General features: G+C 36.4%; 1 protein-coding gene across 2 annotated transcripts; it reads right to left on the bottom strand.

Annotated features, from left to right (window-relative positions):
- Positions 1–10,461: 10,461 nt before the first annotated feature.
- On the bottom strand, positions 10,462–182,310 carry ELAVL2 (ELAV like RNA binding protein 2). Of its 2 annotated transcripts, none has more exons than XM_078152836.1 (8): positions 181,806–182,310; positions 96,461–96,551; positions 93,450–93,693; positions 51,923–52,026; positions 24,440–24,593; positions 19,803–20,028; positions 13,561–13,599; positions 10,462–12,919 (listed from the first exon to the last, which is right to left on the bottom strand). In XM_078152836.1, the coding sequence occupies exons 2-8, from the start codon at positions 96,530–96,532 to the stop codon at positions 12,592–12,594; spliced, it is 1,167 nt and encodes a 388-aa protein (XP_078008962.1). In that variant the 5' UTR covers positions 96,533–96,551; positions 181,806–182,310; the 3' UTR covers positions 10,462–12,591. The 2 variants fall into 2 exon arrangements, with proteins under 2 accessions (XP_078008962.1, XP_020825703.1); XM_020970044.2 differs by having other exon boundaries at positions 10,462–12,922.
- Positions 182,311–288,358: the final 106,048 nt, after the last annotated feature.

Consider the following 288,358-nt stretch of genomic DNA (forward strand, 5'->3'; position numbering starts at 1 on the left):
AGTTTTTTCTCCTGAGTATCACATTTAAAAATGTGTTAAAAAAAAAAAAAGCCAACTCTTGAAAGTATTCAAGGAGGGGCCCAAGCAGACAAACTCAGTAACTCTCAATGGAAGCAAGCTAACTCAGTCTTGCTGCCCTGCCTCTGTTGTCAGCAAAAGAATCCAGGAAGGGAAACACAAAATTCGAAAGCCAAATTTCAAGAGAAAAACCTAAATAGAAGTTCAAATTACAAGCACATTAATCAACAGGAAGGATCCTAAAATTAGCAAAAAAAAAAAAGTTTCAAAGAGATCACTTACACAAATGTTATAAAGGAAAGTGAACCAATACCTGATAAAATACAGATTCCTGTGAATTCCTTCTTGGGAGAGTGGGCCAACAAGAAACTCTATAATGATTCAAGAAATAAATAAGATCCATAAAATAAATTAGGAACGATATAGATCAGAACATAGAGCTCTCGATGCAGATTGAAAAAAATCAACTAGCAGATTGAAAAAAATCCATGTTGGAGTCTCTCTAAGGAAGTGAAAGGCATTTAATATATTCAGAAATAAAACACCAGAGTGGAGAAAAAGCTGGCAAAAGAGAAGCAAAACAATGCTAAACTATATGAAGCCAAAATGGTTGACCCTGAACACGGTGTACAAAGGCAATTTAAGGTTCAAAAAACCTGAACACAACAATAAATAAAATGAATTAAAAAGCATTTATTAAGCACATACTACCTGTGCCAACATTGTACTAAGTGTCAGAGATAAAGTTACAAAGATTGAGACAATCATTACTTTCAAGGAGCTTATATATTAATGCCTACCATAACGCAAGAAATCATAATTCCAGAAAAAATGCCCAGAATGAAGAGACAGACAGCAAAGCACTTTTTGAAAAAATAGAGAAGGGGACTGCAAGGAGGCAAAAGAGCATACCTGCATAAAGGCAGTAAGACCATGCTTCAAACTCCAAGATAAAATAGAAGTTAACCTCAAACATTTTAATAACAATGAATTTTGCAAGTGGTCAGAAGGCCTTCAAATGCAAAGGCAACAAAATCTGAAAGACATATTAATCTGTAGACATGAGAAGTAGCAGAAAAGAACAAAAATAACATATTTCAAAAAGCAAACCAAAACAAGCAGCAACCCTAACATAACTCAAAAACTGATGCCAAGTCATCAAGAAAAAAGATGGAGGCTCAACAAAAGAGGCTTTGAAGTATTCCTAAGAAAAAGAAAATAAAAGAAAAAAGAAAGCAACAAGAACCCCAAACAAAAACAATGAATGCGTGAGCAGAATATTGACTTCTTAATGCTTTAAATAACAGAAACAAAAAATTTAAAAAAGAAACACAGAAGTCAAATCAACAAGCATTCATTAAGTGCCAATTACGTGCCAGCCACTATGCTAAATATTGTAGGAGGCATAAGGGAAGAAGCAAAGGGATCATTAAGGAATAGAAAAGAACAAAAGGGCATAAGGATGTAAGAAACTTAAACAGGAGAAATAAAAAATTATGGACTAAACCTGGTAGACTTTCCTCATCACTGAACAAATGAATGAATGAATAAATAATAATTTTAATAAATTTAAGTGCTTACTATGTGCAAATTGGAGAAACTAGGTGAAGCAGTAGAGGGCTGGCTCTGAAATCAGGAAGATATCTCCCTGGGCAAGTCACTTAATCTTGTTTGTCTCAGTTTCCCTATCTGTAAAATGAGCTAAAATAGGAAATGGCAAACCACTCCAGTATCTTTGCCAAGAAAACCCCAAATGGGGTCACAAAGAGTTGGATTCAGCTGAAAAAACGACAATAAAAACAACAATGTGTAATGTACTGAGGATACAAGAAAATTTTAGGGAACACAGTTCTTGAAAAAACTGTCAAATGGTCCAGCATCAGAAATGGATATGGTTTTATAAATAAAATGATACTAAAGAAGATGCATTGTTATCTGCTTTGCTATTATATCCTCAGGATATATGACTTGCAACTGAAACCTATGTAAGTTGTTTGCCTCTATTAGAATATAAGCTCAACAAGAAGCATGGTGAAAGGCTTAAAGGGACAGAAGAAAATGAATGATGAATTATTATCTAGTCTCTGTACATTACATACAATGTCCCTTACATGCTGGCAAGTGTTGCCGAACTGTATTTTTTCCTTTCTGTTATTTTCTCCTAGAAGGGATAGCTCTCTGGAAAGGAAATATTCAAATCAATGAGGTCACAGGTCCATTTTTGAGAATCTGTGTGTGTGCCAGGGACTTTACTCAGAGAACTCAAAGGCAAGAATGAAACAGTTCTTGCCTTCAAAGAGTTTATACCCAAAAGTTGAAAAACGCAAATTGAAATATTTATCTATATATCTATATCTACATATCACACAATCAATAACTGATTTAATTCAACAATACTCCCAGCAAGTAAAAAAACAAACAAAAAACAACCTAAAGGGGATGTAACAAATTTAAGAAAAATAATAAAAATTATTTATAAGTTAACAGTGTAAGTGCCTTGGATGAGTCACAGGCATAAGGAAGACATCAAGGACCTGTGCAGGTTACTTGAAGCCCAGGTCAGACTCATCTGCTTAGGATTCAACAAGACTGCTGAGTGTCTCAGCTACAATGGTCAATATGTCATGCTGATGCACCAAATCAAATGTACAATGCAATCAAGATCAAATAACAGCAGCTAGTACAGCGTCATCCAAAGAATCATCCATTAAAACAAATCCAAATAGAGATTCTAAACGTGCACAAGGCCTCTGGTAATCTCTGCTGGAGCTTATAGTATCTAACAGCTGCAACTGTGACTGTTCTAGCTAATTGCTCCCAGCAACAAAAATAAACAATCACTACAGGATGAAAACTGTAACTCGCCAAATATTAATGGAATTTTCAGTCAGCCATCTCAAGCCTTGGTTAATTAAAAAAAAAATTATTAATGGCAAAGAGATCTCAAGTGACAGGTTTTTTTTCCCCTTTCCTTTTCTTGGGGAGGGGTGGGTAACTTGGGGGTACCAAGCACTAAAATAGCTGCTTTAAGAAAAAAAGAAAATTCTTGAAATTCAAAACTTCCAGATAGAAAATGAAATGTACCCCAAGTGTAGAAGGATTTAAAACATCTGAGGAATTTAAACTTGTGTACAACTTTTAACATATGGAGAAGAGAGTCACACTGATTGGTGCTATTTTTAAAGTGCAGTTCAACCATAAAAATAGACATTTACTCATAAGGAAGCTTGAATAGAGAACAAGTCCAATCTGTGTGTCATTGTTAAGAAAAGGGGAAAATGGGGCTGTGGCTCCTTCTAGACAGTCATTTGTGGCCTGCCTGTGATGTCACAGGAGGATCCAGGTGCACGATAATGAGTGTCTTTCAGTTTCATCCGTCTTTTGTAAAGTGCTCTCTACCATCAGACACTTTTCTGAGTGCATGCACATAAGGAGATACTATTTACCAAGACCCTCAAAGAATATCACTGCAATCAGAGACCCTATGAAGCAAGGAGGAAGGAGAAATTACTCACCCATAATTTAGATCATCATCTCCTCCTCTTCCCTCATTCAGTGGCAGAATGCTATTAACCTTACTGTAGCATAGGACAGAACAAAGATAAGATGAGAGGAGAGTTGGCTATTAGTAATGGCTACTCTCCCCCATGGAGACAGGAAAAATTGTTACCACTCACCACTGTGGACAGGGTTGCCAAACTCCATCTTCCCATACAGTGAGAAAAGGAAAGTGAAGCCCCTCCTCTCCAAAAAAACCCAAAAAACAAAAACACACAAAAAAATTCTGACTTGGAGACATAGAAGATAAGCACTTCGGGACCTCAGGGAAATTGTTATAGGATTTTCTCTTTTTACAGAGAAGGAAATTGAGGCCAGATGAGGTTAAGTAGTTTGCCCAAAGTCATATTGTCAGTAACTAGGTTCTCTGACCAAAAATCCACTCATCACATTCCCTTGTCTTTTCTCATTTATATGAAAACTACTGACCCCCTGTGGACTTCACCCTTGACCCATTTGTTACTATTGTCTTAATGGCACATTACACATATTACAAAGAATTTAAGTGTTTCTCATTTGGGGTACCTGCATGATAAAGCAAAAATAAAATGAGCCTTCTGAGGCTCTTGAACTGGCTGAGATTTACTCGTGAGGACTCTGGAGTCAATTTTTTAATTATTATAAAGCATATGTTGCCAAGAAGCTCTCAGTGAAAAGTATAACTAAATTGTTTTGGCTACTTCTGGATAATAACAATAATTAAGCCCAAAACATCTTTTCTCTATCTTTCAATGGCAACATCTTATTACAACACACAACACCAAAGAAAGAACTTCCTCTTATTTTTTCAGTGCTGGCCACTTTTTTTTTTAAGTGCAGGCTTCCCTAGAGTCAGCATAAAAAATAAATGGCACCTTAATACTATTTTAAAAAACAAAAGAAGTTTGAACATGGCAACTATAAAAGTTATGATTCACAAGGTTTAATGAGAAAATGCATTAAATGTCACTTCACACAATTTAATAAATTAGTCTATTTCCACCTCTTAAAAGTCCACCATTTTAAGACCCTGCAAATTAAGTAAAAACGAGCTTTTAATTTCCCCCATTCCTTATCATGAGATGTGTCCTTCAACTCTTGATGCTAGGTGCTAGGTAATAACCATGACAAATACAAGATGAACTTACCTGTAATGAGTCTTTAATGACTTATGCATCTAGCAAGTTTCAGAACTCTGACTGTAACAAAAAACCAAAGGGCAGAAGGTTTAGGAACACAAGCATCTCTTATTTTTAGTATTTCAGTGGTGGTGTAGCAGTGGGAGAAAAAAGGCACTTACTGGTGAAATCTCGGGCAAATTACAACCTCCCTGGGCCTCAGTTTCCTCAAGTATAAAATTAGGGGAAAAGGCTGGTCTATATGCTCTTGGAGGCCTTATCCATAGCCAAATTTGTTTAAATCCATGAGAACTAAAATTAAATAAAAATTTGTTTGGAAATATGCATGGTAAAAAATGAAGAGTCAAAGAGTTAAAATTTCTAAGCCATAGCTTTCTAAAAAGAAGTTCATTATACTTCCATGCCAAGGTAATGAAAATTTGATTTAGAAAAAGAAAAAAAACACATTTGCCCTTAGATCCAAGACAAGGCAAGTAGTTCTTGTGAACCATCCTCTGCCAATTAAAGCATGAATAAAACAGAGAGGCAGGACATTCTCTTGAAAAGAGCAATGAGTATGGAGTCAGAATATCTGGATTCAAAAGACCTTTATGACTTGGGATAAATCACACAACCAGTTTGTTTCCTCTTCTATACAATGAAGGAGTCATAATGAAGGAAGCAAGTTGGAACAGGATAGTTTTCTCAACTTCACAAGGGTCCCCAGAAGGGATGACTTCAGAAACAGGTATAGTATCATACAGGAATGTGTCTTCATAGTAACGAACCACAGAAACCCTGAACCATCTTTTAGTAGAATTGTAGATGAGCACAGACCACTTTCCACCAACAGCCCATGAAATAATTATGACCACTGTGGTCTATTTTCCAAAGAAATTCTGGCTGAAAATTTTCTTCTCCCTGTTGCATAATTTCTCATCCAACGATAAAGAATAGCTATTTTCCTAGACTCCAAAAAATAAAATAAAATGTGTGTGTATGGAGTGCATAATGTTGGGAAGACCTAAATCTATGATATTGAAAATGAATGAGAAACATTTAGGTTTTACAATTTCCCCACAGCTTCTGTGTGAGTTATGCTTGAGAAGTCTGGGTAAGAAAATAACAAAAATGAATATCTAATAATATAGCATACTTATATGCTAAGGTACCAGGAACTATATAAATGCTAAATAGGAAAACTTTATCATTATGATTTTAAATCACTTGGTCTGAAAGAAGTGAAAGCACTGAGAGCAATACATGGTTGGGTGGGGGAAGAAATGTTGCTACCTAATACAATGCTCGTCAGCCAGAAATATCTCTTGTATTAAACAGGAGGGTTGTGTTCTCTTTACACCAACATGTTATAAACCCCTGATAGCCTTTGATTTGGGATATAATCTCCACAGTGAAAATGTAGCAGCAATGGGAAGGAAGGACAAAATTTTAACTTAAGTCATAAATCCATTTTAGTTTATTTTTTCATGTATAGAGTTCCAAATTATCTAGAATTCAAAAAACCAGAAAATTCAATTAAGATTTTTCTTTATACACACACATATCCTTCATTTCTCTGTTAAAAGAAAAATTATTAAAGGTCTCATTTTATAGCCACTTCTAGGATGTGGCATAATGTCAGAATAAATTCATTCCAAAGTTTTATAGTTTTTACATCTATAGTATTCTATTATGAAAACTAACATATATAGTTCTAACACTGAGGCATGGAAAGGTCTTAAAATTCCTACTAGGTAAAAAACAGATTAAAATGGTATAGTTTTAGAAATAAGTGTATTTTATTATTACAGTATTAGTACTTTGAAACCATCATATATGTGCATCTATTTATACTTAAGTTATAGAAGGAAGCATGGCATAGTGGATAGAGGGGCAAGCACTGGAATCAGAAGATACAGGTTCAAATTCTAACTACTATCATAAGCTGCGGGAATATGGGCAAGTCACAGCCTTTCAGTACCTGCAGGCAAATTTCTAAAGATGATCAGCGTGGTACAATAAAAAGTAGGCTATATTTAAAGTCAGCTAGTTGGTTCAAATATCAGCTCTGTCATTTGTCAGTCACCTTGTGAAAGCAGGCAAGTGTCTGGGCCTCAATTTCCTCATCAGTAAAATAAAGGAGTTGGATATCAATTACAGCTGATTTACTGATCTGAATTAGTAGAGAAAATTTTTAAGGAATTCCTTACATAGATGAAATCATTGATACAGACTAAATAGATAGATAACGATGTTATATATAACACCTCACAAACTGCACCAAGAGATAGTGTCCAGTGTCATTGAGAGAGTATTAAGAGTAAAGAAACCCTAAGTTAAAGTCCCTCCTCTGAGAAATATTGGTTGTGCCACTCTAGACAAGTTAATTCCCCAAGCAAGTCTCTAAGACCATAAAATTACAAAGTGGGTATTTAATACACACTCATAAAATGGATTTTAAAAAAAAAACCCTAGAAAGAATCTAACATTTTGGTCAGATCACCTGGAGAAATTATGAGAGAATATGGACAAGAATTATACAGGAAAGAGTGGTTGTGATTTGTTTTTAAGTACCTACATCAGTGAGATTACAGACCAACCAACTTCCTGAAGTATGTATGCATGTGTGTGTTTAAGATATACCCAGAATAACAATTTTCTAAGAACTGGAACATGGAACCGTTAGATGGTACAGTGAATAAAGTGATGGGTGTGGAGTCCAAAAGACCTAAATTCAAATTCAGCTTGAGACACTTTTTAGCTAGGTGACCCTGGACAATTCACGTAGCCTCTGTTTGTCTCAATTTCTTCATCTATAAAGTGGGAACAATAATAGCACCTATCTATGTTGCAGGGTTGTTGTGAAGACCAACTGATGTAATTATAAAGTACTTAGCACAATGCCTGGCACATATATAAATGATAACATTATCATCATTATGCAGTGTTCCAAAAGTCTTACTGAAATTTTAAGCTTATTAAAACCATTCAAATTTAAAACTGCAATACAACTTTTGAGACATCCTATATAATATCGATGCTATAGTGTTTATACACACACACACACACACACACACACACACACACTTTTTTTTTCTCTCTCTCTGTTGATCTCAATCACATTAATTTGGCTAGCCTATTTCCCAAATAATCATTCTGAATAAATTTTGTTGTTCGGGGACAGCTAGGTGGTACAGTGGATAGAGCACTGTCCCTGGAGTCAGGAGGACCTGAGTTCAAATGCGGCCTCAGACACTTGACGTTTACTAGCTGGGAAAGTCATTTAACCCCATTGCCTACCCAATATATAAATAAATTTTGTTGTTTAGTCATTTACAGTCATGTCTGACTCTTTGTGATCCCTTTTGGGGTTTTCGTGACAAAGATACTGGAGTGGTTTTTCATTCCCTTCTCCATTTCTAAATATTCTGAATAAATGGGGCTTTATGTTGTATTTGATGCCACACTGGTTATTTGGTTTAGAATAGCTGTTTGATTTAACTAATTCTTAAGCTTGTCTCAAGCTCACACTAATAACTCCTGACACCGATACCAGGCTAAGAAGATCAATGAGGAAAATCTCAGATGTTCAATACAAATCTGTTTTTCAGTGGCATACTGTTATTCAAACCTATACACTTTAACTTAGGAAAGATAAGGACAAAGACTCACCTCTAACTTTGAAGAAGTGAAACAAGGTTCAGAAATAAGTGGATATATGTTATAGAATTTGGCCTATTGCTCTATCTTATTACACACAACTGGACAAACCACTGATTTCCATTTCTGGTTTTCATGAATGGGTATTTTGACAAGGTTGACTTCTAAACATTAGAGATATACTCTAAAGTAACACTTAATTTTTTCAAATGTAAAGAGTAATAGTCCTCTTTTGGGGGGGTGATTCTGGAATTCCCTGCCCTACCCCCACCTTACAGTGATCTTTTGTGGGCATGTGTTATATATTTAAATCAAAATTTTTAGAAAGACAACAGAAAAACAAAACAGGTAAATTATTGCTCTAAACTAATACATGTAAGGAACCCCTTTATAGAAACAGCCTATTAAAAATCTGGGCAAACTTCAGAATATTAAGATATTTGCATTTTAACACTTACTTCCAGGCCTTTTTTTTAAAAGTAGAAACTAAATTGGAAAAAATTTGCAACACCAATTTTTTTGTTATTATAACAATAAAAATAAGAAAGTTCTAAAGTTACTTTAGCTAAACTTGGAAAACAAACTTAAAATGTTTACTTTTAAAAATCTGGGTTATTAGATAAGAATAAAATATTCTAATTAAGGTAACAAATTTGTACCCTGTTTTTTAAAAAACTTTTTTTGCTAATTTATTGGAATGAGGACAGCCTGAACACAAGCTATTGGGATAGGGGAGGGGGGAGATTAGAATGCTTTCTCCAGTGGTTCATTCTTAAATTCTTTACTGTGTGATACATTTGCCACTGTCTGAATGAATAATCCATCAAAATATTGATCAATTACAAAGACAAGAAAATGAAATGGAGGACATTAACACTAGAAAATTTTATTATTAGATTTAGGTAATAAAAGCAGAAGAATTAAATGTTAGATAATTAGCTCCATGTTGGAGGAGAGGTAATCGTATCACTTAGCTATAATCTTTGACTACTGCCAAAGGGGGCTTTACTAAAGTCCAATGATATGAGAATGGTTTACTAAGGAGAATGCTACAACAAAATTAAATCTTTTAATACACAGATATGATTATAATCCTTAATTATCAAACCAAATTTTCCTCAATCCTAAAGGGAAAACATCCCCCCCAAAAGACATTCAAGATGCATCTTTAATAGGAGTGGTGATTATGCAACAAAAATTCGAAATAAATTTGAAATCCTAGCATCACAATTTTCATTCATGTGCAAAATATAACTAATCCTTGACATGAATGGGGGAAGGTGTGGCACTAGTTCTTCTAAAGATGGGCTCTCAATTTAGAAAGTTTGGCAATGATCTCAAACTAAGCCATTTTACTAAGACCAATATTAAAAAGAAAAGAAAAGATAAACCCTACCTCTGGAGGTCAATTAAAGCTCAACTTCTCAAGTGTATAATCTGTCTTATCCTCCCCTAAAGCAAACAGCATATTGCTCCCCTTTTAAGCAGTAAACGGAATTCCACTATAGAATGAAACATTAACACATGAAATCATCATTGCAACAGTGTTACATTTCTACAGATGGTTTTACTAGGTAATGATGGTGTGTGCTCTTATAAAATTATCCATTTGCTGATACTTAGGAAATTACTAGTCAGAGGGCCAAATTCAATTGTCTTTTCCATGTTTCATTTAAATCCACTTGCCTTGGAGACATCTGAGAATCTCACATTTGATGATACTGTTTTTAAAATAAACTTTTGGGAACATACTTTCTCAACATTTGAGAAAGCATCCCTCCACCCCACCCCTCCACCAGGTGCGTTTAAAGACCTACTCACCACACTGTTCTTTCCCTTCAACTTTGTTTATTGATGTACTGAACATGAAAAAGTACAAAGGATTCAAACACAAAAGAAAACATGTACAGCCTCTTAAATACTCAACAGAATATATTTTCTATTCCAACAGATGTGAATTAAGTCATACTGTACAACTTCAAATAAATACCAGCCTTACATTTTATTAAGTGCTCTGATAAACACCGTAAAGTGAAGCACAATTTACATGCCTTCTCATCAATGCCTTGGTTTGCTACAATAGTATAGGAAAGAAGCATGTAGCTACTGTTTTCCCATGTGGGAAATCTTATTTTTTTTTAAAAGTATATACATGTTTTTTTTTAAAGTTTTTTTTTCTTTTAATGCAGGTTAACTTTGATCATCTAAATGCACCTAAGGATATGAGAGAGTGCTAAGCCAATTGATTTCTGAATAGCATTGAGTGGGTCAGCATGAAAACCCGCTTATTCACTTTAGCACGCGCTTCACAGTATATGTACTATACTATACTGAAAATTTTATAACTACCATTTAAATAATAAAAAATAAAAACTCAAAGCAACTGCAATGATAATGTACAACTATGTTATGCATAGCACATTGCTTGTTCTAAGGGGAAGCATATGAGCATCTCAGTTTATACAAAAAGCAGGACGTAACTATAGAGTTGTCAGTGCATCCTGGAGAAGGCATTTTGCCCTCAGCTTTTTTGAAAATTTATTATAAGCTAGATGCTAATCAGAAAATATTTCGTATTTTTAAAATTTCTTCCATACATGGTAAAGACTTATTTTATTATTTCCCCAAATAGTGGTTTAAGCATCATACAAAGTTAAATTTCAATAGCATACAGGTATTTATGATTTTTGTATGAAAAATGTAAGGAAATTTGTTCAAAACCTATGGTTATACTCATTTTTTTTTACCACAAACATATTTATAAACAAAAATGTAGCATCACCATAAACAGCTGAAGCTAGACTATCTACAGACAAAATCAGCAACAAATCTGATGCATTGTAAATTCAAGTCCCCAGGACAACAGAAATGAATAAGCAAGACCTCAAGTAACCATGTTAATGCCATTTACAAAGAAAAAAAAAAAACAGATACAAAAACATTCAAAACCTGAACATCACTTGGCATGTAAGGAAGAAAAAAAAAATTAGCTGAAAGGTTCATAAACACAAGGTCTTATTTACATTACACAAAGCTCAGGTGTTAGCCTTGAACATAACTTTCAAAACACCTTCAAATATCTCCAACCCAGATCACGTCTGATGATTTGCCGCAGTACAAATCGTGTGCAACGTCTTTTTTTTTAAGACAAAACAATTCTTCAAACAATACTGCAAGTACATCACTAAACACCAAGAGCTCTATCTGAAGGGAATTCTTTAGGAAGAACAGATTTTTTCCCCCATCTCTTGGTAATTTAAATTTCTTGCCTGCTCTTATATATTCTTTTTTGTAAATTTTTATTTGTTTCAAAATCACAAATCAACGTGAGCCACCTATCACATAATAACCAGGATGATCGGACGCTCCACTGATGATTACAAAAATGAAACCAACAGTGTTCCCATTGATTCAATTTCTTTAATACAAAGATCTCCAAAGTTATTTTCCTACATCATAAATCTTTCTAAATTTTCCAACCACTGCAAATTTCCTGGTAAGTTTTAAAAGCTCACTAGGTGTCATATGAAGAGATTTCTCAAAGTATTCAAGTCAAAATATTTGTTCCAGGACCAGTAAAAAGTTTCTCCAAATTTTCTTTTTTATAAAAATAGATGCTTTTTTTTAAACCCACATCAAAGAGGCTCTTATCTCTTTGGCAAGGTACTGCTTTACGAAAAGTTCTCCAGTATTCTTACAATAAGCGTTTATAATGTAGCCCCCCCTTCCCCAACCCAAATCATAATTACAAAATAAATACTGTTTTAAACTTTATAAATAAAATGTAAACTTCAAAATACTTTTTTTCTTGAACAGACATAACAGCAATGCATTAAATGTAAACCAAACACAAAGCAAACTGGGAAAAGAACGGAAAGGAACATAACCAACTTAAGAGTTACAACACAAAGCCTCAATATTTACTCACATGTTCAAGGCAGTTACGTAAAAGAAAAGAAACTTCTCCCCTTAGCTGAAACACTTTAAAAGGTCCACCTTCTTCAAAGAAGGCAATAGAATGCAATGTGACAGGTAAAAACCCTGTACCTCTTGTCCATATTCAAACATAAAGATATTAAGAAGTTTTAATTCAAATACTAGCAATAAAAAACTCACATATTTCTTAGGATGCTAAGTAGTCATTTTATCCCCATCTCAACACTGACTTACAAAGACATTTACTAATGTATAAAGTTTCTCTTAACTTGCCTTTGTTGTATAGTTTTCATATATAAACGGACTGAGGACAATAAACTCATTAGGCTTTGTGCGTTTTGTTTGTTTTAAAGGACACCTGCAATACTCTGTCTCCCAGGCGATATCCATTCAGGCTAGCTATTGCCATGGCGGCCTCATCATAGTTTGTCATAGTCACAAATCCAAAACCTTTGCATTTATTGGTATTAAAGTCACGGATGACCTTCACGTTGGTGACAGCTCCAAAGGGCCCAAACATTTGCCACAGGATACTCTCATCTGCGTCCGGTGCCAAGTTGTACACAAAAATACACCACCCTGTTCCTGCATGCCCTGGGATATTAATTCCAGCCAAACTGGTCATTCCATCAATGGTCATTGGAGAAAACCTACTAAACAAATCAGGAAACAAAAGTGAGAACAAGAAAGGAAGCTGGTTACAGTCATCTCCCCTGTTTTCCTCCTTACAACCCAACCCTCAAAGTTCTTAGCCATCTCCCCAGCTTCCTCTGCCCTCAAACCCCAACACGCACATACACACAAATACTGAAGTTGTCGAACAAAAGATAATCTGTAGCTTGCAATAACATGCTATACAGTAGAGGTAATTTTGAATCGTAAATAGCTAAGTGAATGATTGCCAGACTCAGTGTTGAACCCTATTACCCACAACAGCCATGAACATTTTAGAGCTGATGGATGAATTAAGCAGTTTTTAAAACCCACAAACATGCTACGCCGCCGCAATGCAATACATAACAAGTAATGGTGTTTGGGTTTTTTTGGTTTGTTTTTTGAAGACTCAGTGGCACCCAATGGTATGAAAACTTCCCTTGAATCAGATATGCTTCGAAAGAAGCATTTCATTCAGTTGAACATGCAAAATAAAACCCAACACAAACCTTATGGACAAATAAAAAAGAAATAAAAAAATAAAGGTAAACCTTTTTCTCCAAAATTAAATGCAAACTAATCCAATTAGGGTGGGGACAATTATGAATATTATGAACCTAATGCGATTCTTCATTACCTCTTTACTCCATAAGCCATATTGAGCAGATTGTCCAACCTGCAAAACACACATTTAGCAAACTGTTCAGTCTTCTATTTTTTCCCCCGTGTGCTTAAGAAAGCTTGGCTTGTTACTGCCATCATCTTTGAATGCATTTTTACAGCATGTGTATGCAAAGCCTCAGAGCAGCAGTAAACACAGTGGTGACACGCATTACAGTACCTTTCATGTGACTGTGAGAACAGGTGCACATTCCCACACATCAGTGCCCATTAGCACTTCCAGCAGACATTGTTTCCTACAGAAACAACAGTTTCCGATTACTACAAGTCAGTGCAACTCTGCATGTGACACTGCGCTAGTAAGGGAAGTATCACGAGTCACCACTGTAATATTCTGGTCAAAATCCTCCAGAGAGGGGGAAAAAAAGTCTGAGACTTTACTCATCTTCCCTAAGATTTAATTGCGATTTCAACATTAACGACACCTAAAAAGAACAATTAATTTCTTCTGTTCAACCCCAAATTTAGGGATTTGAAAGGAAGACTAGTCAAGGAATGTTGCATTGTAACTACTACAGTGCCTCAAGTGAAAAGATTTTATGGTGACAGCTCATTCCTGAATAACAGACTCAGGGAGAGGAGTACACAGGGAAGAGGGACAGAGAAAAACAGAATTTCTAGAAGCTTTGGATGACTTTCACTTTACATTCCCAATTCTGGGCTGTGCTTCTGATTTTTTAAACTTAGTACCATGAAAATAGAATCTCGGGTCTGTAAGGGACCACCTAGTACAACCCCCACCCCCCATCATTTTACAAGCACGTTGAGGGCCAACTGGTCAACTGATTTTCCTATGATCACACAGCCAGTTAGTGGCAGAGCCAGAAGTAGAATTTTCACATCTCAATTTTCCTAACGTTCTTTCTACCACATCATGCTTCTTGGGGATAAAGAAAACAAATAGCTTAAAGCTTAATTAAGATTTTGGAAGTTATATGATAGAAAATGAGGAGGAAGGAAGAGCATAGACTTTGATGATAGCATTTGAGATTTTCCTTAATATCAAAGATAGGGGACTAAAATGTCATGACATTTTTTTCAATTAAATTCAAAAGCATTCCATTTAAATTTTTCTCTTTTGCTTAAATACAGCTTGTCATGATGCTTTTTACATAATTGTTTCCTCTTATTTTGTGTTTATTTTGAAGAAAAGTTCAGTATATCTCCATATCTGAAAAGGACAAAGCTAAATAAAATAAGCGACACCTCTAACCTTGATACTACTGCTATATTATCTTCCCAAATAAGATATTCAAAATCATTTCTCTAATTGATTAACCCCAATTCATTAGATTCACATTTCTGTGTTTTAAAACTGAAAAAAAGGCATGTTAAATTTTCAACCATTTGCAGAATAGGGAAGTATTCACTCTAATTCCCTGGTTGGCAAGGGGGAAAGGGAGGCCAGATTTTCAAAGCCCAGATTCAGGGACCAGACAATATACACTGCCTTCAGAAGCAACAAATGGAACTATATTTTGTTTTTTTTTTCCTCTCTATGGCTATGGAAAGCATCTTCCTGTATTCTCTGGCACAAAAGAGTAGAATTGTAGAAGAAAAATGTAAGTAATTATTCTTATTACCTTAAGGAAAGAATGAATACCTCAAAGCTACTAAGTTGTCAAAATGCATTGATTCCCACTGACTTAACTATCTAATCTAGCATGAAAGGTTTTTGTTGTTGTTGTTGCTGTTGTTAATCTGCTTAATAGATCATTAATATGACCAAAATTAGTGAGTTTGTGAAACTAACAATGGAAATATTTTTATGAGGCTGTTTCATTACATGTACCCCAATCAACTGAATTTAAGAAAGTTAAATTAATTGATACAAAAGGAATTAATCTGATGTTTGTTACCTGAGCCTCTGTTCCCTTCATCATCCAATGCATCCTTGAGATACTGGGATGACCCTGAATGCTTTTGCACCAGGGCATTGGAAAGGCTTCAAGTACTGATGCAGCTGCCAATTCTGTGTCTGCCTTTTGAGAACCAGCTTAAGGCCATGAAGGCTAATGAAAAGGATGTCTGCTATTAGATTAATTTTTTTTTTCAGGCAGAACAATGTATGTGTGTTGAGGAAGCACCTACACCAATGAAATGACATCTTTCAAAAGCTCCAAAAATGTTACCTTATTTACTAAAGTTATAAAAATTGTAGGCTCCTGCTCCTCTCAAAGAAACCTTTAAAAGCATGATTCTTCAAATGTGTGCTCTAGCTTTCAATTCACTCAAAATAGAATCTCACCATCCATATGCCACAAAGACATCTATGCCAGAGATTCCACTGTACCACTCTACTACCAAAAGCAGCACATTTAGCAACCGGCATCTTATCATAACTACCCAAATCAAGGCCATACAGAGAAAAAGCCTGCTGCGTTGTGGATCAAATCTCAATACAAAGATTCTTCTAGTCCTACTAGGTTCTATACTCCAACAGCCTAAAGTCTCTAAGTTCTGGCAAACAAGGAATCATTTACCTCATGACTTTTTGAGGGTCTTCCTAATGGTGTCTACCCCCCAAACTCCATTGCTTTAATATTGACAATACAACTCCCTAGACCACAAATGTTTCTTATTTCAATTATCTCTCCTATATTCAAATGGACAGTAACCCCATGATGCATGAAACATCCAAGTGGATGTTGATTCTCAGTGGGAAGAGGACACAGGCACTGTGGGGGAGAAGCTGCCCTAGGATCCAGAGATACCTACCCACTACCTAATAATGCATGTGCCTGGGAAACAGGTAACAGGAAATAGAGAGGCAGAAAGGGCCAAGGAACGACATAATCCCTAAGACTGGAGGAACCTAAAGCATCTTGACATACCCAATCTATCTAATGGTTTAAAAAAAAGAAAAAGAAAAAGAAAGACAACCCTGCCCTATTTTAAAAATGGAAGTTAACAGGGTGGGGAAAAGATGTTTCACATATATATCAACTTCAAAATGATTTTCTATATTAAAGGATACCAGGATTATACCATCTCCATTTCTAAATGAAATCTGTAGTTGAATGTCATGATATATTTCTAAGATAAACAGCTGGAAGCTTACTGTAGAAATATCAAGACTACTCAAAAGCCATTATAATTCCCTCCCTTCAAAAAGGGGGTGGGACGATACCACCAGCACTCCAATCAGCTGCAATTCTTATTGGCAAATTCAGTTAAAACTAAGCAGCTATTCAAAGGTTTTTAAAAGTAAATATATGGGACTAGTTTTTGTGTACACCCCCCCCAAAAAGGACATCAAACTGAAGAAAATTAAGACTGCCTTATGAGAAGATAATATGGAAAATCTAACTGAAAGTTAATTCAACTACCATTCACTATTTCTCCAGAAACTCATCCTGGGACTTGAATTAGATTTTTGATCCAATCAAATACACTTACCTTATTTTCTAAACTGTGGGCAATAAAATACTCACGTCAGGACAGTCAAGTAAATTATTCCTATTAAAAGAATTTCTTTCCTAGCTTTTCTTCAGACGACATAACAGACTAAATTGTAAATTCTCAGAGATTAAAAACATAAGCTTGAAATAGATGTTTTTCATTTTTTAAATTTAAAAAATAGAATAGTTTGTGTGGATCATGATAATTTTCTTAATGTAAAATGTTTCATTTCATTTTCACTGCTCTTAAAATTCATAAATAAAATTTTCCAACAGTTAAATATTTGAGGGTACTTTATAACCAGAAAAAGGCATTGCTCTTTTAAAAAAATCTTCTAAGTCATAGCTGCTAAAAGAGCTGTTTTTATTAAAACAAAAAACAAAGATGAAGAAAATGGAGCCTCGATACTGGGACAAGACATTTATGTACATGATATATGAAAAACAACACAAATGCTGAAGAGAACAAGTAAGCACTCAATTTGAGGATCTTGAGGAAATGACTTTTCTCATGTGATAAGGTAAACAATGAGATAAAATAAAAGTATTTCAAAAAAAAGAGAAAAATTTAAAAGTTTACAAGTTAAACGTTAAGCCCTAGGAATTCGAAGCATCTGCATGGTACCCAGTGTCTCCTTAAGCGTGTGTTAATCACTATCAGTTGTGTCTTGTCTAAGATAAGAATGTGCTGAGAGAGGTGTAAGACAGAGAAAACAGAAATAGGGTTAAGACAAGACAAGGACAAGACAACATTTCTTCCTAATGAGGGAGATAGGTAAGTTGCTCAACACAATTGATCCCTTTGTCACATGATCCTACTGTCCTTTTACACACCAGTTTAAGGTAGGGAATAACAAGTTGATCACAATTCTAACTTCTGAATTAAGGATCATAGTTGGAGTAAGGCAGAATAGAGGATTCAGCTGATTTGTAAATATATCTTTGCTCTGTAAGATCCCTAGAATCACCCCCAGGAAAAGCCCTAATTTGCCTTCCTGTCCTTTTAACTTCTACAACAAGGTGTTAATCTGACAGAAATTGTACAGGACTGTATTTTATTTTCTGATTTCTAAAATTTCTTAAGATGTACCTCTAAAGGTATCACTTTTCTGAGGAAATATCTATTAAAAAACATCTATTAAAAATAGCTTGAATGAGGAAATTCAAAAGTACCTCAAAATAATTATGTTTATCTTCTAGCAAAACTCCTAAAATTCATATTTGTAAATCTGAAAAAGATGCAGTAATCATCTTTAAAATGGGAACGATAAGATCACCTGCCCCCTAACCCAACTGTTGGGATGATAAAATCAAACATTTGTGAAGCACTTCGTAAGCCTTAAAGAGCTATATCAATGCTAACTACTATTAAAATGTGGATAAAAATATAAGGAGTCTCCCTCCCTCAATAACCCAGAACTCTGCTAAACCCTAGGTCCTTTCTCTACCCAGAAACTTCTGAATAGGGACCTTACCTGGGAAAACGGTACAAAATTCTTTCTACTGCACTCCTTCACAATGTGAGGGATTCTTCCTTTTTAATCTTACAAAAATCATTCTTTAGTTTAATGCTATGGAAAGAAATTCACTGTTCAAAATCTGACTCATAGCTATGATGCTATCAGGAATTAAAAAAAAAAACACCACCAAACTCTTTCTTTTCTTTCCCAAAAGAAAAGGCTGAGGTATAGGAAAAAGCAAACACTGAGTCATCATGTCAAAAGGCAGGTTTGGGGACCATTCTACCACTTCAAGAGGAAAAGGTCTATTTGGAAGGACTTCCCCTGTTACAAATAAAAATCAGATGTTTTTATAAACATAAGAAATAATTCTATTCTATCTCATAACTCACAAAGCATTTATTTCCATTAAGTTTTAAAAGAGAATATTAAAGCCAAGCTCCAAGAAAAGCTTAGAATGGACAATCAAAAACACTCACTAGTTTTTCCCCCTCACTCATTTCTCTCAGTCCTACATATGTATTTAAATTTAGTACTATATAATATTTCTGTATATGGGACAGCTGTTTGTGAGTATATTTTTATAACCAGCTCATCCACTCTAAAAAAGAAAAGAAAATCAATATGTACTTGTAATCAATAAAGCTAGAGTGAGGGTGGGTGGCACTATAGTTAGCAAATCCCATATGGCCAAGTGTATTCAACTTGCTCAGACAAACAGAAAATGCCTTACTCATGAAAATCACAAGGATGTCTCCATTCTTTCACAAAAAAAGATGTACATATGCAGACACGGAAACACACACACACACACACAAAGCAATCTTGGTTTAACTGTCCATTTAACATTCAGAAAGAACAAAAAATTTTGATTTTATTTATTGTTTTGGTAAATGATACTCATCAGAATCATCATTCTAATAAAAGCTTTAAAAAAATGAAAGGAAAGAACTCCAAGTCCTACCCATAGCTACAGATACAGTTATGTCTATATAAGTAGATTAATAGACTAAAGGAAAGAGGCCAAACTCAAAATAGGAAGAGGCACAAATGAATTAAAACAGCAATGGAGATTAAGTATTCTATTGGTTAAGAATGCCTAGGAACAAAGAGTGCTTTTCTTCTACCCCAGTGTCTAGAAGATGCACAATGCCCAAGTTTGTTGTCTAGTCTCTGTTCTTCCATGACACAACCTCTACACCCCACCAAAGGCAATAATGTCATTCTAAGTCTGGAATTTGAGAACCCAAGGGATATACTGCCCGTTGGAAGAAGTGGCCAGGAAGCCTTAAGTACCTTAGTGTCAATAGCTGGGCCCAAAATGAAATAAGACTTACCTAAAACGTTGAGCCTGCTGAGCTAGTGGTCCTGGATACCTTCTGTTGGGAGACTGGTATAGCTGAGAGAGAATGGCCTGATTGGTTTTTTGGCTTGGATTGTTAGCAAACTTGACAGTGATTGGCTCTGTGGCACTTGGAGGTTTCTGGCCATTTAGACCTTTGATCGCTTCTTCTGCCTCGATCCGCTTGTCAAATCGAATAAACCCTACACCCCTTGACACTCCTGTGTTGGATGGGAAGGGGAAAATACATTAATTTCCCTCCCTCAAGAGCATGTATTTTGTCTATTAAATCCCATCTACCTTTACATTTTCATATTCAAAGAAAATACAGTCTATAATACTTCTTATGTTTGCTAAGAATAAATTCGAGTAACAAAAAGCTACCTCTAGATCAAGTGAATACCAACTATTTTATTATTTACTACCTTTAAACATGTGGATCCAATGTAACAGGCCAAAAGTAGTAATAACACCAGAGTACCTTTCGGAAAGTTTGAAAGTGGCTCCTCAAAGAGTAACTGAGAAACTAACTCTTTGTTTTTCAGTTGTTTTCCAGTCGTATCTGACTCTTCATGACCCCATTTGGGGGTTTCTTGTCAAAGATATCAGAGTGCTTTGCCATTTCCTTCTCTAGTTCTTTTTACAGATGAGGAAACTTAGGCTAACATGGTTAAGTGACTTGCCCAGGGTTACACAGGTAGTAAATGTCTGAAGCCAGGATTTGAACTCAGGAAGATGAATCTTCCTGATTCCAGGCCCAACACTCTATCCACTGCACCACCTAGTTGCCGCCCCAAGAAACTAAACTAAGGCAACACAATTATTTCCCTTTTAAATAAAATAAAATAATGTTGAAAATATATACACCCTGGTAACAAAAAGGTACTTCAGGACTGATTCAGTGCCATTTAGACAAAACTATTACTTTTAAAAAATGATCCAAAAATCTGACTTTTAAAAATGTCTTCACATACTTCTTGTGTTATATTAACTGAGCAATGTATGATGGATCTCTTACCTCAGCTTCTTCAGATTAGTGGTGTTAAATTAAAGAAATCTGGGCCAATAAACCATACATAACGATTCCTAAGGGTATAAAGTGAGTTAGAAAACCCTATCATAGCATTACTTATAGTTTAATGTATTTCTATTTATTTTGGTAAACATTTCCCAATTACATTTTAATTTGGTTCAGCCACACTCAGGAATGTTGTAGACTACATGTGGCCCACTTCTGCTTTAGATTTTAAACAGTTAAGACAGATAAAAAGAATAAAACTGAAGGAAACAATATAAAAGGAAGATCACCTGAGTATGAGTGCTATAAGAATATTAACAGTTATTATCAAATTTTGTAGTTGAAATCAAAATGAGGTGCACTTTAAGGATATGCTCCCAAATCAAAGCCTATCTACTTGAACAATGCAATTGTCATTTTTGGTTAAATGAAATTGTGCTCAAATTACTTTAAGATATGAGGCAGGCCAAAATATTCTGGACATAATTATTACTGCCCTAACTGTGAAAATGAAATGAAACATTTTACATTAAGAACAGAACGCCACAAGCTCAAATTCTCTTCTTCAGCTTTTTAGCTAAGATTAAGCAATGGAGCAGTTAAACAGCTAATGTGTCCTCTCTCTGGGGATATTACTCTGCTTCCTCACAGAAGGAATAGGAACTCTTAACAGATATCATCAACTTAACTGTCTCTAAGCTATGAACTTTCAATCTTTAAGTGTCTGTCTATTTCTATTATAACCATCTATTTCATTTGGAACCTCTCTTTTTCCAAAGTAAGTTTAACACAAAACACTTATCTTCCCTAAACATGGATTCTTTATATACATGATGTTCTTTGAGTGCTCGGGGTATCTAACAACCTAATGTCATGAATGCCTTAAGAAGTGATTATTAAAAACCACTATAAAGAACTGATGATGCACATTAAACCTAATATCATTTGCTGGAAAATAATGGAAGATAAATAGAGGAAAAGAAAGATTTATCAAGATTTTACATATTTAAAATTCCAATAGCTAATTGTATGGATTGCAACTGCAACCCCTACTCTCCCCCCAGCAATGTGCTGTAAAGGTTATCATACCATGAAAAATGCTTCCCAAAATTCTACACCTTCAGACATTACAGAATTGTTCCAGTAAGCTACTGCTTTCAATATCACCAACTCTTTAGACATGTGCATGTTGTATTGAACTCCACTGACTAGGAAATACCTTGTCAAAGTGAGCATGTTTGGAGATTCTGCTGATGAGAGACAATTTTACTGGACAGAAGAACAGTCAAGAGTTGAGAAGACCTGCATTCCAGTCCTTCTTCTGATATAAGCTAGCTGTGTGACCATGAGCAAATCACTTAAGTTCTCAGCACCTGCCCTAGTAAACACTATAAACTATAAATTGCAATGCAAATCTCCATTTGGTAGGAGGAGTTTCCATACTGGGAGTTGACCAAGTCAATGAAAAACAACTCTTCTGAGAGCTAAAGATAAATGATAAAGACATGGAACAGTACCATGGAAATGTTCCACCAGTTTTGTGATTTATCGATTACTTCAGTTAACTCTTTCACAAACAGAAATTATTTTTTTTCATATTTAAAATTTAAAGTTACTATCCAGTTGGTATGAATATCTCATAACACCACCTGGTGGTAATATAATTAAGTTAGATGGGGGAGGGGGGGGAAGGGAGGGAGAGGGAGGGAGAGAAGGGGAGAAAAGGGGAGGGGGAGGGGGGAGGGGGAGAGAGAGAGAGAGAGATTAAGTCAGAGAGAGAGAGAGAGAGATATTAAGTCAGAGTGAGATACTAAGTCCCTTTAGGAAGCTAACATTCTAAAAATTTAAGTGGCGGGAAAAAAACAGCAAATGGCACTTCTTTTTATAAGGTAACACCCCCCAGAACTTATTTAATAATTAAGCAAATAAAATTCCCCCTCAAATGACACTGGGTTCTCAACTATGCCAACAGAGCACAAACTTTAGTATGTCCTACACCAAGCTGGAGAAGTTTCAAGTTAAGACCCAGTGAAAGACTGAGATTTTCGTCATCCAAAGCAGCATTAGCTGCTTGATTTTTTTTTTTTGACCATGTGTCAATCAGTATACAAACATATGGAACGGTTATGGTCTATGTCAAATGAGAAGAACACCCAAACTCAAGCTATCATGGATCATCTGAAATGCTGAGGCAAATCACTGTTTGCAGAATAAGCTAGCCTATAATCTGAATGTATTAGAGTACTCTTCATTGGACCTTGGTTAGTTGACAGAATTCAGCCTAGCTTTTCCCATATGAATACTATAAGTCATATTAAGATTTCAATTAGTAAATACTTTCCATATTAGAATTATAGTTAACTCTTTCCTTCACCAAGGACAGATTACTAGAAGAACTAAATGAAATGTACAAAATGACACATTAACTCTTACTCTAAAAGATTGTGTAAAGATTTCAGGGATTACATTTACTATTTAACCCCAGCAGCAAGAGAATGTATTTCTCACCATAACTGTGAGATATAAACAGTAATAAAGAGGATTATAAGAGAAGTAAAAGGAACCAGGAAAAGAAAATTAGACCTTGGTTTCACATGCATAACTATCAGACAATTTTCGTTTTCCCTAATAAAGTGAAACCCTGTATCCCACAGAATTTTTTTCCTAAGTCATCTACTATGGTGACCATTCTTTTCATCTAAAGAAGAGCAAACTTAAATAAGGTTATGCATAGTATGAACAAAACAAAAATAGTTATTTGGGTAGCTGTTGATAAGACTCATATCAGGCAGACTGATGTTCATATGAAGAAAGAGCACTTGTGCCAATATTTTATTCAAAATCTGTTAATCTAGAATTTTCTTTTATAGGATTTTTGGATTTAAAACCAGAAGGAACTTTAAGTCACCTAATCAAATCCCCTCATTTTACAGATAAGGAAAGAGACAAGGGACGTGAATTTAAGATGCCTGAAATAATTTTTTCTAGCTCAAAAAATAACTGAAGGTGTCAAAAAACGTCTCCCTTAAATTCTACCTCACTACTTAAAAATACATACGACCCTGCCAATTCCCATTTTGTTAAAAGTTACATTAAAGCAGACTGCATCTACTTTTAAGTGTTTAGCTCCACAACCTTGGATAACAAGCTCATGCTATGCAGAATGCACCTTGAAAACAACCCCAGTAATAACAATGACCAGTTTGGGTCCAGTGGAATCCTACCCTTGGAGGACCAGCTGTGCATTTCTGCATTAAATGTTGCTTTTTTATAGAAATAAGATTGTTTATTAGTATTTTATAAGAAGCTATTTTCACACCGCAGCTTGGAAAGGAAGATTATAGCAGCTGTAAATTTATTACAAGGCATGAAACAGGCTTCAAACCTGCACCTTCAGGGTGGAAAGGACTCAAGCTAGCTCACTACATACCACAATCTATTTTTGTCCATGCATATTTATGAACAATTCCAGCAGAAAATTGCATTTTCTGGCCCACATATACCTTTGATATGTTCTGGAGGCAAGACTGCTGTATTGGAAGACGGAATATTTCATAATCTGCCAGCCCAAGAGAGTGAAAGATACTGTACAGAGAAGCTACTTGTCTACTTACCAGTGACTTGGTCAACTAGAATACGGGAAGTAATAATTCGTCCATATTGGGAAAAGAGCTGTTCCAATTCCTTCTGGGTCATTGTTTTCGGAAGTCCACTGACATACAAATTTGCATCTCTGATTGATGCCGAACTTGGGCGAGCATAGGAAACCTTGAAAAAGGCAAGGAAAACCAAAGTAGATAGGTATGTCATTCTCACTACCCTCTTAGTAAAAGTTGAAGATATTCAAGGGGTATTCCATTTGAAGAGCATCCAAGCTCATGTTTAATCTAGTGTTAATTTGAATTATGATTGATGATAAAAATGTGGACATTAGAAATATCATGGAGGGCAGGGGGAAGCAGAGAATATCTACTTACCCACAGGGTTCAGAAAAATAGTATAATAGGTCAGCCTTTCAGAAATTCAACCTCCAATGTTATCCCCAAACATCCCTAGTTTATAATCTGTTAGTTTATTAACTTTCCTCTACAACCCGTATAATTTTTTGGGATGTTAAGTTCCATAGTTAGCCATATAACTCCTTTTACTTGTAGCCAAATGCCTCTTTCAAGCTTTTCTGGGTACCCTATAAATCTGGAATTCTTATATTCAGTCCATATTTACTATAAACATACCTTTTCAGAACAACAATCCTGCTCTCCTCCACCCCCACTCTGTCCCCCCAAGATATCAAAGAAAATGATTTTGTTTGCCTTTACTACAATCAATTGCCCTTCTCTGGCACTTCTGAGACTTTCCTGGCTTGCAGAGATAACAGGCCACTCCATGATTCTGCATGAGGTTAAGGTAACACCTTTAGCTTAGTTTCCTATATCAATGATGTCTGGCATCTTGTCCTTTTGGTTCACAAAAAACACGTCAGATCAGATGTTTTTAACCAAGAATCCATGGATCATGTATCAGGGGACACATGAATTTGGAGAGAGAAAAAATTACATCTAAGTTTGATTTCCTTTGCAACCCTATCGTTTTATTTTATGCATTTAAAAACACAGGCTTCAAATTTCCAAAGCATGACACGAACAGGACTAAGGCCCCTCTTATTAGCTCAATGTTTTCAATAAGCCTACTAAAAGACAGAAGTTGTTATCCTAGTTGTAAATGATAAGATCAGGCCCTATCACTCTTAATCTTATACATTCACACTAAAGTTTTTCTGCTATGTTAAGCACACCTACGCTAAGTCTCATGAGAATTTCCTGCCGTTTATCCCCACTGGCTTGACTCTAAGGTCTACAGGGTAGTAAAATGTGATCAGCAAATTCTGCACAAATACACCATACATCTCTTCCACATTATTATGGGGTGTGTGTGTGTGTGTGTGTGTGTTAATCCTCGACTGGGGAACCACAAAATAAACATGCTTCTTCACTCAGAACACATTGCCAATTTGTCATTACCTTTTGTTTCCTTTGTTTAAGTCAGCTCTCTATCCCTAAGACAATACTCGTTCCAACCCATTAATTTAAAAAAAAATTTAATGTGTAACATTGCTAAAGGCCTTTTTGAAAGTCTAAATTATGTCTACACACTTGCCTACATGTTTATTTAACCTTCCAAAGAATTCTAAGAGATTAGTCAGGCATGATTTCCCCTTACAGAAATAATTTTGCCTTTCCCTTCAATAGTTTAAGTATTTTGGTTGCTATCTGTTAGAAATTCTATCAGGACTCCCTATAAAACTGACACTCAGACCCAACAATTTGTACTTCCCAGACCCTTCTCTATCTAGAGGCCTTCACAGGCATGAGAAACACTGGAGAATATGATTATTTTCTGAAATGGTAGTCTTTTGCAACAGGTCACATATTTAGATTAAAAGCTGCACAACTGAATTCCTAAATACTTTTACCTATTCCTTAGACATCATGATTACCCATTTCTGGACTTCCTGAAACCAAATATTTGGTCAATAAGGTTGTATAAGCCTAGGATGATCAACACCCACCCCACGCCCCTTTTTGTTCTATGTGAAACAACATCTCTAGAGCCTCTACCAAGTACTCTAAATTACAGTTGTCCACATATTCTCCATGTTGACTGGTGGTAGTTATAGGGAGCAGGAATAATTTCGAAACTGTGTGGAGGGATGTTAAATTTCCAGTTCTGGGGAATTAAAAGAGAAGTAAGATGTACCTGCCTATATTCTCTGAAGAATGACCTGGGAGGTGGCCAAACTGGACAGTACATCCCACCCTTTCCATATTGTGATAGGTAGTCATGAATGGGATGCTGTCTATATCAGTGGAGAAGACTATCCTAAGTGTTGCGTTTTTCATACGTGCTTGTTGCTTTTGAAGGCTTGGAAAAGCTGTTTCTCCTAAATAGTCCAAACATTCCTGAAATGTCAGAGTTGAATACAAGCTCCCTGAAGGGAGGTTATCATTTTCATTTTTGTCTTTGCATATCCAATACCAATCAGCATTCAGTAGGCATATGATGCTTGCTATATTAAATCATATCAGTTGTACAGAATCCAAATCTCCCCATAATTCAGAGAATTTCCTTCTTCAAAATGAACTAAGGCTTCATAAATAGCACCCAAGTTATGCATTAAAGAAAGGGAAAGACTTTGGGATAGCATGAATAACAGCAATTACAAAAGGAGAGGGCACAAAAGGGACAGATAATGAAAAGTAGTTCACTTTAGCTTAATTTTAGAAAACATGAAAGAGTGTACATTCAGACGGTACCATTTAATCCCTTCATGGTCCAGGTCCACAATCAAGAATTTATTTTCTTCAGTAGGCAATGGGGAACTACTTAAGAATTCTGAGTAGATTATTGACTTAATCATAGTGATGCAGTAGAAAGAATAGTCTAACTTCTGGTTCAATTGACAAGAGGGAAAGCTAGACATTTTCCTCAAATCTTCACAAACTCTTAAACTCTTCGAAGGGATGCAGAAATTGATCCACAGGCTTTCACAAGAACTCTGCCTCCCACCCTTCCTGTGACATGGAAAACCAAAAGGCAGAATCTTGTTCTGGCTGGAATTGCAGTATTACACAACTGTGATGTAACAGCACTCAGGTAGTGAATAGACAGAACGGGGGGGGGGGGGGGGGGGGGGGGCAGGATGTCAGGGTGTGTGTGAATTTACCAGTCTCAAAGCAAAAGAGACTGGCATCTATCTGAAGCCAGTCCTCCCACTATACTCCTGGGGCTGAGACTGAGGTCAGTGAAAAGTGAATTGCCCAATTTGGGAGGATAGCTTTGAGGCTCAGGCCCTGGGGAAACAGTTCAGGATAAAGAAAAATATAAACCGACAGGGCACACATTACTAATTAAAGGGAAGACGGTAATAGGAAGACTATTCAGGCAGCTGTGTAGGAGACCTATTAGTAAAATATTATAATGGGCTAAGCAGGAAAGATTCGCTATTGACTCACATTATGCCAAATTCTGATGTATAAGACTATAAACTCCTTGAAGTTCAGAGATTGTGTTTAATTCTTCTACATGTCTCCCCAGGCAAAGTGGCTTATAAACAGTAATGAAAAAAGCTGACATTTACATAATATTTAATATTAAGTACTTTATGCTTGCTATTTTATTTTATTCTTAACAATTATGCAAGGTATGTATTGCAATTTTTAAAAATTAACAGATATGAAAAAACTCATAGTTTGCCACAGTCAGTTAAGTAGCAAATCTGGGATGTGAACCTAGGTCTCCTGATTCTAAATGCAGTTATTTCCAATACGTTACAGTTGCTTTAAGAAATATTTGTTGAATGATAACTAGAAACATCATAATACAGTAAACCTCTTGCGTGTTTTCCACTGGTTGAGTGTGAAGAGTATCTTTCTTCAAGCATTAAGTTCAGACTTCCTCTCGTGTGTGTGTGTGTGTGTGTGTGTGTGTGTGTGTGTGTGTGTGTGTGAGAGAGAGAGAGAGAGAGAGAGAGAGACAGAGAGAGCGAGCGAGAGAGCGAGCGCGAGAGCTCCCTGGCGCACATGTGGAATGAAAAATTGGCCTTTTTTCCTTAAAAAAAAATAATAAAGGCTTCTACTGCTATTTCAACAGGTAAGAATACTTAATGCCTAAAGATCAAGGTTATGAAATGTCAAAACTACTAAGCAAAGGCTCTAATTTGAGAAGCAGACAGAAAAGTCTGCAATTTAAATATTTAAAGATGATACAGGTAGTACAACACTGAACACCCTGCTACTCCAGAGATACCAATTTAAAAATCAGGTTTCCTGGAATTTTCCACTGCCCTAACAAGCTGCACAGTAAACAAAGACAAGTAATACTGGAATTACTTGGAGAGGGAGGAGAGAGAGTTCCATGCAAATGAGCACTCTTACCTATAGCTTTTCAAATTGCTCTTCACAAATTTCAATGAGCAAATGAGATTAGAATGGATGAAAAGAACAGGGATGAAAATAGATTTATCCATTATAATTATGTGTCTACAACCTAAGAGCTGGAGGCTGGCTAACTGCAAATGAGATAGCATAGTTTCTGTAGTTGGTATTTCCTCATCACCATCTAGAAATACATAGCACTTTGTGTTTAATGGGTGCTTCTCCTGGCCTAAAGATCAACTGAAAGTTATGTCCAGATCCATGCCCTCCCCCTCCCTCTTCTTAAAATTCTGCAAAGCCACACTGAAAAGACAGTTAAAGACAGTATCTATGGTTACATCTCTACGAATAATAAAAGAACTTGACACTAGTGACATGAAAGCCAGTTTCTATTTCAGTTTTGGGGGGATCCTTTCACCTCAAATGGGTGAGGTTCCATTTAAACTTGTCATTAATTCTTTATATCAAAAATGTGGTCTTTTATATGGATACTTCAAAATAAGAAGAGTTGTATTATGGTTGAAAGAGTAGGAGAGTCTGAGAACTTGGGTTCAGATCTTAACTTAGTTCTTGTGTAAATTTGGGCAAGGGAGGAAAGGAAAGGAAAAAGCATTTTATTAGGCCTATGTGTGCCAGGTACTGTGCTAAGCACTTTGCAAATATTAATTATGATAATAACTAATACATATACTGTTTACTATGTGCCAAGCACTTTACAATTATTATCTCATTCAATGCTCACAACAACCCTGGGAGGTAGGTGCTATCATTACTATCCCTATTTTACAGATGAAGACACTGAGGCAAATAGAGACCAAGTGATTTGCCCAGGGTCACAGAGCTCGTAAGGGTCTGAGTTCAAAATTGAATTCAGGTTTTCCTGACTTCTGGCAGCTAGGTGGTACAGTGGATAGAACACTGGGCTTGGAATCAGAAAGACTCATCTTCATGAGTTCAAATCCAGCCTCAGATATTTCCTAGCTGTGTGACCCTGGGCAAGTCACTTAACCCTGGTTTGCCTGTTTCCTCATCTATAAATGAACTGGAGAAAGAAACTGCAAACCACTCCAGCATCTTTGCCAAGAAAACCCCAAATGGGGTTTGGAAGAGTCAGATATAACTTAAAAGACTCAACAACTTCTTAACTCCAAGCCCAGCACTCTATCCACTGTGCCACCTAGCTGCTTCATTTGAGTCTCACAACTCTGGGGGCTGGTGCTATTATTATCATCCCTATTTTGCAGATGAAGAAACTGAGGCCGAAGGAGTGAGATGACTTGCCCAGGGCCTTAGCCTAGGAAGTGTCTAAATGCTTGAGACTAGATTTGAACTCAGTACTTCCAGACTCTAGGTCCAACACACTATCCACTGAATCACCCCAGTGCTATAAGAATAGCAGCTACAAAACACTCCCCTATCAACCTGGCACTCTCCCATAATCACGCACTTGACATCAATTAGGAAGAGTAGGCAGATATACATGGATTTAAGGTAAACAAAAAGCAAGTCACATCACCAGCCCTGATGCCTTTTCTCTTGTTATCCCCATACTACTCTCCTAGGCATAGTATTCTCTGCTGGGCAGGCCTCAGCCTGGCTCCCTGTACCTGTTCCTCTGCACCTGAGACAGATTAGAAACCTAAAAGCTGTCTCCTGCCTCAATTCTCACCTGGTTCCTTAGAGAGTGTTTCCCTCACTAGCTGCTCTCTACATTGATTTTGATGAAAGAACTTCTATACCTTAAAAGTACAGTGTAGGCATTTAGGTGCTGCAATGGGTAAAGCGTTGATCCTAGAGCTGGAAGACATGAGTTCAAATCTGACCTCAGACACTTACAGCTGTGCGACCCTGCTGGGCAAGTCACTTTGCCTCAGTTTCTTCAACTATAAAATGAGACTAATAAAAGGCTTACCTCTAAAAGTTGTTGTAAGGATTAAATGAGGTAATATTTGTAAAAATCTTAGTAGGTACTTACTTATGCCTTACTTTACTTCCTCTCCCACCCTTTTAAAAATACTGTACTTCACTTAAGAACTTAATATTGCCCCTTTTTAGTTGGGTCTCGGGGAATCAATTGATTGGAAGAGCCCTGATCATCATCTCCCCTATATTTTTCTAATTATACTATTTTTAATACATTACAGATAAGCTCGGGTTTCTTCCCTGTTTATATATCTTAGACCATTAGACACTTACGTCAGACATTATATATGGAAAGTTCCCTACTACTTCCTTTAAGTTCTACTGGCAGGAAGGTTTAAGTCATGCCCCAATCTTCTGAGGCTCCTAACATTTCCACTAAAGATTTACAGAGATTAAAGGAAATTACTGCAACCAGTGGAAGTTCACATTTAATCATTCAAACTGATCACATTAAACATTACCCAGATGTCTACTTTAAGTCCTCAAACTGTGGGAAGGACCTACCCTCTTCAAAGATAATGTGATTGTTAGCATCATTATTAGCAGACAGAATTTAAGCCAGGAGGAATGAAAATAAAGACCCTCATTTTTAAAATGAAGAAACCAATGCCAGACTAGTTAGTGAACTACTTAAGGTCACATAGCTCATTTGGAAAAGAATGGGACTAAAACATCCACCATACCTTTTTGTTCCTCCAGAAACATAAGTTTTCCCAAGTACAAAGTTTCAACAACATAAATGATATAATACTAAAGGCTCAACAGTAGATTAGGACAAGGAGAAGCCTCAAAGATAAAGCAAAAAGGGAAGAGCTTTCATTGGTAAATAAAATTACATTTTGAAAACTACAAAATCAGTCCCAAAATACTCAAATGACCTAGTCATGTCATTAAATTGTAATAAATGTTAACCTTCACAAATTGAAGGCTAAATTTATTTAAGGTTATATCAAATGAAAATATTTACAACTTGCATTTCTATAGAAAGCACAAAACACTTTCCAACTCTAAGGCAGATGGGGAAAGGGATAGGGACTAAAACTGTGGTTGCACTGGCACAGGAAGGGTACTCTGGAGTGAGAAAACTCTCTGCAGATCAGTAACTTCTCTGAAAGTGGAAATCTTATAGAACAGCCTAAATCACTAAGGTCACTCATCTAGTACGTGTCAGAGCCAGGAAGTGAATGAACTCAGTTCCTCCTGGCTTCAAGATGAGCTCCCTATCCTCTACGTGCTATCTCTCACCACAGGTATTACAAGCTTTATCATCCCCATTTCACAGAAGTCAAAATTTAATGCCGTGCCCAGGTTCATACAGTGCTTTTACGTCTATACCACACAGAATTCACTATTAAACGTCCAGATCAGTCTTCCTAACTAGTGATTTAAGCTGATTTGTTTAAACTTAGGCCCTGAACCCTCACCATTTCTTTAAAACAAACAAACAAAAAAAAAACCCTTTGGTATTCAAAGTTCTCTATCTTCATCCTTTACAAAGACATACTACTGTTTAAGACAGTACACAAGACAGGGAAAAAAAGAAGTCAGCAACACCATGCTATTCTGTAATAAACCAAAATGATACTTTCCAGTCTGACTTCCATTCCAAAAAGTACAGATTTCTGACCTAAACTTCCAGGAAGCAAAAGACAGAATTTTAAAATGAAAATGCAACAGTAGCATTACCTAACCAAATTATAAACAATGATTTCTTGAATTTAGGGGCAAAATTGCAATCTCCTACTTAAGGTGAAAAAACAGTCCATATGTCCCAGGAATAAGCTGCTTGCTTTAAGAAAAGGGACCCTTAAAATCTCAGGCTTTTTTCATCAACTATAAATACAAAAACTCAATGTCCCTGGGTGGGGTAGGAGGGGGAAAGAAGGTAAATTCTTTCTCTTAAGGCAACAAAGAAACTAGAGACATGACAAATTTGATTTCTTTCCTCACAAGTCATAAACTCAGCCACTGAAAAAGTATACTGAGTGGTGTTTATTAAATGCTGCCTTACACAGCACCATCCATGTGTAGCTATTAAATGAGAGTTGAAATAGACTGTGCCCTAATAGACATCTTTTTATTAAAGTATTGCAGCTGGCAGTTCATTTCTATCAAACCACAGTCGAGGGATTTCAACTTCCCTGTGTTTTTGTTTGCTGATGTTTAGTTTTGGTACTCAGAGGGGTCAGGCAAATAATTATGGATAAGAAAATAGATAATTCAGGATAACATAGCAAATATTTTCTTGAACTGCCACATGGAAAGACCATAGTCACCTTCGTTGCATCTCTAAGACTGGAATTTAATATCATTCTGAGGTTTGAAAAGTAGCCTAATTATTGAGATTTTTTAACAGTTAAATTCATCTCAAATCTTTTAAATGTTTACCTACACTTTGCTACATATACTTCAAAATTATGCATTTATACTTCCCTTCAACTTGTCAGATTACAATCCCTTTAAGAAGGGTGGGCAGTGAGTTGCTAGGGCTAAAGAAGGATTAACTTAATTGCTAATATTCTAGCGAGTATCCTATGTAAATTTGGCTAGGCTGGGCCCTCAGATGTAACATCCCAACCCCCAGCTCCCCATACCTGCCGAGCTATACTCAAAACTCTCCTTGTTAAGACCAGAAGAACTTCTCCTCCACTGGAAAAACCTTCAAGAACTCAGGGTCACCTGGACCATGTGGAAGTATCAATGTAGAATTTTGGAGGAGGTTATTTTATTATTTTAGAAAACAAGCCCATCTGGTCAAAGTAAAAAAAAAAAAACTACACACAAGTTTTACTATAGTCAAATAGTGTTTTTCTTCCTTCCCATTATGAAGCCATTTCAAAAGCCAAGATACTCCTTTCTCAACATGGAAAACAAAATAAGCTATTCATTCAATCCCCACATTCAGGAGAAGGGTTAAATAATTTAAAAGAACACGTAGCGTAAAGAGCACATGGACTTCCTCTGACCTAAACAGTTTAGGTGTCATTTTGAGAAGACTCAGCAAAAAAGACAGTTTACTTGTGGTTTTTGGTGGACTTCTGACTGCTGTAATGCTTCACAAGAAATACTCATCAGAGAGTAGTATGTGTCATGGAGCCAACCTCTCCTTGAGGATGATGGAGAGACAGAGAAAAAGACTGATGATAGAGAACAATAAACAGGAAAAAGTATTTCCAAAAGGAATGGTTAATAATTGTGTTTTTCATATCTATATAGTGCTAAAATTCCAAACTGAGGATAATTTGTAGGGATTTCTTAAGTTGAAGGGAGATCATGCAGTCCAACCACATTCTGCTGACAAGCAAACTATAGCTCAGTGGTCTGTCTCAAGTCACACTGGAAATTAAGGGCCAGAACTAGGATTCAAACCCAGGTCTCCTGATTCCAAATCTGGCATTCAGAATAAGGTACCTTGAGGTCTCCCACCAATAAAACCAGAAGTGCAGTAAGATTTAATATCCTCTCCAAACAAAGCAATAGTAATTCACAATACTTATTTAATACTGGATTATAAACTAAACTGTGAATTCCTGAGAGAAAGGGACCATGTCAATCACCTTTGTATTCCCCACAGTACTTCACAAATAGTAAAAAGGCAGTCAAGTATTTGCTGAATAAATTTGCTCCGACTATGTCCTAGAACAAACTGTGACTACTAAAGGAACCACTTCAGCAAGATTATTAAAGGTTAGACTTGTTTGCTCAAAGAATCCTTTAAAATCTACAATGCATGAAATATCATATAAAATAGTAAAACAAATGAAAGTTCATTGGGTTGGAGTTGGGAAAAATGGGTTCTAGGTGGTGCTGTTACTAGTTAGAAGTAGAAGTGATTTCTCTTCTTTGATCCTCACTTTCCTCATTTGTAAACTGGATAAGACTTAATTATTTCCAAGGTAACTTTAAACTGACATTTATTATCTGATGACCCAGCTAAATCTTAGGCCACTTTAATAGAAAGAACTCTTATAAAGCAGTTACTGAAACAGTAATAGAAAAGATCATAAGAAGAATTCATGCACAACCCATGCACACCCAAGAACTGTTTTATAATTTCAATATCAATGCACCCACTTAAAATTATACTCAATCTAAAGAAAGCACACTTCTGTGCTCTACATAATACTGATTAGAATTAAAAACCAAACTCAATCAGTACTGATGATACTGGATTATTTAACAAAAATTATTTTAAGACCTAAAATATTTAAAGTCTCTTTCCCTCCCCTAAAGAAATAACCTATAAAAATAGTAGTCTTCATTCACTCTCTCTATTCCTCAATCCTATTTACTCCTGGCAACCTGGCTTTCTTCCCCAACATTCTACTGAAAGGACTATTTTCAATGACTAATGAGCTCAAGGTTGCCAAAACTGCAGGTTTTTTTCTCAGTCCTCATCCTTAACCATGCAGCAGCATTAGGACTCTATTAACCACCAGTTCCTTTTCCCATAACATCCAGGACCCCACACTCTGTTTTTCTCCTACCTCTAACTACGCCTTCTTGGTCTCCTTTGCTAGTTCTTCCCCACATACGGCCTTACCTCTATCCTTACTGCTTTATTTTTCTTTTGCATTAACACTCTTAACTGAATTGATTTTGTCCTTATCTCTAGGCAAATGATTTCCAATTCTTTCGTCCCTCTAGTTCTACATTCCCAATTATCAACAGAACAAAAGGTATAAGAGACATAATGGACAGCAAGTTGGTCTTATAGTCAAGATAGCTTGAATTCAAGTCAACTTTTGACTTACAATGGGAGGACAGTAGAGAACAGGGGATGGGACAGAAGAGAGGAATTAGAAAAAAAAACCTATCAGTATTATGGTGAATTCAAGTGCTTAAATATTTTCTACCAGTTAACTGCTTTAAAAAATCCTTAGTAAGCATATTTATTAAGAAAGCTAGCCAAGATATTGAGAATAGAAAGTCAGCCTCAGAGTCAGGAATGAATAAGCATTTATTAATAAAGCATTTACTATGTGTACAGCACTGTGCTAGAGTTGAGGATACAAACAGAAAAAAGGTAGTTTTTGCTCCAAAAGAGCTCACATTCTAATAGAAGCAGACAACACATAAAGGAGGTTTCAACTGTCATTCAGATGGAAAAAAGCCCAGTGGTCTTTGGGGTATAGCAGCAAAGGAGATGGTAATACAACTTCTTAAATGTCACTTGCACTGATAAAACAATATTCATTTCTGGTGTTTAACCATTTGACAATGCCTTTAAGACTTTGGTGTTAAGTACTTTCTCTTCAGAATCTTCAGTAGCTGTGGCTGTTGAAGAAGTTAGTTACCAGGTCACATCTCTGCAAGGATTTCTCTCTCTCAATGATTGCAAAGGCCAGGATGGAACAGGGCCAGGTGTCTGGGTGGAGCACTGTTACTGACAAATTAATGGACTCTTGAGCTCAGGGTCCTGGACTGTCTCCACCTGGGTCTGACGTAGCATCAAGGTAATAGTTTGACCAACTTGGCTCGTATTGTCTCCTCTATCTCCTTCAGGATGTCTTACTACTTTAACCAGACTGCTTCCTTGCCCCAATAACACCAATTGATTGGTTCTAATAAAGTCTAGAACTGTATTTCTGTTCCCTAAGGACCAAACTGGATAAATCAAACAGGTTCATCACCAGGTTAGCTCCAGGGTGATGAAATTTTCAGCCAATGGAACTCAAAGTCCACATATTAAGTCACAGAGAGACTAAAATGCGAAGCATTAGAGAGAACATACACAATAAGGAAATCACATATATTTGAAGCATTGTCACAAATACTCACATTTATAAAGCACTTTAAACACAGAGCACTTTCCATACACTACCTTGCTTGCTTCTTACAACAACCCTTTGACCTAAGTATGGTATGATTAACCCCATTTTGCAGATGAGGAAATCAAGGTTTTCTATGACTTGCCAATTAGTAAACGTCGAGGAAGGATTCTAACCCAAGTGGTCCTAATTCCCATGGTAGTCCAGAATTCCATTCAATAGGTCATTCTAAGAGAATCTCTATAGTTGCCTAGGGATTCAAATTTTTTTTTAAAAAATTCAAACATTTTAAAGTCATTTTATCTGTCTCTATCTTTGGACATTTTCCCCAATATCAGCAATATGACACATTTACTAAAATTATTTGATTAGACTATGTTAATGAAGTGATTTTCACACATACATACCACATAAACATATATATTGTTCATATGAGCAATTTTCCATAAAGGGAAAATTGCAAGGGAAGAGAAAAAGACATTAAAATGCTCATTTGAACTTTTAAAAATATTTTAATATATTTTAAATGTTATTACATTATCCTACTCCATGGTAAGACAGGCAGCAATGAACGTGGCCTGGGCCTAAGAGTGAGGAAGATCTGGGTTCGAGTCCGACCTCTGACATATACTAAAACCAACAGAGAGCTTCTAGAATTTCCCACACAAGCAAACTTACAGCAGTAGATTACTACTACCTCTACTCCTACTATGAATTTCAAGACTAATGACCTAGACAGATTACAGAGGAGGTATCAAATTCAAGGACCTCTAGCCCCTTACTCCCCAATAATGACCATATCAAATGAAACGTAATTGGGAAATGTATAACAAAATAAACAAAAATATTGCCACACAGATAACATGGTTCTAAGTCATCATATGGCTGTAGGGATTGTGTCTATTTGATTATGGCATCACTGGCCTTCAGCACCAGTTGTGTTAAAAAAAAAAAGAAAAAATAATTAATGTTATAAATATGTCCTTAAGCAAAATCAAAATAGAAAGCATACTTAATTCTCCAAAGAAGGTAGAACCAGTAGCTAGATCAGGAGTGGGGAACCTACAGGCTCCAGGCCACATGTGGCCTTCTAGGTCCTTGGGTGTGGCCTTTTGACTCAGTCAAAAATTTTTTTATAGAACAAGCCCTTTTATTAAGGGGATTTGTTCTGTGAAGTTTGAATTCAAAGGGCCACACTTGAGGACCTAGAGGGCCCTATGTGGCCTCAAAGCCACAAGTTCCCCACCCCTGAGCTAGATCACTATAGGAGTTTTGGTAAGCAAACTAACAGTGAGGATTTCTTTTTATCAATCACGTGAAGAGAAGACAAGTTTTGTCTATCATTTCACAGACTGAAAGAGAGGGTAGTCAAAACAGGGGCTTTTTACCCAGAGTCAATGAATTTCTCTTGGGGGGGAGTGTGTGTGTGTGTGTGTGTGTGTGTGTGTGTGTGTGTGTGTGTGTGTGTGTGTGTGTAACTACTGCAATGCTATGTACTTTATTTTATGCATTTAAAAACCATTTTGAGAAAGGATATTTAGCTTTTACAGACTCCCAGAGGTATTTCTGACCAAAAAAAAAAGTTAAGAACCCCTGAGTTAGAAGGAAGTTAATTCATGAAGACATCTTAACCAAGGCTACATACCTACAATAGTGTTCTTCTCTCTTCATTAATTATGAAAATCCTAACTTCTGCTAGGTATTTTAATTTAACTATGGCTCTCAGAATTTCATCATATTGTTTTACAATTACACTAAAACATGAGTTGAACTGCTTGGGCGGAGGAGGTCTTTTCTTATTCAGCAAGTGAACTCTAGATCAGAACCTCTCGACAAAGAGATGCCAATATGTCTGACAGATGTGACTGAAATATAAACTAAGTGGTTTTCTTCTACAAAATCTTCTAGTTTATCAAGACAAAGAGTATGACTACATGACATGTGGTGAAACCTTGGTATTTAGAAACAGAACAAGGACCATAGTGAGGTAGTAAAAGTACTTGGTTTTGAAGCCCAAGGACCTGCATTCAAATTGTGCCCCTATCACTTGTGACCTTTGTGACCTTGGATTTATCATAACCTCTCTGGGCCTGAGCTTCCTCATCGGTAAAATTGGGAGGGGGGGTGTTGGGACTACATGGCCTCTAATATCCCTTCCAGATCTAAATTATTCTCCTATAATTGACATAATGGTTAGAGATGTTTAGAGGCAGCGAGGCGGAGATATTCCACAAACAAGAAGACCCTGAGTTCAACGATACACTAAATGTGTGACCCTGAGCAAATCACTTAACCTTTCTTTGACACAGCTCTCTCATCAACAAAATAAGAACAAAAATAACAACACCTGCCTCCCAGGACTGTTATGAGGATAAAATAAGACCTTGTAAAGTGTTCTGCAAACTTTAAAGCATTACATAAATGCCAGTTGTTATTTCTGATATAATCTTAACCTTGGCCAAGTGTGGCAGACAAGAGAGCCTAAGGCACCATTCCCCATCTGGACATAACTTTAACAAGGAAACAACCTATTAGAGAAGGGGGAAAAATAAACAAGTAACTCAGTAAACTCTACTGCCAGTTATTCGATAGGTAGTTGCATGACCTTAGGAGTGTGGATGGAGAGAGAGAATAAGAATATTTTTCTAGGCATTGGTTTCCTCTTAGTAAAATAAGGGGATTAGATTAGTTCCAAAATTCTGAGACCTCTAATCTTCCCTTTTCCAACTTCAATGTCCTATTGCTTTATCTGTCTTATAGACAAACCATTCAGACTGTAATGCTTTTGGTGGACTCGATTTGAATCTGGTATACATTGCTAAAATATCATCAAAATTGCCAAGATCCTAGAATCACTAAAGGCTATATACTTCCTTAAAAGTAAGAGATAGGAATTGCTTTTTAGCCTTCAATCTATACCTGTTGAGTGTTTTGGGAATAAAGTAACTATACTGAGTCAGGGATAAGAAGAGAGGATAAAAAAAAAAGCAAAAACCTATTCACAATCATCAATCCATTTCTTACAACAATTTAAGATTATATTGGCTTATCTCTGGCACTCTTGATAGGAGTTTGTGCTGTCCTTCCCCCTTGTAACTTTAATAAATTAAAGAAAAAAATTACAGAGAAGAGCTTAATCTTAAAAACAACACAACTTTAAAGGAAAACGTATGTATTTAGATAGGGACCTGCCAATTATAAAATTTATATTTAACACACTTAATTACAAAGAAAGAAAATTCTAATCTTTTCTAAGCTTCAAACCTATAAATTTTTTCCCTCTCAACTCAGACAGAATAAGATAACCTGATGTGTGTAGTTCAATGAAATAATTTGCAAAAATGTCTTTAAAAGTACTTTTAGAAACAATCTTCCCCTTCCAAATATGACAAGACATTTGAGCTTAAATCTTCTCCCTCCAAACAAAGCTAACAAAAATAATTACTGTACTCCTAAAGACCTTTTTTGACAGGTAGAAAAATTTTACCTGTAAGAAGGGGTTTATAATGGAAACATTGACCAAACTTTAACTATAGCACAGCTAAGAGATCATATAATTACCATTTATATAAACACTACAGAAATTTAAGGGGTGGGGGAGGAGAGTGTAGGCAAAGAGAAAACCACCTTTACACCTTTGTTCTAAGACAAACCCTGGTAGTGCTTTAGTTTTGCTGAAGCACCTCACACTTTATCTTGAGAATCCAGTCCTGAGGTATTTAATTACCCTGTCAAGAGCACTAAATGGTTTGGCACCATGCCCTTTCCCTCAATCTCTGCTGATTGATAGCATCAATAAAATTCACTTGCTTTAATTAAACCTCCAAATAGGATCCCCTTTTGCCACTTGCTAGATCAATGTTCGTTAATGCCAGAAGAACAAAGTACAAAGACTGGGGGGGGGGGGTGTTTCCCTCTCCTACCACCTACCCCCTTCACCTTCACAGTTCATCTCCTTAACCGCTGGGTGAAGAAGTTTTTACACAATAAATACATGTCTCACTGTTCTCTGGAGACACTGGTTAATGGAAAAGATCACTATTATGAAAAAGCTGCAAGCTAGGAGAAATTCTTTACTACTAATACAATCTCACAAATATGAGAATAAGACAGGTACATACAAAGCAATTTGGCTGAAATCACAACCATCACTGCTTCACCTGTACTAGACAAAAATTACATTAAGGAACACTAAGTCTGAATTAAGCCTGTGTATTGCTGGCTTTTAAAGACTATTACGTGTATATGAAAATCTGTTGTAAATGTATGTGGGGCATAGTAATCAAAGGGCTCTTAACAGTACACAGCAAATTCATATTTATCTAGATGGCTGAAATAATCCAGAGGTTTTTGTTCAGGGAGGAGAGGTGTACATTTATTACACATTTGGGACAAGTATAAATTAAAAATGTAATCACTAGGGGTTTTGTTTAGAACATGCAGAGAAATGAGTATCTCATACCTTCTTAAATATACAGATTCGATCCTGAGGGATCCAATGAAGATATGAAAGCACTTTCTCAACCAAATATGTTCAAAACAGCTTGGGTACTGGGAATTTAATTTTAACATAGTTCTCTGAATTTCAACGTAATCTAAACATTAAGCACCTACTGTTTCTAGGTAGTAGGTGAAAATACAAGGCTTCTGCAAGGTATGGCCTCTACCACAGAGTCTAAAAGTGATCCATGACTCTGTGAACAGGTAATTACAACATTCAGTTATAATATGCCTATTCCCCAGCAATTCAGGATAAATGGAAATGTGTTACATGTATAATTTATGTGTCATTTTATATACGTCATTTCCGATCTCTGGGCTTCAAATGCCTCTTATGTCCCTGATTTGTACCTCCTCTGCAACTCAGAGTCTTAGAGAAACATCTAAAGTATTGAGAAGGTGAGGAACTTGCCCAGGATCACAGAGCCAGAATAAATCAGTCAGTACTTGCACCCAGATCTTTCTGGCTCTTTATTCACTATACCATGCTGCCCTTGATCCCATGGTGGAGCACCCTCATACATACATATTTTGTGGGGGGGGGTGTACATACACATAGACATATGACAATTTGTAGTTAAGCTAGCCTTTCTTTGTATCATAGCATTTAGAATTATTAGTGTCAAAGAACATAAACAGATTCAGAGAGAAGTGATTTTGAACCCCCGTTTCTGACTTCAAACTTAATATGGCTTTTCCCAACACACCATTATAAGAGGAGGCTTTTAAGGGACATTCAGAACCAGTTAAATATTCATATCCTCTAAAAAGGCCTCAGATCCCTACAAAAGTGAAATTTACCACAACAGTCTGTTGTAGACTAGAAGCAAATACGGTAGAAACTATACCCTCTCTTCTCTCTCTCTGATTAGACTATGAGCTTCTTTGAAGGATACTCATTTTCTATCTGCATTTCCCTAGGGCTTGACACACAGCAAACACTTAATAAATGCTTTTTCATTCATTCATTGAGGGTCAAGCAGAGGCATTGTGGCATAATATAATGAGCACTGAGGGTCTTCAGAAGTTCAAACCCCAGGTTTGACTGTTTGACCTTGAGGAGGTCACACATTAGTCCTTGGTCTTTGTTATCTGTAAAATAAGGAGAGTTGGGATGGGCTATAAGACCTTAAGCTCTCTTCCAGCCGTACATCCTATTACTATCATTTTTCATCTTGGTATCAACAGCACAGATCACTGCACACAGATAATAAACCAGAGAACTTGTGACTCAATCAGTATAGGGAACCTCAGGTGGCAACCCCTCTGAAAGAGAAACGTTAAGTACTAGGGAGGTACGTGACATATATACGGATTAAGTGACTTGTCCAGGGTTATTCAGCTATTAAGTGTCCAAGGAAGGCTAAGGCCAGCTGGGGCTTTCCAAAAGACACCTGACTGTCTCATACGTGGTAGGCATTTAATAGATAACTAGTACATTAAATTTCCTGTTATTTGGGCAGGAATAATTAGTACAGGTTCAAAACTGGCCCATTTTTCTGGTCCTTTTTCCAAAGATTGGCCTTTAACCCAAGTACTGTCCTAGTTCAGGTTTGAGCTGATCTGGTAGAAATGGAATGCTAAGAGCCACAATATTTAAAACTGTTGCTTTTACTGAAGGACAAAATCCCCAACAACAACAAAATCCCCACTGAGCAAAGTTCCCCTTTGCCTCCCATTATCCACAAAGTCAGTAACCCCTGGTTTGGGAAAGGGTCCTTAAATTCAACCTCAAGAGCTCTTTAGCAGCAGGTAAGGTAACCCTCAGAGAAGTCCCTCCTCTCCACACTGGGGCTAGGGCCTACCAATTCACTTTAGACCATTCCATCCCCACACCAAGGCAAGTTCCTTATTTGCTGCCTACCATATAATTGTTCAAGTTGGTTAAAGCCCACTCTACACCAGAATTATAAACTGAAATTGTGGATGAATTTTAATTTCACAGGTAACATAAGACATTTTCCTTTTCTACCTCATTTCTGTCCTTTCATCACTTTTGAATATTCCTCATTTAGCACCCCCAGAGTATAAATAGGGAGAAATGAAAACCCTTCAGTTCAACTAGCCGTAAACACTGACAAAGATATGATATAATCCAAGACACAAAAAACTAAGGCATCATAACTGGATTTCCAGCAATTTCAGTCCCCAGGCAACTGTATAATCAAAAGGTATCTATAATAAGTTTCCCAAGAATTTAGCAATATAATTAAATAATTCAAAAGCTCTATCATTTTCTCCAAATTTGGTAATTTCTTCCACCCATTTGGTCTTTTATACACAATTTTCCCATATATATGGTTGAGCATAATTTTTTAAAAAATATTCTAAACATGTTAATTTTTAAAGAGGACCAATGACATCATATGGGCTGGTTTCTTGACTTTCAGGTGAACTGGATATAAGTGAGGCAGACCTGAACAATGTCATCAGCCTCACTCTCTTCTAGAGTCATCAAAGTCCAGCGGCAAGACAAAAATTAGGATGCCTGGAAATGGCCCAGGACACAGTGGGCTTCAGCTGACCTCATGGCCATTGGAATAAATCATTCTCAACTGCCCATTTTGTCTGGGGAAGTCTTCACATGCTTGGGGTAGATATTCTCCTAATTCACTGACATAAACACCAAATAAAGAGTATCTCCAAACACATAGGAGAGAACTAAAAAGGATTCATATGAAATTGTGAATCTTCACTTAATACCACCTTCCTAAAAAAGTGTATAATGTCCCCAAAATCACCCTGTATAATTCTATATGTTACTTTCAGTACTGTCCTACTTGTCTATGCTTCCTTCTGACTTTCCTTCTCTTCTTTTAATATTATAGTGCCTCCCTCTTGGGGAGGCATTTACTATTCTTAAATGCAAACTAATTAATGCTTCTTGATCTAAGTTAGCTTTCAAAACCCCTGGCTTGGCGGCGAAAGGGGGGAAACAGAACTTATTCTCTATTTCCACATAGCCAATGCAGGCGTTTTGCATCTTCAAGCTTGAAGATATGACTTTTCCAACAATTTTCATATCTTCTTAGGCTCTCTGTCCAAAGTATCCTTATTAGAGTTATAATAAGGAATCATAATAATATGTAGCCTCTGAACTATAAACTCACAAAATTACTCCAGTGACTGGTTGGGGTTTTTACTGCAGAGTTTAACTGTACATCTGTTTACTTCTTTTCAGGTGACTTTCTGAATCTCAGAGTTTATCCATTATATCAACAACCTATTAAGCAAATAAAGAATGACTGAAAATTCAAATACCTAAACAGTGGCAAATGTCTATAATTCCTCAGGTTTAGGAGTTCTGACCTGCAGTAAGGCTAAGCCAATTAGGTGTCAACACTAAGTACTGAACCATTTGGTGAACTCATGGGAGTAGAGAACCAACAGGCTGCTTTTAAAATAGGGGCAAACTGGATCAGATCAAAAATGAAGGTCAATACTTCTGTGCTGATCAGTAGTGTGACCAGCCTCGCTAGTCGCCTGCCCATTTCCAGCATGGGCAAGATAAGGAGAGACCCAGTCTCCCCCAAAAAAGAAAGGAAAAAGAACAAAGGAGGGAAAAAAATTAAAATAAATGATAGCAGGGAGATGGGTATGGAGGTGTGTGTGTGTGTGTGTGTGTGTGTGTGTGTGTGTGGCCTTTTCTGTTTGTTCTTACCAACATCCAGTGAAGTAGTATAAAGGGTTTAGAGTAAGGTCTAGGGTCAAAAAACCTTCAAGGAAGAAAAGTACAACTTTTGGGGGAAATTGCACCATAATATGTGTGGGGGGTTTTCCTCCAAATGACTCCAGAGAGATTTCACACAACATCTATCTGTACTGTTTTCTGCATTTGAAATTTACTTTATAAAAGATGTAAAAAGACCAAATAACTATTGGCTTCAGAAGGCCTGGGAAGATCCAATTAGGATGTTAATTTTCCAATTAGTTCATTTGTACAATGAAACAGACTCACTGTCATAAAGGACAGAGCTAGAAGGGGCCTTAGATCTTCAGGGCAACCCTCCTCATCTTACAGAACAGGTTGGGCCTTGCCCAAGGTCATGTCAACAGTGAGGCCCAAACAGTGATTTGAAGCCAGGCCCTTGGATTCCAGCTATTCAGCTCCATAGTTATTCAGCTATATTACAATGAGTTTATCAGATTATCTAACTATCATGATAGAAAGCAGGGGCAGCTTAGCCCTCAGGAAGTGAGCTATAGGAGAGAAAGGAGCTGAGAAAGGAGAACTGTTAGGAAAAGCATCCAAGTTCTTTCTAGAACTAAACTCTAGTCTCTTCCCAAAGCTAGAGATTCTCATTAATAAAGTAAGTCAAAACCGGTAGAAACTTATCAATTTATTATAATTAAAACAGCAAAATACATGCTACTTAAAAGATCCTTATGCCACAAGCTCACACTGTTGCTAACCCCTGACTTAGTCCCAAAGCTCTAGGGCTAAAACCTAACCATGTGATACTGGATAAAATCATTTAATCTTTCTGAGTTCTGTTTCTTTATCATCAAAAAGGTGTTAATACCTTACCTCACAGGCAGTCTATGAGATATGCTACAAACTGGAGGGAGAAGCATGTTGGAAGGAGAGAACTGGAGAGAAAATGAGGCAGAAGGAGAGAGTGACAAACAGAGGAAGAAGGAGGCAGAGACTGAGAGGTCAACAGAGAGACTGAGAGACACAGCAAGAGACAAAAGGAATGAGACACCCAGATGGATAGATAGACACAGGCAGATACAGGGAGAGAAACATCGAGAGAAATGACTGATTCACAAAAGATCACAAAGGGATGATATAGTAGTGATAGAGGAGATCAAGGAACCACACATCTGTCAGAGCTCTATTTATGATAAAAGCAGACGTGAGTCCTAACTTGCTTAATTTATGATTTCATTCTTTAAAAGGGAGGAAGAAGTTGAAAGAGAAACAAATATTCTTTGGACCTAGTTCTGACCAAAGAGGAACCATTAGCTAAAAGAGAACTCATGGGGACTTTTCTGGGAAGTGAATATTCTCTTTTGGAATCTGAGATAGCAGAGTAAAATGTTTGGTATAATCCCACATGCAGCTTAGATTTTAGAAGAGTAGGGTTCAGTGAATTCAAACGAAGGACAGAGAGGATCCTGTAGATTAAAATGCTATAAGGAAAAGCAGCCTAAGAAGTATCAAGAATGAAATTCTACCACCACAGTATGGAATATTTTTTTCCACAAAAATAGGATACAAAGTGCTGACTACAGAGACAGAAGTGGATATACAAGTAACTTATAAACCAACCTGGATATTTAAAATGAGTGTCTACAAGATAAAGGTCCCATAAGAGAAGATGAATAAACAATATGGCACTGTCAAATTAAAAAGTAGCAAAAATACTAAGATAAATCTTAGTTATTAAATTAAGAAGATTTTACTATACTAATTCCAGCACCAGATGATTATCATCAAGGATATATTCTGAGATTATTATGAATTAATCAGGACTTCCTGACAAATAAACCCGATTTCCAAAGGATAGCAAAGCATCTTCCCTATGTAAACCGAGTTATTTCTAAACAATTACAACTAAAGAGCCAGTTGCCAGCACAGCTAATTTCTTCAAGGCTGATAAGTTTCATTCATTAATGTATCATCATGTAGAAAGAAGACCAAGGAAAGCTCTCAGCAGAATTTTTTAACTTTTTTTTTCTTTTTTTGGTGAGGTGATCGGGGTTAAATGGCTTACCAACAGTCACACAGCTAGTTAAGTGTCAACTGTCTGAGGCTGGATCTAAACTCGGGTCCTCCTGACTCCAAGGCTGGAGCTCGTATCTACTGTGCCACCTAGCTGTTCCAAGCTTTTTAACTCTTGCTCCAGAAACACCTCCTTCTGCATAACCCTGAATCTCCTTCTGCAACCTAGAGAAATGTCTTTCCCCCTGTCCTGACTGGAGGCTGCCTCAGCCCTGTTTTCACCTTACTCCCTGCTCTCCAGCAATTTCCTTGTAAGCAGCCTTTTGCCAACTTCATTTCTGGAAGGGGCATGAGAATTGCTACTTACAGCTCCACTTATCATGTCTATGACTTAAATGATTAAATCCTCTTCCCTGGCTACCACTCCCCTATGCCTGTTTTTCTCCCAATAGAATTCAGACCCCTTGACAACAGCTTGTACAATGTCCAAAAATGGGGAATCAAATGCCAAGTTTGGGAAACAGTTATCTAATAGAATTCAGTTTAGCTAAAAGAAAATAAAAAGAGCTTATGAAGGGGAATAGTATTGTTGTGATTGTTTGTCCTTCCTTCTCAAAGAGGACCAATGACATTAGGAAGATGATGTCTTGACTTGCAAGTGAACTGGATTTAACTAAAGCAGGGCTGTGCAAAGTCATCACCCTCATTCTCTCTTCCAGAGTCAAGAGTCCAATGGCAAGATAGATCAGGACAACTGGTGATGGTCCCAGATTGAATGGGCGAGCTTGGCCTTTTTAAGCTAAGGTCTTTCCCAGGTCTCCGTATGTCTGAGGCAACATTCAGTAGTTAAAAGGCTAGGTAAAAATTGAGGCAAAAGATAGCATAGTTTACCTTCACAAAAGAATCCAGGAGAATAGTATTAAAATAAGCTGGAGAAGTAGGTGGGAACCAGGTTATGGTGAAATTTAATGATCAGTTAAGGATCCTTCTGTAAGATTTATGAGCAGGAAGTGGAATGGTTAGGCCTGTGCCTTAAGAAAAGTATTTTGGCATTTATATAAAAGATGGATCACAGTGGGGAGATTTTGGAAGCACAGAGACCAATTAAGAGACTTGTACTCTAACCTAAACTAGCGAGATAAGGGCCTGAACTAAAGTAGGCTTGAAAAGAGGCAGACATGAGAGATAGAAAACATCTGACTGGATATTGAGAAAGAAGAGTTAAATATGAACATGAACAGCTGAGAAGTTGGTGGTACCCTCAACAGAAATGAGAAGTTTAAAGGAAAGGCAAGTTCAAGGGACAAGACTAATTCACAAAATGCAAAGACTCCCAAATCATCAGAGGTTTCTACATGAAAATACCTCAAGTATATGTACATATATACATATGCGTGTGTGTATATATAGTCTAATAAAACTATCCTCAAACTAGAAAATATTTAAAAAATAACACTAGCCTAGGCTTGTCTGAAGTATAAAATAAGTTCCATGTGTCCCCTTTTCTCCAACATACTATGCTCTTAGGAAAAAAGTTTCTTCTATCCTATACCAGATATGAAATTAAATACACACACTATTGGGGAAAATGGAAATGAACATGACTCTTCCGGTGCGCCCCCCCCCCCCATTGGCAGGCTCAAGAATCATTTGTTGAGTTTCCAGGGAGATCAATAAACAATGATCTCTAGGAATCTGTATTTCGGAATGTAATGAAGGAAATTATCTTAGATCTCCAATTTCTTTAACTTTCCATCTGATACCCGCAACAGACTATGTTTTAATTATAGCATACACTTAGTGCTTATTTATTATCTATATAACTACAGGGCAGCTGCAACCTCTCTGGGCTTTCATTTCATTATTTGTACAATCGAGAGGGCAGAATCACAATTAACCATGGAATTTATTTATTTGATAAATCTGAACAGCAACGTAATGTCAAATGTTCCCTGATTTCTAAGACACTTTTTTTTTTTAAAGGGAGGAAGGGTTATGGGGATGAGACCAGACTTGTGGCTGAGATTTCATTGGGAAATAGAAAATAAAACTCCTGATGAGTTTGGTACTCTATCTGTACAGATCAGCACCTGCTCTGTAACTCATAGCAATGTATTTTGTATATAAGGTTCTATTAAAGCTCCATTTAAAATTTACAGATCTCTATAATATTCTTGTAAACTCTACTCTCTAACATAATCAGAAAACAGAACATACTGGTTTAACTAAATAGCTTAATGAAAAGATTTTGTATATGGATTACCAATTGTCAAAACTGGAAATAAAATAAGCTAGCTTAACACAAACCGTATGCAATATCGTACAATTTGTCTAATGACTCAGAAAGCCTTTCCAAATTTTACAATGAATCAGGTCATCATTATGGACATAAATCAATATACTATATGTAAATATATACAACGAACTCTAGTTGAGGACACTGCAGATAATGGAATGTCAGATATATCCATTTTTACCGTATTGCAACAGGCAATTTATCATATGCCCAGCACTGTGCTAAAAACAGAAAAGATATAGTCTCAATTTTGAGGACTTTATAATCCAATAGGAGATAAGGCTAGTTATCTGGTTAATAAAAGTTACAGAAATAGACATTACATAATTTTTCACTAAATTGCACAGTACAGACTACAAGTACTATCAGATTTTAAAGACAGCACAAAGATGAGTTGAAGTGATAGACAAAGGCTTAAGGGAAGAGATGAGACTTGAGCTGGCCCCTCAAGTATGGGAAAAAATCAGATCAATGAAGATGAATAGGGAGGTCTTTCTAGACAGCAGGCACAGCATGACCACAGAAGCAGGAATTAATGTGGTATATGGCCAGAAGATTGTGAAGAGACTTAACTGCACCAAAACGTTAGCATTTTAAGAGTATTAGAAAGTAAGGTTGGATACACAATAAAGGGATATTGGGGAAAAGAAGAGGGAAAGAATGGCAAGGGGAGAGGATTTGAAGTTAGGAGCTTAGACAGTATGGTAAGCACTATGGAAATATTATAGATTCTTGGGTAAGCAAGTAGCATAATGAAAGTGATGTTTTAGAAAGATAAGTCTAATTACAATAAGCCAGATGGATTGGAGGGCAGGGAAGAAAAATTTATGGAAGGATACCCTCGGGATCTAAAAGACAACACAGCTTCCAGAAAGTACTGAGAATCAAGGAATAGACTGGGCACTGAAAGAAGAAAATCTGGCTCGATATTTTGTTTTAAAAGAGAAAAAACTACAAATCATCTCTAATTGAAACCAAAAATTTGAAAAAAATAAACACACAAATAAAATATCATATAGGATTGGAAAGTGGTTGTGCTTTTCCTCCCAAAGAAATCTGGGCCAAATTGGGGGTACCAGCTGTTATCTGATATTTTTGCAAGAATTGAATGGGGGAAGGGAGAGCAAGAACAGCTTGTTGTTACTTCCTCCTTTGTCTCAGAAAATCAAAAAGGAAATAACAGATTCAGAATGTAAAAGTCACTAGTCATTATTATCCTTTATTCTACTCCTTCAGCCTTAGATTCTTTTTCTTCACCTGTTGTAGAGGCTGAGTCCAACTAGGGATAAAACCTTTAGTCATAGTCAGTGAAAAGTACCTCACAACAATAGCTTGTCTCTTGTTCTTTGTAGTTTTGCCTCCCCTCCCCCACCATCACGCCCTGTTCTTCCAACACTCCTCACTTTCTCCCCCCTACTACTACTTCCAGTCAGGTCATCTAGTAAAGTTGGGCTATCTGGAGAAGTATAACTAATGAGACACGGATTTTCTTGGAAAAGAAATAGGGAAAAGGTTCACCCTTCCACTTTTACCTACCTCATTCCATTCACTTATTTACTCAAGATTGTAGGAGGCAAACTACAGTAACAGAAGTTTCCAGAAAGCAATGATGGAACCAAGGATAGAAAGAAGAGAAGAAGCCATGTACACATCTAGAAACATTATGCTTTTCGTCTGTTGTATTTGTGTTGTGTTTGTGTACGTACAAGTGCATGTGCATGCATGTATGTATACTATGAGTACACCTAGATGTGCTACTACACATTCTGATCTTTTTATATAGTATCACAGAATGCACACAAAAATATGAGTAATTAGAGAAGCCACTACAAACTTAAAAGTCAATATAGAATGATTTCTTAATTTTCAGGTAAGAAAAAATTTTAGGTAAAAAAAAAAAATTCTGGGTAAGTGTTCTGGTGCATATACAATTCTCCTCTATAGAAGTGGTTGGTTTTTAGTTGAAGGTTGAATCTCTCCACAAGGCAAAATCCTTAAACTCCTGGAGGCCTTCAGGCCCTGGATATTCATTTGCAAGTTTTAACAGGCTATTCCTATTTGATTGGATAGACCTTCTAGGTGATTTAAAAAAAAATTAATACTATTATTATTAGGCAATATAAAGTATATAAAATGGCAAAATAACATATAGACTAACAAATACTTTTAATGGTCCTGAGGGAAGCAACTTCAAGTGCTGATAAAGTAGGTTCCAAAAACCTGAATGAAAACAAGCAGAAGCTCATTCCAAATACCTAACAAAACCATAAAAAACTTCCAGAAAAAGAACTATTGCCATTCCTTTGCATCTCATCTCTCCTTTTCACTTATTACTGCCTTGGCTGTAGACTAACTTACTAACTCTGGAAGCAAAGGCTCTTTCTCCATCTTAAAAAGAGAGAATCTATGTTATCTACAGACTAGAGAGCTTCTTATGCTACACAACAGAGTCAGCTTTCAGAGACTTACAAAAATGTGGAATTGTGTTGTTATCCCAAGCATTCCAAAGCTAAAAGAACACATACCATTGACATATGAATGGAAAAAATTAAGTGGGGAAGCCCTCAAAATTCACTTAACCAAAAGCAACTGGATTTGCAAAGGGAAAAATGATTTTGTTTTGTTTTTTTAAGTTATCAGGCAAAAAAGTATCATAAGGGAAGACCTATACTTAAGTTTCTCTATGATGTTTACTGTAAGCAAATCTCAATTACCACTCATTAATAAAGGTAAATGTAGCACTTGTGAAGGATTGATTTCTCTTTCCCACTTCAAGTTTACCTATGGCACTAAAAAAAAAAAAAGAAAGAAAAGAAAAGAAAAGAAGAAAAAAGAAGCCTTAACAGTTAGAAATAGGCAGAGACCAGATTAACTATAACCAACTTCAAATACATACCCACCCCACACACCCCCATCAGATTTTTTGTTTTGTTTTAGTACTTAAAAAAACCAACCTATAAAGCTCCAATCAGCTACAAAAATTGACAGAAAAAACACAAACATACTTTTATTGTTTTGGTTTGAAGTCTCAATCCATTCAGCGTGTTGATAGCTTTTTCTGCATCCTTAGGGTCAATGTAGTTCACAAAGCCATACCCCAAGCTCTGCCCTAATAAAGGGAGGGGAAAAAGAAGACACACATTAGTTCCACGGAGCTGCCAGGCACTAACTCAAAGTCTGGTGTATAGTTTTGCTTATTGGGCACTAGCACCAATCCATCTGTGTCAAAAATAAATCCCTCTATAATATCATTCCTGAAATTAATGCTTTTATGATCTTCCAAAGCTTTTCAGCTCCTGTCATGTAAGTTAAAGTGAGAGACAAAGAAAAATAGAGAGAGTATGTCAGTTCTAGAAGAGAAAAATTATGTAGATTCATAAAGAACCTGCTCCTAGGGCCACTGATCTGGAGCTTGAAGGGACTTTCAAAGCCACTTAGCTCAACTCTCACATTTTTACAAATAAGCGGACCCTAGGAGGTTAGATCTCTTCCACTGTCAGACAGGCAGGATTTAAATCCAGGTCCTCTGACTCCGAAGCCAGTGTGCATTCCACTTTATATAAGGTTAGCTAGTTATACAATCATTCATCTTTTAATACAATAGGCATTTATTTAATGTCTACTACAGGCCAATCACTGTGATAGGGGTTTGTGGATATGGACACAAAGACAGGCAAGGTGCAGCTCACAAAACATGCTTAGTGCAGGTTGCATGTAAGTGAGAAGGAATGTTCCTCGTTTCTTTAATAGATATGGGGCATAGTGGATGATCTGACCCTCCCACAAGGTTTTATATTAGGCAAGTTCAAGGTCTACTGTAGAAGAAGGAAGAGAGAAATGAGTGCTTACTATAGCAAGGAAAAGAAGCTGCTCAGTGTTTGAAATCCTTTCCAAAGCAGTCATTTTGCATATATCCAACTTTCAGTCTTGGTTCAGGGATACTACTAGTTTCCTAATCTGAAGGGGGTGGGGGAACAGCCCAAATGGGGTAAAGTGGAACTGAAAATCTGATCCTAAGAATCTTTACTTTTGAAATGACAAAAAACATTATTAAGACTGTTTGAGAAATGCTTCATCCCTTTATCCTAAAGGGATTGAAAAACGACAGTTTATCCAAGACTAAATAAGAGAAGTATTAATCAGAACAAGGACAAAAGCAAAGTTCAATTACCTGGAACACAGTAGGTACACAATAATAATAGCTGCATAGTGCTTTAAGGTTTACAAAATTATGGCTGTGTATGTGTGTATATGTACTATATGTATATACGTACATATATATAAAACCTTATTTGAAAAATACAAATAACCTGTGAAATAGATGGCATTATCCCCATTTTACAAATGAGTAACTGAGGCTTAGAAAATGATTTGATCAGGGTCCTGATGGGGTTGGGATCTAGACCCCAGAAAGGAAAAACCCTGGATTTTTCCATATGGCCAAATCTCTGGAGTTAGCCTGAGGCTATAAATCCCATCCACTAGCCTTTTATTGTGGCTATGCCTTGTCTCCAATTCTCTGTTACCCTTAACCTAGCCTAGCCCTCCATTGTCTTACCTCTTATGCCTCCCCCTCTCCCCTCCTCCACCCCCCAAGCCACTTTCCACCCCTATTCTTAGCTAGGCCCCGTTCTCCCTTGGCCACATGGTCCAGGTCCCTGGTCCCCCCACAGTCCCTGCAGACTACTTGGCCACTCCTAGATCTCTCCCCACAGTTTTTCTGTATATAAGGTCCATCTTGTAAGGTGCTCAGATTCTTAAAGTCTAGCCAATAGCTCACTAACATTCAGATTCCTTAAGAGTCTGGCCAATACGAGGATGTTCTAATAAACCTTGTCTTTGGCTCAAAGAAGGCTTGGGTCAAACTCTTTTGGGCAGGACCTGCATGTTGTGATTTTGGGGTCCCAGCACTCCTAAACCTCAACAGTCCCATAGATAATACCTAAAACAGAATTTTTAACTTGAGTCTCCTCAGCTCAAAGTCCATCACTCTATCCACTGGTAAAGGTGAGCTATTACTAATGTCATCAAAATCGGGGGTGAGTGGAGAAGGAGAACTTTTACCTTCTCCACTCTAGCCAGTCAATTCCTGCCTCACGACTCAGGACCAGTCACCTCCATTAGTGCCCACCATGGGGAGCAGAGGACCTTCTCCTTCTGGATCCTTATCTCTGATGGAAATATCCCAGAGTTCCACTCCCACTCCACTTTATCTCTTAAATATACTATCTTCTTGTTAAGGGACTTTCCTGTCATTATTCCTGAAGATCCCCTGGACCTTGCCAGCTGTCCTGCTTCCTACCCCTCCATACTACTCTTTTTCCACCTACCATGAACTGAACATAAACATCTTTTCTAGGTTGTCTCCCCCAATTAGAACATGAAATCCTCAAAAGCAGGGGCTGTTTTGATTTTGGGTTTTTTATCTCTCAGTTACATTGTGTTTAATAAATGCATTTCCACTACCGATGATCTCCTTGCTGCTTCTTGAACGACACAATACATATCTCTTGGCTCTGGGTATTTTCATTGGCTATTAACTGTGCCTCTAGAATTCTCTCCTCTCCTTATTTTCATTTTCCCTGGCTTTCTTCAACTTCAAGCCCCAGCTAAAACACCACCTTCTACAGGAAGCCTTTCTCAATCCCTCTTAATTCTAGTACCTTTCATCTGTTGATTACTTATTTCTCTTTTATATAACTGGTTTGTACATAGTTGTTTGCGTATTGTCTCTCCCATTAGATTGTGAGCTCCTCAAGGGTAGGGACTATGTTTTCATCTTCGTATCCCCAGAGCTTACAATAGTGCCTAGTACGTGGTAGGCACTTCATAAATGTTTACTGACTGATTGCATACAAAATTTAAAACAACAATTCTCTTTGGGGAGATATCACACACTAAAAGAATCTGTAATGTGCTGTTAACAAATTTATCCCTTTTAGGTTAAGTATTTTTTTTTCCTTCTAAAATGAAGCTAATGGACTCAGGACATGACTTAAAGAAGTACATCTTAAAAGTATGTGACCAACTCCTTTAAAAAATAAGTTTCGGGGCAGCTAGGTGGTACAGTGGATAGAGTACCAGCACTGGAGTCAGGAGGACCCGAGTTCAAATCCAGCCTCAGACACGTAATACTTCCTAGCTGTGTGACTCTGGGCACACAACCCAATTGCCTCCCCCCCTCCACACACAGAGAGTTTCAATTTAACTATTATTCTAAATACAAAAGTGCTATGAAGCAAGCTTATTCATCCTCAGTATACAATACTCAATCTATAGAACCAAACAAGTAAATATCAACTAAATGCTATGGGGGAAGGCAGAAATGAAAATGTATTACTTTGACTTATATGACAAATTATTCAAATATCCATTCTAACCAAAAACAGACTAATTCCATTTATTAATGGCCCTCTTATTTCATCCACAAATTCTACACAACAGTAGAAACCTTTAAATTTATTCTAATCCTTCTTTATTAATGAGTCCTTGTCTTTCTAGAGACCTTTTTCTTCCCATGCTGCACATAATACCAACCAGGTGAAAGAACCATATAACATTTATGGCAATGGCAAAGACAGACCTTTTAGCAGCCAATGAAATATTACAGCTCCCGCTACTCTCAAGTGTCACAGAAAACTCATGAGTGGGCAAAAGAATTTTATTTCAGGATACCATATATTACAGTGTATAAAAGTTGACCTTTTAAGGTTTAAAAAAAATCTTACTCAAAATTGGGGTCAATTTTTATATTCCATATGTTGGCAGTTCATGCCTTCCCTCCCACGCTCCTACAAGCAGCTGCTCAGGGTCAATGATTATTCTACCCCAAAGCAACAGCACCAACTCCCCTGCCAGGTAGGGCTGATTTCTGTCCATTAAAAGCTAATTAAGTAGTGTAGCTGGTGAAGTGGCTAAGCAAAATAGGGTCATTCAAATCAACCTACACACCAAGTCAATGACACATCCCACATTATTCATTGCCTATGTGTATATAAAAACAGTGAAATCTTTTTATCTCAATTCAATTAACTAACTTTTAATATTCTGGTACACCCAAGCTAGCATAAAATAATATAGAGATATACACCAACAGAACATACTGCATATAAATCTGAACCCAGAAATCTAAGTCAGTTTAGACTCAAGACAATTCTTAAGAAAACACAGTCTATGTGATAATGCAGAGGATTGACCAGATGCTTTCCATTCATACAGCTAACAAAAGGCAAAGCAAGTTAAGCCTTAGTGTTCTGGTATTTACAATAGATATTTTAAAGGATCTCAAAAGCCTAGCCAAGTGCCCCTGTGATAAGTAGGCTGTGAATTGAGTGTAGGACAATTTGAATTGATAAGAGTTAATTAGCACTTTCTAGTGGGTACCAAAGTAGGTACTAGAATCCCCTTCTCAGAAGGTCTTTAAAAAAAGCATACATTCTGATTTGTTTAGGAAGGTGGATCAGATCATTTTGGATTTTGCAATTTAAGCTTATTAAAACTTGAATAATGATCCTTGACTTTTTTTACATAGCACTTTAACGTTTCCAAAATTTGAAATATCTCATTTGAGATATTCCAACAACCTAGATAGGTAGAGGGAACTTCAGGTATGATTATCTCCATTGTTCAGAGGTACGAAGTCTGATGTTATTTTACTTGCCCTAAACACACACAGCTATTAAGTGTCAGGATGAAGTGTGAACCTAGGGTTTTTCCAATTGATTCTATATCCAGCACTCTATCCACTGAACCACTGCCCCTCTAAAACAATATGACAATAAAACTAACTGCCAAAAACATGTTTTTTCTGGCAGGATTCTGCTGTTGTTTTTAAATCAGAGCAAGAACATTGAATTTTGCATCAAGGAGTGCCTGAACTCTAATGCCAGCTCTGCCATGTGATACCTGCGAAATCTTGAGCAAAGTGACCTCCCCTGGACCTTGGTTTCCTCATCAGCAAAAAGGAAGGGGTTAGACTAGATCAGGGGTCATTACAGCCTCAAGTCCACATGTGGACTTCTAGGTCCTCGGTGCAGCCTTTTGACTGAGTACAAGTTTCACAGAACAAATCCCCTCAATAAAAGGATTTGTTCTGTAAAACTTGGGCTCAGTCAAAAGGCCACACTTGAGAACTAGAGAGCCACCCCTGGACTAGATGATCTTTCAAGGTCCTTCCAAACTCTAAATCTATGATATGATCAACTCTCGAGAGAAGAAACACACTGGATACAAAACAGTAATGACAGAGCACCATCAAGATTTATGGTAGGTTAAACTATAAACTCTTCTGTTTTGCTTTTGAAAGCCTTTCATAGCTTCACCTCAACCCCAATGTACACATTTCCCTTCATGCACGATATAATTTGGTCAAAACTGGTTAAAATCTATAACTTACCTCGATATCTCCTATCTCTTTGCCTTTGTCATACCAGCTGGTTATCTGCTATATTCACTCCCTTTTCATCTCCAGATCACAGAATTCCTTGATTCCTTTAGGACTGAGCTCCCCCACCTTCTACAGGAAGACTTTCTTGCTCCCCAACCTTGGCATTTAATTTTCATATAATGTATATACTTACATTTGTACACATTGTCTCCTTTAACAGAATATAATCTTCCTAAGGGCAAAGACTATTTAATTTTTTTTATCTTTTTTCCCATCACCTAGCATAGTACCATTCAGTCAGTTTTCTATCATCTATCTGCATCACCTACATGATACTTGCTCCCACTCTCTATATTACCATCTTCTCCTGTGTCCCTGCCCTTTGCCTACTAGGAAATGTTCTGGAGGCAAGATTAACCTAAGCAAAATATAATAAAAGGATTAAAGCTGCTTAAAGTAAAGACTTCATTCTAAAATCAGAGTAGGACCATGTTATAAGCTTTGGTTTTGGAGGGAAGTGGTTGAGGGAATGGGAATACCAGTACCTGCATGGGCTGTCTAGTGAGAATCACCATGTACATATTGTATATACACAACAAGAATGTGCTGAAGTACTGGGCATTTTCCTATAACACTTTCTGGATTAGTAATTGATTTAGTTATAGGGAATAGGCACTAAATATAATTTCACTGTTATAGGGAACTAACTCCTGGGTAAGAAGCTTAACAATGCAACTTTCCTGCTTCATTTGCTCTAACTTTTAAAAATGATCCAGATGAAAAAAATGTCTTGTATCTATGCAGGCCAGAACCTACTCTATAACTTCCAGCCTCAGAAATATATAGAAAGCTAAATGGCAAGTGACTTGCTCTGAGACATACATGTACTATGTGCCTGGGGCAGAATTTGAACCCAGGCTCTCCTTGGCATTATGGTACCTCTCTTAGAATTACATTCCCGGGGGCAGACAGGTAGAGCAGTGAATAAAGTTCCGGCCTTGGAATCAGGAGGCCCCGAGTTCAAATCTGACCTCAGACACTTGACACTTATTACTTGTGACATTGGGCAAGTCACTTAACCCCAAATGCCTCACAAAAAAAGTTACATATTCCTTCTCAGTCCATGTCACTTCTTCCACTCTCATCAGCAGATCTAGCTCCTAGATATGCACAGTCATAGAACTTAATCCTAGATAGGGCCAGAGAGATGTTCTGATCTGAGCTCCTCCTTTCACAAGCAAAACAACTGATGTGTTATATATGGCTCTGAACAAGTCATTTGAACTAAGCAGAAGCAGAATTCTCATCCAGGTCCTCTGATGCTCTTTCCACTATAGCTACCACCTCACAACATAGTTCTAAAATTTTAAGTTACTACACTGTCCAAATGCAATATGCCACACATAGAAAAAGAGTGGTCAGATGTGTTGTGAGTCTTCACAAATAATTGGCTTGATAAGGAAGGGTCTTCCTAACATTAGGTATTTCACAACCTAAAAATTCCAATTTTCACAATTATCATAATAAAATGAAATCTCAATTTAAAAATCATGTCCTATTTGGAATTTGATAGATTTACATAAATCTGTTTCACAGATTTACAAGTATGAATTATGAGGTGTCAGCATGTAATTTTGTTTTAAGTGCTTTTTCACTAATATAATTGAGTCTGCTGAGACTATTCAAATACAGTCAATGAAAAACGCAGGTAGTGAATTTTATAAAACCTGATAATTGAATTAACAATAAAAAGTGTCTACACTGACTGATTTGTATCTATTATTTCATTTAAAGAAGTAGTGATGTTTCAAGAGATAGAAAGGTACAAAGCAACATTTATTTTTTTAAAAATACCTCTCTATTCCTAGAAACAGGTCACCACAACATTCTCTCTCTGACTGGCAGGTTCTCCTGAGTTCTTCAGGTAGACACAGGAAAATGAGACCTTGTGAGAAAAGAAAAAATTTAAGCATTTCTGTGTTTTCAACACTGTGAGCCTGAACAAAAAGCACAGGCATCCGATTTTGAATTATCTTTATTTCAGGGAATTTCCCTGTTTTCTCCTCCTCTTCCATTTTTTTTTAAAAAGACTCTTTTTTCCCTCATCACACTGTTCAATTCTCATTCCTCAATTCCACTGTGTGTCTACAGACTATTAAGTTCCTAACACTTCAGATGGAATTCTGTTCTTGAGCATTCATTGTGCTTCTCTAGTCAGAAAAGCTGTGTGAAATCGTTTCTCCCTTCCAGCCTCAAGCACCAGAAACAAAAGAGGGCATATTAAAAACAGATCTAATCTGTAATGAAGCCAATCAGGCACAATGTTTACACCAAGGGGTCTAGTTAGGGAGAGGACCTTAGAATAAGAGTGGTATAAAGTACTCAGTATTCCTTTCTACAGTATTCAGTAAACAAATCTTAAATATTCAGTTCCTGCCAACTTTAATTCCTTTCCTTCTGTAAATACAGTATGCCATTTTTAGAAAGTCATCCATATTAAAAAAAGGCAAGCTATGAATATGGGTCTCTGTATTTTCTTCTGATTGAGCAGGACAGATTCTCAGTTTGGGGAACAGGAAACCCTAGAAAGGAAAGTATAATAGGATAGCAGAAGAGTTTCCCCGAAAGCCTCTTAGGCATTTTAACAAGCTTCCACAGGACATTACCAGGGATTATAACAAGGATAGAAAATTCAACCTATCCATTCACATAATGCAGAAAACAGATGGCTCACTAAAGATCCCTTTCAAACCATGAAATTGGCATAAATAGAAAGGTATCTGGAACAGATTTTTTTAAGGACATTAGAAATTTATTTAAGCATATATTAATTTTGGTTGAAAATATAAGTTTTTGGTCAGCACAATATTTATAAATGAATACTAACTTATGATAAGCAAGTATCCATAACAGTCATGCATTTTCCATTCAAGTTAATTAGCTGTCCCCATTGATTACACAATAGCGCTGTATATTATCAACTTTATAGCAATGCAGTATGTATGACCTTGCATTAAGTTTGGGGAAACTGTGATTTCTCAATAGGTCCCAATTTGCAATCCACTTTAGGAAATCTTAAGTCTCCTTAGAAAAGCAGCACCAGACAGCACATCTCATTCCGTACAGGACAAGGTGAAACAGGGTAACTTGAAACTGAAACCTAAAGAAAAAAAACCAACCTAACACTAGAGAAGTAAATAAAATAAACTGTCTTACTACATAAACTTGTGACTAAAAACTACTTTTGAGATCTAATCTGGAAAAAAAAAAGGTGAAAGACAGATATGAAGGGATTCAAAGGTTATGGGTTTTAAGTCCACCCCCATCCTCCACCTCTCACTGAGAGGCAGCATGGTGGAGCAAAGAACATGGTGGATTGGGAATGAGGGGACACAGGTTTAAATCTCAGCTTTCTGCAAGTCCCTTTCCTTCTCTGGGACTCAGGTACCTCATCTGCAAGACCTCTTCCTTGTACCTAGCATCATAGGGTCTTCAAGAGACCAAACTTCTTACTATGTGGATTTTATATCATTCCTTTAAAAAATAAAAAATTCCATCATCAAAACCCAAGAGGTCTCCATGATAAGCTAAAGTCTAAACAGGTACATGAGGAGAGACCTTTTTTTTTTTTGAGGACAGACTCTTTTACTCAGGATAAACAGATTCTGACTTACTACACTTTAAATAATCACACTGCATGTGTGCGATATTATGCTTTATAATTCTCGAAGCACTTTCATTAACAATTTCACAAGTCCTTAAAAACAAATCTGGTGAGGCCAGCATCATCATCATTATTTTAGAGAAAAGGAAATGGAGACTCAAGCTAAATGTAGCAAGATCTTCTGAATTCTAGTCCAGTGCTAATCATACTATGCTTTATTCTTGCTAATCTGAAACAAATATTCTGGCCAAAAAAAAAAAATCTGTTGAAATATTCTAGTTTGTTTAGTGAATGCCCTTTAGTTTGTCATTAAAGGTGTTTTTTGCTACTTGCCTTTACCTCGAAATACTTAAAATCAAGGAGTTTATTTATGTTAACTCTACTGGGGATAGGGACAGAAAATAGAAGACTGTTCTTTAGTTCCTGAAATACTGAGTGCTGAGAAACAGGGGAAAATACACCAGCAACTGTGATAGTAAAAAAGGGCATCTGTTGCTGGCCTCTACCACCAACCAGGTCACCTTTCACAAAAAAAGAAAAGAATAAAGAACAACTAAGCAGCCATAGAACAGCAGGGCAGCTTCTAAACATGTTTTTTCTCTTCCTGCCAGTGACCTTTTTTTAAAATTCAGAACTGGCATGAAAAATCAAAGAAGCACTAAACATCATAATTATAACTTTACTACAGCAAAATGATTTCTCAGTTCATGTAACAAATCTATTTGGTTTGATGTGTCACACTAAATTACACAGTTGTGCCTAAAAATAGCTAAATGTCATTTGCAAAAATCAAACATGTCCAAATTTTCTGTAGAGCTCTAAACTCTTCCCTGTTTTTGTCCTGAAGAATGGGAAACACACTGACCATGAAATTCTACAGTACATTTACTTTATAAAGGAACTCCACTTAGAAATAAGTAAATTTACCTCTGCACATAAAATTTAAGGTTAGACCAACTGAAAGCCTTAGAAATCAAGAGGCTTCTTAACCAACAGCTTCCAACACAAAATCTGAAAAATTTATGGGAAATTCATTGCTCCCTGGGATGTGAATGTTTGTTTTTGGTTAACCAAAAACTGACAGACCAAAGCATAACTCCTAAGTATTTAAATGTTACCAGCTGAAATCACAATGCCCAAGGAATACCAAAGTTTAGGTCTATGTATCCACATCATTTATTAAGTGCCTACTACGTGCTAGGCACTAGTACAAAGGAGGAAACAATCCCTTCTTGCAATGAGCTTGCTCAGACATGAAAAATGTTACCTTTGATCGCATTACTCTTATTCCAGAACAGCAATTCATCAAACTTAGCCTTCTGCTCTTCATTCAGCATATCAAGCACAAGGTGTTGTACACATCAAGCGTTCACGCAATTTTAACATTCAAAAGCAAAACTATATCAATGTACATGGCTGTGATATCCCTAGATAAAAATCCCACTTTATTAAATAGATGAATTAGAGATGGATATCTGAAGTGAATTTAAAGAGAGCTAGCACTGCATAATACAGAGAGTCAACGATGGAGTCAGGAAGACCAGGGTTCATTCTGCCTGACACATTCTGGCTGTATGAGGTTTCATTTCAAAGGCAACTCTGTAACACCAAGTTAAAGATGAACTGCCTATCTGCATTGCTGGAGGAAGTTTTCATTGTTTGGAGTACTCTAAACTGAAAAAATTCCAGGTATGGGAATAGGAAGGAAAAAACAACATAAATTTAAAACAAGATAAATTTACACGAACTCCTTTTTTTTTTTGTAAGCACATAAAACAGTTTCTTATCTGGCCAAATCTTAGAGCCAACAGTGATTGCTAAGAGATGTTTGTTGATTGCTGTCAAAATTTTGTTTAAGATAAGCCATTCCTATCTTACCATCTAAAATATTCCAAAAGCTTTTGTGCACCTGATATTGTGCTACAAAATCTCCAAAATAAGATGGGCCCTTAAGGTGCTCGAAATTTTAACACTGAAACAAAGAGCAAGCATATTCGAAGCATCTGAAACAAGTTCTCACTTTAATGTCTGATAAAGTGAAGTCAGAGGTATTGTAGAACAAACATAGTAGGTTGCTGGAATAGAATTAATTAGATTCACTGGATTTTCAAATTTAATCAGGGTAGAATTAGAAAAATTAGTCTATTTCTTCCAATCAATTGTAAGATCTTCACAGTAGAATTTTAAGAACCAAGTTGGTTCTAAGAGACTGAAGAAAAAGGACTCATTCCAAGTATAGAAAGTAGGCTTATAAGCAGGAATAAGGTGGTCAAATAAAGGGATGAATGAACATTTATCTTCCTGAGAATAGCCAATGAGAAGAATGGGAAAACAGAAAATATCACAGTAAGATCTCGAGGATATCCTAATGAAGTCTAGACATAACACGTGAGGATTTTTAATATGTTACTGTGTTGCAAAAGGAAGCCACAATAAGGGATTAGGAAAGCAAAGCCATCCATATAGCATCCTCAAAGTACTAAACAAAGGCTGCTAACTTTGGCAGAAGCACTGAACACTGACTAGAGAGAACAGTCAGGGAATTCATCAAGCAGGAGGTTTGCAAGAATCCAGAATGTGACGAGGGTTATTGTAGTCTTCTACAAGTCTCCTGGCAGTTTCTACTCTCTAGATCATTGCATACTTTTACTCAAAGGCTAAGGGATCTTTTATAAGTGACCTCCATCCTATTTTATTACCTATCCCTGGCTGAATTCCAGACCCAAATCCTGATGTAATAAGGCAAGCATTTTTGTTTCAGCTCTTAGACTTCCCAGTCCCCATACTTCCCTAACTTTTGTTGGTAATATACTTCAAATTTAGATCAACTTCCCAACTTTTCTTCACCAAACTATGTTCCTCCAAACATCGGGGGCTTTAATTAAGAGACATCAACACCATTCTAGGAAGCCTGTTACATAAGATAAAATCCTACCATCAAATCCCTAGCTCTAAGTCCCAAAATGTTAGTACTCAATAGTAGCATATGTAAGCTACCATTTGCATGATAGCCAGCTTAATCTTCCCAATCAAATGATGAGTAACTGGAGGGAGAGAAGGAGAGAGAGGGGTTAAGGGGGAGTGGTGGAAGGGGGGGGATAAGGGAGAGGCCGGATAAGGGGAGAGAGAGGGAGATGGGGGAAAGAGAGGGAGAGACAGAGACCATGCCCTTAACATGCAGAAAGAATAATACAGTTGTCATCCATCCGTCAGTACTTGTTAAAGGGAGTTATAAGTACAACTCTTGGCTACAAAAAAAAATATGGATAAAGTTAAAGCTTCAACATAGACTCTTCATTACAAATACTCTGATATATCATCAGAGCACAAACTACGGAAGGATCTCTATCAAGCTATAAAAACTTTGAGTAAAAGTCTATTAACAGATGGTAACTCAAGGACCAGCTACAGAAGGACCTATTAAGCTAGAAAAAAAATTTTTTTTCAGTAGAAGTCTGATAACAGGCCATAACCCAAGGACCAGTTCTGACTTAAAAACAGGTTCAATAATAGTAATAAGTAGTTTTGCAGTTGATGTTGTTGTTGTTTTTTAATAGAGGGGAGGAAGGATGAGAATGGCTTCAATAACTCATGGAAGGACATTTACTAAGGAAAGGATTCGTGTGTGTGTGTGTGTGTGTGTGTGTGTACACACATATGCGCACATTGGCAGTTAGGAAAAATCTATAGAGACTCTGATTAATTATAAAATCATTCATAAAATAAAGTACACTGGATTACCAAGGAAACAAATTCTATTATAATTTAGCTACAAAGTTTTTTTTTTAAAAAACAAGGTCACAAACCCAAGATTAAGAACACATAGTAAGAGATGATAAGATTGCAACCTGCATCTGTGGAGCTTTTAAAAGCCCAACAGACTTTTTTGAGATACTGAAGGTTAGCTGTGTAATGCAAGACTGTTCTTTTTCATATCTTCATTTTATATAGGCTCAAAAATGAAGACTAAAGCCATCCTTCCTTTATCCATAAAAGTTAAACATCATAAATCAACTATATTTTTGAATATCAATACAGAAGAAATTATGATGGTGAATTTTCACTTTTCCTAATCATCATTTACCTATAAAGTACACATTGCCTACATGCCCTTATCACTAAATCTGAATATGTACTTCTCAAATTCTGCAACATAAATTTCAAACACTTCTGTTCTTGTTTCTGAAATAACGTATTTTGAAGAGATGCTTAGCCTCTCCTTAGTTACTGACTCTCCTCTTGGGAAACTGCTTACAGATGATTCCCAAAAGTATGTGCCTGAAAAAGAATGCACTTAAGTTTTCATTTGTAATATGAAGAAACAATGAATAAAAGGGCCTATAAAGGGTCAAGTGGACTGAACTGAATCTGGGTTTAAGGGGAGGGTACTGAGTATTGGAAAACTGAAAATCTCACTGGTTCTGAGATGTACATGCTTAACTGACACAACATACCTCACTAGACACGAGGAAGGTTCTTCCTAGGCATAAGCCACCAGTTAAACTAGGAATATTTCAGAAAACACAGTACAAAAACATAATGTTAATGTTTAAAAGGAAAAAGAGAACAAAATTATTGTTCAGTTGTTTCAGTCGTGTCCAACTCTTTGTGACCCCATTTGGGGTTTTCTTGGCAAAGATCTGGAATGGTTTGCCATTTCCTTCTCCAGCTCACTTTACAGATGAGGAAACTGAGGCAAACACGATTAAGTGACTTGCCCAGGGTCACAGAGCTACTAAGTGTCTGAGGCCACATTTGAACTCAGGTCTTCTGTCTTCAGGCCTGGCACTCCATCCACTGCACCACCTAGTTGCCCCAACAAAACAAAACCACATAGGGATTAAATGCCCCCAAATAAATTCTATACATTTTGAACACAAATGATATAATACAAAACCTCAGCAACCAAATATTTTAGTTCTGGACTTTCTATAAGAGGGAATTTTTGTTTGCTTATCTTTATTGCAAATAAGGAGTCATCTTCTAAATGGTATATGAAAGGTTTTCTTCTACTTTAAAAACTGTATAAAGCCCTGATTCTTGTAGTTATGAGAAATCCTCAAATGAACCAATTCTATTACAGCAGGTTGGTACATAAATGCTGACTATAAAAGGAAGACTATTTAAATACTGCAGACACAGCTAGAAGAGACTCAGAAAGTCTTCTACTAAGCAGTAATGGGGAAAAAAAAAACCTACAACCATCCCAATGGTATGTAATCCACAGAGTAAGTTTAGCAGTTCATGGTAAAAGTTATAAAAATCTATTCACAGTGGATAACGTATGACCTGCAACCTAAATCGGAGAAATGCTGGGTAAGAATAAGCATCCATTTTGTTTACTTATTTATTTTTCCTGTTAGAGAAGAGCCTGTCTTACAAAAGTTCTGTCAAATATAGAACACTGTGTCCCCTTAATTAACAGATGGCTTCTAAAGAAAAATACAAAATGGCCTAGTTCCTATATTGGCCACTCCATACCATGCAAACAGTCTTTTCAAATACAATAAATTTCTTAGGCAGAACATTTATCCATTTCTAAGTGTCCAAATTTAAATTTTATTACAGGTATGCTGAGAGAAATAAGAAATACTTAAACAGATTTTTGACCAAAGTAATTTTTTCTTTTTAGAAAAAAAAACCTAGCTTATTCCTACATAAACTAGTATGATAATACAAAGTAAATGTGTAGTTCTCTTTTACTATAAATGTACATGATACTTGACTTTTCATAGGTATCAGTACCTATTCAGTTAAGTGCCTCAATTACTTATCAAGTAAATTTACTTTACTAGTTAATTTCTCAAGCAACACAGTAATAGGGCAGCACAGTGGAAAATGCATCAGAATTTACATGAGATGATCTAGGTTCAAAACTTGCCTGTCATTTATTACCTATCTGTACTACCTTGCACAAGTCATATAAAATTCCTCTTGGTCTAAGTTAACTCATCTATAAAATGAGAAGGTTGGACTGGAAATCAGGTGTTCTCAACTTGGGGTCCATGAATGTTTTTTTTTAAATAAATACATTTAGATAATCATATTTCAATGTAATTGGAGTCCTTTATAATCTTATGCATTTTATTTTTCTAGGTGGAAATACATTATTCTGGAAAAGTGTCTATATATCTTTACCAGACTGCTAAAAAGGAGGTCATAGACACACCTACACACACACCCCTCTAGACTAAATTATCTCTAAGGTGCCTTTGAGTTCTCAATCTATGGTTCTCAATCTGACATAGACAAAACACTATCTTTCATGTGCAGGTCTCAAAGTGTTATTACTCCCCACCTCAAAAATCTTCAGTGCCCTCACTTGCCTATGGGACAATATTTTTTTTTAAATCTACTTCAAGACCCTCCAATTTGTCACTCATCTTTCTTCCCAGCCTCATTTCATCTCTTCCCCTTTTACATATATTATGTTCTAAACATCTCAGTCTGCCCTCTCCCACTTTTGTGGATTCAGTATATCCATACCTTAAACACACGTGACTTTCACAGCTGTGGAAATATCACTTCATTTAATACCTTGCTTAGGGGCTACTTTTTCCACAAAGCCTTCAGGGGCTCAACCTCTCCACAAATTTCTTAGAACATCTTGTATAGACTTGCCTTTTCCCTTATCATACTGTGTGCCCTGTGTTACATTTCTGCACAGTTTATTCCTCTCACCCCCAAACCAATGGACTATAAACTCCTTGAAATAGAAGCTAACATTTCTCATCTTTTTTTTTAAATACATGGCACCTAGCCCAGTGTCTATATACTGCCATGAGTCTGTGATTTAAGTAATGTGGGTGATCCCTTCAACTCAGTAGATTACTACACATGCACTTTTGTTCATCCTAGGAAATGCTTGCTTCAAGTCCTCCTTTATGTTTGCCACAGGGGAATCCACCCTTCCTCTAGTTCTTTTAACTTCAAGGCATTACCAATGGAGCAACCAGGTAATATCTATCAGTTATCCTTCAGTCTTTCAATGGGACCAGTCCATTTCCTCTTTTAATCATACCTTTATTTGAAATAATCAATGAACATTTATTAAGCATCTACTATGTGTCAGGCTTCAAATTGAACTAAGTGCTAGGAATACAAACGGAGATAAAGACAGTCCCTGTTCTCAAGAAGCTTACAATCAACTGTTAGAGACAACATACAAATATATACAAATCAAAGTATATAACAATTAAATAGGAAATAATTACAAAAGGAAGGCACTAGAATTAAAAGAGGTTGGGGAAAGTTTCTAATATCTGACACCTACTGCAGAGTAGGTACTTAACAAATGCTGAATTGAAAAACCAAAAAGGGCTCAGATTCTTAAAATCTAACCATGGGCTCTGATCTTACAATCTAGCCAATAGTTGACTAATGTTCAGACTCCTTAAGAGTCTGACGGATGTTCTAATAAACCTTGTCTTTGGCTGAAAGAAGGATTGGGTCGAATTCTTTCAGACAGGATCCGCATGCTGCGATTTTGGGGTCCCAGCACCCCTAAACCTCACCATTTTGGTGGCCCATACAGAGAAACCGCTTAACCTCAAGTTCTTCTCTAGCCAAGACTGGAAGGTATGTAAGTCGTCGTCCCCCACCCTGCTCTACAGTTGGTTGCTCTCCAAGTACCAAGGCTTGGAGGTGCTTTTCAGGCAGACAGTTACAAGGCTATCTTGCACTCAAGCCTGATGCTCTCAGTCCATTGGGTTGGTTCGAAGCCATGGACCTGTGTACATCTTCTGCAGCACAGAGGACAAAGACAGACACCCTATCCAGAAGTATATGCCCAATTCTGTTAATTCTCTTGAATTAAGAGAATTGGGGAAAATTGCAGTTGCTTTTTGGTTCCCTGAGGCTTATTTACTCCCTTCCTTCTACACCCCAGAATGATCCTTCATGGAGGTTACAGGGAAGTTAGAATGCTAAAAATATCTTGGCAGATTTTGGAGGTTTTGTGATTGATCATTAAGGAGTCTTGAAACTCCTCCTTAGAACCCTGGTCACTCCTTTCTCCTACTCCCTTTCCCTTGAGTCAAGAGGGTATCTCTCATAGGATAAGAGTTTCACCCTTACCCCTCTCACCTTTGATTTTACCCTCCACCACCTGGGAAAAGGAGGGGGAGGGGCAGCAGGTACAGCACACCACGTGCCCCCCTCCCCCCCACACACAATGGCCTTGAGCCCTAGGGCAACCTTTGCCTGGATGCTTCACCACATCCTGTTCAAGGTAAAGAAGCTAACCTCTGAACTTGCGTAAGCATGCTCTTTTAAAATTTGTGTAAAGTAATTTGGAAATGAATTTGACAAAACTGAAGTCACCTGATAATGGGTTTGTTTCAAGTTTCAAACTGCTGAACTTTTTGTATCAGTTACATCAAGTAACTTTTCATAATTTGGTTACCGCTAAAATAATTTGGCTATTGTTAGCCGTTGTTTTAATGTGTAAACTGTAGAGGGGGCGCTGGGTGGCACAGTGGACAGAGCACTGGCCCTGAAGTTAGGAGGACCCAAGTTCAAGTCCAGCCTCAGACCAAACACTTGACATGTACTAGCTGTGTGACCCTGGTCAAGTCACTTAACCCCAATTGCGCCACCGCGCCCCCCCCAAACCATGTAAACTGTGTAAGCTTGTTTGGGTTATGGCTTTCTGAGAATTTGCAAGTGCTTAGAAATCTCTAATGATTGGCTTTTTACACCAGGGCAAATTTCAGTTTGAGATGTAAATCCTGGAAGTTTTTCATAAGCTGTGATTAATAAAACTTGCTATTTGACATAAAAGCTCATAGGATTTTATTTTGAGTGTCTGATGGATCATAATCCAATCCAATTGATAATCAATAATCCATCTGACAGAAATGCCACAAGCTACTCAAGAGAATGTGATACTGGTGGGAAGTCGGCATCAGGAAAAGGCTGAGAGAACAGTTTTAGCCTCAGTCTAAGATGGGATCCTCCTGGCTCAGTTTCCCCATTATGTTCCTTTGAAAGGGAATGTTACCCACTTGGCTATTCCTGAGTCCGGCTATGAGGTGGATCTGATACTGCATGGTTGGAAAACTGAATTATCTGAATCTAAACAGAGCTAAGGATGTTTTATCCTCTCAAAGTTGGGCTTTAAATCTAGTACCTGCTGCATATCTGGGCCCTGCAGTTTCTTCTGTCAGATTTGTGTCTTCCAGACTACAGGTATTCACCTACAGTTGGCAGCAAACAGGCGGTACCAGCCAATGTACCCCCATTGTTCCCTGGATGCAGCCTGTGCTCAGTTTCAGTCAACTTCCTCTTTGGGACCCCCTCAAGGCAGGGGCAGCTCTACACCCCTTGCCAGCAGGAAGTAGTTTCAGAAGCTGAAGCCTTTGCCCCTTACACCAAAAGTATTTGGGTCCCTTTTGTTTTGGGGGGCAATGATGAGGATGGGATCTAGACCCCAAAAAGGAAAAACCCTAGACTTTCCCACATGGCCAAATCTCTCACGTTTCCCTGAGGCTATAATCCCATCAACTGGCCTTTCATTGTGGACCTCCCTATGGCCCCAGGCCACTTCCCACTCTTAATCATATCTAGGCTCCATTCTCCCTGCCCCATGTGGTCCAGGGCCCCGGAATTCTATTACCTCTTAGACTACTTGGCCACTCCTAGATCCCTCCCATAGTCTTAATGTATAAGACTCCATCTTGTCTCCATTAAGGGGCTCAGATTCTTAAAATCTAGCCAACAGCTGACTAATGTTCAGACTCCTTAAGAGTCTGCCCAATATTAGAGATGTTTTAACAAATCTTGTCCTTGGCTGAAAAAAACAAAACAAAACAAACCAACCAACCCAAAAGGATTTTTAAAAGTAGTAATTTAACAACATGTCATCATCTCGAATTTTTCTTTACCTTTTCTGTAAGCTACAAAAATGTTTTAGTAAAGCTAAATATATCTGACTCTAAAAGTGATTCTTCCTAAGAATCCTACACATATGGCTTTTGGGCCATTTTTGATGGCAGTTTTATTCCAAGGTTAGGTCAAAACAGGAAGAGATTAAGGGAATAAAGGGAAAGAGCATAGTATGAGGGGAAAAGCAGCTCAGGTACTAATTAGATGTGATAATCTTAGACAAATCATTTCTTTTTTCTGGGCTCAGTTCTCTCATCTATAAGATAAAGGATTCAAATTACATATGACTTAGAATCAGAGTCCTTTACAGTTTTCAGGAAGAGATCTGAGAAGTCTCTCTAGGTACAGGGGTTTTAAACCTTTTTTCCCCCTAACTTTTTTTTGGGGGGAGGGGCATCACGGACCCCCTTCTGGCAGTCCAGTGAAGCTTATGGACCCTTTTTCAAATTGTTTTTTGAATGCATAAAACAAAACACAAATGGCCATAACTAAAACTACAATGGATATAAAAAGAAACTATTTAAAACCTAAGTTCTCAGACTCCAGGTTAAGAACCCTTTCTAATCCAATCTTCTCATTCTATGGGGATAGGTGAGATTCTTGAAAGTGAAGTGATTTGCCCAAAGCTATCAGGGATACAATGATCCAGTAAAAAGAATCCAGGCCAAATACTCTGACTCCAAGTCAGTGCTCTACTATCTCACTGTGAATAAGGCCCTACCTAGCTCTAACATCTTGTTTCATTTCCCTACTTCATGCCTATCTCAAGCAGGCTCTCCATTTGGAGTAGGAAGACCTTAGTTTAAATCCAGGTCTGTCATTTTACTGCCCGTGTTACTTCAGGCAGGTACTTTCAACTTCTTATCTGTAAAATGAGGCAGGCTGAGGAAAGGTAGGATAGGAGAGAGATGAGAAAGTTGGCCTAAGGACCTCTAAAATTCTTTGCAGCTCTCCAGAACTGTTTTCAGAAACAGGTATTTGTAAAGCTATAAAGGTTATCTTTAAAATGGCATACTTTGCCTTGGAAGCTCATCTTCTAATGACCCTAACCAAAAGGGAGTTCTCACTTAAGAGATAATCTAAATCCTTCTTGTTATGATTAGAATTTATTTCCTTCTCTAATTCTGAGAGAAGAATGGATTCTCAGCATGTTCCATATATTAATCTCTCATTTTTGGCAAAATCTCAAAATTACACACATTTGCCTGTATCACTAATACATATAGTCTTAAACATATTAATGGTCTGGTATAACCACAGTCTAAAAAGTTGATGATGTTAATCATGTCCCCAGCATTATCATGAGATTCTATAATTGGGTATTGTTAATAGAGTATCCCTACTCTTAGAATAAAAATATTTTCCAACTAGAAATGCCACAGCATCTCTAAGACTATGTTTTTCAATAATTAATTAGGAAAGGGCAGCTAGGTAGCAAAGTAGATAGAGGATCTGCCAGAGTCAGGTGGACCTGAGTTCAAATCCAGCCTCAAACGTTTACTAGTTGTGTGACTCTGGGCAAGTCTCTTAACCCAATTGCCCCCCACCCCCCGGCCAAAAAATTTGGGAAACAAAAAAAAATGCCATAATGTATTTAACTATTGTTCATCTCAAGTAACACTATATTACTAATAGACTAAAGAAGGCAGCCTTGTGAGTTAAACTTCACAACTATGAGAGCTGCTTCTCTACTGATATGTGTGTGTATAATATGCATATCCTGTGACATATATACTATATATGACATAGATGATAGATAAATGGATATCCTATTAACTAAGAACTTTGAATATTTGGACAAAATTAGTCTCATCAGTCTCATGAGCATGGTTATGTAACATTCAGAGAACAACAATTTTCTTAAAAAAAAAAAAACCTAAAACCTTTATACCGTATAAAAAGCATTTTGCTAATATTCAACTATTTTTCATTATTTGACCACATTTGAGTTTATCCTATTATTCTCTAAGAAATGAATTGCTTATAATTATTCAGAAGGCCATTCCCATTAGCACATACTTATCTTATTTTAAGCTTAAAATACCAAATAAAATGAGCATTTTTCATACACACTGTAAAACAGGAGAGGACTGTATATAAAATTTAAGAGTCTCTGTAATGTAGATCTTCTTTGGTACAATATTAAACATTTTAGACCAATAGTTCTCCTAGGACACACCCTCTTAAAGATAAGATCACACTGGCAGGGATTCCAAGGGATGCCATCAGTTAAAAAGAATTACCTTGACCAGATTAAATCATTTGTCAACTACATTTTAGGTCCCATTTGGATACCTATCTACTTATCACTTCAACTATCAATCTTTGCCCCTAACACAATCTTTATATTTTCCCCTAGTTGTATAAATTTCTTTTTCATCACTCAGTACCCTATAAAAGAGCCACAGCCAGAAAAAAGTAATAAAAAAGCAAACCCTCTATAAAGAAACAGTGATGATACGTGATTACTGACATAATTCAAGTTTAATAGTTCTAAAATGGGATTTCCCAATGAAAGATCCTTTAAAATTAAAATCTTACTTTTATATTGCATTTTAGAATGGACCAATATGTCCATATACATTACATATCATTGTGTGAGATTAGAAATATTCCCATTTTGTGAGTGAGAAAATTGATTCTCAGAAAGATTAAGTGGCTTGGTTGTCCACGGTCACATTGCTATGAAGTAGCTGCCTCAGAATTTGAACTCAGGTCTTTCAACTCAATTTAGTAGTCTTTACACTATACTATGATTTTCTCCTTTCATTGGTTAGCGAAATATGTAATAAAGGTTTTATTAAAAGACATTTTTCTATATTAATTCTGGAAAATTAGGTGTCATATCAGCCAAGACAATTTCTAGTTCTTCTCCCTAACGTAATCAGAATAAAAGCATGAAATCTGAATCCTTTAAGTTTACAGAAACGCCTTAAGACATTCTTATTCTGTGTAAAAGGCTATATGAATCTAAAGTGGACTGATTAGTAAGGTGACTATAGTTGCATTTCTATATAACATGATTAGAATAACTAGGAATTAAAGTATTTTTAATATGAAGAATTAAATTTGGTCTTCCAAGACAGAGCATGGGGCTGCTGCTGCTAAGATCTAGCATTTATTGTGGCTACACAGAACACTGACATTTCTACTACTCCAGCAGAAGACAGACCCTAATTTTTCACCTATATGTGGATTTTAATTAAAAGTTTGAAAAGTTTAGACAAATAACAGTTACTCATTGACATATCTGCACTTCTAAAGATAAATAAACATATCATTGGCTATACCCAGTGGAGTCTCCATATATCAGTGTACTCTGGAATCTTGAGAATCTAGAGGTAAGATGTTCATGCAGGCAGGCCTGAATTACTGTAAAATAGAGCGCAAGTACATCTGCTGATCATCTGATTTCTTCCACCACATTTTCTTAATCACTCAAAAATCAAGGAATAAAAGATAAAAGAAGATACACATTCCAAAGGAAAATGAATATTTCCAATAAGTGTAAAAGATTTCAAATAAGAAGATCTGAAGGACTAAGTAGCCCCACTACTAAAGCCTGTTAAACAACCATAAGCATGGAATTACTTTTGAAATGCACAGTCTAGATCTGGGCTTATTAAACCTTTTCCACTCTCAAAAACCCCTTTTCACATTTTTGCAGCATTCTTGTAAGTGTTGCATGGCCTAGGAGCACGTGAAATACAAAGGGTATATGCTCTGTATTCAGAACCACAGATGCAGTGAAGTTGTAAGATGCAACACGGGCAAGCTCTGCCAGAAATACCTCTGATTCACTATGCATTTCATTTTTAATTAATTTTTGATTGTTGCACATTCAGAAACCTTTTACTGCGGACAAATTTTTCATGATCCAATGTGGGGTTGCAACCCACACAGTTTAAGAAGCAATGGTCTAGACCTTTAAACCTGGAAGGATCATCAACCAGACACTTTGCATTTATTTTGTATAGCTTTGCCATACGTAGATTTCTCAGAAACTAGAAACATCTAAAACCTTGATTAATAGAACAAGAAAACACAAAGGCAGAGGTACAATAATCAGACAGTAATTTATCAATGTGGGTGAACTCTCAAGAAACTTGGAGAGACCCTTCAGGCCTGAGTATTTTCCTGAATGAGGAATACCACCTAATAGACCAAATCATAGCTATAATAAATAGATTCATCATTTAACTTTTGAAAGTCCTATGATACTAGATATCAAAGAATTTTACAAATCAAATGTAAGATACAACCCCATTATGCTACTTCCTATAATAAATACATAGGCATTTATTCTAGACAGTCCTATAAATTACCCTGCAAAGAGATTTATCCCTTAAAAACTAAAAGGGTCGAGAAATAAATCTAGTTCAAAGAATCTTATATTTGATGTTAAATTATATGAGAAAAATAGTAGCTTTTTCAGCAACTTAAGTACATTATTTGAATGTATTTTATTTTTTTTTTGAGAATGTAAGAGAAAGGAAAGAATCTTAAGGCAGAAGATAATCAATAATTCAGGTAATACTTTCAACATGGAGTGTGAGAGCAGCCAAAATATGTTTTGCAGAAGTGGAGAAGCTCAAGACGGCAGTGCAGCATATCAGGAACTGTATCATAGGCAAAAGAACTCAGGAGAAAGTCCCTTCAGGAACCACATTACTATAATGGTCTTTCCATTATTTATAATATAAATATAACATATATTCATGATATAATACTGCTTGCCTTCTCAAATTGCGGGGGGGGGGAAGGGCTTGAGGGAGAGAAATTGGAATTTAAATTTTTTAAGAAATGAATGTTAATTTAAAAAAAAAAACAACACAGTACCTAGTCATTAGTGGCTTTTAAAGTTCAGACTAAACCACTGGCATCTACTGAGGTAAAGGAAAGGCTCCAGTGACTTAAACAAGAGTTCTTTGCCTTTCTTTTAACCTGTTTACACACAACTTTAAAAGTCCCTTTTGAAACTCTTGGCTATGTGTCAAAGGTGAGAGAGAAATTTGCAACACTAAGTAAGCAAAGCATTGGACCTTCACCAGAGTTGACATAGAAGGTAAAATTTATACTAAGAAACCTGACCTCTAGAAGGTATAATGATGGGAAGAATGTGTATTTAAGAGCTAAAAATAAGATCTAAAATACAACCTATATGCATTTTTAACAGGAAAAAATTTTTAGTAAGTAAAAATGCATCATTTAATGTATCAATGGAACTTTGTTCTATTTACAAAATGAAATCTACAAAGAGACATTTATACAGCATTTTAAAGTTTGCAGAACACTAATAAATCTAATTTGTGCCTCACAATCATCCCATGTAGTAGGAATTTTTGGTAGTATTACCTTCTTACAGATGATCAAATAGACTTAGAGATCATATGGTCACAAGAGTTCCAAGTATCAAGAGAGTGGATTTGAACTCAGCTCTTCCTGATTTCAAGTATTTTAGCCATTAGAACACTGTCTCATAATTTTTGACCATTGAATGGAAAAATACATTAAATGTGTGCAGTACTTAAGATGAACAAAATATGAATAGGGCCCATAATTCATCATCATTTCCACATCCCACATTAAATAAAGTCTCTGAAAATCCCTAAAAGTTATTCTCCAATAATAATAAAGATGGTTAGCATTCAAAACAGATTTTAACCTAATTAGCCCCAGCTTGGAAATGTCTTCACCTTTACAAAAGTTGGCAGTCTAGTAATAAAATACAAGTCATTTATATCATAGGGATATCAACCTTTAGGATGTCAGCTAATAGACATAAATGGAAACAAACCTGACAGTGTTCACTGAGACAGTTCCTCAAAAAATAAGCAATTTGGAATCTGGAACTTTTGTGGAAGATTTACTTGAAGAAGTGATGAGAAGGTCTGGATAGTTTCTATCTGTACTGCTAGAGAGAATAACCATGAGATCTCTAATATAAAGAAATATCAAAAAATTTGTGAAATTTTAGGCCTTTTTAAAGTAGTCTCTAGAAATAATTATCTTAAGATATTATTTTTTAAATCCAAATTAGTTCAATCTAAACAATATTCATGCACTATAGGGTAACTATTATTACTATAGGCTAGGTGGCACAGTGGTTAGAGTGGGCCTGAAGACCCCTCTGTCCTGAGTTCAAATCAAGCTGTATGACTAGCAAGTCGCTAAACCCTGTTTGCCTTGGTTCCTCATCTGAAAAATGAGCTGGAGAAGGAAATGGCAAACAACTCCAGTATTGTTGCCAAGAAAACCCCAAATGGGGTCATGAAGAGTCAGACATGACTAAAACAACCAAACAAAAACTCTTACAGCTCCCCATTATAGTACCTCACCAATGAAACACTAAAGAATCAGGAGGGAGGGCCCAGCAGAATCACTTCTTCCCTACCCAAGGTGGCCCCCATCTAACCTTTGGCAGTGGGCCCAGAGGAGCAGGTGCTATGGGGAAGCCCATACCTTCAATCTTCTTGCCAGCATCTACCCTTTTCTCCGTCCACAGACCCACCCCCCTTGTCTTGTCTCTGCCCTCACTCCCCAGTTCCCAAAGGTTTTTGGTCAGGCCTCTTCAGCCTTACCCCAAGCATTCATGCTTGTTCATAACACTGGACATGCAGAGAATCATCAAATACAATCTTTCCAGAGAGAGGGAGGTCCACTGGACCTTACCACATGTGCACTAAAGATACCCTCAGACATTGTGATTTGCCCATCAACATACTGTCACAGGTGGCCTCCAGTTGAACCCGCCTATAATGTGTCATCTCTGTGATAAGAATGAGAGCTCCTTAGGTACAAAGACTATCTTCATTGTTCTTTTGGGGGTATATTTTTATATGTGTGTATGCATATATACACATATATAATTATACATCATATATATGTGTGTATATATATGTGTGTCCCAAATGTATAGCAATATATAGCTCATAATAGCTTAATACATGCCTTTTCATTCTTTTAAAGAGCCAGTATATCATATCAACTTCTACATGTCTTCTATTTCCCTTCCACCTCTTTTCTCTTCTTACCCTACCAAGAATGTCTTATTAAATGCCAATCTTCCTTCAAGTCAATTCTGCTTCTAGCTAAGTTCCTAGTTACCGAATCTTCCCAGAACTTGAGAAGTTTAACTAAGATTGATTGAAAGAAAATTTATCAGACATCAACTTGCTCTGAGAAAAATCCATAATGTTAGTTAATAGTAACTAGGAGAACAGCCTGTGCTTTACAGGTTAGAGAGGAGGTTGCCTTGAAATGGCGACCTAATTTAAGTTCAGATAACATCTTACAAATCTCAAGATGACCATTTCATGTTAAGACTTTAATCTCAAGAAATTCAGTCATACAAGCAAATACTGATCACTTATGTTAAAAACTGTTGTTGTTCAGTTATGTCCAACTTATCATGACCCCATTTGGGGTTTTCTTGGCAAAGATACTGGAGTAGTTTGCCACTTCCTTCTCCAGCTCACTTTATAAATGAGGAAACCGAGTCAAACATGGTTAAGTATTTGCTCATGGTCACACAGCTAAGTAAGTGACTGAGGCCACACCTAAATTCAAAACTTCCTGACTCCAAGCCTGGAACCTTCTACTGTACCACCTGATTGTCCTACGTAAAAATAAGTAAAATTAAATATTCAGAAGACTTACATTTCCAAAATGCCATGTATTTGTTAACCCTGTCTCTAACCTTCTCCAGAAATCAAAGAGTAATTCTTTAGTGGCTACAATTAGTGGGCAGAGAGTGTAATTGTATTTAAACAAGATTTTTCAAAGTTTAATGGCAAAAGAAATAATATTGAACAGCAAGAAACACTGAGTCACAGTGTCATCCCTAAGAGATCAAGTCATAGGTAAAATACTCATATTCTAAAAAATTTAACTCTTGAGATGGACTATTATGCTTCTAGGGACCTAAAAACTTTGGAGAGGAAATAACCTGAATAAGTAACATAAATGTACATCATTCTATTCAATGAAACACATAAACTTGAATTTTTCAGGGCCAACTATCTTGCTACTAAAAAATAAAAGTCAAGAAATCTGCATGTTAGCTCTGGCCCTCAGCATCAGAAATTAAAATGAAATAAGATCAAATCTATTCGGTGATATTTCAATACACAAAGAATCTGTGATTCCTATGTATACTTTCTCCCCACACAGATCATGACCCTTCCATAAGTCAGTAGGTAGTCTTTGAGTATGGCCAAAACATTACTTTCCTTTGGCTAAACTCATGAACAGCTAGGAGGGTCCCTGAAGAACAGACATTATAGGCCCATATACTCCAATGATATTTAGTCACAATCATGCTTTTTCTTGCACAGTAATAGTTTTTAATTTTAGGCAGCAGAATTAAAGCCAAAGAGAACTTCGAGAGGTTCCAAAATTTTTTTAAGTTAAATTGCTTACGTTTGGAATTAAACCTTTTTAAAGAACCGTAACAAAAGTGAAGGGAGGAAAGTTTTCAAAGGAACATGAGATGGAACATCAACAGTTATTCTGGGCTCCACTATGGACAGAGAACAAAACCTTTTAAAATTGCAACAGCTGTTCTATCTCCTCCTGGTAGGAAGAAGTTCCTGACAGTTAAGACAGGCATCCTTCTCAGGGTGATGAAGGGCTACATGAGATAAGGCACTATGTGAAACAGGCCAGGAAGAGAAGGAAATTATACGTTTTGAGAACAGTCATAGGCCCTGCATATTACTCAGGGTTCAACTGCAAACTCTCCAAGGATTGCAGCCCCCTTGCAAGACCTGGCCTAGATTCCCTTAAATCTGAATCTAGACCTTAGCCTACACCCTGGTGAACCCTTTTCCTTGATTGGTTTCACCTCTTCAATGGGCTATTAACTATCTACCAGAAAAATCCAGTAATAAAAACACCCATTTCCCAAAACATTAACATTAAATGTCAGGTTATAGTAATACTCAGGGGTGTTCTGACTATGCTCATAACATAGTGCTCACTTTCTTCCTCTAAAACTTTTCACTGGCAGAACTCTGAAGTACATCCAAGATGTGAGAAATTGATGCCAACTCAACTACACCAAAGGTAACCAATTCTCAAGTTTCATAAAATATGATATGTAGGGCTAGGCAGGGCCCAAAAGGAAGATAAAGACATACCCCCATGATAAATAGATCAATTTAGGATAGAAAGAGGTTATTGTATTTATCCTAAGACTTTTTGCATTGTCATAGAAGAATTTATTTTCAAGAAGCTTTTTGGATACATCAAGGGTACTTAAGTATTTTTGTACCTGTTCCAAAATAAGAATTACATATTCCCCCTTTCATTTTTTTGGAAGCAGAACATTGGGGGGGGGGAGAAGAGTAAAGTCCAGCGATTCTAACTATTTAACAATTTCCTTTGCTTTATGTTGTTATATTTCAAATAATAGCTTACATTTATGCAGCGCTCTGAACTCTGAAGGCACTCTTCTCTTTGTGGGGCAACCTCATAAACTAGCATGATGGTATTTTTGTGTATTTTGTATAGGATATGAAAATTTATACAATTATATGTCAAATTCCAAGTCAAGACAAAGTAACAGATGTTGACAGAATCCCTAGCTGTACCCTTGAGCTTTACCTAGGAATACCTATTTATGTGCTTATGTACTTTTGATATGCTATTATATTATTTTGTTCCCTGAAAGGATGGAGGGAAGCCTATATACAATCACTTGAGGGTTTGAGAAAAACAAGTTAGAAAAGGAAAACTTAAATACTAAAGAGAATTTGAGGCTTGTAGCAAACTAAGAAATTTTAGTGGGAAAGGGAACAAGTATTTATTAAGTACCCACTATATGCCAGTGACCTTGCTAAGCATTTAATAAATATCTTATTTGATCCTTACAACTCCAGGAAGTAGGTGTGATTATCCCCATTTTACATTGGGGAAACTGAGACAGATGAGTTTAAAATGAATTGCCTAGTGTGAAACAATTAGTTAAGTGTCAGGAGCTTAATTTGAACTCTAGTCTTCCTCACTGAAGACTGTGTGTGTGTGTGTGTGTGTGTGTGTGTGTGTGTGTGTGTGTGTGTGTGTGTGTGTTTACTTTGGGCAAGTTACGGTCAAACTTCCCTGGACTTGTTTTCTCACCAGAAGTATAAGGAGGGGATTAAACTAGACAGCTGCTGAGGGCCCTTTGGACTATGTTTCTATGAGCCATTACTTTAGTAGTAATTGACATATATTGCTTTAGAGTGTGTGAAACATTTTAGGTTTAGCCCCATGATTTGGATACATGTATTACCTCCATTTCATGGATGATGAAACTGAAGTCGACTCATCCAAGGTTATACTGCTCGTGTTGGAGGCATGATTTGAACCAAGGTCTCACTGACCTGATTCCAAGTCCAGAACTCTATCTACCATCCTACGCTGCCTCCTCTCTCACCCAACTAGTTAATACCACTAGTTAAGTCTGTAAATGTTTAAAAAATATTAACTACATATATTATTGGTTTCCAATGCAATCTTATAGGTTTTATTTACGCATTTAAAAACATTATCATAAGTAGCAGTTTATAGATTTTACCAGACTGCAAAAGGTATCCACAGTACAAAAACTTAAGAACCACTGAATCCTGCACTAGAATTGTAGAAGATTCTTATAAGTAAGCCCATCTTATAACTAGCTTTTGACTGAACAACAAGAGAGTTGAGAGGTGACATTTCATGATTTAACTACACAAGCTATGGCAGGTAAGTATTGGAAGGACTAAGGTATGTTAAGTGAATTAATGGCACCGTACAGAATAATATCAACAGGAAGTCCCCAATTATCATGATTATATGTCTTAATGCTCATCTAATAATACCAAACACACACACACAGACTTCAGTTCTCACCACTTTTACCTACTCACCTACTCTTGACCTTTTGTCCACACCTGTAGGGAAAAGTAATTCCCATATGCTGGTCCTTTCAGTTTTGAAAGACTACTCAGGTTTCCTTGTTCTTCACTAATTACCCATTTCTGCAACATGATACCAAGTAAAATAGCCTGACAGCACATATGCAGTCAAATTTTAATTTCTGGATGGTCCAGGCTCACAGAATCCATTAAATCTAAGAATATGGACTACATATGGGGGACAAATTTACTTCTACAAAATAAATTGGGAGCCACAAGGACCCCTTTCCCAGCACCTGAGTAGGCAATTATGATATTAATTTTGCCCCTCCACAAAAGTAGTTATTGCCCTCTACTGACTAAACAGAAACCAAAAATAATCAAATGTTAAGTTGATAAGTGACAAACAAGAAAAATTATTAGAGAATAAGAGCAGAGGCTTTAAAAATAAATTAGCAGCATAAACCTGATGGAAGTCTGATTTGATTTGTATCAGAGGCTGTATATACCTGCAGTGGTTCACTTTCTCTCTGAAATATTTTCTCAACTCCATTCCTTCCTTCTATTGCGACTATGTCTGAAATTTTAGCATCCAAGCAAACGATATAGAAACATCATAGAGTCTCCACACCCCAAAAGCTGAAGTTTGAATCAACAATGGTCATGTAACCCTTCTACCACCTGTAGGTTGTAGTTCTAAGAATATATTCCCCAGTGCTGGGTCCACTTACAAATTGCAAGTTCCTCCATTAGACTGCAAGATTCTTGAGGGCAGGGACTGCCTCTTGTCTCTCCCTGGTGTTTAGCACAGTTTGTGACACATAGTAAGTGCTTAACAAATGTGTACTGACTGACTGATTGGCATGATCCACAATAGTATCTCATATAAACCAAATTCATCTGGCTATTGTTATCTATGTTACAAATTCCATGAAGCCATTGTTGAATCAGGAAGAAGCTTTATCAACAACCTGGAAAGGCCAAGCATCCCACATGTGTGAGAGCACACATGTGAGCACATGGCAACAGATGCACACCTTTTTATTCCCTGTTTCCCTATTGGCTGGGTATTATAGCCCATTCAAAGTGCCTAATTTCCCTATATGAGTCTCCACCCTTAATTACATCTCCCACTCCCCACAATTCTGCCACCCCAGCCCTTATTTGGGTATACCCACACCCTTTCTGCTTGGGATACAGATGTGTTAATCTATACCTAATCTCAGAACCGGTTTTTGCTGGTCAGTCCCATTCACCCACCAACTCTACTTTATGGCTTTCCTTTGTTCAATTTCCACCTAGCCCACAGACTGCAAGAGACACAAAACACCAAAGACCTTCTTTCTGTATTTTGGATATAGGCATTACTAAATGGTGATGGTTCATGAGGTGGAGTCCTCATGAGTTAAGTTTTTTTAGGCATTGCTTACTATAACACCATAATTTTGCTTTTTCGAAAAATCAAAACAATTTAAAAACTTTATGACATAAAATTTTAACAAGTTTATATTCTATAAAATAGTTACAATGAGATCCTGACTTAAGGGCACAATTTAAAGAAATACAAGCCTAAGACATCTTGGGATGCCCCTATTTTCTTTAATCTTTTTAAAAAAATTTTACTGATATAGCCAACTATCTTTCACTATTAGCCTTATTATCAATTGCTATTTTAAAGAATCTTAGAGTTAAGAAGAGAGCCTGGAACAACTCTTACCTGAAGCAGGAATCCCTTTTTAAGAATCCCTTTATTAAGCCTCTATCAGAAAATCTCTTGAGATAATATATTCCATTTTTGCATATTTCTAATTATTATCTTTGTTGAGCTACACAATATGCCTCCTTGTAGCCTTGATCAAGTGCATCATGGGCTCTAAGGCTTATAAACTCGTGATAATCTTTGTCCTTACATGCCCCTGTATCATTTTCACTTTTTTTTTAAATATGAGCTCAGCCTTGCTTGTCACTTTAGACCCCAACTTCACTTTCTTATCATGTTCATTCGTGATTGTATTTTTAGAAAATCCCTCATCTTTTTGAGTTGTCTTTTGCACTAAACTCTCAAGTTACAGAACTATACCTATATCTTTCCTCTGAATTTTGTGAAATCGGCTTTCCTGAATTTGGGTTATCCATCTAAAACTACATCAAGAATTGTGAAGTCTGGGATGATATAATCATTTTCTTCCTATTCTTATTCCTTATACTTCACCAAACAATTCCTCCTTTTGGAAAGAATCAGTTACAGAGTAAAAGCTCTTCTTACTACTACTTCCTTGTGAGACGAATTAGCAAGGACATGTAAGAATTTGTTAAATATTCTGCTTTTAGCAGAACTGCTAACAAACCGGTCCCATTTCATTAATACATCTTGTTTTGCATTGGTGTTGAGATATGCATCAAGAACTCATCATCCGCTTCCTTCATTTGAACATATATTCTGTGGCATACTCTCACAGTGATGTTACTTCTGTTTTTAAATTTCCTTTGACCTTTACCCAAATACTCCCCTCCCCATCAAAAGTCCTTCCTTTAAGTTCATTAGTGAATGAAGAATGCATGATAAAGTATTAAGTACTTATTCTATGTGCCAGTAACTGCTCTCACATTTAAATACAACCAAACAAGATTCTCCCTACACCAAGACCTTACATTCTAATGGCGTAAGATAACACTTGAGTGAGCCAGAAAGTTTGGGGGAAGAGGATGCGGAATAAGATTGTGCATGGTACCAAGGCTGAGAAATTAAGTGGAGGCTTGGTTCCAGGCCAAAAAAGGTAAAAGCTTACCTATCAGAACCCCAAGGCCCCATGGGCAGAGTCAAAGGTCCCTTAGGAAGAGGATAAGGATGGCTGGAATGAAAGCAGCATAATTTGGAAATGTCTATAAGTGACAAGAAGCCTTGTTCTGGCCAAGATGATCTGAAAGCTCTGCTATTATACTCTAATATTTCCTTGCAGGCATCCTGACATACAGAACTACTCTTGCCTCTCCCATCAGATGAATTTCTTTGAAATAAGGTATACTCTTTCATTTTCAAGTATGAGCTGTGAGTTTAACCCTCAATCTAGGGTCCTAACAGTTAACTCAATTTAAAAAAAAAGCTGCTGCCATTTATACAGTGCTTTAGTATTTTTCTAAAATGCTTTATATACATTAACCTATTTGAGCTTCACAAAATCCCTGGGAGTTGTTACTTCAGGCAGTATCCCCACTTTAAAGATGGGAAAATAGTCTCAAAGAGATTAACTTAAGAACAAACAGCTAACAAGTATTGGAATCAAGGGAGATCTAGGTTCAAATCCCATTTCTAAATCTAGAGCAGTAGGATTTCTTTCTACTTAATTAAACAACTGTGTCTACAGATTGCCCTGCATCCCTAGGCCTTAGAAACATTTTCCTCCTAATCTACCTGTTCTTCCCTACTTTAAGGTTTGTCACATTAGATATTCCAACTATACTCTAAATCACTTCGTGCTCTCATAAATGGAAACTAGCTTCCAACGTAATGATGCTAGCTTGGGCTAGAAGGACAAATAACAGTAGGATCTATGATAGGATAGGAAGAGACTACTTTTAGCTAAATTACTTGTTCAAGGTCACAAGGGCTAGTAAGCATCAGTCATGATTCAAACCCATGTCTTCTGAATCCAAATCTCATCCAACTGCTGACTATTTTCCAAGACGGGGATACCTTTCCCTGTCTACAATCTACCTGAAAGAAACGGAATTAACAATTACTCTCCCAACATGATAGCTCTTCCACCGTTTCTTCAGCTTTTATTTGTGTGTGTGTGTGTGTGTGTGTGTGTATATGTGTGTATGCATATATGTGTGCATGTATGTATATACACATATGAACCTATTCGTTTCAAGTCACATCTCTGTGCAGCCTGCAGGCAACTAAGACTATATAGATGCAAAAGAAGATGCCTCCTTGGATTACTAAATAGTTTCCTCATCGTGGATTTCCTTATTAGCAAGGAAATCCCCAGGTCCAATTCTTAGGGCTATCCCATTTGCTATATTACTTAACAAATTTATGTAGTCTAGTTTTTAAAAAGTCACAAATAAAAAATAACTGTTTTTAAACCTAACCACTGGACAGATTGGAACAGATTATTTAGGAGAGCAGCTAAGAGCAAAGATGAACACATCTACTTCACAGTCACGGACAAGGACCCTTCATAGTTGCTCATATAATGTGACAGCTATCATACTAGGTCAGACTTAAGTCAAGTACATAAACAAAGAGCCTTCTTTATCTTCAGCTACTGATAAACCAAGTGTTTCCTGATTATCATAACACCTAAGATTTGAAGAGATAATTTTACCAAGCCATTCAAAGTAATGGATACATTTAAACTTCACCCAAAAGCACTTGTAGTAGCAAGCAGGGAGGGCTGTGCAGGGAAGTAAAATATTATCTCTGGTTCAATGAGCTTACAATTCTACTTGGGAGACAAACATAGGGGAAAAATTAGGTAGCAAATTATGGAAATGAAGAACCAACTACTTCAAGATGAAGAATTAACACCATTGTTACTTATTCTTCTGCTTCTGTGGAAGTCCCAAAATGGGCCATCGTCAGTGGGTTTGGAATTAGGGTTCTTTTAAAAAAAAAAAAGTTAACATGTGTGCCGAGATTATATTCAACTGTTAAAATCACTGACCTTTTAAAACTTTTGAACTATAATCTGAGTAAGGGAGATTAAGATTTAATGAAAAACAATTATTAAGGACTAAAATGTTTCATTAATATCCTCATTATATTAATATGAAAATTCTTACAGGAAATCGCGGTACCTGGAAGCTTGTTCAAGCTATCTTTCTAATACAGAAATATCATATATAATTACCATATATAATTACCTAATACCAATGTGAATCATTTTAGTTAAAATATTTGATTTTTTAAAAGATTCTTATAGATGAGGCCTTTATATGAAATATCTAGGAGAAAAAAATTAGACCTAAGAATCTTTCAATTCAGGTGGAACTTAAGAAAAACTACCTTAACTGACCTGACTCTTTAGGACAATTTTGTTTTAGATAAACAATGCATCTTCTCCAGCATGTAACATACTTCTCTGCCCACAGAAGGTGCCCAATGTCTGTTTTAATACCTCACTGAACATGCCAATCCCAGAAAGGCATCACTTAAGCAAATGACAGTCCCTTTTAAAGTGTTCAGTAGCTACAAAATTGTATTAATGCAAAACTTTGGGTTGTCATTATTTTAAGACAAAACACTCAGCTATTACTATACCTTCCCCACACACCTCATCCCCTTGACTACTCCAGCCTTACAAAAATACCTGATCTATCTTCAATAGAAATTAACTATTCTGAATAAGGGTATATTCACATTGTTCCCATAAAGAGATTAGCACCTCAGAGAAGTGAGTAGGTAACTTGTGAAAACATATCATACTTGCACTATTTCAAGAAGGATGAGCAAAATGATGGGCTTTAAAAACATAAGAAGGCATTAACATTTTTTTTCTACATGAAGAGTTAAGAGAAAGAAAAAGACAACAGAGAAAATGACTTAATTGCAGGATAAAAGATTTAAGTTAAAGTTTTATGGTCTATAATATTTTGTAGAGACTTTATATATATTTGTTACAGATTTTGTAAAATCAGAACCAGAAGAAACCTTAGAAATCTAGCTACTCCAACTCTTCCCCCCCCTTTTTTTTAATTACAGAAGAGGAAACTGAGAGCGCTAAATTAAGAGTTTAAGTGATCTGTCCAAGATCTCAAAAGCTAAAAGAACCAGAAATAAAACAAAATGATATTTAAGATTCCCATTACCATTACTAGGTGAAGAATTTCTATCTCTAATGAGATACTTTTAATGACCTGAATCTTTACCTACATAGGATAGAAAGGACTTAATAAATCAAGCAGACCTTGAGGCTACTTCTAATTCTAGGATTCTCTTATTTTTGAAGTTATAATCACTATTTTAAACCAGTGCCAAAACTACCTAATGATGTAATAACTCTGCAACTGAGTGCAGATAAACCAGACTACCAAGTCTTACATGGAATAGAAAAGAGGTCTCCAAAAGGATAGCGTGTACCTCATATATAATTTTTACTACTTTTCTACAAAAGTTGGTCAACCTCAGTCTTCAGAACACATGTAGAAATAAACAATCAGATCTAGAAGGTAATTTAGAGGTCCCTTATTCTAAAACCATCACTTTACAGATATAGAAATGAGATTAAGAGCCTTGCCCGAGATCACCTAGGCGAAGCAAAGAACAGAATTCATGCCTTTTGAATCACAGTCCTGTTTTCTTGTACCTACTTTTTGTCTTTATTTAACCTCTCTCCCTTATCTATATTTCTCTGAATTTGTTCTATTTATTTTTATTAATTCTATTTATTATTATGGTAGTATTTATTTGTTGAACCTCCTGATAGACTGTAAGCTCATTGAGAGTAGGGATTGGTTTTTTTTTCTTTATATTTGCATCCTAAATGCCTAGTAAAGGGCCCGGCACATAGTAGGTTTAATAAATGCTAATTAATTGATTTCTGCTACATATGGAACTATAGAAACACATGCCTTAATTAGGGCGGTGGCTATGTGAACAGAAATAAGGAAGCATGTGACAGATGTTGTAAGGTTGTATACATAGAAATAGCAAGATTCGTCAAACAGGATTTGTGCATTGAAAGTGAGGAATCAAGTATAACAAACCTGGGCAATTAGGAGAATGGTAGTGCCTTCAACAGAAATTTAAAAGATGTGGGATGAGGAGGAAATTAATGAGTTATGTTTTAAACATTTTGAGTTCGAAGTACCTCTGGGCCATCCAGTTTGAAATGCCCAATAAGCAGCCGGTAATATGGGACTGAAACTCAGGGGAGTGTCAGGGACTGGATATATAAATCTATGAACCATCTGCATAGTGATAATTAAACCCAGGAGAGTTGATGAAGTTATCAAAACAGAAAAGATAAGGAAGCCTAGGAGAGAGCCTTGGGGAATACTCTTAAGTAGGGGGTATGACACGGATGAGGAGCCAACAAAGTAGACTGAGGAAAATATGAATTACCATTTGCAAATATACTGATGATGTGATTAAAATTCCTCTGAGCATACTAAAATATTAAAGAGATTTCACCGTAAATAAAACACGGGTGTCAATTCTAAGAAGTATGATAAATGACATAGGTATTAACATTTTAGAGAAAAAATTACAGAACTCAATGGAGCAGACTGTCTTCAACCTTTGGTCTGGTTCATCAACTCTGTCCTTTTACAGATCACAGGGAACTAAGTGCATCTAGGGGTAGAAAATTCAAGCTTTAATATCCAGGTTCAAGGTTGACATGTCCATTTATCCATCTGTGCTGCTGTTATCTCAGTATGTATTTGGCTAGGATTAACACAAACTAGGATTAGGATTGGGAATAGAAGAGGAGGAAAAAGTAGAAAGTTACTTTCTTTACATTTGTAAACATGGAACATCAGGTTTCTCATGTGTGATATGACTGTCCTACCCCAACTCTTTGCTTATGTTATGAAGTAAAGGGTGTAGACCAGTCAATTGGAATGGTATTCCTTTTATGGCTCATCGAAAGGCCAGAAAAGCAAATTAAATTTCTTAAATTCACAGATGTCAAAACTGCTGCCCAAGGACTTGGGAACCAGTTTATAACGTAATTGGGAAATGTTTAACAAAACAAATAAAAATATAATATAGCACAGATAATGTTACACCACGGTTTTCTAAGTCAATGTGCAGTATGGGGATCTTTTCTACTTAAATTTAATACCACTGAGAGTCAAAATTCATTTTAATGTATAAACAGGGATCAATCCACCACCTGTGATTGCTGAGGCAGCTGAGGAATTTTTAGCAATAAAAGAATGTAGATCAAGAACAAACTATGGATGGGGGAATTCAACTTCAAGACAGAATGTGTCTATTTCATCTTGAAGCCTAATTCAGTCTGGAGATAAGATCAGGATTAGCATAAACTGTGATTCAAAAGTTAAGGATTAATGTGGAAAAGGACCCAACTGTACCTGAGACTTCTTTGTTTCTGTTACCTGTAAACCTGGTATTTGGTGCTTTTTAAGTTCAACTCTTTCAGGAATGACATTGATAAAGTGGAGAATATCCAAGAAGCTTGTTCAGAATAATAAAAACTTCAAGATAAGGACACAGAAGGATCTTTTGAAGGAATAAAGGTATTCTGCTCATGAGAGGAAAAGTAGATTCAGGTAGAACATGATGGCTAGTCCTCAATTATTTTGAGTACTGTCAAGTGGAAGAGAAATTAAATTAAATTAAATTTATCCTGCTTGACCTGAGAGGGCAAAACTAGGAGCAAAAGTAGAAGTTCCAGACGTTGGTCCAAATATAAAGAACTGAAGCTACCAGAAATGGAATGGGACTGCCTCTAGAAGGAGTGAGTTGCCCTTCATTTTGTCATCTGGCTAAGATGGATGACCATGTCCTCAATGACGCCACCGAGAGGATTCTTACACAAGTATCGATTGGACTAGATGACCTCCAAATTCTATCCAACTCTGATTCTTTTAGAAAGCAATTGGAGAATTAATGATTTATAAGTAAACCTGGCTTAAACGGAGACAGCTGCCATGAAAAATCACAGGACCAAGCATAAACTCTGAAATTAGGGCCACATAAATCAATATATCTCCTGACTCCCAATGGTAGTATTTCTTTCTGTTCTGATGAACCTGTTTGCCTCAGTTTCCTCATTTATAAAATGGTAACAATAATAATAATAGCACCTGCCTCCCAGAGTTGTTGTAAGGATGAAGATAACAACTGTAAAGTGCTTGGCACAGTGCCTGGCACACAAAGTGCTACATAAATTAAATAAAAGCCATTATTATAGCTATTGTAGACATAAACATATTAAAAGCTATTGTCATAGCTGTTATAAATATAAACAAAGTAAATGTTATTATTTTAGTTATTATTTTGGAGTAAATGGTAACAATGTTGGAAATGTGATGGTTAATTTACTTAACTTATTAAACTAGTAAACTCTGTTTTCCAGCATGGCAAGATAAATTTAATACTGAAACTACATAGATTATTGTGGAAACTTTGAGATGTTTAATGTCTTGGGTAATGGAAAATTATGATTAAGAGAATGCCAAATAAAATACGTAATATTAATAAAATGAGAAGGAAGGGGAAGTCAGGTAAACTTCATAAATGACAAAGAAGCCTCCCTTTTCTCCCCTCCTTGACACAAACTCCTTCACAAATTGGAAAAAAAAAGCTGTCAAATCTTAAACTATGAATCCTCTCATGCTACAGGGAATCTTGTTATCTGTATAAGAATAATTTCCTAATTATTTCTACATAAACCTACTAATATCCCCAAACATTTCTTGCAACCCTATTTTACCTGTATCTCATTCCCTATACCCCCCCACAAAAGATTCCAAGGTCAACTGACCTGTATGTATCTCAAAAAGAAGAATAAGATTAAAAGACAGGACTAAGTTAAAAAAAAAAAAACAATAAAGGGAAATGTTTAAAATGCCATAGGAGTAATTTATGTCCACATTTTGCAGTCCTCCCTCTACTTCAAAAACATGGAACAAGGTCATGGCTCTCTTAAAGTCTGAAAATTCTCCTGAGAGTCTGTTAGTATGTTTCTAGAAGAGGCAAAACTCCTAATTTGAGAACTGCTAGCAGAAGGCAAACATCTTCAGAAAGCTACTCTTTAATAATTCATTTTATTAGGTGTTACATGGTTACATGTTGAAAAATATCCATATATTATTTATATATATACACATATATATATACACACACACACACACACATACATGTATGTGTGTGTATATATATATATATATATATATGTATATATGTATACACACATACACACACACACACACACACAAACACACACAAAAGAATTTACTCGGGGATCAAAGCACAAGTATTTCTAAAGGCACTTTTCATTGGCTATATTAAAGCAAGTTAAATGGCTCCAACATACCACCAACCTGAATAAGGATCTTTTGGCTGCCTTTTCATCTTCCATTGTATTATAATGTACATTCTAGTTACAGCGAATATGTTCAATCCTTGGCATTGAATTAACAATGCTACTAAAGCTAAAACTTTTGAAAGCAACCTAAGACTACAGAATAAGAACCACAGTAACTGTACTGTCACGTGTGTCCTAACTGGCAGAGAGAAGGGGGAAAGGGAGTCAGATTTGAAACTTAATTTTCTGTCTCTTTTTTTAAAGGCAGATTTAAGGAAATTCAGATCTTCTATTTTTCCATTCACATTGTTCATTTTGATTTCCTTCTGCTTTGGTCAGAGGCTGATAGGAAAAGTTGTTTTGGTGGATTATACCTTACTTCATCATTTCCTCTTCCTTCTAAGCATCCAAAAGAGAAAAATAAGTAAAAGAAGAGAATTAACTCTCAATTTATTTGGAGTATGATGTAGTTTCAAGACACTCCATGCCCTTGACCTATTTCTCATTCCTACTTCTTATTGCCAACGTTTTGATTGCTTTATTATTAACAAAAACACAGAAAGATAGACATGCAAAAAAAAGTTAAAACATTTTTTCATAACTTTTTAATAATTCAGGTAAAAGTTTTAAAGATAATTTGAGGTAACTGACAAAGAAATCTTGGGGATTTGGGGACTTTTTGATGATTTCATTCTTGTTGCCCCCTCACACTTGGTTTTAACTCTTAATATTCCTGGTCTTTACACCTTGTACACACGACCCAAATAGAAATGGTAAGAAAGGATTAATTTGGCTAATTTGGTTTTCCAGCTCTTTATTTAAGCTAGAGGAAAAAGGAAGCTAATTCCTTGATGGCTTGCAAAATTCTATCCTCTTTTCTTGCCCTTTTCCCTCTACTACTTCCTCTTCCTAAATTAATAGGGGGCAAAAAGTTAAGACCCTCAGGAAGTTTAAGGCTAGTACTAAGAAGCCACAACAGTCACAGGACTCAGAAATACAGAAGTGAAAAACACATGAAGAAAGGAATGCTACCTCCGTCAGGAAGTGGTATACAGCTACATCTGTTCCTGCTAAATAATGTCTGAGGTGAGAGCATTCATGCAGCATTTTCCCAGAATTATGTCAAGCATTTTTTAAAAATGTGACAACTAAAGAGCTAACTAAATGCAAATCAAATCAAATTAATATTTATTGTTCAGCCACTTTACACAAAAGCAAAATAAATGTTTCCATATGCTTTAGCCCATACATTACCAAAAACGAAAGAGACTTCAAGAAAGGATAATTTAGAGAGAGAGAGAGAGAGAGAGAGAGAGAGAGACAAAGCATGTATGCCCTTCCCTTAAATGTTCATATTCCACTGCACTAAATAGGAAGCGTAAATCTAACCTGCTAAGTTCAAAAAGAAAGTTTGGGTGATACAGCAACTTTCTCCCTTTTAAGCATATTTTTAAATTATTGATCTTAAAGGATATTAAGATCTAGTTAATAAACATGTGGCTCAACTTTGACCCCCTTACAAGAAAAAAAAAAAAACAAATTGCCACTCTGCTGAATTTGATGCTATTGATATAGTCAGGAATGAAGAGACTAGCTAATTTGTGTAAAATTTTAGCATCAGTTGATTTACAAGCAGGTAAATCTAATGTCAACCTGTGTCCTCCCACCTCCAAATATATTCTTCAACAGGGAGCAAGCTATAGAACTACGTACCTGTTATTTTGTCTCTTACAAGCTTACAGGACTCTATTTCACCAATGCTTCCGAAGAGGCTTTTCAGCTCTTCTTGTGTCATGTTCTGAGGAAGGTAGTTGACTATTAAATTGGTCTTGCTGTCCTCTGTGTTCCCAGAGTCAACTGGTGATGAGCAGTTGTTGTTTATGGTGGTTGGACCATTCGCTGTGTTATTGCAAGTTGGCCCATTAGACAGTTGTGTTTCCATGGCAGCAATTACCTGCTAAAAACAGAGAAAATAAGAAATGTCAGAATTCATATTTCACAATCTATTAAAAGAGATTCCAACCAAGAATTTAAAGACATGTCACTAAACACAAGTTGTACTGTCAAAATTACAATAAAGCCTGTACTAAACCACAGCACCCACACTTTTCCCATCAGCTATGGAAATATACTTTTAACATTACACATTACTTACAACATACATATGTGCATTGCTGCGCATGCATATAAGTACAGAACAAATTCCCAAATTAAACATTCTCTATCACATTCTAGATCTATTTAGATCCCCCTACTCACCTGGGACTTCCATGGACTTCAGGTTAAGTTTGTTACGCTTAAGCACACAGATTTGAACCCCATACTACTGATGGGTGGTATGAGGTGATACAAAAAAGCCTCCTAGCTTAAGGAGAATTGGATGTACTCTAGGATTTTAACTTTTAAACACTAAAAGCTATAAGCTTAAAAATCAAAGTAGAAATAAATGCACATTTTTGTCAAGATGTACTGTTTTGGTTACATATTGAAAAGTTTTTGAATGACAGTATGCTATAACTATCCTGCCTGTGATTTGAGAGGAAGAAAAATCATGAATGTCACATCAGGCAGTGGAAGAGCATTTGAATGAAAGTTTGGGAATGACTATGAAACACTGTTTCCACCTAGCCCTCTCTCTTCACCATTTGAGCTAAGGAAAAAAAAATACCACCTAGCAAATCCACCAGGCTAGTGTCAACTGGTCTACAGCAGCAAAATAAAATCTCTACACAATTAAAGTTGGCATTTTGGTTTAACACTGGTAAAACTGTGTAGCTTACACACGCACAAAAAAAGCCACAATGAAAACAAATTTTAAAAATGACCAGCTCAAGTAATTCTAACTTGAGCAATACTTACAATAAGAATGTGAGTAAAAGGCAACTACAGACTTTAAATATGCTAGACAAATATCAATGTTGGCCAATAGCTTTCCAGCCTATTAAAAATACTCTAAAAATTAAAGAGGTCTAGCATTCAGAGCATCCAACCTATAACTCTTCATACAGAAGAGCAACAAACCACATTCCTAAGTTTTCCAAAAAAGTCTTTAGTCACCCTAAAACAAATGAATTAAATTTTTAGGGTTTTTAAAATCTGAAGCTTTATTGCAAGCATGGCCCCTCCAAATACATTCAATAAAATCTCTAGTCTCCACAGAGAAACAACCTCTAAACAGACAAAGTTCTGAATTAGTGGGGATTTCAATTTGCAACAATATCTTAATATTAAAAAAAAGAAATGGAAGTCAGAGAGGAGGCATTAGAGCAGGAGAAGGAAAGATGAAAAGAGATAAGGGGAAGACAAAAGTAGTTTAAAATTATAGTACCTATTTTTTTTTAAGGGAATACCAATGAAAAACATTCATATCCTAGTAGGCCTTAAAGGAGGCCACATGGAACAGTGGACTGGCCTAGAATCAATAATACCACAATTAAAGAGACATTGAAACCAGGCTACTTCTGTGACACTGGACAAGTCTCAGCACCTCCAAACCTTTGTTTTCTCTTCTCCAAGAAGGGAATTCTTTTATCTGTTCTATGTACTTCCTTCACAGGGATGTTGAGGGTAGGGAAAAAACAAATAAGATGCACCTTAAACATGTTGGTGAGAAGGGGATACTACTACTACATTAAGGATGTTGTGTGTTTTAGTATAAAATATAATAAATCTGAAATTTGGAAAGTTATGTTTGTCTTAAGAAATCGTAATCAATACAGTTTTGCAGAACAATATTGTCATTCCGAACAGCCCCTACTTTTTCTACCTACCACCCACCTAAAAAAAAAATCTTTTTTAATGGGCTAAACCCTTTCCTTTTACCTATCAAAACAATGCACTTCAGAAAGAGTGACCAAGGCCAATTAAAAAAATAACAACAAAACCAAAAAACAAACAAAAAAACCACCTGCTGTTCTTGTGTTAGTTTATATGAAAGAACTATGGGGCCCCAAATGTTAGATTCTGTCTAAAGCTCACTGGGACAGTGTTTAAAATATAAAGTATTCATTGATTGAAATTAGCAGGATTTAGCAAGGACAACAAACAATCTGTACTTAATTGCACAATTATTTTCACGTTCAGGTGGCAAGAATGAGATCCTAAGCCAACATTCAAGTGAACAGCTGCAGTAGGCTGTGCACACTGAAAATTACAGCATTTCTCAGCTATAGAACCATCTGCTCAGAATAAAATGATACTAATGTGCTATATTTTACAAATAATGCATATTCCATTGATAGGCTCAACACAACTGTTCACAGAATGAGAACTTGTTCAGCAGTTATTGGGCAAATGATTTTCAGCCAGAAATTTTTTTTAAATAATTTCAACAGTTTTAAACCATCAAGATTTGTCAATAACCTCAAAATTAAGTAACCAAAAAAATACATAGTGAAACAGAATGCAAGTTACTGTAACTTAGTATTCAGACCATACCAAAACTTTTTTGTTTAAAACTTTACACTCTTTTCTTTGAATCTGCACCAAAACCTAATTCAGATTACAAGTTATACAAAGTGTGGTTCTAATTCTACATTTATCACCATATTAAAAATTGCAATGTGCTCAAAATGCTAAGAAAGGCCATACAAAATGGGCTGAAATGTAAGAACATACATAGTATGCGCCAAATGAAAGATTCAAGTGTTTGGTATGGCCTCAGCACTACTGCAACATGCTAAAAAAAAAAGTAGCCTACAGAATTTAAGAAAAATCCCACAGACCCCAGTCCAAGGCTCTGCTGCCCACGAACCACTTCTAAGCAGAGAAGCCACATCACACAGTCTGACTGCCATGTTAGTTTGGAGTTGCCGTCTGCAATATGGACACAAAAAGTACCGTATGTTAGATTAGCAAGATAATGCAACAAATCAGTTTGTACAAATTTACAGTAATTGTATTTATATTCCCAGCACGTCCATGCAGTGTGGCTTAATTGAATTTGAGGCAATTCCAATCTAATCTTTCCAAATTCAGTTTAATGTGTACTTTTCTTGCACAAAAATAAGCATTTTAATTAAGAGCCTGATTTAAAAGTAGTATTAACTAGTTATCTTGGCATCTATCCTGACGCACTATCTTAAAACAACATCTAGAGAAATATCGTGCGCTATTCTTTACATTTTTAGAATGTAAAAGAGGGGAAGGTAACGTGCATGATCTAATTTTATAATGATGAAAGTGGTTGGTCATGCAGTTTTGTAAAGTTTCTCTGTAAAACATTCTTAAAAGCACTCCTGCTTCTCCCCCAAATACCGAAAGGGTAATTAAGAAAATAGTTACGGGAAGAAGGGGCTATATTGTTCCATTACACAACAATCTTCTTTTTGTCCTGGGACTTAAAATTAAAAGTGAACCGAAACCCTGTGAAGACATTTTGCCACTATAATCAAACTGATTTCTTTTAACAATTTCACTGAGAATTATTCACATATACCAAGAAACAGTAAAACCAGCATCTTTCAATTGGAATAACTGGACCAAAAAATAGGAATGTTTAGAGTAGTACTTGAATTGGATAGCAGCTTTGTCCCTCAACGCACCAAGTGATCATTTTTTAATATGTAAATTGCAAACCCAGCACGATCGAAAATTAGCACTGCTATGAGGCCTCCAATAGAGTTAATGGGCCATTTACAACTTATTACAACTTTCCCAGATACTAAACAGAGCCACAATATTGACACGAAATCCCAACTCTACTCTCTTTTGGCCACCCAGCTATTCTAAAGCAGGCCCACTTTTGACTGCTATAACTCAGAAACAATAACCTAGGAACGCAAGGGCTTAGCCCAAATGAGGACTACAAACTTTCTTCACATATATGAGCATATAATGACTTGCCAGTGCATACATATATAAACACACACAAAAATACACACAATACACACATATAGAACATGTATTAGTGAAAACACATATGCAATGAAAAATTACAGCATACGCGCATGTGCACCCACACACACTCTTTTACTACTACTCAAAAATATTCTCATTTAACACTTTTTTTCTAGTGGATTTTTAACATAACTTTAAAAACTATTTTTTCCTGGAAATATGGGAAGTTTTCTTAATATGTTTTACAAAGAAGTGGCCTAGCATAATAGATAGTTAACCTCAAAACCAGGCAGCCCTGGGTTCAAGTCCTAACACAAATTGCCTGTGTGACACTGGGCAAGTCACTTAACCCTTTAATGCCCCAGATAACTCTCTAAGTCTCTCTCTATATATATTGTAGAGGAAATAGAGTGGTAGGGGGAACTTCCTCACAGGCACCTATTTTTATGTTTGATATAGGTATAAGGGATATCATGAAGAATTTTTAACATTCTTTTCCTTCTAAACTCACATCTTCAGAGAACTATGTCTGATCCCATGGTATACAAAACAAATTAAAGCCTGAACCTGTTAAAAAGAACTGTAGAAAATGCTAATTACATACATAATGTGATAAAGTAAGCATTAATTGTGTTAGGTTGCCTATTAGGCACATGCTGATATCTAGAAGAGTAGAACAAAGAGATTCCAACTCCAAGCTTAATAATACCACTTCATATTTGCTCAATGTTTTATTATTTTTGAAATGTATTTACATCAACATTACACTTGACCTTGACGAGATTTCTTTTGGGTAGACCATTCTGAGGATCAAGGAAACCAGGCCTTAGAAAAGTTAACAATTATCTCAAGATCATAGAGTTAGATAAGCGAAAGATCTAGAAGTATAACTAATTCTTCTAAATTCTCAGCCTCATCTCTTAATGTATAACATGCATAGCCTAAACACCTATAGAAGTTAAAAGCCTAATTATTTGACAGTAAGTTTCAAGGAACTATGAAATAGAATTGGATTAAATTTAGGACCCCCAAATCCCATTCCAGAGGAGATAAAAACTAATGAGCTAATTTTGTCACACCTCTTTTGGAAGGGTCAGTATACATAAAAAAAAATAATTCCATTGCACCATATGAAGGCTGTGAAAAAAGGATTTTGCCATACTTATACGTTTTATGCATACCAGACAGTCTTTCTGATCTAGTTAGACCTGTACCTTTATTGGAAGTTATAAATAAATTGCTCACATGAGTCTTACCTTTATTCTGGGCAAAAATTCTAAGTTACTAAAAATGCAAAGCTCTGTCCTTTTCATGAAAGGACATGAGATTTCATTCTCCTGAATCTACCACTGGCAACTTTGCTGCATGGCCTATATATAACTTTCTTTGGCTCTAAAATTCTTTGCAAGAAAGAACAGCTGTATTTTGAGTTTATACTTAAATGTTTTAAGGAGCTGGCTATCATCAATGAAAGAACTATACTCTACCTAAAGAAAATAAAAATGTCCCCTAATACTTTAATAGATGGATTTCTAATTTTTATGGCAGGATAAAGAAAAAAAAAAACACCTGGTAGTTGATACACCTTTCAAGGTTCAGCTATATTAGTCCTTAGATAATAGCTACAGAATCCATCACTTGAACAGTGCTTCTTTAAGTGATTGCAGCTTCCTTACATTCACAACACAATACAGTATCAGATTAAGACTTCAGCGTCTGATTTCACTTGTGTATTGCCATTAAATTTTTGAAAACAACTGTTGAAAAAAGTATTTCCTTTTTAAAAAAATTATGTCAATTTTTGGGGGGAGGTGAAGTGGGGGGTGGGGGGACCAACGCTTTCTATATCCTTCTATCTCCCTCAACACATTTTCACGCAAAGCAGTAGCCTAGACTGAGCCTAGGGCATTTGAATATCGTCAAAAATGACCATTTGATTAAAAAAAAAAGTGTGTTTTGAGTAGAAGGAATGCTGATGGATGACTGACTTTGTCCAATGAGAAAGAGAAAGATAAAAGGGCTGCATAGGTTCTAATGGATCACCTATGTCTAAACCACTTACTTTTCACATAAGGAAGCTGCAGCCTATAGAAGTTAAATGAACCACCATAGGTATCACAGCTAGCTAAGTGGTAGAACAGGACCCCAAAATAATATACAATTATCCCTTCCACATCTGGGAGTTAGGGGCATGGCACCCCCATAATCTGGAAACTCCCCATAAAAATTTTTGTCACTCTCTCTTCATACCAGAGAAGAATTCTGAATTTTTTTCTTCCACGGGGTTTCTGCAGTAGCTTATTGTAAAATTTGGATGAAGTATTTGGTCATTGGCTCTGTGTCATCTGCAGCCTTCACAAAACTCCCCAAAAATTCCCATTTAATTTCTTATCACTACCTGCAACGTATAGAAACCTCGATGGGGAAAGTCATGATGTGGAGAGGATAAGTGTAAGCTCTTTAAAGGAGCTGCGTCTTGGCCTTTATACCTGTAGCAACTAGCCCCATGCTTGGCACGTTGTAGGCACTTAATAAATGCTCAATTGATGCCTTAAGACAAGTGTCTCTCCTTCTTTTCTAAATTTAATTAAGAAAAGTTAACTTTATAAAAAATCTATATATGATGCTATTATTATAATCCTGTAAAATTGCAGGGGAGGGGGAGAATAACTATTACTTGGCTTCCAATACATAGAAGCAGAGAAACATGGGACAAAGAAATATAATCCAATTTAAGTGTGAATGGGATGAATAAGTGCAACAGACATATCATTTGCTAAGCTTCAGATGGAAAGTTCTAGAAGTCAGACAAGGCTCTTTCCTATCTTACTGAAATGAGTAATGTAAAATGTAAATTAAATCTAAATATAAAGTAAATGCCTTCAAAAGAAAATCAAACTTCTTAAAAGAAAAAAACAATGAATAGGCAATTGAGTTTCAAATTCACTAATTCTACTACAAATTACTATTCTTATAATATCGTTAAATATCAAGGGAAAAAAGTTGAATATTTTGAGGACTTTTTTAATTTCAAAAAACCTCGTCAGTGTTCATCACTCAAGTCTCCTTTAAGTCTAACCAAAATGAATGATGATTATACTTGGAGAAACGAATGATACTCAAATAAATGTTCTACCAAAGTCTTCATTGATTTATTTTTAGTCTATCCTCTAACCTTAGGAAAAATAAGTAAACTTTAATTTTCAGTATACTCTGTCAGCTCCACAGAGATCATATTTGTGGCTAACAATGGAATTTACAAAGGAAATAATTAATCTCTTGGTGTTCTAAGTTGGATATTTTTAATATTCCAAAGGTGTTTCAGATCAGATTGCTCTCTAAAGAAAGAAAGCGGCCAAGGCCAAAATTTGGGGGAAAAAAGGGGGGGTACAATTACAACTGAAGCCTTATCAGTAGTGTTATAAAGACATGCATCAATAACCCACGTATTCCTGTCAGGAATCTGGTAGCAGCAAAGAATGAGAATGCAAGAAAGAGATAAATATCTAATTTCTTTTAAAAAAAACCTCAACTTTATCAACAAAATGAGTGAATCCGAATCCTCTATTCAAAGATTTAAATGTTACAAGAAATGAGAAAGTAAAAAAAGATAACCATTTCTCCAAAAACATTCGTGATAAAAATAAAATGATTATGTGTCTCACAATGGTTGAAATCTGGACAAAATTATTTTACTGTGGTATTTATTTGCATTTACAAGTTCTAGCCAACTTCAATCTCACATTGGGGCAGTAAAAAGTAAACCAGTAAAAAACACCATTCCCACCATCTCCACTCAGCCATCTTAAAGTTCAAATATTATAAGATGAATCAAAGAGAAAAGTCTCTGAATTTTAAAGAACTAAACCTATGCACCTATATATTATCCAGGTGATATATCATCCATCAGAAAAGGAGATGGCTCCATCACACAGCTTAGCAAGAGACAGCCTAAGTGCTACTCTACTAATTTGAAGCAGACACAGAAGAAAGATTTCAGTGTTTTTATGGACAAATTATGGGAAGACATGGAAATTAATACACAGGATACAATGCAAATGGGTTGTTACACATGGTTAAAAGAGAGTACACAGGTCATGGACTCAGTGCAACAATGAAGTTAAAATTTAAAGATCAAATTAACCATATGTCAAAAAGTTGAGTCTTTTGAGAATTATTATTTCTTTCTTTGAGGAGGGAAGAAGCCTCAGCTCATTCATGTGATCAGTATGTAATAGGCACTAATAATGTGAACAAACAATAATCTGAGCAATATAATAAAGTAATTTCCATAGACCTGTATTTTGTCTCTCCATTCAAATTAGCTTGATAACTACCTTTGAAGAAAGTATGCTACTCCTTTTGCTGAACTGGCCAGTAAAGGGTAATTCAAAAAAAAAATTGGAAATATGGCATGGTATCATCTATAAATATATTCCAGGGTGTCTAAGCACCCCTCTTATTGTTTCTAAAAGAAAGTTGGCTTTTTTATAGATTTCAGAACATTCCACTCATGGAATCTCAACCAATCCCTCTAATAGGAGGGTGAACTTTCCGCATTCCTACAAAGTCCTCAATCTTGTATTTCTAGCCCTAATGCCAACAGGGCTAGAATGAGAATGAAGTGGCTTTAGCTAGGTCAAACGGAGCCGAAGTGTATGTCTTGGTAATAAGTGTCACTTTTCATTCAGAGATCTTATCATGTGGCAGTACCATCGTTAACCCACTGAAAAAAAACTCCTGGGGTTTCATGAGCTCCTAACCATAGAAGTGGTACAGAAATGTAGAGAGAGAAATCCTTTAGTGCTCTACTGGGGACAGTATTAGGCAGCAGGAAAGAAGATTCATTTAGAAATGAATCTCATTCAATCTCAGCTGTTTATGAACTGCTTCAGGTCAGCAGTACACACAGGAAGGCAGAAGAAGCAAGCACTAGCAATAGTGAGTTAATGCATGCTCAGGCCATATTCAAAAAGGCATCAGTGATCCAAGTTAAAGCACTGTTTATTTAAGCCTACAGGCTTAAATGGCTTATGGCCCTATAAAGTTCTCTGGCTAGAGGAAGACACCTCTGCATTAAGAAGCTCATGTTTAATGGAAAATATTACATATTATAATATACACAAAATAAAAGCAAGACAAATAATACTACGTCAGGGTTTGGAAGGTTAACTAGCAGCTTGGGGGTAGGGTATGGGGGTGGGTATTGCTCAAGCAGGAGAGGTAGTGCTTGAGCCAAGCTTGGAGAAGAATGAACGATTTTAAGAGAATATTTATCAAAGTCATTAGTGACATGAAGGTTAATCAGAATTTTAGCTCAAGTTATGATTGAATTTTCAATGTACCATCATGGACTGGAAGTGACCCTGGCTCCTTAAAGGCTTATGCTCACAGAAGACAAAATATAGCAGCTTCTTCCAAAGTTGGGAAATCTTCAAATATAGATCTATGACAAAATGCCTGCTAAGGACCAGCCTAGCTCACCAGCAACAGGTGGCCATTTGGCAATAAATTCTTTGGTCATAGCAACACTGAATTAGGTTTTATGAATGTGGTAAGGCAAGTCCCTCAATGGCACCAATACTCTACTAGCAATTATAGGAGAGCTGCATGTACAGTTATCCCTTCTACATCACAACATTCTTCATTGAGGTTTTGATATACTGTGAATCAGCATAAGAAATTACATAGGAATTTTGCAGAAGCCACAGATGACAGGTAAAGGCCAGCAGACAACACAGAGCATATGACCAAATAATTAACTTAAGTTTTACAATAAGGTACTGTAAACCTCCATAAAAGAAAATTCACACTACTTCTCTGGTATGAATGGAGGGCCAAAAAATTTTAAGAGGATTTTACAGCTCTCAGGGGGATAACCTAGCTGAATGGCTATTTCAAATAGGGACACACAGGATATATGTTAAGATCAATTCAACATAGAACTAGTCTGTAAAATTTTAATTTGAGAATCTATAAAACTTTTTTTTGTTTTAATCAAGCTTTGACTTGAACTAATTCATGATAAGTAAAGGCATAAGACTGATTTGTTAAGCAGAATGTCAATTCAATTAACTGTCAAAAGAGAAATGTGTCAGTCACCTGGATCAGAATATTCACGTTTACCACCAGCATTTGATTTTCCTTGGTGGAAAGGCCACTTAGAAAACCAAAGATCAGAAGTCAATATGAGTGTATGTGGAGTCAAAGCAAAATGAATCAGATGCTTTTAAGGGATGCTCTCATAAAGGTAGGGTGAGATACATCTATCTCCACCTGGCAAGCAATCTATTTCAGTCAGTTCTTAAGTTAGAACACTCCCAATCCCTGTATGTTGCTAAACAAAGACTTTCAGATTTCAATCAAACCTTTTTTCTACACTTCATCATGACTCTCACTTTTCTGCTTGCATTTACTATTGCATTACTCATCTTTATTTCAAAACCCTTTTACAACATAATATAATTTCAAGTTTATAAATTATGGGTTATTGATTACATTTCAGTTTGGTTGCTTCCTGATGGCAAACCAGAAGAGACTTTTAATCTTATCATTAAACTGCCTCCAATGCAAAATCCAGGATAAATCACAAATCAATCACAGCTAGTTCGCATATTTCTATGTCCCACATTAGACTATGAATGAGCTCCTTGAGGGAAGGGATTGTTTTTTGCCTCTTTTTGTATCCAAGGACTTAGTATAATGCCATAATGTGTGGCATATAGAAGGCACTTAACTGTGTACTGACTCACTGATAAATTACTTTCAGGGAATTTATTGTAGACAGTTAATTCCATTTAAGTGACAGATTCTGGAGAGCTTCAATATTCGAGGATAGCACTTGTTCATTGTGTATCTAGAATCTTAAAGCTTATTTATGGATCCACAGCTATCCCTTTGTCTACTGCCTATTACATCAACATTATACGTCCTTCAATGCAGTTCAATACAGTAATATTCAGAGTCAAATGGAAGAATACTTATGTCTGTATTCTACACTGTTTTCTAACTCTTCCCTTTTTCTAACAACAAACTTCTCTAATATTCTTAGAGATAAGGTGGCTTAATTATTCTAGTCAACTAGATTACCATCTAATCAGTTTTCAGAAAACAACAAATAATTCCTCTTCTATGATTTAGAAAGCATAAAAACTTTCAACACCTTCAGTCATCATCTTTTACCATACTAGAGCTGCTAGAATTGTCCATTAAAGACAGTTTGTTAAAATGAATTTGGATAACAAAGCTCATATCATCCGTTTAATACTCATTTATTATTTTTTGGGGGGCTAGGCAATGCCGTTAAGTGACCTTCCCAGGGTCACTCAGCTAATAAGTGTTATGTGTCTGATGCTGAATTTGAACTGAGGTCCTCCTGAATCCAAGGCTGGTGGTCTATCCACTGTGCCACCTAGCTGCCCCTTTAATATTTATTTGTGATAGTGACTAATACCACATAATACAAAACACATAGCAGCATATCTATTGTTTACAACTATTACTTCCCACTGGGAACATAAAAAACTTTTAAAGTGACCTCTGTCGAGAGTATTCTGTTAATTACATAGAGTTTTGTCCCACCTTGCTTTTCAACTTAGAATTTAGCAATCAGTAGTCCACAAATATTTATTAAGCATTAGGTACTAATGATACAAAACACAGAAGTGAAAGGATATCTGACTTCACAGAATTTCCATTCTGTCAAAGGAAAAACCATCTACAAGATAATGTAGTATGTATGAAATGTTAAATAGGATGCTGTCAATGTAAATACAATTGATTTAAGTAGTAGACAAAAAAAAAATCTTTCTACAAAAGGTGCAATTTTTATTATATATACTTTTGATGAATGTATTCTATAGATTATTTTTACAAAGCATTATAGTACAAGTAATATAGAAAATAAGTATAGATACAGATAAATATGTATGTTTACATATTATATTTCAGTTTTACAACTACATCAGAAAACTGAATAAAAGTGCTTGTTTTACTTACCAAATCTAATTAAAACTGGTATTTATGAAGTCATTAAGAGAGAAATCACCATTAATCTTAAACATTAACCATGGCTGTTTAGGGAATTTTTTGTTTGTTTTTCCTAATTTTTTAAAATTTTATTAATTTATTTTGATTTTTCAATAATCAGTTTCATATGCTTTTGAGTTTAAAATTTTTCTCCCCCTTCCTCCCCACCACCCTCCCCAAGACAGCACACAATTTGATATATGCTATGTGTTTACATTCCTATTAAACATTTTCACATTAATGAAGTTGTAGGTACAAATTCTCACTAGTGTTTTGCTTTTGACCACTGCCTCCCTCAGTCCCTCTTTCCCTTTCCCTTTTGCCTTACTGCTTCTTCCCTCCTTTCTATTCCTCCCTCCCTTTTATTTCCCCTTTTCCCTCCTAATGCCTATAGGGTAAGTTAGATTTCTATACTAACTGATTATGTTATTCCCTTATTGAGCCAAATCTGATGAGTAAGGTTCAAACGATGCTCCCCCCCTTCTTTCCCTCTGCTGTAATAGGATTTTCTGTCTTTTCCTGTAATATAATTTACCCTTGTCTGCCTCCTCCTTTCTCAATACATTTTCTAAGATCAGACTAATACACTTACTTGGATCCATTTAACCCACTTGATTAGATTTTTTTTTTATCATTACATCAAAGTCAACTAATATCTGCCCCCTTTACGTATACTCCTTTTAACATGGTATAATAACAATACAGTGCTCAAGAAATGTGTCATCTTGCCTTGTAGGGATGTAAACAGTCCACCCTTATTAACAACATTTTGTATCTTTCTGTCCCATTTACCTTTTCATGTCTTTCTTGAATCTTGTACTTGACGATCAAAGTTTTTGTCTTTTTTTCAGGAAGGCCTGGAAGTCCCCTATTTCATTGAATATCCATTTCCTCCCTCGAAAAACCATGCTCATTTTGCAGGGTAGTTGATCCTTGGCTGTAATCCAAGCTCCTTTGCCCTACAGGAATATCATGTTCCATGCCCTGTGGTCTTTTAATGTAGAAGGGGCAAGGTCCTGTGTAATCTTGACTGTGGTTCCATGATATTTAAATTGTTTCTTTTTGGCTGCTTGTAGCACCTTCTCTTTTATGCTGTAATTTTGCTATTATATTCCTTGGCATTGTCAATTTGGGATCTCTTTCAGGTGGTGAGCACTGTATTCTTTCCATGGTTATTTTATCTTCTGGTTCTAGGACTTCTGGGCAGTTTTCCTTTATGATTCCCTGAAAGATACTGTCCAGGCTTTTTTTTTTTTTTTCCCAACATGATTTTCAGGTACTCCAATGATTTTTAAATTGTCTCCCCTGGATTGATTTTCCAGGTTGGTTGTTTTACCTATGAGGTATTTTACGTTTTCATCTATTTTTTCATTTTTTTGTTTCTGTTTGATTCTTGCTCTCTCATAGAGACATTAGTTTCCATTTGTCCAATTCTAGTTTTTAACAGATTGTTTTCTTCTGTTAGTTTTTGTACTTCTTTCTTCAACTGGCCAGTTGTTTTCTTCAGTGTATTTTTTTTCCTATTGGCCAACTGTATTTTTGAAGGACTCTTCTACCTCTCTCATTTGACTATTAAAATCCTTCTTGAGCTCCTGTAAGAAGGTTTTTGGGCTTCAGACCAGTTCATGTTCCCTTTTGTTGCTGCAGATGTAGGTTTGTTGACAATGTTGTCCTCTTCAGAATTTCTGTCATTCTTCTCATAATACGAATCTATGGCATGTTTCTTTTTACTAATGGTATTTCTTTATTCCCTGGCCTTTAAAGAGATTGAGCTCTCCTGCTGGGGAACAGAGGGCACTGCCCCAAGCTTCTTGTGGTGGTTATGTTGGCAACTGGAGGCTGTAGGGTTCTGGCAACTTACCTGGTGTTGGGCTGGGATCAGCAAGGCTGGGACTTTAAGAAGACTTTAGGTTGCTTTCTTCAGCTCCTTTCAGATGAATGGAGCAGGGTGCTTATCCGCCTGGGGCCCTTTGTAGGGCTGCTTCCCTTATTTTTGCTGAGGCACTGGGAGACCAGTTTGCTGGGCTGCTGCACTGCTTTCCCTGTCTTTCTTCTAGTTCAGCTGTTCCAAGGTTTTGGTTTTTGTTTTTTTTTTTTTCCTGGGGTGATATTTTCTGGGTTTTCAAAGGTTGATAGGGGAGGGTGAGAATAACTACCTTTTTACTCCGCCATCTCTGGGAATATTTTTTTTAACACACTATTAGTCAAACTACTATCAACAAAAATAGTTAAAACATTTTATTCAACTAAAGCTATAAGCTTAATTTTTCCTCACATAAAAATACTTATTTTTAATTTTCTTAGCTTTAAAAATAAAATATTATTTTTTTCTTTTTCAGACTACTTCCATAAGGCAAACATAAGGAACTGAAAATAATGATTCAACTATCATAATATTTACTTAACTGGTTAAAGTGACTTATATAAAAACCTGAATTCATCCAATGCTCTTTGTAATAAGCCTGCTTTTAACAGTGGAGGCTTCTTCATTTGGACATATACTATTTTAAGTTGGAAAAGTTGTAACCTGGAAATTTAAAAAGGAGGGAATGTTCCCCCATAAATAAGGAGAGTTAACTGGTTTATCTCAGATTTGCTTTTGCCTCCATATTCATTATAAGACTTTTTTGTCCCTCTCCCTTTTTTCAGAACTCAGTAGGTGGGAGAGAAAATAAGTGTTTATTAGTTGAAAAATAAAATTTAACCAAAAAATCTCATCAGTAAAAATAGTTTTTAAGTGATCTATTCTTTGCCCTGTAATCTTTTAAAGCAGTCATCATAAAGGAATGGCTGCTAGATTCTCATATCATACCTAGCTCTTCAGCAGTTAAGATCTGACCCTGTCATTGATAATATTATCAAGAAAGTAGGATAGGTCACACAATTCCATACATGCCCTCAGTGTTCAGATTTTTATAAAGTGTTTATGAGACTGCCCCTAACACCATAGGATGTAAATAAATTTGAGGACTCAACAACTTTAAAATTATAAACTAATACCACAACATATGAGTTTTAGCATAGATTTAAAATACTTTATATGTAGTACTCAGCCAAATTATCTGTATACATTCACTAAAATGCACTAATACTTTTTAGATATTTAAGGATGTAACCACTTGGGTACTATATAATAAAAAATGGTACTGAATTCGTGTTAACATCTTTGTGTAGCAAAAATCCAATTTAGAATAGTAGAAAATCAGCCAGAAAATAACCAGGATAAAAAGTATTTACTATTAAAATCTGTGCAATCACAAACATCATTTGACGACAATTTAATTCAAATACACTAAGTGAATCAGCACTGCAAATTGGGTAAACCTCAAGTTGTATAAAAACCATTATCAGCATATTCTCCTTCAGTGTGATATAGTCTTCGGAGCTTCATTGGAAGCATTATTACTGACCAGCTAAAAAGGCACAACTTAAATATATTCAACCTATGTTGCCTTTCCATGCTTCGTAATACACAAAGTACTTCAAAGTTCCATAAGGTAAGTATATGTTTTAATCGTGTCCAACTCTTTGCAACCCTATGTAGAGTTTTCTTGGCAAAGTGGTTTGGAGTGGTTTGCTACTTCCTTCTCCAGCTAATTTTACAGATGAGAAAACTGAAGAAAACAGGAAAAGGATTATTTCTTTCTCCAGGCCTGAACTCAGAAAGAGGAGCCTTTCTGACTCCAGGGCTGACATTCTATCCACTGTATCACCTAGGTAAGGTAAGTAACAAAACTTCCTGTTATCACTTGTATGACTGTGTGACTGGGAAGGAAGGAGTAGAGTTGGAAAAGCCTGGATAGGGAAGGTCTCTCACAGGTTTATGCCACCTCAGCTTCCAATCTGCAAAATGGATAATTTCACAGAATAATCACAAAGCATGATGCCTTTTATTATTTGTGCACAAAATTTTAAGATTCTGCATCCATATACATTTGGTTGTGAGCCTGGTTATGACTATCACCATAAATTGTTAGCATACATTTAGGAAGAATTACAAAGAAACTAATTTGTGATTAAGTATTCTATCCACTCTTCCCTCTCCCAGGGTACTGAGAGACTTCCATGCATTTTCTCTCAAAGCTATAGCGAGTTAAATTCAGAGATCAGATCACCAAGCTTCTAATTAATGTATTTCAGGGTGAGAATCAGTGTTCACACTGTCTATCAGATCCAACACTATGAGGTGGAACAATCTGCTTTATTCAAAGAAAGAGTAATTTAAGGGCATTCAAATCTCTTGATTCAACTCCAAAATTTACGAAATAGAACCCTCTCAGCTTCCATCAGGAAAAATACAAATAAAAAGGGGGATGGGAGGAGCATGTTTCAGTAGGGCATTGATTGCCACCTGACAACTGACAGAAATACTCCCCAGAAATACTAAAGAGAAGGATGAATATGTTTTGATAGTGAAACATGAGTGCTCATGAAAAGGAAAGAACAAAATAGTTTCTTCTAAGACTGTCCTAAAAATACTAGGGCCATGGTGACCTAGTACCTGAATGTCAAGTCTCATGTTTCACAGATATGCCCAGAGTAAAGTGAATGACCAATTAAAATTCCTAATAATGACTGAGTTAAGCAGAATTGTTTCAAGATCTTTCTCACTGGAGCTTTTCTCCATTTCAAATCTATTCTCCAAAAAGTTGTGATAGGTTTGTGTATAAATGTGTGGATGGGGAGGTGAATAGATTTTGTCAGATTGTTAATTTGTATAATTCATATTCCACCGGTTAAAGTAACATCTTACCACATACATTTGTTACAGCTTCAATTTTTTTTCTAACTTATTAAGAGATCAGGCTCATAAATCTAGGTAGTATCTAATTATGCTTGCATATCTTCAGATCTTCTGATATTTTTTGTTGATCCCATTGCCAAGATGAAAGAAATCTTCAAAATCACCTCTGCAGTCTATCAGGTTGATGGGGTTTTTTTTTGTTTGTTTTTTTTAAGTTGTCACTAATTTGGTAAGCTGGTTGATAAATTTCTAGTTCCAAGAAAGCTAATAAAAATTAACAAGGAGTTCTCATGGGTTTTCCATAAATATTTAGAAGCACCTTTTTGCTTAAGAAAATACCATAATTAATCTGGTTTTTTAGGGTCACGTATGATAAAACGTGACATAAACAAATCTGGGAGTGTTAAAAGTGTTATCTGCATTTTACACATAAGAAAATCAAAATTCGGAGGAAAATAAGATACCCACATTCATACAACGAATAAGGAGCAAGAGTCAGGACAAACAAAGTGTGAACTGAGACCCAGTTCTTATTCTACTACACTACTACTGCTGCCTCCTCAGGAAAGAGCTCAAGCCATTTGACTGCCTAGCTGTCACTCTAACTATATAATTTAAATATAGCGTTGGAAGACCTGGTTTAAAAATGGTAGCACTTCAGGTGAAGATGGTTTCAAAGTTCTTAGCGTCACCATTTCTGTGTTTACTTTGATCTAAATGCAGCTGCTTTAGAGATCAGGACAAGAATTGATGTTTGTGGCTGAACAATGTGTACACAACACAGTGGTCCCTTTAATTTTAAGGAGCACCATACATCCTTCTGTTTATTTCAGAGCATTACCACTTATTCAGAATGACCACCACTGCAAAGCTTTGACTCAGAGGACAGCAAAAAGCAAAAACATTAAGAGTAAGTATCCCCAAAGGGAAAATGTAGGTATGAGAGGAACAATTTAATTGTTACAAACGTAAACTTCTCTGGAAAATGTGACTTTACAAAGGCTAGGCATTATTAACCCCTGATTTGAGTCACTTACTGCTTATGATTACAGTAAATGCAAAAAAAAAAAAAATCCTGTCACATTTTTGTTTCTAGTTCTGGGAGAAGAGTCATGCTAAAGGCAGTAGGATCCCAGTTTTAATACTGACTAGTATTAAAATTAACTAATTAAACTAAGGTTTCCAAAGTTAAATTCTGTCTTCCTTTAAGAAGTAGGTTAATTTTGCTTGCATATATTTCTTTTGTGCCATCTTTTGCATCCCCAGTGCTGGCCCCAGAGTACTTGAACTACTAGACCCCAACCAGCATAAATGAGCAACTTGCATTAGAAAATTTCTAACTTCTCTCAGACTTTTTGTCTTCCTTCTCACCCCTAGCTGCCGTCTCTCATTACTTTATATTCTCAGCTTGAACCTTATTCATTCCCCTCATGGATCCCCCTTCCAAGATCACAGCCAGTCTTTAAAGTTCAGTCACTCTAAAGAGTGAGCTAGAGTACACTGTTTTCTTTTAAAAGAAAAGTTTCTTATAAACTATTTTATCTATATAAGAACATTTTCCCCTCTCTGGTCTTTTTTCCCTATTCACTCTCTCCCAAATAATCAAACTACCAATATTCAATAATCGAAGGCAAATATCCAAAACACCAAAGTTCTGTTATGAGGGGCCTATCAACAGAAAATGGCCTAAACATCTAAATTCTCATACACATTTTCAGATTCACGCAGTATTTCTTATTGTGGGTAAATCTGCTAGCAAATTGTTAGACGAAAGCCCGTATCATAAATAGGGGAATTTTCAAAAAGTAAAAGGCACCTTCTAGTACAGTGCAGACTCCTTAAGGGAGGGCTTTTGTTTCTCTATCCACATCATTTTATCTCTATATCCCCACTGCCGTGCATTTGATATGTGCTAAATAAGTGTTTGTAGATGTTCTAGTTCATAAGGCACCAATGAGATAAAAGATTGGACATGAGGTTAACAACTAAGTGTAGAATTCTCTGAGAAATGGATGAAAATTCCAATCCAAATGAATTCTATGACTAGAACAAGAAAGGGTGTCATAACTACCAGGGTTAACAGATGACTCAAAGGGATGGAAAGAGAGAACTATTTTTCTGATAGGAGCTGGATAATAATTTATATCATGTTAAAATATTCTGAGAAGGAATGAAAGCTAAACTGATTTTAATATAATTCAAACCTTAAAGTACCTCCTATGTACAGAGTATATTTCCAGCTGGTCAGCTGGAAATCCTACTGGCATCTCTCTATCAATCTTAAAACAAAAATTAGTACCTCTCTACCGGAAAAAAAAAAAGTAAAAAGGCATACTGATCTTACTTATTTCCTTATTTCTGACTATAGTACCATCTTTTTTTCTAGATATATAGGCTCAAAACAGTGTCAACTTTAGCTTCTCCCTTCACCAACAATTCTTCATATATTTAATCAGTTTTGATGCCATCTTCTGAATTCTTCTTCAGTTTCACTGAGTACTCATTTTTCATTCTCGCTATTAACCACTGTAAACATGCCTTTACTCTCTTGATATGTTATATAATAACCTTTTAAGTAATCTCCTAGTCTCTCCTTCCAAACTATCCTTTGCATCTCTTCCTAATGCATAATTCTTATCATTTGACTCCTCTGCTCAAAAATCTTTTAGCTGCTACTTGTCATCCATTAAAATTAAAACTTGAGGAATTAGCATAGCATGCTCTGTTGGGTTTCATCTAAAACATCTTCTAAGAAGGATGCTGGATTAAACTACCCTTAGTGAACCTCTCCAGCCCTAAATCACAGGAACATAAATCTAATTCTAGAAAGGATTTTCCAAAGTCATCTAAGTCTAACTTCTATGATTCTGGTCTAACATTCAAGGTTCTCCACTCATGTCTCATCCACCACTACTCTTTCACGTATGCTATTTTTCAGCCAAACTAGACTTCTTGTTTTTCTTAATCTCAAACTTACACTTTCTGACTCCTCTTAACTTCACCATGGTGTCCCCCTGGCTATTTCCCCTCCTCATCTGACTGTGAAAACATATGTTATTCTGTGAAGGTTTAAGTGCTATCTTCTTCCAGGAAGCCTTCTCTAGTTCCTAACTGGAATTAATCAGCCCTTACTTTCATGGTATTAGAGATTCTCCTACTGACTTATAATCAAATGCATAAATGCTTCATCTACTGTAGTAGTTTAAGACAGATCTTTATATACTCCATAGTAGCTATCACAGAGCCCTGTATATAGGAAGGATTTATTAAATGCCTGTTCAGTTCAACTAAATATGTGCCTTGGGGAGCATACATATATGTAGGCATTAATGAAAGACTCCCAGCAACAATTCCTATGGCTAGTCATTCATTCCACCATTTTTAAGCACCATCTGTAAAAAAAAAAAGCTAATAGCTTTATAGTTTGCAAAGCTCTTTACAAGTGTTATTTCATTTTATCCTCCCAACAATCCTAAGAGGTAGATGCTCACATTTTACAGGTGAGGAAACCAAGGCAGAGTGACTTCCCCAGGGTCACACACCTAATAAATGTCCAAGGTCGGAGCTGAATTTGCAGCACTCTATCCATTGTGCTACCTAGTTGTGGCATTAAATTCTGTACTAAGCTACAGAGGATAAATAATTTTAAGACACAATTCCTACCTTCATGAAGCTTACAATTTATTAAGGGGAAAACATGAATAAACATGTAACCACCACACTATAACGATCTAATAGTTAGCCTGGTACCATAGAAAAAGCACTGACATGCCCCCAGCTATGGGACCTCGTGCTTCCAATCTCTTTAGCATGGCGATGGAAATATTTTTATTACTTTACCACACAGGTTTGTTTTAAGGAAAAGTATATTGTAAACTATAAAATATTATACATAAATGGTCAGCTATTATCACAGCAGAACAGAATAAGTATATTAAAAGTGAGAAGTATGTGTAAAATCTATGTTGAAGTATCATTTTTGATTTCTCTTTTCTCCCTCACAATGAAGGCAGAGGGGGTGGTGTTCAAAAAAAAGGGATGGAGAGGTAAGGTAAAGCAAGGGGAAAAAAATATTCAAGAGAGTCAGAGCAGTAACTCCCTCCCCAAAATTCTTCCAGGGATGATCACTGAAGATTAAGATTGAAGGCAGTAAGGGAGAAAATGGGTTTCTATGCTCAAGGCAGTTTCCTTACTATCTCGAGGATCTAGAAGATTTTAGTGTGATCTCTGAAAAGATAAAAAACAGTATATTATGGTAGCTATAGAAGCCATCACCTTTATGGGGGGGGGGAGCAAGGACATTCTATGCAATTCAGGGGTTATTTCCTACATGTTTAAAAAGTATTTGCTATGGTTTAAGAACATACATATGTACACACAAACATACACACATTTATTTATTTCCATACCTTCATTACCCACAAAGAAAAGCAGGCCAATTACAGATCATACTGATAGAAAGAACCATCCTGGTCATAGATGGGCATTGTACTACTTAAGCATCTCACTTCACTAGGTTTAAAATGTTAGATGATAACGGCCTATGCTCATGGCGTTAGTACTTAATAGCTATTCTTATCCATTAGCTGGTTTTTGTCTTCTTCATACAGAAATTTATAATGGATAAGTATAATCTTCACTCTGAAAAGTGGCAAACACTGAAATTTTCTAAGTTAAAATACTAAAAGCTCTTTTCCTGCTGCAGTTCTTACCAATATATCTTTTCACAAATATGTATAACAAGGGGGTATTTTCCCTGAAATATAAAAGAGGACTACTCCAATCATAGCTAATTTAATATATATGCTTTTCAAGGGCAAGAAAAGGCTTTTAAAATATTAAGCATGAATGGACATTTCATGCATGGTGAAGACCTCTCATTTTTTCCTTAAAAATTAATCCTTATAACCCGTTAAATGGATCTTTTTAACCATTGTGTACTTACTCTGTACCAAATCACAGTTAAGTCACTGAAATTAATTTCTTTCAGGTCTCTCAAAACCTAGTATGTTAACAGAAAGGCAGCAAACATTTTCTCTGTGCATATCATGATCAGAACTAAGAAACATCAAGCAACTCTACAAACATGCCCAAGTATAGGAAACAATGGGAGGAAAATTATTAGTTCAGTTTGACTAGAGCATGGAGTATTTAAATAATGAATAGGATTAGAAAAATTAACATGAAGTCTGCAAGGCAAATGGACCAAGAATGTCAAGATCTTTGAAGGTGAAAGCTGTTAAGTATGGACGTTAAGTGGCATGTAATTGGCAGCTAATTACTGAAAATTTATGAACAATAAGACGGAGAGGAAATGACTTGTCACCCAAGGCTATGCCACAAATACATGCCACACACTTTCACTCCAGCAGTTAGCACAGTGCCTGGCACATAGTAGGCACTTAGTAAATGTTCACTGATTTTATCAGTCTAGAATGAAAGGATATTTCAGTTCAGTCATTTTTTTCAGTTGTATCTGACTTTTTGTGACCCCATTTGGGAAATTTTCTTGGCAAAGGTACTGCAGTTGGTTTACCATTTCCTTTTTTTAGTTCATTTTACAGATGAAGAAACTGAGGCAGAGTTAAGTGACTTGTCCAGGGTCACACAGCTATTAAGTGTCTGAGATCAGATCTGAACTCAAGAAGATGAATCTTTCTGATTCCAGGCCTGACACTCTATCCACTGCACCACGGAGCTGCCCAAAAAGGAAATAAACATTTAATAGAGATGAGAACAGAAGATTCTCCAACTCATTCTTGGCACCTTTGGCTAATTTCTTCTTCCTTATTTCCAAAAATAAAAAGTATAAAGGCAGGCAAACTTCAATTCTCACTCTTTGACATATTCATACTGGAAAGCTCTTCATGGTAAAATCTAGATGAAACCTAAAGTTAGAAAGTGTCCAGAACACCCCATCCCAAGAAGTCACAATTAATGTGTATCTTAAGGGATAGGAACTGGACCTGTGATTTCATTGATGTAAAGAATTCCCAAGGTAAGGAAACTCCTCCTAACAATGCTGTTTGAGACATTCTCTGAAAGTTATATTCTTAAAGACTCAAACATTTATTAGGCACCTACTATGTTTCCAGGTACTAAGGACTGGAGACTGAATAAAGTTTTCTAGAGCACTAAGAGGTTAAAAGCCTTGCCAAGAGTTATACTCACAGTACCGGTCAGAGGTGGAACTCTAATCCAGGTCTTTCCAACTCCCCCAACCAATTATCTATGCACCATTTACCATCATCTCTCATGTAATATAGTCACATATTTAAATGTTTGTATAGCCATATTTTTGGCTACAGATTCACCCTGGCTGCTTATGGTATAAAACATGAAGGATACTCCACTTAAAATAAAAATAATTCCAACTTTTAAAAAAGTATAAATATCTAACTAATTTGCTAATGGCTATTCTTTGTTCTATAAAGATCCTAGAATTTTATAGGAAGAAAGTCAGCATGAAAACAACCTCACTCTCTGGATCAGTCCAGAGAAACAGTGACTTGACAAAGTCAAGGAGCTAGTCAATATCTGAGCCAGAATTTGAATGGCAGTCACCTGACTCAAAAGTTCCATGCTCTATTACAACTCTACACATGAACCCAAATTTATCTTTAGCTATAACATGTAAAAATTGAAATTATACCATACAGGCCTAATTTCATCATTATGAACACAATGAAGTAATCATTGTTCACAAGACTGTATCATGATGCTGCCCCCTCTCCTTCCCTGCCCCATCTACTCCCTGAAAACAGGCTTCACCATTATCTTAGCATAACACAGAATTTAGGGGCAGAAGATAATTTTAGAGGTCCTTCACAAATGATCTTGGGACCATCAAGCCTTGAAAACGTATTGGAGAGAGTTGGTCACTTTTTAGCCTCATTTCCAGTTTAAAAAAAAAAAAGAAAATATCAAAATATAAGTATCAAGTGGGTGGGGGGGAGAAGCAGAAGAAGCAAGTTCAGATTTTACAATGAATTCTATAATGAATATTTCATGATAGTGAAATTAGAATTGTTATTATGAGTCATTTTCCATGCATGTAGCTTCACTATACATGTTTTTTCACTCTAACTTAATTGAATTTATCTTGTCTCATTTGATCTGTCTCAGAGACTGACCAAACATCAACATCTGAATTCTGACTTTATTTACTATAAATGTATCAAACAATATTGCACAGCCTTAAAGTAAGGAAAGTCTGTCACAGTTAATTCACAAAGTAGAAAATAAAGAGATGAATTGCTGTGATCACTTGTCAAATATTTTTTGAGAGGCTGGGCTCTGTAGGTGCTATAGGGATATGGAGCTTAGTACATAAGACATATAACATGTTCCTATGAAGCTCACAGCCCAGTAAGATTTGCATATGCAAATAACCTAATTCAAAACAAAATGTAATTAGCACTTTGTTTCCATTTCTTTGCAACCATAAGATTGCTGTAATTTGGTAAATATGGAATCTTTTTCTTCCTATTATTAAGCTAGGCCTAGCACATAACCTAGGAAGATTTCAGTTAAAGGGTGTGTATAGATTAGCTCATAATTCCAAACTACTTTCCAGAATGGCTATACCAGGAATAGGGAACCTGTGGCCTTCTAGGTTCTAGCATGCAGCCCTTTGACTGAATCAAACTTCAAAGAACAAATCCCCCTAATAAAAGGATTTGTTCCGTAAAACTTGGACTCAGTCAAAAGGTCATGCCCAAGGACCTAGAAAGGCCACATGTGGCCTTGAGCCTGCAGCTTCCCTACCGCTGGGCTACACCATTTCACAGCTCTCCCAATAGGACATTACCACACTTGTTCTCACAGTTTACAAATTTGCTAAGAGGCAAAACACTTGACCTGCATTTCTTTTAATACTGATTTGAAACAATCACATTAACAATGTAATTAGGTTAACAATGTGGTTAATCATTTGTAACTTACTTCTGAGAACTCTTTGTTTTACCTATAACCTACTTCTAATCACTTACTTCACAGACCTCTTCTTGTGGTTTCTTTACAGCTTTTGACATGAATCTCCCTGGAGGCTCTCCCATCCTTTGGCTTTAAAGACACCATTCTCTTTTGGTTCTCTTTTTATCTGTTGTCTTCTTTAATAGTTCCCAATCCTGTTACCAATCTCTTAAATGTAGGTATTCCTCAAAGGCCTGTTCTCATTCCTCTTCACTCCTTTCCCTTCTATCCACATTCTCTTCCCTCAACAACTTTTCATTCTCATCTGCATCTTTGGCCACTTTTATGTAGTTAAACACCAAATTTCCATCTCCAGACCTTTCTCTTCACCTGCTGCCAGGTCATAGTTACCTAGCAGTGTCAATGACATGTCATATTATTTGAATTTTATAGAAATATCTCCATATTCTAAGGAATGTTCTAGAATTATTTAATTCAGATATCATAGGATTCGAGGTAAAGAGATGGAAGGGGACCTAAGAGGCAGCCACCTGGCCCAACTCTCTAATCTTTCAGATGAGGCATATGACACACAGGGAGAATTTGTCCAAGATCACATAAATAGGCTTCTTTGTTCCATTTCCTTTATTTTCCCTTTATTCAGTTTCAGGTATTCAGCACATTTTTATATTTGGTTAACTTTTGGTTTGTAGTAACTGCATACAGCTGCCAGTCACAGCCCACATGTTTCATCTTGGCTGTGTCTTGACTCCTGTTCCGTTGTTCTCCTACTTACCAGATGACTGGCTTGGTCTGATATTCAAAACTAGGAGATTCATGTGGAATCATGTGCCATAACTGTCCCTTTTTTGCTGAGCTGGCTGAATCCTAATAAATAAATTTATATAACAATTTATTTATGTATCTATATGTGTATGTACTTACATTTATTCATTTAATTTCTAAAATTTACAGCTGGAATTCTGAGGTCATCTAGTTCAACCCCTCATTGTACCATAAATATTTTCTTGTGTTTACTCATTATTTTAGCCGTACTTCCTGAATTGGAGTTTTGTGTTGGGGACAGGCTCCATGCACTTCTGGAAGGAACAGTGAGGCATCTTTTGATAGTGATCTGCATTACATGGGGTCTAGATAATAAGTATTGTGCTCTTCAAGGTCCTTATATGCTTGTCCCTCACTTCTTTCAAACCACAGTTCAAGTACCACCTTAAAAATGATAACTGTACTAATTTCCCACCTGCAAAGAAACACTTCCTCACTAACTCATTCTATATTTATTTTGCATTTATTTATATATGTACATGTTATCTCCCCCAACAGAACGTAAGCCCTTTCAAAACAGAGACTTTTTTCTGCATATTTGTAGTTTTCTATATTCTCAGTGCTCTAGCACAATGCCTGGCACATGGAAGGCCCTTAATGGATCCCAATTGACTGATTGTTAGATATAGACAGTCTTTTCAAGGGGCTTAGGAGAAAATGGTAAGAAAGATATAGGTAATGGTAGCTATAAGATACAAATACTGGGGGAAAGGATTGAGGAGAACTTAACAAATTTGTAACACATGGGAAGGAACTAATGAAAAGGTTAATAATAAGCCTTAAGATTCATTCAAGAGAACAGATAATCTCTGGAACAAGGACCTTGATAGGAGAGAATAGTATGGGGAATGCAGGTAGGGTTATTATCATTAGAGAGGAAAAGAAGCAATTACCTCTGATGACCACAGGGAAGCAGAGAGAAAAGGTAATGATATGACTAAGGTTTGAGCAATACAAAGATGGGGCTAAATTTTTTTTCTCCTAAATTAAAGCTTGTTTTTTATTGTAAACTATAATAAACACTTTAATATAGCAAGATTAAAAGGATTGTATAATAAACTAAACTGCTTCCTAGTTGTTGTTGTTTTAACAGAAATGTATATTGAATAGAAAAGTAAATCATCTGTTCTGAATAATAAAAATGCTTAAGAGGAAAGGACAACAAAAACAGGTGCTTGGGGCTTGAAACAGGAAGTCACTAAAGGTGGAATACAAATGCCAAAAAGTAACAAGGGCTCAGCTGAAGCTGTTTAATAAACTTGTAAATGAAGAAGTCGGCTTGAACCCAGTGATTTTCTACTATACTCTACACAACCATGAAACAAAAGCAGAAAAGTCAGATGGTTGAGGTTAATTTCCCAGGGATGAATACTGGCAGGTAGGGACTGGAAGAAGTTCGACGAGGAGAAAGGAGTAGAGGCAAGTAAAAATAGGACAGTAATTACAGATAACATTTATATAGCACTCTAATGTTTGTAAAGCATTTCACATATATCTTTTTTGATCTTTACAACAGCCTTTCAAGGGAGGTGTTGTTATTTTAATATCTCTTTTACAGTTGAGGAAACTGCATGTGAGAGGTTAATTAACTTGTCCAGGGTCACACAGCTAGTAAGTATATGAGGCAGGATAAAAACTCAAGTCTTCCTGACTCCAGCCCCAGGTGCTCTATTTCTCTATGCAAGCTAGTCAGGCATTAAAATGGCTAATTACTGGATCAATGCTAAATACCAAAGCAAGTGAAACCAGATTGAGGGAAATGGACTAGAAGAATAAAGATGGGTCAAAAACAGGTTCAGTGTAAATGAAAGTGAAAAAGGCAGATAAGTAGTTGTGACTAGAAAGTGGAATTTCAAAGTTCTGAATCTGGAAGGTAATATAACTCAGAAAGCTGGTATGCTGCATATGTCAGTATATGTCAGGGAAGGAAATCATTGGTGTTGGGGAGTCTGAGGAATTGAGAGGGCTTGTTAATAGTGGAATCAAAAATGAAATACTGAAATTCCTAGATAGTGAGAAAAGAATTTATAAATTTTATATTAATTTTTATATGTGTAATGAATATATAACTAGTTTTCTCAAGAGCTGACTCTGGCTTGGGAGTCAGAGCTAACACAGCTTAAACTGATTAATCAAATCTCCGACAACCTTGTGATCTAAGTATATATAACCTGTGCTTTTACTTCAACTAAGAGAACATTCCTCACTCTGAAACTGATTAAACTACTTGATTACTGGCACACTGTCTCTAAGCCTGCCTTGTGTGACTCAGAGCACTCTCAGGTTAGAAACTGGCTCAGTAAAAATCCTGTTAACAATGGTACACTAAGGGACAGGGTGGAGAAAACCATAAATCAGATACTAAAGTCACTGAAAAACTTAGTTCTACTCTTTACCCAATAGGCACATACAACAAGGAATACAGGAAATCATTCACCTACAAGTCTGGGGTGCTATATATAGCAAATAACACAGTTAGATAAATGTATAACCTAAACTGAAGACCAATGTGGACACATTATACCACTTTCAGTTTAAAGACCAGTCTGGCTAAATTTGAAGACGCTCCTCAACAGACACTGGTGACCAGGAGAATTTTTGGGAGCTACAACCTCTCATTCAGGATTGCAATGCAATGGAAAGAGTTGCCCACAAGAATCAAATTATGGCTCTTTAAAATAATGAAGACCATAATATCTATATATCTACAATAAATTTTATACTATTTATCCAGGGAACTGAGGAGAAAAAAGTTGAGTTCAAATAAATAAAAATTTTGATACTAGATGGGGGGGGGAATGACTAACAGCTCTCTCCCTCCTGTCATTTGAAACAATAGGATAACCTATAACATGACTTTCACAAAATAGATCTTTTACTGGGGATTATAAAAGGAAGAAATTAAATGAAGTAAAGAGGTAATGTCCCTCATAAAACTAAAAAATAGCCTTGTGGGGGGGAGTGGCTTATGCACCCAAAATACTTGGTGAATTTAAGTATCTAAATCCCCATGTCAGTTTTTCTAAAAATTACCTCATGCTATGTCACAAACTGCTGTTTATAAGAAAAAAGGAGCAGAAAGAAGAGGTCTTACCATCTTCCAAAAATTGTTCTCTACTCAAAAAAAATGGATTCACATGACAGGTTACTTTAAACAAGCCAGGAAGAAAAATAAATAAAGGAGGAAAGAAAATATTTTGTTGCCAGGTATTCTTAATGTAACTTCTAAAGACAAGGCTACAGTACAGAAACCTGACACATCCCTTAATCAATCGTGCCTAGAAACTAGCTATGAATCTTATTGCCCTATGTATGAAGGGACCTGGAGGTGATTTAAGAAATGAACACTAGAGGGTGGTGCTGTATGTTAAGTACATTCTTCTCTTACCCTCCCCTTCTCTCCTTAATTAACCCTTATTCTCAAGAGGTTACATTTTCAAGCATTCGAAAGGCACAAAGGCAGCTATGATTCCGATTTTCTTCTAAGACTTTGCAATGTCCTAAGAGCATCCTGTATCCTGGTCTATGCTTTAAAAAAAGCAATTAACAGTTTTGTTAAAAGTCATAAGTAATTAACATTCATGACTCCTTCCAATTATTATGGGGGGGGAAGCAGGATAATAGAAAATTATTAAAGAATCATGTGGGCAGGCAGCACACACCCTTCATCAATCCAGCTCATCATGATGGTTTCCAACTATTCACTCCAAGGCCATTCCTCAGGGAGGGCTGGCTTAGTGATTCTAGCTACTGGCCAGGAAGAAAATATGTAATTTTTCTCATTTTCTTTAACTAAAGAAGACCTGCTTTAAAAAAAAAAATCTAGCTACAAAAGTTCAAAAAACTGAGTGCTTTATAAAGTGATTAAATTATTCCTCTATCAATTGAAAAGGTGAAGTTATTAGAGGGTTAGAATTCAGCATTCCCTCAATTCTACAAGTTACTTTTCAGAAATGTTTAGCATTCTCCTACAATTAAAAAAAATGCTAACGATCCAAAAGCCTGTTAAAAATATTCTCAAAATTACAAAGCACACACTCCATCCTGTAAATCCAAACAACAAAAGAAATTGTACTTACTGTTAAATACTTCCCAGGTTGATTTTTGTCCTCTTCATAAATTAGAACTGGAAGGACCCTAAGTGATCATCTGGTCCAACCCTTCACTTTACTGATGAGGAAGCTAGGACCCAAAGAGGAAGTAACTTGTCCAAGGTCATACAGCTATGCAGTGGCAAAGAGAAGAACAGAAATGACCATTGCCATACTGGGTAACGTGGAGATAAGAACATCTGGAGGTAGGCTGGGATAGCAAACAGAAAGCTATTTACTTGGAGTCACCACGACATGAGTTCACATCTCACCTCAGAAAGATATAATCCTGAGCAAGTTATTTAACCTTTCTAAGCCTCAATTTCCTTATCAGGAAAGTGAAAAGGGCCACTTCCCAACCAAGATGGCTGTCTTAATGGTGGCAAACCTCTTAGCACCTACACACATATACCAGTTAAAAACCTGAAATTTACAAGAGACCAAATAATGATCTAGAAATCCAATGAGGAACTAGAGTGACTTCTACCCCAGAACCTCATCCTCAGCCAGAAAACCAAAGCCAAAAGAAAAAGGAGCCACCATTAAAATCTGTGCTAGTCCAAGCTAATGAGCTGATAGCCTCCCAACAACCAGATATGGATCAGAGACACACACTGACAGTCCAGTCCAGGGATGCCCAAAACCAGACCTTAGAAACACTGGTGAGTGATAGCAACATGTGACACTTAGTAGTGCTCAGACCCCAGGACAGCCTAAACATTCAGGGGCTTCAAGGTCACCAGTTCTCTGAACTGTGATGCCATATAAGACTTTGGAAACCCAAAGCTTGAACATCAAAGGTTCAAGGTAATTTAACCCTAGGAGGTAAAAAGTTAGAGTAGGAATCATAAGATCAAACAAGGTAACCACTCTACCCAAAAGCCCCAGATGGGGAGGAGGAGAAGAAACAAAGCCTGAACCCCTCAATTAAGAAACCAAAGCTGAAAAGATTAATAACCCAAGGAAAACACCAACCAGTATAAAAAATTACTATAGACCTAGAGAGGCCCAAATGAGAAACTGCACAACTATAAGCAGAAATTCAAAGGAAAAAAAATGGATTTCCCACAAGGACTACATGACTTTTGAAATGAAACAAGAGGTTTTTATAAAAATGAAACATAGAACCTATGGAGAATAGAACTTAAAGGAGGATAAAAAGCTTGATGTGATAAACTTTACCCAAGTAATGAACTCCCTGACAACTAAAACAGACCAAAGATAAATCAATTTTCCATGAAGCATCAAGAAATATTAGTATCACAAAAACAAAAGGGGAGGAATAAAAAAAGAAAATGTAAGCTAACATAAAAAACTGACCTAAAAAAATCCAAGGAGAGATAACTTAAGAATGCTTAGATTCCCTCAAAACTATGATTAAAAAAAACCTGGAAATAATATTTCAAGAAATCATAAATTAAAAATACACCCAGATCTATTTGAATGAGATGGCAAAGTCAGAATCCACTGATCATTTCCTGAAAAAATCCAAAAGGGAGAGTCCCAGTAATGTCCTACAAAACCCAGGGCTGCTACATCAAAGGAAAAATACTTCAAGCATCCAGAAAGAAGCAGTTCAAGTACATCAATAAACCACAGTCAGTTTCACTCAAGACCTGGAAGCTTCTCCTATGAATGAGATACTGGAATGCCATAATTCCAGCAAAAAATATATAGATTTAGCACCAAAAACAACTTAACCCTGGTAAAGGTGAATATAATTCTGCAGGGGAGAAAAATGGACCCTTAATGGAAGAAGACTTCCAAACACTTCCTAATGTAAAGATCAAACCCAAAGAGGAGCTTTGAAATGGTAATTAAGGGTCAAGAAAAACATAGAAAGAGAACAAGTTCCCTTTCCCAACTTCATGTATCTAAGAGTTTTGAGGGAGTTCAGGAAAAAAAAAAAACAAGAGGACATGGGGTGAAATGGTTATGTTTGGAGAATTTTAAGAGGGAAATGAGGAGGGAAGGAAAAAGGAATATATTAATGTAGAAAGAAGTAGAAGAGGGTAGAATACACTAGTCCTTATCATTGGAGTATACAAACATGGACAAAGATGTGGGCAGGATGGGGACAGGCATCAAGAAGAGCCTCATTCTTAATCTGAAAACGCACAAAGGAAGGCTGAACAAACACAGTTTGGTGTAGAAATACATCAAATAACAGAGAATCAAGAGTGGATGGGAGGAGGGTGGACATCTAGGAGGGAATTAGTCAGAAGGGGAACATACTCTCCAGTCCTGAAGATATTAAAAGGAAAAGACAAAAAATTTAAGAGAGTTCTCATCAACTGGGCAATGGCTAAACAATATATAAGAATATAACGGAATATTATTGGTACCATGAGAAATCATGAAAGGAATAGTTTCAAAATCCTGGGAAGACTTTATTAACTGATACAGAATGAAGTGTGTAGACCCAGGAGAACAATTTGTTCAATTAACAATGTTATAAAGACAAACAACTTTGAAACATTTAAGAACTCTGCTCAATGAAATGTTCAATAATATCTCTAGAAAACGATAATGATACATGTGACCCTACACCTCCAGATTCAAAGCGCAGAAAGGCATACTTTTTTTTAGACGTGATCATTTTATTCATTTGTTTTCCATAACTATGCTTATTTGTTACAAGAGTTTTTCACCCCCTTTCCCTTAGTTTTAAAGGGGGGGGGAGAGAAATAAAGGGATAATTAGCAACAGTAATAGCAGATAAAACTCAGAAACAAAACAAAAAAGTCATTGAAACATTTTTTAAATGCATAGAAAGGAACAGAACTTCAGAAGGAAGGACATACAAATAAAACAATTTTAAAAGCAATGTACAGAATTTAGTATGTACCTTTTAAAAGCAAAAGTTAGGAAATCAAAACTTATGGTTTCATATAAAATTGTCTTGTGTTCTACTGAATATACAGAAATGCTATTTTTGGTATTTAAATTCATCTACTTAATGCTTGAAATGTCAGCACCCTGTTATTTATGACAACCACTTTTTAATTAACAGGAGTTCAAAATAAGTAAACATTTTTAAAATGGGAGATTATTTTACATACTTTAAGTTAAAAAGATGTATGGATGATTCGTGGAATGAATTTCATGAAGCATCATTAATACTAACACCTAATACAACTACCTAATAAGAATTTTATGACTTCTAGTACTGCCTCTGCCACTGATTTATAATATAGCCTGGGCAAGTCACCAACCTGAGCCTCAGTTTACCCAACTGCGAAATGGAGATGTTGAGAATAAAGTGAAATAATATACATATATAAAGCACTGTGCAAACTAATAAAAATTACATAAATGTGTTATATAAAAGTATCCAGAAAGGGGATTTAAAAAATTCTAAATAGTTCAAACTATATCAAATTTAGAAGTTAAAGAATAACTAAGAAAATTATCCTCATGGGACTTGTGGTAATAATTTTCTAATGTGAAAGCTGGCATGCCACCAGCTGCCTTGTGAAATTCCAAAAACTGAATTAACACCCTCATGTGTTTGTAAATATTAGCAATACAGTTTAATTTTGGTTTGTCATATTCATATATTCATATATACATCTCCATACCATGATTCATTTACACTGAAGGACCAAAGCCAATAATAAAAATCACTCTAATTTAGCTGAAATCTTCATCTCTCTGGGGCAGCTAGGTGGCGCAGTGGAAAGAGCACCGGCCCTGAAGTCAGCAGGACCTGAGTTCAAATCCGGCCTCAGACCACACACTTGACACTTACTAGCTGTGTGACCCTGGGCAAGTCATTTAACCCCAATTGCCCCCCAAAAAAAATTTTTAAAAATCATCTCTCAAAAATAATGTCGTTATATAGTCAACCTTTTTGGGCTGAAATGTATCACTATAACTGAGAAATGTTGGTCTAGGAGATTAAGAGATGAAAAGAAGTATTTTTCCACCCCCAAATTACTACATAAAGATTTTTTTAATGCATAATATATTGTATAATATTATATTTAATATTTTTAAGGAAAATTACTAGTTTCAAAATCGTTTCACAGTTTCTGTGCACATCATCACAGGGAACTAAAGATTTGAGCAAATAATTTAGGAAATATTGATCTAAACTCAAACCAGAAGACCAGATTTCATACCAGAAGATTAAGGGGAAAAGTCCAGTCTGGCATAAAGGTGGTGAGGACAGGGAGTGTCAGCATAGGTGAGTCATCCTTATACATTCTCCAAGATTCTTCTACTCTAATGCTGCTACCAAAGGTCACTGCTTCATTGGCTTATCTTATTTAAGAACAATTTTTCTGTATGTTCTTGATCATCAGCCCTTGAGAAGAGAATCAAAGGGGAGAGAGAGAGAGAGAGAGAGAGAGAGAGAGAGAGAGAGAGAGAGAGAGAGAGAGAGAGAGAGAGAGAAGTGGTGTGTGTGTGTGTGTGTGTGTGTGTGTGTGTGTGTGTGTGTGTGTACCCGCACCAAGTGCACGCACATAAACTCAGGTTTTTCTTTGTTTTTCTTTTTTCGTTTCTCAAACTGTCTGCTTCCCCAGAGTTTGCATATTGGCATCTAGCTGATAAAGGTCAATAATTTTAAAAAATATACATGGACAGGGCACATGTTATAACCAAAGCTTTAAAAGGGCATCAGTAGCAGAGGTGATAAAATACTGATCAAAGTCCTTAAGGATGGTATTTTACATTGGAATATGGAGTGGGGAGTTAATAATAATAACAGTTGTGTACCAAAACTTGCCGAAATAGCTATTTCTCCTCTCAGACTTCTTATTATGCTTCTAAGACATGTGTCAAATTTAAACATTCAAAATATACCAAAAGATACTTAAGGGACAGACCGTTCTACATTCTAAGAGCTTTCACTGTAAAGCAGGAAAGAAATAGACAAGTCATGCATTTTCTTATTTTACTCCTAAATGCTTGGAAACTCTGCCAAGAATCCAGTTTGAGAATAATGCACTTAAATTGTACTATAACACAATCAGAAAATTACTGGGTTACTATGTAACTGATATTGAACCTAAAATCTAATTAGAAAGCATCTATATCGTTCACTTTACTCTTAATGAACTACAATAGAGGTGTCATACACCCTGGGCTGAACCAGATTAAAATTTAATTGGGAAATAGTTAACAAAATAAATAAAAATACAATGGAACATAGACAATGTCAATATGTGGTTCTCTAGGTCAATATGCACCCATAGGGATCTATAGCTTTAATCATCATCATTTCTATTTGACTTTGACTCCCCCCCTTGCCCACACACACACACACAAAAAATGTAGTCTTACTTATTTTTATTAATATCTTATGTTTCATTAAATATTTCCCCAAGTTCATTTTAATGTAATCTTACTATACATAGAATCAACACCACTATCAACTGAGAGTAAGTCTAAAAATGAATACCATGCACCCTCCTAAATCACAGGAAAAACCAAGTACTTCTTTTTATCTACAGCAGAAGACAATGAAACCTGCTTCTGAGATAAGAGTGAAGTGTCGATTTGAGCAACTTCCCCAACTCACATTTGAATTGGCAGTCCAGATTGCTTGGGGGAAGGGGAGAAAAAGACGGAAAAGGACAGCTATGCTACTCCTGCTTACACTGTTAGGGGTAACCTTAAGGGACTGGAGGGTTTTCTAATACTGTGTTCATGAGCCCCCAAAAGTGTGGTTTCTATTGATTAGATTGTAGAAAGGGCATTTACTAATTAAAAGATATAGCAAAAATAGCTGTTAAAGAAACAATCCCACCAAAACCAAGAGTATAATCTCTCCTTGAACATATAAAAGGTTTTCTGGGGAGGGCATCCAAAAACTCACAGCAAAGTGATAATTATGCCTCTTTAGTTTACAAGAAGTCTTTTTCTCCATTTGTAGATTCTTTACAAAGTTTCTCTTAGGTGAAGCTCTCTGCTGAGTTCCAATAATCAATGCCTTTGTATGTATGGTCCAGAAGCTGCCTTTCTTCCATACTTCGTTTGTTGTATATGCATTTCCCAGCCACTGCAGGTCTGAGAAGGTTGCTACTGGCTCCAGCGGACACTGCTACTGACATCAGTGCAATCTTCAGACCTTCTGATCATTTGATGTTCACAAAGTTGTAACCTGGCATTTCTGTCTGGATATCTAGCTGCCTTTCTCAGGAGGCCTTCTGTTTAACTTCACTATATCTTTCCCTACTCTCAGATATATGTGTTGTCTCCTGTAAGTCCAATCTTTTTGGTTGAACATGGCTAAGAACGAATCCCAAATCCCTCTCAAAGAGCCAGAATCTTCAACTCATAAATCTGGCGTCCTTTCCCATCTGACTGACTGGTTCTGAACTAGCCATGCAACCCAACAGGTATTATTTGGTCTTCTTCAATTAATCACAAGATTATTTCTTATAATGTATCATCTGACTTTCTCCAATAACTCAAGCCCTAAATTCCTTCCAAATTGATTAAGGACTTGTTTGCACCTAATTTACTTTTAATTGATTCATTAAGATATCTGGGCCTACAGTGATTAATTTTGGTGGGGACGGACCCCCTTGCCCTCACAAATCTTACATTCATGAAATAAGCTGATTAAAAAAATTCAAGTAAAATGGCTAGAATATCTAAGAGTCTTGTCTGAAAAACACAGATCACAATGACTCATTCCAATCTGAACAGCTGCAACAAAAAAATCAACAACTTGTAGCAAGTGTCATTATAATATCAGCTCATGCAAGGATCATCTTATTTGCATCTTTATTCCCTAGAGCCTAGCCTCATGTTCAGGCACAAAGTGGATGAAAAGATGTCCAATCTTGATTTAGTAAATGATTCTGATGAACATGGTGGCTGGGGCGGGAGGGTTAAACAGGCAAATTTTGTTGTGTGTCATACTAGTTTTCTCTCCCATCCCCTCCCCAAGTCTCTAACCTCAACTCCAAACACCATTCTTTCTACCCTACCATCCTAAATTCCATTCTGCTTGCTCAGAGCAGTTAACTACTCCTTGGCAAGTTATTAACTCATTGCTAATGCATCATCGGAATATGTGCCTCACGTTGGTTCCTCTTATCAAAGTAGAAAATGTGAAATAAATGAAAACCTGTCACACCCATTTCTAAAGGGCTGCTGAGTCTGGGTGTAAAGAGGGAGTGGTGGCAGCTTTTTACTTGATGGCTGAGCCACAGACTTTTAACAGGCTCATCTGGCATTGCCCTCTAAGTCATATACCTAACATGAAGTTGGCAGAACAAGCTTACTTAAAATGAAACTGGACTAATATAGCACTGGGAAAAAAAAAACCACTTGTACAGAGGTCAGCCAACAGCAAGATCTCCATGCTGCTATCATTTACTTGAGGCTGCTGAAAGCAAAAAACAGAAGAAGCTGGAGAATACACACAAACAACCTCAAATGATAAGCCAAAGCTGTATGGATCTGGACAATTCCAACAGATCCTGCCATGCAGCAATCTAAACACAGGAAACTTCAATTTTTCTGCAAAGTCATCAATGAACCTATGACACAGCTTCTATTTCAAGTTTGTCAAGGTGAACCAAAATATGGGATGAATGAAAAAGGGTATATTAAGTGCTTATTATTTGCCTAGCATTGTACTCAATCTAAGAGATACAAATTGAAGAAGACAGTCCTTACTATTAAGGACCTCACACTCACTAACTGGAGAAGATAACATGGAGTAGAGTTTAACTGTAAGGGCAGATGGAAATATCCTTAACTCCTGAGAATGTACCAGGGTGTCTGGCCTGCCCTGCCTAAAGAAGAGTCCACTACCGCTGAGAAAGAGGGAATGTACCTAAATGATGGAGTAAAGAGGAGGAGGAGTCTAGGTTCCCTCAACCAGGGTCTACACAACAAGAGAAAAAAAAAAAAAAGAGGGCACTGGTAGGAAAAACTAGTGGGGCAGGGAAGGATGAAGGCCATCAAGGCTAGAGTTAGTTCTAGCTGGGACTCTCCATGAAAACAACTTCATAGTGGGAAGGTAACCTAGCTGGGTGCTGCCTGGTGCTGTTTGCCTGGGGTATTCCCATGGGACTTAGGGCATAGAGACTAGATAGTACAAGGACAGGAGATGGCAAGCAGCCATTTTAGCTAAAACAAGATTACTAAACAGACGGGCTGACATCAGATCAAAGAGGGCCTTGAATACCAGTCAGGAGTTTAAAGTAGGCAACGAGGAGTTACTGAAGGTTTTGGAGCGTAGCTAAAATAACCGTAGCAGTATATCAGGAAGATTATTTGAGTGTGAAAAAATGGGTTGGGAGCAGAAGAGAATCTGAAACAAGAAAAGCAATGAAAAGTTTACTTCAATGGAGCCTAGGGGAGAGGAGGTGAGGGTCTAAACCAATACTGTTATAATAGAAAAAGAAAGGAAGCAGAAATAAGACTTGACGATTGATGTACAGGGCAAATGATCCAGAGTCAAAGTCCTTCCAGTTTATAAACTTATGTGGATACAAAAATAGTGGTGCCATTAACGAAGAACATGTACTTAATTAAGCACCTAAAACGTACCAGGAAACTGAAAACAGACCCCCCCCCCTCCAAAACCCTAGCTACACAATCATACATCCTTTTGAGATAGACAAAACAGAGACACATAAGGATATGCAAGATGAATACAATGTAATTGGTTGAGGTTGGTACTAGTAATTGGGAAGAAATAAAGAAAGGCCTCATGTAAGTGGCCTAGTTAAGATGAAAGAGGTAGGCACTCAACAGATGTTAGGGTGCCTTTCACACAGTCAGGCATGTAATAGATAATGAATTAAATGAAAGAGTGAGGCAGAATTGTGGAAAGAATGTTGAAGCCAGAAGACTTGGGTTCAAATCCTGACTGCTGTGTGTTCTCTTTGGGCCATGAAGCACCTTTATTTAACCTCTCTGGGGGCCTCAGTTTCCTCATATGTAAAAGGAGAGGGTTTAGACTAGATGGCTTCTACAGATTCTTCTTGCTTTAAATGTATGATTATTTAGGTCAAACACTCTCAATTTTGCAGATGGTGAGTCTCATACCCACAGGTGTAAAAAACAACCAAAAACGGTCATGATTACCCATATACTTCGAGGCATTTAGAAATCTCTTCGTTCCTGGGCTAGTGTTCTTTTCAACTGCATCCCATTAAAACACTTCTAAATTAGGGAACTCTTTCTTTTTAAATCGAGATGGAATAAATGAGTACACCACAGTTAAACAGCAAAGCCAGAATTTGAAACCAGGCCCTTTGGACTCCAAATCCAATGCTCTTTTCTACAACTGATAACTAAGGAACCACAGGAACCTAGAAAGAAAAAAAGAGAGAAAGAGCAAATGAACCAACAATTACTTCTTTGGTGCCTAAATGCCTACCAGAACATTAAATTCTATGGCATGTGTTCTTTTTTGTTTGTTTTGTTTTTTAGTGAGGCAGTCAGGATTCAGTGACTTGCCCAAGGTCACACAGCTAGTAAGTGTCAAGTGTCTGTGGCCAAATTTGAACTCAGGTCCTCCTGATTCCAAGGCCAGAGCTCTAATCTACTGCATCACCTAGCTGCCCCTAAAGCATGTGTTCTTAGTCTGAATTCCACAAATTTCTTAAACATAGTTTTATAAGTATTTCAATATAATCAGTTTCCTTTGTAATCCGATGCAGCTTGTTTTGTGCATTTAAAAACAACCTGAGAGATGAGTTCATTACACACTAAAGAAAAGGTTGAAAAGACTTATTTTAGAGAGATACAACAGTAGTATATATCATGAGTTAGCACTATGCTTCCCAGTATGGATCAAAACATGAATATTTATATGGAGGGGAATCAGATCAATGTGTTTGTGGATCCAACTTCAGGGTCTTACCAATGTAGATTTCAATACAAAGGTTAAGTCTTATCTGGCAGCCCATCCAAATTTTTGTATTTTTGCTTCACTAATATTTCCTATTCCTTTGTCTCTCATTATAGACTCTTAAGACTATGTTATATAGTACAGGCTTCCACATAGTATTATCCTTAATTTTTATACTCTAAGGGTTAACTTCCCTTTAGCAGTCTAGTGAAATCTTTGGACCATTTCTCACAATAATGTTTTTAAATGTGTAAAATAAAATAAAGGATTACAAAAGAAATCAATTGTATTAAATATAGTTTACACCCTCGTGTATGTATGTACATAAAAGGATACATTTAAATTCAGGGACCTGATATTAATAACCCTTATTGTGCTATATTAAGGATATAAGTAGCATTTCAAGCTTGAGAATTTGGGGATTTTTTTTTGGAAAGTATCTGAAGGTCATCAAGGATATTTCTTTGCCTGAATTTGTTGCTGAACAAGTAACTTTCTAGTAATGTTAACATGCTCCCATTGTGAAAGCCTAAAATTACAAACACTATTAGCTGATACTCACTTTTTAAAGAAGTAAATAGAAGCCTATTTGGAAAGAAAAACATGGTTTTAAGTAAAGAAAATTAAATCTCATCCTAATGAATAAAAACCTGGTCATGGCAGCACAGGCCTTAAGTAATGCTAATCTATATATAGAAAGAAATTAGGTAGATTAGAATATTCCAGGAAAAGAGGTTTTGCCAGCTGCTTACTTTGTACTCCAGTTTATAAACATGAATGATTTAGAAATAAATCTGCTCCCCTGCCTACTAAACCTTGACAACCTAAAGATGATTACTGGCAGATCAGAAGAGTAATAACAGGAGTTTTATGAGGGAGAGTAAGAGCCTCTCTTCCCTTTTAAAAAATATGCTGTTCAATAAAAACCTATCTTTAAAAATAGAAACACACTTATCCTTTCAAGTACCCAACTGGTGTTGATCTGCCCTTTATAACTAGAGATGGAGTATATCACTTTGAAAGTCACCCTGAAGCTATAAGAACCTTAGGCAAGGAGAGGGCAAATCTTCCCCAGTAAGGAAGATGAACTAGCATTTATTAAGACTAAAAATTAAGACATGTATGTTTTCATAAATACATTATTATAAGGAACTTTTGCACAGTGGTCTCAAAAGCATATGGTCTTCATAAATTTTTTTTTTTAAATTAGAAGAGATCATCTAGTCAGAGGTGTCACACAGCCAGATAAAAATGTAATTGGGAAATATTTAACAAAATAAATAAAAATGAAACAAAATATAGATAACATCACATTTTAAAACAAAGTCAATTTGCAGCCCAGAGGGATCTTTATGTATGGTTTACCTGCCCCTCCACCCCCCCCACCTGCCCTAGTTTCTAGTTGGGTCTGAAAACACGGATCTAGTCCCAACTAGGCATAAATAGAATTTCCCTGTGCATCATCCCCAACAAGTATTTCATCTAATCCTCTAATTTCAAGATCTTCAGTGACAAGGAACTCATTACCTCTAGTCTTGGCTTGACCATGGGATTCACAAAGAGGATTCACTCAAGAGAAAACTCATTACACTTTTGTACAGCTTTAATTGTTAGAAAGTTTCTGTTTTGTTTGCTGAATTCTGCCTCTTTACTACCTTCTACCCACTGCACCTAACTTTGTACTCTGGGCCAACCAAAAGAAATTTAATCTTCCTTCCAAGTTTTGTACTCTGGGTTAAGTGATATAAATTGAATCCTTCTTTCAACTGACAATCTTTCAAATATTTGAAAACCCTTATCACCTCACTTTTTTAAAGTTTTCTGTTATCCAAACTTAAAGATCCCTATTTCCTTCAAAAATTATTTAAACTCATGTTCCCTCCACAACCATACTGATTGTTCTCTTCAAGATTTGCATTATCATTCCTTGACATGGCATCCAATACTCCAGATGTAGGCTAAGTTAGAGCACGCCAGGATTATGTTCACAGGATCACTACTAAGAACAATAAAGGAACTTACAGGCCATAAACACCCATATTTAATACATGAGGAAAGTGAAGCTTAGAAAAAGTGATTCACCTACAGTCACAAATCTAAGAAGTAGATTTGAACTCAGGTCTTCCAAGTCTAGCATTTTATCCACTGTGCCACCTAAGGAGTTTCTATAAAGCCTTTATGAAGGACATAGTATATAACCTGGGTTTTGAAGGATAGAGGGGATTTTAAAGGCAACATCAGGAGGTAAAAATTCCAGGTAATGAGAACCATATGTACAAAAGCTAGCACAGGATGTGTTCAATAAATAAGTCATTGCTCAGCTTGCCTGAAGCATAAGGTATGTGAAGGGCAGCATGGGGAAGGCTACATAAAGCTAAAGCCACACAAAGCAGTGCTCAGTGCTCAAAAGTGTGGTCCAAAGCTCACCTCTTGAGGGTCCCCAAAGCCCTTTCAGAGGGTCTATGAGGTCAAAACTATTTTCATAATACTACTAAGATTTCTTGGTATTAAAATATTCCTCCCTTTTCCAACTACTTAACTGTGAGGCCAAATTTTCTTCTTATACTTCAACCAAAACAACATATTGCAACAGATTGAATGCAGGAGATAGGAGAATCAAGCTGTCTTCTAAGCCAGACATTAAAGAAATTTGTAAGAAATATGTAAAATGTCATTTTTTTTGTTTTGGAAAATCGCTATTTTTCATAAATATGTTATTCATATGAATATGCATTAGGTTTATTTTTTTAATGAATATTTTTGATCTATCAGTTTTAAACTCTTATGCAATAAACATCAATAGATATATAAATCTCATAAGAAAGCACTTTGGGGTCCTCAATTTTAAGAGGTCCTGAAACCAAAGATTTTGAAAATCTATGGATTAGAAAGATCTATATCACGAAGAGCTTTATTATCTCAGAGCTATATTATGAAGTGCTTTGGGTTAAAAAAAAAAAAAGCAAATACACATCATAAAGCCTGAGTTTCAATCCAGGACTATGGCATGAATTAGCTACATAGCTTTAAGCAAGTCACAACTTCTTCGGGACTCAATATTCTCATCTAGAAAAGGAAGTATGTGAAATAAATGTACTCAAAGGTCCCATAAAATTCTACTTCTCTGATTCTAAGATTCTTGAGAAAAGATGTAGAAAAGAGAATAAACATAGCTTTTTGAAGAGAATACGGAGCAGAATCATCTTGGCTGGATCAAGGGATTCACAAAGGGGAATGTTGTTATTCAGTTTCATTAGTGTCAGACTCTTTGCAATCCCATTTTGGGTTTTCTTGGCAGAGATACTGCAGTGGTTTGCCATTTTCTTCTCCAGCTCATTTTACAAATGAGGAAACTGAGGCAAACACAGTTAAGTGACTTGCCCAGGGTCACAGAACTAGTAAGCGCCTGGGTTAGTTTTGAGCTCTCAGGAAGATGAGTCTTCCTAACACCAGGCCTGGCACTCTATCCACTGTGCCACCTAGCTACCCCCACAAAAGAGAATAGTGAAAGCTAAAAGTGGAAAGATATTTGAGGCCAGATTGCAGGGCTTGATTGCTTTGCCATGTTAATGGTTCTGAAGTTCAGACAGAGGAAGCTTCCTTTTAGTAAGAAAAGCAATGTTTGAAAGCAATGTTCTAAAAAGTTTAACCATGGAAGGAAGGGTGCATGTACCAGAAACTGGCAACAATGAGAAAAGGTGATAGGATCACAGATTTAGATCCAGAAGGGATTTTAGAGGTCATGAAACCCAATCTCTTCATTTTACTGATGAGGAAGCTAAGATTTGTAAAAGAAAAATAACTTACCCAAAAATTACATAGGCCTAAAGGCAGTGTCAAGATTTGAACCTAGAACCTTTGACTCAAGAGCTAAAGTTTTTTCTACCGCACCCACTTCCATTAGGTGGTCCTTATAGTACTACTCGTGACGGTCATAGCAGTATAATGGACAAGGTACAGATGCAAAAAAAGTTATAAAAGGAAAAATTGACAGCATTTTGAGATTGGATTTCACAAGACCCATGAAGATTGTCACTCATTTTCTGGAATTGAGGATTTTTTTTTTCCTACAATGTAAGTCTCCTGCCACATTCAAAAGAGTTCCACAAACACAAAAGTGGGCCCAACACAAATGTGGACCATCTCCTAAAGGCCTAATGCTCTAAAAAATCTGACCATGACCAAAATTTCCCAGAAGTGAGAGAAGATACTATGTGTTCCAATCTTGCTGAGGAATCTATTCTAATGGACAACAATGCTACCTTTTCAGTATCATCAATCAACAATCATTAAGTGACTTCTATTTGTCAGGCACTGTACTAGGCACTTAGGATACCCTTGAGTAACATACATTCTATCAAGAAAATGTCAATCTATACAACTGTATACAGAATAAACCAAAAAAAAGGAGATGGGGGAAAGAATATTAGCAGTTGAGAGTAGGAAGACATCAGAAAATACATTACGTAGAAGACAGTGTGGGAGCGGTGTCATAAATAGAAGGATTCTACAATGCAGAAGGGTCATACATGCAGGGCGCGGGTGGGGTTGGGGAAACTGTTGGTCAGCAAGGGTATAGAGACAGGACATGGAGGTCTGTGTGAGAAACAGACAATGGCCAATTTGGCTGGATGGTACAGACTAGGAAATGAGTAATGTATAATGAGGCCGGAAAGACAAGTTGAGATCAGGCTGCAAGGGCTTTATATGCCAAACTGAGGGCTGTATTTTATCCTAGAGGAAAAGGGGAGCCCACTGAACAGTTAAGTAATGACTTTTCAAGTACTTTCAGCCTGACAAATCTGGGAATCCAAAGAGTTTCCAGAAAAGAAAGACACCCTGGCATTTAGGGTCATAAGGGAATCGGCGGTAACAAGTGATACCCCTATAAGGATATATAAAATACTCAGCTAAGGCCATGGATTTGGTTGTATTAGAACCACAGATGGGTATCACATTAACACCGTCAGGATTCTGAATCTGCTTCATGTAAAGGTGGCATTTCACATTAACACTGTCAGGATTCTGAATCTGCTTCATGTAAAGGTGGCATTTCAACAGACCTTGGAAACAAAGTAGGAAACCATTGCAATAGTGTAAGGCAAGAAGTAATGAGGGCTCAAACTAAGGTGATATTTATGTAAATAGAGAGAAGGGATCAGATGAGAAATATTGTGGAGGTAGAAAAGGAAAAAAAAGAACAAGGAATGGTCCACCTGTCAGATCTATGCAGAGGGGAGGAATTCAAGGCCAAACAAAAGATAGAGAGCATTACAAAATGTAAACTAGATAATTTTAATTATTAAAAAGCTTTTGTACAAACAAAACCAATGCAACCAAGAATAGACAGAAAGCTGGGAAACAATCTTTATAGCAAGGGTCTCTAATAAAAGCCTCATTTCTCAAATATATAGAGAACTGAGCCAAATTTACGAGAATACAAGCAGTTCTCCAATTGATAAATACAAAGGATATGAACAGGCAGTTTTCAGATGAAGAAATCGAAGCCATCTATGGGCATCTGAGAAAGTGTTCTAAATCACTTTTGATTAGATAAATGCAAATTAAAACAATTCTAAGGTACCACCTCACACCTATCACAGATTGACTAATATGACCAAAAAAAGGAAAATAAGTGTTGGAAAGGATATAGGAAAACTGGGACACTAATGCACTATTGGTGGAGTTGTGAACTGATCCAACTACTCTGGAAAGCACTTTGAAACTATGCCCAAAGGGCAACCAAACTGTGCATACTCTTTGATCCTGCAATACCACTACTAGGTCTGTATCACAAAGAGAGAATAAAAAAAAGAGGAAAGAACCTACATGTGCAAAAATATTTATAGCAGCCCTTTTTGTGGTGGCCAAAAATTGAAAATCGAGGGGATGCCCATAAATTGGGGAATGGCTGAACAAACTGCAGTATGTGAATGTAATGGAATACTACTGTGCAATAAGAAATGTTCAACTGCCAGATTTCAGAAAAACCTGAAAAGACTTGTACAAACTGATGCAAAGTGAAATGAACAGAACCACAAAAACACTGTACACAATATCAGCAGCACTGTGTGATGAACAATTATGAATAATCTAGCTCTTCTCAGCAACACAATGATCTGAAACAAGTATAAAAGACTCCTGAAGGAAAATGCTATCCATATCTAGATAAATAACTGATGGACTCTGAACGCAGATCAAAGCATAATTTTTTTCACTTATCTTATTCTTTCTCATGTTTTTTTTCCCTTTTGATCTGTTTCTTCTTCCGTAACCGTGACTGACATGAAAATGTTTTACATAATAGTACATGTATAAACTATATCCAATTGCCTAGTCTTTTCAGAAGAGGGGAGGGGAGGGAGGAATGAAGAAAAATTTGGAACTCAAAATTTTGTAAAAATGAATGCTAAAAATTTATTGATATGTAATATGTAAAATTAAAATACTGTTTAAAACTAAAACAAAACAAGAAAAAAGACCTGGCAACTGACTATATGTGAGATAAGTGAAGAATTGACAATAAGCACCGAGGTTGTGAACCTGGAAAAAAATAGCAGTTCTCACAATAGAAATAGGGGAGTTTGGAAGAGGTGGAGTGGATTGTAACTTGGAAGCAGGGTGGGGGATGAAGATAGTGATGGTCACAGCAGTATAATGGACAAGGTACAGAAATGCCTTGAGTTGGAAAATACAGGTGATGGAATCAAGGGCACAAAGAGAGAAGAGGAGCATTGTATTATAATTAAGAGAGCAAGGGAAAAGAAAGGCTCATTTATTGATCTACAATGGCCAGGACTTTTTTTTAATGAGAACATTGGGTTGCCTTTCCAGATTTTATGTTTAGCATTTTACATTCTACCAGGCCAGCACTTGGAGGCAAAAGAATGTCTTATAAAACTCAAAATTTTAAAGCTAGAGTTTCAGATAAATATTATCTATTTTATCAATTTATTTGGGGGCTTTTATATGCTACGTGAAATAATACAAGTATTTTCTTAAGTAACTGGATTCTCAATCAAAAACTTAGGAAATATACTCAGCAATAAGATCTGGCTAAACTATCATTATTCAAAATAATCCTCACAGCTTAGAAGCTGACACTTGCGCTACTGAAGTTTGGCAATCAGAGATTTAACTATCCTTTTTCACATACATTTTTTAAAAGGTTACCTACTATATAAACAGCTTTGCCAAGATCTCTGGCAAGCAAAGTTGGGCCTGGAGGAGGATTCCTCCCTTCTTTTTATGCATGGACAAACTACTTTCCTACCATCAAACAAGGTGAAGTCACACATGCTCAAAATTTTAAGTGTTATAAGGTCTCTTGTTTGTCAAGTCTAAGCTCTTAATCAATTTCTCCTCTACAGTATCCCTCACAGGTCATTAAAAAAAAAAAAACCTGAATCTTTCTAGCAGCAGACAACTCACCCAACTTGAAGCAACCCATCTGATTTTTCAGTTCACATTGAAAAAGGTTTTTTTTTCCATATTAAGTCAAAATCTGCCTCTCTCCCCGATTCTAATTCTGAAGTCAGCAGCACCACATAACCAATCTAATACCTATTAACAAAGATAGCCCTTCAAATATTTCAAAGTAGAAACCACTGCTCGCTCCACCTGTATTCATTCCTTCTCTTGTTGAGCTAAACATCCCTAATTACTTTATCTAATTCCTTTCCCAATTCTTCCTGCCTTTCTCGGAGCACAATTCAACTTATCAGTGTGCCTTCTTCCAAAATGGGTCACTCAGAACTGAACACTACTACATGCCAGATGTGGTACAAAAGATCTCTTCCCTTGGACACTTTAATAGAAAAACTTCACAATAGCTTTCTGGGCTGCCACATGCCACTTCTGACTTATATTAAGCCCTCACTCCAAAATAAAACATAAGTATTTTTTTTTCCCTTACCAAAATCACTACTTAGGCCTATCTTCCACCATCCTATACTTCTGCATATAATTTTCTTTGAATGTAAGAGCTGTACTCTCTAACCTTTTTGAATCTCCTTTTGTTAGATCTAGCCCACTGTTCCAGCCTGTTGAGAGTTTTGAATCAGATGTCTTAAATCCAACATTATTTGCTCTCCTTTTCAGCTTTATGTCAAATATAAATACTGTATTTTCCTCCAAGTCATTGTTAAACAGCAAGCTGAAAAGTACTAAGGACTAATCTCTGTGGCATATCTCTAAAGACTTCCTACCATCAGGAAGAACAGAGCTCTCCCACCCAAAACACCAGACAAGACCACGTATCCATAATAGAAGAAATCAATCTTTATGGAAATGAGATTTAGCAACCCGAAAAAGAAAGTATTTGCCAAAGTTCTCCCAAAATTGAGTAATTACCATATAAACATGCCTTATTAAACACTTCTTTCCTTCTCTCATCCCCAATATCTAGAGCTAAGTACGATAGGTTCTAAGTCCCAGGTATAGCCACTAGTAGCATGAATACAAGTTGCAGATTTCATGGACCTCAGTTTCCACATATACAAAGCAGAAAAGTGAAGAGTCATAACTGTGAAATTGTGAGCAGAGAGCTATAGTCTGATGTCAGGATGACCAGGGTTCAAGCTCTGTCTCCAATACATACTGGTTGCGTGATCCTGGGCAAGTAATTTGACCCCTTAGTGTTCCAGGCAACTGTCTTATGACTAAGCTGTGGATTCACTGATCTATATTAGTATATTGAGAATTCCCGATAGTAATGAAAGCTCTGGTTTAAAAAAAAAACAAAAACAAAATAAAAAAGAAAACCAACACAGTACTCCAGGGAACAGGACTCTTCAATTTTTTTAGGGAAAGAAGTAATGCAAGACAATTTTGTCTAACCAATAAATGCATCTCTGCCAAAGGATCATCAGTTCTTTGTACTAGTCAAAAATCAAACTAAGTTAGTCATATTAATGACCATCCACAAAACTACATACTATAAGCTTTAAATGGGAGAGGTATTAAACTTAAAATAACAAAACATTCATGTGCTACTGATCCAAGGTAATGAAAGACAGGGAGTTTTAGTAAGTGAAAAATCTACAGTACTTATTTTAGAATATAATCAAAAAAGCCATTTACAAAAATGAGCAATAATTTGCATGATACTACAAATTAAATCTCACTGCTTCTTTTATCATACATTTTTCTGCCTACCTTCCCCCTCAAAATCCCTTACATGACATGGAATAGACATTATTCGATAAATCGCTATTTATTATTCTATCCCTCTGATGTTTTTGTAATCAATGTTTCTCAAATTGTTATCTTCATTCTTTCTAAAATTACCATTCTATTCCCTTAGGCCTGGACTGACTTGAATAGTTGGTCTCCTAGAATAAATATCCACTACCATTTGAGTTCAATAAAAAGGTTAAAAAAGACTTATTCAAACCAATTCTTTTGTCACAATACCACCAAAATGTTTTTCTCTTACCTCCAAACGCCAGGTCACTTACCTCCAAGGAAGTCTTGGAAAAGTCTTTCCAAATTCCCTAGCTCGTTTCTCTTCAGTTCTGATTTGCTCATATTAAAATTACCTTGCTTTGAAATTCCAAAGAATTATAATAAATATTTTTAATATTCCTCCAAATACACAAAATTTTAAAAGGCTAAAAGGTTTGGTTTTCCTATGGGCCTTCCCTATGGCCCAGGATAGTCAGCATTTGCTGGTCAAATAAATATTGTGGATACTACAAAGGCACTTTTAGATGAACACACTCAAACAAGCACTGAAATGGTAAGAAAAATCAATAATATAAAGGCTGAAGTTGGATTCCTATCCTTCATTCTTTCTCCCACTTCTGCCTACTTGGAATACTGAACCTGGACCTCCAACTTCCCATCCAAAGGGTCCTATAAAGAACCACCTACTTAACAAGGCAGATTGTTTAAACAAATGTAAAATATCCTTGCAGGAAAAAGGCAAGCTGTCACACTAGAATACTTAAAAGCAGATTAAGACAAGGGAAAGTTAAGAAGATGAAGGGGAAAAAAGATTTTCCCATTGTCCCAATTATTCCTGAGTAAATAAATTTCTCTTTGAAACAACAAAAAAGAAGGAAGTTACTAGAATGCTAATTTAAAAATCTCTAGTAACGCTGTGCCTTCTCAAAAGAAGGATTTTTTTTTACCTGTCCACCTATTTAATCGACATAGGGAAGTACCAATAAGGAAATACACATACTGATTCATGTATGTTTTCACCTGCTTTACCATTTATAGTCTTATAGAGTCTGGTACACTGAAAGGTTAAATATGACTTGCCTAAAGGTCACAAAGCCTTGAACCTAGGGTCTTCCGGATTCCAGAACATATTCTGCCTCTAAAGAAGAAAATCAAATGTAGATTTTAAAAAGTTTAAAGAAAATCAAATGTAGAAAGTTTAACCAATATCTAGCAACTGAGAAAATTTGATTAAAAATTCTTGGTTAAACTCTAATCTTTTTTTTAAATTATTATTTCAAAACAACTTGGCAGTACCTCAGAAGATAAGGGCAGATTTCCTGGCAAACAGAATACAAATGAAACAAGCGTAAGAAGGCCTTTGTGTTCCTACTCTCTTCATGACAATAACTTCTCAGAAGGCACAGTACTCTGCAAATTCTGCAGGCTCTGTTATGTACAATACCTACCACAAATTTAAGAATTCTAACAAAGTCAGATATTCCTACTTTCACTACCAATCTTTCTCCTTTGAAATTTCATTGTTCTCACACAAATAGACCCCCTACCTACCCACTTCTTACCTCACATAAATTGATAGCTGTAACAGGATCTACACCTCTTTTATAGACCTTTAACAGAATACCTTGGTAGTTCTTCAAAACTTGAAGACCAAATTAAATGTCCAATTTTAAAAGCTCATACTGCATGCATGTGCCAATTCAGCTTTAAAGTGTGGGTTTTATAAAGCAGGTGTCTGTGTCAGAACACCTAAGTGAGTCAATAAGGAGAAAAATAAATCATTGTCCTAAATAGATAAATACACTATTATACTGTAAAATTTGACACACAAGAAGTACAGTGGGTGGGCATCATGATTCAGAACATCATGTATAGATGAAGAATTTAAGACTGTCAGGATTAAAATGGAATAAAATCTAAAGCAACCTTAAATATGGAGAAATACTTTTATTCATTTGAAAACTGGCACAAAAAAAAGACATATTTAATGTTAATGGGTCTACTCCACTTGAACTGATTTATTGTGGTTCAGCATTTCCATAGCTAAATTCTCCCCCAAAGGCTTTACAACCATTTAATATTAACTATTCTTTCTCATAGCTTCTTCATGGCATTGCCACCATATTACGTGTCAAAAAAAAATGAACCCTAAGAAAAGTAAGTTATTATTTACATATATGTGTGTATGAGAAAAACACATTATCAAGGTTTTTTCCCCATTCTTTTCCTAAGCCGTAATGCCTCCCATAGTGGTGGTAATGGTGGGGGAACAAAAAAAAAAACTTCTACCTTTCTGGTAGACTCAAGGTTTTTTTTCCCTTAAATCATTTAAATGATTTAAATCATTTAAAAACAGCAAAAAGCTTTCAGCTATAGTTATGTTTAAAACAAAAGGCATTTCATCTAAACCTTGCCAGTACTACTACAAAAGTATAACTGCTACCATACAAAGGAATAATGCTATTAGCGAAGTGGTCAGTATAGCGGAAGGGCAGGGGAAGAATAAGACCAAAGTCTTGCTCTATCTCAAGTTTTCTATATCTTATCAAGATCCCCTTACAAATATGAAAGCCTATTACAGATCAAACTCTCCCTTCCAACAAACTATTGTTGCTTTTTAAAAGCCTCCTCCCTTCCCCCAACACATTTATCATCCATTTAAAGAATTATCTGACCCACAGCTCCTGTCTTCTGAGACATGACATAAAAGGACTCTCAACTATCCCCCCAACAAAAAAAATCAATTTTTTTCAATTAAGACGAAAACCTAATGAAAGCTGAGATCATTCTTATGAAAACCAAACACTGCTCAGAGGCAGGCCACAGCTATATATAATCTTGCTTTGTGGTTTTCCAATTTCTCTTTTAAAAATTCTGTTGCTTTACTCCTATGATCCAAAGATTTATGATTTGCCATACTGCAAAAAAATGATTTCCTATAGCTACATAATGTTTTTACTGAATTGAAGGCAGTATTGATATCACTGCCGAATTCAAGCACACTGAGAATTTTCCCTTCCTGGGTGAGCACTGAAAAAAAAAATCACTTCTATAATTGCATAGCCCTTTAAAACAAATTTTTTAAAAACTCAAGCGTGCAAGGTGTGTTCATTACTTATGAGAATGACTGTAAATGTGAAAACATGCTGTTGTGACCCATCATCATTACAATCAACAATACATTCTTCCAAAAACTGGGAAAGCTGAACAACTCCCAGTATAAGTCAGTCTGACCTCCCATCACCCCTCATTCAATATCTGTGAATTTGTGAGCTGTCATTTACGTCCACGAAAGAAAGCCAAAGTAACTGGTACTTGAACATACCATATTACAACAGTGATACCTTCAGTACCCACTTTGCTAAGTGAGCTAACCATACTATGCTGTTATTAGATTGAAACACGTCTACGATTTAAAAAAAGAATATCAGCAGCTCTATTTGGTCCCATACTATGGATGATGGGAATTAAGTAATCTGGGACTGAGCTAAAACCAAATACAATAAATCATTCATTCAATTCAACCAAAAGGCAGTCCAAGCCACCTTTCCAACACTGGCAGATACTGTGTTTTAAACCAGATCATGAAGTTTCTCCTAAACCCCAATAACTACCTAATGAGGAAAAGGTATCTTTATCAAACGTTTACTAAAACATCCCACAAAGAAAGCCTAAGCTCAGGTTTGAAAAACTGTTTACATGAAAAGGAGGATATAAAAGCCAAAATATAAATTTAAAAATGCCTTACAATTCAAATGTATGTGCCAGATGATTAATATTCCGTTAACCTCTTTTATAAAACAATGATTTTACTAACCAAGATGCCTTAGGAAACAGCTTAAATAAATTTTCAGATACACCAAAGTCCTAATCAAACTTTTGGGAATTTGGGGAAACAAAAAAACAAAAAAATAAAAAAATAAAAATAAATACTACCATCTAGTTTTGAGATCAGCTATTGTCTCTTATGTCAACTTCTATTCATGGACTCTTTGTTCTTGGCATCGGTATTCGCTCAATTCCCATCAGAAGTGTCATATTACAAAAATATTATTTTCAGGGGCAGCTAGGTGGCACAGTGAATACAGCACTAGCCCTGAAGTCTGGAGGACAGGAGTTCAAATTCAGCCTCAGACATGATATTTACTAGCTGTGTGACCCTAGGCAAGTCACTTAACCCCAACTGTCCCCCCAAAAAAAACCCTTATTTTCAAAAGATGGAGCAGAAAATTAGTGCAGCATTTGGAACAAGACAAAAGATCTCTGTTCAAATCCTGATTCTGCCACTTATTAATTATGAAATTTGAGGCAGGCAGGCCTCTTCAATCTAGGCCTTAGTTTCTTAATATATAAATAGATGGTTGGACTAGATGACCTCCAGTGCCCCTTTTCATTCTTGATCTACAAGCCAATTTGCCCAGAAATGTTAAGATTCTAAAAAGGGCTACATTAGTCTATTTCCCTTTTAGATAAGCACAGAATGCCCTGATTTTAACCACTGTAAGTTTATAGTACATAACTTAAGCTGGACTTTCACTCCTACTTGGCAATCTCCTTCTACTCAACTTACAGAATTAAAGCAAAGATTTTTTAACGCGTGTGTGTGTGTTGTGTGTGTGTGTGTGTGTGTGTGTGTGTGTGTGTGTGTGTGTGAGAGAGAGAGAGAGAGAGAGAGAGAGAGAGAGACAGAGACAGAGAGAGAAAGACACAGAGAGAGAGAGAGAGAGAGAGAGAGAGAGAGAGACAGACACACACAGAGACACACAGAGAGACAGAGAGACCCATCCCCCTCTTTGGTAGTCTGGTGAAGCCCATGAACCTCTTTTCAAAATAATACTTTTCAACACATAAAACACACAGGATTACAAAGGAAATAGTTATCTATCTCTCATCATACACACATACCCTAAAAAATAAGCCATAGACACTTGGTTGAGTATTTTGGTCCTAAAGCATCACAAGGATTCAAACATTTTCTTCAAGTCCAAGATCACACACCCCCAACCTTCCTCCTCAGAAACCACCTATCCTTCCATCACCTTTGCACTTTCTTAGGCTATTTCTGTTGCTGACTTCACCTTCCAAAATCAACCCCAGAGTTAGTCAATTTGGCTCTACCCTGTTCTCTCCTCTGAAATCCCCTGCTCCCTGATTTTATCAAGGTTCCTGTTCCTCCCTTGCCAAACGTAAACCCACAATCTGCCTCCTTGACTCATACTATTCATAAGCTGCCGAACATAGCACAATTATCCTGCCTGAGGTCATTATTCATTCATGTTGTCCAACTTCAACTTGGCTCTCACTGCAGCAAAGTAATTCTTTTATTCCTCCTTTATCGATTCTCCTATTTGACTTCCCAGTCAATGTATTCCAAACCTTCACTTCTCAAGACTCCCATACCTTCTTGCTCTCCTTCCCCCTTAGCTGAGTACCCTGCCTCTTACTTTAATGGGGGAAAAAACCCTGACATCATTCAAGATTCCTCTGGGCTCCCCTTTTCTTCATCTCAGAATCATTTGACTTCTTTCCAGTCTCCGAGAAAAATGTGGCCCTTCTCTGTGCCAAGGTCAACACTTCTATTTCTCCAAGATTACATCCTCAATTATCTTTCCAGCCTCATTATACATTATTCCCTTTCCCATTTTCTACAAGCCAGCTTTTTCCTTGGTCAGAATAAGTGTTTATTAATTATAATAGCTAATAAAATAAATATAATAATTAGAAGTGTTTAATAATTATTAAGTATTAACTAAACACTTATTAAACAGACAACTCTCCACCTTCCATCCATCTTCCAGCCTTTATTCCCATAATTAGAACTCATACTCTCCCCTCTCTTCTTTCAAAAGAAAGATCCATCAAATTCACAGTGGCAACTAGGTGGTACAGAGGAGATATGGCATCAGGCCTAGGAAGACCTAACTTCAAATCCAGCTGTGTGACACTGGTGAAGTCCCACAACCTGTAGCTTCCTCATCTGTAAAATGGGGATAACAATAGCACTTAACTTTTAAATGAGATCATAGTTGTAAAAAATCGATGAGCACAGTGCCTAGCACAGAAGGGATTTCAAATGTCTCTTCATTGACTGATTTGCAGTAGACTGCCTAGGCACCTACTTTGCTGAGATTAAAGTCATCCGATGAAAGAACTCCAAGAGAAACTTCGTATCTCTTACTCTTTACTAAGGTCAATCCTTTTGCTTGCACCTTTAGATGCCATCCCTTCCCTGATTCTTATGGAACCTTGCTGCGAAAATCATCCTGTTTCTCAGCATCAGAATTAGACCAGTGATTCCATTAGTACCCAGGAACCCTTACATGAAGAAACTTCCTCTCCCAATGCATGTCAGTACCTTCTCTACCCTCTGACTAAATGCTAACTTTGAGAGTCAGAGGCTAAGTAGAGTTTATTATGTTCTAGTTAAAGTTTCTACCCTTATTTCCAGATTAACTCCCAGACGCTGGTGTTTAATAAGCAGCTCTCCTACTCTTCTTGTTTTAAAGGGACTATAGATTACTAATTAGCACATCTTCTATTAAAAACCTCTAATTGCCTCACTACACCCCATGTTCCTTCCAGCTAGATTGATCCTTCTTTAGACACCTAATAGCCAAACAAGAAACAGAGTCTGGTTAAAAAAAAAAAGTGAGAGTCAAAAAAGCCCTGCAAGTGCAGTAGTTATTAAGAAAAATGCAGAATCTGGGCGTTTTCAGTTTTCTATATCCTCCTCTCATGCCCAAATAAATGTAGGTTTTCCCTAACAGCAGCACCAGCAATAACACCAACAACCACCACTTCACAGTTTTCTATCTAGCACTTGCAGGTTTACACCACGACATGCCAACACCTTCACCTTTAATGATTTTAGCAGGTTCCTTTTGTCTCAGATTCCACGTCCCCTCAGCAAGGATTATATCTGATTTTAAACAGCCCATAGTATCTTGGGTATTGGTGACTCCTATGATAACATCCATGAGACCCATTCATTTTGAGGCAAGAACACATACACCCAAATTCCTTTCCAAAGATGATCGATTCTACTTCAGAAACAAGAGAAGAAAAGAGTAAAGAAAAACGCAAAATTTCTCTACCTAGTTGAGTTGCATACACAACATAATTTACCTACATCTTAGAATCAGGATAATGAATTTGTACAATCTAGGCAAAATGTTTAAGCTGGAACACCACCCTCTCCCTCTCCTACTTGAAAATTGTGCTGCTTGCATTTACAAGAGGGGGCGTTGGTCCTTAACTAAGGCAGCTTGGTGGCCCAGGGGTAGAGTGCCAGGCCTAGAGTCAAGATGACCCGAGTTCAAATCTGGCCTCACACCGTTAACTAGTTGTATAACCCTGGGCAAGTAACTCAGTCTCTATCTGCCTCAGTCTCTTCTTCTGGGAAGGAGTAATAATGGCACCTACCTCATAAGGTAGTGAAGATCAAATGAGGTAACTAAAGCACTTGGCACAGTGTCTGGCACATAGCAAATGCTCTTTAAATGTTAACTATTTATTAATCACTGGGATTACAAGTGAAAAGAATGAAACAATCCCTATTCACAGTGAGTGTGCACTGATGGCAGAGACAAGCTGGTATCCAGAATAGATACCCGTATGCCAAGGTATAATTTTCTAGAATTGAAAATATTATCTTTTTAATCAATGTTAAGACATATTCCTCCTAACCACCTTATCCCACCCTTCCCCATATCCTTAAAGCAGCCATCTCAAATTCAAATAGAAACAGTGCCACTAATTTGTATGCAAGGATCTCTACAGGCCACATGTTGACTTAAGTTTTAAAATGTAATGTTATCTATGTTTTATTGTATTTTTATTTCTTTTCTTAAATATTTTCCAACTATATTTAAATCCAGTTGGGCTGCACTGGGAAGACTGGGCTGACATCTCTGCCCTGCAGCATATTATATCCTAAGAAGCAGCCAACCATCCTATCCCTGCCTTATGACAACTTCACCTAGAACATATTATTCTCAATCATTAGAGGGCACAGCAAGAAGGAGCCCTTACCAGTGGTCACAGACCTAGACATATAAACGATCTAACACCTAGTCTGAGCCTTCATTTTACAGATGAAGAAACTGAGGTCAAAGAGGTCACAGTCCTCTAACTCCAAATCCAGTACACAGTGAATATTAAGAATAAATAATTGTGTTTATGGTACGATGACAGACACATTGAATAATGTAACTTGAATATTCTTGGATTTATGTGCCAGGATTTTCTGATTTAGTCCAGTGGGCATGGCATGTTTGGACTCATACTAAATAAAGAGCAAGTGATAGTATATTTACACATGGGTCATGTAATTACTTATGGACATAGCTGACAGTTAACCTAAAAAAATCTAAGAATGTTTAACACTCTGGAGACTAGAGAAACCTAATTACTATTTTATTGTTGCCCATGAGAATACAAAAGGCCTTTTTGGGGTTGGTTTTTTTTTGGGGGGGGTTGTTAGATAGACTATGTACTATGTAATTTAGAATTCTCCAGATTTACACATCTTCATTCTGAAAACCCTGCTTCAGTTTTTAACTTACATTCTTCCAAGGAAATACCATCACCAAAAAGATTTCCTTATTTCCCTTGGTTGCCATGTGCTTCCTACCCCCTCCAATCAAATTATAAACTAAATACGTATTAAATTTATAAAACAGTAACCAGAACATAAATGCAACACATAACAAGGACAATGATTCTGACTCCTTTAATATACAACTACATAGTTGTGTGTTTTCTCATTTGTAAAGAGGGGATGATGATGATGATGATTACAATACCTTCCTCACGGGGTTATAGCAAAGAAAAGAGTGTGTTAGCCTTAAGAATGTCATGAACGGCAGCATGGGATAATGAATAGAGAACCAGCCTCAAAGCCAGCAAGACCTAGGGTCAAGTCTTACTTCTGACACATACCAGCTATGTGATCTTAGACAAATCACTTAACCTCTCAGCGAGCTAAGATGATAAATTGCAGAGAAGATGCAGACTTGTATTGCTGGAAAGCTTCCCGATGTCAATGAAATCACAGGCACAGTCCTTATTCTTAAAGGGACACAGAAATGACAGCTATTTTTATGAGCATCAGTGTACAATATCAATATAGAAAGTATAAGTTTGGTTTCAATCTTTACAAATTTTGTGACATACTTCAGAAATTTTTTTTAAAAATATCATTGGCTTGTTTATATGCCTTGTTCTCCTCCTACAAATACAATAGAGAAACATACCAAAAATGACTCCAAATAGTTGAGATTTTATTTCAATAGTCTATGAAATTAATATAAACTATATAATACAAACTGGCTACAAAATCTCCAAGTCTAAATGTTTACTAATCCCATTTCACTTCTTCTAATCTACGATTCTAACCAACTTGTACCAACATTAGCCAAATATATGAATGCTGATCATCATGTTCTTTTCTACATGAGATCTTTAGACCGTAGCCTTCCATTATTTTCTTTATACTCTCATTATTGAGTTTAAGAGTGGATGTGATTTCCTATCACCTCCATGGTAATGACACAGAATGTATTTCAAAACTTTTTAGTCCTGTCAACTTCAATTCTAATCCTTCATAACACAACTCTTATCTTGACATTTCAAGCTGCATATGCCATCATCTAAAACACATGATCAAAAGGATCATCATTACAGCACTAGTCATTTCCCCCCCCAAATCAGATCTCCCTCCCAACTGCCCTATGTCAATAGTTTTTGCCATTTTTCTTACCACCTAAACATAAAGGCTGAAAACTAATTTTTGCTTCACACCGCCTTGCATTAGTAGAAGAATCAAAGTCTTTCATATGCAGAAATTATTTCCAATGCTGGAATCACTCTAGTTTAGGCCTCCATTGACCACGTGCTTCATTACTGCAATAACTTCTTAACTTATCTCTCTCATTCCATAAACCCCACTCCAACACATCCAACATGCTCCTAAGCTTGATTAACCTTTCCTAACAGCCACTTTCATTACCATAGTACCATTCAATGCAAATACCTTTAGTAGTTCCTTATCTAATGACTCAAGTCTAAATTGAGCTTGGTTAATATGCTCCATCATCTGGCCCCTATCTCCCAACACTGATTCTTCTTCCCCGCCTCACAAACAAAATCATTTTCATTCCCATCTTCTTGCCTTTGCTCATATTATTCTCCTTGCCTGAATCTCCATATCTCCCCCTCCACCTATTCAAGTCCTACCCACCCTTCAAAATCAGTATCATTTCACCTCTTCCACGACACTTCCCCTTACTGCTCTTCCCTCTCTTCTTATAAATCCCAAAATACTCTCATTTGCTGTTACAGTCTACATTTCAGGTTTATTCCAGGAAATTAGCTGCTTACTATCTTTTTCCTATATCCTCATCAAAGCCTGTTATGGCGAGGGACTAAATGCTTACCTTCATGTGGTATGGGGATAAAGGATGTTCTAAAAATCCACTAAAGCATCTTGAAAAAATTTAAAAAGAGTGCTAGGTCAAATGCTATGATTGAAAGGACACAGACACAGAGGACACCAACACTGAAGCTGGAAGAACTCGCTTCAGATCCCACTTCGGATACTGGGCAAATCACAAACTCCCTGGGCCTCATTTTTCTCATCTATAAAAGGAATGTTCTGGAATAGACACAACGTGAATTATCTTCTTGACATAATTAAAAGAACACTTTCATGAAATCCTAAGAGTAAAAATGTTCATGAAGAAGATTTTGCATGATTCTTCACATTTATAATTCAAATCTTAACGCTGCAGATTTCTTCAACTTGGTTATCCCCAAAAAGATGCCTTTAGTTTGTGAAACTGATATCCCAGCCATAAGTACAGAGATAAATAGTTGAGTCCAGTGGAAAGAAAACTGACCTTCTAGTCACTGAATCCAAGTTTCAATCTCAGTTCTGCTACTATCTGTATGGCTTCAGATGAGTCACTTAAAACTCTCTGGACCTCAGTTTCCTTGTTTGTTAGCAGGAAATTGGAAGATACCTCTAATGTCCCTTCTTTTAAATCCACAACCAGATAGTTAACACACAATATGTGGTGGCAAGAATTTCATTCTTATGGAAGCATCCATTTAACAGAAGAAACAGTTGGGTTTTTTTTTAAGGGCCAGAACACAGGTGACTTTGTTCATTTGAATTTTTATAATTTAAAATTACACCTCAGCAAAACAGACAAATGGCTATAACAATGCAAGAATCAAAGTTTCCATATCCTGGTCACCACTAATGAAATACATCAAATATCTCAAGTTTATCACTAGGAAAAGACTAGATATTAACAGGAGATATGATTTGTTAAGCTAAACAAAAGCCTTCATTAACGAGAAGTGACAGGATCACAACCTCGCTTTGAAGAACTGCCAACATACCAGCAGCCTTCAATGCAGGATTGCCCATTAAACATACTACAGCTTTAAAAGCAGTTGCTTTAAAATAAACAAACCTATGTCAAGGCAGGTCAACAACATACCAGATGGTGTTGCTCAATCTTGGAGAACATGTGTGCATGCGCACGCGCGCACACACACACACACACACACACACACACACACACACGAGCATGAGGCTAACCATCACTGATCAATGTGTTTGCCTGAGGTAACATGTTCTAAACCTTCTGGGGAAAAAAAAGATCCCAGGAATAAAAGTGTTTATTCCATAAGATTCATAAAAGACAACACAGAATTTAAAAAGTTTGGCCCCCTAATCCCTAGAAAACTTAGTTGCCTTCTTCCAATCCTGGTTCACTTGCATTTAATTCAGGATATTTATAAACTGTATTTACTTCAAAATGAGATGCACAATAGCTATGGGGGGGGGGGGTAAGGAAACAAGTTTCCTGGAGATTAAAATGGCTAGGCATGGTGGGCCAAGGGGTAAATCTTTACTCATTTTTTTTTTGCACAAGAAGTGCTTTTGAGTTGTGTAAACAAATATAACCCAAATCTTAACACCCTCAACAAGAAGGCAACAGAAAGCTATGAACGTCAACCTTTTCCTGCATGTCACGACATACGTATAAAAATCACCACTTAAGTCACACCCAAGAGAGGGTAATAGGGAAATAGAGGTGGCATAAATGCAGGTCATTTTATACTGTAAATTGTTATTTAGTCTTCTGTTTGTTTCTCCATCACTATGTTTATAACAACATCCTTGCAGGATTTCTGATTCATGGATGGAATGAATCTTGAAGACCACCTAGTCCCATCCCCTCAAGGATCTTACGGATAAAGAAAACAGACAAGTAAGTGAGAAGATCAAAGCTGCAGAAAGTAGCAGTCAGGTTTGATGAATATCAAGATGCCAAATCAGAACTCTTATATCATGTTAAGGGTAATTTTAGTGCATTTTACTAACATTGATAAATTAGTCGCTCAGCCATTTTCTCATCTGTAAAATGAAACTTTTACCAAAATGATCTGAGGTTTCATTTCTAAAACTGTAAATGCCCAATTCCATATAGTTATTAACCAAGGACCTTGGTTCCCTGATCATCCCTCAATTAAAATTTTACAATGGTGGTTTTTAGCATAGATTCAAAGAGGTTAAATACCACTGAAACAAAGATTTATTAAGCATCTATAGTCCCTGATATGAAACTGATTCAGGCATCTACTGCAAAAGTCCATATAATCTATTGGGGTGCAGAGGGTAGGAGAAGGGAGTTTTAAGAACAGGTCAATTTTATCCTAAAAATTTTAAACTAGCTGATGAAGCTATGTGATGATCTGACCGAGGACAACTGAAAACCAACTCCCTTGCTCTACACTCTGTCTTGTAAGAGGCCTCAGCTCAGACTGCAATGTGAACTTCCATCAAACCTTCCCTTCAAGCAAAAGAAGGGAATATGGAGGTTTCAAAATGGCTTTGTTTAGCTCATGCAAAGAAGTTGAACTTGAAGTTAAGAGCAAAACTGTAACTAAACAGATTAAGTGCTTTCATAAGTGAGTGTCATATCAAAATAAGTTCTCAAGTGCTTGTCTAGATTGAAAAAGATTCTCAAAATCTAGTGTTGCATATAAAAATAAGATTTTTTTTTTGCAAGGCTTCTAATGAAAAGATATTTTAACCAAAAAAGCTGTCAGAAATACCACAGAGCATTATTCATAGACAAAAATTAGAGCCTGTAACTTCTGGCAGCGTATATCTGTCCTACTTTAGTCACTGTGTATCTGCTCATCTTTGAAATGTCCATAATCAATGATACTACATATACCTTTTTAATGCTAACATTCTGGATCCTCTTTTTTTTAATAAGTGTGTCAAATAAATTTCTTTTCTCCTATTGCTACTATTTCCTAATCTCTTCTTTCCTTTTGCTTTATATTTGCCCCAAACTATTTCTCAGCTCATACTATTTTCTTCCACTGAAGTCCTACTCTAGTATAATTTATCATGGCATAAAGGTGGCAGCTAGGTTCCCAAAAGTTATACCAGGAAAACACGCTTTGGCAGGTCTTGCCAAACTCAAAAGGCTTAGAACACAGGTCTAGGGACAGACTACCAATACCTATCCCTTCAAGAATCAGGCTAGCTAAATTCAAGAAAGGCTCTTAATCCTGACCTTGGTTGGTTACCCAGTGACATTTTAGAGGAACTCATGAAGACTTTGGTCTCCAGAGTCAGAGAACCTGAGCTCAAATCTCACCTTTCACATTACTATCAATGTGAACTTGAAGAAGTCACTCTTCTTCCTTGGTTTCATTTTCCTTTATCTGCAAAATTAGAGAGTTAAACTAGATGGATGGCCTCTAAGGTTTGTCTCTTCCAGATTCATATCTATGATCAGGAACAAGAGCAGAGAAAGAAATCCGTGAAAGAAGTATGCACATCAATGAAATACATGGAGCTTTTAAAGGTAGGAGTCGTGTATGAGTTAAATTAGCATCAGCAATTAGGTGACACATGGAGACAGGCCTAGAATCAGAAGACTCATTCTCCCCCACCCCCGCCCCGAGTTCAAATTTGACTTCAGACAGTTACTAGGCTGGGTAACCCTAGACAAGTCACTTGTTTGCCTCAATTCCTCATCTGTAAAATGAGCTGGAGAAGGATGTGTCAAACTACTCCATTATCTCTGCCAAGAAAACCGAAATGAGGTGAACAAAGAGTTGCACATGACTGAAAACAACTGAACAACCAAAAAAATACCATTCATTTAATATACGATTTTTTAGGATTAAATGATAGTCTAAAAACCAAGCCATGCTTTTCAAATAAACTACGCTGTATTGTTTATTATTTATTAAAATGAATTGTTTCATTAAATTTTATTTAAATTATTTATTAAAACAGATTGTACTGTACACCATACAGTACCGAGACAACAACAATGGATTAGGAGTCACAGACTCTGGGTTCAAATACTAGATACACTTATTACAAACCCCTGTGATGTTCAAAAGCAGGTTATTTTACCTACTATAAAGCCTCATTTTCTCCATCTGAGAAGATGAAGTAGTCACACCATGTAACCCCTTTAAAGGTCTATTCCAGCTATAAATGATCCTATGATCTCTAAACAATAAATTAATGCTCCAACTTGGCTTTGGCAGCAGTTTTTACAAAGAAAATGAGTTTTCTTAAAATTAAGTATCTAAGCTGAATAGCAGTGGATCTAAAGTAATAGAGTAGGGCTCAGAGTAGCTTAATAGATAAACATGGCCTTGGATTACCCAGAGGAGGAGGGAATTAAGGAGTAAGGGAAAAGAAGGGGTTCTCTAACTGGCTGCTCATAAGACATTTCTATTTAATATGTGAGGTATATGGCACACATGTTGAAATAAGGCATGCTGATTAAATTATAAACTTGGATGAGTTGGCTACATCCTTAAATATTAGGATTCAAATAATTCAGGAGACCAGAAATACAAAAGCTACTCCTATTCAGCCTTGACATTCACTATATGTAGGTTTTATGGGGTAGAAGATTTGCCTTCCTGTGTTCTGCTTAGGCTGTTAAAATTAGTTTATATTCCCTCAGTGCATGCCTGGTAGGTGTTGGGAAGCATGTTGTGTAATGAGAAGCAGTGCCAATATTCAAAATTCACCATGGGTGATACACAACATGAATAACATTTACACAGATCAAGAGCTGGTAATACAAGGTAGGACAATAAAATAAGTTCTATGAACATTCTGCAAGAAGCATAAAAGACATATGAGACTGACTCATAATACTTACTGCCTGTTGTTAATGAACTTTAATGAGCCTGCACTTCCTCATCTGTAAATATGAAGATTATATCTATACTATTTACACCTAACAAGGTTGGTGTGAAGATCACATGAAATACGCTTTTATCCAAAATTTCTTGTTGGAAATACACCCCAGAAGCATTATTAAAACCAAAAAAGCTCTGTTTCAAGATTTTTATATTAATCTTATTTCTAATAACAAAAATTGGAAGCAACCTAAATGTCCTACAACATAATGGACTACTATAATTCAGTTAAGACTGATAAGTATGAGGAACATAAACACTGAAAGATCTTTATGAATCAATGCAAATAAAAAAAAAAAGACCCAAAAGAACAAATCACACATAAACTGCAGCCATATAAAAGGAAAAATGAATGGAAATAATTCCAATTGGAGACAGAAGGACAAAGTATGACATTTTATAGGTACATTCCATTTATTTGAATGTTAATAGCTGAAAAGCAAATGTAATTGGTGGTACTGATGTTCAATATTGCCTATAATCATTTTTTAGAAGATCAAATGTAAAAAGTTTGCAAATCTTAAAGTACTACATAAATGTCAGCAATTATTACTGTAAGAAAAGGGAGGGAAACCTGCAGTTAAAAAGATAAAGACTCAAATAAGTTAGGAATGAAAATATTGTGAAGTGGTATAACACAGTAGTGGAAGAAGGTGTCATGTATCATGTACTTAACACAAGAAATAATTTCTACTAGATCCAAGGATGACTGGAGTGCCAGTCACTATAGTATGTTTAGATTAAGATTCCAAAAACTAAAAGCATGGGGAAATTCCTAGGATTCAAGAAAGTACTAAGGGGACTCGGCTTTTGCCCAAAGAAAAGGATTAGTGACAGTATGTAAAAGCCCTTAGACTGTTTTTCTCTTTCCAGAAAGAAAAGAGAGGAAAAAGGGAAAGAAACTGAAAGGTGAAAAGAAGAAAGTAAGTCTTTCATCTCTCTGAGCTTTGGTTTCCTTGCCTGTAAAAAAGAAAGGGATCTCCAAGGACCCTCACAGCCAAAACATTCTGATTCTAATCAGTCATGATTAACTTTGAATGTAAAGAAGTGCCCAAGAGAAGCAAGGAAAATATGCTGAGAGATTACAATTATTACTTCTACTAATGATAATAATAATAATAATAATAATGGCTGAATAGACATAGGGCATGCCTCTGGTCAGTAAGACCTCATTTTAAGTCCTGCTCCCAACTCCTACACATTAGTGGTGTCACAACGGGCAATCTTAAAAGGTCTGCCTTACAGAGGAGTTGAAGGTTTATGTTGCTGTAAGTGAACTCTCAGTATGGAAATTCCCTACACCAATTAAAAGTCCAGACAAAAAAAATAAGCTCATATTTAAGGTGTCAGTTTCAAAATCCCTTTTGTCAAAACCACCCTATGAGTAGAAATTACAAGAATTACTATGCCCATTTTACAGGTAAGATAATTAAGGCTCATAGCATTTGCCTTGCCCAGGGGCATAGAGCTATTGTATTACGAGTGCTGGGTCTCCTCATTCCAAGCACCAGCCTTCTGCTCTACTGTACTGAAAACAGGATACTCTATGATTTACTTACAAAAGGGAGTGGGGTTTCTTGGAGAACCTCTTAAAGTTTCTGAGGTCTTTAGTATTTCATTTCACTCAGTAAGAAAGGTGAGGTGGTGAAATACAGATCTAAAGAGATGAAGCATATATGTTCCTATTAAAAGCCTGGAGGAGGAAAGATTTAAGATCTCACTCCAAATGTTAATGCCCAAAGTTTACAGTTCCAATAGGTGTCCAACTTCAAATTCTAGTCAGTTATTCAAGTTTGAACATTTAAATTTGTCATTCTAAATTGTGACAAAGAAATTTCAACTTTCATCAACTACATACTGGAAGGCCATGCACTAATCCTTACTTCACTCAGACCTTCAGACTGAAACAAACCAAAATTTTACAAAAAAGGTACCTCCTTGAAGTGAAGAAAGGAGGAAGACTCATCAATGTAACTGCCATTAAGTCAATATTTTGTGATTTTTAAAATAGCTCCACCTATTTAACAAGGGTTAGAATAAAGTCTAAATTTCTTAAGAAGCCACTTACTTTTCTTACTCCAGATTTACTTTTTGTGATAAGGCCACAAGATTTTTTTTAAAAACCAGGATTTGAACTAAGGTAAAAGAATGTCCTTGAGGAAAGAGGTCTCAAATTTCTTTCTCTAAAAAGAGCATGAGGGGCAGCTAGGTGGTGCAGGGGATTAGAGCACCAGCCCTGAAGTTAGGAGGACCTGAGTTCAAATCCGGCCTCAGACTAAACACTTGACACTTACTAGCTGTGTGACCCTGAGCAAGTCACTTAACCCCAATTGCCTAAAAGGAAAAAACAAAAACAAAACAATAAAAAGAGCATGAGAAGCTAAGAACTTCATATTTCCGGTGTTCAGTGAAGGTGAAGTGCTTCAGTCCTTCCTTCTCTTTATCTTCCCTACAATAACACTAACCCAACCTTGATATTAACTTTTTGTTTTCAAATTTCAAGTATTTCAATAAACAAAGAAGACTGTATGTGAAACTTGTGAACTTGTTATATATATTTAAAAATATTAAAATTAATACAATAATAGCATAATTGCCTGGCTTGTACATTTTACCTTCTAAATTCTCCTCTGCTCTTTTATTTTGTTTTTAAAGATTAACTTTCCATGATTAAGTCATCATTAAAATATAGCAGTAATATGAGAGGAAATCTGGAAGCCCTATGTGAATAAAAAGTCCAAGAATTCTACTCCAATGCTTCAATATGGCATGGAGGCAACCTTAAGATCTCAAGAGTTGAATCACTACAATACAGGTAAATCCTGGTGGGGCTTAAAAATATAATCTCAATGGAATTATTCTTACTGGAAATCCCTATCTATTGTCAGGGTACTAGCCTAGCTGAGACTAGTAGTTTGGCCACTTGGTGATTAATTCTTTGGCCATTGCAACACATTAGATTTTCTAAGTTTTTAAACTTTAAATTTTAATTAAGTAGTTTTAAAATTCTAAATTTAAGTTTCAAAGTCCTTAAAATGCTAAGCTTAAAAATTATTATTAACTATTTACTGAACAAAAGGTAAGGATTCTGTTATGTGGGTGTGGAACAGAATAGAACATACAGAATCTATAGTACCCAGAAACAGAATTGAAAATCTAGTATGTGAATTACACTGGAAAGCCTGGTAGTCTGGGAACTGAATGATGAAGAATCCTGAAGCATCAAAGTAGAGTTTGCTGTTATCTGCACCTCTAAACTGATACAAGAGGGTCCTGGAAATCTTCTGGTCTATCCTCCCGGCAAATACAGCTATAAATGAGGCAAAAGGCACCTGCAGTGTTGAACTGAAAGGTCACATGACTACACCAAAATAAATTTCAATAATAGCCCATGTCCACTGAGCTCTTTTGAGATTATAGAACTTTAAAACAAGCCTGTGAGTTAGGTTGAAAAAGTGTCATTAGCCCCACTTTACAGATGAGAGAACTGAGGCACAATGATTTGCCCAGATGCCCACAGCAATCTCCCAAAGCTATGAAGTATCACACATTTTCTAAATCCCCTACATCATACTATCATACTGTCTACTCTTATAATATTACCACCAACATTAACTCCCAGCAGGATGACAAATTTAGAGCTGGAAAGGACTACACAGTTTATCTAGTTTCAACCCTCTTTTCTTAAAGATAAGGAAAACCAAGGTGTAGTGTAGGTGGATCATTAGCCGAAGGTCAAAAAGTATCCAATCCAAAAAGGAATCTGAGAATTTGATGTAATCTTTTTAATCAACTCCCTACACTCTCCAAAAACGGTTATACTCTCCAAAAACGGTAAACTGAAAATTAACAAGAACCAGAGATGAAGGTGTCTAGTATAGTGAGCCTGTTATCTAGGACAACTTGTACATCACTGAATTAACAAATTTAAGGTCTATTCCTGATCCAATTCTAGCCATTAAAAAAAAAAATTAACTACCCTGATGACTCATCATCTGATACTCTATAGAATATTACAATAGATGTAGAGCTTTTATATACAATTTTATGGATACCCCTTCATCAAACACAGAACTGCTGAATACACCATTTATTCTTAAGTATATTTAAGAACAAGATTCTCGACTATGCAAATTAAAACAAGAATCCCAATACAAGCAAGGACAGGAAGAAATGAAACAGTACTAGTACTAAAATAGCATTACTTTGGGCTGCTGATAGTCACCTGGGTAAAGGAAAATAATGGAAAATATTGTACTTGAAAAGCTTTTTTGAAGATACCCGCAAGAATTCAATTCATTAAGAAACCATACTACTAAAGGTTTCTAATATGAATTTTTTTTAAAAAATCATCTCATAGGCTCAACCACCATCAAAGGTTCCCAAAGTGGGCAATACCACCACCCCCCGGGGGGGTGACAATGGAATAATGGGGGCTGGTAATAGCCTTGGGTGCAACTGGATGGCACTGAATAAAAATAAGGTGGAAGCATAAGAAAAGGAAGATAAGAAAATTCAGAAAAACTATTCATACATGTTTCATATGTTGTGTAACAGAATTAAAGTCATAGTGCTTACATTATTTTACAAAAACAAAAAACACAAAATTCAAATTATAACTGATCAGCGGTCAAGTCAGGTCTCAACAAGCAAGTGTTGGCAGGCAAGTGTCTCTCAAATTGTCGGAAGTCCAGCATGCACCTGCTGGAGGAACACGTGTATGTGATGAGTTGTTTACAGTATGATACTATATGGTTACATGATGCATGTCTCATCATCAAAATTTCAATGCAGGGATAAAACCACAAATTTACAATAAATTAAATTTAAGATGCATCATTTGAAAAAAATTTTATTTTTAAAATGATGCACATATCAAAAAAAAGTTAAAGGGTTAAAGAAAGTGGATGGGGGGGATACTGAGTAATTTTTTTAAAAGAGGGGGGTAGGCCAAATAAGTTTGGGAACCTCTGACCACAACAATCAGATAATATCCTTTACTAAAATTCTTATGTCGATTTGAATTCTGGCAAAAATCACTGGCATATTTGATTTTTACCTCTGAATAAAAGCATTTTTTCCTTAAACTCTCTTTTCCGTAAATATTAATTTTTAAAGTATTTTAAAACCTACTTTTCCCTAGTATTACCACTGCTAAAATAAGTCGGAGGTAAAGATATGGTCATTTCACTGAAATTAAGACTAATTTCTACTTTGATCTGCAACTCACAACCCAAACAGGGCAGAGATGAACGCTGTTTATATACCTAACACTGTTGGTACTCGACTTATCAACTAAAAATCTGAGTAAAATGTGTCTTTTGTAGCAAATTCCTCTAGAAAAGTAAGGTTAAACAGGAATTTTCTTCAGGGGAACAGAATGGAGACTGGGAAGTGGGGATGGATGATAACAGCCTAACTTTGGACCTAAGTTTTGTCGAAAACCTAGTCATTAAGTATAAAGAATACCCTTTCCTCTTTTTAACCAAACCAAAGATTTCATCAACATAGAAAGCTCCTGATACAGAATTTCCTCTATCAAGGCAAATCTACACCTTCTCTGCAATTCCTAAAAGTTAAGTGGCTTGTCCACAGTCACACAGCAGATACGTGTTAAAAGAGGTGGCAACCTGAATTTGGGTCTGAGTCCATGGCCAGCTCTTTACCCACTTCTAATGCTTACTATACACCAAAACACCCTGGGCTAAACTCATACAGGATACAAGAAATGGTCCCAAACATCAGTGCAGAGGGAGAAGTCCTAGTGTGGAAACACCACAGTTGCAAATCAGCAACTTGTTTTCAACTTCTAGTCTTAGGAAGCTGCTTTTGGTCATAAAAAAATCAAGCATCTTATAACTTGTCTATGGTTGTTAACTAGTATGGAACCTAAATTCAGGTCTTCCTGACTCTAAGGACAGACCTTTCTCTATCTACTCCTACATTATGTTGTCTCCCCTAGAGCATTTTAAAATAACAGCAATCTATAGGCTGATCTCTTCTTACTCAACTACAGAATTTTTACTGTAATTCTATTCCAAAAGACAAAAAGGGGATGAAGAGGTTGTAACCCATTTCTGAATTTGCCCAAAGAAAAAAAGACTAGTTAGTATAGGCAGAAGCTCTCTCAAGAGTAACAAAATGCAGGGAGGAGGAAGTTAGAGGCTCCTCCTGGCTATGAATTCACATCAAGCTGCTGCTGCTGCCTTGGTTACCCATGTTGTTTATATCTCAGCTGTGTTTTTGGTCTTGGGTATAAGGAGGAGATTGACAAATCAAGCACACAGTGTTTGAATAGATTATAGCTAGTGCCAGATTAATCCACCCCTTTAAAACCTCAAGACTTCTCACCTTTGTTATTTACTACTAGCCCCCCCCATGAAATAAAAAAGGAATTCATTTTAAGGTATTATCAAAAAAACGAACATATTTGTTCCAATAAGCAGCAACTAATAATACCCTAACTCTCCAGGCTAAAAGGAAGCCTGATTTTCATTAGGTATAGGTTCTGACTCCAAGTATCTTTGGGGCATAAGCATTCTGGATCCACTCACTCCAGTATACCCATAACAACATTCATACCTGAGCCTGCAGTAGAACTTCTTTCCAAGGCCAAAACCTTAAAATTTTATAATTTATTTACCCACATATATACCTTTAACTATATCTCATTTGAAACTAAGCTAGCTCTCATGGGAGAAAGAATAAGTTAGGTAAAATAACTCACAAAACAGCTGGTCTTGTTTCTTACTTCCTCCCCAGCAATGAAAAGGCAGTGGAGGTGGATGAGGTGGGGAAGTAGAGAAGTCTGACCAAGATTGTCAGGGCTGATGAATGTTAAAGTGGTTGAATAAAGTGGTCAGAATTAAACACCTCTGATCCTAAACAGATTTGCTAGTACCTAAATGTTGTTTCTACCTTGGAGCCTTCTGCACAGCTAGTCTACGTAACATTCGGGGCTGGTCAATCTTTCAATTTTAAAAACATGAGCCTTAATCACAAACATGAAGTATACAGTCTAATATTCTCTACCTGCTTAAAATTTATCAATATTAATTTCACTAAACATACGCAGTTTCTCTCAACTATTCACACCAGACATAGTGATAGTCATAGATAGAAAGTGTTTTGGTTTTTTGGGAGTCTGATTTTACCAGTACAGGGAGCTCCCAGCATAGAAAGAAATTCTACCAGAGATTTGGATCAACAAGTTCAGTTGTGGATTACTGGGGGCTTACACAACTAAATGATAGATGATGGAGAGCTAGACCTAGATCTGGAGTCAGGACCAGAGTTCAATCCTGCCTCAGACGTTTAAAAAGGAATCCTGAGCAAAATACTTAACCTGAATACATCTGTAAAATGAGAACAATAACAGCACCCATTTTTCAGGGTTGTTGGAAGGATGAAATTGAGATAAAGTTTTAAAGCACTTTGTAAACATTATGTGCTATATAAATGTTAGCTACTATCATTACTAAAAGTTAAAGAGACTCATTCACGGTTATACTGCTATGTGTCTAAGGAAGAGCTTGAAGTAAGGTCGTTCTGACTCAAAGGCTAGCCCTCTCCTATTCATTATGCAGCTACCTCTCAAGGGGAAAAAAATTATTTTTTAAATCCTCATACTAATCGGAAATTATAAGACTTATAAGCATTTACTAAGATCCTATTTTGAAGGTAAAGCAGAATGCTTCATGCTAAAAACCATGAAGTTTAGACAAGACAGTGAAGACACTATTTCTGACCCCAAGATATCTTACAGTTCAGTAGGGGGTAAGACTTAACAGACCACTTAATATTATGTATTAGTCATTCTTTTTTTTAAACACTATGTAAACTCCAAGGGGAGTTACTACCAATGGGAGAGAGTAAAAGGCAAAAAGGGAAAGCTAATTATCTCAAACTCTTTCAGACATTACATTCATATGCTGTTGTTGGGTGAGGAGTCCATGATGAAAAATGGGACACTAATTTAAAATACTTGAAAAACAGTCCTTTAAGCTATTTTTATAGGTATCTGAAGTGAGTATTTTTCTTTCTTTCTTTTTTTTTTTTAATAAAAAGCTCATTAGGAATGAGTTTAGGAAAGAAGTATTAGTCCTCTTTTATAGCATCTAATGAAGTCCTATTAAGTTTTACAGTTTCTTTTCCTAAACCAACAAGGAAGCTTAAAATTGGCAAAGGAAGATGGCATAAAATTAAAGGGAGAACCTTTGTGGTTTGGGCAGAAGTAAAAGAACATCTATAAACAGAACAGAAAGGCTAATCTAAAAGACTGAAATTAAAGCTTAAGAGAGGGAGAGAGACACTTTGAAGGACAGTGGATAGGAATGAATCTAATAAGCTTTGGAGAAAACAGAATTCAGAACAGTGACCAAAAAAACAACAAAAAAAAAATCCTAGTTATTTATGATATCTGGGCAGAGATCTTCAAAGCTGTTGAGATGTTTTAAATTTTTTTCTAATTTTTTTCTAATTATTTTGTTTCCTACTCCCCTCCTCCCATGGTGGAGGCTGGTACATTATAACAAACACACTCAAAACAAATTTCAGCATTGGCCATTTTCAAAAAAAATTTCATTCTGCAGCATGCCAAGTCCAAAATCTCTTTATTAAGCAGTAAGTTCGTATGCTTCTTTCAGAAGTTTGCTGGAATCCTATTAAGATTAATTTTTCAAAATCTGTATCTTCATTGCTATTCCTATGGCTTTATAGACTATACTGTTGAGGAAAGCAAAAAAAGTGATGAACAAAGGAAGGAAGGATCCAATATTTCCTTGATTAGTCAAATAACACTTTTTTTTTCAGTACCACCAATGGAGTCAAGTTCCTCTGTTGTTTATTTACCTTGTAATTAAAAACAAAATATATTAGTTCAGAATTCATGAGCAATTCATTCAATAGATAAAAAAAAATTCAATTCAAACATTTATTAAATACCTACTACGTGAGACAACATACTAAGATTACAGGGACAGTCAACAGTCCCTGACCAAAGTATGAATTCTAATGTAAAAAGACAGACAAATACACCTGTTCTACATAATACATCACGGCAGGAGTTATCAACCTGGGGTCCTAGGATCGATTTCAGAGTTGGGGGAAAAATTGTTTCACTTTACAAGGTTTCCTTTTAACTTTATATGTTTTATTTTATGAGTTGAAAAACACTGTTCTGAGAACAGGTCCACAGGCTTCAGCAAATCGCCAAAAAAAAGTTAAGAACTCCTGTTTTATGGTTTGCCCAAATGTTAACAATTTCTGTTTAATCGGGGGGGGGGGGGGGGGTATTAGCCTACTACAATCCAGTAAGGCCTTTTACCTAGTTACTGAGATTTTGCAGCTAATTCCACACCTTCTCCAAAACCTGGAGTTTCCCAACAGGCTACAGTATCTGTTATATTAGCAGGCCCTCAAAAAGGATTTGTAGAATTTTATTTAAAAAGCTGCACACTTTAATGTGCTTTCCAAAAAAAATTTTCATTCAACCTTAAGGATCACTGTTAATACTGGCTCATATGATTATATTCATGAAAAAAAGTAAAAATACCTTAATATTTAAGAAGTTTCTAAGATAAACCTCCAGATTCCACACCCAACTAGAACAAGGTCCTAGAACATGAAGAAAATTAACACTAGTAAATTTCATCAATTTTCACATAATTTAAAATCCTTCTTTTCTAAAGATTTTTTTAAATTGCAGTTTGTCTCTATCCCACAAGATCCTGAATATAACTAATGCTCGTTTTGCTATGGAAATATTCACCAGCCCCTAAGTTCATATTTGGGGGATAAAACAGAGAATCAATTAAATACCTCTGCACTTTACACAAAGTAAGACTCTTCATTTGGATCAAATTTAGAGAGAGAAGCAACTTTAGAGATTGTGTATTCGCCATATTTTACAAATGAGGCAACCGAAGCCCAAAGATGTGATTTGCTCAAAAATTTACACTGGTAATAAAATGGTAGGGGAGACTCAAACCTAGGTCTTTCTCCAACGCCAGCATTTTTATAAGCCGCACACATTTTGAAAGGCCCTGAAAGGCTGAAGTCTTTCAACCCCGTTCCTCCCCTTCTTTTCTCCCCCCATTCCCAATACCCAAATCCTAGTTCAGACTTTTATCTCATACCTAAATTATTTCAATGGACTCCTAACTAGTCTTCCTGACCAAGTTCCTTGGGGACGTGGATCCTATCTTAGCTAAATTTTGTATCACCCCTCATTTCTAGCACACTTTTCTGCCCACACTAACTGCACAACCCCACCAGATTCAGTTTCCTCAAGTACCTTCAACTTATCTCATCACTTGCTCTTACTCAAAAGCAATATTTTCAAATACTTATTAGCAAAAACTAAAATTCAAGGCAATCCACAATGTAATGTTAACCCAATCTGACACACTTTTATATACCAAATTGTATTGTTTTTCATTGAATAGATATATACTGGGTTATCTCCTTTCCCGTATTTGACTTTGTATGTCCTACTAAAATCCCATCCAATTCTTAAGATTCTTGGGTCCAGTAACTATATTTATACCACCCTCTTTCCCACAAGTTCTTGCCCACAGTCTTTATTAAATGAAGCTTTTCATAACAAGTAATACTACAAAAATCCAACCACAAGAGGCATACAGGAGTCAGGGTCAGTCACCATGTCTTTACCACTCCTCACTCAGTTCAACTCCTTCATTTTACAGATGAGGAAACTTAAGTCTCAGGCAGGAAAATCCAATTCTCTAAGGTCACAGGGTAAGAAGCAGAGCCAAAATTCAAACCCATATTCCTCAGACAACAAACACATCCTTTATCCTTACACTGCTGTGTGCAGTACTGTCGAAATTCTTTTTTCTTCTCAGGACGAATTTTAAGAGACTTGGTTTGTATAACTTAGTTAAACACACTTAGGGAGTAGCAACCCTTTCACCTTAAGAGGAACAAAACATAAAAAAATAAAAATAAAAAATCTTGTCTACAAATTTAATTGTAAAAAAATGTCCCTCTTCCTAAAAGGAATGACCATATAATTTTGAGGAGGCACTGCAGTGGGGTCTGGATTATCTAAATTCACAAATAACTGAAAAGTTATAGACTCAAAATGTAGAATAAGACATACTCTGGAATACGGTCAATGCAAGAATTTGTTTTGCTTAACTGCAAATTTCTCACAAGGTTTTTGCTTTTCTATTTTTTTCCCCAATGAGGAGGGATGGGGGGGGGATAATGCTTGCTAGTTAAAAAAAAAAGCACAGGATGCACAGCAAAACAAAATGATATTGTCAAAGGATGAAGAGACTAGTCTGCAAGCCAGAAGAGCCCTAAGTGGGTGGGTGGAGCCAAAGACTGCCACAGATAGTTGCAAATGGGTGACATCTAGTGGGCAGGATGCAGGAGAGACATCGGGACTTCAAAAAGGAGAGGGGGAGAAAATGAAATCCCCTTGAAAGGAAAATAGTTCTAGAGAAGAGAAGACAAGGCAGTGGTGACAAAATGGATAATAGAACATTTGGGAAAAGCCTGAAAAACACCTGTGCTATACACAAGTTGACAACACAAAATGGTTAGAGTTAACTGTCTGACAAGCAACACCTTCATACTGAGAAGCCTGACACTGTACTGATGATTTCATATTCCTTCAATTTACATTTAGCTGTGCATCTCACCTATATGGGCTAGACTCCTATGAGTCAAGGAAAATGCCAAAGGAAGGGCTATTATATGTATATCCTACTATACCTAGAATTCCACATTGTCACTAATTAGCTGGAGGACAGTGGCTTTCTTGGGTGAATTTATACACATAGCATATGTTTGCCATTGTAGTAAAGATAAATCCTAAACTGCAGGGCATTTTTCACTTTTAAAAGGTCATCACTTTTGCAGAGGAGTTATAGGAAAGAGAGATGACAAGAGGCCAGCAAATCTTTTAATCCCATACAGTGGCAGCATCTTAGAAATCAAAGCTTCCCAGTGAAGCTACAGATGACAAAATTAGAAGTCTTGTCAAGTTTCACCCCCTCCCTCTTCCCATGATTTTTTTGAGGAATGGACAGGAAATAAATTCGTTTCCTCACAATTCCAGTTTATAAAATATAAACAAAGTCACTGACTTTGGCTTAAAAGAAATTCACATACATTATAGGGGGATGAAATCAACATTAACATAGACTAAAGGTACATTTAAAATATGGCCTGATAACTTCATTTGTAGTCCATTACTACTTGTAAACTAATTTGAAATTTAATCATACCATCATAAATTCAGAGCTACAAGGGGCCTTAAAGGTCATCTTGTTCAACTCTTACATTTTAAAGATGAAAACCAAGGACACAGATGGTGTAATAACTTGACCAAGATAACCATAAAGTGGCCAGCTAGACAGGAATTTGAGCCTACATCCTCTGATTCCAAATGCAGCACTCTTTCCATGGCACCCCAACTGCTTCTCTTCTAGAAAGAGTAAAGAAACAATATAAAATTGTGTTCTTACATGTCATTGTCAGCTATAAATTCACAAAAGATAACAGAAATAAAGTGACAATCTCAAAAAATAGCCCTAGAGTTTCAGATTTATCTTTACTACAATTGCAAATTTATGCTATACACACTCTAAAAATTTACCCAAGGAAGCCACTGTCCGCTAGCTGCTCCATGACAAAAGTGGAATTGTAGCATAGTAGAATATATGTTGTTATTTTACTTAAGATTTTTATTTCTATTTTATTGGCATCCCTGTGAAACAGGAAGGAGTAATTTTATTGTCTCCATTTTACTTATGTGTAAACAGCCACAGAAAAGTTAAATGCCCAAGGATATAACTGGCACCAGCATCTCATGCCAAATCCTTTGAAAACTTTAGGGTTCCAGTCCAGTCCTATCCTTCCTATTTTATTTGCCTAGGTTAAATTCATATTAGACAGCAGAGAGAGAAAACCCATAACAAACTGATCAGGAATACAGGAGTTTTATTAACAAGAGACCTGGAGCATTTGGTTACAGATAGGTACATGAAGCACTTTAAACACAACAGCCAACACATTTAGTTCCAATTCTGATCGCACCAATGGGCAAAGGTGACTTTTCTAACATAACAGTAGATTAGTACTGCTGTAAATAAATCCTTCAGCTTTCTGGTAAGTCTAAGGTGACAGCTTAAATGGCTGTTTTAGACACCTAGATTCCTAGGTACACTGAAACTTCATCAAAGCACTGCTCATAATAAAGCTAATTCAGGATAAACCAGGTTCTTGTTGGCTTCTAGCCAAAAGCATTTAGTTACAGAAGTCTAAACACTTCATCAAGGCATTTCCACCTTTAAGGCTGTTTTGCTACTACACACCTCTTAAACAGCATTTATTATAAAGAATGCTAGGGTTCAAAAGCAAATATCTATTTTCAAATTACCTAAAATTACGATCAGTCTAGCAATTTTCAAGATTTCATCTTTGGTCATACTGTTAATTTATTGATAACTCCCATAAAAAATTCAAAGTCATCACCACACCCCTTACTTGCCTACTAAAGTTTTCCTCTGATGCCTCAAAGAAAAATTTGCTTGAGGAAAATAAGGTAAGGTATGGGCTACCAATTAAGAAAGTTTAGGGCATAGGTCTCATGATAAAACTGTACATCTATCTCCCAAGAACCAGGCTAGATAAATCAGAAAGGATCCTCTGAATCTATCAAGCCAAAGAGCAAAGGGTCCTTGACCAATTGGTAAGATATACACTGTTTCTGCCATAGCAATTCAAAATGACACGATACTGAGGAATGGAACAGTGGTTACTTGAAATGGTAGACATCTGAGAGATCATAGATCTTTAAATACTGAAGTATACACATGTATGTGCACACAAAAATAAGCTTATACATTTGTACAAAGCAAACAATTTTGTTGTAAACATGGAGCTAACCAGTTTGATTTCATTCACCTAATTTACAGAATTTCTGAACAAGTTATCAATGTCAAACCAGTAAAAAACAGGATATTTTTATATTGGTCCCTGAGACTAATATGAACTTCATAAATTAAATTTCCCACCCGGTACCTACAAAGTTAGGAACTGACATAAAAAGTAAATGGCTGCTAGATGGAGAAAGAATGTTTTAAAATTAACTCACACACAGAACATTTCAAGTAATGAAAAATAATTTTTAAAATCCAAAAGCAGCATCAAAAATTATTGGTTCTTTCAAGATTTCTAATTAACTCTTTAGCCCAGAAATAATCAAGGAAGGCTTCTACTTCTCTATAATGTTGTATAATGAATCAATGAAAAAGCATTTATTGTACTTATTACGTGCCAACCACTGTGCTAAGTGCTAGGAATACAGACACAAAATTAAAGATCACATCCCAGTCCTCAAGTTGTTTATATTATCATGGGGGGGGGCGAGTGACACAACATTCATAGGCCAGTGGTGGCCAGGAGGGATATTTCCTTTTGGAAAATTACAGGGATGATGAGTAGAGGTGTAAGGAAACAAACTGATACATCCTTTCCAGGAGGAATGACCGAATTAATTTGATTATGGGGCCCAGAACTATAAATCAAAGTGAATATATGTGGGAGGGGGAACATCTGAAGGAAAAAAGAGTTAATTGATCATTTTGTTTTCATTTTTCCTGACCTTGCTTTAAGGTAGCCAAGGAGACGTCAGGAAAGTAAAATGCTACAATCTGAGTTATTAAAGAACAACCTATCTACAAGATACCTAAAAAATTAAATATAACTTCAGTTTCATATATGTGAATCTTATACAAATCCCCCCAAAACACTGTAAATAAACTTCTTACTATTTAGATTAGTACTCAAGATAAAAAAGTGTATACATATATTAAGTCCAAGATTTAGTTACCAAAAAAATCCACTAAAGTCTTCAACACATTTCCTCCAGTTACTCCCCCTCAAAAACACTGTCATTGCACTCACAACCACTGAAAATTACAATTATAAAGGGTAAAGATTAAAGTGTTCTTAATACAATATTTTTCTGGAAGAAAAAGAAGTGTACCTTGGTTGTTCTGTATAAAGTGGGTTCCATGCTATTAACATGAAAAACAATTTTACAAACATGAGGAAAACCTACATACAGAAACGTAGTTGAACGTACTTGGTTTTGTCTCTCTTCAATCACATTAGGACATTCACTGATACCTTTTCGTGAGTTTGTATGGGATGATGGCAAGAAAGCAACATTTATTATTTTATAAAACATACTTTACTTTCCTCAGAAACATCAGGCCTTCCAGTTTCAAAGCTTTAAAAAATGACATCTGTGTCATCTTCAGAAAGTCAGTATCTCTAGCTTTGGTTTCCTTCCCTGTAAAATGGGGACAATACCATATCTAAGCCTTCACAGAGTTGTGAGGATAAATGAAAAGGTATGCAGAGCAATTTACAACTCTCCTTAAAATACTATGAAAATGCCAACTATTTTTTAAACATCCTGTTATTAAAAACTCTAAAGCAGAAACTGCTTCTGTTTATTAAGACTATGATGAAGTTTAGAACTTATCCTTATGACAACGGGTAAGACTAAATTTCAACATTTCAATAGTTTGTGTGTATTACTCAACAGTGCATGGCAATTGTAGCTAATGAGATACTCACCAAGTATTCGGTTCAAAGTCAGTGTTTAAAAGATGTGCAAAAGGAAACAAATGTAGTTACCATGAAAAATTAGACTCAAGCAGGCAGAATGCTATGGCTTTGCTCTCCAGAGTGGAGCAGCCTTCTATTTTGTTTGTATAAACACAAACAACAACATGAACCAAAAACAGAATCTGACCTGTCATTCACCCAACAGCCCCCATTCCCTCTGACAACACTTTTCTCATTAAGATGAGCCCACACTCTAAATTTCCCAATTTGACTAATAGCTCATAAGGAAGGCAACACCTGGCAAGTGAAAAGCAATAGAAAAGACCACTAGTTCTAGAGTCAGAGGACACAGACTCTGGGGGTTTTTTTCCCCCACAAGTAATGAGAATGATAGCCGACAGGTATGAATGTAGAAAAGCAGCTTGAGATAGTGGGGTAAAATAAAAGAACTAGCCACAGTTAAATTCGCATCTTGCTTCTTACATACACTGGCTAATGCTGAGCAAATCCCTTCACCTTTCAGTGTTCTAAACAATCATTTAAGATTTTAAGCTACAGGAAAAGTGCCTATTTACACTGGTAGAAGAACTTCCTCACCCGAGTGGCAGGTGAGTGCAAGATATCTTCTCCCTTTCCAGAAACAGGTTCCTGCCATCTCCCCATGTGGGTGCTGCCATGTATGTTGTCACAGAATACCAGATGATCTTCACTATTATGAAAGGGCAGGTCCAACCCCCATCCACATAAGTAATACAGTACTTTAAAGATTTCAAAATGTTATACACATCACATCATTTGATCAAGAAGCAGGATTGTTTGGCTCAAAAAATACCAAAAGTCACAATGAAAAATTGGTACAGATGAAAAGCTGGAGTACACCAAAAATCCTTCTTCCCCAAATTTCATGCTGATTTGAGAGTACTGATAGCCTGGCTAGAGGTTGAAGAACTAAAATGTAATTGCTTCATGAGCTATTTTATGCTCGTGTCTGAGATGAAGCAAATGCCCAAAGTTGAGTGCTTAGAAAAACAATTCGGGGTTTTGGGAGAGCGAAGATCATCCTAAGCTTCTTGTGCCTAGCATCTTGTGGTTCTTGTTTGGGGAAAAAAAAAGTGTGATGCTTTTAGAATGGAAGAGAGAGCTAGTAGTAGTTTGGAAACAACCAGTTTAGAATAATTAGCTCAATTAACAAAACCCTTTGTAAAAGCGAAAGGCATCAGAGAGTAGTCATACTGACCAAACACCACGAAACCTGAAAGCAGGTTGCGTGTCCAGAATGGAGAAAAACCTAATTCAAAGCAAAAACCCCAAGCCCAGATTTATTCAAGTAAATAATTTCAAGCTAATGCTAAGGTTATGTACAAAAGGGGCACAAGACAAATAAGAGTAAAAGGTCCCCACTTCCCGCAATGACCACCCAGCAGGAATGAAAAAACAAATGTATACCCCAAGACCCAGGGTGAATTAGCAAGGAAAAACCCAGTGAATCAGATGACCCAGTCATATAAGACGCTGATCTATGCAACAAGTGAAATAGGAAGAGCCCATCAAGGTATAAGGAACACAAGTACCTGTGAGTTTATCTATCCTATGTTTTACACCTTGACATTCCCTATAACTAGAGTGACCCGAAAATGGCTGACGTTGCAAGCTATCTGATATACTTTAGATAATGGTAAATGAAGGTGCACTCCCCCCAAAAAGAAGGGTATCTCATGGGGGGAAAAACCTATCATCTGCCAAATGATGGCAGTAGAAAGTTACTCAAGGAGGCTTTGACCCCAGAAGCCTTTTGTTCAGAGATTACCTAAGGAGACAATATTTGTCACAGGAAAAAAAAAAAAGATGATGAGAATAAGAGCTAAGAAAATTTAATGTAAACTATTTGTTCTCTCCCTGAACCCCTACTTCCAAGTCCATTTCCTTCCTGCCTTCCATGGGATATTTCAAAATGTATCTTCTTTCAAATGTACCTTCACCTGAAACTCAGCGGAGTGCCAAGCAAAATATTAATATCTCTATCAACTTGCTATAAAAAAGGTTAAATATGATAACCTTTACATTTTCGATCAAAGAAATCATCATTTTTATACCTAAATATCTGGACATGTTAGTTGGAATATTAAAGTTTCACAAACTAACCAAAACGTAGACTTATTTTAAGACTGCTTCCTCAAATTACCATAACTTTAGCCAAAAAAAAAAAGCTCTGGAAAAATATTTCAAAGTTCTTTCAAGGTCAGCACAACATTAGTCATTTTAGGCAAATAGGCTTGACCTAAGGGAATAAAGAAATTGATCTCCAACTGCTAGGGGCTGATTATCTTGGTTTTAAATGAAGCTGACAACACAAAAACTTTTGCTAGGAAGTTCAATCTTTACGGAGGTATAAACTACTAAGAGCAGGATGGTAGGGGAAAAATTCTTATGATTATAGATTTAGACACTGGAAAGGACCTCAGAAATCATCTAGTCCAATACCCTCATTTACTCATAAATGAAGAAAGTGAAGCCTAGAACTGTGTGCCCCTATTTGCCCAAGGTCACATAGGCAGGAAGATTTGGGATTTGAATTGCATCCTGACTTCAAAGTCAGTATTTTTCCCACTATCCGTAGTACCATTCACAAGAGCCCCAAGTCCTCTGATCAATTAAAAAACAAAAAAAAGGCTCAGAAGGTTCGATTTAAGGCCGAAATAAGTTTGGTGAAAGATCTAGCCCTATTCCGTAATTTTATACATAAAAGAAACTAAAACCCAGAAGTGACTTGTACAAGGTCACACAGCAGAGCCATGTCTCATGACTCCAAATCCAATGCTACTTCCACTATACCAAGACGTGATTAGGGGTAAAGAAAAAAACAACTTAACATACCACCACGTTCCACATTTTGGTTAACAGAGTAAAAGACAGGCCACTTCACTACAAAGTCTGTAAAGAAAGGTCCATGCAATTTTTTTTTAAAGTCAGCCTTTGTAGGCCATCCCCCTCCTACCCAATAATAAGTCAGCTACTTGCTACATTTGTTTCGATTTTTGCTCTGTGAAGAACGCCGTGATAATGACTCAGTTTGCTGGTCGTCTTCCCTGCAACTGTAAAAGGACCTGCCATTTAAAAACTGTTGGCCCTAGTCACTCCACAAATCTCATGACCGCCGCTCGACACACGGACACTGGGACATTCAACACAGCAGCAGCACAGGCACACACCCCCTGGTGCACAGTAGCGCCTCGTCGCAGCCCCGCCCTCTCACCCACGAATTCAAGGTGCGGCTGCTGCAATCAAAGAGGGTCATAGAGAACAGGGTACCTTCCCCGGTATGCTAAATCTGCACGAGGCAGGCAAGCCCTCCATACCCCGTTCTGCAGCTTCCCCTGCACCTAACGCTTAGCGTACTGTTCATGTGCAAACCTGAAAAATGCAGTTGCTTAGCTGCATCCTCTTGAGCCCTGGACCCCATATAAGGAGGAGGGGAGGAGGAGGGGGAGAAAGGAAGAAAAGCGCGGAAGAGATTATCCTGCCGCCGTCCGTTGGTGTCTACAACTACAAAACACCTTTGCAGACAGCTTTGCTGAAAATCACAAAACGACCCACTCGGAACACAACGCACGAGGAGGTGCAGCTCAAAAGAGCGTGCACGAAAGATGTTAACTCGAGTCTTTTTGGATGAAGCGGTGCATTCACTTCATCCCCTTCTCTAGGCTGCAAGACGTGGTCGCGCTCCCGAAGCAAGGATCTTTTACCCCCAAACCCCACCCACTCCACCCCCTTCTCCTTACAACCTGCTCACCTTAATTCTAGTTCTTTTCCTCTCCACCTAGCCATCATTGTCTCCCTCCCCCCATACGCCTGGGGCTCCCCACTACCATATAGGGAAAAAGAGCCGCACGCTTCGCTTGAGGCTCAATCCCTGCTCAGCCCCAACCACTTAAAGACACCCAGCACCACCTTCCAAGGCTGAATATTTTTCCTACGCCCCCCCATACAAACATCTGCATTCCAAAAACTTAATGCATTTCACCTCTCCTTCTAGTCGTCCCCTCCCCCTCCCCTTTCTCCCTTACCTATACTCATACTATTTCCTACCCGGGGGGGGGGGATCCAGGTCCTTAGAAAAGAATAGAGGACGGGTACACTAGAACCTGAGTGGAAAGATATACTAACCCCGAGCGGGCTGTATGCACCGTGGGTTTTGCCTTCTCTTGAAGAAAGACAGCCGTGATAAATGGGGGGGGCAGGCGCGTGGCATCCCCCTACTTCTCCCCTCGCCTCTTTCCTCCCCACCCGAATCCACACTTGCCTTCTCCCGCTATAAAGCTGCTGCTATCGCCGCCGCCTCTGCTCACTGCCACCGCCGTCGCCGTCACACCAGCAGCAGAATCACTTGGGGGAGGATCCGTAGAAAAGCGGCTCGAAGCAGTCCCCCCCGGTCGGTCCGGGTGGCGGGAAGGCGGAGAGGAAGCCGGGGACGGACCAGCCGGCGCCGAACATGCAATTCCCCTCCCTTCCCCGTGATGCTAACGATCTTCCCTCCTAACCCTCACTCACCCCCACCCCCACCTCTTGCTCCTATTTCAGGGAGGCCTGGGAGAGAGAAAAAGAGAGAGAACTGGAGGAGAGAGGGAGGCAGAGTCCCGCCGTTTGTAGAAGGGCGGGGAGGAGGGGCTTCCTTGGAAAAGCGCCAAGAGGCGGAGCCCCAGGCTCAGAGTTAGCACCGCAGCGAAGGTCTCGGACAGCTTGAGAGAATCCCGGCCCGCTGGCACAATGCACTTTGGAGGGGAGAGAGGCTAAATCCTCTCTTCTCCAGCTTGCACAGGGCATCCCATACAAACTTACTCCCCACCCTCCATCCCTTTGAGCTGTACAGGGAAGGAAGAGTTAGCCGGTTCCTCCAGCAGTCTGCTTCAGGTGCAAATTTGCAAACGCGGTTTTTACTATTACTGCATTTAAAAGGGTCATCCAGGGAGTCACTCGGGGTGTTTTGTTTATAATCTTTAGATTGTTGCAAAGAAAGTTAAAAGAAGCTTCTTTTACACACTCGGCTGAAAGGTTCTTGCCTTTCATTTAAACTCAAAAAGGTTCCCCACCACCACCTTTTGCCTCCTCCTCCAGAGAGTACCGAATGTTAAAAAATGAAATCCTCAATACCTGTGTGGGGTGCTATACTCAGCTTCAAAAGCAAAGTAGGATATCCTGTACTGTGCTATCTCATCGTCCGCCAAACGCCGCATCCTTCAAACGCCCCCCCCGCAGAAGCCTTAAAATTGTTAACTCTTCAACAAGGGGGCGTCCCCACTCTATTCAATTGCCTTTCCCCAAAAAAGCCTGTGCATTGTCAGATCAAGTCCTATGGATCATAAGTCAAAACACACATCACCGGGAACACCAAGGCAGCACGTTTTTACACCTGCCCAGCCCTTAATTACTACGAAACACCTGTGGTTCTTCCATTAAAAGCCCCTTGCTTTTTCCCTCCCTTAAAAAAAAATCACCTGTCATACCTACCTGAAGTCACGGGATAAGGGAAGGAAGGAGACTGATGTAGTAGTAGGCGTTTTGAATCACCGCAAGAACGTGCCCGAGGTTGTCACTTCAAGGGCATGATGCGGTTTGATGCAGAGAGGTCCGGGAAGGAGTGCACCAACACTCCCCCCGCCCCCATCCAAACAGAGAGGGGGAGGGGAGGAGCTGCGAGCTTAGGTAGGGGAAGAACCGGACATTCCAGCCCGCCCTATTCACCTCTGTCCTACATCAGAAAGAAAGGCTCCTAATGCTGGGGAGGTAAAAGGCTTAACTACTTGGAATAAGTAGATGGCCAAAGTGAGGTAGGGAACTCGGCAATTACCTAGGGAATCCTGTAGAGTGTGGACACTCTGCCCAGCTCCTCCAAAAAGAGGGCGAAAGCTCTCCTTGATTTTTAGAAGTGTCTGGATTATCCCATGACCACGCTTGTCCCAAATCCAATTCCGGCCTAACTGATCCTTATTGTTTGTAGAGTTGCACCTAATTAATGCGATAATTGCTCAATTGGTTGCTTCCTTTTGTTTTGACCTTACTTTCAAAAGCTATTTGTACAATACCCTTGAGTGCTTGCTGGCACACATTAGCTGTAAAATGGTACTACCAAATCTCCCTACTCTAACTGAAAAGTCTTGGAATGTCCTAGTTTTATTAGTTTGCTTCTTTATTAACCAGTAGGCCTGGTTCTCATTTGAATTTAATTCCTTCTAATGCCATACACAAATGTTGTATTTCCATGGCATATTTTATAACTTGGTAGTTTAATGTTAAGTTGAACTGCTCAGCACTAGCTTAAAGAACAGGTGAAGTGAGTGGTGGCATGTGAAAGGAGCGATCTGGTTTTCTCTATAGTTCACACCTCAAAAGCATGTTATGGTGGAGAAAAGAACAAATGAGGCCAAGACTTCCAAGTCCCCAACATTAAAATTTATGGTCTGCAGCAATACAAATGGATTAGTTGCTGGCAGAAATTTCTAGTGTAGTCCAATTAAGATAGTCTTTTACAAAAAAAAAAACCTCCTAAGTAGAGGCCCCTAAACTACACACACACACACAAACACACCCTATCCTTTGGTCCTTTAGGAAAATAAAGCTCAAATATGATATGCATTTTCTTCAATTACTTGTCTATTCTACAGTTCCTCAAATTTAAACCTTCATTATAGGTCTGAAATTGACAGTCCAATCTGAAGGAATAGAAAATTTCTCTTTAAAACATTCCCTAGACTGAGAATGGTGTTTTAAAAAAAAAGTAGACATAGGAAGGAAGGATGAAGGTGAACAATTTTATTCAACCTAAGTGGAGAAGAGATTCTGATGTTTTCAGAAGGTGCAATGATAGCCAATCTATGATCCACGATGTGAACCATAAATATCAAATGATTTCCTATTCTTTTCACATTCTACCACTATAAATCTAGCTCTGCAATTAGTAATTATGAGTTAAAATACACAGTCTCAACACCAGGTTCCCTAACCAATACTTGAAAGTGGAAATGGGGAACATTTCCAACCACCAATTTACCACAGTTGTATAGCTCTCATATTAATTCTTTTCAGATGTGAAATAGGTGGGTATGTGGCAACGTGCTGGGCATAAATTGAACAACAATGGCAATGCTAGGTCCTGTCCAACCATGAACACACACGGTAAACACTGCCTGCAGCTTTTAATCACCACTGTCTCATCATCGGATCCCTAAGTACAATCAAGGTTAGAAGTGCCTTTAAAAAAAAACAACAACCTGAATTGGGTGGGAGAGCATCAAGAACTGAACAATTATAAAAATCTTTAAACCTTATATTCGTTTCTGCCCTCACTCTCCCGTGTATATACGCACATACAGTCCTGAATTTCACTAGTGCCAATAATTTTAAACTTCTCGTAGGTAAATCAGGTATCTTCAATCATTTACCTCCACGATCCTATTCGAGCCCCTCCCCCATACCTACACCAGGTTTACATTTTTTTTCCTTTTTGCAAGAGAAAGGGGGCTGGTATCAACTAAAAGCTGAGAAAGTGCAGAAGTTGAAATGTGCATCTGTCTAACCAGACAAACGAATCACATCCTTTACCATTTTTCTCTAGTGTCAGTTTAACAATAGCTATTCGGAGGAAATGTGGAGTGGGGGGAGATACGAGGAGGAAGGAGGGGTTCGGTAGAGGGTTACGTAGTCGGGCAGGCTATAGTTGTAGTTACAGCGAATTCCTAACCTACAGGATTAAAAAGGGGTTCCCCCCCATCTCCACCCCCCCACCCCAAGAGGAAGTCAAACGCATAGGACCAAGGACAGAGGTTGGAATCTACTCTGCTTCCTGAGTATCGCGAACACCTTCACACATACACACATACATACACATACACACATACACACACACACACACACACACACACACACACACACACACACACACACACACACAAAAGCCTTTTTACTGACACAGCTCAGAGGATCTTATTTAGGCTTTTTCAGAACAAAGAGAATCTCGTACGCCGGATAGACTGATGAATCTGCCCTCAAATTGGCTTCAATAGTGTTGGTCGAATTATGGTAAATAACTTCCCTAAATTAGATCTTACGCATTTAGCTATTCACTAATTTTGACAGCCCCCCAACCGTCCCTATCCCACCCCCAAGAGACAGGCTGCGTGCACTTGTTTCGGTCAACTACAACTCGATACCCAATTTATCTCTTAATTCCATCTAGCAATCCTATCCAAACAAAATGAATTCAGTTAATACAATTAAACTTGGAGGTTTATCTCTTCTAAGCTGAAAACCCAGGCTTATCTTTTTGACCTGCCACCCTTTCTTTCTTCTAAATGATCTGTATTCCTTCATATACACTAAAGGCATGCAAGTACTAACACCAAAGTTATAAATGTATTCTTATGAAATGAACTTCGAACTTCAATCCAGATACTATTTCTCAATCTGTCTAGTTTCACATTTGTACTATCATTACTATGCCTCTGTCCACATTTACTACTTAGTTTCTGCTAGTGATAACTGTGAATATGCAGTACATTAAAAAAATGTTTACACATATTAAAGTCTCTCTTATAATGCAGAGCAATGACTTTGAAATGAAAGACAATTATGTGCAATTAACTTGATATTTCGCTTACTTACAGGTTTTCTGTGTTTGCCAGGGAATCGCTGCAAGTAACGATTAAAGAAACCAAACTGCAACTTACCTTTCTCCCTTAAGGTTGTGTGTGTGTGTGTGTGTGTGTGTGTGTGTGTTTAAAGTAACGGTGCAGTTCTCCCAATAAGGACGAGCAAGAAGCAGCTGGATAGTTCTCTTAAGACAGCACGAAACCTAAACTGTGCACTGCTTTAAACAAGCAAATAAAAAGAAATACTTCCGACTCCTAACGTCCAACACTAAACAGAAAGGGGGAAAATGAAAGGGGAGGGGAAACTTAAAAAGAGTAAAAAAAAACAGAAAGAGACAGAAAAAAGACACTATCCTATTGCTTTTCAACTAAACAAAAAGGGAGAAAGAGAAACAAATGAACAAAGAAAAGGGATTGAAAGAACGTTTTTTTTTTAAAGCCGATGTCTTTTTCCGTGTTGATTTTTAGTGGCTCGCTACAGAAGTAGGCTGCTGCATCTCTAAGTGAGAACAGAAATAAGGGGGGAGGACGTCTTAAAAGGGAGGTGGACTGGACCACAGATTTATAGCAACCGTATCACCAAGCCCTCCTCCGCCTCCGCACAGGCGTGTGTGCAGCTGCTGTGCCAGGCTCCTATCCCGGGCAGCACGCGCGGAAGTATACGTCGAACCTGGCTGCAACGCAACTTGCTCATCGCTGTGGGACTGCGATTGGTGCAAGCGCGCTCTTCTGAGCCGCCCAAGCGAGGAGCCCCAAAACGATTGGCTGCAATCCTATGTCACTCTAGCACACTCAATGGAGTCCCGTTTCAAGGTAAGCTGTGCCGAGAGGTACACACTTAACGCTGGCGGCGAAGGGAAATGCATGGAGCAGTCAGAGAGGAAAGCAACGTGGGAGGGTTGGAACTGAACTCTCAGAGTTTGCTATTTGGCACGATCTCTCTCTTTTTTTCTCTTAAATATCTCTGCCACAGAAATTTCATCCCCCTCCAGTTATTGCTGCATCTATTGCACGTTTCTTTATAACATTAAAATATCTGCCTGGTATGTATGAGTCATTGGTGGCTCCCTCTCTTTGATCTGCGTGAAAATAATTTAATGTACATCCGTTACTTCCCCCCCGCATGCTTTTTCCAATTTATTTTGGCGTTATTTTCTGATAGATCTTAGTAGAGTCGCCACATTCATTCCTTGTGTCTATCTTAAAATATGCATATGAAGATCGTATTGCAGATGTCTTGTTAGCATGGGCGGGGGGAGGATAAAGGGGGAGGGATCCCTATAGGACAAGACTGGAAAGCAGAGACTATAGTTCCAATTTACCTTTATCAAACGTTGGGACAGAAAGATGTGAATTCAACTCCCTGGGGCCAAGAATAGAGCTTCGGTGTAAAGCCTCAGTATCTTTGTTTAAGTTTGCTACGACACCCAAAAGAACAGCTCAGCTGTCTGTAAAACAGGAGCAAACCAACCCCTTACATTTGGTAGCAGAATAGCTCGTGGACCACACATGCATTGAGGACGGTAAAGATGCTGGGAGTATTCATCAATGTTTTCTCTCTGAATTTGGGAAGTTTAACTTGTAAACTCTCAATATTTCTCCTCTACAGGTCAAGAGTAGGTTGTGGTTTTTGCTTGTTTGTTTGTTTGTTTGTTTTAACCACCAACCTATTTTCAGTAACATTCAGTAGACTGAAAAATATCTTTACCTATAGTATCCATTTCCTCCTCTAAGTGAATACATAGTTCTCGGAATTGCCTTGATGTATGGTAGACAGATTTCACTTGACCCTACTTTTTTTTTCCTATCAGAATTCCTTCTTTATATCTTAAAAATAAAAAAAAGGTATAACTTCCTAAACAGTACTAGCTTTTTCTTAAACAAACAATAGGATGTTTTCAATAACCAATACCAGTCCTTCTGAAAGGAATTCCTTTAGGAGTTTATTTAGTACAATCAGCTATTTTCTGCAAATGGCATAGAAGACAGGGCGGAGGTAGGGGTTAGAAGTGTGGGTGGAAAGAAGAGGTACAGATCTATGCCGATCATAATGATTTGGAAGAAACATATAAAGTAAAAATGTGTTCCTTGAGAATGTCCTTGAGTGTTTATGAATGATTAATGGGAAAGAACAGAAAACCTGTTTGTTTATCTCCCTTCTGGTCGTATAACAACCTCCATGTTCTATTATTCAGCATGACAATAACTGTGAGTAAAAGAGGGCCTGACTCAACATCTAATCTCAAGATTTATATTTTAAATTATTTTTAATTTTTTACAATAGTTTTAGGAGGTCTTTTGAACTTACAACTCTCTTGTTTCAAGTTGGAACCCGCTGGCTTAGAATAGGTGTTTGAATGACTGAAGGAAAGGGGAAAAGATCTGGGTGGAAGAAGACAAAAAGAAAAAGACTCCACCACTTAGAACAGATCACATACCCTAAGGAACAAAGAGTGGAATTTATAGTTTATTATCACTTGAAAGAAATAGCATTAACTTTTTTTTAAAAAATACAGCATGGTCAGAGTGTAGTACTGTGTAATTTGAAATGAAACCTGTTTACACTGAATAATGTACAAGAATGGATTATATTATTCAGCAGTTTAAAATGTGTTAAGTTTTACTTTCTTAGCATAACTAGTTGGGGTTTTTTTGGAGGAGATTTTTGAAAAAATGTCTTATCAATTAATCTTTTAAGTATATCCATGCCTTCCAATGATGTTAAAATCAAGGCTTTGTGGTATCCCCCTCTCTCCATTTTTATGTGTGTGTCTATAAAAAGGAGAGATGAGCAGATTACAATTATAGTAACTTTTCCAAAGAGGGTTCCCCCCCCCTCTTTGAGGGAAGGATAATGGGGTAGAAGAATAATAATACAGAAAGGTAAGAAAAGAGATTTAAGGTTACAATTTGTACTGAGAATAATCTGTACTGAGAATAATTCAGAATGCCAATACTTAAATTAAGCAGATATAGCTATTTCATTTTTATTTAAATTCAGTGCCTGTAGATTTGTGGAATGGAGTGTTTGGAGGGTTGGGCTTTTTTTTTTAAGGCTTTGTTTTGTTTTTGCCTTTTTTTTTAGCAATTACAAGTTATTTTCAATATATTTTAGCATATTATGAAAATTCTGAGCAAATAATTTAATGTATTGATAATTAAAATACTTTAACTATCAGTGGATGATTTCTGAATTAATAACCACTTTAAAGTTATATTCCAAATGCACCTTATAGACTTTTAGCTTCTTGAATAAGAACTGAATTAACTTGCCTCTAACAGATGCTACCTGCATATAGCCTCCACTTGTAAACTCACATTATGTTGACATGTAACATGAAGATATATTTATAATTCAGTACTATTACATGCAAATTATATGAGAGTAAAAGAGGAATATAATAAACTATAAACTTATTGTTTGTATTTAAGCTTAAATTTTTCCAGTAATAACTGAACTTTTAAAACTCCTATTTACTAATATTCATGAATTCTTTCAGCAAACATTGAGCACCTACTGTGTACAAAGAAAAGGCATTATATGATATGACAATATTAGGAAAGAATTGTAAAAATGATCTCTTATTTTAAAAAAAAGTTCTCTACACACTATGGGTTTTTGGCAACAGAGAAGGAGGGAAAGGCATAAAGGGGGTCTGTGAGAGTAAGAAATAGGAGGTCCGTGGTGGTATACCAAGAAGTTGGAAAGGGGAGTTTGGTTTTCCCCCCAAAACCATGAAAACCCACAATTAATGTATTTTCCTAACATGCAGTTATGAAACTATTATATGTCCATCTGATAGTACGCACAATGACCTTTTGGATAAAAATCCTCTCATTTTGTCCTCTTTGCTACTCTTTGGGTCTAGATATTAGCATTAGCTTGAAGGGTTCTGAAACCATCTCTGTAACCCTGAAAATCAATAAACCCTTTTAGCTATGTAAATTATTTTACTGTGTTTGGTTTAAAGCTGTTGGACCAAAACAATACTCTTCCGTTTAGGAAGATTATTCTGCATAAATTGTTGGGCTTGGGTGAGGGGGAAGGGAGTTGTTTTTAATGTTGGAAATATGAGATTTTAAAATCAGAATGAAAAGAGATGAACATCTCTTTTTGATGGATATTAACATGCCAATTTAACTTCAGCAGTTTAGGAACTCCAATTCCAAAAAAGAGAGAAAACTTCCAGGGAAACCTGATAGGTGTGTACTGTCCACTGCATCTCTGAACAAAAATAATGCAGGATGCAGGACCATGGACAGAGATGAGTAGGGACCCCCCCCCAAAAAAAAAAACTTTTCACTGGAGGGCAGGAGTTTTCAGCTAAAGTATACTCTCTATGATACAGAGACACTGCATTTCTTTGGAATCTTTCAGACTTACAGGCAGGTTGAGGGAGAAGGTGCTGTGTGCCACAAGCACACAAAGCTGTTTTCAATTAGGTTTGGTTTCCCCAGTGCTTGACAATCATGATAAACTGGACAATATCTGGATACTAGACACCCAAAACACCCTTTGTAATCCTCTTACTTTACAGAAGCTCCCTTACCCATTAATGATCTTTACTTCCCTTAAAGTGCTCTCGTAAAATAAATTTGAATGCTGTTAGCTTTTGGAAAGACTGATGTATACAGCTCACATGTCTTTATCCAAGCAGATTCCCAGGGGACATCCCAGTAAATGTGTTTTCCAGCTCTTCCTCCTCTCCCCACTCCATTCTCTTTCTATCCTTTCTTCCCACTCCTCCCACCTCCTCCCCTGGGGAAAAAAAAAAGTCCTTTAATATGAAAGTAGGTGACTCTGTGACTGTTTTGTAAAGAGTCCTTAATATCAGAAACACTTACCATTAGATTTGCACTAAATAAACTTGCAAATGCACACTTCATTTCCTTTTTTTTCCTCCACCCCCACTTGAAAAAAAAATGCCTAAAGATCAGGACAGGGGAAAGGGGAGTGGGGGAAAAAGACCATGTAGGAGGAATTACTCTAACTTTTGAGTTGGCATTTTTAACACTGAAAGAAACATCAATTGTTTCTTTAAATTATGGCTAATTAAATGTAACAAATTGTTTCGATGAATGATATTGCCAGAGAAAGTATTTAGTTTATGCTCTTAACCATAATTTTCCTGGATTTGTTACAAATGATACCAATTGCAGTGTAAGAGACAGCATGTTTTTTAACATATATAGACATAGATACATACAAATAGTTCAGTCTGTAAACATGTCCATAAATGTTCTAGACTTTTTTTTAAACTCAACAGCAGTTATTACAAGAGAAAAAATCCCCTTCTTTGCCTAAAATGGGGGGAGGGTAGGAGGGTGAGAGAAAAGATGGAGATGAGATATTGCAAATCAGAGTACTATCTGATTCTAAGTCTGAATTTCTGTTTAAAAAGATATCACTAAACTTTCTTCTTTTCATGATAAATTTAATTCAAAGTTCCTAATCATAATAAAGATAAAAGTTTCAAAACCTTAAGGAAGTCATTCATCTCAGCTGCAATTCAGTTATTTCACTCTCCATTTTACAATGAACTAGGAAGAAGCATTTTTCTGCTCTACAGCTCCTGCTTCCTAGTTGTTTCTTACATTGAAGATTTATGTTTCCACTTATGTGCAATACACATTTAATTTAAAATAATAAGACCGAGCATACCAACTAGTCAATCAGATCTACACTCTTCCCTCCCCCTCAATCTTCCCTCTCCTTTTCTTTCTTTCACTTTCCCCTCTTTTACACCCCTCCACACACACCTTTTTTTGTGTGTTCAGATCAAACCCTTGCACAACAGAGTGACGACACCAGGGCACTGTAACAAAGCCTTAGTTTGTACCAGAAGACTGAGGCCCAGAGAGACACGGCAGCTAGAGAAACAGCTGTCTTATCATCACACTGCAGAGATGGAGATGGCTCAAGAGGTCCTCAACAGATAATCACTTGAATAGGTTTGCAATGCGCCAAACTTCACGCTTGATAAGACCAACCCAATGTAGAGAGCAGCACAGATCCAGCTCAATTCTGTTTTATCTGTGCTGTAAATTAAGAAATTGAAATTCAGGTGGCACAAGCAGCATGTTGCTGATAGACCACTAAAGTAAACTATCATTAAAATGCTTTCAGTAAGCATAGGAAGGGGTTCGATAATTAAATATTGTTGTTGTTTTTTTAAATTGCTCACCTGTCTTAAAAATTGCTTCTGGGAAGAAGGGGGTGGTATCTTTGCCATTACTCCCACTACTTCCTACAGTGCACAAACAGACGGAAAGCTATAAAGCTTTGTGAAGTTTATGGCAATAGGGATTTAAGTCAAGTTTAAAATAATCTGATGTCCATGTCTTTACTTCCTGAAACTAAAAAGATCTATGTCTTCTGTATTGGAAACAAATGTGGTTTTGTGTTCACTATGGAGTACACAGTATCCTAATAGAAAGCTATTTCAGTAAACTGAGGTGTTGGGTTTTTTCCCAGTAAAAGAGCTTTTTCACTGAATTTATTTGAAAGAGATATCATGATTTTTTACTTTCTCTAAGCAAAATGTTCTCTTACAAAATATAATCCTTTAAGTTACTCATATTTTAGCTTCTTACTAAATATAGGCTCCTTGTCTCATCTCCCCATCCCCCAGCTACCACCCCCATAGTCTATCATTTTCTTGCAATTACTCAGATAATTTATAGATAATGATTCAGGGAATTATGCAGAAAATTGTAGGTGTATATCCCTATGCTGTTTGAGTTATTTACAACAAACTGGATATTATGGTTGTAGATGTTTAAAATGTTACACTTTCACTGAGTAAAAATGTTCAAAAACAAAGTGTAAGATATTTGTATAGACCAAATTAACAGCCCATGACTCTCAGTACAACCCATGGATCACTATGTACTGCATCTTGTACCTTTATGTCAGAAGTGGATTTTAAAGTAATCTGCTCCTCAGTGGAGTGTCTATGTGAATACACAAGGTGGAAAAGGAAATCCTTTATTTCCAAAGTTGTATATCATATTTTAGGATTTAAGAATTATTAGGTACCTTCTTCACTTGGAAAATAATAGCAGAAACATTATTTTTATTTTGTTTAACCAGGCAACTCAGATCAATGTGCACTTAAATGACACTTTAAGGACATCTCGTTAATTTAGGAACAAGTATGGAAATGAGTGAAAATGCATTTCAAATAAAGCAGTCATGAGAAAAACTCAAAAATCCAATTCTATTTGGAGTACTTTCTAAAATAAGTTAATCATTATTAAATCTTAAACATTAGTCTCTGAATATTTAAAAGACAGTAAGCCAAATCTAAAAGTTAAAATGTGACTCATGTCATTTCTAGGAGCTTTCTTCTGAATACTTACAGGTGTAAAAACTCTTTGTACTTGTTACCCGCCTTGTAGTACAGATAAGAGTTTATATTCTTCTGCGTGTATGTGCCTATGCACTCCCTGGCTACAAGCAGGCCCTTAAGCGAATCCCTTAATGAGAGAAAAGTGCATGTTAGTGTAAGGCAGCTTTTCCTTCTAAATCATCGTTTTCCTGTCATCATATTGAGGCAATGATTATGCTACAAGCACTTGAAGAAAAATTCTCCATGTGAATTCCATCCTATTATGCACAGTTTAATTGTCCTCAAAGGTTCACTATAAAAAGCCTGAGTGCCCACTCAAGACACCAACATTTGGTAACTTTTTGACCTTAAGCAAATTATTCAAGCTCCTGAGCCTCAGTTTCTCTGTCTATAACATGGGGATATTAATGTTTGTGTTACATCATCAGGTGCTTATGGTGAGAAAAAAAAAAGATAATGGATACAAAACATTTGATGACCCTAATATAGTGCTACATAAATGTGAGCTGTTACTGATCTTAGGAAGCTCTTCCTCTCCTGTCCTTAAATATTTTTCATATATTTATTTTTTCAAATTTTACTAAGTCAATTGTGACAAAGCTTTAAATAATTCTATTTATTATATATTATGTATTTATATATCAAACGCTGTAATGTTATTAAAGCAAAGTTGGGGATTATTGACATAGCAGTAATTAAGTTCTAATAAACTGCCCTTTCCTTTCCCCAAACTATACTGCTTTTGCCTTTTCATAGCTCCAACTCACCAAAATCCTAGTTAACATAACAATGAGATTTCTTCTATGGATCTTCATCTTTTTCTTAAATGTTTTGGTTGTTATTATTATCTTGAGAAATACCTAACATTATGAACATCTGTATTTCCAGTTACAACCATGGTTTGAGAGTTTACAAAATATGGCAAATACTCTTCCTTTTTTAAAATCCCAAAACACATTTCTAAACTGTATTTCCATAGGTCCAGTTATTAAAAAGCACTGGAACTTCAGGGGACATTGGTTTAAAAAAAAAGAACTGAGGCTGAGGTATGACTTGATGTCTTTTATCCTAAGAAGTCAATGCATTTTAACTTATTTGTACAAAGAAATAAGGAGAGATAGGTATTAGTTCCAATTTACAGGTGACAAATGATAGGCTAGATAACTTTTTCAAGATCATGGAAGGAACTAGAATTAAAAACCTAGTTTCCTTAATTAGTTTAAGGCAATTCACTTTGCTTCTTGGTTTTAATTTTGACTAATTTGGTGCAATAACTAGGTTCACTTTTTTTTTTTTTGGTATTAGCATTAAGTGCTCAGTGAACAACTCCCTACAATCAGGTTGAATAGATTACGGACCACATCAGTATAACAAACAAAAATATTTTTATCTTTAATGCTAATAGGCGATTTTATTGTTCAATAACAGATGGTATCTGTTCTTATCTACTGGATTGGTCCCAATACCAGAAGCCAGTTTTATAAAATTTAAATTACATTTTAAAACTTCTCATTACTTTCATGAAAGGCAATTTCAATCTCAATCTTGACATTTCTTCTTAACCAAACATTTTTCTGTCCTGTCACTATGTCTATTTATTCTGTTCACAAAAATAATCATTATAATTAATAATAATACAGTAGCACACATACATATACAGAGATATGTATACATGCTTCTAAGGTTTATAAAGTGCTTTTCTCATCACAAATGAGGACAATAAAGCTCAGAAAGGCCTGGTGACTTTCTTAGGGTCACACAGCTGATAAAAGTGTCAGAGATGAAATTTCAGCTTGTTTTCTAGCTCTAAATCTAGAGTTTTTTTAACTGCACCACAGCACTCTAGCTTTCTGTTTCTGGTGTTTATATGTGAGACTTTTACTCTAATCAAATTAATCATAGTTGCAAATGAAAATTATTTCTACAAGAATTTTTGTTATTTTTGAATGAAATAAAACACAATTCCCTTGTGAGTGGAGAGAAAAAGAGAGTGAGAGAGATATCTACATAAAGTGCTTCATAAATACACATATTTGTGTTTTTTATGCAGAATATATATTTGTTTGGACATGTTATTTAATTTGTATAGGGAACTCCTCAACCAAAGCTGGGAACCATTCTGCAATTTATAGTCTAAGAGAGTTTTCTATGGCACTGAATAATTAGATGACTTCTGTCTATCTGTTTATATATATCTGTCTGTTTCAGTCTGTCTGTCTCATTCATACATCATGTGTATGTTGTGATCCACTTTTAGAAAGTTAGGTCCAAATTCATATGAAATTATAGAAAGTTGCAAAATTAATACCGTTATATTATACTTTCATAGACATCAGCATATATTATAAGATAATTCTACAATGTGATAAGATTGACCTCTTCAAGGTCAAGCCAAATAGTTTGAATGTCAGATGATCATAAGAAAATATAACACAAGTGAAAAAACACACAGTTCTAGCCTGTATTATTAGTTTGTATCTCAGAGCATGCAACATCACACAGCTCCTTTTAACCCTTCATGTGTCTAAAGAAAAAATCTGTTGCTTGGATATTGACAGCATATATATGTGTTATTTTAAAGAAGACTGTAATGGAGTTGTGATGTGAATAATACCCTAATCATTTGATCACATTCACTCCAAGATGGGAAATTAGGTAATGCTGCTGTTTTGAAATGTCAGTTTTTGTAAACATGAGTTGGAAGCTTTAACATAAATGAATAATGTTACAGACTGTTTAAGCTGTTTTGAGTAACAAACAGACATTTCCTTAAATTATTTTGACACCATTTACTGTGAAATAGCTTTTTTCTCTTGCTAAGACTTCTAGATTTCATGAGAGGAAATAAAAACAAAAACCCTTTTATGTCAGTTATTATTTAACTCATAGAAAACTGATATTTTCTAGAATACTTTTATCTCCTAATCTTCAAAAAGTGAATACTTAAAAGGTTGTGTGTGTGTGTATATATATATATACATATATATATATATATACATACACACACACATATATATACACACACACACACACACACACACACACACACACACACACACACATATATATATATAGGTAATGGCAGTATTCAAGAATTATATAAAAAAATGAACCTGGTTTATAAAGTTATTATAAAAATAATGAAAAATGAAAAAAAATGTTTTCAGTTACCTAATGATTGAATTTTAGACTTTTTGAAGAAACTTTAAAATTATCTAGGTCAACTTCCTACCCAATTTAGGAATCCCTGCTACAACATTCTATATACTCCTGGTAGCAAAAAATTTCCTATTTTACAAGGCAGCCTATTTCATTTTCAAATGGCACTTAGTATTTCAGAGTTCTTTTTCATACTTCAATAAAATTTGTTTTCTTATAACCTTAATTTATTAGTTCTAGTTCTTCCCTCTGGAATGAATTCAAATATTTTAAGTTGGATAATCATGTTTTCACTAAATATTTTTTTCAAATTAAAAATCCCCAGTTCCCTTTATTCACTTTATATGATAGGATTTCCCAACTATTCACTATCCTCTGTCAATATCCCTTTTAAATGTATCTCCCCAAAATGAAAACAATACTCTAGTTGTGGTCTAATCAGCAGTGTCGAGTACTGTGTACCTATTTATCTAGAGATGATCCTTCTCTTAATGCAGCCTATGGGTTTTCCTATCCCAATCCCTAAATCTATGGGGTACCATGCCATGCATATGATTCATTCAGAGCTTCTGTTCATTTAAAACCCCCAGGTCTTTTTCACATGCACTGCTCCCTAGAACTCATTCAAACTTCTGCAACGAATGTTGTAACCTGAATTCAAAACTTTATATTTATTTCACTAAAATTTCATATTATTAGGATTAAACCATTTTTACAGGCAGTCACATTCTTTCTGTATTTTGATTCTATTACCCAACTCTACTTTGCATCACCTTCACATTTAACAAACATGCTTTCCATGTCTTTTTTCTTTCAAGTTTTTGATTAAAATTGAACAGGGTCAAGTACAGGGACTATACTGTGCCACTAAAAACCTTCCTCCATATTGACATTAATTCTTTAATCAACACTCTTTGGATAGAATAATTTACCCAGCTCTAGATCTATCTAGCTATACCATCATGCAGCCCACATTTTACCATTTTGGAATGGATATCTTTAAGAGGATTTGCCAAATGTCTAGTTAAAGTCCAAATACATTATACCTATTGATATACCAATCCAGTACCCATTTAAAAAAAAAAAAGGAAATGAGGTTACTTTATAATGACTAAGAATCACTGAATTGCTTAGCTGGGAAAAAATTAGACATCTTTAAGTCTAGTTTGTTCTTTTTTTTAAATTTCAAAATGTATTCTATAATTCTGACATCTGTAAGTCAGATAAATGGTGTATGGAGGAATTTTAAACAGCACAAATTGACCTGAGGCAGTATTTGTGAATAACTCCCCTTAGAGAAAAGGCAACTTGGAAACAGAATGATTAGGCAGAATGAACTAGGTACTAGTCTTGAAACTGTGACTAACTAGTTGTTATGACTAAGCAAATCACAATCTCTATCTGGACCTCAGTTTTCTCATATTTAAAATGAGGGTAAGAGTAGATGGTCTCTAAATCTTTTCCAGCTCTACCAAGATAGGGAAATATAGATGAAATATTAAGGGAAGTATTTGGAACAGGTTAAAAAAAGTAAAACACAAAACATAAATACAAGTAGTAGCCCCTCATTCTTTTTTTAATGAGACATAGCCAGTCCAAGATATTGTAAACTGTTACAGTATCTTAGAATTTGTTGTGTGTATTTTAAGATATTTCTTTGATATCTGTTTTATATCCTTCTACCTCATGAATTCCTAAGTAGAGTGCCTCAACTGAAATGCTAACTCTCCTCTCACCATCAACATGTTTACAATATTAATATATATGAACTTCTGGAGAACGTAGTTTAGAGTACTTGACAGGGGTGTTTCCTTCAATTTCTTAGTTGCTTCAATAGATTTGAAATCTCACTGAGGAGAGTATTTTCTCAACAATCAAGACTGCCACACAGCCATGCTTTCTAATCCTGTTCAGTCCATGTTCTCCAATCAATTCTCCACACATGCTGCCTATCCATTGGTTATCCTGAGTCCAATTCCTGCTCCAATTACCCATTTCTCTGATAACATATTTTTCTACCCTTCTCCCAAGCATTTCTTAATTGGTGGTATGCTGTTGCCTATTCATGCTCAATAAGTACCATTTGGGTGACTTGCAATTTTAATTCTTCAGAGAGTTTATTCAATGCTTTGCAATCATATAGAATCTTCAGAAGAATTCTAGTATTAAAAAGAAAGAATGTTTTCCCTAGAAGTTTGGTGTCTTAAAAAGCACTGTAAAATTTAATAAATGCAATTCAACCTGCTCTTTTCCACTTATTCAGTTTTGGATCCCACTTATTTTCCATCCATATCTGCTCAAGATATATCTATTTGATGAACCAGCTATTTAGGCTATCTACCAGATTAATCTTTGGACATCTGTTAGTTATGCTTTATTAATTTTGGATTTGGTTTCTGGGGAGTATTTTATGGAGAACCTAATCGTTTCAGAATTTCACAAAATACCTTTTCTTTTTCTAATCTATGTTTGGCTGGACATAACTGGACAGTGTTACTGGACACAAAGGCAAGTTTTGCTTTTCTTTTGATTTACTGTGAGATCATGAATCTAACCTTCCTCTGCCATTTTTCTCGCTTTTAGGCCAGTTACAGCAACAATAAAAATTTAGAAATTATCTTAAGTCTTTCACAGTTGCTAATATTTCATTTATGTACAGGGATGCAGTTTTCAAAAAATCCTAAATTACCTACAGTAGTTTATGGATTAAGAAACCCATCTCAGATTATTTTATTCTTTGTATTATATTCAAGCAGTAACATAGTGACAAAGTGTCAACTCAGCCTCTTTATTTGCTGCTCAATTTCTATTCCAAATATAACACCATTTAGCTAGCTCTCCTCTGGAGCAATGCCAAAGGTGAACATTGTATGGTGCTTTAAAAGTCAGCAGATGCTCTTTCTGCCAGCCCATCTAAGTTCTATAACAGAGAGTTCTTATCTGAGAGTGCAGTCAGTTCCCTAGGAGAGTATTTCCCAAAGAATGGTCAGAAACCCCTGGTAATCTAAAACGGTCATTGTGGCAGTGACATTTTTATATCATAAATAATAAATTTTAAACTATAAGCTATTCATTTGTAAGCAAAGAGCAAATATAGCTACTAGATCAAATTTGCAAAATATGATAATTTATTATTTGTGAGATAACTAATCAAAAAGTCTTTAAAGTAAAAAGATTGGGAGAGGAAAAAATTGCAAACAGATGGATAGATAGATCAATCCATCAAATTAGATATTATAGAGTATAGCTACAGTGAAGGAAAAAAAGGAGCAACTGAGGCATCCATAAATTCTCAGGATATAAAATCCAAGAAAGGAATTAGTAGTAAAATTCATGCTTTAAATATCTATACAAAAAAGCCCCAAATTCAGGCATATAACAAGAGGTCCAATCACAAGGAGGCAATCTTGACTTCACAGGCATCACTGACACTTGGTGCAATGAAACTTATAACTACAATATGATTCTAACATTCAAAAGAAACAGAAGAGTTAAAGAAGTGTGTGGAAGGTAGGGGGAGGTAAACAATGTAGACTAAGAAGGTATATTTGGAAGTGGAAATCTAGGAACCAGTGGGACCTAGTATGGAGTGGGTGAAGATCAGTAGAGAGAAAAAGAGAACTAATTTTTGTCATTAGAGTATACTACAGAAAACCAGAAGAGAAAAAAAAATAGAGAGGAGTTCAGGAAACAGATTAACAAGACTGTCACATAGGAACAATATAGTAATAATGGGACAATTTAATTATCCAGGCATCTACTGGAGCTTTCTCTCTGCCTTAAGCAGAACAACAGAACATTGACTTGTCAATGATAACTTCATCCTTCAAAAGGTGGATGAACCAACAAGGTAACATTCTATACTGAATGTCTCTCACTAATAGGGAGAAATTGGTTGCTGAGGTAGAAATGAGGAGAACCTCGGGGAAGAAGAGATCCTTCCTTCAAAGAGGAGAGGAAAGCCAGACAATCTGTCATACACCCTCAATATTGGCCAATCGGGTATCAAAAGGAGTCCAAGGAAAAATACAAATCCCATGCACTAAAATCTATGAGGTGTGTCAGCCAGGAAGAATGGGAAACTAAAGAATGAAATTCTGAAGACAAAAGAGGAAAACATTCCAATGAGAAAGAATATCATAAGTTATTTGTAGAAACCAACATGGATTCACAGGGAATGATTCACAAAGCAACTGACAGAGATTTTTAATAGATCTGTAAAGAAGATGTAAACATGGGCATGCAACATAGGATGAATACATAAGTATGGATAGATTCTATAAAAAGGATTAGAAGACTGAAAGCTCAGATGGAGCTCTGGTTGGTGAGGAGACCAAAAGACAGCAAAAAGGGTAGGGTTTTTTTGTTATTTTGTTATTTGTTTTATTTGGTAAGGAAGTTTTTTTGTTTGTTTGTTTTAGGCTATACTGGGGGAAAGAGGAGGATCAAGGATGTACAGGATTGCTGCTTGAAGTCAACATGATGATAATAGATAAATTGAAGAAGGCAAAGCCTCTGAATTCCTATTTTTCCTCTTTTCTCTGTCAAATAAGAATGACCTTTTCACTGGATTTTATATAACAATAGTAGCTGTCAGAGTTGGTACCAAACATAAGGGAGGTTATAGGAAGGGAGTTCCTGGTTAGCTCCGGTGAATCCAAATGACCAGGCCTAAATAAAGTATGCATTCAGGAATTCAAGAAACTAGTGGATCTGATTGCTAAGCCACTGTCAGTGGTAACTGAACAATTGTGATGAATGGGAGAGTACTGCAGAAGGGCAAATGTGGTCTCAGTGTTCATTAAAAGGGAAAAAGAATAGAGCCTTCAAACTACAAGCCAATGAACTTGACCTCAGACTCTGGGAAGATTCTAGAATGGAACAGAGAAATGATTAGTGAAAACCTTAAAAAGGAAGAAAAAGAATTCACATGGTTTTTATCAAGAACAGGTCATGCCCAAGTAACTCAACAGAGTTACTAAGCTAATAGATTAGGGGAATGATATAGATATGGTTTGCATAGATTTCAGCAAAGCATCTGAAAATGTATCTTATACTCTTCTTATGGAATAGATGGAGAAAACATAGAGCAGATAATAGTGCAATTAAATGAATTTGGAATTGGTTAAGTAGCCAGATTCAAAATGTAGTTGTTAATAGTTCAATGACAATTTGGAAGGAGGTCTCCTTTGGAGATTGTGGTTGGCCCTCTGCTGTTTAACAAGCTTATCAATGACTTAGATAAAGGGACAGATGACATACTAATCAAATTTGCATGGGGTACAAGTCTGAAAAGCATAGGTAACATACTAGGTAACTGAGTAAGAATCCAATAATGCCCTTTACAAGACTGACAGACATTGAGCTGAATTTAGTAAGATGAAATTCAATAGAGATAAATATGAAATCTTAAATATGAATTTTAAAAACCAGCTTTATAAGAACAGAATGAGGCAGCATGGTTGGAAAGCAGTTTATCTGGAGATCTGGGGGTTTTAGTACACTGCAAACTCAATATGAATCAGAAGTATGGTATGACATCCCCTAAAGCCAATGTAACCTTGGACTTCTTTATGAGGAGTTTCCAGGAATAAAGAAGTAAAGAAGTCCCTCTCTACTCTGCCCTGGTCAGACCACATCTGGGCTGCATTTTATTTAAAACATGATTATGATATTGTTTTTAGTTCTGGGCACCACAGTATAAAAAAGCAAGCTGATAAGTTGGAGAACATCCAAATGAGTACAACCAGGATGGTCACAGGACAATCAGTTGAAAGAACTGGAGATGTTTATCCTGGAGAAAAGACATCTTGGGGCAGAAAGGGGTAATGGGGATGTGGGGCAGAGAAATTATAGCTATCTTCAAGTATTTCATGGAACTAGAAATAATTGTTGGAAGTTACAAAGAGGAAAATATAGATGTTAAAAAATAAACCTGAAACGGATCATCCAAGAAATAGTTTGTGAACATCTATAAAGAGCTGTGGTGATTGAATCAAGACAGCATAGCCTTATCAAGAATAGTCATGTCAAACTAACCTTATTTCATTTTTACAGAGTTACCAAAGTAATAGATCAGGGGACAGTTAGAGCTTTCCAAAAGTATAATGGTCTCCTGTGAGAGACAGTAGGTTCCCCTCATTGGGAGTTGCCAAGACTGGATGACCATTTGTCTTGTATGCTATGGTACTCTTATAGGTATGGATTAGAACAAATGGTGGCTGAGGTCCCTTTCAATTTTATACTTCTGGGAAATTGTCTGGGATTTTTTTTTTATTAGGCAATCAGGGTTAAGTGACTTGCCTAGGGTCTCACATCCTAGTAAGTGTCAAGTGTCTGAGGCAGGATTTGAACTCAGGTCCTCCCGACTCCAAGGCCAGAGCTCTACCCACTGCACCACCTAGCTGCCCCCTAAGGTCAAATTTGAACTCAGGTACTCCAGACTTCAGGACCAGTGCTCTATCCAGATATTGTCTACTCTTAAAAACTTTCCTAGTTTCTCTGATTGAAACCACCTCTACTCCTTTCTGAATATGTGTATTGCCTGTTACTTGCATATTCTAATGCAAAGTTACTTCTCTCAATTAAAATCCATCAGTTACTGATTTAAAGATAACCTCTCTCTGTGTAAAAACCTATATCTTTCATCTAAGGGCTGTCATTCTTTTCTCAGGAGCTCCTCCCCTCCCAAAATCCTCTTTTCTCCAACAAATGCTTAATAAATATTTAATCAACGAAGCGGAATGCCTTAAAGAGCCATCCCTAGATTTCTTTTACACCTTAAGTACATGCTGCTATTCCCTCCCTCACCCTCACCCCCGAAAAGAACATTTCCATGTTAATATGAAAAAACAGCAATTAAATTAAACAAAACTCAACTTTGTAATAGGTGCCACACAGTTAAGTACAGCTCTAATGCCATAATAGGTATCCTACTCACCCAAATGGTTTATACAGTCTTCAGAAGTACCTGATATACTCCTTTAATATAGAATTCCAGACAGTGGAAGATTGGTTCCTTGAACATCACCATAATCCTCTATGTGTTTAAAAAATTCCTGACTTTCTGCCATTTAATCAAGCTTTATATTTTATCAGTTCTTTTACAAAAGAATAGTATCATTATAAGAAGATTGTAAAGTGATCTTAAAGGGATAAAGTGATCTTAAGAGATCATCTATTCGAACTCTCATTTTACAAGTAAGAAATTGAATTTCTGGAATTATTAGAATTACAAAATAAGCAACATTAAAGCAAAAATTAGAAATTATTTTTTAAATCAAATGTAATAAATTATATTTTTACTGTCTTAAGTTTTAAAAAACTTAGTTAAAAACACAGTTAATAACTTACAGATGTTAGATATGACCATTTAAAAAGAGAAGGCAGAAAGTGAAAATGCCTTTACTCACATATTCATTTGATGTTGCAGTCTAATGTTTTAAACCAAACATGACTGTTATAATCAGTTTTTGTTCAATCTATTGGGCATGAGTTAAAGCGAATTAAAAAATCGTTTTTGGTGCAATTCAAGGGTATGTAAACCCATGAAAAATAACTTTTATTCCTACCATGAGTCATCAGTATTCTAAATGGTCCTGCCAAGCCCAAATCAGAAAGAACAAATCCTAAAACAGCAAATCCCAGGAGTGTGAATTATAGTTAGCAAGGATTTAGATTCACTGCTAATATTCTTTTAGAGAAGAAACTGACCCAGAAAGACATTCATTATTACATTATACCCCCAAAACCATCAATGAACAATTTTTTTAGCACAAAAATGGGAGGCATGGGGCAGCTAGGTGGCACAGTGGACAGAGCACAGACTCTGAATTCAGGAGGACTTAAGTTCAAATCCGGCCTCAGACACGTAACACTTACTGTGTGACCCTGGGCAAGTCACTTAACCCCACTGCCTAGCCAAAAAAAAAAAAAAAGGGAAGCAGATAGTTCAAAATAAAAATTGTGCAATACCCACCTTGGTTTTCTCTTGATAGCCCTTATACAAAGATGGAGTATTTTCCCTGCCCAGCAATTTAAAAGTACACCTTTTAGCAATTAAGTTTAAGCTATTTCTGGGTTTATAGTATAACTGTAGTGACCCTTATGTGGCATCATAAAATACTGTCTTCCCTACCTACTCCAGATATTTTTAGAATTATCTAAACAGGACAATCAGGCTTTTAGGTCCCAATTATCTCTCTTTAAAATAAGACAAGTTGTTCCCATAGGTTTATTATGGTCAGTCTCTAGATTCAGTGCCATTATAAAATACATCTAGCCTTTGTTTAGATTCTAACAGATTATTTAAATTTTCTCTTTGTTTATATCCGATGATCAATGGAAACCAGACTCATAGGTTCAAAGTATTTTAGTATGGCTCTCTATACAGGCCAATTTGAATTATTGACAAATTGCCATTTAATTTTCTGCCATGTTAGATACAACTAAGGGTGTTTTTCAAATACATTCAATGTCATAATAAGCCTGTGATAGATACAAAGCAAGCATTATTTTTTCTAGTTTGCAGGGAACTGAATTAAAGGACAAAGAGACATAAGTAACCTTCTTAAGATATCTTAGCAAAGCAATGAGGTCACAGACTACCAGTCATGGATTTATTGTAGTCTTAGATGATTTCTCTTTCTGCCTAGTCTCCTTCATGTATACTAATGCAAACTGAATGTAAACTAATAAAGCATCATCTCTGAATATATTTTAAAATGTTTAGATTGCTGCCCTTTCAAACTGCCGCCATTTCAAGAGGACAAGTGGTACAATTGGGGTAGAATGAGCATTCACCTCCATGGCATAGATTGAAGCTCTATCTGCTCTAAACCAGCTTCAGCAGCTTGCCATAAGGCCATCCTGGCCCCAAATTAAAACCAATGGAATCACTGTTCTATAAGCTACATAACCACAATCTCTTAAAGAGATCACTGGACTAGAATTAAGAAGACCTGAGTTCAAAACTGGCCTCAAAATCTTACTAGATATGTAACTCAGGCAAGTCACTTAAGCTCTGTTTGCCTCATCTGTAAAATGAGGATAATAATATCACCTACCTCTCAGGATGGTTGTGAGGATCAAATGAGATAATAATTATAAAGTGCTTAGCATAGTGCTTGGTATACAGTAAGTACTATCCAAATGTTATATAGTAGTAGTAATAGTGGTGGTGGTGGTGGTGGTAGTAGTTGTTATTGTCACTGTTATTTAGTCACGTCTGACTCTTTGTGACCCTGTGGACCATAGTATGCCAATACTGGCCAAGAGGTTTTCTTAGCAAAGATACTGGAGTGGTTCACCATTTCCTTTTCCAATGGATTAAGGCAAACAGAGGTTAAGTGATTTGCCCAGGGTGAAATATGTAGTAAATATCTGAGGCTGGATTTGAACTCAGGTCTTCTTGACTCCAGGTCCAGTGCCTTATCCACTGTGCTACCTAGCTGCCTGTGGTGGCAGTAGTAGTGGTGGTATAGTATTTGTAGTTGTAGTAGCAGCAGCAGCAGCGGGGGCAGCAGCAGTAGGCTGCTTAATAAATGTTCATTCCACTCATTTCCATACAATAGAGCCAGAAGGAACATTGGAGATCACTATCATTGAAGAAATTTAGGGACACAGAAAGAGGTTTACCCAATTTCCCACAGATAAGAAGTGGCAGAGTTGGAGTTTGACCCTCTCTACTTACTCCAAGGCTTTGCTCTCATTTACTACACCACGCCTCTTATAATTTGCTAAGAATATATATGTACTTATGTGTACATATGTATTACATACATGTGGATATATACAACCCCATCTTTATATGTGTATAAAGCACATATATGTATATACCTGGATATGTGATATTGCTGATTTTATTAGCAATATCAAATATTCTATTCATATATATATATATATATATACACATATACATAGATATGAAATAGATACATATACATATGGATACACATACATACTTAGAATACCTCCACTTAAAAGTCTTGCTCTGATTTCTCACTATGGCATGGAGGTGATCCTGGATTCTCAAAGATTATGCCAGTGGAACATGAACTCTGGCACATCCTCCTAGGATGTAAAGGTTTTGAGAACAGTCCCAGTAATGTACTACATGTCTGCTATTCATTGGTGATGGAACTATCCCCATCCAATAAAATTACAAAACTGTATAGTACTGAGATACACACACATACACACATACTACAAACACATACATTTCAAGAATTGTAAGTGACAGTCTTACTCAGTAGATATTTTTTGAGAATGACCGTGACTGAAGGACAGCCAGGTGACACAGTGGATAGAGTCTTGGGCATGGAGTCAGGAAGACTCATCTTCTTGAGTTCAAATCTGGCCTCAGATACCTACTAGCTGTGTTACCCTGGGCAAGTCACTTCACCCTGTTTTGCCTGTTTCCTCATCTGTAAAATGAGCTGGAGAAGTAAATGGCAAACCACTCCAGTTTCTTTGCCAAGAAAACTCCATATGAGGTCACAGAGAAAGACACGACTGGAAAACAACTGAACAAAAATGGCTGAAGAATTAATAACTTAGCAAGCAACATGAAGATGAGTCCCTCTGAAGTTTGGCAGACTAGACTTCAGAAGACACATCTCAGCCCTCTAGGCACACATATTTTAAAGCTTTCCATTTGATAAAGAGAGAAGGAGAAAGAGAAGAAGGAGGAAGAAGAGGAGGAGGAAGAGGAAGCAGCATCTAATATTTATATGTGCTTACTATGCACCAGGCACTTTGCTAAGTGCTTTAAAATTATTATCACATTTGATCCTCACTGCAACCCTGGGACATGCGTGTTATTATTTTATTATATAGACATGGTAAGACTTGGCAGATCTTTTGTTCAGTCGGGATAGCGTTTAACAAACTGGGATTACCATTACAAAATGAAGACCTGGTACTAATTTTAGTTTTCAAGCCTTTCGTATTCTGAAGAAAATAAAATCTTCCACACCTCTTCAAGAAACTATCAAGGATAACTTCAGTTCTCAGTCCACTGGTACCAGAACTTAAGCTTGAATGAAGTAGCCAGAAGGACCCAAAAGAATTCTCAGAGATTCCTTGAGTTCCCAGACATGGCTCATGGCAGATAGAGGGTGCAGGGGATAAGGGGAAGGCACATATAAAGTTCTAGCTTCTGTGAGTATTTTGAAAAAAAAAATGCAGTACCGGAATTGGAGGGATACAGGTTAGGTAATTTAATTGATTTTGGAGGCCTGAAGGCAAATGCCTAGTGTATCAACCAAGCAATTTTTGCTCTGTCTAAATTACTTCTATACAAGAGTTAAAGAAATCCCTGTGGTACCTGGTCACCTAGGAGAGTTTCAGGCTATTGTTGTTCTCTCCCTCTGGTCTAAAAATGCAAAATCTACATGTCACCTCAGTGCTTACCATGCAAAAGCCCAGTTGCCCTCTGGTGGCAGCACACCTAGGGGGGTTAAAGCTACACCACCTTAATGCAACATGATGCAGTCATAATAACAGCCAACATTTTGCATCATGCTTTAAAGTTTGTAAAAATTTCATGTGTATAATATAAATTTGATGCTTACCATAACCTTGAGAATAAGTACTACTGGTAATATTATCCAATTTCACAAATAAGGAAAGTAAGGATTAGAGAGGTTAACTGACTTGGCTATGTTACAAAGCTGGTGAGTATCAGAGACAGGAACTTAACCCAGGATTTCTTGACTCCAAATCCAGTGCCCTTTCCTCTAAACATTACATGTGACCTTAGGCAAATAATGTACTTCATTATTTCTTCAGTTTTAAAATGAGAATAACACTGAGAAAAGCTGAGGTCTAGCCATGGCTCTGCCATTCCCTCTCTGGGACTATGTTTCTTTATCTCTAAAATGAGAGTAGGAGAAGGAGAGGGGTGATGAGATGTATTCTCAAGTTACTTCTAGCTATAAAATTCATTGATTCTGTGATACTCAACCTACTAAGTTTATTTTGTGCAGACAAAATGATGTAACTTATGGACACTATTTGGAAAGATAAAATAAGAACAAGAGGCAATGTGGGAGAGAGGATAAAAAGCTGGCCTCAGAATTATAAAGCTGTGGATTCAAGTCTCTCCTGCCGCATATTGCCATTAGGAGCATGAACAATTTAATTTCTCAATGCCCCACGCAACTCTCCAAAAAAAATGCAATCTGTATTGGTAGAGGGAAAAAAATTAAACCAAGAACTCCCTATAATGATGAAATCACAGGTCCAATCCAAAAAAACAAATAAGCAAAAAAAAAAAAAACCAAAATATGATTTGGACAATTAAACTGAAGTAAAAAGGAGTTTTAGCCCAATACACACACACACACACACACACACACACACACACAAACACACACACACACACACACACAGACACTCAGTACCGGTAACTTTCTTGTCAATTATCTAATACCTCACCATAAAAGCACTGTCTTTTCATGACTACGCAAAACCTCTATTTTTTTTTTCATTAGGATTGCCTAACCACTTAGACAACAACATTCAAGCTAACCACTATCAGGTGAAAAGGCACTTAATTTGCTAAACTGTGACATTAGAAAAGGGGAAGAAAAAAATCATTGCAGAAAAGATGCAAAAGCTATTTTCTTTACTTTTCTAAACAAATGTAATATCCTAATTCTTCCCTTTGGGCCCTCCTGTGTGCCCTTTAGGACCTACAGAAGGAAGGAAACTCCTTCTGGATTCCTCATGTGAGGAATTGCTTTCTCATAGCTGGCAACTTGAGTAACTGCGTAACTGCTAGATTTGTGTGTGTGTGTGTGTGTGTGTGTGTGTGTGTGTGTGTGTGTTTAACGTCCCTGCCATACAAAAGGGTTACAGAGCGAGACTTGCAGCGGTCATTTTCTGCTCTCAGAAAGAGAATAATTCTCATCAGCACCAACCACTAAAATAATAGCTCATATTTCTATACAACTTTACGTTTAAGGTATCGATTTCTTTTCAGTAATCTTGTGAGAGAGGCAGTATCAATAGTATTATTTCCCATGTCCAGCGCTGTATATGGTCACAACCCTGCCCCACCCTCAAGAACACAGCTACTAAACTAGGGGACTCATAACTGTGAATACAGAAAACATCTTCCTCACTGCACCAATCTATGAAAAATCAGCCTTCAGGAAATTTGTACGAATTTGCTGTCTTACTAAAGAATTAAACAAAGTGGCATTACTTTTTTTAAAAAATTATTTCTGTAGGAGTCTCCTTGAAAGCAAGTGTCATGTTTTGAGTCATGTAAAGGACCATCTTTTAAATATTTGTCAGTATGGTCTTTGTATTTCCCAGAAAACTACATTTTATATGTTTAATAGGAATGTAAATGTATAGCCTGTATGAGATTGTGAGCCGTCTTGGGGAGGGTGGTGGGGAGGAAGGGGGAGAAAAATTTTAAACTCAAAAGCATACGGAAGTGATTGTTGATAAATCAAAATAAATTAATAAAATAAATTTAAAAAAAAGAAAATCAGAATCGAGCAAGGGGAAGCCAGGAAGTTATAAGAGATGAAGAAATTAAATAAACAAATAAATAAATGAACAAATAAATAAATACAAACAAATAAATAAGTGAATAAATAAATAAATAGAATAAAAAAGAAAAAAGAAAACTACATTTTAATTTGTATTACACATTTCCTTCATGTGTACTAAATATGCTCACTTTGGATGCAGCCTCATTATATTTTCTACTTCTAGTTTATAGAACAGGCAAATAAAATGTTACAGAACAGCTGCCAATATACAACTATGTGCTGTATCCACTAGAGGTAGTCTGAAGACCTCATCAGAGTCACTCAGCTCATCACCCCTGGACTTAGCTTCCATGGCCTCTAACTTTGATTCTCCTCTGACTCTCAAGTCCACAGTCTCCCAGATGGCAGCACCACTGGGCTACTGGCTATGTAACAGTGTTAAAATAAAAACACTCCCCCCATTAACACCTCCTGCTAGCTCAATAAAGTGATGTTTAAATAACTGAACTGGCTTCAATGAACTGTACTTGCCATTTTCCTGCTTCTTAGCTCGATAAAATGGAGATAATTATGAAGTGGATGAGCAGGTTTAATGAAAGCCAGTTTCTTTTGGTATATTCCTGAAGCAGCAATCATCATCTGTTTGGCTTTTGAAGAGCAACAATTATAATCACTTAAACCCCCAAGGGGAACAAAAATAGAATTTACATTAGCATATAAAATATACAGCTGGATTGGGCAAGCCTATAAAATTCGGGGGGAAATCATTCTAATCTGAAAGCTATTCAAAATCACAAGTAAAATGAGTTCAAGAGTATTTTACATGCTTCCTTCCTATAAAATCATACATATAACAATGATGAGAGGATTTTCCTTAAAACTGATCACATGGAAGCATGAAATGGATGCCTGGAGAAGCTCCCAGCATGAACAGGCTATCCCAATTATATCATTAAGAAAGGAAAGTTTGTAATGATATTTTTATATGGCATTAAACTTATAGGGCTTTAAAAGAAAGATATTTTCCAAGGTGGCACTCTGTAATTTTTATGATGAAAAACAATTTTAAAAATGAACTACTGTAGGGACTGTTACTTTCGCATTTTTTCAAGGCATCAGATATTTATTTGATAAGGAGGAAACCTAAGTATATGTAAGGAAAACTTCATATTAATAACACTTTTTCCCTCCGTTATAAATGAAAATGCAATAATGACATAAAACAAAGTTATGATTCTGGATTTAATGTTATATTCTTACTAAGTGAAACCATATTTTTCTATTAAAAAAACATTTTTAAATGTCCCTATTATTTCCTTAAAAATAATTAACTGTTTCACTCCCAAACAAATTGTCATGATATTCAAAAAACAGTGCCTATCAGCATTTGTGTGATTCAATAACTTCTATATTTCTAAGATTTCTACAGGACTGTCAGGTATTTTTTTCTATTATAGAAAGCATGAAAATCACATCTTGCAGTGGAAAGCATGATTACCTATGTTATTTTGAGCAAATCAGTGAATCTCTCTGATTCTCAAGGTCCTCACCTGTAAAATTCTAGAGTTGGTTAAGATGACTTCTAAGGTCCCTTCTATGTTACTAAGGTCCTTTTATTTGAATCCTAGCAACAGAACATATGCACAATCAACATTTTAAAGGTTTTCTAGCATAACTCACACTTGCAAAACAGCACATATTCAGGAAATACACTAATCACCAATAATTTAGTATCTATACATTGAAATACTCAAAAACTTGTACCTTCCTCTTTGTAAGAAAATTACCTTTCATTGTCCTTGCAAAACAGAGCCAAAAAGATTTTTGGAGTGGGGGAGAATATTTCTACATATGAAGATTCATTACCTTTAATCTTTTCATAAATAAAAATGATAGGTCTCTTCATTTGCACAAAGAGAACAGAACTCACTATCATCTTTTAAAAGAATACATTATTTTATCCTATGTTAAGACCAGAACATATATTTATGAGATAACAGATTTAGAGACAGAAGGGCCCACAGAGGTCATGTAGTTCAACCCCTTCATTTTACAAACAAGAAAACTGAGGTCCAAAGGGGTGGTCATTACCCAAGGACACATTGGTTAAAAATGGAAAAGTCAAAAATTGAACCCAGGTCCTCTGATATTAAATCCAATGTCATTTAAATCAAAACTCAAATTTAACATTGATGAATTAATAAATAGTAAATTAGGAATTTTAAAATTTAGGGGGTTTTGTGGCAACTTTAGCTATTCATTGACCCTAATACTACAGGAGATAGGTAATAGTTTTGGACTTCCCTATGCTAAATTTTTATTATTGAAAATTATAAATTATATTATTTTTATTTTATTATTAAAATTATTATTATTGTTGTTTAGTTATTTTCAGAAATGTAACTAGGAATTTTTCTTTCTGCCTGAGTAAAGTACCACACACTGTTAGGCCACAACTTTAAAGCATGCCCTCTTTCGTGGTGACAGAGAGAGGACATAGACTCTGGAAGGAGTTCCGGACTCAAGGACCTTCTGGAAAAGCTGCCAGTTAGGTGGGGGCTGGGCAGCTTGAGGAAGGAGCTCACCCCAGTTCACCATCTGGTTACTTTTTAATTAAATATTACTGCTAATTAGTTGCTAAGCTCTGTTGTTTCTACCTGCTGAAGGACAGAAAGTACTGGCAGTGTGCTCTAAATTAGGTATGCTGAATCAAAAGCCCCATCTCACTGACCTTATTTATGGTTCTGGTTATTTTTGTCAAGGCTTTAATATTTAAATTTCTTCAGTGCCTTCTTAGAAGAGGCAGCAGGGTATCATAAATAGGGCAAGCCTTGAAGTCAGGAAGGATTTGGGCTCAAGTCTGACTTCTGGTGTTGATATATACCAGTGGAGAGATGTTCCACAACAAAGAATTCTCCATACTGACAAACATCACAAGGATGTATGGGGTGGTAGGAGAGGAAGTACTCTTGTGAACGAACATTCATTTCTTTAAATTCACATTACAGTGACCTTTGATTTCTTTACCATTTTTACCCTCATTTTTTAAATGTAAAATTACACTTTTCCAAGATCATAGACCTAGGGATGGAAGGAATCAGTTCTAGTTCACCCCCTCCCCTCCTCCATTTTACAGATAAGGAAACTGAGGCACTCAGAGAAATTTTGCTCAAGGTCACAAAAGTAATTAGAGTCAGAGGCAGAACTTGAACTCAAATCCTTTGATCCTCATAGAAGACACTCCATTTCCTGATTTCATCTCACTCCTGGCTTCTCTGTCTCCCAATCCCACTTAATGCTTGTGCCTTCTCTCTGTTGATAATCTCTCCTTTATCCTGTACGTAGCTCGTTGGGAAATAGTTGCTTGTATACTGTCTCCCTCATTAAACTTAGAGCATCTTGAGGGAAGGGACTGCCTTTTGCCAGTACTTAGCACAGTGCCTCAAACATAGCAGACACTTAATATATATATTGACTGACTGATATCAAAGCCAGAGAGTGTTATTTCTACTGTACCTCAATGCTTCTACCTGCTTTTCTTTTCTGAACTGAAAGTAAAATGCTTCTAGGCTAGACCATTATAACCATATTTTCCATTTTCTAGATATTCTGAAAGGCTCTGGAAACTCATGAGTTCAAGGCCGAGAATGCATAATTTTGTACTGAACAGACAAGAATCATAACTTGCTATCTGAAAGCAATTAAAAGGACCAGAAAGAAGAAAAACACAGCACTTGAGCACAGCCCACATAGGAATCCATTTAAGTTTCTTTCAGTGGTTTTCAATTTATACAACAAATCAGAACAGGGTTATCACTCCTATTTGTGAATAAAAAAGGGGTGCTGTAAAAATGACAGTTTAAGAAGATATTTATGAAGTTTCTGGAAATATCAAGATGACTTCATTTTAAAGGAAAATTTTATGAACATTTATGAATGTTTCATGAAAATCAAAAATTTTAAAAAATATACCGACTAATCCATTTCATGCATAAAACTAGACTCCTCACTCTAAAAAAAGCAGTTTTAATTTAAATTTTTTTTTCATTTTAGTAGAAAGACAACTTAAAAAATAATAAAGTCACATTTAGAATGGAATGAATTGTTTAGAGTTGAAAGATTCCTGGCTTTTGGCTAAAGAATAATTGCAGTTATTTATTAGTGTATTGATAAATTTCTATTTTAATAAAAGCCCATCACTGATAACTCTATAAGGATACTAAATAGAGTGCCTGATTATTTCCATTAAACTTTTGTGATGACACACAAATATAGTTTTAAGTACATGTAACAAATATGTATAAACTTTGACATATTTTAATAGGCACTTGCATATTTGCATATATACAAATAGGCTTTAATAAGCTGGAGTCAAAATAGGTCCGAAACAATCTATAAGCTATGATCCTGCTACATTTAAGGGTAACCTACATACAAATAAAAGAAATAACAGAAATTATTTGGGTACTTTATTCAATGTGAGGCTTTTAAGATCACTGCTATTGAACAAAACTTGATCTGAATTTTATATCCAAATGAGAATTTTAACTGTTACCATTCTCCAGTCCAAATTCAAGAATTTTTGGGATAGCTCTGCATGTGAAAAATACATAGTCTGTTCAAATTTGGCAGATACTGTTAATGTAGGCAGTCAATATTGTCAATTCAGCATTAAAAAAAAATCCTTCCTATAAGGTTTTGTGTGTGTGTGTGTGTGTGTGTGTGTGTATGAGCATGCCCGTGTGTTTTGTTTGATTCATGTATTCACTTCTTCCAAAAAAAAAACCCTATAAAACCTTTTAAACAATGTAGCTTGAAACATAGCACACGATTCTTACCCTAAGAACATCTGAAACTTATAAAAAAGATAAATTGCATTAAAAAAGGAATCTTCACTTGACAAAAAGATTCAAGTTTCCTTTAAGTGGTAAGCTCTTTTAATACACTTAAAAGTAACCTGATTTTCAAAAATTTGATTTATACACTTTTCAGGAACACATTTATTTCAGAGTGAATATGTAGTTATTTTAAATACTTTAAGATTCTTTTCTATAGGCAAAATGTAGTTATATGACTTTCTGTTGAATACTGATAATTTTGACCCAAATATCTTTTCCAGTATTATCTTGGTCCCCCCCCAATAAATGAATCACATCTACACTTCATTTTACCTATGAAAATGTAGCCTAATAAGTATATAAGTAGAAAAAAATTACCAGATTCATTTTTCACTATGCCAGCCCCAAATACATTTCCTACCTTCTTATAGATGAGACCATACAAAAAAAAAAGGTTTTATAAAGAAGGTGCATAAGAAAAACAGAATAAAAATAGAGCATTTGGCCAAGGAAAAATGTTGAGACCTTTTCACTTCTTAACAGAAAATATTTTAATTTCTCACTTATTCTCACAGTGAATATTATAAATTTAAAATTAGGGCCTTGTCTGTTTATAGAAAAGAGAACAATAAATTTTAAATTATTTATCTTTTCCATTAGCTTTTATTTGTTTATTGTCATGAATTTCTACAATATAGTCTATTTTGATTCACAGAATTTTATATAAAGAGCTTCTTTTCTTGAAATGTGGCTATATTAGAGAAAGGTAAAACTCATAACTTAATCACATTTTGATATGTGCACTTAACCTAAAGGATCAAAATATCCATAAAGATTTATGCAATCAAGTAGTAATAATTTATACCTCAAAACAACCTCAACATCCTACGATAATCCTAAAGATTTTGAATTTGAAGTTAATGAAAATCACAATACTATATTCTTTGAAGCAGATGTAGTTTGTTTTATTCCAGTCTATTTAATATGCATTGATGAGTTTGTGATAAATTTTTCCTTTTATGAAATAGTTGTTGTCATATATTTCATATATATGCATATATGCTAATACATACATATAGACATACACATACTTTTTTTTTTGTAGACATAGTATTTTTGCTATTAACTCACAGACTGAGTAGTTATACATACCAGGGACAAATTGACTAGCTATACTAAGCCCATATGTTCAAAACCAACTCAGTGTATATGTCTTAATACAGCTTGTGTTTTACCAAATAGATATGTGTTTAAAAAGAAAACTCTCCCCATCTTTGGCACTAATGAAGATTATGTAAAAAAAAAAACTGACAGAAATTCCATTTTATATTGAACTGTAATTTATTATATTATCTCTCATAGTTTTCTAATACATCACTCATAACTTATGTTAAGCACAAACATCTTAGTTATTTAACTTCGACTTTTTTTTAATTCCATGAATAACTATTTTGGTTTATCAAAGATTATAAGAAACAAATCACAGAATAAAATATTCATTGTATATTTTACTACACATGACAGTCTTTTTATCTTCATTTTGTATTGCTTTTTATTAACATAGTTACTGCTACGACTAAGTTAACTTTGGCTCTGTTCCCTCACTCCTATTTGCTGCTTTATACATCAGGTTTTTTTGTTTTCTGTTTTTATAAAAGCAAATGCAATAGCTAAATGATCCAAGTCTTGGCATTTCTCTTTTACATCCTTTCCTTAGTTTTGTTGTGTTTTATTTTTCTCCTAACTAAAGATATAATCCAATCACTCTAAAAGAGAATCTTAAATATGCTACAGGTTGCAGTCAATGACTACTGCACCAGGTTTTGCTTATAGAGAAGCCTTAGGTCTTAATTTTTATGAATATTCTTTCACTTATGAAATTTTCTCTGGTAGATTGTGGGTGGGTATCTGATCATAGCCACTGTGTTTCTTTTGTATTGCTATTATAGTGTTAGAATCAGATCCTTTCAGACAACGTTGGATAGTATTAAATTCCAATGAAAGGAAATCTCTATATTTATGTTTGGGAGCTCAAATATTACCAAAGAGTAAAGAAAAATGTATTTATATGTGTGTCTACAGACACATTTATATATAATACATGAATAAACCTACTTAGTAATAGTTGTGGTGCCATTAGAGGAGCACTTCATTCTATGCTTACTGTAAGAATGTCTATAATCTGAGTTGTCTGCTTTAAGAAATTATTCTTTGTTTGCTGTTTTCAGCCATAATAACATTTTCATCTACACAGAGGTGGAAAAATTACATTAAAAGTACTTTTTTAAATGGATTATATTCATTTAATAAAACATGCTGGTTAAGCTGATTCAACCCATTAATTTATGGTGATTATTTACTTTGTGATGATACTTTTAAGTTATGATTATTATTTATTTGACATAAAAGGTAGTTATGGAATTAAATATGTTCCTTTGGAATTTAATCTCTTCATCATCTGGGACAATGATGGTATGATTTGATAATTCATTAATTAACTGCTTAGTGATTAAAAGTATCAATTCATTTAAAAAAATAAACTTCTAAATGAAAATTCTGGCTACCAAAAATTATTCTCTTGCCATAATATATTCTGACATGTTCTGAGATATTTACACAGTTTATACGGTCACCTTTTTTTGCAGCAATGGGTTAATACTATGGCATAATAGCTTCAGTTTTAAAAGTTCTCATAAACTAAAAAGTGCTACATCCACACAAGTTATAAGTAGCAGGACTAAAAGAAATGATTTGTTTGAAAGGTAAGGCAGATAAGGTTACTGGTAAATTACAAGTTTCCTATGGAAAGCTGGATAGGCATAAAACTGCAGGTGTAGTAAATGTTACAACAAATATCCAACAAATGAAATTAGTCTACCATTATTAAGATGCAAAATGAAGAAAAAAAACTTCCGTGTCTCATATTTGGGAGATCTTTGCTATTATTTAGTCAAAGTTTTACAGTAGCTTTGGAAAAACAAAATGCCTTAGTTCTGAAAAAAAAAATAACCGGTTTGGACTGGATCTTTCCAATTTCTTATCCTAATAGGAATCCATGAACATTCACATATGTATTTCTATATGTGCATTTCAGAGTACATCAAAAACTCATAAATTGTTTAAAATGAAACACACACAAACGTCTTTGGAAGAAATGTATTTCCCATTCCATCTTTCAGAAATGAAAGAGTAGTCTGCCCAGCATTTTACTGATTATGCTGGTCCCTTACAATATAAGGGCATCGCAGTCATTTCCATGGCAACAGCTGGTGACGATTTAGAAGGTTAGTAGATCCCCAAACAGAAAAGTTTAAGAATACTAAGCTCAATTAACTCTTTTTCTAAAATGTATAGCCCACAAGATAACAAAATTCTCTAAAGGATGGGAAAGGTTCAGCCATTCACCAAACTTGATATTGTTAAGTTTGACACCACTGCTTAAATTGGACAGTTATGCTAGGAAAATGGCTAAACAAGAGATCTCGAAAATCCTTCACAACTATTGTTACTAGTGTAAGACAGATAAATAAAAGGGGGAAGACATTGCAGGGAGACTTTTTAACCATCCATTTGGTGCTTTTGTTCTGTCCTTTTCTTTTCTTTTTTGGGGAGGGAGGTTAAAAGAGGGTGTGTGTGTTTGATAAGCATTTTCTCCTTTCCTCCCCTCCAAGCCCGAATTTTCCTTTCCTTTCAGAATTGAATATTTGGCGCATCTTTTAGGGCTAAAGGTGCCTGAGGGTGATGGCATCTAATCTTAACGAGTAACCTGGATTAAACCAAAGAGTGGGGGTAGGGAAGAAGACCAGAGGTTTAACTGCAGCTGAAGGGGGCAAGTAAGAGAATTTTTTAACTAGTCACTGTTCCCTCTCTAGCATTTTTTTTTAAAGCAGAAATGACCCAGTCACCACTAGGTTGAATTTAGCAATTAGAGCTTGCAAGGTTCATATAAAGCTAGACAATAAACCTAATTCATGCTTTTCTCACCCCCCAAATCTTCGTTTTCCTACCGCCTACCCCCAACTCAGCATCAAGTCGGTTACCAAACCAGGTTCTGTGTTACAACTATAAAACATAAAAATGACCTGTTTTCCCCTAATAGTAGTAAAGAGAAATAAAATCTACTGGGTTTTTAACTGTCCCTATCTTTCCCCAGCCCCCAGCCCTTTGTGTGTAATGAGTCTGTTTAAACAACCCACAAACCGAAAGCACAAGAAGAAATTGTAATTTTTTTTTAAAAGTACACTTACCATGGCAACCTCATAGTGCTTTGTCATGCTTTTTGCACTAATTTTTCAAAACTGCTTTGCAGGGCGCAGAACTGGGGAAGCCTGGGCTAAAGAATCTCTAATAATCACAACAAAAAAGGAGAAAACGTTAACCAATCAGAAATACATTTAAATTAACAATCAAAGAGGACTTAGACCCAACAGGGCGGGGAGGGGGGAGAAGAGGGGGAACAGTGTTCAGTGGGAAGGAAAACGAGGAAGGAAGGAGAAAGGAGAGGTAGAGGGAAGAGGGACCCACCCAAACAAACAAAAAGGTAAAAGGGCTGAGGGGTTGGATGATTGGGTGGGTGGAAAGGAAATTGATCTGTGCGGTCGTTTGACTAGAGGAAATGACTTGCTTACCACCACCACACCACCACCACCACCACTACCGTGATAAACCTAAGAGAAAAGCCCCACCTAAGTTCACTAGCCCTGCCTCAAATCTTCCAGTGATTGGTGATTTCGTTTCAGTAAAATACTTCCAAAGGCACTGAAGTCAGGGCTGTAAGCTTGCTGATTCTTGCTCCTTGCAGCTGCTAATATCGGTGCCTTCTCTTTCCTCTCTTTTCGTGCAGCACAATAGCTTGGGCTGGGTGCACCTCATTAAACCAGCCAGAGAGACCTGGAAGCAGGGCCCGTCTGCCCTTCTGTAACAGTTGTACGATGGATGCAATCAAAGGGTGTGTATGTGTGTGTAAATTTTGTTAATGATAGTATATATAATTGTTTCTGCCTACCAGGAGAGAAAATCCCTTTGCACTCCCCCCCCCCAGTCATTCAGTGTCTTTGCTCTTTCTCTCTAACCACCTCCTCCTTCCTTACACCCCCCACCTCCCCTCCTGCCCCCAATCGCATTCCCTGAAGTAATAAAGCGTTCAGTCTGGAAACAAGCGGGACGTTCCATACTGAGCTGATTATTTACAGTGAATTAATCCGAAAGACAGAGGAGCTAAAGGAGCCGAAAAAGGGTGGGGGAGAGGGAAATCAGAAGAAATAAGGAAAGTGGCAAAATAATTTTAAGCTGTATGTAAACATGCACTACCAAATAAACATGGCATTTTCATGAAGACAGCAGCTGTTCGCAGTGTGCGTGTCTGTGCTCCCCTATTAATATTCCTTGAAGGGGACACGTGTGAATGTGAGTGAGTGAGTGTGTGTGGGTGTGTGTCCGCGCGCATCTGTCTGGTTCAGTGGCAGCCTGGCTCTAGAGAGAGAAATAAGAGAAAGAGGAGAGGCGGCAGACCGGGGAGGAGTTAGTTCCCGGAGCGTGATCCAGCCCCCCCTCACCCTCCCCAGGTCTCCTCGAAATTGCCATCCTTAGCTGCCCATTGTAATGCAGCTCCTGCATAAACTCTCTAGGGCTCCCGAGAGCGCGAGGGAGAGAGGGAGACCCCGGTTAGAAAAGAGCTAGGACTAAAACGGTATCCTAGACGCAGGATTAGTTCGCTGTTTTTCTCTTCTCCTGCCCGCAAACATCTTTGCTTAAGGCTTCCACTTTGCACTTTTTTCCCCTACAGTTTCTGGATTCCAAAGGCCCAGAGCTGCTACTTCCACGTGCCCGCAGGATCCCGGTTAACTCCCGAGTCTCCTGTACTTGCGTAAGAGAAGGAAGGGCCTGTGCTGAAGCTGCTGCCGCCTGCCTGCGGAAAGCGCGGTGTGCACAGGTGCTGGTATCTGGGGCTCCTTCCTGCGCCTACCCGGCGCATGGGACAGACCTTGCCTTGGGACAGCCCCCTCCCCAATCCCAGGCCTCATGCCTTTTTCTTCACTCACTCATCCCTTCTCCTGGCCTCTTCTTCCGCCCCTCTCCATCTCGTTCCGAACTCCCTGCCATTACATATATCTAGAGAGGGAGGGAGAGAGAGAGAGACAGAGAACCTCTCTCCTCTTCCTCTACCCCAAACCCATCTTTTGATAGAAGAGGAGGAATCCCTTCTCAACCACTCTGCTTCTGTTTCTTGCTCCTTCTCAACAGATGAAAACATCCGCTGATATTTTTCTTTTGAATGTTATTAAAAGCACTAAGAGCCTAGTTCACAGGAACCCATTATTCAATTTAAGGAAAACCTTGTTGGGGACTTTGCTTTCTGTTATTTTACATTTAAATTCATTTTCAATTTAGTATGATACACTATACATCAGGCTTCAAATACCTGATAGAACTTAAAAGAGAAATTTCTTCAGAATTAAAAAGATAAAAAGATAGTTTTGTATATTGCGCCATTTGTCTGAAGAATTCCCTGGTCTTTTAAAGCTAACATTTTAGCAATGAATATCCTCCCGATGTCACTGCAGTTAAAATGAGTGGAGAGGCAGAGGGAAAGATAAACTGATAGAAGTAGACTGGAAGTGATTTTAATGGTCATTTTAGTTGAGCCCCTTCATTTTGCAGATGAGAAAATTGAGGCTCAGAGAGGTTAAACATTTGACCAAGATCACAAAGATAGAGATAAAATTTAAACCCATGTTCTCGGATTTCAAAGCTTTCGACTATACCTTGCCGACAGGTGTTCCTAAATACATCATTCCTCTTTTCCCAATTGGTGTTTAGGTGCATAATAAAGACTTGGTAAATTGACAAACAACCCAAAAAGGGCTACCTTTAAAGCTTTTACAATCTTTGGGGGAGAAAGCAATTAAAAAAAAAAGCTTAACTGCTATCAACATTGAAACTAGCCCTCTGAAGACTGAAAAAAATTGAAAGGAGACATTCAATAGGGAAAGATTATTACTGTGACCTGACATGACCACAGTCTAACAACTGCCTCCTAGTGACAGAGGCATCTGGCTCATTTTAATCAATTATTTTTCAATTTTATTTGGAGTCTGAAATGTGTAGAAAGACTAGACAGAACTGGGATCAAGGGTAGACAGCAATTTAGGGTACAACATTCTAGAAGGTACTATGAAGGCTACTTTAAAATATAACTATTTATATCCATATTTTAGTTTGGTTTTAAATTACAACGATTTCTGGAAAATTTCTGGATACAACGACCCCTGCTCTGGAATTGTAACTAAAAAAAAAGCAGTAAAGCAAAAATAATTTGTATATTGTCTGAATCTCACAGTGTATACAACATTCTGCCCTTGTAGTCTCCCACTTCTCCAATGTAAGGAGGAAGGTATGTTTGATTATCTTTTCTCTAAGAACATTATTTGCTTTTCAATTAATAAGAATCAAACTTTGTTTTTATGATCTCTTATTGTATATGCAAACATACATATTTAATGTCTTTAAAATCATGCTTTCAATAATTTTTTAATAGACCAAGTCTCTTGTGTTGTAGTGGAGACTTAAAACCATATACCATATACTAGATACAATCTTTAAATTTTGCCTAGGGAAAATAAATGAAATTTCCTGGCTCTGAGTCTCAACTCTAAAGCTTACTTGTGATGGCAACCTACCCATTTGGTCTAATTTAAGAGAAGGTCTTTTTGAATCAGTGAAAAATCTGAATGTAATACAATATCTTAACTAAACACAATTTTATTACCTCTGGAGTATTTGCTGTAACCCCATCTAATTGAAGAGAATGCTGCCTAATGTTCTGCAATTAGCATATGAATTGCTTCTAGCTAAATCTAAGGTTCTTAACCTATTTTGTATCTTGGATTGTCGGGTGAAGCCCTTGGACCTTTTCTCAGAACAATGTTTTCAAATGCATAAAATAAACTACATAGGATTGCAAAGAAAATTAGTTATATTGAAATAGTTATCAAAATATATTTTTAAAAGAGTTCACAGACCACGTAAATATTGCTTCTGAAGAACTTACATGTACTGAAAAGTTTGTTCTTTTGTGTATTTTAAATATTCCTTTGCAACCTTAACACTAATAGTTTGCATTTTAAATGAATGATAAGCAAAAGTAAATTTCTGCATGGCTTCTCTCAAACTGACCTCAAAATCTGAGTTATCTGCCAGAATGAATGAGATTTTACTGTACATTATTATATTTGCAAAATGTGTAATGCTTTTCAATCTCTCCATTTTAAAAGTTCTTTATAAACAGATAAAGTTTCACTAGCTGAAACATTTTAGTAAAAATACCAAGAAATTAAAAAAACAAAAAATGGGTCATGGATAGGAGGGAGGAGTGGGGAAAATGAAAGCCTATTTTTTCTTATTTAATTTGTCAAATATTTTTTCAGGATTTCTGAAAAATACGGTTTACTCTTTTCCTCTTTTATTACTTTTCAAACCTACAATCTCATCCTTTAAAGGAAGACAAATGAAAGGAATAGGTAGGCTAACTAATGGGATCCATGTTTTTTGTGACACTTCCAAAGTGCAGACCCACACAAAAGTCAGAATTGAATGAGGAACTTAAGAGATTGGGTAATTTTCTAGCAAATAAAATTTTTAAGATATGATTTTTTTAAAAATGACTTTAAGTTCTATACACTAAATAACCTTTTGAAATATGAGATTAATCCTGAGAAACATTATCACCTGATATAGCACCTTAGAGGAAAATTTAGGGGCTTAGTTGTATGATTGGCAAGGAACTATTACTTTAATGTAAATAAAAAATACAAAAATGGAAGAATAATATAAGCCTGAAGAAAAATAGATAAATTGTCCCTGCAAATCAGTTGAAAATTATTTACTTAGATCCATTGATTCCCCAGTGAACAAGTAGACAAGTTAGGTGAAGAAACAAGTTCTCTAAAAAAAGAAACAAAAATGATCAATTAAGTAGCTGATCAAGCTTTCTTATCAGAAAAATCCAACAGAGAAACTGCTATTACTGAAAAAAATAGAGGATATCAATTCTGAGTTCCCCCTTTTTCCTTTTTATTTACCTCAGATCCATCTACACTCTCACCCACTCTCTCATCCTTTTCACCAGTCTCTGAGAAATCATTTAGTCAATCAACAAACATTTAATTAAGTGCCCGTTTGGTGCCTGGAAGCATGTTGGACACTAGAAGTACAAAGACCAAAGGAAAAGGGGAAAAAACAAAAACAAAAACAAAACCACTAGTCCCTGCCCTTGAGGAGCTTATGGTTTTATCAAGGAAAACAACAGGTACACAAGGCTTTATGTAAAAAGTAGTCTTTTGAGATAAGCTTTTCAGGAAATTTTACAGAATTCTCTGACGCAGAGGGGAGGACAGAGTACATTCCAGGCATGAGGAAAAGTCTGTGAAAAGGAACAGATCCTGGAGGCTGAGTGTCACAAATGAGGAATAACAAGAAGTCCAATTTATCTGGACCATAGAGTGTGAGAAAGGTTTAAAAAAAAAAAGCTAGAAAGATATATTGGAACCAGGTTGCTAAGGGCTTGAAATGTCAAATAAAAGTTTTTGCTTTTGATCCTAGAGGTAATAGAGAGTCACTGGAGTTTGCTGGGCAGTAAAGTAGCATGGTCAGACTTCTGCCTTAAGAAATCTAAAGAATACTTCGGCAGCTCCGTGGAAGATGGATTGAAAAGAAGGGAGGAGGAGGAGGCCAATTAGGCCAGAAGACCAGTTAGGAGCCTATTGTAATGATAGGCAAATGATAAGGGGGCTGGAAAGAGGTGGTCCTTCCAGCCAATGCCAACCAATTCACTTGATCCTATCTTTTCTGTCAATTCCTCTTTGAATCATTCCATCTCTGTCTGATCTTCTGATCATCATTTTTAAAAAATCACTTACTAGCTTCTTCTCTGTTATCTCCAAACATGCCCAAGGTCTCACCTCATCCTTTAAAAATCTTTCATTTAATTCTGCTACCTCCCCTAAGACTTTGCTCCCCCTTTCCCTTTCATAGCCAGATTCTTAGCGGGGTGGGGGTGGGGGCAGGGTCAGCTCCTGTGCTCCTTGTTGCTTCTATTTCCCCTCTTCCTACTTACATCTCTACTTATTCTGTTGTGCCTTTTAAACTTATGACTGAACTGAAATTGCTCTCTGCAAGCTTACTAGTAACTTCTTAATTACTCAACTTGATGGCCTATTCTCAATCCTCCTCTTTGCCCCCTGTGCAGAATTTGATGCTATTAACCATCTCATCTTTCTAGATAGTCTCTGCTTCCCAGAGTTTTCACAATATTGCTCTCTCTTGGTTTTCTTCCTACCTTTTGGATCATTTCTCAGTCCCTTTTTTTATATCATCACTCATGACTCTCCCTCTAACAAGGTATATTCCTTAAGACTCTCTTCTGGGCTTTCTTCTTTATATCCCCTCTTTTAGTGAACTTAGTAGTTTTCATAGATTCAATGATCATCTCTTTACAGAAATACCTCTTTTGAGGTAACTAGGTAGCCCAGTAGATGAGCCTAGAACCTGGGTTCAAATTTTACATCAAATACTTACTAGCTGTATTACTATGGCCAAGTCACTTAAACTCCATTTGCCTCAATTTCCTCATCTTTAAAATGAGGATAATAATAGCACCTACCTTCTAGGGTTGTTGTGAGGATAAAATGAGAATATATTTGTAAAGCACTTTGCCAACCTGAAAATGTTATATAAATGATAGTTGTTGTTATTGTTGCCATTGTAATTATTTTGTTATTATAACAAAGATATTAAAAAGAAAGAAAAAAACACTTCAGCAAAACTAAGCAGTCCCTCAAACAGATCTAACAGAAGATACAAACCCATTGTTCGATACCTCAGTAATGAAAGGAGGGAGGTGGTCCATTGTCTCAACTCTTTTTTGAGGCTGAGGTTGGTGAAAGGGAAAGCTATATAGCACTAAGGTGTCTGTTGTATTATAAAAATTAAGAATTAACAGTGTCTTGGTCTACAATTCTTAATCTCCCTTGTCTTTCTTGAATTTAGGACTCAATCAAAACTTATCCCCTCCTAGAAGACAGAATCAGTTATTTGCATAAATAAAAGGAAAGTCCTGTGGTTAACAAAACCAAGAGACAAGTGTGCCTTCAGTATATCATGGTACAAATAAAGAGTTTCCATTTTATTTAAGAGAGAAAAGTCCCTAGTTTTCCAGGAAAATTTCTCCAAAGTTTATGCCAACATTGACTTTTTTTTTGTTTAATAAGTTTATATCTCTAATGAAAACTATATACTTTTCTTTTGTCAACTAGACCAAACCAGCCTCTAACGTGTGGATGGCCAGAGCCAAACAGAGCAGACCAGAGACAGAAGAGGCAGGAATCAAACAGAAGTTTAATTTCAAAGTGAGGGAAATGGCTTACACTCAAGGAGGAGGATTAGACTCAGGTACTAGAGTCCCACTCCTTGTGGGGGGACCCACTTCAGTGTGACTGAACCTTGATTTATTTACTTGTGGCTAGATAAAGGGTCAAACATTGTAGTGTATCACTAGTAGTGAAGCACAACAGCAACAGTGAGGCAAGGTTGCCTAGTGACAAAAAGTCCATTCATAGCAGGGCTTCATGTCTGGCCTGTTGGTTCTTGCCTGGGCTCAGAGACCATCAATTCCAGAAAGTGATCCCAAAGAATTGTTGTTATGCCAAGATCAGGGCACGGCTTGTTTGCTGGGCCTTAGCTCTGGAAATAGGATGTTTCCTAATATTTTGACATTTCTTTTGTTGCTATAGAATTGTATCTTTCTTTTCACAGTCACTATAAAATGAGAATTGCAAATTGCTTGGAGGAGAAAGATTTTTCCTTATTAGTGGGAGGAACTCTATCACAAATCTCTCCAAGCAGTTTGCTTCTACATCAGTGTATTTGTGAAAAATTTGGTTAAAAGTGGATTGGACCAGAGTATTTTTCTTTCACAATAATCATAACTACACAGCATTGAGTTTCATTTTATTGCTCTTTCCCCTTCCATCTTTGTTTTTATGAATACTGTTTTCTTTTTTCTGCTTAATTCACTGTCAGTTCACATGTCTCCCAATGCTTCTCTAAGTTCACATTCATTGATCTTATAGTGCAGTAATATTCAATTAGAGTCATATATCACAATTTTCTTAGTCATCCCCTAATTAATAGGCATCATTGATTTACTATTCTTTGATACCAGAAAAGTGCTGCTATGAATATTTACATATAACACATATATGAAGAGAGAAAAAGTCAGAGAGAGACAGAGGGAATTTCTCTTTATTCTGTTTGATTTAAAGTTTGTTGTTTCTGTTGGTGGTTAAAATAAATAAAAATTGCTAAGAAAATTCTTCCAAATATTAACCTGCAAAATGTTTGCTGCTCAAGGCCGCATGTGGCCTCCAGGCAGGTTCCTCACCTCTGTGACTAACTATCCCACATGAATCTGTGTAATGATGACAATTCAGTCAATGAAATAATAAGGCCTTTTAATTACTTAGGCCATTTTCTGGCTGCTGAGGACTTCAACAGTACAATAGTTTAGCTTGCAAAGGATTAGGGTTGGGGAAAATAGATGGATAAGTTGGAGAGTGTCCAGGGGAGGGTCTGTTTCTAGGGTAATAAAAGACCTTCAATTCAAACTATAGGAATGGAGATTGCTAACCTGTAGAGAAGACTTCAGGAGGAAGACATAATAGTATTGGAAAGGCTGTGCTGTAGAAAAGAAATGAGACTTGTAATTCTTGGCCCCAGAGAGTAAAATCAGAACTGCTGATTCTGATGACCTCTGATCGGTCCTCATTCTCGTTGATTTCTCTGTATCTTTTGTCATTGGTTTTTGTTGTTGTTGTTGTTACCCATTTCCTCTTGGATATTCTACCCTCTATTTTTTAATGACACTGTTCTCTCCTAGTTCTCCTGAGATATGTCTGACCATTCTTCAGTCTCCTTTGTGGAGCCTTTGTCTATATTATCTCCCAGAGCTCTGTCCTGGGCCTTCTTCTCTTTGTGTTCTCTCCTGTCTCATTCAGAGATCTAATCAGCTCTCTTGGATTCAATTATTATCTCTCTGAAGATGATTCCTACATCTGTATATCCAGCCCTAGTATCTCTCCTGAGCTACAGTCCTATAGTGTCAGTTATCTGTTAGATATTTCAAATTGGATGTTCCAGAGCTATCTCAAACTCTACATGTCTACAAAAGAACTCATCATATTCCCTTAGGCAACCTACTTCCTTCTAAATTTCCTTATTACTGTCAAAGGCACCACTACCTTTCTAGTCACTCTGGCTTACATGTTTATTGTCATCCTCAGTTCCTCATTCCCACTCACACCATGTATCTAAAATTTCTTTCTCTCCATCACCTCTCACATATATCTACTTCTCTATATTCACTTACCCACAACCCTACCTCAGGTCTATATTTATCTTTTTCAATGGGATTCTAATTGGTCTTGCCACCTTTACTCTGTCCTCACTCTGATTCATCTTCCACTGAGCTGTCAAAGTGATTTTTTTCTTAAGTGTAGATATGATCACTTCACTTCCCTATTTAATAAGTAGCAGTAGCTCCTTATTACTTCCAAGATAAAATATGAAGTCATCAGAGGCAACTGATGTCACAGTAGAAAGAGCACTGGGCCTGGAGTCGGGAGATCAAATTCAGCCTCAGACACTTACTGTGTGACTCTGGCCAGGTCATTTAACGTCTACCTCAGTTTTCTCAGCTGTAAAATAGCTATAATAGAAGTACCTATCTCGAAGGGTTGTTGTGAAGATCAAATCAAATAGGATAATATTCATAAAAAGCAATTAGCACACAATGCCTGTAACAAAGTGGGCACTGTATAAATGCTTGTTTCCTTCCATTATTCCTTTCTGTCATTTAAACCTCTTTCTAACCTGGCCCTTCCCTACCTTTCTAATTGTCTTAACATTTTACTTCCCTCCATGTACTTGCTCTTCCTACCATACAATACTCCTTTTCTGTCTATATCTTTACACTTCGCACTCATGCTTCTAATATTCTTCATTCTCACTTCCACCTCTTAGCTTTCATGGCTTTCTTCAGGATTCAATTCAAATTCCAACTTCTACAAGTCCCCCCAAGTTACTAGTACCTTTGCCTCTGAAATTGCTTTACACATACTTTGTATGTATCTTGTACACATCTAGTTATTTCATGTTGTCTTCCCCATGTAAATGAGCTTCTTGAGGAGAAGGACTGCTTTTATCTTTTTTTGTATACCCAGAGCACAGTAAAATTCCTAGCCCACAGTAAATGCTTAATAAATGCTGTAGACTGACTGAAACTTGCAGATGTGTAGATTTTGGATCAATATAAGGGAAAAAACATCTTTTTATTTTTGTTATTTTTCTATATAGCATTTACTGAAAAACAAAACAAAGCTTCCGCTAGGTTGATTTTGGGGGAAAATTGAGAAATCCTGTCGGTGGTATATCCCCTATGCCATGAAAACAGGAAAAAAATGAAGAAGTTGGGACAAGTGTAATTCTACCAGATATGGAAAATAAAATGAATTCCCACTTTTAAGTGAAACTATCCTTATTTTCTTGGTTGAACACAACAGACAACTAAGGAGCCCATGGAGAGATTTTAGAAGATCTAGGTACTTGGATGGAAAAAAAAACCCCACATCTTTATTTTTACTAACCTCTTAACTGAAATTTAGCATTTCACTTGCTTATTGATTTTTTAAAAATATTCTGAGAAAGGGTCCATAGGTTTCACTAGACTGTCAAAGGCATCCATGATTTGGAAAAAAAAAAAAAGATTAAGAATTCCTAGATTAGATCTATCCGAAAGTGAAATAGGCTGCCTCAGCACATGAGGATGGCTGGATGATGACAGGTGAGGTTTGGAGAAGATTCTTGTTAGGTACAGATTGAACTAGATAACTTTGAATGTACCTTTCCAACTCCAAGATTCTGAGATTATGGAATTTTCTGGGCCAATGTCAGTAGTTATTCATGTGAGCATTCCAATAGGTCAGTACTTCCATAGCAACATCTTTCTTTTCTTTCCTCTCCTCTCCTCCTTTCTTCTTTTCTTCTTCCTCTTCTTTCTTTCCCCCCTTTTCTCTCCTTCCTAATGTAATAAACTCCTTCCTTCTTTTTTGTTTGTTTGTTTTTATTTTGTTATTTTTGGTCCATTAACTTATTTATTTTTAGTTTTCAACATTCATTTCCACAAGACTTTGAGTTCCAGATTTTCTCTTTATCTCATCCCTCCCACAACCTCAAGACACTGTGCATTCTGAATACCCTTTCCCCTAATCTGCCCTCCCTTCTATCTCCCCCCTTCTCTTATCCCCTTCCTCTTCTATTTTCACGTAGGGCAGGATAGATTTCTATACCCTATTTCCTGTATATCTTATTTCCCTGTTGCATTTGAAAACAATTTTTAAAAATTTGTTTTTAAAACTTTGGATTCCAAATTTCTCCCTTCCTCCAACCCCACCCACCCTCCTTGAGAAGTCAAGCAACTCTATACAGATTGTACTTGTATAATCATGCAAAACACTTCCATAGTAGTCATGCTGTGGAAAACTAACTATATTTCCCTTCATCCCTATCTTGCCCCCCATTTATTCTAGTCTCTCTTTTGACCCTGTGCCTCCTCAGAAGTCTTTGTTTCTGATTACTCCCTCCCTCAATCTGCCCTCCCCTCTATCATCCCCTTGCTCTATTATCCCCTTCCCCCCTATTTTCCTGTAGGGTAAGATAGCTTTCCATATCCAATTGAGTGTGTATGTTATTCCCTCCTTAAGCCAAATCTGATGAGAATAAGATTCACCCCATTCCCTCTGACCTTCCCCCACTTCCCCTCCACTGTAAAAACCTTTTTCTTGTCTGTTTTATGTGAGATAATTTACCCCATTCTACCTCTCCCTTTCTTCTTCTCCCAGTATAATCCTTTCTCACCCCTTAATTTTATTTTCCAGATATCACCCATTCATCTTCAACTCACCCTGTGCCACCTATCTATCAATCTATCTATACATATGCTTTTTTTCTCTCCAACTACCCTAATACTGACAAAATTCTCATGAGTTACAGATATCATCTTTCCATGTAGGAATGTAAACAGTTCAACCTTAATAAGTCTCTTATGATTTCTCTTTCCTGTTTACCTCTTTATGTTTCTCTTGAGTCTTGCATTTGAAAGTCAAATTTTCTGTTCAGCTCTGGTCTTTTTATCAAGAATGTTTGAAAGTCCTCTATTTTGCTCAATATTCATTTTTTCCCCTGAAGGATTATACTCAGTTTTGCTGGGTAGGTGATTCTTGGTTGTAATCCTATCTCCTTTGCCCTCCAGAATATCATATTCCAAGCCCTCTGATCCCTTAATGTAGAAGCTGCTAAATCCTGTGTTATCCTGATTGTGTTTCCACAATACTTAAGTTGTTTCTTTCTGGCTGCTTGCAATATTTTCTCCTTGACCTGGGAACTTTGGAATTTGTCTACAATATTCCTAGGAGTTTTCCTTTGGGGATCTCTTTCAGGAGGTGACCAGTGGATTCTTTCAATTTCTATTTTACCCTCTGGTTCTAGAATAGCAGAGCAGTTTCCTTGATAATTTCTTGAAAGATGATGTCTGGGCTCTTTTTTTTTTGATCATGGCTTTCAGCTAGTCCAATATTTTTTTAAATTATCCCTCCTGGATCTATTTTCCAGGTCAGTTGTTTTTTCCAATGAGATATTTCACATTGTCTTCTATTTTTTCATTCTTTTGGTTTTATTTTACAATGTCTTGATTTCTCATAAAGTCACTAGCTTCCAGTTGCTCCATTCTAATTTTTAAGGAAGTATTTTCTTCAGTGAGTTTTTGGACTTCCTTTTCCTTTTGGCCAGTTCTCCTTTTGAAGACATTCTTCTCCTCATTGGCCTTTTGGACTTCTTTTGCTATTTGGGTTAGGCTGTTTTTTAAGGTGTTATTTTCTTCAGTTTTGGGGGCATTTCCTTTAGCAAGCTATTGACTTGTTTTTCATGATTTTCTTGCATCACTCTCATTTCTCTTCCCAGTTTTTCCTTTACTTCTCTTACTTGCTTCTCAAAATCCTTTTTGCGCTCTTCCATGGCCTGGGACTGAATCATATTTTTCTTGGAGGCTTTGGATGTAGGAGCTTTGACTTTGTTCTCTTCTTCTGGTTGTATGCTTTGATCTTCTTTATTACCAAAGAAAGATTCTGTAGTCTGACTTTTTTTTTTTTGCGCAGTTTGCTCATGATCCCAGCCAATTATTTGAGTTATAAACTCTAAGGTAGAGGTCTGCTTCCAGTGTGGAGAATGTACTGTCCCAAGCTTGGGGGATTTTGTGCACCTGTTTTCAGAGATATTTCTAGGGACTTGTAAGTTTTCAGTTCTTCTAAGGTGGTATGATCAAGGGTGAGGTATTTACTCCTTTCCTGGCCTGGTACTGTGGTCTGTGAGTGACCACAAGCACTCTTTTCTGCCTTGCAACTATGAGGAGGATTTCGTCTTCACCACAACACAAATGCCACTATGCCAGCACTTCTCCTTGCCCCAGGATCGCCACACAGAACTGTGACCCAGATCCACTCACAGGCAAAGCAAGAGAATCCTGCCTCACCACCAGAAAAGAGATCCCTGCAAATCCCTTCTGATCAGCAACTCGATTCCCCCTCAGTCTGTAGGCCGAGAGCTCTGGGGCCGCCACCCCTGGGCTGCACTGGGACTGGAGCTGGGGCTGGGATCACTGTGGTCACAGACTTTTAGTACTGACCTTCTAAGTTGTCTTTGACGTTTGTGGATTGAGAAGCCTGGAAACCGCCATAGTCCTCCTTGATTCAGTCCCCGAGGTCTACTTCATGTTCATTAAGGCTTGCTTTGTCTGCACACCCAAGCTGAACTGTGTTTCTCTCCCAGCTCGCCATGATAGACCTTTGTAATCAACCATGCAGGTTGTCTTGGGCTGGAAATTTGTTTTGCTCTGTCTTTTTATGGGTTCTGCTGCTCTAGAATTTGTTTAAAACCATTTTTTACAGATATTTGGAGGAGTTTGGGGAGAGCTCAAGCAAGTCACTGCTTTTACCCTCCATCTTGGCTCCTCCCTCCTTTAGGTCTTGTTCTAAGAGAAACTGTTACTCTGGAAGACAGTTGCTAGGGGTTAAATCAGCCTCAACTTGAGAACATTATCAAATTTAACCTCTCCCTCTATAGCAGGGATTCTGAATCTTTTTTGTGCTGATGTCATGGACCCCTTTGGCAGCCTAATGAAGCTATGATTGCCTTCTCAGGATAATGTTTTTCAATGAATAAAATAAAATGCATTTGATTACAAAGGAAACCAATTCTATTGAAATGGTTGTTAAAATATATGTATTTTTTAAGTTTACAAATCTCATGTTAAAAACCTCTGTTCTAGCAATAGAAAGTGAATCTCTTCTACAATGTCCCCAACAAGTACTTGAAGATTTCTAGCCATGAGGAAATCTTTGTTTCTCAAGAATATACAATATACCTTTCGTTTTGGGGTTACCCTAATTGTTAGGAAGATCTTATTTATATTGAACTGAAATGTACTTCCTTGTAATTTTTACTCATTGGTCCTTATTTTGATCTTTAAGTGATAGAGTTTTAGATAAAACAAAACTTAAATAAACTCACTTTTTGAAATACACTTGAATGCCCACCAAGGAACAGTCACTCTGTTCCCTGTCTCACCCAAATACTGGAGATAGAAAATTTTAAATCTCAAAATGTTCTGCATCCATCATTTAAAATGTTTGGTAGTCCATTTCAAAGAACTCAAGTCATCATTCACCAAATTAGAAGAACAAATAACAAAAGAATTATAATTAAACAATTTAAAAGTGCCTAATGATCACATTCCGTTATTCAGTCACAGGTTGGTTTGTTCAAGTAGGTCAGACCACGTGTGTACACATTCATAGCTGCATTTCTTTTGGTGGTACTTGGAACGTGCTAAAAAGCTTTTCCTGACTAGAAATAATACCTCCAGTTTACTAACTATCATGATGTGCACAAATATTCACTAATAGAATTCCTCCTAAAAAGACTTCTAAAAGAGGTATATAGTTTAACTAGGGCAAATCATGAAATTATAGTTAATACATTGGCTAATTAACATTGGTTTATGTTGGTAAGTAAATACATTGTACCTCACCCCCACTGCCAACTAACAAAACATCAGACCTTATGGAAATGGGACATAGAATAGGAATGTTTTAGCTGGAAGGTCGTATTTGGTTCCTTTCCCTTAAATCCTCAATCTTCAGGGTTGGAAGCTCCCACCCTCTTTCAGGCCCACCCCAGACTCTTATTCTTAGAAAGAGGACATATAAGGAGCTCTAGATTGGTAACTCAGCACTGAATCTATTTTGTCATTGGTGTTTTTCTGACAAATTTCCTAGTAAATTCAGCCCTGCTGGATTTCCACTGATGATTTGTTTACCTGGATCTCTGACAATTGCCTGTCACTTGACTTTTGGTGTTTGTTTGCCCTGACTCTGCTTGTATAGACTCCCTGGAGCTCAGACTGAATTTGTGCCTTTTTGCTATGGTATTTAATCCCTGCTTGTCTCTTCTACACCTGGGTTGATTTCTCAGTTTTAGATTTAGCCCTGTTTTTGGCCTCAGTCCCCAAATATCTATTCTCAGAAATTTGATTCCTAGCCTCACTTTTCCCTTTTTCACATCCTTGACCTTCACCAGACCCTAAGGTATGTTTGGGTAGCAAAGTGAATAGATTGCTGGACCTGAAGTTGGGGGATGTGAATTCAAATCTTGCCTCAGTCACTTACTTAACTATGTGACCCTGGATGAGTCACTTGGGGGCAGCTAGGTGGTACAGCAGATAAAGTGCCAAGCCTGAAGTCAAAAAGATTGATCTTCATGAGTTCAAATCTGGCCTCAGACACTAACTAGCTATGTGATCTTGGGTAAGTCACTTAACCCTATTTGCCTTAGTTTCCTCATCTTTAAGATGAGTTGGAGAAAGAAATGGCAAGCCACTCCAATATCTGTATCAAGAAAACCTCAAATATTGAGAAGCTGTTCTTAAGGTATAAGGCATGCCAAGTTTTATGATATTTCTGTTATTGTTATTATTCTTACATGGAAGAGAAATATACTATGTACATAGTAAATTGATTCCTACAAAACAGTTATGTTGATTAGACTCTAATCTTTAAAATAGGCACCAAATTATTTGGAATTCCTTCATTCATTCATTGAAAAACTTTAGGAGAAATTTGTTAATATGCAGAAACATTCCTGATTACTTAACAGAATTTCTTCATCTGTAATCTGTATTCTTTTAAATATTATAAAAGGCTTTCAATCTATATTCATAGAGAGAAAAGTGAGCAAAGTTTGACTGACTTCAGAAGACCAGGGATCAGATGAATTGGATATAGATGTAAGTAGCAGAAGCATTAGAGAAAGAAAAAGTTTGTTGAGGTCAAGACATCACTTCAGAAATCTTTATTTCACACCCTAAACACTTCTCAATCGTTTACAACCCATCGGAAGATCAGAGACTTAGCAATTTTCTTTGGTTGCAGCTTCCCACCCTTCTTGGCTTCCTTTTCATGCCCCTGGCCACTTTAAAGACAAAGACAGAAGTCTGTATTGAGTTCTATAGGCAGACATCAACTTATTTTGAAATTGTCTGTCCTGTCTACAAATGGGAAATAGTGCCTACCCAATTACAGAGACAATCTTAAGAGAGATTGAAAATATGAAGTTATTTTTAAAAAAAAACTACTGTTTTGGACTCAGAGTTGAAAAATAATTGCGTCCTGTTTTGATTCCATAAGTCATACATTTCGTTTTTAACTCTATAAACTCAAAAGTGGTTACAAAAGTCAGCTTACTTTTAAGTGCTCTCTCTTTTTTTAAACTAAAATTTTTAAAGCCTCTGATCAAGCTTTGTTCTGTGCTGTCTTTCTACAGATCTGCTCCTTTCTACATGTTTAGCCTGGAGTTATTGTCTAGAAGATGAGGCTAAAGTGCTCACTGTTGGTAACAAGAGCTAACCTCTGGCCGACTTCAAGATATTTGTAATTTCTCTGCATGTACTTTTGCAACAAGAGAAACCACATGGCATAGCATAAGGGACACTGGCTATGTAGATAGGAGAAATCTGAGTTCAAATCCTGTCTCTGACATTTATTAGCCTAGTGACTATGGAGATTATTTAACCTTTATGAGCCTCAATTTCCTTCTCTGTAAAATTGATTTAATGAAAGATTTGTAATAAGGAAAAATGCAATGGCTATTTTTAAACACATTAAAATTTTAAACTTTGAAAATGCTACACAAATGTCAGCTATTATTCACTCCCAAATACCTTGAAAAGATGACTACTTTAGAAAATTTTGTTCCTTTCTCTCCTCCCTGCTTCTATTTTCAACTTCTTATTTGACTTTTTTCTTTGCTGTTCACTCTTTCAAGTCCTTTACTCTCTCTGCAGTTGTTCATCCTGGTCTTTTCCTTTATCTTTCTTTGCCTTCTTGTAAACCCTTTCTCTAATTAAAAATGCAATCATAAAGAAAATAAGAAATGTATATTTTTACCTTCCTGAAAGTTATCATTGTTTTTCTAAAATGGAGCTCTTAAACTAGAAGCCTGGGAAATACACTTCAAAGCTGGAAAGCTGAGGGTTCCACATTTGTAGGGCAGTATAATGGAAACAATCCAGAGATCTGGACTTCAACTTCCTCATCTGAAAAAAAAGAAAAGGTGATGGACTAGAATCAGAAGTATCAAATGTGCATGGATAATGTTAATTTGTAGTTTTCTAAGTCAGTATGCACCAGCAGGGATCTATTTCTATTTGAGTTTGACACTACCAGACTAGAAGATCAAATGATTTATATGTAAAGTACTTTGTTAACTTCAAGTGCTATATGTTGTTTTGTTATAGTTATTTAGTCATTTCTTCATGACCCTATTTGGGGTTTTCTTGGCAAACATAACTGAAGTAGTTTGCATTTCCTTCTCCAGCTCATTTTATAGATGAGGAAACTGAGGCAAGCAGGATAAAGTGACTTGCTCAGGGTCACACAACTAGTAAGTGTGTAGGCCAGATTTGAACTCAGGAAGATGAGTTTTCCTGACTCCAGGCCTGGCACATTATCCACTGTGCCACCTAGCTGCCCCATTTAAATTGTCATCATTATAAATATAACTGTTCTTCTTGTTGTTGTTAGAAAATGATGATCTCTAAAGTCTCTCTTAGATAGAAATCCTATAACTAAATAGTCTGTAAGACCCCAGCAGAAAGACTGCTGGACTTAGTCAGGAGACTACAATCTGAATGCTGGCTCCAATATTTACCATACTAACTGTGTGACCATGGACAAATCATTTCACCTCTTTGACAGCCTTTGTTTTCTCTTCACTAAGAAGATAATAGTATTATTCACACTATCTACCTCAAGAGGTTATTGTATGGAAAGTGGTTTGTAAATGAAGTGCTATGGCAATATCAGCAGTTATTACTATTTCAGCTCTTGAATGAAAGCTTATGACTTTTAAAAACAATTTGAACATGACTGAGCAGAGCCTTGTTTGAATGATCTACTTAATATTCTCAAGGTCCAGACCAAGATCTCTAAAGTTTCTTCTAATCATTGAAAAGGAAGAATGGCATAGGGGAAGAGAAGGAATAAGCATTTCTATAATGCTTACTATGTGCTAAGCATTTTGGTAAGCATTTTTTACAAATAGTATCTGATTTGTTCCTCACAAACATGCTTCAGGGGGTAGGTTCTATCAGTATCCTAATTTTTGCAGTCAAGAAAACAGAAGTAAACAGAGGTGAAGTGACTTGCACAAGGGCACACAAGGCAGGAAGTGTGTGAGGCAGGATTTTAATCTCAGGTCTTCCTGACTCCAGGTCTAGTGCTCTATTCTTTGTAAAATTTACCTATACAATGAGAAAAGTTGTACTACATGTTCAGGGATCCTCTTGATTAACAAGCAAGTCATAAAACCAAGAGATCTAATCTTATTACATGGAATACAAGTGGAAGGAGAAATCACTATGGATGATTGTCTTTTAAATGTTCCTGTTTGCTAATGCAAACTGTGAACTGTTGTGCTAATGGCATCAGGCCTAGAATACTACAGTGCTTTCTCAATTAAATCTATGATCTCAACTCAAACAATTGATCGAACAGTCCATATTAGAAAAACAAACAAACAGATGAAGAGTGTGTATTATCCAGACTAGGTTATGCATCTAGATGAGCAGCCCATTGATTCGGTTTATCAGTACATACATCTTGGACAGGCTAGAATCTGGGCCCAGAATAGAAGAAAAGAAAGAGTAGACTCTACTGGAGATATTGAACAGTACTTTCCATAATCCCAAACTGGTTCCTGACATAAAAAAAAACACCTCATTTTTAAACACTGGAATCACATAATCTTACAGTTGAAAGAGATCTCAGAAGCTATCTATCTAGTCCACATGATACAAGAATATACTTTATATTATACTCCACAAGTGATCAGCCATTTTTTGTTGATGACTTTTAGTAAAGGAGAAAGTAAAGGAGAACACACTTCCTCCTGAGGTAGCCTTTATGTCTTTTGGATAGCTCCAGTTATTAGGAAGTCTTTTCCTTATATCAAATCTAACTTTGCATCTTCACAGCTTCCATCTATTGCTCCTAATTCTTCATTCTCAGACCAAAGATAAAAAGGCTATACCCTTGTCCTTATAACATGCTCCACACTACTTAAACATATCTGCTCAATTTCCTTTAAGCCCTTTCTCCTCCAGACCTAACTTGCCTATTCCTTCAAGTGATCTTCATGTAGTAAGGACTTGGCCATGACTAACACCAAGGAAATTAAGATGTTGGAGATGAATGCTTGCTGGTCAGTTAGAAATCTCACATCATTCCTCTTTCTTCAACCCTCAGGGAGTTTTGTCCTGCCCTTGGGAGTGGTGGAAGGGGCTGATGTAACTGATAAGCAAGCCCCTGCAATCCTAGGGGAAAGTTGTGAAAGGAAGCCTAGAGAGCCATCCAGTTGTCAGTAGGACAGCAACAGAGTTGTTGGCCCTGTGGGAACTAGAGAAAGGAAACTGCAAAGGTCAGCCATTGTAAGATTTTGTGCACTCCAGTGCCAAGGCTATGTGGGCATATCATGCATAAGACATATCAAGGTGGATTGCTGCTGAAAATCCATTTAATGTGCAGATGGAACTTGGTGATTTTTCATTTCTTCCACCCTCCATCCCCTTTCCCTTGCTTTCCATAAAAGGCAAGTTTGATATTTCCCAAGAGGTACTATTAAGAAGTTGTTTACCTTTCTGCCTTTAAAAGTTTGTCTGTTAAGCCAAAAATTGTGATAAAAACAATTAACCACTCTTAATACTAATCCTTGTTTATTATTATTATTCAAATACAGTTGAGAGGAAACAATTGTGGAGCATCCCAGGAGAGAAGAGAGAATGATTTAAAACTATGGTATTTTTACCAGAATGCAATCTCAATTTCAAATTTACAGAAGTCTATTATCTATTCACAATTGCAATTTCCCAATACATAAGAAATATTTTTACTAAGATTCCTCTAGGGAAATGGATCAGTAATATCTGGGTGTGGCATTGAGGAGTAGCAGCTGTCATTTTTGCCTAATCTTCAAGAGTCTGTTTTGAGGGCAAAGCCATTTCCTTAAGGGGAATATCTAAGGAAATAAAGTTGCATTAAAAGGAGAGGATTAGCATATGCCCTGGAGAAAGAAATGGCAAATTATTCCAGTATCTTTGCCAAGAAAACCCCAAATGGGGTCACAAAGAGTCCGACAGGATTGAAATGACAAAACAACAAAAGCATATGTCCATAAAAATGTAGGGAGTGGAGAAGAGTGCCCCAACAACTCTACCTGCCTGCTTGCCAGCTCAAGCACCACCACACAACTCTTAGACTTATGTGGTGTGAACTACAGATCCTTTCTGTCTTGGCTTCTCTTTGGCTCTCCAGGTTATGATGACCTTTCTAAAATGTGGTGCCCAGAACTGAAAATAATATTGCAGACAGTCTGACCAGAGCAGAGTGCAGAAGGAATATCACTTCTCTAGTTCTGAATACTATAGCTTTCAAGGCAGGTTATTTATTTGTTTCCATAGGATGTTGTTGACTTATGTTGAAGTTGAAGTCCATCAAAAAAAAAACGCCAACCACTTCTTTTCATGTGAATTACTACTAAAATCGTTGTGAATCCTGACTCTCCTAACCAATGTGTTATCTATCCCTCCCAGCATCAGTCTCTTGAAGTGTTAGGAGCAGGCCTGACACTGGGCATCCTATGATTTCAGGTTTGAACAGTTAACAAATGAGGTTTGCTTAGCTTTAACATAGCCAGAGTATGCAATAAGGGTACAGTGACACTTAGCTTCTAAAAATGTCACTCTCCCTCCTCTACCTCTGTCTCTCTCTATATATGTCTGATTAGTAGTGAAGTGGAGTAACTCACATGATGGTCCCCACATGGATGGGCCACCAGGAAGCTGCATTAAGGAGGGTACAGCTTGAGGCTTTCCCACATCCAGAGACCTATCAAGTCCTAGCTTCATGGCTTTTTCCTTTTTCCTAACCCATGTTATGGAGGGAGTGTGTGTCCTATGACAGAGGTCATGATTGGGCACTGCTTTAATAAGATATCTAAAATCTAAGTTATTATCCTTTGTGATAAAATTTACTATGAAAATTCTTCTAGTTTTGTTCATTTCACTCTGCATCAGTTCATGTAAGTCTTTCAAGGTTACTTAAATATGTCACATTCTTATGTCATAATGATATTCCATTATATTCATATATTACAATTTCTATAGTCATTCCACATCAATGGGCACCCAGTTTCCTGCCAATTCTTCACTATAAAAAATAGTGCTGCCATAATTTCTTTTTTTTTTGTAAATGAGTCCTTTCCCTCTCTTTTCAGCCTTCTTGGGGTATGTGCCTAGTGGTGGTATTTTCACACTTGGTCAGTTTAATGATTTTTTGGCTATAGCTCCAAATTGCTTTCTAGAATTGTTTGATGAATTATCTGCTACACCAACAGTTCATTAGTGTGTTGTTCTCCCACACTCTCGAACAATTGCCATTTTCCTTTTTTGTTGTCTCTGTCAATCTGATAGGTGTGAGATAGAGCCTGAGTTATTTTGATTTGAATTTCTTTAATTGATGATTTATTCATCCGTTTGATAGCTTCCTCTTTTTTTCATTTGAGAACTGCCTGTTCAGATCTTTTGACCACAAATTTTTAAAGAAATTGCTCTGGTTCTTTTATAGGGTATTTCAAAAGACAGTGCAGTTTTAAGTTTTAATAACTTAAAGTTGATGTTCCCAAAAGCTTAAAATTGCACTAAGATTTTTGAGACATGTTGTATATTTGTATCAGTTTTTCATGTCTTTTTCAAATCCAGGTTGATTTTTTAGTTCCTTTTTTATCTGCATTGTTCTTTTTTAGATAACTTCCCTGTTTCCTTCACATCAGAATTATCCCTTTTTGTGACTTCAACATTTCATGCTTGAGAGTCTCCTTCCTCCCCCCAGAACTAACTTCCCTTTTAAATTTTAGTCTCCAGGATCCTACTTATCCTAAATGAGGGGTGCATATTTCCTAGATTTACACTCTTTCTGCTAAAACAAAACCTAAATTAAAATAATTCATTCCAATAAGTTCCCATTTTGTTGCAGCCAAAAGCAACCAGTTTATATTTTTTGGTGAGAATCGGATCCAGAATAATGTTTTCCCTTGTTTGTTTTGAAGGATTAATTTATCATCAAGGCAAGTCAAGAAATTATTGGGTGCTGTGGAGAGCTTGAGCAAATTTCCAGATAGTTGAATCCTTTTATTATCATCATATTATGCCTCTGTGCATGGCATATGATTTCCTTCTTGAAGTCTCTATCTCTTTCCCCATTCTGTCTAGGTGGTCTGTAGTATATTCTAATAACAATCTTACTTCTGTTGTTGCGTCCTTTGATCCTTGCTCAAATATTCTCCACTATTATTCCAACTCTGTGGTTCCTGAATTTCTTCATTATGTGTATACCTTATTTTTTATGTAAATATTTTATTTTCTTCAAATTTAATAAATGTTGTTTTCCCCAGTTATATCTTACAATATTTTAAACATTTTTTTTTAAAGTTTTGAGTTCCAAATTCTGTCCCTCCTTCTTTCCCCTCCTCCTTTCCTGAGATTGTAAACAATTAGATATAGGTCATATATATGTAACCATGCAAAACATTTCCTTATTAATCATTTTGTACAAGAAGACTCAAATAAAAGAAAAAAGAATGTGAAAAACAGTATTATTCAGTCTGTATTCAAACAATATTTTTTTTCTCTGCAGGTGAATAGCATGCTTCACCATTAGTCTTTTGGAATTGTCTTAGATCATCATATTGCTGAGAATAGCTAAGTCATTCATCGTTCTTCAACATACAATATTGCTATTACTGTGTACAATGTTCTCCTAGCTGTGTTCATTTCACTTTGCATTAATTCATGTAAGTCTTTCCAAGGTTTTTCTGAAATTATCCTGCTTGTCTTTTCTTATAGTGCAATAATATTCCATCACAATCGTATACCATGACTTGTATAGCCGTTCCCCATTTGATGGACATCTCTTCATTTTCCAATTCTTGGTCCCCACAAAGAGAGTTACTGTAAATATTTTTGTACAAATAGGTACTTTTTCCTTTTTTGGATGTCTTTGGGATATAGACCTAGAAGTGGTATTGCTAGGTCAAAAGGTATGCGCAGTTTTATAGCCCTTTGGGCATAGTTCCAAATTACTCTCCAGAATTGGTTGGATCAGTTCACAACTCTAGCAACAGTGTATTAGTGTCCCCATTTTCCCACACTCCCTCCAACATCTATAATTTTCCTTTTTTGTTACATTAGCCAATCTGATTGATATGAGGTGGTGTCTTGGAGTTGTTTTAATTTGCATTTCTCTAATCAATAGTTATTTAGAGCATTTTTTATGTGACTTTGGTAGTTTTGATTTCTTTATCTGAAAACTGCCTGTTCATATCCTTTGACTATTTATCAATTGGTAACAACTTGTATTTTTATAAATTTGGACTTAGCTCTGTATGTATTTGAGAAATGAGGCCTTTATCAGAGATACTTGTAAATTTTTTTCCAGTTTTCTGCTTTCTTTTTAATTTTGGGTTGCATTGGTTTTGTTTGTGCAAAACCTTAATTTTATATAGTCAAAATTATCTATTTTACATTTTCTAATGTTCTCTGTATTTTCTTTAGTCCTAAATTCTTCCTTTATCCATAGGTCTGACAAATAAACTATTACATGCTCTCCTAATTTGTTTATGGTATCAGCCTTTATATGTAAATCATGTACTCATTTTCACCTTATCTTGGTATATGGTGTGAGATATTGTTCTAAAACCTAGTTTCTGCCATACTTTTTCCCACTGTTCCCAGCAGTTTTTGCCAAATAATGAGTTTTTGTTCCAAAAGCTTGGATCTTTGGGTTTATCATATATTAGATTACTGTGGTCATTTACTGTAATATAATGTGTAACTGATCTATTCCACTGATCTACCACTCTGTTTCTTAGCCAGTACCAGATTGTTTTGATAATTGCCACTTTATAATACAATTTGAGACCTGGTACAGCTATGCACACCTTCTTAATGCACAATATAACTCTGAATTATTTACCTATCTCCTCCCTCCATAAGCCACATCTATTCACTGAATTAATTTCATCTTGTGGGAAATCCACAGCTTTTGACTGTAAAATGGAATTTCAAACTGATAGTCATATACACTGACCTATATTGACTTCAAAGAAAATTTCTAAAACCTAAGTCATTTCTTCACATGCCTGTAAAACCTTTAGAATTTTATTGTAGGCAATTAATTTTTATTTCAAAAATGAACTTTGAAAAGAAAATCAAAAGCACTTCTTCCTAGTATAGAAAAGCCTGTATTAATTTCAAAGAGGAATGATAAGAAATGGTTTTACTCTGATGCCTACAACCTAGGTCAACAGTAGGCTATTTCTCTTATTCTTACTTCTCTTTTCTCACCCTTCCCCCTCCCCCCCAACAATTAGACCCTATACCCTCCCCACTTTCTTTTTCTCTCTCAAGTTCCTATATGGAACAGAAATAGGTACATACATTAATGTATTTTCTTATCAAATGTGTATATATATATATACATATATATATATTCATGAAATACATATGTATACTATATATATGGATATTTTGTTCATTATCGTGTATACTGCTAGAGAGAATCAATGGCAGCATCACAATGGAAAGAGTACTGATTTTGCAGTCAGATGATATGTGTTTAGATCCTACCTCTGCCACTTTGAGGTCACCCATGTGATCTCAGGCAAAACATTTAATATTTCATAGCTTCCATATCTATAAAATGAAGGGCTTTCTTTAGATTGCCTCTAAAATTCCCTTCCAGCTCAAGTCTTTGGTTCTCTTGTTCTTATTTCGTCTTTATATCCCCATCACAATCGAGAATAGAGATTGCTACAAGAAAAAAAAACTAGAAAAATAATCACTCAGTAAACATTTATTAAGTATTTTCTGTGTACAGATCATTGTGCTAAGTGTAGGGATACAAAAAAAAATGCAAAACAAAAACAAAATTTGTCCCTGCCTTGAAAGAGTTCTCATTCCAATAGGAGGGAGACGTAAAGTATATATGAGATATATCTATATGAACATATGGATAGATGCACATACACGTGTGTGTGTGTGTGTGTGTGTGTGTGTATGTACACACACAAAAGAGAGGAGAGAGAGAGAGAGAGTAAGTAATTTCAAAGGGAAGATGCTAACAGCTCAGGAGACCTAGAAAGGGCTCCTGTAAAAGGTGGGATTTGAGCTGAATCTTGAAGGATTGTTGGGAAAGCCTAAGAGGAATAGATGAGGAAGAAGAATAGTGGGTGTTCACAAGTTGAGGAACAATTGAAAAAATTGGTTTATGAATGTAATGGAACATTATTGTACAATAAGAAACAACAACCATGAGGAATTTAGAGAAACATGGGAAGCAGGTAAACAAACCAGAACAATATACATAATAACTCCTAGTAACGTAAATGACAGTAACATTTAAAAAGCAACTGAAGTTAGATTAAATGGAATGAATGACCTATATTGGTTCCAAAGGACAGATGATCAAATATAACTTTCTCATCATGGGTAAAGGATGAAGAGATTATAGGTGGGTATTGCTTATACTGAAAGATATGGTAATGTGTTGGTTGGTTTTGCTTGACTGTTTTATTGTTAAAAGGGAAGAATTTGTGGGGAGTAGAATATATCTTGAAATGACTGTGTTTTTAAAAACAAATGGCATCAATAAAACTTTTAAAAGTGTATGTTGTATTGTTTTGAATTTATCACATAAATTATGTTTCGATTGCTTAGTCAATTTAAAAATCAGGTGAGTGTAATGTTATATAATCCACATTCATACCTTCATCCTCTGAAATCTAAACCAGCCAACTAAATAATCAAAAAACCCTTAAGCAAATTAAATTCCTTTGTAGTTGTGTGTTACACTTGATTATTTTTTTTATAGGGAGGTTGTTGCATTGACTTATTAGAAAAAAAAATGCCTCTTACTGTTTTAGTGTGTGCTAAATGTATAGTATGAAAAAGAACCTATCTTTTTGGGTAGGACTCTGATTTTGAACCGTGGCTCCTCATTTTATAGTAAAAACAAAATAGACTGGAAAGCCTCTTTTCTTTAACAACCATCTTGAAGACTTGTCATCATAAATACAGTTGGTTTGTTAGGACATAGATGGGATCCATAGGACAAATCCACAGATATAGGTTAAATGGTAGGCAGAAAAGGTGGGGAGAGGGAGAGGTGATACTAGGTAGTCCAAGAAAACAGTTAGCGTTGGAGAAGTCAAGCAGCAGATAGCAGAGACCCAGTGCTGGGGACTGGGTTTGAGATTCAAGATTCTAGTCCTCACAAGAGTTTAAGGGAAAAGATAGGATCTAGGCAGGACCCAAGTTGCAGAGGAAGTTGGATAAGAGGCAGGGACCCATGTACTACAGTAGAGGAATTGGATATAAACCCAGTTACTTAGGGGTGTAAAATGGAGGGCTCAGCTATAGGTGAGTAAGACTGTGTTCCCAGTTAAAAGCACACACTGACCGATACTGAACTAGTGGGGCTTAATGTTTGAATACAGGATAGGGGATAAATAGCTGTAGCTACAGATCAGCTCTGGGACAGCTAGGTGCTGCAGTGGAGAGTGCCAGACCTGGAGTCAGCAAGACTCATTTTCATGAGTTTAAATCTGGCCTCAGACACTTCCTAGCTGCGTGATCCTGGTCAAGTCACTTAAATCAGTTTACCTCAGTTTCCTCATCTGTAAAAGGAGCTGGAGACGGAAATGGCATACCACTCAAGTATCTTTGTCAAGAAAACCCCAAATAGGGTTGCTTTCTGACATATGGGAAGTCTGAAATTACTCCAACAGACAACAAACCAAATCAACTACAGGCCTGGGAGTCAAGCAGATCCTTTCATCAGGAGTCCAGGAATCTCACAGTCTTGAGATGCAATGTTGTTTTAGAAGACAGTAAGCAGGAGTTTTAGTCATGATTCTGTTGCTTTGTGACCTTGAGCTACCTTTCTGTGCTTCATTTTTCTCATCATGAAAATGTTGGAGTTCTGAATTCTTGCCAGTTCTGAATTGTATTTTTCTAAAGAAGTAGGGAAGTGTTGTGAGGATTAAAATTGTCCAACCTACAACAAAAGAGGTTGATGCAAAGCTTTGAATCAATGGCACTTTATTAAAGGGTCCATAGTCCCATCTAATAAAGTGGACCTCAGACCTTCCTCACAATTTGAGATGCCCTCTTCTTCCAGGGCAATATTTTTATAAGACTTGATAGCAAATTTGAAACTTGAACATCCCAAATAGACTATACAATGTACAGAATCCTGTTGGTTGATACATCCTGCTTCAAGGGCCAGAAATGATGCACCAGCTAGAAATGGTTTGTCAGCAGAGGGGGTCTCAGGTTGAGTGAAACATAGGGCATCTCTGCTGACTAAGTGGTCATACTATGCTCACTTGCTCATGCTGGACAAGAGATCTGAAGGTACAAAAATAAGTTGGGAGACTTTCCATGTCATTGAATCACCTCCGCCATGCTGGGCTTGGTGACCATAGCAAGGAAAAAAAGAGTGGAGGGCCTCTAGTTAGCTTCCTATGATTAAGCAAGTAAACTTAAAATCTGCAGCTCATAGCTATAGGGACCAACATACAGAACTTATAATCACTATCCCTATGGAATCAAAGCAAAGTGATTAATACTAATTGGAATAGAGTAGGGGTCCAAATGAATTATTTCTCACAGTGTTTTCTTTTATTTTGACTTTTAAGGCAAATTGGGATAGGCGCTAGACCTATGATTTCATTGGTACAGGGAACTCAAGGGTGAAGGAATCAAAACTCGATAGGCACATTGTCTGCCATACATAGTCTTTGAGAGTGGCCTAAAGCACTGAGAGGTTCAATGGTTTGCTCTTGGTCATGTGGCCAGCACAGATCAGAATTGGGATTTGAATCCTAAAGGCTGGTTTAAGCTACTGCTTTCCTACAAGGAGAACTGGGAGAATTACAAAGCAACATTCTAATGAAGATCTGTGATTAGAGAAGTGATTAGAATAAGTAAGAATTGGTGACAAACCTCATTTGAATTGGGCTTAAAATTTAGCAGTCTTTAAAGTTTGGTATATTGTTGATTTTTTGTTGTTGTGGTTAGGCAAGTAACTTGCCCAGGGTCACACAGCTAGTAAGTGTTATGTGTCTGAGGCCATATTTGAAATCAGATCTTCCTGAATCCAGGGCCAGTGCTCTATCCACCGCACCACCTAGCTGCGCTTGATTTTTTTTTTGGGGGGGGAATGGGAAAGGGAGGCAAAAGGAGAGTGAGAGGGTCCATACCTTTCATTTCATTGCTGTAGGATACTTTTAGAGAGGAAAATCCTTTTACCGAAGAAGACTGGGAACTATTTTGTTAGCTTGCTTAGTTAATTATGTTGCTTAGGGTGTAAGTATGTATCAGAGGCAGATCTTGAAATCAGGTTATCATGACTCTGGGTCTAGCTCAGAGAGCTCAGGCAGAGAGAAGAAATGGGTACACAGCATGGGTCTATTTTGCAGAAATGCTGATAGAATATGGAGCCAGTCTTGAGTCAGGGGAATAACTAGCACTGCAGCTTACCTAGAAAGCATATGTCCTTTTGAGGTGTGAATAGTTTAGCTGATTGGAAATGGGAAGTGGAGAGATGAATAATAAGAACATTTGTGAAAGAAAAGCTGGAAAAAGGCAGCCTGACAGAGAAAAGGCACTAACCATTAAGCACCCCTACCTCTCACTAGAGATTATTTTTAAACTAGATCAATAAATACTGAGTAACAACTATGGAGTATGTGCTAACTGCTGTGGGAATATACAAAGAAACATATAACAAATTTCCTAGAAGAGTTTATGATCTAGTTATGACAGTATTAAAATGAGAAAATTAAGTAATAAAACCTTAAATGACAATACCTTTTAAAATATAACATGTATATTAATTGCCTAATGAGTTATGGTATAGGTAATGAATACTATAAGTTCTGAGGACAGAGAAATCATCTTTAGAACATTTCTGGAAGGCTTTCACAAATCCTGAAGTATGAGGAAAATTAGAAGGGAAGTAGGAGGAAAGGCGGAAAGGAAGGCGCATTCTAAGAGTGTTGAATGGTAAAAGTGTTATTTGCAGATGTCATTTAGTAATATTTCTTTATAATTTAGCTTTTTCATTAAAAAACTTGGTTTATTTTTCCCTCAGGGGAGAAAAGTCTTATCTCCATCCCAGAGACACCATGCCGATAACAGAAATTTATTGATCATCTTCATGATTGTGGCCAAGACATAACTCCCACCTGGTTCCTCTACCCTAGTGGAAGTTTACTCTAATGGCAGGTTTAATTCATTAAAGTAGTGACACACTTGAAAGTTATACCTACAGATCCAAAGAGAGAAACTAAAAAAAGACACTGACAAATGTCAGAGTCCAATAAAAAAATGTAGTATGTCAATGAATTGTGTGTGATGTCTGCTTTTAGAATACCTGGAGCTTGGACTTGTGGGTTATAATATCTTTTTAAAAATTTATTAATCCAGAAATGTGCCTTATTAAAAAAATTAAGTGCTTATTTCCATGTAAAAGGAAAATCAGTTATTTCCAAATTGTTTCTTAATAAGAATTACAGTTAGCTTAGTTTAAAAATCTGAAAAAGAATAATATAGAAATAGCTTCTGATCTTATATACAATTTCTTATTGGTTAAACATTAATTCACTTTACATCTTCAACTCTTCATATTTGTCTTCACTTAGATGAGCTTGATAGGCATATTGAGGTCAGCAATTTTTGCTTCCTTTACTTAAATGCTCAATTTCAGTCATGTTATTGCCAATTAAAGAGAGGAATGATTACTGACACACTTTCAGTCATTGATTCTCTGAGAAAGATTGCCATGGCCTCTTCCTGCAAATACTTTGTCATCTTTTCTTGTTCTAGAAGAGCTCCCTGCTATCTCTTCTTCCTGCCTTTTATCTACATGGTATACAAAATGAAATGTGTTGCTACTGGCTATCCAAGGTGGTAGGGATAAAGCACTAGATTTTAAGTCAGAGGACCTAAGTTTCAATCTAATCTCTGTTATTTACTACTTGTGTGACCTTGGGTAAGCCAATTAACTTTTCTGCACCTCATTTTCCTCATCTGTCAAATGACCTCTGTCTTGTCTTTCAGTTTTCAATCTATGATCTTATTGCGGGGTGAATAACAATGGATTTTCAATCCGGGTTGAGGCAAATCTTAAAGATCCAAAAAATTCTAAGGTCCAACGGCAATCCTAGAGGCAAAAGGTTAGGGATTGTAGAATGTCAGTGGATACCAAGGCAAAAATGAAATACTCTTTGACCTCAAAGAACTTAAATTTCATTGTGGGGTAGAGTGGGTAGGTAATTCATGCATATTAATTTGTGCATATGCACAAATTAATGTTATACAATGGAGATTGAGGGAGATAACATTAACTTGGAGGATCAAGGTAGGCTTCACTGAGAAAGTGACACCTGAGCTAAAGGAAGTCAAGGCTTGTAAAAGGCAGAGAGAAGAAAGCCTTGAGTCAGGACGATAACTAGCACTTCAGTTTATCTAGAAGGTCGATGTCCTTTTGAAGTGTGGATAGTTCAGCTGATTGGAAATGGGAGGTAGAAAGGTGAATAATAGGAACATTTGTGAAAGAAGTACTGGAAAAAGGCAGCCTGACAGAGAAAAGGCATTAATTCAGGGGAAAATTGTCAGCTTTTGTTTGCGTGTGACTGACCTGAGTACTTGGAAAGTAATAGCTGAAAGACCTGATTTCCTAGAACCTGTTTGGTGATTATAGGACAACTTTCTATTTGCTAATTATGGCATAGGTGGCAGAAAAGTTGACTGGTTTATCAACTTGAGATAGAGGTGGATGATCTCATTGAGGACTATGCTTTGAACCAATACAGTATAGCAGAGCCAAACTGAATTAAGCATAGAGCCAATATATCTCAAAACAGAATTGTTCTTAGGAGAGACATCTAATCAAGGCTAGCAAGAGACTTCCAAACTTGTACTACCACCTGCTGCTTAGAAGAATGGCCTCAAGGAAAGCAAGTTTTTCCTTTGCTTTTCCTTGAACAGCCACCTATTTACTGCCTGACAGATAGAAATCCTTCAGAGTCTACAAGGGAACAGACCTAATCCAGGCTTCGGGTTTTCTGCTTTTTCTGAAAGAGCTTAACACTCGTTCAGTAGTCCAGAAGAATAACATGAAGAGAAGCCAGGCCAACAGTGAAATGTTCCAAAGACTGTTCCTGATGGAGAAAAAGAATATCAAAGTCTGAAGTTCAGAGTTGTGAGTTATTATCTATCTATCTATCTATCTATCTATCTATCTATCTATCTATCTATCTGGGTGTATGTGTATATGTGTATATATACATATACATATATATACACTTCTCTGCTATGATTCTATAAATTTGTGCCCCTTTTTACTCCACAAACATTCTGTGCATCAGTAAGATTATGTGTCCCCAGTCTATGGATGGAATATTCTTATAATTCCTGCTTTGACTTCTGTTTAGTAGATGTGTCTCAATAAGAGTTAATGAACATCACCTGGCTGTATTATTAAACATTCAGAAGTATATCTCATTTAAGTTGGGGCCAAGGAGCTAAAGTGTAAAGTAATAGGAGTGTATTCTGTCCACCAAAATTAGCCCTGTGTGAGAGATGATCTCTCAGAAGTGAAGCCTCCTCAGGGGGTCAATGGTTCTTGTTAATAGTTCTTGATTGTTGCTTTCAAAACCCTCCCCTGCTCAGACCCTGTTTTTAAATGCTTAGCAGAAAGAATAGCCCTGCCCCCAACCTGAACTGCTTGCCCTTGGAAAGCTTCCCTCCTTTTCTCCTCTCTGGGCAAACTTGTGTCTCTGTGAATAGATTGTACCCCCTGAAAGCCCAGCCAATGGGATAAGGGGAAGGGGGTTAGGGAGGAGGAGCTCGAGTTAGGGTATAAATAACCCTTTATTTCTGTAAGGAACTCATACTCTCCTGGCCCAAAATGGCGATTAGGAGCAGTACCCTTTCTCATGAGAAAGCAATAAACTCCTTTCTACTTTCAAGGTCTTTGTTTTTAATTTTGAGTAAGTGGTCTCTGTCCCATACCCCTGGATCTGTGGGAATGTCACCACACCTTCTGGGAACCACCCAATTTGCTAGCATGTATATAGAATGATTAAGGGGTGGGGGACAGGAAAGGGGTAGAGAGAGAGGGGAGGAAAAAAAGGAGGAAGTGGAGGGAAAGTTTACATTAACGTTGTCAAAGAAAGTGGTAAGAGATAAAGGTGGAAAAATTGGTTTGAGCCAGATTATACAGGGCTTTACATGCTAGGCTGAGAGATTTGTATTTTATCCTCAAGGAAGGTTACTGGTCAAGGGTTAGACATGCACTTAGAGAAGTTTATTTTGACAGCTGTGTGGAAGAATAGATTGGGAAAACAGAAAATGGAATGAGCAATTAGACAATTATTGAAATAGTCCAGATAAAAGGAAATAAGGGCCTAAATAAAGGCAGTAATGGCATTTGTGAAGGGAAAGAAGTAATGCTAGAAATATTGTGGCAGTAGAATCAGCAAGATTTGGCAACTAGTTGAATGTGGCTCAGTAAAAGAGTGGGAAGAGTTGAAGCTAACAAGGAGGTTGTTTTCCTAAATGCATGTGGACCATAATATATTTGCTGTTCATTTCATTTTAGTTGTTTTGACCGTGTTGTGGAAATATATACAGGCCAGAAACCATTGGAGTTACTTCTAGACTACACATATCACCCAACCTGGGAATATATTAGGCATTTGGTTCAAGGACAGAGAAAAATTAACCTGGTCTGGGTTGATCTCCAGCCAAGGGCCCTTAACACATGACTCCTGGTTTATATCTGGGTGGGCACACTATGGCCAGCCTGCCACCTATTTTTATATGGTCCATGAGCTAAGAATGTTGGGTTGTTGGGGTTTTTTTTTTACATTTTTAAATACAATAAAAATTATTTGAAAAAATAAAAATAAAACATTCTTACAAAAATGGACTGGTTATTTAGCCACAAACTCCAAGACCCCAAAGAATGGTTCCTTAGATTTAACAGAGATCTTGATTTATGCTGAGAAAGCTTCTGATGATAACCCTAATATCCCTATGATTTGAAAGGGTCCCAGGATGAGTGGAACAGCTGGGACTACTCAGGGCCATCTTGAGACAGCTAACTTCTCCACTTCCATGTATCTTAAATAAAGTCTATGGAAAGCTTATGTAAATCAGCACAAGTATACTCTGTTCATCAGATCATGAAAATCTATTAAGTGCTGTAGCTCAGACAAAGACATTTAGTGGCCATTGAAGAATTTTATGCCATTGAAGTGTATGAGCACTGTGAAAAAGCTGATGGAGGTAAATTAGGATGTGGAAAGCCAGGTTTTCTATATTGGATAAGACAGATGCTTAATTTCTTGAGTCCATCAGAACATTTGAATGAGAAGTAATGCCCTGTAACACTAATTTCAGTGTTTGATAGAAAGGAAGCCATGAAGAAATGGAGCACTAAAGGAGATGCAGACCTACTACTTGAGTGCAATTCCATGAGTCTCTTTAATCTATCCAAATTGGACCTCCTGTTGCATTATAGGACTGTAATGTCACTCCCTACTCTTTGCCTGAGCAAATAGTAGTATCTTCAAAACTTGAGGGAAAAATACTAGAAAAATACACAGGGGGAAAAAAGACATGTTCATGATTTTGGATAGGAGGAAGAATTTAGCATTTCAGTGACAGAATAGGCCTTTCTAGGTCCTCATCCTCTGCCCTATCCCTGAGCTCTCTGTTAGTGCCTTGCCTCTAAGATTATCTCTCACTTACACTGTACCCATCTTGTATGTATGTAATATTCTTGCATATTATCTTTCTCATTGAAATATGAACTCCCCTAAGGAAGGGACCATGTTTTTGTCTTCCTTTGTATCACCAGTGCTTACTTAGCAAAATTTATAAATGTTTGTTGATGATAATGAAATAACAATTCGTACATTCCTTGTCAGCCCATGTTATTTTTTAAATAAATGTGAATTTTTATTTGTCTTTTTCAGCCAGATCATTGGAGAACTTAAAGTATTATGCTATTAAATATTTATTGTTCTATGTGGCATTGAGAAATATGTATATTATTTCTTTTGATGTCCTACTTAGAAGGTGCTGTAAGTCTTTTTACTCTAGTTTCTCCAGATATTTGTTCAGTTCCATGTTTTCCCTTTTGTTTATTATCTTGTTAGATTTATCCCTAATGAAGAGAGAGATACTGAAGGCTTTTGTGACTATTATGTTATTCTGTGTTTTCTTGTAGCTCTGGTATTTCCCTTTTCTCTGTATTTCTCATGCAATAACATCTATAGGAAATCCTTCTTGGATTTGGTATCTGTGCTGGATATCTTCAGTGAAAGTGACAACCACCTTTGGTGAGATATGCTCTCTTCCTGTTTTATGCCTTGATTGATATTAATGATCAGAGATTCATTGAAAAGTTTTCCTCTGTTATATTTCTCAAGAAATTTTATATGATTTTAACACTTGCATGGAGGATACCATGTTGAGAAAGAATTTTTAAGGTAATATTTACTAAAGCAGATGCTCTTTTATAGTAAACCAACAGTGAAGTGGAATCTTGCATTCTCTGCACCTTATAGTCAGCTCTGTGATGGTAATGATGTAGTATACTATAGGTATATTGTAATGTTAGAAAGTCTACCTGTTCCATTCTTATACCTTTATGTATACATGACACATTCTCAGATATCTATAGATAAAGCTGTATTTACAGTAGGCTGGAACAGAAGAGGCATACAGGTAGTCTAGGAAAATTTGATAACAGAACAACTTTAGGTAAAGAGCTCAAGGAAACGTTTGGAAAGGAAGTATCACCCAAGCTGAGTTATTAAGGAAGTTAAGGATGCAGAAAGGAGAGAAGGAAGGACTCCATCCTGTTCAGAGGCAGGAGATGCATGTTGAATTTTGTAGATTGAATTCACTGGACACAAAAGGATGCCTTAGAAGTATTCTTTGGTTAAATCTTTTTCTGTGTATGTGTGGGAAACAGGATATTTATTATTCTTTGCATTTTTAAGTCATGAAAAACATTTCCATTAGCTGTGTTGTAAAAGAAAATTTAAAACAATAAAAATGAAAAAATGAAAAAAAGTACGTTTCACTGTGTATTCAGTATTCATTAGTTATCTCTCTGGAGGTAGATAATATCTTTCCCTATGGGTCCTTTGGAATTGTCTTGAATCATTGTCTTGATCAGAGGAGATAAGTCTTTCACAGTTGATCATCCTTATGACATTTTTGTTACTGTGTACCATGTCCTCCTGGGTTCTGTAGACTTCACTTTGCATCAGTTCATATAAGTTCTCAATTTTTTGAAAACCATTTTGTTTGTCATTTCTTATATATAGCACAATAATATCCCATCATAATCATATACCACAACTTGTTCAGCCATTCCCAAATTGATGGGCATCCCCTTGATTTCCAGTTCTTTGCCAACATGAAAAGAGCTGCTATAAAGATGTTTATACAAATAGGTCCTTTTTCTTTTTCTTTGATTTCTTTGGAATACAGACCTAATAGTGGTTTTGCTGGGTCAAAGAGTATGCATAGTTTTATAGCCCTTTGGGCATAGTTCCAAATTGTTCTCCAAAGTAGTTGGACTAGTTTTATAACTCCATCAGTAGTGAATTACTGTTGCAATTTTTCCACATCCCCTCCAGCATTTGTTATTTTCCCTTTGTGTCATGTTCTAACTTTTTTTTCTGATTCAGATGGTGTGATAGGCCCAGGGTTCTTTTCTGTCCCCAACAACATGGGTTGGATTAATTTTCCCCTGAAACATGAAAATCTATCCCTGGCACTTTATTGGCCTACGGACCAAGGCTTAAGCTATACCTTCCTTGATGTAGCTTCTTGGTCACCTCTAGTAATCTGAGAGCATAAGAAAGCCCGTTCACATGGAGTTAAACCTCTTTAGAATTGGTGGATGTACTAAGACAATTCGAGTCACTATATATGTTTCCATATGGAGACCAAGAAAGCCACATCCACCCTAGATAAGTGCTGCAGTATCTTTGTTAAATATCCTTTATATGTTATGGCTAGGTAAACCCTCTTTTGCTAACTGTTGAATGATTTATAGTGCTTCATTTTATTCCAACACTGAACCTTAAATAACAGGGTTCTAGCCTGAGTCAGGCACTTTCCCCAAAACATGAGCTCTACGAATATTTCTATCATTGTCTGGTAAATAGTTGCAGAAAAAAGATCATCACAGAGCATTTGAGTATCTGCTTTAAGGATCATAAGAACTTAATGTAAGGGAGGAAGAGGGGGCATTTCATGTTGATACTGATTCTACCTTGCCATGTCTGATTTTCATAGGTAAACTGGCCCTGGCTGCTTTCAGTCAATTTGATCCTGAGTAAAAATTTAGGTTCATCTCAGAGGCAGTTGGATGGCACAATAGAAAGTGCACTAGGATTGGAGTCAGGAAAACCTGAATTCAAATATGACCTCAGATACCTACTAGCTGTGTGAGCCATGGCAAGTCACTTACCTTCTGTTTCTCTGTTTCCTCAAATGTAAAATAGGAATAATAATAGTACCTACCTCACAGAATTGTTGTGAGGATCAAATGAGAAAAAATTGTAAATCACTTAGCAACATGGCAATAGGCACCATGTAAATGCTTATTTCTTTCCCCTTCAGTGAAGTCAATTCATGGGGTTATAACTTCATCCTATCTAGGAGATATAGTAGCCAGGCATACAGTTTACCAGATGATGGCTTTCCCTTTGGAGGGAAATGGTCACAAACTATTGTATTACACTGGCAAATCAGCATTGATCTAATTCCATATCATTGGTATTGTAAACACCTTTTAAATCTCTTGTAGGTCAACATCCTCTATTTTAAATCTTATCAATATGTTCATTACTTTTAATCTCTCAACTTTTTAGCTACTTATATAGCAATACTAAATTATAGATACTAAGGTGATTTCCTAAGAAATTCTGTGAATTGATATGAGTTATAGAAACAAATTCCCTCACATTCACACAAAGTTACCAAAAGGTAGCTTGGTCAAAGCAAAGATATTTTTGACAGGATTTTGGAGAATCTAGACAAGAGTCAGCCTCTATGTTAGCTCAATATTACATTTTACTTTCATTTTATAGTGTAAGTTGTTTTTTCTTGGTTTGCCATCACTATTTAGGGAGAGATAGGTTGGTATAATAATATACTAACATGCTTTAGAGTATGGGACTGTGGAAATAATACATTTTTTATTAATGATATTAAGTGCAGGGTTCTCACTTTGAAATAGTCATGCAGATTACTTAATTTTAAAATGAATGTTCCTTAGGAAAATGCAAAATTCTTTCAATGGTAACTATGAAGTTCTAATAAAAATATCTGGCAAAAATGATCAGTAATTATTTACTACTTATCCAATTTTGCTTGTACTGTATGGAGAGAAATTTTAAAAATTTAATTCCAGGAATATGTAGTAGTAACAAGAGTCACAATGTTCAGAGATGGTAATAGTTAATGAACTACAATTCTTATACTGTGACTAGGTGTGAATTCCCATTGAGTTGTAGTTTGAAAAATATAGAAAAAAGCAAAGAGCAGTGCTGGTCTCTTTTAAAAAAAATGACTTTTCTGATAACTGCAGCAATAGAACATTATATGTTCAAAGTCAGGCAAAAGTAGTGGGAATAATTTAACAAAATGGTTTCAAAATAGAAATCAATACCTTGAGCTGTTAATTTCCAGCTTCACCTCAGACATTGTTTCTGATTATATATAATGCAAAAAGCATATTCACGATGGTAAAACAAAGAGGATGGGGAAAATCAATTATTTCTCTATGTACTATGAGAATACATTCCTAAGCTTGAAAGCCTAACTAATAACACACTCAGAAAGAACACTCTTCACAGTGGGTCATAAAAATGACTTAATTGGAAAGACAATGTTCCTGGCATGAATACACAGTAGGTCCTATTCAGTAAAGTACTGAGGTTTTCATGTTAACATAATGAAATATTGTACTATTCCTTGTAGGCTAGATTTTTCTTTACCTCCTCAGATCAATAGCCTAATGACATTTGGGTCCAACTCTGATTGCATCTAAGTTTGAAGCCATTTTTTGGAGAAAGCCTTAAGGGACCAATCACATTATCATATTTCTCAGGGCTGTAGTTTTCTCAAGACTGTTGTCATAACAGGGGCTCAGTCAAAGGGCTGGACTTTGAATGTCAAATAGATACTTATGGGCAGTGGAGTAGATCAGCAAAGTTTGAGGCATAAGCACTAGAGATACAGGAGTATTTGTAATCAGTGTCAGGGATAGGACCACAACCTGTGCTAGCTAAGGGGAGGCAGCATTGGATAGTAAAATAAACACTGGCTTTCATTAATCAACAGTCATTTGTTAACCACCCATTATGCACAAAGAATTATGCTAAATGCTAGAGATACAAAGACAGAAATAAAAATGACTGTAATTCCTGTCTTCTAGTAATACTCCCACTATTTTATTTCAACTGGATTAAAAGGATTAAAAAGAATCAAGAATCTTTTTACTCTATTTGATAACCACCTGTTATGGCAGTCAGACCTAGCTTTGCATGATTTCTCTTTGGTTGTAGCGATCAGGTTATCTCATTCCTGGCTGATGGAAATATATTTTTCTTTAAATTTGCCTTTCCTTTGTCCACATCCAAAGAAAGAACTATGGAAGTCAAATCGCTCTCACTTATTTTTACCTTAAGTTGAATTTTGTTTCATCTTTCTGATGGTTCCTCCTATTGGTTTTAATTTTTACTTACAACTTCACTAATGTGAAAATATGTTTAATGGGTATGTAAATGTAAAGCCTATGTCAGATTGTGTGCTGTCTTGGGGAGGGTGGGGGGGGAGGAAAAGGGAGAAAAGATTTTCAACTCAAAAGCATATGGAAAAAAAAATTTTTAAAAAATGCAAAAAAAAATTTGCCTTTCCTTGCTGCTGCTGCTCCTCCTTCTTCCTTTCCTTTCTAACTTTCTTTTTCACCTCCTTCTTCTCTTCCCCTCTTCTTTCTTCTCTTGAGGGACTTACCTGATGTGTATCACGTAACTATAGGGTTGGGCCTCAGAGGTTAATGAACAGAAATGCCCTTACAAGTAGTTTTCCAGCTTCTGCTTGAAGAGCTTCACTGCTGGGGAATTCACTATCTCTTGAGATAACTCATTCCTTTATGGGATTGTTATGAAAGTTGTCTGTATATCAAGCTGAAGCTTCTATCCATTGTTCCTTCTGCCCTCCAGGACCAACCAGAACAGATCCACTCTCAGTTCTGTGAAACTACTTTTTATGTGTGCTTTTTGGGTCCCTTATCTTGACTGTTTGTTTTTGAACTCTAAGTGTCACAGAATTGTTAGACTACTGCTGATTTTTTTTATTGATTTGACCTGTCTGAGCATGTAGATGAAGCTGTTTGTCTCCATTTTGATGGACAGAAGACAACCATTTGGTAACAAAGTTAAATTATAACTTGTGGACAGTGAAGAGCCTTGTACAGATTAAACTGAAATACTTTTGAACTTCAATAGTATAATTATTGGGGAGTGGCCTCTGTAGTACCATTTGTTGTGCTTTGGAGATAGGGTATATAGGAAGCAGGGGCTAGTAAACACTTGTTAACTAACTGCATAGGTTATTTCCTAATCCAAATATGTGACTCCAAATTGGGAAGTGACAGATAAGACTTCTAGGTCAGAGACATTATCCCATCCTGCTCCTGAGAAAATGTTCTTGATGGAATTTTTAAGGGACTTCCACTGAGCCCAGGGGAAGTCTTACCCCTGCTCTTGACTTTTGGACCATATTATCTCTTTTATTTTGGTTTCCCCACTCCCACTCTACTATGTCCTAATTCAATGTTTTATTGGGGCAACTTTGCTTATTATGAGCTTTTACCTTGGTACCTGTGAAACCTAAGACAATTGAATTTACCACTCTGAGCCTCAGTTCCCTAAATGAGGGAGTTGTCCTAGATGAACTTCAACTCTCCTAGTTTTAACTTGAAAATCCCAACAACTGGCACTAAAGCGAGAGTCTACAGTAATACTGTGATGCTTGAAAAGATTGTGAGAGTTTTTTATTGGTGTTCAGTCATTTTCAGTCATGTCTGACTCTTTGTAACCTCTTTTGGGGTTTCCTTAGCAGAGATACTGAAGGGGTTTGCTATTTCCTTCTCTAGCTTATTTTACAGGTGAGGAAATTGAGGCGAACAGAGTTAAGTGACTTGCGCAGGCTCACAGAGCTAGTAAGAATCTAAAACCAGATTTGAACTTAGGTCTTCTAGACACTAGGGCTGGCTTTATATCCGCTGTGCCACCTAGCTTCTAATGAGAGCTGTGCTCATGCAAATTGTTCAAACATGGTAGAAACTGTTGGGTGTGTCTTAATGTCTTAGTTTCTAATTTCTTATTATAACCTGTGGTATAGGGCCTTCATGTTCTTGGCTGACATGGACCAGGTTTGACCTTGAGGTATCCTCCCCCTCTATTTGATTCCTCTCCCTTATTTTATATCTCAAAAAATTCAGATCTCTTTGGTTTATTTTGCCTTTACCCAGAATTCCATCTTAGAAATCTCATAATTTAGTTCTAATGTAGCCCATGTCTATGTCTCCACAGATCTAGGTAAAAGGATCCCCAGTTCTTGAATGAGCATTCAGGTTAAGAATGAATATTGGGTATAGAACAGTATTTATTTCATTTCTTAGGAAATAAAAAGCACAGAAGGGACTTATGATAGCCAATACACAAGTAAAATAATTCTCTCAACTTCCGCCAGAAGGCCCCATGTTATCCCTCAAACTCTCTGTGGTTTGGACTCCTCTCAGAAGAGAAAAAAGATTTGTAATTGCTAAAAAGGCACCTCCTAATAATTCTGGTGAGTTCTACTTACATCTTAGGGACACATCCAAGTCTCCATTCATATAGTACTAATCTAAGGGTTTGTATTCTTCTTGGAAGGAAAATAAACTTGAGATTGCTAAGGAGGTAAATCCTTTACCATCAGACCTGTATTCTCTGAATAACTCATGTAGAAAGTCCAAGTCTTTTGTTTACCTCACTTAATGGCTCAATCTACCTCAGTGCTTCTTCATTTATGGGGTTCTATGAGTTTGATCCTTTCTTCTCCACATCAAGATCCTTATGCCAAGACCACTCCTCTCTTTTTACTCTTCTCTTCTTAGTATTGGGAGACTCCCTATTTTCCAGAGCTAAAGCCCAGCAAATTGCGGTTCAGAAGTTATCAAAGTGACATTATCCAAGAAGTCCTCCTCCCCTCTCCACATACTATCCAGGAGGCTGGGGTCCAGAAGTCTCTGGGAAATCTTTTCTAGAGTCGCAATTTCTCTTACTCAAAATAAGCCATCAGATTTTCCAGTAGGGTAGTATTAATGCCTGGGCTTCCTCTCTGTCCCTCTACTTCCTACCACACATCCAGTTTCCTTGGCCCCCATTCAGGATTTAGGTTTACTCTTAGCTCTGATGCTCTCTCAGAATCTCTCTGGAATGGACCCAAAAAGGGAAATTCTGATTCTGCAATTGTCTCCCCTTTACATAGTCCCAGCACAGGGAGTTGGCTCTGGTCCATAATGGACCAACCAGCCAATTCGATTCATCCTCAATGGATGAAATACTATTAAAGACCCAAACTCATTCTTACTACCCTATAAGTTTGTCAGGGAACTCCCCTGATAACTCCCCTACATTATCTTTTGATTGCTAACCCTCATTTTGATAGACTGCCTCCAGAATCCCTTGATACAAAGAAAGGTAATTTAGTTCTAAGAGAAAACTTTTTTCTTTGTCCTGATTATGTGCTTCACACTCTAAAGGAATCCATTGGCAAATAAAATCATGTGCTCTATGGTGTATTTATGTTAACTAGCAATAAATTTTAAATGAAGTTTTCAAGTAAGTAATCCCATTTTACCTCCCTCACAGGGGTGTTGTGCTGTTTAATATTCCTTCAGCTACAAATGCTCATCAAAGAACCTGGGGCTGTTTAGGAGAAATGTTATAAACATAAAATTCTCTTTAGATAAGGTGGAGTGATACTGTTTAGAGTACTTACAGAGTGTTGGCCTTGAGGTCAGCAGAGAGTAGGTCAAGCCTTGTCTCTGGTACTTCCTTGCCATGGCCGAGTCATTTTATTTCTCTGAGCCTTGGTTTTCTCTGAAAAATGGAGATATTAATTCCAGCAGTATCTATCTCATGGAACTGTATCAAATAAGAATCATATGACAAACCTTAAAGTGCTACAAAAATATCAATAATTATTGTTTATATTAGTGTGGGTTATTGGCATCCAAATACGAGCACAGAAATAAATGTTTGATTCTCATTTAACAATTTCCTTTCTTTTGGTAATGGATCCGTGGAAGTCAATAAGACTGTCTGCTTGACTGCCAACAGGTTTTGGGCAGAGATTAACTAGTCCGAGCATTAATTTCTTAACAAAGAAACTAGCTTCACTATAGGGAATGTTCCATCAATACCTTTATTCCAGAATGTTGACTTCCGTTACCCTGAGGATAGTTTCATAAGAAACTTTAAAATTCAATTAAATGATCTAAATTAATTCAATTCGACAGGCATTTTATTAAGTGCCTACTATGTATAGGGTCCTAGTATATAAATGTAGCACCCTTTCTGTGATGTCTCTTTCTTGGACATCAAGGAGCAGTGGGGCAAGAAGAAGGTGGCAAGAGGAGAAATTTGCCATAGGAAATATGATGAAACATATTTAAACAGAGGAATATCACAGTCAAGATCAAAGAAGGATTCTAAGGTAGAATGAAAGGGCCATCTGTTGAGTGTACTCATCCTGCTCTTCAATGACTTCTTCAAAGACTGCTCCCTGGAGCTTATGTCTTCCCAACACTTGGATCCTAGTGTTACAGCTTCATGCTAGGGGAAGAGGCAAGATCCTCATTCTCCTAGAGTTCAGAGTTTCAGTGCCTTCATGTAAGCATGAGATGGTCAACAATATCACCAGTTGGGAAATGTATTGAAATGTCCATACGTTTCTGCGCATTCAAATGAATGATGCTTTAGCCAACTAAACACACTCAAACTGTTGTTTTCCCTGGAACTTCTGGGTACTCATCCACTTGGGCATTGTCTAGGGATTGCCTGTGTCTAGGAGAGATAGCTGGCAATATGTTTTATTATGCACTATTTTGTTACTATTATTATTCTACCAAGAGCCAAATCAATGTCTACAGTTAGACATGTCCAAATTTGTGGCTAGCCAAGCAGTGCTAGGCTAAGGCCAAAGAGCCTGGTAACTTTTGCTGTTTACTATCCTTTATCTTCCCTTCAAGTTTGTTCTGGGTTCACTGCTTTGCACTAGTCTCTCTTGTCAATAGAACTATCAGATGCTTCAATTCCACCCCCACCCCAGACTCCTGAGGAATAATTATATTTTTGGCTTAAGTGTAAGAAGTCCTCCCCATAGGGGAGGAGGAAGTGGGACAAAGTGGTAAGATCCTCAGAGTACAAACATGAATCAGGTATGGAACCGGCAGTTTTATTTCCACACAGAAAGGGAACACAAAGCAATAAAGAATCATAGAATGATTATAATTGGTTGAGAAGGAGTATGAAAGCCTCATTGGGGCATTTGCAACAGGGCTGCTCATTACCCATTTCACTTCCTCTGATCAATACCAAGTGAGCTTTTTGTTCTTTTAGAGAACATTTTTCTTTTCTCTTCTTGGCCAGCCTGATGCTGCTTCTGTCAATGACATTGCTACAGTTGTTTTGGAAGCTGTATTCCACTGCTCGAGTGCCCACGAAGTGGCGGAGAGATATGCCAACTGCCTTTTGTGGTTTTACAAGGTCCTGCACCAAATGAAGGAAGAAAAAAGTAGGAGATTTCTCTATCCTAGACTTCAGCTTGCCTGGGAGGCCCTATGCTTATGGCCTGTGGCTTGGCAGCATCTCTCTGTCCTCCCTTCAGAGCTCAAAGAGTCATCCTTACATCTCAAATGGGCAAGAAGGAAAGGCTTGATGAGCAGATGTTGCTCCTTCTGTATATCCACTGAGTTTAAGCTCAGCAGCCAATTAAAAGTATCCTCATAGCAAAGGATGGAGCAGCTAGGGGGTGCAGTGGATGGAGTGCCAGGTCTGGTGTCAGGAAGACTCATCTCCCTGAATTCAAATCTGGCCTCAGACACTTACTAGATGTGTGACCTTGGGCAAGTCATTTAACCCCTGTTTGCCTCAGTCTGTAAAATGAGCTGGAGAAGGAAATGGTAAATCACTCCAGTATCTTTGCCAAGAAAAGGAGGTCATGAGGAGTTGGGCATGACTGAAAATGACTAAATAACAATAGCATGGCAAGTCAGTCAATAAAAAGTATCCTTATGGCACAAGAAGGAGGTGGACAATATCAGCACTTGCTTTGAAGTGAAAGGAAAGGTCCCTTCATCATTCCAACCTAAGGAGATGCTATACATGTTTGTTAGTCTCTATAAAGAGTTGATTTCATTATGCCAAGGCTCTGCAACCAGGGATCAGAAACATAACAAGTTCAGGGAAGAAGTAGGATTTACCAGAGATGTAGACTCAAGAACTAATTTCTGAAAGAGTAAATCCTTATAATACACATCTTCTAGATAGGGAGTAGGGTCATTGACTGTCTGAGAGCCACAGAGAGTTCTGTTCTTCCCCAGTGAAAGTTTATAACTTCTAGCGTGATCGTGACACTGCCGAGGGAGGTCGGCTGAACAAAGACAAAATCAAAAACAACATCCTTGACCCGCAAGCAACATACATGAGGGTAGGGAAGGAAAAAAGGAGGGTTGAGGAGGGTGAATACAGTGGGTACACAGGTAAATACAAAATAAATAATTATTTTATAAATAAATAATTTATCATTACAGTTTGAATTCCTGTGAACTCTGCTTTTTAACAAAACCCTCTGATTTTTATAGGATTATTATATGAACAAGGAGATTTATTTATTTAAAAATTAATAATAACTAATATTTGAGAAGCCATGTAATATAACAGATACAGTTGTAGCCTGTGAGTCAAGAAGACCTGAGGTCAAATTCTTCCTCAGACATATAGTATGAACTATTTAACCAGCAATGAAGTCACTTAACCACTTGATGTCCCAGGCAACTCTAAAACCATAAACTATAGACATATTGCCAATGTGCATTTGTAAAGGTTTCTACCCTGGTGATTATTGATATAATCACTGATGTAGATTTTAAAAATCCTTACATTTATGTAGTACTTTAAGGTTTACAAAGCATCTTCCTTACAACTCTATAAGGTAGATAGTGTTAGCATTATTATTCCTATTTTACAGAGGAGGGAACTAAGCCTCAGAAAAATAAAATAACTTGTTCCTGGTAACACAGCTGCATCCAGAGAAAGAATTGATAAATTGAAGTATGTATAGAATGATTTTAGATATGTATGTGCATGTATATGCACACACACACATATATACACATACGTATTTGTGTCTAATGATAGCCATCTCTAGGGCATGGTAGGGGGAAGGGAGGAAAAAAAGGAAGAAAAAATTTACATGATAACTTTATTATATATTTAAAAGTAGTACAAATTTGCACATAACAGATTTGCAGTTTTATGTGCAATTTTCTTTTTTTCATTATACTGTGTTATGGAAATGCTTGTTTTATTCTGTAAATTAAAAATAAAATAAACATTCTAAATCAGAAGAGAAAAAGAAACAAAGCTACAGCAAGCAGAAAGTGTCAGAGCTGGTTTTTACATCCAGGCCTCCTGACATTAAATACAAGAATATACCTACTACACTATGTGAATGATGCACATCTTTAACTTCCAAAGAGAAAGACTTGGAATTTATTAGATTGCCTTCTGTATAATCTCATAAAATGTAAACCCCAATGTAACAGTGTTGCCTGGTAGATAAAAAAAATTGGCTTTGGTATTAGGAATCAATCAAACAACAAACATTTCTTAAGCTCCCACCAAACACTATACTAGGTACTGGCCATACGAAGACAAGTCAGTGAGCCAACAAACATTTATTAAGCGCTTACTATGTAAAAGGAATTATGCTAGGTACCAGGGATATAAAGAAAGTCAGAAACAGTGCCTGCCTTCAAGAAGCTCACATTCTACTTAGAGATACACGTAAATAACTGGGTAAATTCAAGATATATACAGAATGAAAATGATTTTACAGTTATTTCTGTTGGTACATCTTCTAAAGGATTTTGAATCATCTTGATAGGTGGATGTTTCTTCATTAATTGTATGCCTTCTACTCAGATGACCCTCATAAAGATTTCATATAGATAGGACAGTAGACCTAAAGGATAGTAGTTAGTGATGTTTCCCTAGTAATTGTTTGGTTAGTGGGTTGTTGTTTTTTTTTTTTGGTGTCAATAAAATTCAAGATTTTTCTCATGCCTTTAGTATATTCCCTTCTTTAAATACCTTGCAAAGCAGTTTTTCAATGCCCTCACAATTGAATTTTCCACAACATGGATCACCTCTATATATACTTAATCCAATCTGGCTACTTTTTCTCTTTAGTATCATTTCTACTTTCTCCATTTAGCTCCTGAAGGTCTGTAATTTTAGTGTCTAAGTGTGAAGTTTCAAACATCTTTGATGGAAAAAAGTCTTTTGAAATTGTTTCTGCAGATCTTTTCCATTTTCCTTATGTTTTAATTTCTCTTTCCATTTTCATCTTAGAATTCCCTTGGGATAACTTTGTTTAGTTAGAGATCTTGCCAGTCTTTCTTTAAACTGATTTTACCTCCCTCCATTTTCTTTCTGGTTTTATGAGATGAGGTTGTTTATAATCATCCATACTCCTTCTTCATAAGTTGTTTAAACTATTATTTATTTATTTTAACATTCTTTTTTAAATTTTGAGTTCTGAATTCTTTCCCTCCCTCTCATGCTTTTCCTTACCTACTGAGAAAGCAAACCAATTATGCATGTGATATCATGCAAAACATGTTTCCATATTAACCATATTTTTTAAAAAGCAAGAAAAATAAAGTAGCAAAATTATACTTCAATTTGACCTCAGAACTCATCAGTTGTCTCTCTGCAGGTGGATACCATTTTTTTGATAACGAGTTCTTTGGAGTTGTCTTGGGTCATTGTAATGATCAGGGTAGCCAAGTCTTTCACAGTTGATCATCCTTGTGATATTGCTTTTACTGTGCACAGTGACCTCCTGGTTGCTCTCACTTTACTTAGCATTGGTTCATATAGGTCTTGCTATGTTTTATTTTTTCTGAAACCGCTGCACTTATTATTTATTATAGCACAATAGTACTCTAAGACAACCATATGCCACAATTTGTTCAACCATTATCTAATTGATGAGCATCACCTTAATTTCCAATTCTTTGTCACCACAAAAAGAGCGACTATAAATATTTTTGTACGTATAGATCCTTTTCCTTTTTCTTTGATCTCTTTGGGATACCGAGTTAGTAGTGGTATTTCTGGGTCAAAAAATATGAACAGTTTTATAACCCTTTGGGCATAGTTCCAAATTGTTCTTCAAAATGGTTGGACCAGTTGACATACTCTATCAGCAGTCCATCAGTGTACCTATTTCCCCCTCATTTCCTCCAGCATTTGTCATTTCTGATAGGTGTAATTGTTTTAATTTATATTTATATAATTATTAGTTCTTCTTATGAAAACTGACTATATCCTTTGACCATTTATCAATTGGAGAATGGCTCTTATTTTTATAAATTGGACTCAGTTCTATATTCAGTATATATTCGAGAAATGAGGATTATATTAGAGAAACTTTCTGTAAAAATTTTAATATCACTTCATTATCTGTGGCACCTTTCAGCAAAAATGTACTTTCCTTGATTATCTCATTTAATTAGATCTCTTTTAGCTTTTTCTTTTTTTTTTTTTTTTTAAGGCAATTGGGGTTACGTGACTTGCGTGGGGTCACACAGCTACTGTTAAGTATTTGGTCTGAGGTTGGATTTGAACTTAGGTCCTCCTGACTTCAGGGCCCGTGCTCTATCCGCTGTGCCACCTATGATCACCTTTTTGTTTTTTGTTTTGTTTTTGCTAGGCAGTGGGGTTAAGTGACTTGCCCAGGGTCAAACAGCTATTAAGTGTCAAGTGTCTGAGTTCACATTTGAACTCAGCTCCTTCTGATTCCAGGGCCAGTGCTCCATCCACTGTGTCACCTAGCTGCCCCTAGCTTTTTCTGAGATGATGATTGTAATAATCCATTTTTACCTCAGCTGAAGCATATATGATTTTGTTCTTGTCCTTTATTTTAACTCTGTGTGTCTTTTTGTTTCAAGTGTATCTCTTGTAAATAGCATATTGTTGGATTCTGGTTTCTAATTCATTCTGCTATGTGCTTCTGTAATGGGTGAAGTCATTCTATTTACATTCACAGTTCTGATTAATAACTGTGTATTTCCCTCCATCCCATTGTCTTCTTTTTCTTTTTATCTCTCTTTTAATTTCATGAGTCATCAAAAGTCTTTTGCTTTTAACCACTGTGGTGAATAAAAACCCCCAAGAAATTTCTCTTACCAATGCCTCCCTTAATTTATCCTCTCCTTCATTATCCCCCCTTTCTCATATTCCCTTCCCATCCTCAGTCCCTATTGACTAAGTTACATTTCTATACACAAATGAGTGTGTGTGTATATACATATATATGTATTTATGTATATATATACATATATATACATATATACATATATGTGTATATATATTATTCTCTCTTTGAATTGATGTTCTGATGAGAGTGAGGTTCAAGCATTGCATTCCAAGCCCCCATTTCCGCCTCCATTTTAAAAGCTCCTCTTTGCATGTCCCTTTTATGTGAGAGCATATTCTCCATGCTACCTCTCTCTTCCTTCTTCTCTTATTGCATCCCTCTTTCTCACCCCTTCATTTTTTTGGAGATCGTGCCAACACAATCACTCACACCTATGCCTTCTGTTTATATAAACTCCTTTTAACTGCCCTAATAATGAACAAATTTTTAGGAGTTACACATATCATCTTCCCTTATAGGAATGTAAACATTTTAACTTTATTGAGTCCCTTGTGATTACTCTTTCATGTTTGCCTTTTTATGCTTCTTTTGAGTCTTCTGTTTGAATGTCAGATTTTCTACTCGGCTCTACTTGTCTTTTCATCAGGAATGCTTGAAAATCTTCTATTTCTTTGATATCTCTTGAGAGATTTTACTCAATTTTGCTGGGTAGGTGGTTCTTGGTTGTAATCCTGGTGCATTTGCCTTCTGGAATATCATTTTCAAAACTCTCTGCTCCTTTAATGTGGAAGCCACTAAATCTTGTGTGATCTTGACTTTGTCTTCGTGGTATTTGAATTGTTTCCTTCTGACTGCATGAAATATTTTCTCTTTGACCTGGGAGCTCTGAAAGTTTGCTATATTCCTGAGAGTTTTCATTTTGGTATCTCTTTCAGGAGGTAATAGGTAGATTGTCTCAATTTCTATATTACCCTCTGGATCTATGATACTGAGGCAATTTAATTGATAATTTCTTGAAATAGAACATCTAGGTTCTTTCTTTGATCATGATTTTCAGATAGTCTAATAATTCTTTAATTATATCTCGTCAATCTATTTTTCCAGGTCATTTGTTTTTCCAATGAAATATTTCATGTTCATATTTCTTTTTTTCATTTTTTGTTTTTTCTTGATGCCTCATGGAATCATTAGCTTTTACTTGCTGGGTTCTAATTTTTAAGGAAATATTTTTTCAGTGCAATTTGTGCCTCCTTTTCCATTTGGCCAATTCTGCTTTTTAAGTTCTTTTCTTGGTGAATTTTTGTGCCTCTTTTACAATTAGGCTAATTCTGTTTTTTTTAAGATATTATTTTCTTCAGTATTTTTGTGCCTCTTTTTACCAAGCTGTTAATTCTCTTTTCATAATTTTCTTGTATCACTCTATTTCTTTGTTTTTGTTTTTGTTTCTAGGAAATTGGGGTTAAGTGACTTGCCTGGGATCACACAGCTAGTAAGTGTCAAGTGTTTGGTCTGAGGCTGGATTTGAATTCGGGTTCTCCTGACTTCAGGGCCAATGCTCTATCCACTGCACCACCTAGCTTCCCCTCACTCTATTTCTTTTCCCCATTTTTTCCTCTACCACTCTTGTCTCTTTCTTCAGCTATTCTAGGAATTCTTGTTGAGCCTAGGTCTCATTAGTGTTTTTCTTTGAAGTTTTTTTTTTGTAGGTGTTTTCACATTGTTGTCTTCTGAGTTTATGTCTTGGTCTTCCATTGTAGTAGCTTTTTAATAGTCAGGTTTTTGTTGTTGTTGTTTTTGTTGTTGTTTTCTCATTTTCTAGCCCATGTCTTGACTTTGGACTTTATGTTAAAGTTGGGCTCTATCTACCTGGTAGTAAGAAGGTACTGTCCTAAGCTTCATACATGCTGCTATTTTCAGAGCTAGTTCTGGGCATTTGCAAAGTTTAAGTGCTTCCCAGGTAGTGTGATCCTGACTGAGTTGTACTAACTACTTTCCTGATCTGTTTTCTGGTATTTACCAATGAAGACCCCTGGTTCACTGCTATATATGAGCAATGGAGTTGCCAATCACCATCCCTTGTAACCTGTTTCTGACCAGTTGTCTGACCCCCTTATTTTCTGTGGGCTGAGAGCTCTTGAAGCTGCTGCTGCTGTGGCTACCACTATGTGGGTGTTCTCCAGATAGACCTCCACCAGACTTCCACCCCATGTTACAAACTTCTCCTGCTGACTGCTGGTTTTCTTAGGCTGGAAAAATGTTTTACTTCAAGTTTTTGTTGGCTCTGCCACTCCAGAATTTTATTTGAGGCATTATTTTGAAGTTATTTGGAGGAGAATGTTGGGAGATTTCAGCTGTGTGCTGCCCCTAATCCATTATCTTGGGCTCTGATTCTTTTTGTAAGTTTTTAAGGATGAGTTTATAATCTACATGTAGTCATTTCTCTCCCCATCTGCCAAGTAAGTAAAATGTTTACTAATTGAAGTGTATTCTGGAATCTTTTGTTCTCCTTATCATAGTGATTAATTTACATTGGTTTAAATTCTAGGTGAAATTATTACAATTTTTATAATATATGCTTACATACATAAATGCACACAAAATACACATAAGTAAATACAAGAAAAATTTTTGAAGGAAAGGGCAATAGTAGTTGGGGAAGTCAGGGAAAGTTTCATGTAGAAAGCGCCATTTGAGCTGTTTAGAGATGAAAGTGAAGAAAGAATGCTTTCCAGAAATGGAATGTTAATATGTGAGGAAGAGTAAGAACAATCTGAGTAGACCACAAAATGTGGGAATGGGTATCTCAAAGATTTGAAGAGATAAAAGAGCTAAACTAGGAGATCAATAAAATGCTTTAGATAACTTTATTTTTATTTTAGCAAAGTACTTGAAAATGTTTCATGCTATTCATATAGAAGAATGAAGAGATATGGTCTAGATGACAGTCAAATTAGATGAATTTTGATTTGGTTAAAATGACCAGACCAAAGTTTAGTCATTAATGGTTCAAAGCTACCTTGAAATTAGGTTTTCAATGGAATTGTCCAGGTATTGGTTCTTGGCCTTATGCTGCTTAATACTTTTATCGATAATTTGGATAAAAGCAGAGATGGTATGCTTATCTGATTTGTGGATGACAGAAGTGTGTTAGCTACAAAACAGTTTGTCAGAAAATGATATGAGGGTTTTAGTGCATTGTAAGCTCAATATAATTTGGCCTTATGAATGTAAGCTTGGACTACAGAAGAATGATTCACCCGGCCCTCTCCAAAGGAGATTTTGATTCTTGCCTGGAGGGATCAGGAAATGTAAGCTCACTCTTCTCCTCATAGGGGAAATTCTAGACTAGAATTATATATTGCTAGATTAGGGGAAATGATTCGTTGTCACCATCCTTTAATGGGGGAAGCTAGGTAGCATAGTTGATAGAGTACTGGGCCTGGAGTCAGGAAGATTCCTCTTCCTGAGTTCAAATATGACTTCAGACACTATGTGACTCAGAACGAGTCATTTGACACTGTTTGCCTTAGTTTCTTCATCTGTAAAATGAGCTGAAGTAGAAAATGGCAAACCACTACAGTATCTTTGCCAAGAAACCCCAAATTGGGTCACAAAGAGTCAGATGTAATTAAACCACCAACAAATCCTTTAATGAGATTGAGATGGGTAAGGAAGTTTGCCCCAGGGATATAGATAGTTTTAATTTTATCACATTTTCCCCAGGGAGTGGGGTAGTTTAGATTTAAACTAAGTTTGTCCCAGAGAATGGGATAATTTAGAATTGGGTTTTTCCCCAGAGATGGAGAAGAATTATGAGTTTCTGTGGTAGTAAAATACCAAAGGATTCTCCCTTGGAAAACTTTCTTTTGATATGAGACCAGGGGAAAAGTGCTAAATTGACACCCCCTTAGGAAAATTCTTATTATCCCGTAAACAGGTGTAAATTCCCATACAGAAGTGGAGGGGGTGACTAAAAGATAGAGCTCTCAAATTATGCTAAAATATATAAAAATCTAAATGGATACCAAAACTGGCCTGAAGAAGGGACTTTAAATTACTATAATTTTTCAAAAATTGTGAGTGCCAACTTTTTTCTGTCTTATTATTTTGCATGTGTTTTTATGTCTTTATAAGATGCAGAAAGACAAAGGTCTTGTGTGTGTGTGTGTGTGTGTGTGTGTGTGTGTATGTGTGTGTATGTGTGTGTACATTTTAGTTTTGTTTGTAGATTCTGTTGCTTTGAAAGATTTCTAGAAGGAAAATGTAGCCAGCACTCCCCCCCCCACACAAAAGAAAAAAAAACCTGCTAAAGGCTACAGCCAAAGAGCTTATAATGCTGGGAAAGTTTAATGAAATTTCGTACTTGAAGCAGTTGTCCCAGTAAGTAGGAATAACTCCCACATTAGGTTTTCAGTCAGGAAAACATATATTTTATGTTTATCTCAGTCAGGAGATAAAGTCGTAAGGGGAAAAACCCTATGAGATTTTTTTCCCCTTTCATTTCAGTCTTGGCTGAATTACAGAATTGTAATTGGTTGAAATTGCAGAAATAAAGTCAGAAAATCTTAGAAAGGAAAACTTTTCTGGTTTTTAAAACTGCTAGAACATTTTAATAGATTTTGGAGGTTTAAAGATTAAGAAGGTTGGAAAATAATTATTAAGGAGTTTGGAGATTAATCATTTTCATTTAGCAGAAGCTTAAATATGCTTATATTTTAGTGAATTTTGGGGTAACACTCTGTAGAATTTGTTAAGGAAAAAATAATTAAATCCATAAAAGTTTGAGGGGTAAACAGGACTTAGATAATTTTCTCCTTGATGATTGATGGCCCTATTGTTTTAATGTAATGTAGGCAGCTAGTTTGAAAGCAATCCTAGAGTGAAGAAATTTTTAAAAAGGATATATGGTTTGTATTTAAAAGTTTACCTGAAACTTAAATAGCTGTCAGAGACTCCCCCCGCCCACCTTATCACTTCCCTCTTCCTATCTCAGCTGACTCTATCCCAGATCAAAGATCCCCTGTGACCAATCCTGGTCAGAGACCCCTGTGACTCCTTAAACTTAGAGACCCTCATCCTCTAATCCTGATAACCCCTCTCATCTTAGATTAGGTTCTCAAATAAAGGTGCTGAAAAAATGCAGGAAAAATGCAGGGAAGCTTGAGTTACATTCCAGTCTCAGAAATTTATTAGCTACAGGATCTTAAACAAGATATCTTATCTCTGTTTGCCTCAGTTTCCTGATCTGTGAAGATGAAACTAATAATGATATCCATCTCCCAAGGTTATTGTGAGGATCAAGGAATATAATGATTGCAAAGTGCTTAACATAGTGACTGGCATATGGTTAAGTACTATATAAATGTTGACAATTATTATTAATGTTATTATTTCTTTAATTGAATGTGATTACTCCATACTTGATGACTCTGTACTAGATTTCAGATGTGATTAGTATAAAATGCCAAAGGTAATAAGATTAATGATTTTGTATGTAGGATAATTTGGAAATGCATTCAGCTGAATTGATGTCACTTGACTGAAAATAAGTTTTGTTTCATGTTTTAAATATATGTATGTTTCAAATACCATGTATGTTATTATATTTTAAAATTTTCTTGTATTATGAAATTTAGGAAATAAATTTATCAGAAATACTGTTAGGGAAACAACTCTTATCTGCATGTTGTTAGATTATGAATTGACTTCTTTAAAAATGTGATAAAAATAGATATTTGAAATATGTCAAGTATTTAATGATGCATATTTTGTTTTAAAATAGATAATAATAATAATAATAAAATAATGTTTACTATAGTAAAAAGTGAGTTTTCATTTGCAAATTTTTGGCTATACTTATAAAAATGTATAGGATGGTTTAAAGATATAACTTCAATTCACTTACTATGAATAAATCAAGTGTCATGTATTTGTTGTATGTCTCAAACAACCTGGTGTGATTAATTTTAATTTATAAGTAAAAGATAAATGAAATGTTAACTGTCAGGGAAACATAAGTAAAGATATTCAAGCCCTAAATTGTGATTAGTGAAATTTTGCTGTTTGAGGTAAAACTCTTGGGACTGTAATTTACTATTGTTTTGAATTTTGATTACAGGGATGCTTGTCTAAATTGGTATGAATGACAGTTACTGCAGTCTGAGAATGTCTGGGAAAAGTTCTGGGGATGACCTTGGCATGGCCTAAGATAGGGTCCTCTTGACTCAGTTTGACTATTGTGTTATTTTCTTTCTAAATAGGAAATTTCTCCAACTAGTTAATCCTGACTCTTGCTTTTGATGCCCTGTGACTACATGATTGACTGTCAGATATGACTTATGCCTGGAATCAAATAGAGATAAAGGAATTTTCCCCCTCTCATGGTGTATTTCTGGTCAGTCTGTGCTCTTGAGGGGACAAGTCTTGACGTTGTTATAACTATTGCTCTCTTTTTCCTTTCATAGCAAATTTCTATAATCAGGACAAATCCATTGATTAATAGATTGATACTGGAATATCTCTATTATAATAGGATGTAAGTATGACAAATCTTACAACTTTAATCTGTATTTGTGGTCAAATTATAATATAAAGATGATATCCTCCTAAAGGGGGAATTAGACAAAGTGATAAGAAAGATGTAATGTAAAATTTTTTTTAATTAAATGGAATAGTAAAATTTGAGAAAGCAACAGGATTAGATTTTTTTTTTTACAACTATGTACATACATACATGTATATACTCTGTGTACATGGCATCTAAATGTATCCAGCATGGAAATTCAGGCTTTGATTATGTTTTAGTATTAAGTTCTCAAAATTGGTTTAAGGATTTTACATATAAAATTGAACTAACAATAGTAAAACATTGAAATTATTTCCCCATTTTTAAAGTATTTGTCTGGTAATATTAAAAAACAGAAGAGTTCATTTTAAAAGTTAGACCCTCATGAATTTTTTTTTTTAAAGACTCTTTTATCAGATTCACTGTTTAGGTAAAGATAGAAACAGCAAGTGGTTTTAAAAAAACTGAAATTCTCCAGAGTTTCAGGTTTGGAGAACCAAATTTTAGAGATTGTACTAAATTATATTAAGTCTTATTACTGGAAGATTTTAATCTAGAAATTTTTATAAATTATTTGGAACCAGAGAATCAGAGCTCCCCACATTGCTATCCTGAAAATGAGGCCATTTCCCAAATGTCCAAGACAAAATTCCCAGGGATCAGACAATTATGTGGGACATCTGGGACTCAAAACAAAATGTGTTGATTAAAGGGACTTTGGGAGTGAGTTATTAGGCTACAAGGAGACTTGATGTTAATTAAATTGATGATCATTCTTGTATTGCTTGGCCTTTAGTTTTATAATGTTTATTCTGATAATATATGAAAAACCTCATAGATTTGGTTTATAGATAAGTGATCCATGGTGGTGGTGGGGGAGTGGATTCTTCCTTCCCCCATAAATCAAAAGGGAGAAAATTGAGGAAATTGAGGGAATTAAGATAACAAATAGTTAATTGTGGGAACTGAGTGAACCACATTGTCTCCATCTTTTGACTCAGTTTGGAAGCTAGCTCAGTTCCCTTTCTATTCAATTGTGGGTCTAGTCCAAATTCTGTCCTGTGAGAAAACTTTATTCAATTGTAGGAACTCAGAAAAACCTTATTGTATTGTTTGAACCAAGCCCTATGTGTCTGGGAAATGGAATCATCTCTACTTGCCGTTTAAAGACCCTTACCTAAGGACTTTAGTTATGCTTGGTTAGACCAGAAACTCAGTCAGATTCAAAGATTGATGCAAGTAGTTTTGTCACAATTGCACATTTCAATCAATGCTTGTGTTTTATCTGAAAATTTGGTCCATACTGATCAATCAGTTATTATTTCTATGTTCCTTTGATTGTTTACCGACACCTTGGTTGAGTAGGACACCTCTTTTTCCAAATTCAGGGAATTGCACCTTTTTGCTTTTCCCTCTCACTTGGAAAGTCCCCAATCTTGCATTCAATAAGAAGTCAGATTACTTAATATATTGTTTCATTTTTATTAATTGGCCTTATTTGAATGATTGTTTTTAATGTATAAAAGTTTGTCTCTCCCTCTATCCAGACCTAAGCTGACAAGGTCAGGTCCTACGTTGTTAGGCAATAGTATACATTGCTTAATAAATCCGTATGCTCAGAAGATCAAACCTTTGTTTCCTCAGTTATTTCATCTTTCACCCACCAGGGAAAGAAATGCCCTAGGTTATATCCTAAGGATTGACTATCTTTCTACCAAATACTCCTTATGGAAAAAGCATCACAACTGGCAAATAGTGAATAACTTCACTTATCCAAGCTAATAGCAAACAGAAATCAGTGAAGTTATATGTATTATACTATAATAGACGGTATAAACTACAAATGAGCTCTTCAACTGGGTGAGGTATATCTGTTTGACCAAAAGAGAGTCCTTAATCTCATGCAAGGGGAATTTCCCTGAAGTCTCTACTGTGGCAAGCTAGAAATAAGGGACTTGTCTAACTACTGACTCTCCTACATGTCTGATTAATCTCTTTGTTTAGCAGCCTTTCCTTGAAGACAGCCTGGAACTATATGTGTACTGTCTCAAAGTGGGAAGCAAGAAAAAAAATTTCCTCTACCAAGCTCTTGACAACTTCGTCCCTCATGTAGGCCCAGGATGTCCACCAATCATGAGAGTCTAGGGCAAATTCAGAAATCTTGATCACATTATAAAGGACTCTGATAAACTAAAGAGTCTTCAGAAGGCAACATTCAGTATGGTTATTGCTCTTAACATTATACTATGTAGAAAATGATTTAAGGAACTGATCCTATTAAGCCTGGAGAAGAGGAATCATATAACTGTCAAGTATTTGAAAGGCTGCAGTATACAAATGGGGATAGGCTTACTGTGCTTTGCTCTGAAAAACAGACATAGGTCCAATTGGACATTTTGAAGAGGCATATTTTAGCTTCACGTAAGGAAAAAATACCTAGCAATCAGAGCTAATGAAAAGTGGAAATAACTACTCCAGAGACAGTATTTTCTTTTCACCAGAAGTTTTCAAGGGAAGGCTTTCATGAAGGATATGATAGAATTCTTGCTCAGGTAAGAGTTAAATTGAATGACCTCGGTAAGCTTTCTTATTTCTGAAATTCAGGAGATTCTGTCTACAGCAATTCATCAAAGGGGTTTATAAAATTCTGAGGAGTTCATGGGACTATACATTTAGAATGTGAAGGGGTATTAGAGTTCATTTAATGAAACTTCATTTTATTTTTAAACTTAAATGTTTTATTAAAACTTAACATTGACCATTAATGTAGCCAAATACACTTGCTTAATAGCTTTTTACTTTTAAATTAATTTTATTTCATTAGGTATAATAATTTTCAGTCACTTACTCTATATTTTCATCAGAATTCTTTCTTCATTCTTGTTTATTTTTCCTCTTATATAGCCATAGTTAGCATGAACTATATTATTTTTCTGGTCCTTTCCTCCCTTTCTTTGAACTATTTCATGATGGTTTCCTATGCACTTCCCATCCCCACCCCCTGCCCTAGATTTCTTTATAGTCCTACCAGTCAGTCTTAATTGCATTCTAGTATTCCATTGCATCCATGTACCACAATTTTATTTGAGTGGTCCCCTATTGACATTCAGGTCATTTCCATTTCCCCTTTGCAATTGCATATAATGTTGCTATGAAAATCTTTGAATGGTTACCCCTTAAAAAAAGAAAATTGCACTTTAAGCAATATTTTCAACAATGAAATTTATCAGGTTAAATGGCATGGCTATTTTTATAGCTTTTACTGTGTATTCCTTATAAAAATATTCTACAAATTTGCAATTCCACCTGCAAAGAATGAGTGCACCTGTTCCTCCACAACGCCATCAATTTTGACTTTCATTCTTTTAAATCACTGCCCCCTCCCCCCCATTTTAATGGGTATAAAGTGACACTGCAATGCTACTTGAATTTATATAAATTTGATTATGAGTGAGGATGAACATTTTTTAAGTATGTAGTAAAAAAAAATTTTGCTTCTGTAACTTGTCTGTCCATATCCTTAAACTATTTGTTCTTTAAGAATTACTGCTATGAATTTTAATAGTTCCTTATATATTTTGAATGTCAAGATTTTCCCATCATATTTGCCATACTTATTTCCATAATCTATTTTTATTGACTTGTTTTGTTTTAATTATAACTGTACAGATTTTTAAAAAAACTTCATGTAATCAAGCAATTTATCTTGTTTCTAACAATTCCTGCTATTTGTTGAATTGAAAAAAAAATCATCTCCCTCTCACAATTGGATAGAAATACTATTTTCCATTTTCTTCAATCTGTTTTAAAGATTTAAAAAAGTCTCTAATGCAACTGGAATTTGCTGTGTTATAGAAGGTAAGTTATGAGTCTATGATACCTTCCCTTCAGGTTGCCAACAACTTTTCCCAAGTACATTTGCAAAATAAGGAATCCTTTCCTCATTTTTTCCCTATGGATTTATTAAAAGCTTACATTTTGTATACATTTAGTTAATCGTTTGGTATAAATATTCTGTTGATATATATTTTTCTGAGCATCAGATAGTTTTGATGATAATTTCTTTGTAACAGGTTTTAAAGTCTAAGAATGTGACAATGTTCATTAGCTTTTCTTTTTAATATGACCCTTCATGTTCTTGCCTACATGTTTTTCCATATAAATGCCATTATGAAAAAGACAATTCCCGGAGCCATGATGCCAGAGTAAGAAGTAAATCGCTCCTACTCTCCCTTATTGACCTCTGAAAACCCAGAAAATATTGCCCCAGGAAAAAAACAAACAAACCCTGGAATAGCTGAGATAGCAGAAAGAGGAAGGCTACAAGCAGCAGTTTTGTAGCCAGGGAAGCTTGAGGGATTTACAGGAAAGGTCTCTCTCACTCTGGTGGGGGGGAGCAGCACAGGAAGGGAGGCATCCCAGCAAGCCAGCAGCAAGTACATCTCAGCAAACTAGGGGGAGATCCTAGGATAGTGGAGCAGGCAAGTGCCAACACCAGGACCCTCCATGTACCTCAGCACAGGCAGGGGAACTGGTTGATTCCATCTTGGAAAATCACCATGTGAGCCAGCAGGCAGGCATCCTCCAGCAGCCAAACCTCCCTGTACTTCAGCACAACTCCACGAAGGACAACTTCAGGAGGTACAGCTCTAGGCAGGCAGTCATCCTCCAGTGGCCAAGCCTTCCAGTGCTTCAAAGCAGCCTTCAAAGGAGGCCTCCTCCAGGGGCCAGACCCTCACCCCCACCCTGAGAGCTTCAGTGTTGTTGACTCCAGCTGAGCACCAGGTAAGCTGCCAGATACGCTGCCAGACACTTACAGCCTCCAGCTGTCAGTACCTGAGGCTCCAGCACACAAAACCAGTGACCAGGTCCTAGTCCCCCAGACAAGAAGCTTGGGTCAGTGCCCCCTGGGCTCTGATAGGAGAGCTCAACTTTAAAAGCCAGGAAATAGGCAAACACCATGAGCAAAAAGCAGAAATGGACAATGACCATAGATTCTTACTATGGGGACAGGCAAGATCTGGGCACAAATTCAGAAGAGGGCAACATTGTCAATATACCCACATCTGAAACTTCAAAGGGGAATATGAACTGGTCTCAAGCCCCAAAAGCAGGATTTTAAAAGTCAAATAAGAAAAGTAGGGGCAGCTAGATGGTGCAGTGGATACAGCACCAGCCCTGAAGTCAGGAGGACCTAAGTTCAAATCTGGCTCAGACCAAACACTTGACACTTACTAGCTGTGTGACCCTGGGCAAGTCACTTAACCACAATTGCCTTAAAAAAAAAGTAGAAGAAAAATTGAGAAACAATAGCTACTTGTATTTAACATATTCTAATGGGATACATATTCTCTCTCTCTCTCATACACACACACACAGAGCACAAATATAAAGTTAGTAGTGGAAGTTGTTTGAGAAGAAGTGTAGTAGAAGTTGGAGTTATCAGGAAAGGATTTATGAAGAAGATTGTACATAAACTATATCTTAAAGGAAGAGAGGAACTCTATTAGGCAGAAATGAGGTATAAGGAAGGCCAGCACAAAAGCAGAGAGGATAATTGAGGTACCACATCATACCTATCACATTGGCTAACATCACAAAACAGGAAAATGATAAATATTGGAGATGTAGGAAAAACGGAACACTAATGCATTGTTGGTAGAATTGTGAACTGATCCAACAATTCTGGAGAGCAATTTGGAACTATGCCCAAAGGATTATAAAACTGTGCAAACCCTTTGATCCAGCAATACCTCTTCTAGATCTGTATCCCAAAGAGATCATAAAAATGGAAAAAGGACCCTTAATTACAAAATATTTCTAGTAGCTCTTTTCGTGGTGGCCAAAAATTGGAAATCGAGGGGATGCCCACCAATTGGGGAATGGCTGAACAAGTTGTGGCATATGAATGTAATGCAATACTATTGCGCTATAAGAAATGGTAAGTAGGTGGAATTCAGAGAAACCTGGAAATACTGACATGAACTGGTGCTGAGTGAAGTGAGCAGAACCGGGATAACATTGTAACAGTAACAGCAACATTTTGTGATGACTAACTTTGATAGACTTTCTCTACTTAGGAATGCAAAGATTTAAGACAACTCCAAAAGACTGATGATGGAAAATGATGTCCACATCCAGAGAAAGCAATATGGAATCTGAATGCAGATTGAAGCATACTATTTGTTCTCTTTTTTTTGTTGTTGTTTTGTTTCATCTTTCTTGTGGTTCTTCCCATTGGTTGTAATTCTTCTTTACAACATGACTAATGTGAAAATTTAAAAAAATACCATTACTATTTGACCTAGTTCTATAAATATGCTTATGGGAATTTTGATTGTTGTTGCATTAACAATACAAAGAAATTTAAGGAGTATTGCTAATTTTACTATATTCATCTGAACAATCCATAAACCTTAAATGTCTTTTCAACTATTTAGATGCATCTGTGATTTGCTTATTATAGTTTGCTTTGCATTGGAAAGGTCTGTGTATTTCTATGTAGGTTATTTTCCAAATATTTGATAATTTGTTATTATTATAAATGGGATTACTTATGGGTTTTTTTGACATTTGTTGCTAGTGAATATGAAAACATGATTTTGGGGAGCTAATATTTTGGAGTTTTTCTGAACTCATTTTTTATTTCTACTCTTTTTTCCCCCCATATACATTGTTTCATTTTCTGGATATACTATTTAATGATATTGAAATAATGATGTTTTGGCATTTTAATTTCCAAAATTTATCCCTCTAATGCCTCCTCTTCTGGCTTACTATAATTGCTAGAATTTCTAATGCAATATAAAATAAAAATGATGAGAGTGAACATTCTTATTTTTCACCTGTTTTTAGCAGAGATGCTTGCAGCACTTTTTCACTGACAATTATGTTGTATCTTGGATTTAATTAGATTTTTTTGCATTATGTTGAAAAAACCTTTGATATGTATTATTTTTAGTGTTTTTTAGAAATCATAACTCTGAGTTGGATTTTTATCAAAGACCTGTTCTGCATATATTGATATAATTTATTATTTGTTGGTTTATTGTTTTATGTTAATTTTTGTATAATTTCATGCATAGTATAAACATTATTTGGTGAGGATAAATATTTTCTTAATATATTGCTGATATATTTATTGGCTAACATTTTAAATAGTAGTTTTGTTTTTCTATGTGTGAGAAATTGACCCATAATTTTATTTTTAGTGTTATCTTTATTTAATTTTAAAATTAACACCACATTAGACATAAAACATGTCATCATAAGCAAATTACAGCAGCAAGGAGAAGTTACCTCTCACATCTATGGACAGAAGAAGAGCTCATCACTAAACAAGAGACAAAGAGGACTACAGAAGATAAAATGGGCAATTTTGATTATGTAAAATGAAAAAAGGTTTCATACAAACAGAAAAATGGTGTACAAATGAGAAAGGAAGGAAGTAACTGAAAAAAATTTGGTGAAAGTTTCTCTGATAAGGAACTAATTCATATTGTAGGTCCAAGAGCCATTCAACAATAGAGATAAATGACCAAAGGATATGGTTTCCAGAGCAGTTTCCAGAAGAATAAATCTAACCATTTTATGAAAAAAAAAATCAACCATTATATGAAAAAATATTCCATATCACTTGTAATTAAAATAATTTTGAGGTTCTACCTTATACCTATCAGATTGGTAAGGATTAAAAAAGACAAAAATGACAAATGTGAGATGGGCTATGGAAAATCAGGCACACTAATATACTCTTGGTGGAGCTGTGAATTGGTCCGCTCATTCTGGAAAGCAAATTGGAACCATGCTTCTAAAGTCACTAAAGTGTGTGTATCCTTTGATTCCACTACACCAAGGAGATAAAATAAATGGGGAAAATAACCCATAAATACAAAAACATTTTAGGAGCTCTTTTTTGCAGTGACAAAACAATTAGAAAGTAAGGGTGTGCCTATAGTTTGGGGGATGACTAAACAAAAGGTATATGAATATAATGGAATATTGCTCCATAAAGAATGCTGAAATTGTTTCAGAAGAATCTAGGACCTCTATAAATTGATGCAGATTGATATAGGAAGATTTAAGAGAATAATTTATACAAGGACCTTATAAAGAAAAATAACTTTGTAAGATTGTAGAACTCTGATCAATGCAATGATAAACCAAGAGTCCAGAGGGCTGAAGATGAAATATACTACCCACCTCCTGCCAGAGAGGTGAAAGATTTAAAATGAAGATTGAGACATATATTTTTGCATGTGGCCAATGTGAGAATTTGTTTTTCTGGATTATACATATTTATTATAAATAGTATCCTTTTCCTTTTCTTCTTATTCACTTGAGGGGAGAGTTGGAGGAAAAGAAAATAAATGTAAATATATGTAAATGTAAATATATACATAATATATACATGTATATGTATGCATTAAAATGACACCATATTTATCATATGAGAACGTCTTCCTTTTCCTTTTCGTGAAAAATCTTAACAGAGGGATTATTTGTTCTTGTAATGTTCAGAAGAATTCTTCTGTGACACCTGTACCAAATATTTTTGGAGAAATTAATTTTAAATGATTCATTTTATTTTTCTCCAATATTTCTGTATTTAAAATACTAATTTTTCTATAATATAAGCATACCTATGAACAAAATTTAATAAAAAAATTAAAATTACTTTTATGTTCCTTGTGATCTTAAAAATAACAAATACTTGTACTACTTTAGATTTTAAAGGAAGCAACCTCTCTTCCCTTTATGTGCTCCTCTGAGGCATGGTGACTTTTTGGATGATAGGTACACCTATGCAGTAGTGTCAGCACTACTACTACTACTACTACTACTACTACTACTACTACGCAACCATTTATAGTCCTCTGACCAAATGACAGAATGTATGTTAAATGCTTCTTGTGAGCCTTTGACTCACCAGGAGTGATGGGCCTGCAATTGTGAAGTAACTTAATCAGTCTCATGTAGTAATTCAGCTGAACTTGCTTTCCTACAAGGCTAAGGGAGTAGCTCTGCTATGAACCAGAAGTGTGCTGGCTTAATATTGGCCTTATAGGGTCTTATTATATATTCTTGTCTCACTCGATGAAATCTCACCCCACCTGCTACATCCCACATAGTCGATTATCACTTTGTTATAATCTTTCTTCCTTGTGTGCTTTCCTGCCATTGTGTAATGAATGGTTCCTAGGCTCACTGCTGTGGGACACTTGTGTAGTCATCTTACTACATGAACTCCACATTAGTTGGCTGCCTATTTCCTGTTACAGTCTGAGTGTTTGATGTGTGATGACTCTGCAAATTACTGCTCAGCAGCAGCTCAAACATCACTCTTATGGGCACAACCCCTATCCACTTTCAATTCTCTCACACTCAGTAAACTTTTGTTTTTGCATTGTGAAGTGAAAACTTATTGCATAAATTAAGAGCTATTAATCATAAACATAAGTAACTTCTATAGGGACCAAGTCATGCTTAGGCCATTGAGCCCTCAGTACTTTGTAGCCATAATGCACACTAAAAAGTAATGTATTATTATCAATCATCCTCACTGCAAAAATCCTGAAATGATGATGACGACGACGATGATGATAACTCATGCTATGAATCCTATATGGTAGGTTGTACCAACATTATTAACTCATTTTACCGATGAGGCTCACAAAAGTGATTTTCTCTCTTCTATAAACAAATCTGCATGACTCAAATCATTTGATCATTGCTTTGTTGTTAACATTATTGGTTGCTGATGTGAGTGTTGCCCATGGAGCACCTTGTCATTCCATTCTTGGATCTTAAGTTATTTTATAGACTCTAAGATAAATCACCTCTGATTACTTTAAATAAATCACATGGTATCATCAATCTTCTAGTATTTCTGCTTTGCAGCCTAAGCATCATCTTCAGCTCCTCACTCTTCCTCACCCAATATATCCAGTCATCAAATTTTGTTTCTATTCCTATAAGCCTACTCATACCACTTCAGTTTAGGCTGTCATCACCTCTCACCTGGCTTATTTACAATAGCTTCCTAATTAGTCTCTCTGCCTTGTCTTTCTCTACACTTCATTATATCCTTCATACAACTTCCAACATGATTTTACTTAAACGCAGATATGACTGTCTCAGTCCCCTGCTCAAGAAGCTCCAGAATTCCCTACTGCCTCTAGGATTAAATAAAAACTCCCTTTTAAAGTTTTTAAAACCATTTACAAGCTGGCTCTAACATCTTTCTAGCTTCATTGTATGTTACTCCTTCCATACTCTGAGATACAATCAAACTGTCCTCTTTCTTTCTCATTCAAGACACTTCATGTCCTGGCTCTGCGTTCTTGCCCTTACCATCTTCCATGCCTGGAATGCACTTCTCTTCATTGCTGGCTCCAAAAATTTCTTTCTTCCTCTAAGGGGCAGCTGGTGATGCAGTAGATAGAATGCTGAACCTGATTTCAGGAAGACATGAGTTCAAATCTAGCCTCAGATACTAGCTGCATGCAATTCAGCAAGTCACTTACCTTCTATTTGCCCCAGTTTCCTCAACTGTATAATGGAAATATAATAATAGCACCTATTTCACAGGGTTGTTATGAAGACCAAATAAAATAATATTTGCTAAAAAAAAGTGCTTAGCACAGTGCCTGGCACATGGTAGGCACTATATAAATGCTTATTCCCTTCCTTATTCCCCTAAGATGCAGCTCATTTGCCACCTTGTCCATGAAGCCTTTCTTGATCCCCACAACTGCTAGTGTCCTGCCTCCCTATCTCATATGTATTTCTTTTTTTATTTTTAAAAATTATTTATTTGTTTTTAGTTTTCAACATTCACTTGTCTAAGATTTTGAGTTCCAAATTTTCTCTCTTTCCCTCCACTCCTCTCTTCCCAAGATGGCATGCAATCTGAAACATACTATATATGTACAATCATATTAAACATGGTTCCACATTAATCATATTGCAAAGAAGAATTAGAACTGAAGTGAAAACCACAAGAAAGAAGAAACAAAACAACAAAAAAAGAGCAAATAGTATGCTTTGATCTGCATTCAGACTCCACAGTTTTTTCTCTGAATGTGGATAGTATTCTTCATCATAAATCTTTTGGAATTGTCTTAGATCCTTGCATTGCTGAGAAGAGCTAAGTCTATCAAAGTTGGTCATCATGCAATGTTGCTGTTACTGTGTACAATGTTCTACTGGTTCGGCTCACTTCACTTAGCAACAATTCATGTAAATCTTTCCGGGTTTTTCTGAAGTCTAACTGCTCATCTTTTTTTTTGGGGGGGGCACAGTAGTATTCCATTACATTCATATACCACAACTTGTTCAGTCATTCCCTAATTGATGGGCATCCCCTCAATTTCCAATTCTTAGCCACCACAAAAAGAGCTGCTGTAAATATTTTTGTACATGTAGGTCCTTTTCCCATTTTTATGATCTCTTTGGGATATAGACCTAGAAGTGGTATTGTGGGGTCTAAGTGTATGCACAGTTTTATAGCCTTTTGGGCATAGTTCAAATTGCTCTTCAGAATGGTTGGATCAGTTCACAACTCTACCAACAATGCATTAGTGTTCCAATTTTCCCCCATCTTCTCCAACATTTATCATTTTCCTGTTTTGTGATGTTAGCCAATCTGATAGGTTTGATGTGGTACCTCAGTGTTCTTTTATTTTGCGTTTCTCTAATCAATAGTGATTTAGAGCATTTTTTCATAGCTTTAATTTCTTCCTGTGAAAACTGTGTGTTCATATCCTTTGACCATTTATCAATTGGGGAATGACTTGTATTCTTTTAAATTTGCTCAGTTCTCTCTATATTTTAGAATGAGGCCTTTATCACACATTATTGGTTGTAGAAATTGTTTCCTAGCTTTCTGCTTCATTTCTAATCTTGGTTGCTCTGGCTTTGTTTGTGTGAAAATTTTTCAATTTAATGTGATCAAAATCATCCATTTTACATTTCATAATGTTCTCCATCTCTTGTTTGTTCACAAATTCTTCCCTTCCCCATAGATCTGACAGGCAGACTATGCCTTGCTCTTCTAAACTCTCGTCCACCTGAATTCATGCTGAATCATGTGCAGGTCTGCTGCTGGAGGACACCTGGGCTGCACAACGTTCCCCTGGCTATGCTAAAGCACGTGGGGAGATCCTGGTGTTTGTGTTTCCCTGCTCTACAATCTGGAGTTCAGGATCTCCTACTGGTTTGCTGAGGTGGAGCTTGCTGCTGGCTTGTTGGGACACTTCTTGTCCTGGAATGCACTCCCCTTTTGCCTTAGTGAAACAAACCTTTCTTGCTGATCCTCCAAATTTCCCTGGCTAAGAAACTGTTCCACCCTATCTGCTGGTGTTGTTCCAGGATTTTTCCTGGGGCGGTATTTTCAGTTATTTTTTTTTAAGAGGTCAAAAAAAGAGAGTGATAGTGACTTACTGTTTACTCTGCCATCTTGGCTGCCAGACCTCTGGAATGTATTTCTATGAACTCTCTTTATACTTATTCTATAGATAGATAGATAGATGTAGACAGACAGATAGATATTGATATAGATATAGCTATGCACACATATATACATACACATACACTTCCATATTCATAGTGTATGTTTGTGTACGTTGTCTCTCCAAATATAAGCTTCTTGAGAGTAAGGATTGTTTCATTTTTTTGTGTCATACTCAGCACCTAGCACGGTGTCTGGCACATAGTACACACTTAATAAACACTCATTCCTTAATTGTTTTTCAGTTTCTGTATTTTGTGCACAGTGCTGGTTGAGCATTCAACCGTTGTCTGGCCTCACACTTTTTTCCCTTGGGACCCCATTGGCCCTCACTGCTTCCCGCATTACAGGATATGCAGGAAGTAAATTACATCCATAGCCCTTGTATTATCAAGGCTGTGAGTATTTTAAAGACTAAAGCATTCTTTTGTGCACCACTGATTTTTGTCTGATTGTTGTAACATCCTAATTATGAAAGATGAGGTAGAATTTGTCATCCTGTGGTCTCTTGACAATTTTCTAGCTTCTGCTTTTGTGCCAAACTCAGACACCACATTTGACTGAAATTTGTAACTCCAAAGTGGTTTCAACACTTAGAAATTGACTGTTCAGTTATGCACTTTTAAATCAGGATGGCAAGGTAGAAAATGTCTTGTTGCATTTGAAATTCCAAGGAAAAGAGAAAGGGATACAGAAAGGTATCCATAAAGCTAAAAACAGGAAATGGAATGAGTAGAAATCCCTCCTTAAGGAGTAGGTACACAGTAAAAATAAGTATAGGAGAGTTGAGGGAGTTCTTTTTTTTTTGTTGTTGAGGCAATTGGGGTTAAGTGACTTGCCCAGAGTCACAAAGCTACTGTTATGTGTCTGAGGTCTGATTTGAACTCAGGTCCTCCTGAATCCAGGGCTGGTGCTCTAACCACTGCACCACCTAGCTGCCCCAAGGGCTCTCTTTTTAAACTATTATATTAGGTCAAGGGTCAAGCAGACATTCAACATGACTAAAAAATGTGTTGCTAAGTACTGCCATGGGCAAAAACCCCATCTTAGAAATCACTGCATCATATAATTAGAGGAACTCAAAAGGAACAAAACACAAAGGAACAATTCCCAGATGTGTGACATATAGTCTGGCCAAAATAACATGATGACCATCTTCTGAAATAATAACAGGATTTCTTCCATAAAAAGACACCATAGATTACCAAATAGCTCATGTCGACAGAATCTAAATAGCTTGAATTACCCAGGAAATTCCCTTGGAACACCTTGGTTCAGATACTGGATCTGCTATTTATTGACTGTGTGACATTGAGCAAATCACTTAAACTTTCCTGAGGGAGTTGTATCAGGTGACCCCTGAGATCACTCCCAGCTCTAAATTTATGATCCCATGATAGGGTACATTGGGATCCCATGTAGTTGATTGTGTGGTTTGATCAGTATGAAGAAGTAGGTCAGATAAGTTTGCTTCTAGTGAAAGTGACACATCAACTCACATTTGTAGTTCAAACAACTTAGGGCATCAGCATTCAGTGTAGATATTAGCCATATATGTCCAAGAATCTGATGTTCATAAGGTTTGAGAATGTGATTTCAGTCTTCATACCTGTTAGCATACTTACTGGTACAGGCATAGCCTTAGAAAAGAGTCTTATGATTTAATTTAACAAACATTTAAATGTCTCCTATGTATAAGACACTGAGATAGGTGCTGGAGTTAAAAATGCAAAAAAAAAATCAGTCTTGGTCCTCAAGGAGCCTTAGCATTTTAAAATTTTTAATTATGTTAAATTTAACTTTTTAAAGTTGTTATAATTATTATTTATAAATGGAGAAACATCATGTATATAGATAAGCAAATTGCTATTGTTTGTCCTTCATTCTCAAAGAGGACAAATGACATCAGGATGGTGATGTCTTGACTTGCAAGTGAATTGGATTTAAGTAAGGCAGGGCTGTGCAAAGTCACCAACTTCACTCTCTTCTCCAGAGCTATCTGGGTCCAGTGGCAAGACATAGTTTAGGACGACTGGAGATGGCTGCAGATGCAGTGGGACACTTTGGCCTGTTTAAGCTAAGGTCTTTTCCAGGTTTCAGTTTGTCTGAGGCTATACCCATTCAGTGATTAAGACTAACTCAAAGCTTTTCCATCTTCCTGGAGCCTCTTAGAGCTTATGATCTGCTGTCATTTCCTTCAAGAACCTAGAGTTTCCTCTATACCATGATGAGGCATGATAGCATATACAGTAGAGAACTTTAAAACCCTGAGGCTAGCAAAAAAGTCTAGTCATGAATGTAAATAAATGAATGAATGAGTAAGAAATGTTTATCAAGTGCTGGAAATACAAATACAAACAATGAAGACAATCCCGCACCTCAAGTGAAAGACAACAAATAATGGAGAGAGAGATAGTGGTATACGCATACACTTTGAAAATGAACAAGAATACAAGGTAATTAGAAGAGGGAGAGAACACTACCAACTGGTCAGACTGAGAAAGGGTTGGAATAGAAGGAAGCATCCTAGTTGAACCTCAAAGGAAGAAGACCCAACTTTAAATTTCAAGATATTGGAGAGTCACGTTGGGGAGGGCATGCTTGATACTGCCAGAAGGAATCTAGAACAAATTTCTAAAATTTACAGTCAAGTAAGAAAATAAAGATGTTAGGTGCAGAGGTGGAGGTTTCATCAGTGTTGCAAATTGAAGACAAGGCCTTTTAAATAAAAAGGCAAGTTTAGGAAGTGAATAGCTGGTTAAGAAGATATCTGAAAACAGAATTCAAATATAGGAATTATAGCACACTGGAGTCTATCTAACAAAGGCTGGTAAGAAAGACTTAGAGTCTTGGAAATCAAATCAAAGGAGTTTTGAGTGGAAAATTAAGGGAGATAGGGAGAGAAAACAAACTACAGTTATCTAACAAGCTAGTTACCTTAAAGAATGACTACAGTGTAGGAAGAGTAGCAGTAGAAATACCAAGGGGAAAAAATCTTAAAAAGGAATGAATTCAATTCACCAATATATTAAATGCCCATTATTTACCAATAACTATGCTAAACCCTAGAGATATAAAAAACAAAATGAAATAATCCTCAAACTTAAGGACTAAATATTATATTAAGGAAAAGCAACGTATATACATTCAAGAAAATAAAACATAGATACAAAGTGATTTCCTGGGGAAGGGTAGAGGTCTAGTATGAAGAGTGGTTTGTTAGACATAGAACAGGAATTTGAGAGGGCACAGTGGAAGGGGAGGCATGAGTGGCATGGAGACACTGTAATGATGAACCTGATATGGTTCCATAGGAGAGAGCAGGGAGTGGTAGTCAAGGAAAAGAGCTTTGGCCTAGCCAACCTATTGAATTTAACATTAGTACTGTAATATATGATAACCAAATATCTCAAGAAATAATATTTCTAAGTGTCTTTGGACATATGATAAAACCCACTCTGTTAAGTCATGTTTTTTTCTTATTCAAGGGAGATAGATGAGTCATCCTTCCACCAAACTGCAACTTCTTTTCTTTTTTCTTTTAGTTAATTCATAGCAAGAATTTCAAGATTTGTATGATCCAGCTCCTTCAATAATATGCCCACTTGTTGGTCATTGGATAAGGATTTCACATTTAGAGAGAGAAATCCAGACAGAGTGCTATGGGAAGATTATTTCACCTGGGGATTTCAAGGAAGGCTTCACAGAGGAAAAAAAAATGTAAATTTGACATAGAAGAAAGGACAACCCCTCTTAATTCCAGTACCTTCCTTCTAATTATTTCCTAATTATCCTGTATATAACTTGTTTGTATATATTTGTATATATTTAACCCCCATTAGATTGTAAGCTTCTTGAGGGCAAAGACTATCTTTTGGTTCTTTTTGTATCTTCACTCCTAGGCACAGTGCCAGCACATAGTACCTGCTGAATACATGTTTATTGACTGATTGATTGAACAAAGAGATAGATTGTAACAATTATAGAATGTGGGAGAAGGGTGTCAATTTCATTCATGCAAGAAGTTGTGAGCAAAGCTGAAGTGATGCCCAAAGGAAAGACAAAAGTGGATGTTAGAGACTTGTTCAGTTTGACTGAAATATAGAATATGGTATAGAATAACTGTAATAAATGGGAAGCCAAAAATAGGCATTGCATGAAACTTTGGGCAATTCAAGGAGCAATAGACATTTTGAACTGATGATGCTCACCTTTTGGTGAGTCATAACTGTGTGAACATTTACAATAACATATTGATTTTAACTGATATACTTGGTCAGGGTCAAGAAGTATAATTCAATTCAACAAATTTGCTGAAGGCTTACTTTGTGCCATTTATGGCACTGGAGGAGATGCTGAGTTAAAATAAGACAAGGTCCCGTCCCTTGTGGTACAAATATGCTAATATGGGGATAAAAGGTATAAGAAGATTACCAAAATACACAGTGAGAAAAAAGTACATCATAGAAGCTCTAATGAAGTTACAGAATTAGGTCTGAGGAAGAAGTTTGCTACCAACTGGAGGGGCTCACATAAGGCTTTATCAAGGAGGTGGCATTTATATTGTGATGTGCATAAGTTTACAAAAACTTTCCTTTTAGCAAAAATATAAAGGAGTTGATTCTATGTAGGGACTAGCTACTTCAGTGTTTTACTAACAGTACAATTATAGCCTTAAAAATTCCACTAATATTTGGGTTCTAGTACTGGCTCAGTTGTGGCTTGCCAAATAGGTGGGATTGGTGTGAGAGCATTGCAAATGTATGCTGGAGCCAGCTCCAACCAGCTTGGGTGTCAACTGTTAAATTTTCAGCGTGAGCATTTGCACTTCAGAAATAGCAGTCCCTACAAATTAGGGCTTGATTTGTTGTTTTGTTGATTATCTAGACTTGTGAAAATGTTAATAATGCAAATCAAACTTAAAACTATATGTGAATATATCCCCCCTAGAGCCTTGTCTTAAATGTTTACTAGCACCCCTTTATTGCTATAAACACTGCTTGAACTCAGCAGGAATGCAGTAGAAGGTTCAGAGAAGGAACCCATCAACAGATTGGTGGCCTGGTAACTGTAGGCTAATAATAATAATATCAGATGACATTTATACAGTGCTTTAAGGTTTGTAAAATATTTTCCATCCATCGTCTCATTTGAGCCACACAGTACCCCAGGAGCACTGTTTGATTAGGTGCTTCAATTTATTCCCTCAAAAATGCCATTTCTGGCTATCTAATGCAGTGCTTCTTAAACTGTAGGTTGCAACCCCATATAGGGCCACATAACTGAATATGGAGGTCATGAAAAATTTTGCAACAGTAAAAGGT

Source organism: Phascolarctos cinereus, unplaced genomic scaffold (assembly GCF_003287225.1).
Source record: "Phascolarctos cinereus isolate Bilbo 61053 unplaced genomic scaffold, phaCin_HiC Scaffold_4;HRSCAF=312, whole genome shotgun sequence".
In the NCBI taxonomy this organism is placed as follows: domain Eukaryota; kingdom Metazoa; phylum Chordata; class Mammalia; order Diprotodontia; family Phascolarctidae; genus Phascolarctos; species Phascolarctos cinereus.

Coding starts and splice junctions, on each gene's coding strand:
- ELAVL2 (XM_020970044.2), bottom strand. CDS start 96,532: ATGGCAGTCAGACTGTGTGATGTGGCTTCTCTGCTTAGAAGTGGTTCG. Junction 93,694..96,460: donor CAGCAGAGCCTTGGACTGGG/GTCTGTGGGATT, acceptor CTCTGTTTTTAG/CAGGTAATTGCTGCCATGGA. Junction 52,027..93,449: donor TGTAAGAGACAAAATAACAG/GTACGTAGTTCT, acceptor TCCCTTTATTAG/GGCAGAGCTTGGGGTATGGC.